A 288,358-nucleotide genomic window follows, 5' to 3' on the forward strand; every position below is an offset into this window, starting at 1 on the left:
GTTGTTATAAAGAATTCCCAGTATATTATCTGATGCGTATATTTTATAACTGTCTAGGCCTTACTTCACAAGTCAAAAGATGTTCCACATTGGGAAACCGTTAAGATTAGGTAAGCTAAAAACCACAGGAATTTGGTATAAAAAGGTCCGTTTAGAACTCAGTGCAGTACTTTGCTCTGTATAAGGGATAGTGACTATTTGCACTGCTGTGATTGCTTACTGAGCCATGACAAAAATAACATCAAGTTACAGTTAGGGGAATCTGAGGTGTTGTATACTTACTGATAAAAATCTTGATTTTATCAATCAGTAAAGCTTTTCAAAAATATTTAGAATAGGCTGGGTATGGTGGTACACTTGGGAATCTAATGTTGGAGGACCAAGAATTCCAGGATAGCCAAGCTACCTAGCAAGTCCCTACCTCAAAACACAATACACAGGAATAGTCTGAATCATCTAGATTCTAGAGATCAGGACAGGTTTTGTCAGCCTAAGAGAAAATAGCAAATTTAAACTTCTAGTACAATGCCTAGTTAGGGGAATAAAGTTTTAGGACAGAGATGGTTGGATATGGAAACACATACCTTTAATTTCAGGACTCCAGAGGCAAAGGCATGCAGATCACTGCGTTCCAGGCCAGCCATCACACAGTGAGATCCTGACTCAAAAAGAAGTTTTAAGGGCTGGGGAGTTGGCTTATTAGTTGAGAGCACCTCTGCTTTGACGCAGGACTTGGATTTGGTTCTCAGCACTCACATGGTGGCTCACAGCCATCTGTAACTCCAGTTCCAGGGGATCTGACATGGCTGACCTTGGGCACCAGGCATGCATGTGGTCCATATATATATATATATATAATATATATATATATATATATATAATATATATATATATATATATATACACATATACACACATGTAGGCAAAACACTTATAAAAATTTAAAAAAAGGAAAAAAGACTTGGCTGGCTGTGTCATTACTTACGGTCAGTGTAGTTGCTTATTGCGGACTTGTCGCCTGTAGGCTTAAATGTAATGAAAGTCTTTAAAGGTGTATCAAGTTGTTAATAGGAGAAGCAAGCTTGATTGGTTCTCATGTTTTATGGTGTCCATTACAAGACCTGTCTCCTGAGTACTGGGCAATAGCACATGTATGTCAATACAGTCTTCTGTTTAGCTTTGACAGTCAGGTCAAGAGTGGACAGGGAATTAAGTTTAGAGTCATGTCACCTTTCATGTAGTGTGACACTGACTAACTGCCCATGTTCACTGTGGTTAAGCAGTATTCTACAAGACCAAGAGTAACTAACTTCCTCTGAAAAGCCACTAACTCCTTGAACACTCCTTTCCCTCAGGACCCAAAAGTCTTGCCCCAATGGTTTATGTTAGCATCTTCCTAGTTTAGCATGGTTTTATTGATTAGTCCAGCTAATCCTTCAGATTGGAGAAGGTAGACAAGCACAGGTTGACAAGGCTCATCTTCCATTATTGGGCACTCAAGTAAGATGCTACTGTACCTCAGGTGTCATTGTTGGAGTTCTGGGAAGGCGAGGGAGGAACTTTTCTCCTGCCTGTGATGTAGGGTGCTGGCAGAAAGCAGTTCTTGAGTTGGAAGAGTCATCTGATTCAAATCTACTCTTGTCCCTTGTAACTTAAACTTTGACCCAGAAATACCTGGTCACTTCTTCCAACTCTTAAGTGCTTGAGCCAGCCATTCATATTCTGAGAGCTTTCAGTTACCTGGTGTTCTAACCTTGGTATGTAAGGGAGCTGGTTTTATTTATTTATTTAAAGATTTATTTATTATGTATACAGTGTTCTGTCAGCATGTATGCCTGTGCAGGCCAGAAGAGGGCACCAGATCTCATTACAGATGGTTGTGAGCCACCATGCGGTTGCTGGGAATTGAACTCAGGACCTCTGGAAGAGCAGTCAGTGCTCTCAACCTCTGAGCCATCTCTCCAGCCCAGGGAGCTGGTTTTAAACAAAATTCCCATCACAAGTTTTAAAGCCTTTGGTCAATTACAGTTGAATCCCAATAATTTTGTTTCCCAAAGAGTCGAGAGGAATTAGAGGGGTTCAGATTTCATGTGTTCTTTAAAGTACTCAAAAAGAGCATGAGTTACAATTTTTTTTGATATGTAACATCACTTAGGACATGTCTTAGAGGGTCATTTCAATGACATACATACTAAATGTTGGAGAGTATTAAAATAAGCCTTTGAACAACTGACTTTTTTTTTTTTCGAGACAGGGTTTCCCTGTAGTTTCTAGAGCCTGTCCTGGATCTAGCTCCAGGTTGGCCTCGAACTCAGAGATCCGCCTGCCTCTGCCTCCCGAGTGCTGGGATTAAAGGCGTGCGCCACCACCGCCCGGCAGAACAACTGACATTTTTAACCTAATTTCTTACAAATGAAAGCACTCTTGTTATTTCCTCACTAACACTAGTAGTACATGCTCTATACAAAACTAAGTGACCCTAGGAAATGTTTAAATGAGTAAAGGGAGAAAATGAAAAACTAACTCAATTGCTTAAAGTCATGTTTAGGACTGATCTACCCTGTTGGAGAACAGATGGAAGACTACTGTGAAATCGTTTTTTTTTTCTTTAGAAATAGCACTAACTAGGTGGTTCAGGAGGCAGAGTCAGGTGGGTCTCTGAGTTCAAGGTCAGCCAGGGCCACACAGAAACACTCAAACAATAAAAGAGTAGGCAACACTTAAATGGCACAGAATCTGTACATTAGTTTGTATTCTTTTTAAAGAAAGTATGTATGGATGTGATGCCTGCATGTCCATGGACGGCAGAAGAGGGCATTAGCTCTCCTGGGACTGTAGTTAGACACGGTTGAGCTGCTAGGTGAATGTTGGGAATCTAATTCCTGTCCTCTGCAAGAGCAGCCAGTGCTTTTAACCACTGAGCTCTTGTAAAGGCCTGCTAGAATTCCCATGTTCCCTCGTGTTCGAGCACCCCTCAGTGCACGAGGGAGTAATGGCATTTAGGACTTCATTCTTTATTTTGGAATTCAGTTGTTTTTGTTTTTTTTTTTTAAATTTAACTTTATGTGCTTTAGTTTGAAGGTGTCAAATCTCCTGAAAGTAGAGTTCCAGTTGTTAGTTGCCACGTGGGTACTGAGAATCGAACCTCTGGAAGAACAGCCAGAGTGCTCTTAACCGCTGAGCCATCTCTCCAGCTCCCAGAACTTCATTCTTTTTTGTTGTTGTTGTTGTTTTTTTTGTTTTGTTTTTTTGAGACAGGGTTTCTCTGCAGCTTTAGAGCCTGTCCTGGAACTAGCTCTTGTAGACCAGGCTGATCTCGAACTCACAGAGATCCGCCTGCCTCTGCCTCCCGAGTGCTGGGATTAGCCGGGCGGTGGTGGCGCACGCCAGAACTTCATTCTTAAAGCACCTGCTTTGTCAGTTGAGATGAAATGCTTGAGTAGCCTCTCCTCCATATCTGAGCTCCCCAAACTTAGAAGTTTTTACTAATTCTTAATGTTCAGAACAGCATGTGGAGTGCTGCCTGATGCAGAGATTTTTCAGTTTTCTGTGCTACACTGCTAAAGAAGCTTAGTCAGCTTCTGTAGCTTAAGATTTGATTTTCTAAAACATTCCACTTGTTAGCTATCATTTGGGTTAAACTGGAGTCCTTCAAGTTTGCCTCCATTTAAATATAAGCTCTGATTCATTTTGAGCCATTAAATTCAACTTAATATTAACATACACATATATGCCTATTTTGAGAAAAAAACATCAACAAAAACTCCCAGATGTATTAAGATTAAGCCAGCTAAATATATTTTAGTGGTATTAAGGGATAAAGGCTAGAGCGAAATTGGAGAAATGCATAAATTATACTGTTCTGTTGAGAATAAGAGTAATGTGTTAAAAAACTTCTTTGCTAGCAATGTTGTTCAGTGATAGAGTGCTTGCCTAGAAAGCTCTGGGTTCAATCCATGTTCTTCCCAAACAGAAAAACTGGTTATATATATACACACACAAGTACCATTTATAGTTGTGGCTTTGAGCACTTTCCTGGTTTGTTTATAGGAATGTATAAAGAAACTGGAGTTTTGGTTATATTTTTATATTTGTAAAGCCAAAGTTTGACTAAAATGGTCATTGTTCTTTTTTAAGTTCTTATTTCAATAAAGACATTTAAAACTGAACAACTAATTGTTTGGGATAGTCCTGTGTGGTGGGTTGTCTGTGGTCAGGTCCACTGGGTAAGGGACCAGCTTGGCACAGTGGCAAGGACGTGATGATCTGGGCTATGGATGCTCCTCCCCTTCCCATTCTTTTCCCCTTCCCATTCGTTTCCTTAGTAGATTCAGTTACCTGCAGTTGATGGAGTCACAGGATTCAGAGCCCAAAGCCTGGGATACTTAAAGTCACAACATAGTGTGTTGACTGCATATTGTTATATCATTAGCGACTGTTTCTTCAGTTATAGGATTATAAGTGTGAGCTACTATAATCTGGCTTTTGGTTAAGACTTTGGAGAGATGGCTCAGCAGTTTAAGAACACTGGCTCATCTTCCAGAAGACCCAGGTTTGAATCTCAGCACCCACATGGCAGCTCACAACTACCTGTCATTGCAGTTTCAGAGGATCTGAAACCTGGTGGACACCTGCATACACGTTAAACATAAATTCATGCAGGCACAGACACATGAATATGCATAATAAATAAGTCTTAAAGACTTTATAGGGTTTGTTCTTGAAAAACACAAAACCAATCATGAAACTGGTACTCTGGGGCATACCCTGCAGGTTGAGGCAGGCTGGTCACTTCAGCTCAGGAGTTCAAAACTATCCAGACCCTATTAAAAATAAACCTTCCAGTAATGCAGAGACAGGAGAGGGAGGAGGAGAAAGGGAGGCAGAGATGGAGATAGATGGGAGCTCATTGGGTGTGGTGGTTCATGCCTGTCATCCTCTACCATTTAGGAGGTTCAGGTAGAACTGCCTCAAGCTGGAGGCCAGACTGGGCTAGAGTGAGGACAAGTGTCTCAAAAGCTCCTTGAGGGAAGGATGAGGGGCAAAGTACTTTTTTTGAGGGGAAAAGAAATAGAACAATGACTCTTCTAGCTAAAACAAAAAACCCGCGCACACACACACACACACACAACGCAAAAAACATTTTAAAGTCTTTTGCAATCTTGTAAAATGCATCTGGGTTGGATTAACTTCACCTGTTACACATGTTGGACTTTCAGAAAGCCCAAGCTTCTGAGATTAAAAAAGGCAGCTCTGTTATCGGCAATATGAGAGGACAAGTTTGGGATCTAATATTACTTTTTTTGTGGCTTGGATCAGATGTGAATCACAAATGTGTATGGTTTAAAAATCACGGTGACTCAGATCTGACCTTGTTCTACTAAAGTAGAACACTTCCCTGGGAAATTACCATCCTCATTTCTTCAGAATAAAGCTGTCCATTATTTGGACAGCAGTGTTAGGGTTGTAGTTGTTTTTTGTTTTGTTTTGTTTTCCTCTTTGGGGGTCTGCTACCCAGCTCCCAAATAAATACATGGACACTTATTCTTGTTATGAGTGCCCAGTCTTAGCTTGACTTGTTTCTAGTCAGCTTTTCTAATTTAAATTATCCTGTTTCTCTTTAACTCCATTTTGCCTCTAGACTTTTTACCTTTCTTTATGCTATATATCTCTTGTCCCTTCTTACTCCGTGGATAGCTGTGTGGCTGGCCCCTGGCGCCCTCTCTTCCCTCTCTTCCCTAGTGCTCTCCTCCTCTTATTCTGTCTGCCCGACAGTCTTGCATGTTTCTCTCTCCTGCCTAGCTTGGCCATTCAGCTCTTTATTAGACCAATCCGGTGTTTTAGGCAGCAAAGTAACACAGCTTTACAGAGTTAAACAAATGCAACATAAAAGAATGCAATGCATCTTTGCATCATTAAACAAATATTCGACAGCATAAACTGAATGTAATACATCTTCAGCGAATATTCCACAACACTTGTTTTTTGCCTCAAAAAACAAAACAAAATCTATGGACTTTGGATATTTGGCATGAAAATGTTTTATTTTTACGTGAGAGTGCGTGTGTGCACACAACAGGGAAGTCAGAGGGTAACTCCTGGGAGTTACGGGAATCAAACCCAGGTCATTAGGGTTTGTAGCAAGTGCTTTATCTGCTGCTGAGCTATCTTGCAAATGACTGGGGAGAGAACCAAAGAGAACTTAAGCATATGAAGACCTTTAACAAGGTGTTTTTAAGAATTATTACAAAGTGGTGGTTAATTTTCAGATTAAAAAAGTCTATGGACTACTACTACTTCTATGAGTAGAAATAGATCCGGGCGGTGGCCACACCTTTAAACCCAGTACTTGGGAGACAATGGCAGGCGGATCTCGTAGGCCAGCCTGGTCTACAGAGTGAGTTTCAGGACAGTTAAGACTACAAAGAAAAACCTTGCCTCAAAAAACAAAACAAAATCTATGGACTTTGGATATTTGGCATGAAAAATACTTTAAAGGCAATTTAGCCCCTTTAGAAATTCTGGAAAACCCACCAGCTATTTACAGAGCATACATTCTGGGATAGGAACTATTACCTGGCTTGAGAATACGACTAAGAAGAGTATACCCCAGGTTATTTTATGTACTTCATATACAGAGACCTAACTTGCTGTTTCTAGTGAATAATTCAGTGTCTTTTAGTGTAACAGGCGTATAACAACAATTTTAGAACATCATCGCTTCAGGAAACTAGTACCCCAACCTTTCACCTCCAGTTCGCTCATGCTCCCCATGTTCCATGTAGTTGCCATATCGGTGGGATTTCATACTACTTATTTACTGTGTGTGGCTTGACTCGGCCATATCTCCCCGCTCTATTATATTGTAGCACGTATACATACTTCATTTTCAAACACGATATTCCATTGGAGTTCCCCCCCCCGACTTATTAGGAATAATGCTACTGTCAACCTCTGTGTCGTAGTTTTGTGTGGGTGTACGTTTTCATTTCGCTTAGATGTTTAAGCCAGGTAACTGCCAGGTCAAATGGCCACTCTTTGGTTAACTTTGAGGAACAGGCATTTTCCAAGAATCCCAGTACCATTTTACATTCTACTTGTAGCATAAGAGGGAGCATATTTTTATTTCCGGTTAAACTATCTCCGTTTTAAAAGTAGTCTACTGGCGGCTATTTGTAAACAGAGACTTAGGACCTGATTAAAGAGGTGGCAAAGGCTCCTATTATTTCCTAAGCATCATGTTCCCTCTTGAGGACACCATGGAAGCCCACAGGATAATGGGACGCGTTTACCTGCTTTGCCTGGGAGGAACAAGGGACAAGGGACCAGGGGCCTGGGTACCGCACCCTGCTGCCCGGCCACGCACACAGGCCTGCTGCCGTCATTGCCCACCGGCCGGGTTCACTCCAGAGTCCGGCTGGGGCGCGTCCGCGGCGTCAGTGGGCCCAGGGTCGCCAAGGATGCTGCAGGGCGCCGGGACGCGGGGCCCTAGGCCCGGTCCGGGGCCCGTGGGGCTGCGGCGCGCCCGCTGGGGGCGGGGGACGAAGGCCGCGCCCCCGCGCCCGTCCCGCCCGCGTCCCGCTAGGGGCGGCGGCCCGCCCCGAGTCCGCCGAGGCTCTTCCGCGCCGGCAGGGGCAGCAGCGGGAGCGGCGCGGGGCGGAGCGGCGCGAGCAGCCAGGAGCGACCCGGCCCGGCCCGGCGCGGCGGCGGCGGCAGCGACGCCAGAGCCCGTGGGCGCCGCCGTTCGCGAGGCCGCCGCAGGCGTCTGGCCGCAGCGCGGGGAGCCCCGGGCGCCGGAGCCCGCCGCCGCCGCCATGCCGCTGCTGTTCCTCGAGCGCTTCCCGTGGCCCAGCCTCCGCACCTACACGGGCCTCAGCGGCCTGGCCTTGCTCGGCACCATCGTCAGCGCCTACCGCGCCCTCAGCCAGCCGGAGGCCGGGTCCGGCGAGCCGGAGCCGCTAACGGCCCCGCTGCAGCCCGAGGCGCTCGTGCCGTCGCGTCTGGCCGCCGGCGGCCCCCGGGCCCGCGACGTGGCCCAGTACCTGCTGTCGGACAGCCTGTTCGTGTGGGTGAGCGAGCCTGCGGGCCGGGCGCGGGCGGACGAGCGAGCGGGGGCCGCCATGTCACCCTTTATCCGCGGGGGGCGTGGCCGGGCGCTGACCCGGGCTGAGGAGGCCGGGGGCGGGGGGGGGGTGGACACGAGCTGACCCCTCTCGCGTGGGGCTGGAGGCCGAGCGGCGCTCCGAGCATGGCGAGCCGCAGAGGGAAGAAGAGGCCGGGTCGCCCGGCTGAACGGCCGGCCCACGGAAGGGCGGTCGGGCCCGGCCCGCGGACTCCAGGGCAGCGGGGCAGGAGCCGGGGCAAGTGGCGTCCAGCTCGGCGGTGTTGTGGGCGGGTTCTCGAGGAAGAGAGGGCCGAGAGTTAGGGGCACATTTTAAGCGTTTGGACGGGTTGGGACAGCCATTTAACTCTAAAGAAGACAACTTTGAAAGGTTGCTATTTGGTAATGGATTACCCTCCGGCGGGCGCTGTGGAACGAAGCAAACAAACCAGCTGAGTCCTTTTTCTTTCACCTGGTGGTTGGTGACTGTTCCCTCTGGTGACGGAAGGCAGCAAAACATTCTCATATGTGCGGCAGCGTCTGCTTTGAACTCGATTTCTCCCTTAGCGGTCCATTTTCAAACAAGGTTTCTAGTTTGTTCTGTCCGGGCGAGATAAGCAACGCTCACATGGCACAAGTACTGTCTTCGTTTATTACATCATTTCAGGCTGGGCAGATGTGCGGAAATTTTGCTCTCACCTTGCACTTGAATGGCTCGTCTGTAAACCCTCGGAAATATGAAAAGTTGCTGTAGGATTTAAAATTTGTCACTTGGATTTACTGTGGCTTGTGGGATCTTCTCTCCTTGGAGTTCTCGCTTGGCGCCTAGAGCAAGCTGCGAATGACTGAGGGGTTGATATTCTAAGTTGGTGGAATTATCAGCAACTCATTTGTTATAATTACTCCCACTGTGCTTCATCAGGAGGCAGAGGGATTTGTGAACTCCGGGGGCTGTAGATTAAGCCGCCCGGTCCTTTGATAAATAGTTTAACAGGAGGCAGTGAAGGGTGAAGTTCCCATTTCCCTACTCCTGTGTAGAGATGAGCCGTTCTTTACCAAATGGAGGAGAGAAAGAATTCAGTTCACTTCTTGTTTAATTTCAGATCTCTGTGCATTTGTGTGACAGGGTAAACAACTTATAATTCCGTGGCGAGAGCTTTCGGCAGACGCGAAGACTGTAGGGCAGTCCTTGATGCTCTCTTTTCAGCCTGAGCTAGCAGGACGCTCAACAGGAACCACTATTGTAGCCATAGAACAGACAGTAGTATTTAATGATTTTTTTCTTAATCATAAATTTCTTCTTGCAGAACTCATGTTCAAATTCCAAGGTTAATACCGCTTCATAAAACATTACCCAAGGCCTTTTGGTTTTTCTGAGAATCGTTTTTAAGAAATTTTTTTTTCTTCCTACAGTCTTGCCGCATGCAAATTGGTCTCTCCCCCCCCCCCCCCCAGTCCTTATTATTTCTCAGTTGAACTTGGTGCAGTTTTTCTTCCACCTCTTCTCGAGTTTTGACGTGCTCGTTTTTGGCGTCCGGTGGCTGCCCCGACTTCTCTTGTGTGCCCAGAACTTTCTTTATCATCTAGTACCCACTTTGTGCTGGAGCAGCTTTGTTCCTGCACTCCCAGAACACTTCCCCCGGTGGCCTGACAGCTAGCGTCGCTGAGTGACTGTGTGGTGGGCCATTATGGATGCTTCTTGAGTCCCACTCACGGGCATTTATATAGTACTCCCCAATAAAAACAAAAATGAAACCCTGCCAAGGTCAAGCTAGATGGGCAAGAACCGGGCCTTTGTCAGCTGCAAATCTTATTAGTTACTGTGCTGTGCGTTAAGCTCCCCAGAACTCGTCTTTGTAGAACACAGTTCAGCCTTGCAGGAGGTTTTGTATTAGCACCCTCAGTTCAGAACCTTTCGGAGATGCTATTTTCAGCCCTCTGGAAGACACAGCTGTGAGGAGCACTTTCCTCTACCCTCACATGACTCATATGTAAATAAGGCGAAACCTGCGAGGCGATGGTTGATGCACACACAGCACCCGGTGGGGTTTGGAGGTGGGGAAGGACCGGAGCGGGTGCCAGGGACACTGAGCCGCGAGGTGCAAGGGTCCTAAGCTGTGAACTGGGGCGAACAGTACTGGGGAGGAGTTCTGCAGAGCGCTCCCTGACCTCGGCAGCTCTGCCGACTTGAAAGGGAGATTGAGAGGGTGAAAAGTAGTACCTGGGGTACCAGGAAGTAGCCCTGCTGTGAGAAAGGAGGTGAGAAACCTTTGAAGCTCTTGCTTAGCTCCAGGTGTGGAGCGTGCCCAGGCTCTTGTAGCTTGCGGCTGCGCTTTTGACGGCCTTCTTTGGGGTTTTCACTTTTCTGCCACATGCGGTGAGAAAAGTGGGTGGAATTTCAGAGCTGGCCAGGTCAGTTCTAAACTTAAGAATTTAAAGGACAGATTCTACCAGTTCATACTTCTTTTATTCTTGTTGAGACAGGATTTCTCTGTATAGCAGCCCTGCCTGTCCTGGAACTCACTCTGTAGACCAGGCTAGCCCCCAACTCATAGTGCTTTCTCTGCCTGCCTCTGCCTCCTGAGTGCTGGGTTTAAAAGCGTGTGCTACCACCGCTTGGCTACAAATTTCATAATTCAAAGGTCAGAGGAAACCAACGTGATAGACAGTGAAAGTAGGTCTCCGGCCACCTGTTTCCCGTTGCCAGGTTCTTGTCACTGGTGCTGGCCTGAAGTGGGAACCTACGAAACATCCAGGTTGTCTCAAGTAGTTTACACAGTTCACTTCTATGGATTACACATGTATACATGTGAAAACTCTTTCTGTTTCACACCTGTACCTGCCTCCCTTTGTGATCTGGATGTGCCTTTGAATTTTTATCTAAAGTTACCTTGACACACCAATTACGTATCCCTTCCTGGGCTGATATTAGTGCCTCATGTGGCTCTCCTGGATGAGGGTTTATTCAGTGAAGCCTTCAGTGATGGACTCGTGCTCCATTTTTCTGCTATGATACAGGCGAAGCCTTTTTAGCTTGTTTGGATTCTGCCTGTGAGAAAAAATTAGTAAGCTGTACAGAGCAGATAAAATATTAAAATAGCTGTTCTCTGTTGTCTGAGTGAAGTAAGCGGCTGCTCAGATCAGGCTTGCTGCAACTGAGCTTCGCGGGGGGGGGAGGTGTTTTTTATTTTTATTTATTTTATTTTATTTTTTGGAGACATGGTTTCTCTGTGTAACGAACCCTTCCTGTTCTGAAACTCACTCTGTACCAGACTGGCCTCTAACTCAGAGATCTGCCTGCCTCTTTCTCCCGAGTGCTAAGCTTTGATTTTTATGGTTCTTGGAGACTCAGTTTGTTCCATAGTTCTAGGGCTTGAAATCTGGGCTGGTGTCAGTTCTGCAAGAGTGTCAAAGGTATCTGATTTGGCATATACTAGAAAGAAAGAATGCTCCAGTTAGGACCCTTTGACTTCTTCAAGCGTGTTTTGTTTCTTTTTGTTTTCTGATTTTGGAGACCAAGTCTGGCTGCTCAGGACAGACTGTTCTGCCTGCTCTCAATGCCAGTGTTTGTGCCTCAGCCTCCAGTGACAGGACTGTAGGCCTGGGCCACCATGATTGTTGCCACAGTTATATTTGCAGCTGAGTTGGAGAAGTCACTGTGTTTGTTGGAAAGACACAATACTTGTGTAGTTAAAAGACTTTTTTCTTTAAAAATTGTAAGTCTTATTTTATGCGTGTGAACGTTTAGCCGGCTTGTATAAATGTGCACACATGCATGCCTAGTGCGTTTGGAGGGCAGGAGATGGCATTAGAGTCTCTGGAACAGGAGTTCCGGATGGCTGTGAACCATTATATGGGTGTAGGGAGCTAAGTAGGTCCTCTGCAAGAGCAACAAATGCTTTTAACCTCCAGCTGCAAGACTCCCACAACTGGAAACAGCGTTGCCCGTTGTCGTTGTCGTTGCAGTGCTGTAGCGGTGCACTGTTCAGAACCTCGAAACAGCGCGAATTCTTCCAAACCTTTGTTGGTTTCGTGTTTTTATGGATGTTATTTTTTTAAAATACATTTTCTTCCCAGTGGCTATATACTTTTTTCTACCCCTCCTTTTCTTCCCCCCCTTTTCCTCTGTTCTTTGAGGCAGGGTCTAGTTAAGTGGCCCTGAATTTGCAGCTCTCCTGTCTCAGCCTGTCATGTAGTTCGTACTGTAGGTCTGTCACCAGGAATGGCTCCATATGCTCTTTCAAGCCCTGTTTTACTTAGACATGCTAACTTTCAAATCTCTCATTTAGATTAAAATAGAAATGTTTATCTATGAGAGACTTGCTCTTGGAGGTGGGAGACAGTATAAATTGGAACTTTTCAAAAAAAACTGAAGAAAAATTGTGTGTGTGTGTGTGTGTGTGTGTGTGTGTGTGCAGTGTGAGTGCAGGTTCCAGTGGAGGCCAGAAGAAGGTGTTGGATGCCCTGAAGCTGAAGTCACAGTGCTTGTGAACCACCATGCGGTTGCTGGGTCTTGAAGAAGGGCTTGTGATAGAGCAGGAAGTGCTCTTAACTGCTGAGCCATCTTTCTACCCTCCAAAGAAACTTTTTATACATATTTTTTAAGTCAAAAACTTTAAAAGCTTAACTGAAAGTGATAAAATTTTGTTTTATGGCTGAGGTACAGTGGTACTGTTTGGGATAGAGAAGTAATGATAGACTCTAAGTCTGATTTTTGAGTTCAGGTTCAAGGTCTTCATTTTCTACCTTTCTCCTGTCCTTGAGCACTTACTGAACATGTTGCATTTGTGTTTGAACTCATGTGATGCCCTGTAAACCAGGAAGAGCCCTTTTTAAAAATAGCTTGCAGTTAAGCTGGGGGGTTTAGCTGATTTTTAAAAATACCCTGTTTGCCTGCTGAAGACAGATTTGGTATGAGGGTTGTGGTTTTGGTGACATTTCCTCTGCTTTATATGACTGAAATTCTCACTGACTGGCAAAATCCAAGGGAAGTGCTCCTCTTACAAGTCTACATTAGTGCCTTAAAAATGAGCATCGTCAGGTGTCAGTTTATTTATTTTTTTAAATAAATAAAGTTTATTTAAAATTTTATTTGAGATTTTATGTTTTATGTGTTTGGGTGTTTTACATGTGTGCATGGTATGTCTGTATACCATTTGTGTGTGTGCAATGGAAGGTGTTGGTTATAAGACTGGCAGTTGTAGGACACCACATGGATGCTGGCAATCAAACCCATGTCCTCTAGAAGAATAGTCAGTGCTCTTAACTGCTGGGCTGCCTCTAGCCCACTCCATTTTATAAAGATTTTATTTCGTATTAGGTATGTATGTGGTCTGTGCACCTACGCAGTGCCCACGGAGGCCAGGAATGGTAGACTTTTTTTAGACCTAAAGTTACAGGCAGTTGTGAGCTGCTCAACATGTGTGCTGGGACCAAACTGAAAGTTCCTTATTCTTCTGGGGTTTGTTTTGTTTGTGGCTGTCCTGGAACTCTGCACTCACAGATCTGCTGCCCGGCCTCCCGAGTGCTGGGAGTGAAGGTTCGCACTGCATTGTTCTGAGCTGGGTTCTCATATGAGGCTGTAGGATTTGGGTGAAATACTTTTCCCCACCTGATTAATCAAAGAATTTAAATACCAAATAGTTCTTCCCCAAGGTGGAACTATTTTTGTTTTAATTCTTTAAAAATATCTTCTTGGCCCCATTAGGCAACAGAATAGAACTAAACATGATTGAATCTTTTTGTACTGAGTTAGATCTGCCAGTGTGTGTTCTGCCACAGGAATATGTGCTGGGAGATACAGAGGCAGCCTGCTGGGATGCGAGGGGCTCGCTGTCTTACAGGGCCTTCATCATATTCCCTCTCCTCCCTCCCTCTCTCCCTCACTCGCCCATTATAGTATGCTTTTAAAAGTAGAGGGACAACCAGGTGGACGTGGTGGCACATGCCTGTCATCCTAGGGCTTAGGAACTGGAGCTAGAATAGGAAGTTAGTTCAAGGGCAACCTGGGGGGCATGAGAATCTATCTCCAAACAATGGCAGGAGCCAGAGTAAGGGAAAGATGACTTGCCCGTTTGCTGTTTAGGTCTGAAAATACCATTTTTAAATTATTTTCAAGAAGGAAGTTTTCTCAGCAAATGGAAGAATGCCTTGGTTGTGACACTGGTGTCACAGAGTATCCTTCCATTCTGTAGTCCCTCTCTATTACCTGACTTTCCCAGACCGTGCGTCTTCCTACCCTTCCCCGTTTGTCAGGGCAGCATTTTTGAGTTCTGGATTTTATTGATCATGATGACTTCTAGACCAGTTAGCCAATAGCTACTTTAATGTTCATGTAGGAACGAAGGCACATACTTCTGTGTGGTTATTATTTGTTTATTTACTGAGACGGTGTCTTTATTGGGCTTCCAGTCCTCTTGCCTCAGCTTTCCTAGTGTGTGGATTCCAGGTGTGTGCCATCATGCCAAGCTTGGTACATGCAGTTTTACAGAAACAGTGCAGAGTTTCTGTAGTGTCCTGTCAAGTCGGAAGGGAAGGGTGGCCTGCTGGAGGGTACGCACTGGGACAGGGCTCTGACTTTCCCCATGTCCCATCCCTGTTTAGCTTTGACAGCACTTAGTTTGTACTGGTAGAAAACCAGGAAGGCTCTGTTCTGGGAATGGCTGTCTAATTCCTCATAGGAAACATTACACTGTGTTTGTATTTCACCAGAACTAAACTTCCTTTCTTTCTTTGATATGTGTACAGGTTCTGGTGAACACTGCTTGCTGTGTTTTGATGTTGGTGGCTAAGCTTATCCAGTGTATTGTGTTTGGTCCTCTTCGAGTGAGTGAGAGACAGGTAAGCGATCAGATTCTTACGAAGAAAATTTAAAAGCACTATTAAATTTGGTGTAATTTCAAGTATATAGAAAAGTTCCATGAATACTACAAAGAACTCCCGGATGCGCTTTATCCAGTTTCACTTTTTAGTTTTATTCGTGTGTGTGTGTGTGTGTGTGTGTGTGTGTGTGTGTGTGTGTGTGTTGCTTATATGAATGTGCTCACCTATACTTGGCACATATGGAAGCTAGACAAGAATTTTAAGTTTCCTCCCCTATTTCTCCACTTTAATGTTTCAGCTGGGCGTTCTTACTGAACTGGGGACTTAGTAGTCATCTTTTAGTCCTCAGAGTCACTTCTTGCTTACATAGATTTTCTGATCCATTTGGAATTAAGTGCTGGACATCATACAGTTTTACCCCAGATACTGCAGAATATGTTCCAAGAGCAAGGATAACTTCCTGAGTATTCACAGCACAGTGATAAAAATTAGAAAAGTTAGCCTTGATAAAATACTTTAATTATACTCAGAATAGCCAGTCTATCCCATTGTAACTATTTCTCCACGATGTTTTGTTTTGTTGAAACAGGACCTTGCTATGTAGTTCTGCAGGCCTGGAACTTGCTTTGATGAGCAGGCTGCCCTTGAACTCACAGTCCTCATGGCTCAGCCACCCTTGCTGGGATTATTCTTACTTCTGGCTCAGAAGCTCCATTTGATACTTCGTTCTTAATTCTTTCTGAGCTAGAAATGGACCAGGCCTGTGGCACGCTGTCTGAGTGCAGCCGTGGGCCTTCAGTGTCTTCTCTTCTCTAATGTGTGTGGTATCAGGTCAAAATTTACAGGAAACGTTACCTTCAGGTATTTGAAACTCTTGTTATTCACCCAACTTAGCCTTTTCAGTATAGAACACATCTTTATGCTATTTTTTGCTAGCTTATTTTATTATTAATGCCACCCAGAAGCATTTATTAAGAACTGTTTTGAGAGCTAAGCAGTGATGACATACGCCTTTAAGTCCAGCACTTGGATCTCTGAGTTTGAGTCCAGCCTGGTCTACATAGTGAGTTCTAGGATAGCCAGAACTAGACAGAGAAACCCTTTCTCAAAAAACAAACTAACAACAAAAAAGAACTATTATGATTTAAGACTCGAAGAATTGACTTATACTTGCTCTGTGGGTGCTTAAAGTTTAAAAAAATAAGACTAACATTAGAGACAAAGACACTGACTACCTAAAATGGAATAAATACTAACAGTTAAGTAGAGCCTTAGAGCATGAGGGGGGTTTTAGTGCCCCCCCCATTAAATTATTTTACCCTACTTAAAAAATACTTATTTTTATTTTTATTTTGTGTGCATTGGTGTTTTGCCGTGGGTGTCAGACCTTCTGGAACTGAAATTACAGACAGTTGTAAGCTGTCATGTTGGTGCTAGGAATTGAACCCATCCTCTGGAAGAGCAATCAGTGCTCTTAACCACTGAGTCATCTCTCCAGCCCCTCTCTTTCTGTTTTTAAAAATTTATTTTTTTATACCAGTGTTTTACCTACATGTATGTAAGTGTACTATTTGTGTGTCTGGTGCCCATGGAGGCTAGAAGAAGGAATTGGATCCCCTAGAACTGGAGTTAGAAATTATAGAGGGTTGTCAGCTACCGTGAGGGTACTGGGAAGCATAAAGTTGTGTTGTATCCTTTATAAGAGCAGCAAATAAGCACTGAACATCGATCCACCCAGAGCATTTTTGATTTTAAATATATTTAAAGCATTTAATGTTTATTATGGCATTTTAAAAAGCTCTTTACAGGCTGTGTGGTGGTGGTACAGTCCTTTAATCCCAATGCTCAGAAGACAGAGGCAGGTGGATTTCTAAGTTCCAGGCTAGCCTGAGGTAGAGAACGAGTTCCAGAAGAGCCAGGGCTACACAGAGAAGCCCTGTCTCAAAGAAAGAAAGAAAAGAAAGCACTTTACATTTATTAAGTCACTTAATTCACCACCTATTCTGTGAAACCTAGGATGTTATACTAATACCTATTTTATAGCTTGGAAAACTAAAGCATGAAATGTCAGAGATCTCACACTGATACAGTGGCACAGTCAGGAATCACAGCCAGTGATATTTCAAGTTCTCCTACTTTCCCTGACTAGGGAACAGATGTTCACCTCGGATTCCAGGCTTACTGTGTTGGGGCATGGTGTTCAGAACCAGGGTCCACACTAGCTGTATTCACTGTGTAAGGGCAGCAGGAGCATTGCTGCTGGTGTCTGCCTTTGCAATGGCTAGAACTAGAGAATACTCTTTGTTTTCCCTAGTTAACTTTGTTCTCTGAACTCAAGGTATCTAATCAGAGTCACATTTAAACTCTCAAAGTAATTCTATTCTTTGTGTTGGGGTCCTGCTGATCTCAAACTCAAGATTTTCTTGCCTTTGCTTTCCAGTCCTGAGTGCTGGGATCACAGGTGCCACTCAACCGTATCCCCAGCTTTAACTTCAACTTGTAAATGTTTGTACTCCTTAGAAATCACGTATGAAAGTCTCATTAGAAGTCGTGTTTTCACTGAGCGGTGGCACAAGACTTTAATCCCAGCACTCGGGGCAGACACAGGCGGATCTCTGAGTTTGAGGGCAGCCTGGTCTACATAATAAGTTCCAGAACAGCCAGGGCTACATGAAGAGCCAGGACTCAAAATAAAGGGGAAAAAAAGTCATATTCGTTCATTCTTATCTTTACCTGTATTCTTACTCCTTCCATCAATAGCTGGGTAATCAGATATTTTAATATTAGTAAGAGCTAGAACTCATTTGCTGTCCTCTTGCCTTTTCCCCTGCCCCAAGAAAGTGACGATTTTTAAAACTGAAAGTTTAAAAAAGACGATAAGGACTGCAGCGATGATTCAGCACCTTATTGCTCTTGCAGAGGATCAGAGTTTGGTCCCCAGAACCCACATGGTGGCTCACCACCACCTGTAACTCCAGTGTTGGGTGTTCTAGCACTTCTGACCTCTGGGAGTACCAGGCATTCACGTGGTGCAGATATAGCATGCAGACAAAACATTTGTAAACATAAAACAATTAAAAAATAATATAGCAAAGAAATAACATAATGTACTGCTTATGGAACAACTTAACAGCTTGTTTAGAAAGTAGATGGCTTGTTCTTAAAAATAATAAGATCTGGGCTGGAGAGATGGCTCAGTGGTTAAGAGCACACACTGCCTGCTCTTCCAAAGGGTCTGAGTTCAATTCCCAGCAACCACATGGTGGTTCACAACCACCTGTAATGAGATCTGGTGCCCTCTTCTGGCCTTCAGACATGCATGCTGGCAGACCACTGTATACTTAAGAAATAAATAAATCTTAAAAAAATAATAAGTCCTTTGTATTCTTTTAAATAGTGTTGAATTAGGAACTCATTCAAATATATGTGATTTCTTAAAAGTATTTTTTGAATAAGGGAGAATTAAAAACAATTTGAGTCTCTCAGTTACTGTTAAGTCAGTATGCTGATATATCTAGAGAACATTTACCTATAGTAATAAATTTCTCACATTAATATGTGGGAAAAAACAGTGTCCAGAAATAAAATATTGCATATTGGACGAAGAAAAAAAATAAATATTAAGGGCATTATTTTATTTTTAATCTGCTTTTGGTTTGGTTTTAGGTGTTCTTTTCTTTTCTTTTTTTTCTTGTTAGCCCAGATTGGCTTCCCAAGTGCTGGGATTGCAGGCAGGCACAACTATACTTAGCTGTGTGGATAGACAAAGTTTTAAATTTTTTCTTGTTGTTTTTATATTTTTATATTTTATATACTAGCAAGTGGCCTTTTAATTTTTATTATTTTCTTGTGTGTAGTGTGTGTATGTTGTATACATTGTGGGTGTGTGCGCATGTATTTGCATGTATCTGGAGGCCAGAGGTTGACTTTAAGGGACTTTCTCAGTTGCTTTCCACCTTTTTTTCTCCTTAAGATTTAAAACATTGTGTTCTTTTTGTGCATATGCTTGCATCAGTTTATTGCACCATGTGCCTTGTGAGCTGCCTGATGTGGGTGCTGGGAATGGAGTCCAGTCAGATATTCTGCAAGAGCAGTAAAGGCTCTTAACCACAAATCTTCTCTCTAGCCCTTTCTGTCTTATTTTTCTGAGACAGGTTTTCCTGAACCTGGAGCTCATCAGTTTAGCTAGACTGGCCAATGAGCTGCAAGGATTGGCTGTCTCTGCCCCTCAGTACTAGGTTATAGACAAGTGTGCTTCTCCACTGGCTTTTACTTGGGTGCGAGGGTTCCAAACTCAGGTCTTCATGCTGCATGGCAAGTACTGCACCTACTGAGCTGTCTCCCCAGCTCTGCTTAATATTTTATTTAGAAAATCTAATATTTTGTATTGTTGATTAAGTCAGAGTGAAGAAATAATATAAATAAAAAAAATCAGTAAAAAATTATTGAAGTAATACTGATAACCCTTGCAGATATTTTCTACTGTACATGTAAACTTAAAATATTTTGCATGTAAGGACTAGACTGATATAACTACTTTTTATTGACTGAAACTCCTGGCTGTTCCAGATTACAAGTTTCAGTTCTGAGATCACTTTGTGGTTGTCCGGCTCTATTCTGTGAGGAATGTGCTTGCTTTTGTTACGTTAGCATCTCTTATGTAGACTTGGTATGATGGAGCTCACCTTTACCCACTTTTTTCTTTTTAGCATCTCAAAGACAAGTTTTGGAATTTTATTTTCTACAAGTTCATTTTCATTTTTGGTGTGCTGAATGTCCAGACTGTGGAGGAGGTGGTGATGTGGTGCCTCTGGTTTGCCGGACTTGTTTTTCTGCACTTGATGGTTCAGCTCTGCAAAGACCGATTTGAATATGTGAGTTTTTAGCCCACCTCTTTGATTGCTCAGTCACGTGTGTGTGCCAGGTCTGATGTAAGAAGTAAGAAAGGCACAGGCTGCATGCTTGGGATAACTCAGAGGGGACTTCTAGGTCATCGTCACAGCCTCTTTCTGGAGGAGCTTCTGCCACAGCTGTAGGCCACCCCGCCCCCACTCTCATCCCCCCCCAAGCTCTGTAGTCACCCCACCACCATTATCTTAGGTCAGGAGCTGTGATTGTATACAGCTTGAACTTTTCTGGATGTTTCCTGTTTTTTGTTTTGTTTCCTTCTCCTTTTGCCCTGATTGTGGCGCTTTGCTTTCTCACTGGTTTGTGCTGTTTTTCTTGGTGTCAAGACTGAATGAGCTGTTTCTACTTCCTGTTTGGGTGTAAGATCAGTCTGTGACTTGAGGTCAGACCTGCACAGCAAGCACCTGATACAGGCTGAGGCAAACAGGTTTGAAGTGCTGCTTCCCAGTTGAGCCCACTCTAGGACTCGTGTCCCTCTCTTTACTCAGTGTTCATGGAGATGGCATTGCACTCCTTCCAGAGTTAATATCACTCTTGAAGGGTTTCATTCTTGTTACAAATAGGAGTTTCCAGCCTTCCTTTCTGGGCTGGTTGTAGCCTACACTTAGTATAACAGGAATTACAACTCCAGGTCTCTTTTCCAGGCAGTCACTTGTCCTTGCCTAGTATTAACATGCCATTATGAGTGGTAATCCTGTAATTCCTCTCCATTGTTCTTTCCCTAATAGGCTAACAGGCTCCAGGTGACTTCTGAGGTGGAAGATTAGAGCAAGACAAACAGAAACAGCAGAACCAGAATACTGTTCTGAGTCCTATATGTTGATAGAGGAGATAATTGAACATCCTTCTAGAGATTGTAATCTCATGGTAGAAGGATACTGGAGAATCAAAGTATAGTGTCTGTTGTATCTGGTGATTTAGATGATAAAGTTTTAAAAATCTCAACTCATTGCATTTAGGTCATGGTTGAATTTGGGCTTTTCTATGTTAGTGTAGTGCCCCAAGCAAATATAGCAAGCTTGATCTTGAATTCTGGGCGGTTGCCGTGGTGGGGCAGTGAACTGTCTCTCTGCTTTGTTTTGCAGCTTTCCTTCTCTCCCACCACACCAATGAGCAGCCACGGGCGAGTCCTGTCTTTGTTGATTGCTATGCTGCTCTCCTGCTGTGGACTGGCAGTTGTCTGCTGTGTCACAGGCTACACCCATGGCATGCACACCTTGGCTTTCATGGCTGCAGAGGTAAGGTGCTGGGCACAGTCATTAGATCCTAAACATTTGCAAGGAGGCCAGACTATTTGAAAATGTATTTGGTCTTTGACTTTAGCTGGCATTCCCTCCCGCCTCCCCACAAGACAGGGTTACTCTATGTAGCCCTGGCTATCCTGGAACTCGTCTGCCTGCCTGTGCCTCCCGAGTGGAGAAATTAAAGGCATGCACCACTACCACCTGGCAGAAAAAGAAATTGATGGCATTTATTTATTTCATGTGTGTGTGCTACAGCACATGTCTAGAGGTGAGAGGACCACCCGTGAGAATTAGTTCTCTCCTTCCACCTTGTGAGTCCCGGGATTGAACTTAGAGTGTCAGGTGTAGGGACAGTGCCTTTACTTACTGAGCCATTTGTCAGCCTGATTTTTTTTTAAATATTTATTCATTATGTATACAATATTCTGTCTGTGTGTATGACTGCAGGCCAGAAGAGGGCACCAGACCCCATTACAGATGGTTGTGAGCCACCATGTGGTTGCTGGGAATTGAACTCAGGACCTTTGGAAGAGCACGCAATGCTCTTAACCTCTGAGCCATCTCTCCAGCCCCTCAGCCTGATTTTTTTATATAGAGAGTATTTATTTGCTCTTTGACAGTTTTATTCATGCAAACAATTTTTCATGATGGTGTTCATCCCGAATTTTCCCCTGGGCTCCCCTGGACCTCTGCAACATGCCACCTTTCCACCTTCATGTTCTCTTCCTTTTAATTTTACTGCCCTGTGACTGAGCACAGTTACACTTCTTGCATATTCATGGGTGCAGGCTATCCTCTCTGAATATTTAAAGATAAAAAAATTACTTTTTAAAATTTGCAGGAGATACCATTTTTTTCCTCTGTTTAGTAGAAACCCAATTAAAAAGTAAAGGTTTATTTATTATTATTTTATGTGTATGGGTGTTTTGTCTACATTTATGTATGTTTACCATGTATATACAGTGCCTGTAGAGGCTAGAAAAGGTTGTTGGACCCTCTGGAATTGGAGTTACAGACAGTTGGGAGCCACCATGTGTCTGTTCAGCTGGGAACTGAATGTTGGTTCTCTGGAAGAGTAGCCAGTGCTCTTAACCACTAAGTTATCTACAGCACCCAAAACCCAAAGTTTTTTTTAATGTCTTGATTTTTTTTAGTTTTATTTTATTTTAATGTGTCAAAGTGTTTTGCCTGCATGTATGTATATGCATTGTGTGTGTGCTTGGTGCCTTCAGAAGTCAGACGAAGGCATTAGACCCCCTTGAACCAGAGTTACAGAGGACTGTGAACCACCACCATGTGTGTTCTGGGAACTAAACCTGCATCCTTTGCAAGAGGAACAAGTTCTGTAAACTACTGAGCCATCTCTTTAGCCTGTTCATACTCTTTATAATCAATAACTAATATATTTGCCTTTTCCTCAGTCAAAGACAAACTTTATAATACTTTTACTTATAATTGCTAATTAGGAAAATGAAATATAGTAATTTCTTTCATTTGTGATTTTAGTCTCCATAGTTTAAGTTATCTTCAGTAAGCTGATAACCTGAAATTATTAAATGGAAAATTCTGGAAATAACAATTCATAAAGTTCATTTTGTTGTTGTTTTGTTTGGTGCTGGCTGTAAACTCAGTGCCATGTGTGCTCTGCTACTCAGCTCGCACACTTTAACCCCACAATGTAGAAGCTGTAAATTCTGCACCATTCTGAGGGCCACAGTGACACTGGGTGCTATCCTGGCTGAAACATGTCATTTATTCGTTTAGGGCATCCACAGTGTATATCCTACTCACCTGTGAATCATTTACTGGCCAATTCAGTCTCTGATCACCTATAGATGTTTCCTGGTGCTTTGTCTGAGTATCCTAGTTACTTCTCTGTTGCTATGGTTAAGTACTCAACAAAGGGAGAAAGGCTGAGTTTTGGTTTATAGCTCCTGAGGGATACAGTTCATATTAGCAGAGAAGATATGGTAGCAGGCAGAGATACATGGTGACAGGAACAGGAAGCTGATTATCACATTGCATCTGCACTGTAGAAGCAGAAAGCAACGAGTGCATGCTTGCTGCTAAGTTCTCCTTCTCTATCTGTAAATGAAGACTGCTCTTTTTTCCTGGCCACACAGACCCAAATAATCACACAGAAACTATGTTAATTATAACACTGCTTAGCCTATTAGCTCAGGATTCTTATTAACTAACTCTTACATCTTAAATTAGCCCATTTCTATTAATCTGTGTATCACCACGAGGCTCTGGCCTACCTGTAAGGTTCCGCGTGTCCTTCTCCTTTCGCAACTACATTGCATCTCACTGACTCTGCTGACTCCACCTACTCTCTCTCTATATCTTTTCCAGCCTGGCTCTATTCTCTGCTGCCATAGGGCAAAGCAGCTTTATTCATTAACCAATAAAAGCAACACTTATTCCGAAGGACATCCCACATCATCTGCTCTACAGTCCAGGGTTCCAGTCTGGGGGGTTTCAGAACGATCCCCATAGACGTGCTTAGAGGCCCATCTCCATCCAAGTGGTTCTAGAGTCTGTCAAACTGACAGCACTATCACATCAAATAACCTTTATCTGCTTAATAGTGACCAGAGTATACAAGAATAACAAGTCAGAGGAAGCACAGGTATAAACCAGAAAGGCAAGTTCCTTTAGTATTATATAGTAGTGCATTAGTGCATATAGGACAAAGCCATATATAGCACACCTTTAATCCCAGTGCTCAGGAGGCAGAGGCAGGCTGATCTTTGAGTTCAAGGCCAGCCTGGTGTATATAGCAAGTTCCTGGACACCCAGAGTTATATAGTGAGACCCAGTCTCAGATTTAAAAAAAAAGGAAGGAAGGAAACAACATACCTACTTTGGATAAGAGAGATCTATCTTAGTAGTAGCTATACTGAAGCTAGTTATTTATCTTTAGAATAAATTATGTGTAAATATTTAGGAATTTGTTAGAAACAAGGTTAAAGTTTACTTTTGCCCAGAAGTATTAATTTCAGAGCATAATGTAGTGTCAATAAAATTAGAAAAGGGGGCTGGGCTGGAGAGACAACTCAGCAGCTAAGAGAACTTACTGTTGTTGCAGTGAACCCGGGTTTCCTTCCCAGCAACCCGCATGGAAGCTTACAACTGTCCTTAACTCCACTTTCAGGGAATTCCACACCCTCTTTTGATGTCAGGGCACCAGGTGTTTACATGGTGTGCATAATGCACATAGGATATAAATTTTTTTAAAATTGGAAACCATTTAAGTATTTAGGGAAAATATTTGTAAACCCAGTTGAATATGTATCTGTAAAAGTATGTAATAGTGTTTCCTCTTAAAAAGACCTGTTTAAGGCCATACAGATATAATAGTTTGCTTTAGATATATTTTATTGCTAAATATTTGAATGGTATGCTTATTTGTTTATTTGTTTTGTTGCTTTTGCTGATATCTACTTCCAGTTTAATAATCTGCCAAACTAAGCAAAAGTTATACTTAAAAGTAAGCACATTTAAAGTAGGCTGAGTGGCTTGGTGAGGAGGTGCATACTTGATAGTCAAAGGGCCCAGGAGCACCTCTGAGCTCGAGGCCAGCTTAGTCTACAGCTAACTTTCCTAAAACTTGTGTAAAAAAAAAAACCAAAACAGCAAACAAACAGCCCCACCCCTTTTTGATTTTTCGAGACAGCGTTTCTCTGTGTAGTTGTCCTGGAACTAGCTCTGTAGCCCAGGCCGATGCTGAACTCACAGATATCTGGAGTGCTGGGATTAATGGTGTGTGCCTCCACCACCCAAACCCACTCTCCTTTTTTAGATGTGACTCAGTCAGTATACATGGGCCTTGAACTCCTGATCTTCCTGTGCTGGGGTTATTGGTATATGTGATCATGTGTGGCTAGAGGAAAAAAAATTAAGGTCAGTTTTTATTTTTTAAGAAATGTCATTAGAGTCTTTTTTTTTTTTTTTTTTTTTGGTTTTGTTTTTTCAAGACAGGGTTTCTCTGTAGCTTTGGAGCCTGTCCTAGAACTAGCTCTTGTAGACCAGGCTGGTCTCGAACTCACAGAGATCCGCCTGCCTCTGCCTCCTGAGTGCTGGGATTACAGGTGTGCACCACCACCACCACCTCCTGCTTTTGCCTCTTTCAGCAAGTCCTACTGGCCTGTGCCTGTTGGCAGAGGTTTCTGTCCCACCAGGTTCCGTAGCCATTTAGTCCCAAAGAAACACACAGAGGCTTATATTAATTATAAACTAGTTGGCCTAGTAGCCCAGGTTTTTCTTATTAACTCTTACATCTTAAATTAGCCCATAATTCTTGTCTGTGTTAGCCATGTGACTTGGTACCTTTGTCGGTGAGGCGTTCTCATTTTGCTTCCTCTGTGTCTGGGTGACAACTGCAGACTGACTTTATCTCTTCCCAGAATTCTCCTGTCCTTGCCACCCTGCCTATACTTCCTGCCTGGCTACTGGCCAATCAGTATGTTATTAAAACAATACAAGACCATTTGTCCCACAGCATGCGCCACCAGAAGCAGCACATTAGAGTCTTATTTCTGGTTTGATTCCTTCATTATCCTTTGTTCTGGTAAATGAAGGGTACAAAAGCCTCAGGATAGAGCTGCTACTCGTGTAGGGCAGTCGTGGTTGGCATTTCGGTGTTGCCCTAGTGGGATATGCTTTCAGGTAACCAATCATGGTGACTTGGTGTTGTGTCAATAGAAGAGATTGTTAGACAGTGAGGAGGACCTCTTATCATTGCCGAAGGTATTCTTGGGAGATGGGGAGGGGCAGCTGCTCATCATTCTCAGCTGGAAAAGGTTCAACAAAAGTACGGCTTTTGTGTTGTGAAGCTGTTCCCTGGCAGTGGCGCAGAGGAAGTAAAGGGCAATCGGTTTGGCCGATCTACTTTTCATCTTGTTTTAGTTTTGTTTTCTAGAAATCTGCTTTTAACTAAGACGGATTTCTCTTTTGCAGTCTCTTCTTGTGACAGTGAGGACAGCTCATGTGATTTTAAGGTGAGCAGAAAATTTGGATGATTGGCATTTATTTGTTCAGTTGATTTTGAGATTAATGGTTTAAAGTAGATGAAAATGTGACTAAGCTATAACATGTTTAAAGTACATTTTCTTGTAACCGTAAGTTACATTTTCTGTCTAAATTGTAGATATGTAATTCACCTCTGGGACCTCAACCATGAAGGGACTTGGGAAGGAAAGGGAACCTACGTGTATTACACCGATTTTGTCATGGAGCTCACTCTCTTGTCCTTGGACCTCATGCACCACATCCACATGCTGGTGAGTCCCCCAGGAAGAGGGCTGACAGAGGGCCGAGGGGGTCAAGACACGAACCCTGGTTTGTGCATAAAGAAACGAAATGCTCAGTAGATGGGGATGAGTCCCTTAAAAGACTCGAGTATCACTGGCAGCCGTCGTCTTTGGTGGCTGGGGGCAAAACAGTGCTCTGCACTGCTTTGGTTGGTGCCCAGCTCAGGAGGTGTTTGCTGTGCCAGGAGACTTGGTTAACTCTGCTGACAGTCAGGTGAGCTTTCTTTGAGCACGATAAAAGGGGTTTTTCCTTTAGTGTGTGTGGTTTTTCCTACTGAACAGTTTCTCTCTAGTGGTACTGGCCTTTACCTCCTTACCTTTGTAATGAAAAACATATGCTTGTACTTAATATCTACTGCTTTCAGTTGGTGTGTCAGAAATGTCAGTGTTGAAGCAGGGCCAGTCTTACCCATCTGTAATTGCAGCACTTGTGAGGCAAAGGCAGGAGAATCATCAGGTCAGGGACAGCCTTGGTACATACTGAGACGCTGTCTCAAACACCAAGGACTCTGTGGATGTAGCTGAGGTGGAACACTCGCCTAGCATATTCAGTGCCCTGGGTTAGTGGTTCCCAGCACCACAGAAGGGAAATATAAGCCTCCTTGACAGGTGAACATTTTTTTAAAAAATCTTACTAGTATGCTGGAGAGATGGCTCAGCAGTTAAGAGCACTGACTGTTCTTCCAGAGGACCCGGGTTCAATACCCAGCACTCACAACTGTCTGTAACTCCATTTCCATGGGGATCCAACACCTTCAGACAGACAAATGTGCACATACCCCCCCTCCCAAAAAAAATGATGGTGAGACCCAGTGTTGTCATGGGGACTTATTTATAAACTCGTCATGGTAACAGTCAAGTCACTGGCAGAGTGGGGAGTGCACATTTATAAGTTAAAGGGCTGGTGAAATGGGCTCAGAAGGTAAAGGTGGGTGCCTCATGACAAGCCTGACAACATGGAGCTTGATCCCTGGGACCCACATGGTGGAAGAAATGAACCAACTCTGCAAGCAGTCCTCTGACCTCCAGAAATGGTCACTTTCTGTTTTTTGTTTTTGTTTTGTTTTGTTTTGTTTTGTTTTAAGGGTCACGGTTTCTCTCTGTAGTCTTGGTGCCTGTCCTGAACAATAGCTCTCGTAGACTGGGCTGGCCTCTGTCTCCTGAGTGTGCCACCATGACCCCCTGGCCTAGGGTCACTTTCTGAAAATGAAGAAAACAACACTTTGTATTTTTTAATTTTATAAATTTTACTATAAAAAACTTGCAAATAAATAAGCATTATACATTAAGTTAAACATATCCAAAGTCTAGACAATGTAATGAAATTATATACATTTAGAATTGACATTTGAAGTAGAAGCTTCACATTTTGTTGTATTTCTCTGCTTTTGTTTAAAAAGAAAAGCTTTGTTACATTTAGAGTGTGTCTGTGTGTACATGCGCATGTGTGTGTGCATGTGTGTTCTAACCACAGTGTATGTGTGGAGGTCAGAGCACTGCTTGTGGAGTTGGTTCCTTTCTTCCACCATGTGGGTCCTGGAGATGAAGCTCATGGTGTCAGGCTTGTCAGGAGACACCCACCTTCACTTCTGAGCCCATTTCACTTGCCCTTTAACTGATTCTTACATATTTAAATACATAGCTTCATAAATTGAGTCCTTTTTGGACATAGTCTTTGCATGTGTTTGCTTATGCAATACTGGGTTTCAAACCCAGGGACTCCTGCATGTTAAATAAGCATCTACTTCTGAGCTACATTTCCAGCCAGTTTTTAAAGATTACTATGTTATAAACATTGCCTCTGCTAGCAGCAGGTCTTCCAAACAATCCAGATATCTTCAGGATAAAACACTTATCACATAGCTACACCATGATGTAATTATGTACACCCTGAAATGGGCTATTTAGATTATATTTGGTAGTTTGCTATTTCAAGATATTATATAATTAGAAAAAATCATGTTAGTATATTTAAGGTAGTGAAGCTATTACCTAGATGTGGAAATAACCAGGCTAGCTTAAAGATAGACAAATATATTTTATTTATTATAAGGGGAAAACTCACGCCACAGGCATGGAAGATACAGGCTCTGCTTGACCACGGGGGAAACTACACAGAGCACACCTGGGTGGTGCACAGGTTTTTTATCTCCTGGTCCCAGAAAGCCACACCTAAACTAGGTTCCACCTCTTAAAGATTATTGGTTAACAAGGCTTTCCCCATCAAGGTAGTTATATCCTGCCTTTTTACTCAAAAATGTTATTGGTAAATTAACACTGAAACCTACTTTGTATAAAATATGACATTAAAATATATTTATAAATTAGCCAGGCAATAGTGGTGCATGCCTTTAATCCCAGAACACGGGAGGCAGAGGCAGATGGATCTCTGTGAGTTCGAGGTTAGTGTGATCTACAGAGCTAGTTACAGGACAGGCTCCAAAGCGACAGAGAAACCCTGTCTCAAAAACAAACAAATATATATATATATATATATATATATATATATATATATATATGTATGTTCCAATAAATATAATCTATATTTTATATACATCTAGTCTAATGTAATTCAAATGAACTATTTTATATAAACTTACAATCTACTTGTTCTTCTTCTGTTGGGCATCTTATTGATGTACATATTTCTTTTATAATTGCATGAATGCTTGGGCTGGGGATATAGCTCAGCTGGTAGAGTGTTTAGCATGAATAAATCCTGGGTTTGATCCTGGCACTACATAAACTGGGGGTGGGGATACATGACTATAATCCCAGAATTCAAGAGGAAGAAGCAGGAAGGCTGGGAGTTCAAGGTCGTATTTGACTACATAATGAGTGTCAGGACAATCTGGGATACAGAAGATCCTACTCCGTCCTCCAGAAATGCGTGTATGTTTATGTACATATAAGTCTGTATGGCTGGACATCTTTTTGCATTAAGTGTTTAAATTTCTGGTTAATTACTCAGGAAAGGTTGCTGGCAGTGGGATCCCTTGGCTAATGAGCCAGTGTATTGTTTGGGGCAATCAAATAGATACATGCATTTACTCACTGAAAGAGTGTTCCGTTTCCCTTTCACCTTAAGTAGCTTCTGTTGTCCATGTACCTTCGCCACTCGCAAATCCACTTGCACGCGCATATATGTTTGTGTGTGTTGGAGAGTGTACGTGTAATTTATATACATGTTTGTGTATGTGTGCTCACCTCACAGAGATGTGAGTATGGAGACCGGATGCAGCATGTTTCCTCTATTGTTCTCCACCGTATGTTTTGAAATAGGTTTTCTTCACTGAGTCTGGAACTCATTTGTGAAGTAGTCTGCTCCGTGGGTTTCAGAGTCCTTCTGTCTGGGGTTGCAAATGTGCATGGCTGGGCCTGGCTTTTTACGTGGGTGCTGGAGATCCTAACTCAGCATTCTACCCACTGAGCTTTGTCTTTAGCCCCTCACTTTCATTTTTATTGCTTATTTTACTTTCCCCCATCTCTGTTTAGTTGTTTGGCAACATCTGGTTATCTATGGCTAGCCTGGTCATCTTTATGCAGCTTCGTTACCTGTTCCATGAGGTACAGCGGCGGATCCGTCGACACAAGAACTACTTGCGGGTGGTAGGGAACATGGAAGCCAGGTAAGACAGTCTGACTCATCCTCGGCCAGCTTTAAATTGGTAATCTGGCTGTCCGCCCCACTCCAGCTCTCCTCTGAGCTCATTTAGTAGCAGCACTGCCTCATTCCACCAGAACGTGCTTTTGTGTACTTGGAACTAGACAGAAGAGTGTGCAGGCTGTCATGTCAGACTGCTTAAGAGTGTGTCCCATGTAGTTGCAGGGTGGTTTGTACTCCAGTGACCTTACCTTCTTTCTGGAATGTGGGGAGGGTTCCAGGAGAAACAGCGTTCTTATTTTTTGTCACTGTCTGTTGTCACTACTGAGCGAAAGCTCCTGTGATCTTCCGCCATCTTTGTTTTGGGAAGGTGTGTCCTGATTGCACTTTGCACATGCATGTTTATGGGCATGGATCACTCTCTGGAGACACTCACTTGCTAGCCTGAAGCTAACACAAACCAGAAAGTACAGGAATAGTGGATACACTTTTTGTTTCTCAGGGACAGTTTGGATCTCTGGGGTCTGGTTCCTCTGATATGTCCATAACTGTTCTGAATGTGTAATGAACAGGTGGGACTGTTCAGCTCTTGTGCTGAAGTTTCTCACTTGGTTTTTTGAGGACCATGAAGAACAAAAAAACCTTGTTTAACTAATCAGTTTTGCTGTGTAATTGTGCTATTATAGTGGTCAGGTGTGTAATATGGCGTTCGATGGATGTGTGTGGAACTGCTGCGCTCCTGCTGAGCCTGTGATGTTTTACAGGTTTGCAGTCGCCACTCCAGAGGAGCTAGCTGTCAATAACGACGACTGTGCCATCTGCTGGGACTCTATGCAGGCTGCAAGGAAACTTCCCTGTGGACATCTCTTTCACAAGTAGGAGCTTTGTACAGGGTGCTTCTGTTCTTGGGCTCTGGGCACGTTTTCACACGGATCTGAACATAATCCCTGCAGAAGAGCAGGGATGTTGCCTCAGTTTGGCCTTGTTGCTGATGCTGCTTGGAGCCTGTGACTGGGTTTTTTTGTTTTTGTTTTTTTTAATTCCAAGCCTCCTCTTTTGCCCTCAGTCCATTCTTTACCCACAGTTGCCACCTTAATTTCTGTTTTTTAGCTTTCTTCATAATTTTTCAACATTTACATTCTAAAGTAATATATATGTCCATAATATTTTTTAAAGGGGTTTCATTTTCCAGGGAGAGAAAAATCTTACAGAGACCTGGGTTGAAATGGGACTAGACCAAGGATCCAAGTGATTCATTTGCAAGGATCACAGTCTTGGCCCTTCCATAAAACTCCAAGATATTTCAGAGATCTCATCACAGCTGTTTAAGCTAAATAATTACGTGCATGAATTTAGAGTTTTGTTATTGATGGATTTAGAGATGTCTTTTGGCCCCTTGACTATTGAAAAAAATTTTTTTTGTTCATTTGTTTTTCGAGACAAGGTTTTCTTTGTGTAGCTTTGGAGCCAGTCTTAGCACTCATTCTGTAGATCAGGCTGGTTTCAAACTCACAGTGACTCGCCTGCCTCTGCTGCCTCTGCCTTCTGAGGGCTAGGATTAAAGGCGTGTGCACCACCACCACCAGGTTTTAATGTGTGTTACCTTTCGTTTATGCTCTGAAACATTTGTTTAATGATTAAATAAAATTCAGTTGTGGTCTTGAGACTGAATCAGCAACTAGCTGACTGGAAGTAGTAGGGTTTATAAGGAGGGCTGAGAAAAAGCACCAGGGCTTCCAGGGAGACTCAGGAGGATCTAGGTGAGCTGCTTGCTATTCAGCCTCTCTGGGAAGCAGGATTCTACTTCAGCCTTTGAATCTTGAGTCCTTTAGCAGGACAAAGACTTAGAGAAATTAATAAATTCTCTTAGCTTTGAAAAAGTTGGTGCCTGAGGGAACAGCTTCCTCAGGCTGTGCCTCTTGTGGCTAAACTGGTAGAGCCGGAGTTGCAGCTGCTGACTAGGATAGCCATAGCTTAAGTCAACAACCATTAAAAAAGAGGACACCACTAACACATTTAGTCTTTTATTTTTAATATCAGAAAGGCTTTGGAGCTGGAGAAACCCACTCAAACGTCCTGACAGACTTTTTTTGTTTGTTTGTTTGTTTCTTGAGACAAGGTTTCTCTGTAGCTTTGAGCCTGTCCTGGAACTAGCTCTTGTAGACCAGGCTGGCCTCAAACTCACAGGGATCCATCCGCCTGCCTTTGCCTCCCAAGTGCTGGGATTAAAGGCGTGCGCCACCACTGCCCGGTCTGACAGACTGTTTTATGTTAGGACTAAGGGGACTGTGTTGGACTGTGGGGATAGAATGGAAGTAATGAATGAGGTCTTTGTGGAGCTTGCAATCTAATGTAAGAGCTGAACTTGAATGAACTGGCACATTGAGAATGTCAAGTTTAAACTGACCTGTGTGCTTTATAGAAAAAAAATAGAGTGTGAAGTGACGGCACACACGTTTAATCCAGTATTCAAGAGCAGACACAGGCAGGTTTCTGAAGAGTAATAAGAAAGTAATCCGATTCAGATTTGGAGGGGAGTGACTTTTGAGGACGAGCGGAAGTGAGATCTGCGAAGGAAGAGCAAGTTGGAGAGGATGTAGTAGCATTTAAGTTTTATTTTAATAAATAAAGACTGCCTGAAGATCTGAGAGTAAAACAGCCCCACTGGTCAGCCTTACAGACCAGGTTCTAGTAACACACACCTTTAATCCCAGCAGCCACACTAATTGCCATAGAAATCGGGTGGTACACGCCTTTAATCCCAGCCCTAGAGAGGAATATAAAATGAGGGGAGCCAGCTCTCAAACACAGAGATCCTGGGAGGCAGGATTGCCATTTCAGACTGAGGTCGAGGTAAGAGCCAGGGGCTGACTGCTCTAGCAGTGGGCAGTTGGTGTGTTGATAGACCTAGGAAGAAGGCAGTATGTGAACTCATGGAAAAGAGGAAGGAGTGTGTCTGCCCAGTTAGGAGTAGTAGGCAGGGTCCTGAGGGCCCCTGGATGGGTGGAATACCATGGAAGGGTTTTGCGTAAGGTTGGTAGGTAGAGAGGAGTGGATTGGTAGATCTCCAAAGTCACTTTTGAAAACAAGGCCATGGTTATTTATAGCCATATTGGTCAGTAGCTAAAGTAGTAAAAAGGAAAATCACTTGAGTAGAGGACTCAAGGATGGAAGAGGCTGAATGCTGGATGATTAAGTCCCGTGGGTTCTGAAGTAACTGGAGTTGGGGAGACAACGTGGTTGAGGAAGGACCATCACCAGGAGAGTGGTAGGTGTCTGTGTATTAGAGCTACAAAAGTCTAGCTACAAAAGTCTGCCAGCATTTAGATCTGGCTAGGGGGAAGTAGAAGTCAGTAATAGTAGGAAAACTAGTCATTCTGGTGAATTCTCACAAATATGTGAAAGAACAATTGAATATGTTCCTGTCCTTTCCTGTGGTCTTTTTGACAGCTCCTGCCTTCGTTCTTGGCTAGAACAAGACACGTCCTGTCCGACGTGCAGAATGTCTCTTAATATTGCGGATGGCAGTCGTGCCAGGGAAGACCATCAAGGAGAGAACTTGGATGAGAACTTGGTCCCTGTGGCAGCTGCAGAAGGCAGACCTCGCTTAAACCAGCACAATCACTTCTTCCACTTTGATGGTAAATTGTCTCCAACCTCCAGAGCTCTCTGTGAGATTTCTTTCCTAAAATGAAATTGTTAGTATTATAAAATGCCCTCTTTATTATTATATTATAAAAAACTTATTTACAAGCCAGGCGGTGATGGCGCACGCCTTTAATCCCAGCACTCGGGAGGCAGAGGCAGGCGGATCTCTGTGAGTTCGAGGCCAGCCTGGTCTACAAGAGCTAGTTCCAGGACAGGCTCTAGAAACTACAGGGAAACCCTGTCTCGAAAAACCAAAAAAAAACCCAAAAAACAAAAAAACTTATTTACAGTATTATAAACTGGCCTAATACTAGATGAATTTAGTATTACTTTTGAAACATCTTTTCATTACATTCATTTATTCTGTGTGCATGTTTGTGGTACATGTGTACATATACTCCATGACCTGTGGAGGTCAGGGAAGATAGTTAAAGTTGGTTCTATTCTTGTGTCATATGGATCCTGGGGAGTAAATTTGGTTTGTCAGACTTAGCAACAAGTGCTTTTACCTACAGGGCTATCTTGCCCCTTTAGTATTACATTTTAATTTCCTTTATTTGGTTTTTATTACTTTTTTTCCATGTATCCTAGACTGGCCTTGAATTTAGGATAGCTTTGCCTCAACCTCCTTAGAGTTAGGATTACAGGCTTGTATGAGCCTGCCTGGCTTATACTTCAATTAAAAGTGTTCAGGATAGAAAGAACTGAGGGGTTATTCTGTGCCATTAAGAAGTGGGCTGAGGTGATGTAGAGGTAGTGAAACTGGATTAAGTTTACCTTCAAGGAACCCACATAACCAGTTTAATAGTTAGCCTTTGCTAATAATTGTTTATTGTGTGGTGTATAAGCATGTGATGAAGGCCCCTTGAGTTGGTCCTCAGGGAGTGCCGTAGGTGGAGTAAGAGCTGGGGTCCCGTTTCTTTGTTCTTAAAGCATGACTGTTCTTCAGTATGCATTCTGAGGTCCTGGGCATTGTATGGGGGCGCTGATTATCTTTCCTGGATTCACACGCACCCAGTGGATAGTGAGCCCATCAGTTCCAGTGCCATCTGTTGTGGGAATTCCCATTCTGGAATTTTCTTAGGAGCGGTGCTGTTCAGATTCTGGCTTAAGTCTCTGAAATACAGTGAGAGTATTGGTGCCCCCTGAAAGGCCCACGGGGCGTGGAGGCAGTGTCGAAATGTGTTGGAGGAGGGGCCTCAAGAAGCTGGTTTGGTTCTGTTAAATGTGAAGGGGTAGTAGGCATAGACCTTTAATCCCAGCACTATGAGACAGAGGCAGGCAGATCTCTGTGAGCTGGAGGCCAGCCTGATCTACAGAGTGACTTCAGACCAGTCAGCACTACACACAGAAACCCTGTATCATAAAGAGAGCTGGACCAGGCACAAGTTTGTCCTCTTTCATGTTGGCTTGAGCCCAGGGCCTTACACATGCCATGCAAGTCCTCTATCACTGAGCTGTGTTCCCAGCTCTTTTTCTGCTGTTTCTGGCTCTCATTAAGTTTCCCAAGTCCGGCTAGTCACTTGTTAATTCTCCTGTCTTAGCCTGGCAAGTAGCTAGAATTATAAGCCTTCACCACCAGACTTGACTTACTAGTACAGCTTCTGAAATGTGTTAGCAGATCTTGGAGATAGAGCCTGGTTCTATAAGCTGTCATTTTATTAATTGCTATCACTACAAATGTAGTCAAACAGAGTCACTTTGTCCTTTGGGTGTTACTGAAATAAACAACCAATTTGCTGCTACTTGGTTGGGAAGGACTGAAGCAGCCCTATCATTTGAAACTTGATATTGAATCGTCTCGTAGCTCCCCTCTCCTAAAATGACAGAAACAGCACCATCATGATTGTGTTACCCCACAAATCTACTATTGTAGAATTTTTGAGTTTTTTGGTTTTTTTTGAGACAGGGTTTCTCTGTAGCTTTGGAGTCCGTCCTGGAACTCACTCTGTAGATCAGGCTGGCCTCGGACTTACAGAGATCTGCCTGTCTTTGCCTCTCAAGTGCTGGGATTAAAGGTGTGCACCACCACTGCTCGGCTATTTTTTTTAACTTTTAATCTGAAAACTAAGGTAACTCCTCTCTTACCCCCCAAGACATTGTCTCATTGTGTGGCTCTTGCTGACTTGGGATTCAGAATTCACAGAGGTCCCCTCTGTCTTCCGAGTGCTGGGATATAAGACGTGTACCAGGGACTGGAGAGTTGGCTGTCCAGAATGGTTAAGAGCGCTGGCTGTTTCTCCAGAGGACTGGGGTTGGTTCCTGGCCCCCATATGGTGGTTTAGCACTGTCTGTAGCTCCAGTTCCAGGGGATCACCCTCTTTTTGGCTCTGCAGGTATTGCATACCTGCATGGTACAGACATACAGGGAGGCGAAACACCCATATACCTAAAAAAAAAACATGCCCCACAGTGTTCAGACCAAGGTCAAATCTTTAAATCCTATTAAGCAGAAAATACTTCATGAAGTATTGTGAAAGCGATTCCCCCACGTTAGCAGTATTTTATGCTGGGTGGAAGAAGGGCATGAAACTCAGCTGTTGTAGCAGTTCCTGAGTCAGGGGAGCCTTTCTTAGATTCTGTGCTGAGAATGGATTAAGGTGGGATAGCTGCTTGGCTTCACATTTGCCATGTCATTAACCTGTGTGATCTTGGATGTGTTATATGATTGCTCAGTGCCTTGGACCAGAGACCAAGGTTGAGGCCTAGAGTCACATCTCTGAGAGGAATGGGAGGCCCGTGTAGGTTTTCATGAGGACAAGAAGTGAGTACAGCACTTGACAGAAAGGCCTGGTAGAAAGGAGCCTGCAGTGAGTGGCGACTGACTGTCAGTAGAGGGACTGAACACATGGACGACATGGGAGCAGGCACCAGGGCACTAATTGTTGTGCTGGATTCTGATTTGTTTTAGGGTCCCGGATTGCGAGCTGGCTCCCGAGTTTTTCAGTTGAAGTGATGCACACTACCAACATTCTTGGTATCACGCAGGCGAGCAACTCACAGCTGAATGCCATGGTAAGAGCTCCTGACTGCTGCTGAGAACTAGTGCGTGGTCTGGAGGGCCCGAGTGCTCTGGGACACATGGCTGTGCAGTGTGTGTGACCCTGAGAGTTTCTCTCTTGCCGAGGAGGACAGCAAAGATTTCAGCAGCCACCTCTTTCTTTCTGTTTCCTTCTCTCTCTTCTCTCCCTCTGTCTCTTCCCCATCCCTCCCTCTCTTTACAGGATGTTGAATCCAGGGCCTTGCATTTGCTTAGCAAACGTGCTACCACTGAGCTTTATACTTGGTGTCTTTCAAGAGTTGTGCTTTCTGGTGGGGGAGGCAGCCTATAGACACAATAAGCTTATATGTTGGTGGTGACTAATGAATGCTTAGGCAGCTGAAACTAGTCTGAAAATTTGCTGTCATTTTACTTCTGTGGCAGATAATCTACGCTTTAATGTGCACTACTAGATTGACTTAACTGTGACCTAAGCCTACTTTGAGACTACTTGATTTAAGCAAAAAATTCAGACAGAATAAGTCCTTAGAATTAGAAGGCATAAGTCCGTTAGTCTTCCTTTTCTTCTTCAGTGGTGTATCGGCTATACTGGGTCTGGGTTTTCCATATAACCTTTAGGATCACTTTGTCTTTCTATATAAAAAGCTTGCTGGGATTTTAACTGAGATTACATTAATTCTATAAGTCAAGTTGGGAGGAACTGACAGACATCCGCCTGCCTCTGCTGGGATTATAAATGTGGACCACCATGCCTGGCTACCTTATTTTTTGTCAAAGGAAGTTCTTTTTTATTCTTTTCTTTTCTCTCCCTCCCCTCCTCCCTTCCTCCGTTCTTCCTTCTTTCCTTTCTTTTGAGACAGTCTATTTAGTCATGGCTGTTCTAGAACTAGTAAAATAGGCTAGTTTTAAACTCATAGAGATCCTCCTTCCTCTGCTTTCTAGGTGCTGGAGTTAAAGGCATGTGCTACCATACCAGGCCAAAGGAAGTTATTCTCCTTTGTGTGTGTGTGTATGTGTGTGTGCGCGCGCGTGCGCGCGCGCGCGCAGGTGATCATGCTATTACTGTCTTCTTCCCCTGAAGCAGGGCCTCAGAACCTGGAGTTAGGCTCGCAACTACTGAGCACTAGTGAGCCTCTGTCTCTGCCCCCTTATAGTACTGGGATTACAGACATGTAATTGGCCATGCCTGTCTTTTTAAAAAATGTATTATTATTTCTTAACTGTTATTGATTCTTTTTGGAGTTCCCATTATATATACTGATCCCACTCATCTATCTCCCCATCCCCTCGCATCTGCCCTCTGCCCTTATAACCTCCCCCAAAAAACCAAGTGAAATTTAAAAGAAAAACCAAAAAAGCAAACCAAAAATAAAAAGAGAAAGAAAGAAAGGAAGGAAGGAAGAAAGAAAGAAAGAAAGAAAGAAAGAAAGAAAGAAAGAAGAAAGAGGAAGGAAGGAAGGGTGAGTGGTCAGTTGAATCTCACAGTCTGCCCTTCAGTCATCTTTACTTGCACGTGTTTACTGCCAGTCATTGGTCTGGCTTGATGCCTCTGGCTTCTGCTACCCCACTGGTAATGGGCTCTCACTGGGGCTCCTCTTGGCTATCATGTTGTTGTCCTGTGCCATGGAGATCCTGCTGTTTTGGATCCATAGGTTTGTCCCCTTCACATGTTCCAACAGTTAATAGATGAGGCGGATGTTGGGGTGGGCCAACCCACAGCCCTGGTTCTGGTCTTGGGTGGTGGTTGGGTTGGTCAACCTGCCAACTTTCTGTCATCATCACTCCCTGGGTGAGCTTTCCAGCCTCGGGCTAGCTCCTAATGTAGCCCATAGCAAAGAGCGGGGCCAGTTGTCCTGCTCGTAGGTCCCAGATCTGGGTCACCCACACACACTACCAGGGCAGCTCTACTGTTTTGCCCATGTGAGGTGCAGGGCTTTCTCTCCGGATTGATGTAGGGAGCATACGAGAGGGTGTGTGTGGGGTCAGCTCTGCTGCCCTCAGGCCCTCAGGGTCGGCTCACTTGAGTCCCTGACAGCAGGGTCAGTTCTGGTGTGCTGGGGTGAGTGGGGGCAGGCTAACTCTCCCATTTCTCTCACCCATGCCATGGGCTAGGTCAGCCCTCCTGCTTTCACACCCTCAGGGTCGGCTCACCTGTGTCCCTGACCATAGGGTCAGCTCTCGTGTGCTGCCTAGGTGAGGTGCATGTCTGGTAAGGGATGGGCCATCTTTCCTGAGTGTGTGCCGGTGGGGTGGGAGGGAAGCAGCGCTCCCCTGAGGGGTGGGGCCAGCTCTCCTGCTGCAGTATCCATTGAGGGGCAGACTGCTATCCCAGGGCCAGTGAAGGGCAGGGCTGGCTCAGCACAGCATGGTTCCAATGACCCCCTGTGCTAACATGGGCTTTGGGCATAAACCCCAGACTCCAGCTACAGTAGGACCACAGATACAGACATGGCCCTTGACAGCAGCTTGGGCCTGAATGACACCATGCCCCAGTGGCAGAATTGACCACCCAGAGCAGTATGGCCCTCAGACACCAACCTGGTGTTAGGTGGCTGACAGACCCTGGTCATCCACACAGTCCTTGATGGTGGCAGGGACCATGGACATCACCATTGGCTACTGCGGGACTGTGGACCCAGATGTGACCCTAGGCTCAGATGCCTCCGTGGCCCCAGGCAGAAGCACAGGCCAGACAGATCAAAATGGCCTCATATGCCTGCTTTTGATGTGGTTGTTAGGATCCGAATTCTGATCCCTATGCTTGTGCAGCCAGTGCTTTCACCCCAGCTCATCACCCAGTCCCCCCCCTCTTCAGTGTTGACGTATAATCTATCAGGGCGCACAGTTCGAGGTTGCTTTCGTTTGTTTCTTGGATTTTTGTTTTTGTTTGTTTGCTTTTGTTGTTGCCTTTCCTTCAGTTCTTTCACTTACTCTGGCGTGTTTAGTTTCTGAAGAGAAATCGGGCCTAGTGCTTATCTTTGCTTCTCTAGGGAAGCTGTGTTCCCTTTGGCTTCTTACATGGGTTTTGATTCAATTCCCTTTGATTTTCTGTAGCTTGAAAATGATTTGTCTGGATGGTTTTTATTTATTTTATTATTTCGCTTGTTTTTGGGCAAGTTTCCAGCTTAGTGTTCTGGGAGCTCCTGGACTGTGACTTGGTGCCTGACATTGATTGGGGATTCTGCTTCTTTGTCTGAGTATTTCTCTGTTCCTTGCTTTTTCCTCTTTGGGTGTTGACCCTGCATGTTTTCACCCTCTGCACTTGTCTTCAGATATTCTGCTGCTATTTCCGGTCTTGTTTCTCTGTCTTTGGGGTTCGACATCTTGCAGTACCCTCAAGCCCAGAGGTTCTTCCTGCAGTTGAGACAAGCCTGCATTTCTGCTTTAGTGGGCTTGCTTGCTAGCTTTGCCTTTGGCTCCTCTGCAGGGCTTCTGGGTGTTTTGCCCACCTTGTTCATTTGTATTTTCATGCTGTGTAGTTAGCATACACACTAAGGGCCCTAATGAGTAGTCAGTATAGTCTTTAATTTAATTCCCAGTCGGGGCATCCCTGTCATGTTCTTCAGATTGTGAAGTTGTTGAGTTTCTATTTTTCCCCATGATGCTCTGTGCTAATGTGAGAAGTTGAACTTCATGAAGTTGTCTAGGGATCAGGTCCTTAACTGGTGAGCCAGAGGCAGGATATGGATGTTCCAAATGCTTCTCAGCCTCTTGTCCACTTTTAGGAGAGAGAGAGTGACTAGGGAGGCCTGGAGTTAGAATTAGGAAAGTAGAGCCAGGAGGAGATGGGTATTTTTTGTCCCTAGGTCATCTGGACTCTGAGCAGCCTAGCCTAGCAGAGTGGGCTAAGAGTTCTCCTGAGAGCAGACCTTGTTAAGAAAAAAGTGCCCTGGTGAGTTTCTTCCTTCCTTCCTGGAAGCAGGAAGAGACGTTTCTCAGCTATTTCGTGTAGGACCCTGGCGAAGCTCCCAGGGGTTAATCCTGGATGTTACTGTGTGTGAGGACTCCTTCTTCCCTCCCCCATGCCTCTGCTTCCCCCTCTACTTTCTCCATCTCTCTGCATGCTGGAGGCTTTGTGCCTGCTGGGCAAGTGTTTTCCTTAAACACTGCACCCTTGGCCCTTGCTTACCTGCTTTATATTGTATGTAGTTATTGTACTTAGTGTATATTGTTTTTTATATTAGTAATAGCTTTCTTTTTATTTTAGACAAAAAGGGGAAATGTAGTGGCATTTCATTTGTATTTTAATAAATAAAACTTGCCTGAAGATAAGAAAAGTAAAACAGCCACACTGGCCAACCTTACAGAGCCAGTAGCAATGACAACACCTTTAATCCCAGTAGCCACACTAGCTTGCCATAGAAACCAGGTGATAGTGATGCACGCCCTTAATCCCAGAACTAGAGAGGATTATAAACCGGAGGAGACAGCTATCAGGCTCAGTCTCATTCTGAGGTTTCCTGGAGGAAGGATCACCATTTTTGCTTTGAGGTTGAAGTAAGAGTCAGTGAGTGGCTGCTTTGCTTTCCTGATCTTCAGGTTGAACCCCAATATCTGTCTTCAAGTTTGTTAATCGTGTTTCTGATCTCTAGTCTAGGTTGGCTTGAAGTCATGAACCTCCTGCTTCAGCCGTGGGCTATTTTTAGGAAGAATGACTGACTAGGAATGCTCTTTGGATAAGCAGAGGTTGAAGGCACAAAACCTCTAGAAACACTGACTGTAAGGGTAGCATCCTTCAGGTGGAGGGTGGGGTTGGCGTGGAGCAGGGGAGAGGGCCTCACTAAGAGAAAGGTGTGGATAGAGCTGCAGACAAGGTTCTGGGGTTTGGGTGAAAAGAAAAGGTTGATTGGGTCGAAGCAGTAGGAAGGTGGTAGAAGCAATATGAATGTACCACGATGTACAGGGAGAGGAAGTGTAGCGTGCCTGTGGTGGGGTAATGTTCTGTCTTAAAGTAGTGGTGATTCTGGCCCTTGCTACACTGTAGACAGACTTGAGGTCAGTGTGCCAGGGACAAACAGACAGGTTTGTAAGTGGTTTTTGGTCACAGCCAACATAGGAAATGGAGATGTGGCTCCTGCTGGCTCCTCTTGCTCCTGCTTTCTCTCTGAGATCACCACCATGATAGGTGTGGGTTCTCTGGAGTTGGATGGCCTTGGATGGCCACTGGGAGGCTCTTGGCAGGCTACAAGCCTAGGGTGTGAGCCTCCTGAGAGGGAGTGGCCTAAAAGCTAGGCAGGCCCTATCTGTTCTTTAGTTCTTTCAATGGTCTGAGTTAGTTAGCACAGCTAACTTACTGGAACCATGCATTTTTAATTAAAATCTAATATTTAACTAGATTTTTCTATTAGAAAGCTTTAGTCTAAAAAAATTAACCCAGCTTTGTTTTTCATATATATAAACATATCTATATGCGCAAACACACACACACATTTATTTAATTGGGGGTGGAGAGCCATGTGAGGAGAGAATAATTTAATCTGCTTGTAGAGACTCTTCCCACTTAGCTTTGGCTAGATGGGGTAACAGTGTTCTCTTTACAAACAGTAAAGGGTCTGCAATGATGTGGAGTCTTGGGACTCCAGCACTGAACATCTGGCCTTTGTCTACCCCCATGGCTCAGAAAAGCTCTGGACAGCTTGACCTGACCTTTCTTTCAAGCTGTAGTTCTTACTGCGGTTTGGCTCTGTTATACCCCAGTCGTTCCCCTTTCTGCCTGCTTCCCTTTTGCTTTCTCTCCCTTGTTTTCCTCTCTTACTCTGTAAATTATGGAGATTTTTCACAATCGAAACCTAGAACATAAATATTTCTAAATCATGTATGTGTAAAACACTCTGACACATACACACATTTTGGGGCACTTAGATTGAAGTATGGGCAGAGTTGGGCCTTTGTCTCCCCTTCCTACACACACATGCCTAAAACCCCAAGTGTTTTCTGAGATGAATCTAGAGTATAGTTTGAAAATTACAGTTCTAAGACAGTACTCGATAGTTTCATAATCCAAGTATGTAGCTGGGTATAAAAGAATTTATATTATTTAATTTTATTTTTCTAAGTTACAATATAATTTACATACAGCAAAAATGCACCAGGCTGTGGTAGCGCACACCTTTAATCCCAGAACTCGGGAGGCAGAGGCAGGCGGATCTCTGTGAGTCTGAGGCCATCCTGGTCTACAAGAGCTAGTTCCAGGACAGGCTCCAAAGCTTCATCTGGCTTTCAAGTCAGCTTCTTTCACATTGCATAATGGTCATGAATACTATAATGCTGGATCTGAATATTGAACTTTAAAATGATCCTTTCTATATACAGTACATGTAAGCAAATACTGGCACACATAAAATTAAAATCTTTTAAATGATTCCTTTTAAAACCAGAAGATTCTACTTGTGCCTGTCTTGGGATCTCACTAGATTCCTCGATGCTCTTGATTTTGGAATTGATGCTGCTCTAGTGCGCTAGTCCTGAAACAATGGGAAGACAGTGGTGTGCAGGGAACGTGCTGAGCCAAGTGAGCTTTACCTGTGCTTTCAAGATACATTGTCAACCTGTGTGTCCAGGGCCTGCCAGGCACACTGACTTCTGCCAAGAATGACCTCTGCTGTGGGATCTTTGTATTCTTCCAGGCACATCAGATTCAAGAGATGTTCCCCCAGGTCCCATACCACCTTGTGCTCCAGGACCTCCAGATGACACGCTCCGTGGAAATAACAACAGACAACATCTTAGAAGGACGTATTCAAGTACCTTTCCCCACACAGGTAGAACTGGGGTTTTATACATGATATGTATTTTGTTTTACAAAGATTTAATTCTAATACTTAGATATTACTTATGATTTGTGGAAGGATTTCTGTAAAGTTCATTTTGTAAACTTTGTTTTGTTTAAATGCTGCATGAGAACAGACCCACTAAAGATAAATACAGATATTGAGTAATTTTTGCACAGAAACATGCCCAGAGCAGCCTGGCAGCCTTGCTTCAGGTCTGTAAGGGAATGCCATTGGCTCCTGTCAAAGGCCGGCGTCTGTTTCTGTTAAGAGCAAAGAATGAATATTGAAGCTCAGCTTATTCCACAGTTTGTTGCAACTGAAGCAGCCACTGCAGTGAGAGTATGTTAAGCATACTCTCCAGCCGACCAGGAGACTAACTGTAGTGACTGCGGCATAGCGCCTTAGGAAGGTTAATGAGGAAACCAAAACCGTGCTGACTCTGTATGGTTGACGTTTGCCGTTGCTTTTGTTGTGCAACTGCTGCTCTTGAGCGGGGAGCTGAAGGTTTAACCACTCTCAAACCTGGATCTCAGATGTGGGCTTCTGAGGGCTTGGTCCCATCTTTCAAGCTGTGAGCTATGTTGAGAACTGTTGTGCCCTCTGTGTTCTGGGTTTTCCTGTGCCTGTTCCTTCATTCTGACTGACCACTGTGTTTGCTTTCAGAGGTCAGAGAGCCTGAGGCCTGCACTAAACAGCCCAGTGGAAAGGCCTAGCACTGATCAGGAGGACGGGGAAGCCTCTGTTCAGGTGAGGTCAGCTTACTATAGACTGTAGTGTGGCCCTGGGTGTTAGTGACCTTCACCTTGCTGTTTGCAGAACGGCTTAAGGGAGGAACTTTTTCTTTTGACTGACAGTTTGAGAAGGTTTCAGTCTGTTGTAGTGGAGAAGGTGGGGTGGAGTAGTTGAGTTCATGGTGACAGAATCTTGTGATAGAGGAAATTTATATCACCACAGGCTAAAAAGCAGGGAGCAGGCAGAAACAGACTGGGTATCATCTGCAAATTTCCCTGCTAGCCCCACTGTTAGAGTTAACACGTTCATATCTACATCTGGAGCAGGCCATGGTGGTGCATTCCTGTAATCTCAGTTCTCAGGACCCTGAGGCTGGAAGTAGCCTGTAGTGAGACCCTATCTCAGAAAACACTGGACTGTACGTCATTTGAAAACTGTTGCGTGACTTTTGAAAAGGGGTCAACTTCTGCATTTTTAGATTTTGGACAGTTAGCAGAACTGTGCACATGAGACTGACTGCCTTGGGGCCATGTGAGGGAGCAACATGCTTGATTTCTCTTCAGTTCCCCAACTGTTTTCAGAGTTAGCAGAAAGATTATATATATTAGTGTAATGAAAGCAAGGGATTTATAGGAACTTTGCCAAGCCCAGAAAATGCAAAGTCCTTGGCCAATAGTTCATTAAGATGTCAGCCTGATAAATGGCTATGGTCATACATAACTCGACCAGATCAGTTACACTTGCTTTATTACACATACCCTTTCGGCTTCTGCTTAAACCTAAGGCTTGGGGTCATTGCTGCAGAGGTGGACGTGGAGTCACTGGACCCTTAGTCATCTGTTCCTCTTCCCGGTGTAGCTGACTGAATCACTAGAGCAAAACCAAGAGCAAGAGGCCCATGTCCACCCGGGTTTCACAGTAGTAGTTATTTGCTCCGTAGGTGGTGGTGAGCCTGTCCTTGTGAGTCTGTCCACATGTCCCAGCCCTGAGTGAGACTTGGGGGATGTGGCAGGGCAGGGCTGAGGCAAACTCGGTGCGCTTTGCCTTACTTGCTTTTCCTTGTTCCCTGCTGGCCCCTGTGCTCTTGAGCTCCCTCAAAGTGTTAGTAATGAGGCCTTGTGTCTGTATTGATGTTACTTCTTATGCCCTGGATAGTACCAGAAACCTCATGCGTCCTTCATTTGCATTTGTGTTGGCTCTTTATGACGCCTCTGCCTCTGGAGAGAGGAGAGCACCTCTCCAGTGATCCCTTTGGGCAAGGTCTATGTCTGGCTTTAGGCTGGCTCCCTTCTGTGGAGCTGTCACCTGACCTGAGATGCGAGTTGCGTTCTGTTAGGCATCACACTTGCTCCCTTCACAACCCTGTCTGTTTTTTGGTGACTCCAGCCTGTTTCTTTTAGACTTTGTAGCTGTCAAGTTTCAGTGGGTATGAATGAGGCTGCCCTCAGCGCTCCTATCTTTCATGTTTTATTTCTTCTTACAGTTGAATATTGCCCCTTTCTCTTTTATCCATTAATGAGTATCGAGGTTCTCTTTGTCTCTGTCTCTCTGTATGTGTATTCCTGGTGATGAAACCCAAGGCCTCCCACATGTGACCTAAGTCCTCCCCTGACTTACACCCCCAGCTGTTTTTCCCTATGTGGAGTCAAAGTGTCACTAAGCAGCCCAGCTCGTCTCAGACTTACTATGTGGGCCAAGGTCCATATGGCCGTCTTCAAATCCACTTCTGGACTTGGCTGAAGGCAGAGCTGGGTGGTGAGCTGGCTCTGGCTCCTGTAACCCTGAGTCTGGGAGCAGGAGCAGTGTAGGTGGATTGTACCTGCTTAAGGATGTTTGGATATCTGGGTAGTGTATTGGCTTTTGGAGCTTCAGCCCAAACCAGGGAAATCCTGTTACTTTTTAATGTACAATCTGCTGTGTCTGTTTTCACAAAGGATCCTTTCTGGCTCTTTTCACCTTGAGGACATAAATTTCATGCAGCAGCTTCTTTTTTTTTAAGATTTTTTTAAAAAAATTTATTATACACACACCAGAAGAGGGAACCAGACCTCATTGCAGATGGTTGTGAGCCACCATGTGGATGCTGGGAATTGAACTCAGGACCTGGAAGAACAGCCGGTGCTCTTAACTTCTGAGCCATCTTTCCAGCCCCCTTGTTTAAATTCTTAAGCAGCTGGTAGAATTGAAAAGAAAGTTTTGGGAGTACTGACCAGCAGTTTACCTTGCACTGTTCAAGAGTGTAGGTTGGGAGTGCATATTATGATTCTCATACTGGTAGCCATCTACTGCCTCCACTACAGTGAGCGTCTTAGCATCATGTGAGCCGTGGCAGCTGGCATTCCTCCCCAGAGCCCAAATCTCCTGCTTCGGATCCCTGACTGGCAGAAGGCCCCTGTGGTCCAGCAGAGGCCTGTGCAGAGAAGACCTGGCAAGGGAGGAATCTGCCTGGAAGGGAAAGGCCTGTGCTAACAGCTGCCTCTCTGTCTAGACGGAGCGTGTACCGCTGGACCTCAATCCTCGCCTTGAAGAGGCCTTGGACTTCAGTGAGGTAGAAGTGGAGCCCAGTGAGGTGGACGACTTTGAGGCTCGGGGGAGCCGCTTCTCCAAGTCTGCTGACGAGAGACAGCGCATGTTAGTCCAGCGCAAGGATGACCTCCTGCAGCAAGCCCGGAAGTGAGTTGAGTCTTCAGTCCTAGTCAGCACGCATAGTGACAGGGAAGATGGTAGCTTGGTGCCAGCTGTTCTCGGCCCTCTACAGCAGTTATCTTTCTTCTCTCTAGTTCTCAGAAGGGGCACTGCTAATTTGTGTGACAGACATACAGATGAGAAATTGGTACCTAGGGTGATTAATCCTGCCAGAACCTGGGGTCTGCCTGTAAGACTCCTCCGTGACCACTCTGCCTGGGGCCAGCAATGTGAAGAAAGCACCGGGGTTCCACGAGTTCACTTACAGTTGTTGGCTTCTGGGGCACACAGTGTTCCTTTGGGTTGGTGGAATCTTATGTTCGCTTCTCGAGGTCTGGGCCAGTATTATTCATCCAGGTGGGTTTTGTGCCTTGCACAGACCTGTGGCTGTAAGACCCCAAGCTGCATCTGTGGGAAGGGACTGGGCAGAGAGAGAGCTGAATTGTTATGTGATAGTCCTCTTCCTGGGAAGTAGGCTCGTCCATTGAGTAGTCTGTGCTGTGTCCTCCCCTCCCCATTCTCCCTTTTCATCCTGCTTGGCCCTTCTTTCTTTCTCGCTTCCTCTCTTTTACAGTTTTGCGTTGAGCACAAGGCCTCACACATGCTGAGGAGCCGCACTGACCTTAGCCCACAGGGCAGGGTGCTTTTGTCATGGGATGGTCGTGAGTGACAGCTTTGGGAAGGGGAAACTGACGACAGCGGCATTCTACATCTTCACATCGCTCAGTGTTCTCTTGTGGCCCTCTCATTTCTTCCAGGCGGTTCTTGAACAAAAGTTCTGAAGACGATATGACCTCAGAGAGTCTCCCCTCCTCTGAAGGCACATCCTCTGACCCTGTGACCCTGCGCCGGAGGATGCTGGCGGCTGCTGCTGAGAGGAGACTTCAGAGGCAGCAGACAACCTAGGGCTTTCTCATCTTCCTCAGCCTCCTGCCCAGCCCTGCCGACCGGAAGAGGCCTGTCCCAGTTTTGCCTGCTGTGTGGAGACCTGCGACTGCGTTGCCGCTGCATAAAGCATGTGGTCTAATAGTGTGTGGACAGCTGACAAACTGAACCCTTTGTAATACTTTCTATGTGGCATCTCTCTTCCCCTTAGAAACATTGCACATTTTAACTCTAGGCATGACCTCTTCTGGTGTTGACTGGACAAGCAAAAGGAAGTGGGCACTTGGGCACTGACCTGCCTGCAGCAGGTAGTTTCAGTTTCTGCTTTGGTGTAAGCCATGGCTGATGTTAGTGTCTTTAGCACCACAGCTGGAAGGAAGCATGGGTCCTGGGAAGAGTACATCCCAGCAGCCAGGGGGTGCGCAGCAGGAGACTGACTACACCTGACAGGCCACCCTGTTGTCAGATGCTGTGCTTAGGGAGGCAGCATCCACAGTGTTCCAGAGGCCAGTCCCACAGGCTCCTGGACATAGACCAGCAGGGCATCATGTATAAAGAACCAATTTGGTATCTGGAGCAGAAAGAGAAAGCTCCAGGCTGCAGAATGAGGAGACCTTTTTCTGCCCTTAATATCCAGGACCGACCTGAGCCCCGATCCGCAGCTGGCGTCACTTCTCCCGTTCACTCTGGTGCTCCTGCATCACATAAGCTTGCCCCATGGCCGCCTCCTTTTTCTTCCCAGTCCCTGCTTACTCTAGGCATGGGAAGGGGTGGGCAGCAAGCTTTGGTCGTGGTTTTAATTCCTTGGTCAACCCCATTAGGCTGTGCTAAGCATACAGATTTGATCCTTGGATGGGTTGGGCCTGCAGGCATGGATGGTTTAGAGGACACTGCTGAAGAAAACCTGACGTGTCTTCCTCCCCTGGAGCCCTCCAGTTCCCTGCTTTTGTTCCTGTGGGTCTCACTAAACAAAGGGAAGATGTTGAATAATCCACATGCCTCAAGCGGACTTGGTCCTGGATTTTCTCAAATTCTCCACGTATTTAAGGATTTGAAACATGCAATCATAGGTTACATAGTTTTATGTCCCATTGAATTTTTTTTTAATGTTTCAAAACCTAGTTTTATGGTAGTCCTTTTGGGAAGAATCCAGTATTATCTAAAATTATTGGCAAAGTTGAATGTATTTTGCATACCAGAAAGTTTTTAGAATGTTGACAGGTAATTGAAGAAAGGGTCATAAGTGAATGGGCAAAGATAATTTATTTCAATAAATCTTCCAAAAGCCTTACCTTGAACTGCTGTTAGTTAAATTCCTGTTTTTTTTTAAATTTGTTTTGCTGAGAGCATAGTGATTTGTTTTTATTGTAAAGCAACAATAATAAAAAGCAACCTCTTGTAGTGTGTTGTGTGTAGTTGGAAGCTGAGGCAGCGCTCTTCCTAGGGGTGACTAGAATCCCATCTGCTTTTGTATCTACTGTTTGGGTCTGGGGTGTTTTATAACCCTTTTGAACTGGGAGGGCAGCACTGAGCTTTTCTATGCCTGGTGTTCATGTTCTCTTTCTTTGCTGTACATGGAAGTAAAGGTGAAGCAAATTCCACATACTACTTTCCAGATGTGCGAAAGCGGGAAGTAGCAAATTCCACATACTACTTTCCAGATGTGCGAAGGCGGGAAGTAGCAAATTCCACATACTACTTTCCAGATGTGCGAAGGCGGGAAGTACTTGCAGTCATTTCAGAGGATCACAAACACTGTAGAACATCGGACAGCGTCACATAGCTGAAGATGGTCCAGGGAGAGAAGCCCCAAGTTAATGCTTGATCTGCCCGCTCTGTAGACAACAGTGTGGGTCAAGGGTCAAAGGAAGGTGGTAGAGAAATATCTGGATAATCAAGGATTCTGGGCACCATAGAAGGTGTCCGCCTTTCGTCACTTCTTGGGGACACTGGACAGGTGCTAAGAAAAGGCACTGGTGTGAGACTGGAACTCATCCATTGCTTTCACTGTCCTGTCAGCCAGGTCATTGGCCTCCTGCTCCAAGGAGCTGGGGCATTTTGGGACTCTTTTGTAGTCCTCTGTTTTCCTGACTGGTTATATTTAATTTTTGTTGTCCTTAGTGTTTTTCCTTTAATATTTGAGGCTTTTATGTAGCAGAGAATGGTTATGCAGCTTCGTTTTACTGGTGTTAGTGCGACTCCTGAGTGCTCAGGTAACCTGAACCTGGGCTTCCTGAGCAGTGGAGAGAGTGCTCTTCAGTCCACACATAAGTGAGATGCTCCTTCAGGAGCTGTGTCTGTCCCGGAAGGCTCCCTGTCCTACCTGAAGTTCTGTCTCCCTCTGCTTTCCATTGGGTGTGAAGTGTTTCTGACCCTGGCTGTACGTGGAGTTTGTGCAGTGTTGGTTTGTTAAGGATGTATAGGTTCTGCTCCCATACTTCTTGTACTAAACCCTCTCCCTGTCCTTCCCAAAACCCGCCTCCTGACCTTTCTCCTAAGAAAGGAAGGCCGTGCTGAGGTGTAATCGTGGGTAGAGACTTGCCTAGCATGCACGGCCTCCTCCATTCCATGTCCAGCTAACGGGAAATAGAAAATAAAACGAAAGACTGGCTTTTACCTATCTGTAAAATCCGCCTGCAGGTTGGGAAGTTGGGAAAGAACCTGGTAGGATGTCATTCATTTGAGAGAAACTCAGACCTGTCAGGGACAGTCTTGTTCTTCAACCTTCCATTGGGAGCTTGGTTTGTCTTCTGATACAACAAAGTGTACACGGGGTGTAGGTTGTACAGTCCCTCTGTAGACAGCAGTCTGGGGTGTAGGTAATTGGTAGAGAAAGCACTAGAAAAGAGGTGTGGCGTGGCAGAAGGACTTTCGGGGGGTACCTGTATTTACCAGGTATTTATGAAAACAGGAGCCAGGACTGTTAGCCTTGGTCTGAAACAGTATTGTGCAACCCCCTCCCCCCCGCTTCCCACACACACCATGCTGGAGTCAGACAACCAAAGGCATGTACTATGTGTCGGGGAGAGGCCTTCCTGAGCTGAGAATTTCCATGTGGGGTGCCATTGAGAGAAGAGGTGACTAAACAAACCCCTGTGAGGTTCCCCCCACCGCATTATAGATACAGAGCCCACTTTTTAACGACTGCCCTAATGATTGGTCTGTCGTGTGAGGCATTTTGGTGGGCTCAGTTTCAACCCATTTGCTAGTAGGGCTTTGGCAGAGCCACAGTTAGGGGGTCTAGTGAGACCAGCAGCTGGGGAGCTCAGCCTTCAAGCCAGGCTGTGTGGTCTTGCTTCCCCTGTGTTCCACCTGCTGAGTACCCTGTGCCCAGCTGCAGGACGACAGCAGAGCAAGGAAACCTGAGGCTTTGGTGCAGAACGGGGAGGTGGTTTGACCCTCCTGGAGGGAACGCCCTGGGCACAGAAGACAGAAGAGTGTGGCTTTTCCCTCTGCTTTTCCTGCCCACCAGAAGCAAAACCAGCTCAACTGGAGGAGTTAACTGCCAGAAGGAAGCTGCCCCACTCCCTGCTCTCATTCCTCGGTGTGTGGGGCCAGGGTGGGCAGGAAAGACAGACACTGGGCAGCTTTCCCAGTTACTGGGCTCTGAACTGACTCCCCTGGGTGACCAAATGTTGAGGGGCCTGGAAGAGCATGCGGAAGGATTTCTCCCCACCACCCTCTCAGGGTGTGTGGCCAAGCGTCTCCTTGTCAGAGCGAGCTTGCCCTGGGAACCGTCGTCTGGAAGGCAGAAGGTGAGACACTCAGTACAGACAAACATTCTCTTTATTGAGCTACACATGAATTTCCATTAGAGAAGTAGGCTGGCAGTGTGTCAGGTGTCACAGAAACCCCACCGATTGGGAATAGAAAGGCTTACAAAGACCCGCGGGCTTTTGATTGATTTTTTTTTTAATGTTTTTTCCTTTTTTCAAGTTTTTTTCTGTATTTTTAATTTTTTTTGTGTGTTTTGTCTTTTTGCCTCCGTTTTTGAAATGGCTGTGACTGGTCTTCAGCAAATATTGTCTTAACAGTGAAACTGTGAAGAGGTCTGGGATTAGATACTGGTCAAGTAGAAATGACAGAGGACTGATCATGAAAACTGGCTTTAATGTAAACACTACATTCCATCTTTGAATTTTTTTGTTTTTCTTCCATCTTGTGGCATTTAAAAACTTTTATTTATTTTTTTGTTCTTTTTATCTGCAGCACAAACATCCCAACATGAGAGAGAGCGAACACAGGTCACTGGAACGGAGGAGAGTGGAGAGGGGACACACAGGAGGACGGGCTTCTGCCCAAGGCTGGAGGCTGTGGTGTTAAAGGGGAAAAAAAAAACCAAAAACCACACAACCCCATTCCCCAGATACCAGCAGAGCTGGTCAGTGTGGGATGGGAGTACTCATCAGGACGGAAGGAGAAACCAAAAAGAAACAGCACAAAGGGCGTCTGGGAAGGGGTGGGGCTCCTTGCCTGTCTAGGGCTGGATTTCTATAGATGGCGGGTGTTCTCTGTGGCAACCATACGCCAGAGCTGTGCTTTTTCTCTGTGAACTAGGAATGACTGTGTTTGCAGTTAGGTGGGTGGGCAGGGCAGAGCTGCCACTGCCTGGTGGCATATGAGGTGTCTAGCGATGGGAAGCCTTCTAGAAAGCCTGGCCTGGCTTATTCCCACCAGCCATGGGTGCACAGAAGCCCTGGGAGCACCAGGCCCAGCACTGCCGCTGTCTGCCGGCCCCACTCAGAGCTGGGATGGGCAGGATGTCGGTACTAATGTGTATGATTTTTTTTATTTCAAAATAAAAGGAAATATGAATGATGAGTTTTCCTTTTTTTTAAAGCTACAAAGCACATGAGAAATGTTCTTTTTTAAAAAATCCTTCCAAGTTCTAAATGTAGAGACGCAACTAAAACCGGATTCTACAGCATTCTACAGAAATACACAGCCGCCAGTCACTCTGGGGTCGTAGGTTAGACAGGGGCTTGGTACACAAAGGCTGTGTGTCTTACAAAGGCCAAAGGTCATGCTACCAGGAGATCAACATCAACAGCAAAGAGTCCATGAAGCAGTCTGTAGAGAGAGAGATAGGGCTGGTCTGACCATTTTCTTTGACTTTAAAAACCAACCAACCAACAAACCCTAGAACATTTTAACTACTGCAGGGGTAGGGCAAAGTGGGGTGCCCTTATTAGGGAAGCCCACCTCTGCCTTGTCCCCTGCTTCTGGCCCCGTCTGCCAGTCCAGCCCTCCCCACTCACGCTTGTCCGCGTGCCCTCTCTGAAGGGATCTGGCTTCAACCCTTTTAGGTGGGTCTGGGCAATGGCTCATATGGTTCCTCTCTTCAGCTATTTGAAAAAGCTGACCAGGTCACCCATCTCTCTAATTTTTCTCTGTTCCCATAAATAAAGAAAACTCAGGAGACAGTAAGATTGATCAGAGCAATGATTCTTCTAGATTCTTGAAATAAACAACCACCACCACCACCCAAAAGAGAAGGGTCCTCCGAGTTTCCTGTTGTGGCTGTGGGGGAGGGGGATGTTAGAGTGTTGGCCATTTCTTAAAGGGTTCTGGAATCTGGGCAGCGGCAGGGCAGAGCTGAGCAGCCAGCCTTGTGGTCAGATGTAGAGTAGGGAGTAGGGCAGGCTGGATGAGCAGAACCAGGTCCCCATCTGCCTGCCCTGCTCAAGGAGCGGGTCTCAGAAAGTAAAACTCTGGGGCTGTCCAGAGGACTCCCACCCCAGGCTCCCACCATGCCCTGTGTGAGTGTGTGCACGCACATGTGTGCATGCACATGCGTGCATGCTCATGTGCTATCCCGGGAAAACGGATGAGCTAGGGATGGTGGTCAGTTCTGTCCGTAGCTCTTTCCAGTATTAACTAAAAACAGTTTTCTAATATATACTTGTGTATAGATAAGGTTTTGTTATGCCTCTTTAAAGTTTATTTACCAACTTGTACTGGTTAGTGGTGTGTGTGTGTGTGTGTGTGGTATGTGTGTGTACACGCAAGCTGTTCTGTGAGTGCTGGAATCATTACCAATAGGTCGCTATACAGGACAAGAGGTCAGTACAAGCCGCAGCCCCGGAGGTTGTTGGCAATGATGATGTCGGTGACGGCGTCGAATACCACCTGGATATTATTCGTGTCTGTGGCACAAGTCATGTGACAATAGATTTCTTTGTTGGGTGAGCGGTTTTTGCTTTCAAACTGTGTTTGGATGTAGGCAGCTGCATCTTCATAGGTGTTGGAACCTGTAGGGAGACACAGAGGAATAGGCAGGAGGCCCTAGTGAGAGCTGGGGGCGACAGGGGAGTAGTTGGGGCGTAAATGGGGCGGTGAGAGAGGAAGGAAGAGCAGGGGTGCCACACCCTCCTTCTCCAGGGTAAGGCAGCACTGGAAGGTAAAAACATGAAACCTGGCGTTGCCTGGCTCTGCCTCCTCCGGCTTTTACTTACTGTGTTTAGAAGCGCGATAGCCCTGGGAGGAGCCAGCCACAGAAGACCTCATTTGTTCTATATTAGCAAATCTAGAGGACGTCTCTCTCCATGGCCTAAAGTTGAAAGCCAATCAACCCATGACTCTTTGGTTGTTGTTTTTTTTTTTTTAATATTTATTTATTATGTATACAATATTCTGTCTGCGTGTATGTCTGCAGGCCAGAAGAGGGCTCCAGACCTCATTACAGATGGTTGTGAGCCACCATGTGGTTGCCGGGAATTGAACTCAGGACCTTTGGAAGAGCAGGCAATGCTCTTAACCACTGAGTCATCTCTCCAGCCCCCCTTTTTTTCTTTAAATTTAGTTTTATGTGTATGGATATTCGCCTGCATGCATGTCTGGGTAGTACATGTGTGCTTACATCTGCAGTAGCCAGAAAAGGATGTTGGGGCTCCTGGAACTGGAGTTACAGACAGTTGTGAGCTGCCATGTGGATGCTGGAACCCAAACCCAGGTTCTCTGGAAGAGCAGCAGGTGCTCTGAACCATCTTTCCAGCCCACTGGAGACTTCTTAAGATGTATTTTTATTGATGTGTATGTATATGTGTCTGTGTGAGTATATGTACATGTGAATGCAGGTGCCCATGGAAGTCAGAAGAGGGCTTTTTTGGAGATGGAATTACATGTAGTTTTGAGCCACCTGGTGTGTGCGAGGAGCTGACCTTGGATCCTCTGACAGAGCAGGAAGCACTGTCAATCACTCAGCCCTCTCCGTCTCCAACCCCGCAGTTCTAACAAACCTGTAAATGAAGCCTAAGGAGGATGGCACCAAAGGGTCTTGTGGTACTTTAGGTGTGCTGGGCACCAACTAGCCTGGGCTCTATCTGCAGTAGTTCCCTCCATGGACTGGGCCATCACTAAACAGTCTTAGTCCTTGGGAGAGTGGCCAGGACACGGGGACAATGCGAGGCTTAAAGGATATCATGTGAGACATCCACGGGCTCCTACAATGCCCCTAACGATTCCTCGTGTGTTGCCTTTATTCTGGCAGGCTGGGTGGTGCTAACAGGGCACACCTGTGCGTGATACAAGGCGTTTTCCAGCCAGCTACACTCTAAGCGCTTGTAGATCTGCTCCGCAGGCGCCTTTTATTGAAAACCATATTAATACGGACTATGACAAAAGTATGGGAAAGCCCTGAACGAGGAAGACTCCCCATTTCCTTCAGTCTTTCAGGGGTGGCCCAGTACAGAAACAGCACAATGGTGTTCTGGGAGTGTGAGCACAGGCTGGCTGCCCGGGGTGTGCACCATTGGAGGCTCTGACTGGCAAGGACTTTCCTTCTGAAACAAAAGATAGTTCTAGGTCAGAGTTCCAGTCCAGTGGTGAGCCAGTGTGAAGGCTGAGGGGTGGAGCATCCCTCAGGTGGGGTTGGGGGAAGCCTCCTCCACCCACCATCACAGAGCTGTTGAGAGCAGAAGCCCATCTGGTGCCAAGCTACATCCAAGCCTTCAGAGGGCAGAGAGTGGCAGAGGCTGCCCTGTCGAAGAGCTTCCTGGCTGGAAAGCTCCAAGAAGAGCAGGTGGACTTCCAGACGGAGCGGCTGCCACACTGTGCCATGTCTGCTGAACCTGGGGTTTTACACAGTCCCACTGCCACCCTGAAATGCTGGCCTACCTAGTTTCTCAGACAACCACCTCCTAACCCTCTTCCTCTACTTGGTCTGCGTCCTCACCCCATGGTGGCATGACATTTGTAACTGCTTGTTCTCTTTCATGATGTTTGAATTCAAACTGTATCCTGTGTAGGCCCTGGAGAACTGGGGACATCCAGCAGCTACTCTCTGACGACTCAGGCATTATTCCTAAGGAGCCCTAAGACAACACCTGGGGCCGTTGGGCCTCCTTACATAGCCACAATTTTATAAAAAGCCTTGGGAGTTGGGAAGTTCTTGCTGAGGCTGAAGAAGGAAACAGTTGCTGCCAAAAGCAAGGTATGGCCTCCTGTGTTTGCTTTTGGGGGTGATTTTTTTTTTTTGCACTTGCTCTACCAACAGAGGGCACCTCCTCAGTTCCCTCAAGACCATGACAGCAGTGACCAGCAGTTGTGTAGACATGGCACTAAATACCAGTCTCTCTCACCATCCCTCTAGCCACCCCGAGGTGCCATCATGGTCTGCTATGGCACCCAGATGAACACGGGGTGCCACAGGTTAAATAACTGGCTCCCTCTGCCCCTTGCAATATGTTAAGTACCGCAGCGCATCTCGGTATCGGCTGTTGGGTCCTCTCCTCCACATGGCTAATCTTCAGTAGTGAAGAAGCTGGGTGAGACTGTCATCCACCTGTGCCACAGTTTAGGGCTCCTTTGGCTGGTTTTGGGAACCTGCGTGACCCTAGGACCTGAGTCCAGTACTACAGACCAACTTTGGGGCCATGTCAGTGAGTTTCATTCAGGTCCATGCAACATGTGCCCATATCTGGAGGCTGGGGTACATCCTCTGCCTTAGCAGGGTGTTGGTCTTATCCTCAATTCTGCCCCAAGGGAACCATAAAACTATCCAGTCTTTAGAGGGCTGGGCTTGGCTCTGGCTTCGAATCAACTCCCCCTTTAGCCTTTCCCTCCTGGATCTGTTTGGAGCGAGTTTTGTTGGCATGGGGTGGGGGGATGTACAGACATTCCTCTGAGAACCTAACTAAGTGGGGAAACAGGTTCAAAAAAAGCAGGAAAAAAAGCAGGCGGGTGGGGAGGAAGCTCCCTCTACATGGAGTGGTTTGACCTGGGTGAAGAAAGCGGTTTCGTGTAGTTGGGTGACGGCAGGGAGAGCTGGCATGATGGGGAAGGTGAGGCATGTCTGGAGCAAACTGGTGGAGAGCACAGGTCCCTGAGTCACCCTCCCACGCCACCAGCCTGCCTTTTTCTTCTACAAGGCGGTGGCTGTGCTGGGCCAAGGAGAGGAGAGGTACCTCATGAGAATTTGGAGGGCTCTCCTACTAAGTCCCGAGACATCAGGAATGACCAGGAAGAAAGCAAAGGAACACAAGTGTCCTGTTCTGCCTCGATCCCTAAAGCATTCATTAGGACACTTTGGAAAGGCCACCGCCTAGCCAGGGACATGTCCACAGCTGGCCATGTCTCCGTGCTTCTCCAATACGCTAACAGACTCCTGCACTGGCCCCTCGCTTTCCAGTTGCCCTGCCCAGCAGGCTGCTGCAGCCCACAGGTTGGGGGATTCCAGTTGGTGTCTTTTGTAGGGGATGTGGGTGGGGGGATCCCGGTCCACACCCAGGACTGGGGCTTGTGCTGGCCCAGGGCTGTAGCACCCACCTGGGTATTCAGGGAAGCAGATGGTCAGGGGCGACTTCTTAATCTTCTCGCCAAAGAGGTCTTTCTTGTTGAGGAAGAGAATGATGGAGGTATCGATGAAAAACTTGTTGTTACAGATGGAATCGAAGAGCATGAGAGACTCGTGCATGCGGTTCTGCAGCCCCGGTGGGGAGGGGAGAGAGCGAGACAGAGAGAGACACACAGAGACAGGGAAGAGAAGAAGAGAGTTAGGTGTGAAGAGAGACTGGGTCGTTCAGCACCCAGGAGGCCTGGGCTCCAGGCTCCTCCGTGAGGTCAATGGATAAAGCTGGTAGTTGAGAATGCATCAAGGTGCATCTGATGCTAGCACACCAAGCACCTACCATTCTGGGCCAGTGGGAGACTGGTCTGGGAGCCGGCTGTGGCTCCCTGGATGAGGCTGAGGTTATGAAACCCAGGATCAGAATGGCAGAGCCCCAAGCTATGTGATCGTCTCCCTAGAATGTGTGTGAGCACAGTGCAGGACTGGAGTCAGGGAGCTGAGCTTTCACTTTGTCTGGCCCCCCTTTGCTTCTGCCCAGTCAGGCCTCTCTCATGAGTTGGCAGGTGGGAGGGTACACGCCAGGAAGATGGGGTGACTGCTACTAGCATCCTTGAGGGTGGCCACTCAAGGAGTGTGTGAGGCCATTTTCAGGGACGGGGCAGACGTCTCCTCCTGCTGGGCTAAACCTGGCCTACAAGGCCTTAAGCATGGCAGATAGGAATTACTATCCTGTACACAGAAACTTAGAAGTGGCTGGATATGATGGACACCCAGAATAAAGCCTGACTTTCGGGAGAATGACCTTTCACCCCAGGTAAAGGCCAATCGTTTTACTTTAGAAGCCAAGCACATTCACCTGTTTCTCGCTATAGGGAGCCTGTTCTAGTTTTGGGAAGCTCGTCACCTGAGTATGAACTCAAGCTCTGAGCAATCTGCACTAGATCTCTGGCAAGTAAACAGAAGGGCAGAACGAGTGTGGATGTTGCTGGACATTGCTGAGGCTCGTGGACCTGGGGCAAACGAGCAGGAGCTGGGTTACCTGCAGGCCTCGTGGCCATTCTGCCTTCCCGTCTGAGCAGGAGCTAAGATGACAAAGTGACAACCGCCGGTCCTGAGCCCCACCTTGTGCAGGCACCATGCTCAGCGCTCTACCTGCCTAAGGTCCCTCAGCTCAACCTGTAGGGGGTGGGTAGCTGTGACCCTGAAGAGCAGAGAGCAGTGCTGGGAGATGTGGCTCAGTAGGTAAAGTGCTTGCCTAGCATGCTGGAGGTTCTGGGTTCCATCCCCTGCTCTGCAAGAAAGCTAATGTAAACCAGAGCAGACATGCACTGGGCCCTGAGCCCCACCCAGAGCTTCTTGGGTCGTTTTTCCAGTTAGTGTGGTAATCTGGGCCTTTCAAGAAGTCATCAGTGTCATGACTGGCTCCATGCCTTAGGGCCAGCCCTGACTTCCGTCATCTTTCTCAGCCTGTGAACTCTGTTCGTAGGGCCTACAGTAATATGCGGTTCACAGCCCGAGTTCTCAGCTGCTTCCCACATCCCCTGGACAACAGAAAAACACAGTGCCCCCTTGTATCTGCTGCGAATTACTGTCCTTTGATTCTGCTAAGCAAATCCAGTGACCTTCATTCTTATTCTCCCATAAAGCCTCCCTGTCCTCTGCACAGGACTCGTGTGCCATCTTGGTGGACTCTGCTCAGAGAGGTGTGCCATGCGGACCTGTGTTCAGGACCTAGCATCGTGACACTTGCAACCGGTACGACAGCAGGGAAGCTCTGAGACTCCAAGATTTCAACAGGAAAACATCCTACAGGGGCACCAAGGCCTACAGCTGCCAATGCAAAACCTCAACCATTGCACATTGTCCCAAAAGTTACTGGGTCTCCAGGTGGTGGTGGGCACAGCACAGATATTTGGGATGCTAAGGACCAGAGAGAAATCACAGCAGGGTCACCAGAGTTGTTCAAGCTAATGTTGGAGGACACTTGCTATGGACAGGGCTGAAAGACTCCTCAAGGGTTGATATGCCTAGGTTTGGAAGACTCAAGAACAATTCACCAAGGTTCCTGGATTCCCAGCTGCTGAGTCTCGGCTCACACAGGCCCCACCCCCACACTGCAGTCCACGTTTAGGTCAGTGGTACCTTGTGTAGGAACAAGGTCTGAGGTCCTGGGAGCAGCATGAATTAGCCGAGATTCAGACGTCAATGGACATGCACAGAACTGCTCTGAGGGATGGGACATGCAGTAGGGCTGGACAGAACTCCGGGAGGGCAGTGAGCAGGGAAGCTGCTGGGGGAGCGCCGGTACTGAGACCCTCTCCATGCTCAGCCTGACAGCCACCCCTCAGGAGCCCATGACCAACATGCCTGGAGTACAACAGCTTGTACTCACAGGAGGAAATAGACGCCAGGTACATTCAGAGCAGACATCGCCAAAATAGAGAAAAGAGAAGTCAGAGATCATGGATGGCCAACAGCCACCTGCCTGCCACTGCTTTCGCACGGAGCCACTGGAGCCTTCCTGAGGCTCAATTCCTCCCAGTCCTCTACCTGCCCCGGTAGTGGCAGAGCTGAGAACAGAAGGAAGCCATGTCACAATGACCAGCACCCAGCACCAGATCATGCGCCTTGGTCCTAGGTATCTTGAGACACCAGGTGCTAGGGTGCTAGGGCCCTGGGAAGCAGCTCAGCACAGGACGGACCCACCCCTGCCTCACAAGCAAGCCTGGAGTGAGCAGGGTGGCCAGTGGCCTGAATCCTGCTCCCAGCAGCGCTGTGCCTACTCTGCTAGACTGCCCGCAGCCCCGACACTGGGAAGAACAGAACCAGTTGCGTAGGTTTATCTGGCAGAAGCTCCTCGGCACTGACACAATACATCACACTTGTGCTAGAAAGAGCTGGCACTTTTTATTAATGGTGGGTGACTAATAAATACATTATGGCAGCCAATAAATTATTACAGTAACTAGGTATTTATTAAATCAGCAAGTCACTCTTCTTACAAAATGACAGTTAATGAGGGTAGGTGATGGCAATGGATCAGGAGGTGGGGGCCACTGCACCTAAGGCTCTGCTAAGGGGAAAAGAGGGTACCCGGCCTGTGGCCTGGGACTAGAAGGTGCGCATAGGCCACATGGGTCAAGTCAGGAGTCAGGAAGAAGACTGGGAAGTGGAGGGCTGCTGCCCACGCAGGGCAGGCAGCTGTGGCTGGTGCAAGAAGCTAAAGGGGAGTGGGGAGTGGGCTGAGAGCCGCTGGGAAGAGCAGTGTATCTGCTGGTGGCCTTTTGTGCCTGGGGAAGAGAAGAATGCTGCCCTTCATTGGGTAGCCTGCTCCTACTAGAGGGCTCAGGACTGGGGATAAAGGCCATTATTTCTGCTTTCCTTCCGCCCTCCTTGACATGGCCATTATCTGGCATGGTCTCTAAGGCCAACCCCACTCTCTAAGCAGGTGTGTATAAGGCTCTTCCTCCTGAGGGGTGGGGTGTGGGGGAGGCCTGCTTACACACTGGGTCCTGTTCTTTGGGATGCTGGGCCTTTCTTTCTCTAGCTTGTAGCCTGACGGGATCAACAGCCTGGAAGGCGCTTGCCTCCAGTAGTCCAGACAGGATCTCCACCGAGAGCTGTGGGGCTGCCCCTGAAGCTTACCAGGAGGCTCAGAGAGAAGCAGGGGCAGCTAGAAGATTCCCTGTACCCCAGAATCCTCAGAAGAAGGTGGCAGGCTATGACTGGGTGGGGGGGAGCGGAGATCTGGAGGCTTCATGAGTCTCTCCTGTGTGTGGTAGGTCTCCTCGTCAAGAGGCTGGGTCGGATGGAGAAGGGGAGGGGATCAGGAAGAGAGAAGCCTGCCCTCAGGGTACCGGCTGTAGCATGTAGTGTGGGGGAACCACGGGCACATGGGTTGCAGCAGTACTTTCTGCAGAAGGTAAGGGCTGGGGTGAAGTGTTGTCAGCCCTCTCTGCAGGACCTGTGGATAGCCAGGTTCTGGGGTTGAGGACTCTCAGTGATAATCAGTGCAGTCCACACAGGTCAGGTGCCTTCAGTTCCCAACAGCAGGTATAGGCCTGGGCTAGGAGGCCGAGATGACTGAGGTCTTTTGCCTGGTCCAAGAGGATCCAAAAGGATAGGGCACTAGGATCTAGGGACTCTACAGAAGGGAATCACAGGAGGCTGAAGGCCAGAGCTACTGGGGAGTGGCTTAGACTGGAAAGAGTCTATCTTCATCCCCAAATCAGAGTTCAATACAGCACCCTCCACAATTCAGACCAAAGACTTGGGGGGGGCCTCTACCCATGTTTAAAGGGAAGATTCTTGGAATGGTCAGGGATACAGGCACAGGACTGGCCCGCGGGCAAGAGGCATGGTTCCACGAATGTGGTGAAGGCACTCTTCCTGGGAACTGGCTCCTGGCCTGCTGAGTGAGAGCATTCAGAGACTGTAGGATAATCACTGGCATGACCACTACAGATAAGAGACACTGCCCTGGTCTGGCCACTTACAACGCTTCCCCCACACCCAGAGCCACGACGGAGCCACGCCTCATCTATTATCCACATTTCCTCCCCCCCCCCCCATGGTAGAACCGCTGGTGATAACACAGATGAGAGGGGGACACTTTCCCTGCAGACCGTGTTCTTGAAGGCCTACAGTAGACAGCCTAAGACCGCTCTCTCTGGGATGGCCAGAGTGGGGGGGGCCGAGAGCAGTGCAAGACACGAACAGGAGCCGGGGTCTAGGCTGGCCCTGGCCCCGTGAGGGCTCTGGCTACTGCCCTGCAATGATCTGAGGGGGTTGCTCGGGAAGTGGGAACGTTGTGGTCATAGGAATGGTGACTTCTATCTCCCCGGAAGTGGTCTTAAAAGATGGAGCTGGGCCAACATCCCTTGATTGCAGGTGTTTTTAAATTTGGGATTAGTCTGGGGACACAGGTGGCCACACACAGTGGGGCCAATGACTTAATCGGCCTTAGCCACCACATCAGGTCGCCGAGACTGTGGGCTCCAGAAGTCTATTCTCTGCTACCTCCCAGTTCCTGGCACAAGGTTCTCAAACGATGGTGGTGTAGACAATGTGGGTTGAGGGGGAGTGGCAAGGCAGTCAAACTGGGGTGAGCTTCCTAGAGGATCACCCCTGCAAGCATTTGGCTCTGGGGAAGGTTCCCGTGTCTCCTGGACCACCCAGAGATCTGTTCTTGTTGGAACCAACAAGCCCAGAGCGGTTGGCATGGCCAGGGGGACTGGGAAAGAGAGCCAGGGTCCTGCCTGGCCTGGGGCTGAGCACTGTTCAGAGTGGAGGTCAGAACATAGGGCTTGAGGAGGGCAGAGACCCTTCTAGGTTAGATCTCTCCCCACTGCTCTGTGGACACACTGGCATCCCTAGGTACAGCCAGTGCCAGGAGCACACTGTCTCAACCACCGGCCATCGGAGCAGCTGACTGTCCGAAGTCAGCCAAGGCTAGGGCTGCCAAAACCATTCCACCCCCTTTTCTTAGGAACTTCTGCAGTAAAGTCCCTCCCTGGGCTCCTAGGGCTCTTTCCCCCTAGGGGGCGGGTGTATGTCTGAGTTCATTTGTACTCCTCCTAAGCTCACACTCCAGGGTGCTGTTGGCTCATCGCTTGCTTTCTGCCCCGAGAGCAGGAATATACCAAGGGTTTCCTGCCTTCCTGACCAAGGTGGAGAAAAGCAGGACACTGGCTTCAGGGCTCAGTCTCCTGTGCTTGCCTGAAGAGCTTCCAGTCCCAAGCTTGCTTACTCTGGCTGAGACTTGAAGAAAAGGGCAGCTGAGCCTGTATGAGCAGAACCAGCAGATAGCTCTTTCAGGACTTAAATCAACCTGTGCAGGAAAGAGCTGCCTGCCCCCTCCATTCTCCTCCCCACCCTAACTTCTAGGGCACAGGTGTTGTTTCCCCACCAAGGCTCTTTTGTAACTGCCCAGTCTTAAGGAATAATCCCAGGTTCATGGGAGTCAGGGCTGAGTTTTCTGGGGATTCTAAGGGCAAGGCAGAGAAGGGCCAAGATCCAAGGTGAATGAGGAAAGCCCTCCCCAACGTCTGAGTCTTTGCACCCCAAAAGTGGCTTGATTATGTGTTGGTGTTTGGCGACAGAACTGCCCTCTACCAAACAGACCCTAAGGAAAGCTGAGAGATGGCATCTACTGTCCCCGTATCAGCCAGCACCTGTCACAGGGCCATCCTGCAAGCCACCCTATCACCTAGGTGAAAAAGAGACACAGGACTTTGAATAGGAGGCACAGATACAGGACAGGAAATGACCATTCTGAACCAGATGGCAGCGTTGCTCACTCAGGCTCAGAGTAAAACACCTAAAGAGACATGGTTGGCCGGCGAGCAACATCCAGGTGGTGGGAAGCATTTCCTGGCCTTGTGCGTGGTGCTCCACACCTCTGCCCAACCCTGTTCCCATGTGTCATGCAGCCAGAGTGGGGTAGGGTGGGGCTGCTCAAAGGATGCCGCCTCCTCCCCCAGGGACAGCCTCTGGGATTTTCTTCAGTGCACAGAGCATCCTAGTGGTGGCAGAGCTCTGGACCAGGGGAGAAGTGAGCAGCAGGCTGGGCAGGAGGCCAGGGCTCAGTAGAGTCCACAGCCCCGCAGATTTTTGGCGATGATGACGTCCGTCACAGCATCAAAGACAAACTGGATGTTGTTGGTGTCCGTGGCACAGGTGACATGGGTGTAGATTTCCTTGTGAGCTGATTTATTCTTACTCTCATACTGCCCCTGGATGTGAGCCACAGCTTCTGGGAAGGCACTGGGGCCTGCAAGATGAAACAGTCGGTGAGGGGAGTCAGCTGATGGAGGTACCCTGGAGTCGCTCAGCACGGAATCCCTGGGCTGGCCATCGAGTCATTTAGGCCAGTGGCTATGGAGCAGGTGCCAGAATCCTCCTCAGGACCACTAGAAGCAACAGGCCTATATATGGAGTGGGAAGCTTTAGAGCTCAACTCCAGCTGGGGGTTGGAACCTAGAGCAGCGATCTCCCTAGGAAGCCACAGACACCGCCATCTCAGTGACTGGCTAACTGAGGTGGGGGCTGCCTGTGAAGCTGCTGTTTTCTCCCCACAGGCCTACTATCTCCAGATGCAAATTCTGTCTTGCCACCAGCTGCAGGTGGGACAGAAAGCACTGCTTTTAAGCAGGTATTGCCTCTCTATGTGCCCATGAGTCTGCAGAGAGGGCCAGAACCCGCTTTAAACTGCAGGTAAGGTAGGAGGACCATGCATTCTGCCTGGCATCTGTGAGCCTCTGTGGGCTCCTCCCCTTCTCCTCGATGCTGCCCTCTGTTCCCTCATAGCACAGCTGAAAACTGACTTGCTCATAGTGATCTGGTTCCCTGGTAAGTTCAGGGAGAAAGCACTGGCTTGGAGAAGGATAGAAAGGCAGAACTCAAACTCTGCATGGAAACCCTCCATGTCCCCCCACCCCCACCCCATCTTCTAAGAACTCAAGGCGAGTCTAGACCAGACTGGGACCATTTGCTAAGGGAGGAACATGAAGAGAACTGGAACTGGAGCCACAGTGCAGAACTGGGGGTGGCACATCTGAAGGGAGAGGCCCAGCCACCTCAGGCATAAGTGCATAGACCACAGCCTGGCTACGAGCATCTACAGACCACAGCTGTTTGCTGAGCCAGGGCTGGAAGTAAGGCTAGTGTCCTCTCAGTTAGGGGCTCTTCCTGCTGATGTTGGTGACCAGCCCTCAGGGTGTATCAGAGGCCATCTTACAGCTGGAGAAGAGTCTGGCTGGATGGTGAGGGGCGAAGTCCGTTCTCCTCAGCTAAAAGCTCTTGGGGTTCTTGCCTACAGACCAGTCTGATTGTGAGAAACGAAGGGCGGGATGTAGAAAGCTATGCTGCTCGCCTGTGGGGCCATGGCCTGGAGCTCCCTAGGGTGGTTACTATTACACTGGAGACTGAGCTGAAACAAGCCAGGGCTCCAGGACCCAGCTGCCCAGGTCTTCTTATCACAGCTGGCTTAGTACAGTTCCTTGGGGTGGATTCTGCAGGCTGAGCTGGGTGCACTGAAGCACAGTAAAGGCCCAGACAGACCTGTCTCCTTGGCTGCCCACAGCTGCAAGGGGCTGTGTGGAATGCGAAGGGTTCTACCTGTGTATTCAGGAAAGCAGATGGTCAATGGGGACTTCGTGATCTTCTCCTCAAATATGTCCTTCTTGTTGAGAAACAGGATGATGGATGTGTCTGTGAACCACTTGTTGTTGCAAATGCTGTCAAAAAGCTTCAGGGATTCATGCATGCGGTTCTGCAACAGAGTGGAGAGGCAGGTGAGGGCTGGTGGTACCCAACACCCTGACCTACTGTGGCTATGACATAGCAAGACAAGCAGAGGGATGGGCCACCAATGCTCTTAATGCAATATTGGGGACAGAGGCAGAGGGCCCACGAGGACAAACAGGACATGTCCCTGCTTCATTCCACACACAGGCAGGTTTGGGTGGAGCTGGGGTGGATCAGGAGTGCTGTCCCTTCCAGAGAGAGCTGGCCTGGGCGGGGCACTGAGGTCACTGCAGAGGCTGCAGTCCCTGGAGAGGACATGCACCATGCACATAGAGGGCAGGAGTGCAACCACCATCCAATATGTCTACACGAAACTGGATCATGCAGACTTCTCTACCATGGTCTCATTCATTTTTGCCAGCGAGGTCAGGAGGGTGCACACATTCCGTCGGATAACATTAACCGAGGACTGAGGTCCTCGAATTAATCCAGAGTTGGAAGCAGATGCCAGGGGGACAGCGTCTCAGGGGTGATGTTGCTGTGGCCTTGGTTGTTTGGGTGACTTTGTTGGTTGATTGGGCTATGCCCGGGCTGAGGGAAGCTTTCTCTGGGAAAGCTGGGAGTTGGGGCTGGTTTCTCAGAAGAGGGGCCTGGAGAACCCCAAGAAGAAACTCAGCAAAACAGATTGAAACCGAGAGGAAGCTAAAAACCCAGTAGAGGAGGAAAAAGAAACCCTGAAAAATTGATCCAATCAGTCTCAGACCCAGGAAGTGCAGGGCAGCTATGCGAGGCACCTATACAGGCCTCAGCTGCCTTGTGACGGGCAGGCGCTGCAGCTGGGATGGATGGAAGGCTGTGTGGAGAGGATGGCCCCAGCTCCGAAGCCAGCATGGAGCATAGGCCTGGGGCTGGTATTCACAGCAAAGTCACCCAGCGGAGCCCTGAGAACCTGCTGCTTTCAACTCTTAGCTCATGTTTGATCAGAGGGAGGTGCTTCATACCTGCCGGGCTTGGAGGGTCTCTCAGAATCTGCCCATGGTTTTGGCCTTGCTTTGGTAAGAAAAGGCCTTGCAGGTGCTGGTGGCAGTAGTGGTGAAGTTGTGGCAGCCTGTGGCCCAGCTGAGTGGTGCTGAGAGCAGGTACGAGGACAAGATGAGCCCGTGGGGTCCCAGGGTGCAGCGGGCAGGGTGGCTGGTCCGGTGTTGGGCAGCCACTAGCTGCAGGGCCTTCCTGGCCTAGCTCCAGGAGCTGTCTCCAGACATCTTTGTCTCTGTAGCCCCAATTTTCCTCCCCAGGCCAGGGAGGGAAGTGCAGAGCTGGCTAGAGGGGAAGACTGAGGACCAAGGACTGGGTCATTGGTGCCTACATCTTGCCTCTCTAGGATAGAACATCCAAACTCTACCACCAGTCCTCTGGCTACAACATCTGGACAGAGGAGCAGAACGCTATTTCAGCTCTTAGCCCATCACCCCCCCGCCCCCCCGCCCATGCCTGAGCAAGGTGTGGCGATTACGCATGATCACGTAGGTGGCAGGAGTGATGCCAGGTCTTGGGCTGAATCCATCTGACTCCCAAGCTGTTCAGTTCACACACATGCCCCCCACACACCGACAACTGCTAGTATGGTTTGACTGTCACTATAGCTAGGAGCCACTGCTGTGGGCTGCTGGCAAGTTGGAAGGCAGCCCCTGTTCCCTAGAGGTTTGGTGCTTTCCTCTGGTTGTTGGGTGGCCAGGCCCGGGGAGGGAGAACTCTAGGAAGAGCTCATTTCTGACTTTGGCCCATTTGTTTATCCTTCCTCAGAGTTCTTGCCTCCAGCTTTTGTGGAGAAAAGCAAGGGAAATGGGGAATGAGCTGGAGGCAGGGGAAAGGCTAAGAGAGCAGTAAGGTTAGGAAGGACACTGGAGGGAAAGTGTCTAGGTGCATAGGAGCAAGGCTAGTGAGGAGTTAAGGGGAAGCAGGTAGGGAGCCACCCCCACTTGGAGACCTGAGGCCACAGGGCTTGGTACCCACTGGACATTCCCAGAGCTATGCTGTGCTCTGGAGATTACTGAGGGTCTGGCCCCACTGCTGATGGTCCTGGGCCTTTGCTCTGGCAGGGCAGGTTCAAAGGAGAGACCATGCTCTCACCATCCAGCCTCCACCTCCTTGATTCTTTTCCATGTGATGTAGCATCTACTTGCAGAACAGACAGGCCACAGGGAGTAGGCACAATGGCTCTCATAACACAGAGGCACCCATAGTGGGGAAGAGTGTACTGGGCCAGTCATTCTGATGGATGCACTAACAGGAGAATGTCCTGGGCTTCGGGTAGTCATAGAGTCTGGAGTTCAAGAGTGTTCTAGGCCATGTTTTCCCCACCCCGTACTGGGGCTTGGGACTAGACCACTGTCTGCCACAGTCACCGAGAGTGACAGCTCTGAACCCCAGCCATCACAAGAAGAGCCTGGACCACCCCTCCTACCAGCAGCTTGGCTTCCATCTGCCAAAAGTTTCATCATTCAGTGTGAACTACTCAGGACGACGGGTCCTCCACTACCAGCACTGTACCCTCTCTCAGCACACACCCCAAGAGCTCATCCACCCCCTCCATAGACAACAGTAATGACGGGACTGGGACTGGGAAACAAATTGGATTCCTAAGGTAGACAGGCCTTGTTCAAGGACAGCACAACCACAGGCCCCTCTTCTGACCCTTGGTGCTGATCCCAAAGGCTCAGGGTGAAGCACTCCTATTCCAGATAGGAAGGCAGATGCCAAAGTGTGAGTCCACAGCCATGAACCCCACTCTCAGAAGTGGGCTTGTCTCCCATGACCCAGTAGGATATCCTTGAGGCCTGGTCCCTTTCTAGGCTTTGTGGATAGGCCCACAGACTTGAGGGCTGAAACTCCAAATGGGAAAAGTTCAGTGGATGTACCTCGCTCAGGGCAATACTATACTGGCTGGCCAGGCACTGTTAAGCAAAAAACGCTTTCATGGCCTTAGACAAAGCAGGTGGTATTATTGTCCCCACTTTCCAGGCGACAGGAACCCAGCCAGAAAGGGTGCTGCCTGAATTGAGCTCATACCAATGAGCAGCAGAGACAGGATGAGGCCAAGGGGATGGCTGACAAGGACCCTCTCAAGCCAGGTGGCAGGTCTTAGAGGCTGAGAATGACATAGAGAACCCACGCTTGACACTCCCAGTATGCCTGTTTCTTGGTGCCCCTCTTGGCCAGGTAGCCCCACAGCTCTCCAGCAGGCCAGAATCCCAGGAAGGGCAGAAGAAGCTAAGGCTGCCTTTCCAGTTGCGCACACGCTCTTGCTTGGCTGCTGTCTGGCTTTGTAGGATTTGCTTAATTTTTTTCTGGTCTATTAGCCCTGTGTGACTCCACTGTTTACTAACAAGGTGCTTACTGGTCAGACCCTGCGTTGATAAGTTATCCGCAGCACATTTGAATACAAACTTCACTGGGAGCCCCCAGCTGCCTCTGTTGTACTGGCATGACGAGCATCTGCCTTGACAACACAGACCGTGTGAGGGTGCCTGCGAGAGGCCATCTGTGAGGTCCGAGAGCTCTGAATGTTGGCTGGCTCTGTGGCCAGCGTTCCCTTCAGGTCACTCACCGTGGTTTCGTCCTCGTGGAGCACCTGGTCATAGCCGCTGAGTGCGACACAGAAGATGATGGCCGTGACATCCTCGAAGCAGTGGATCCACTTCTTGCGTTCAGATCGCTGGCCCCCAACGTCAAACAGCCTGTAGAAAGTCAAGGAAAGCTATGAGGGCGGGGATACCTGTTATCTAGTCGGGAGAATGCTGAGCAGTGGGGATGCTGTATCTCATTCTGAGCACCAACAGACTGACAGACGAGCCACTGCTACCCCTGGGTCCTGAGGGCGGCTTTCATTACCCCTGAGACCTGTCCCAGGACTGAATTTGTGCAAATACAGTGACTCAAAGACCTGCCCCACCTTTGGCCTCTCTTCTAGATTCACCTGATATCAAGAAACCACACTTGGAAGACAGCCCAGGGGTCACTAGGCCTTAGGCCGTGTCTCTTGGGAGACAAAATCCTCCAGTAGGGCTCCAGGAACCTGGCAGGCCAGTTCAGGCTCCTGTTCTTTGGCACTCAGAGCCCCTGGATCCCACGTATGTTCTGCGTCTGGGAAAACCCCACTTCTGTAGGTTCTCCGTAATGCGAGAGGGGAGCTGCCCTCTCAGCCTCTCTGGCTTTGAGACTGTACTGATGCTTGGGTCTCCTCACCTGGTGCAGGCTTACCCACCCTGTCCCCTTCCAGGGGCTATGAAGTAAAGCACCTGCTGTTGTTAGCCCTTAACCTCAGCAGGAAACAAGTTCTCAGATGGGCTTCTTCTGATATCTACTTGTCTGATGAAATGAGGGTGATCCTCGAGGCAAGACACCACATGACTATCCAGATGAGGTGAATCAGGGCATGGACATTCCCCCATCTCTCTGCCGCATCACCAGGCCCAGCGCTAGGGCCTGTCAGCAGGTCCCATCTCCTTAGGCCTCACCTGAAGTGGAGGTTCTTGAATGTGAAGTGGGTTTCTACGATGCCGGTGGTTTTGACCCTGGTTCGGAGGATGTCCTGCTCAGTGGGCTGGTAGTCAGCGGCTCCAATCCGATCCAGGCTGTCCAGGTAGCTGGGGGTGACAACATACAAGAGTCCATGAACCTGGGCCCTGCTCACAATCTCTGGAATCCAGCATCCGCCATACCTTTTGCAAGGTTGACTGTGGAGCACTTAGTCAATGTGGGGACAATCAAAGGAACACTTGAGGGTCTTAGTCTCTACGGTCCTCAAATTCAGACTCAAAGCAGCAAGGCATGTAGACCCAGCTACCCTGGGCTGAGACTTGCTAATGAGACTGCCAGCATCACAGCACAATTCTGTTATATCTTCATTTGAAAATAATAATGGTCAACAGGTATGATCTATTCTCTTAAAAAATTATATATATTTTACTTTTATATTACATGTATGGGTGTTTTGTCTGAATGTATGTCTGTGTACCACAGGGGCCAGAAGAGCGTTTCAGAAGCCCTGGAACTGGAGTTACAGACAGCTGTGAGCTTCCATGCAAGTACTGGGAATTAAACCCATGTCTTCTGGATTCAGCTAGTGCTTTTAACTGCTGAGTCATCTCTCCAGTCCCCAGTTCCATTCTTTACATGTATTCATATTCCATCAATATAGGTAAGTCCCATGCTCCAGAATCTTCTTATTGCTCTATGGTGCTCTGAGTCTCTGTCTACCGTTCTATACATCCTCTTGTTTACCAAGGTCTCTGTGCCTCTTCCCATTTGATGTTCTTGTCAGCAGGGACCAAGGGGTCCATCTCGGCTGAGCAGTGGTAGGGGCTTCCTAGAACCCAGATCTTTGGAATTAGAGTTCCCCAAGTGCTCTCAATGGAAGGGAAGATGGGGAAGGTGCTGAGGGAGCAGAGTAGGTCAGTGGTGTTGGGTCCACCTGACAGGTTCCTTCTAGAACGACTGAGTGTATCTGGAAGGTTTTGCTTTCAGTCCTCTGTGCCTGACGTTCCTCCTCCACAACTACCAACGGCCTCTTCTTTCAGGCCAATATCCTTGATGGTGCTGTACACCAGGCCTGGGGAACCCTTTGTCTCGCTGTTCCTACCCCAGCTGGGCCATGTTCTCTGAACACACAAGCCGGGCCCTGGTCTCACTTTGTGCTTGCTGAGTCTCACCAAGGCATCCCTAACCATGTATGCTGGTTGGGATTTTTCACCTGGACACAAACCTAGACTTATCTGGGAAGAGGGAATCTTAGTTAAGAAAATGCCTTCATGAGACTGGCCTGTAGGCAAGTCTGTGTGGAATTTTCTTGATTGATGACTGATGTGGATGGCCTCACTAAGGTGAAGAAGTGTTGTAGCAGGCAAGCGAGCGAAGACCAGGGCAGAGGCACAGCAACTGATTGGTCGGTCCCTTTCCCTCTGGCTTGGGATCCACAGGGGCATGGTTGGAGCAGGGTAGGGGTGGGGTGGTATGGTAATCAATTGGGGTTTTAGGATGTTAATGGTTCTTTCCACAGGGGTACAATTTCACAGCCCTATCAGGACCAGTTTAACTCCTAAAAGAACATAACTCTAGACCAAAAATAGCACTTATGAAAGCAAGGTGTGGTGCATGTACCTGTAATCACAGTACTCAAAAGGGCAAGGCACAAGGATGGAGAGGTCTGAGGCCAGTCTTCTATAAAACAAGTTCCAGGAAGTTCCAGGTAAACGTGGATACACAGCGAGAGCCCATCTCAAGATGAGACAGGCAAAGTGACACTCATGGTTCTTCTGCCTGCACCTATTGGCTTTCTCTCAGAGAGGCAGTACAGGAGGCATGACTAGGAGAACACCATTCCACTGGGCAAAATTAGAAGGTGGCAAAGGGGAGCCAGAGAGTAAAATTCAAAAGGAGTGGAGGGACAGGTAATTGCAAATACTCAAATTCTAACAGTGAGCACAGGAAGAATGAAAACTGAGACCAACAGAAAACTGGGGGTGGCGGCAGAGTGTGGGAAGGAGGAAGGTGAGTTGAGCTGAACTCCATATTTCAAGGAAAGGGTCAGGAAATACTGAGCAGTATAGGACGAGTTAGTGGAAACAGCGGAAGAGAGCGGACAGGTGGTGAGGCGGGGGGTGTGGGGGGTGTGGCCGATGGTGGCCACTACACTGCTGTTCATTTGATATCCTGGTCCGCTGTTGAGATATCTTTGCAAGGGACTCATTGTAGTATTACTGAAATGGGGACAACTTGAGAGAAACATATGATGGACTTCCAGAAGACAGACTGGGGCCAGGAGGCCCTCTGGGGCCCAGCGGGGGAGGGGGGAGGAACAGTGAAGTGCTAGCTTCCCTGGCCACCCAGGAGGGAGCTGATTGGGAGGTGCTCCATCTGGTCTCCGGGCAGCCATTCTCAGGCCTGTGATCTGAGCGTGCACAGGGAGTTTGGATTTCTGCTCATCAAGGTGTCCCTGAGAGCTCATATAGATTGGTGGCCTGGGCGGCCACTACCTGTCTGTGGCCATGACTTACCTTAGGCATCTGCCTATGCACAACCCCACCCAGGTGTGAGAAACAGCAAGACTGAGAAGGTAAGTAAGAGGCCTTACTCTGGTCCCTAGTTTTGTTAGCTGCCCTCCTAGCCAATGAAAGCCCCACATGCCATTAGTGAGTGCTGGGTCCAGTTGGCTAGGCTAGTATAATGTAGACTGCAGTTTTTATCCCACTATAAATCCCAGGCTAGCCTCAAACTTGCCACTGCCTCCGTCTCCTGAGCACTAGGATTACAGGTGTCTATCATCTTGCCCAGAGACCGTGGTTTATTAATCTCAGCCCCACTGATGTTTTGGGCTACTGTTGTTGGTTCTGTGATTTGGGGGCTGACCTGTTCAGTGCAGGATATCTAGCATTTCCTTTGACCTCTACCCACTGGGTGACTGCAACACCACCCCCTACTGCAAACAATGACAAATGCCTCCAGAATCAGGTCCCAGCTGAGTCAGATGAGGCCAGCACACACACATCCTTAGACAGTGGGTAAAAGCCTGCAGCTCCCCCACTGCAGGCTCTTCTTGAAAGCCTGGGTACCAGATTACAAAAACTAAGGGCACTCTTCAGTGCCAAGATACACCCCAGGGCTGGAGAGATGGCTCAGAGGTTAAGAGCATTGCCTGCTCTTCCAAAGGTCCTGAGTTCAATTCCCAGCAACCACATGGTGGCTCACAACCATCTGTAATGAGATCTGGTGCCCTCTTCTGGCCTGCAGGAATGCACGCAGACAGAATATCGTATACATAATAAATAAATAAATAAATAAATAAATAATTTTTAAAAAAGATACACCCCAATGTTGCTATCCATTCCGGGACTCTAGAGCCACCCACCTGGGAGAAAGTGGCAAAGTTCAGCAGGTTTGTCACCTTAGTGTCCCAGGAAGGGCCCGAGACACTTCCTCAGCTGTGGCTCTTACCAATCTCATTTCTCTTCATCTTCTCTGCCCTACACTCCCTCGTTTCTTCCTCTTATCTAGTCACAGCACAACACTGAAGCTTGTACTTGCTTATTCTATTTCTTGACTGAGAACTACTTATTTCTTGTTTTTTTTTTAAACTTTAAAGCTGAAGAAAGCTGGGTGTTGGTGACATCAGCACTTGGGAGGTGGAGTCAGGATGAACTAAGATTCAAGGTCATCATCACCTACGTAGTGAGTTTGACTTAAATATGACCCTGCCTCACAAAATAAAACAAAGCAAAGAAAGTTCTTAAAAAACACAAAGTAATGGATTTCACTATGGGATTTTCACACATATTTAAGAAGTCTACTTTGGTGACACTAAATACTGTCCAGGGCCTAGTGTGTGCTAAGCAGGTACTCAAGCCAAACCTCAGCCCCAAGTCTATTGTTTTCTTAAAAATAGAATAATATGGCAGCATATGAGCTGTTTTATGCACACACACACACACACACACACACACACACACACACACACACATTGGTTTTTCGAGACAGGGTTTCCCTGTAGTTTCTAGAGCCTGTCCTGGAATTAGCTCTTGTAGACCAGGCTAGCCTCGAACCGCCTGCCTCTGCCTCCCGAGTGCTGGGATTAAAGGCATGTGCCACCACCGCCCAGCACGCATGTATATTTTTATGTATATTTTTGTTGTTGGTACTTGTCTTTATATTTTTGTGACTGTGTTTTGAGATAGGATTTGTCTATGTAGCCTTGGATGGCCTAGAATTTTCTCAGTAGAACAGATTGGCCTTTGATTCACAAGGATCCACTTGCTTCTGTTTCCTGAATGCTGGGATTAAAGGTGTGTTCCATAATGGTTCTTGATTCATACTTGTGTCCTGGAGCTTTCTAGAAGAAACAAATCCTACCTGCTAGCCTGGAACCTTTCTGGTGGGGACAGATGTGGTCCCAGAGAGGTGGACCAGGTTCCTGCTCTCCAGAAACTGCCTGTGTGATTGTCTATTTGCTTTCTTCCTTCCCTGGACTTTTCCTCATTCTGGGCACAAGATGTAAGGCCCTTCTTGTCCCCTCCTTGATGGCATTAACCTAGGTTTGTATCTTAGTCGGAATCCTCCCCATCCCACACGGCGCTCCAGCCCCCAGCCCGCCTGGGCACTTACTATTTGGCAGAATCGTTGAGCTGATACTCCCGAGATCGGTTGAAGCACTCCTGGATCCCTGAGTCACCCCAGAGTCGCATCATGGCAGAAAGCAGTTCTGCAGAGAAGGGTTCAGTGTCTTCCATACGGCTCACCACATCACACACCATCTTGGAGTCTGCCTGCAAGGACAGAGGGACACACTGCTCTGAGACCTTGGAGCTTCTGATGTAGTCTCTACCAGGACAGCAGGTCCATGCCAAGATTATACTCAGTCCCTGCCTGCTCCAGAGATGTGGGCTCCTGGGAGCCTACGGTGTTGGGCTTCATTTTCCTTTGAAGCTATTTGCCTCATGAAAGTTCTAGCACAACAAACCCCATGGTCACTCAGCTCTCTACCCCTCCCTTCCCCAGAGCTGCTCTCCTTCCAACTGTCTGAAAAATGGGGCTTTTGCACAGGAATTGTGTGTGTGTGTGTGTGTGTGTGTGTGTGTGTGTTATAGCCTGTGTTCTTCGGCTAGAGTTGTAATTTCCTATTTTCTTAACTGAGGGATGAGGGAGCAAGTCCCTGAACCAGTGTCTATCTGGGAGAGGGTTATGGTTCTTTGAGAATACTGGTTGGCCGAGGGACTAGACCTGGATGGAGTTATACTTTACAGGTCTGTGAAGTTAATACAGATGCTTAAAACTCATGTCAATACTGACTGAATCACAAGAACTCAGGCCCTTAAGTGTTTTATTTGGATCTTGCTGTGTAGCTCAAGTTGCCTTGATCTCATGATCTGCTTGTGTTTTTTTTTTTTATTGAGATCTACATTTTTCTCTGCTCTCCTGCCTCCCCCTCCCCCCTTCAATCCTCCTGCAAGGTCCCCATGCTCCCAATTTACTCAGGAGATCTTGTCTTTTTCTATTTCCCATGTAGATTAGATCCGTGTAAGTCTCTCTCAGAGTCCTCATTATTGTGTGTTTTTTTAAATTTCTTTTCTTTCCCTTTTTTTTTTTTTTTAAAGGAAATAAACAGAGAGGCATGGTGGAAGCATACTGGACCCACGATCTTCTTTGTTATACCGTAAATTAATCTGTAATCCTCACCTGCCCGAGGAGCAGGTAACTTCCTGGGATTCTTGGAATTCTAGTTATTGAAAAATAATAGCCAAGCCTCATGGGAAAGTATGGTAGCCTATGGGTTTTGTCTTTATAAACCCTGACAACATGTGCTTTGGGGCCACCTAGCTGAATGTTTCAGGGAATAGTCCTGACAAAGCTGAATGTTTCAAGGAATGATCCTGACCAAAGTCCATCTTGGTTAGTATTTAAACTTTAATAAAAACTGATCTTAAATTTGCCCCCATGGTGGAACTGTTTTTACTCCCTTGAATCTCAGGATTAACACCGCTCTCAGCTCAGTGCTGAGATTACATGAATAATCTCATGTAATCACGGCATTCCACCCCACCCAGCTTAAAGTTTAATTTTTTGCATTTGTACTTAATTGTCTGTGATCTGTGGCTGTCAGGCCTACTAAGCAATCCAGGAGAGGGAAAAGAGACACTGGTACTCAAGCTCTCTCCTTCCTTCTGCTCTCTGTCTGAGGGGCACAGCTGACTGTGCTTCCGGCACATGAAGAGAGACTGGGACTCTTGACAGCTACAGGCAAAGTACTGGGTAATTCACAGGTTCTTTGGTTCCACTCCTCATCCAGGAGGGCTCACTTGACTTCAGAGTTAAGAATGCAGAGCAAGGGCAGGAACACTGTGGTCTCAAAGGCTCTTGGGGAGTCACAGGGTTGCATGCACCATTGCCACCACCTTGCACATTCAAGCAGCTTACAGCTTATGCAGAACTGCTGTGCACACACACTGCCTGTGGAGACTTCACAACCACCCGTGAGGAAGCCGTGAGAACAGCACGGCTGCTGCTCAGCTTTCCCGGGCTCTATCTATTCCCTCTGCCCTCCCCTCCCCCACCCAGGGCAGAAGACACTTCCTGTCTCCCGAATCTGTGGCTACAGAGTTAGGAATTAGCAGGCTGGAAGGTCACTGGGTGCTTTCCTCACCAGGACCTGCACCTGGGGATCTTGAACATTGGCTAGGAGAATGGGACCTGAGCTGAGTCTCTGGCCCTAGGTGGAGGAGACTTGGCCTTCTCAAGTGTTAAGAGTCATTAATAGACACCTATCTGCTAGTTCAGCACTGTGAAGCAGGCAGGTGGGTCCAGGCCAGATGACCACACATCAAGACTCTGTCTGAGAGAGTGACAGATGTGGGACTGGGTAGAGGGGGATCTAACCTTGTAAGATTTAAAAGATTCCTATCCAGGAAGGCTTTCTGGTAAAGAACAAAGACCACTGTCTCCTCCCTTTGGAGTTACTCAAATGGGCCTGCTCATCATCTGGAAAGGCAGGACAGGACAACCCCCTTCTGGGGAGGCATCAGGAGTAGCATGAAGCCTGTGTAAAATGTGGGTTGCTACAACAGTCCCTATGGTCACTGCCTACTCACGCTAAGAGTGTTTCCCTTTATAATGAACCCTACCTGATTCCTTTCTAAAAGTTACTATTTTACGTGTAAAGGTATTTTGCCTGCATGTATATCTGCATCATGTGCATGCCTGGTGCCTGCGGAGGCCAGAAGACAGCATTAGATCCCCTGGAAGAACAACCAGTGCTCCTAACCCCTGAGCCACCTTTCCAGGTCCCCATCTGTCATGTATACTGCCTCATTTGAGTTCTCTCAACAAAGGGAAATTCAGATAACAGGAACTTCCTTTGGCTCACAGAATGACATGGGGGTGGCAGCGTGTGGATTCAGAGAGGCCTTGCCTGCTTTGGTTGTTTGCAGTGGGCCTCTGCCATCACCACGAATGTGCCTGGGCTCCCATTCGCTCCAGCAGAGAATTTGGGATACATGTTTAGAGCTGAGCCCAAAGAGGGTCCCTGAGCCAAGTAGCTGAGTTTAGGGGGAGGGTTATTCCATGTGTCATTGTGGCACTTGGCAACATAGAACTTATGGGTATTAGTCAGGGCTACAGAGGTTAAGGGACCCAGTGCCACCACTTCCCTTCTTCTTTCTCAAGGTTGTATTCTGAGAGGCTTCACATAGGCCAGGGGAGACAGGTCTAACAATACATGTCACTAGAGGGCCAATGGAAGGAGCAGTGCAGGGTCAGAATGGGAGCTAATAGGTTCAGCTAGGCTGTGTAGACTGTTCAGAACCTTGCCCTTATTTTAATCTGCACAGTTCTGCTTTGAGCCCTTTCAACAACAGCCTACCAAAGCCAGTGGAGAGACACTGTCTTGCTGGCTAGTTCAGAAATAAGTGGAAGGTGCTGTTGGCAGCAGGCATCCTCTGGTGTGGGGAGATGCAATAGGTCAACGCCTGGAGGGTTTGTGGCAAACAGAGGTTCTGCACGAAGGATAAGGAGGGTTTTGGCTGCCTGGAGACTTCTCCAGAGGCCTGCTGTCTGACTAGGTGGCTATACACTTGTTATAGCCTGTCCACTGCCAAAGGTTTATGGGAAAGTTGTCAGCTGGGCTCTCCCCACTGCCTACTCCAGGAAGGAAGTGACCCTGGCAAGAAGCTGGAAGGCCATGCCTACTATGCTAATCCAGATCCTGCTCTTTGAGAATAGTGTTCCAAACACCTGGGGCCCCTGGGTTCTAAGTAGCCTCACCTGACAGGGAGGGTTGCCCAATTAAGGCAGCCTGGTTTCCCAGGGTCTGGAAAAGTGGGTGAGTCTGGACTTTTGGTGCCCCAGGCAGCCAGAATGACTCAAGGAGGGGTAGGTGGAGAAGGGGGAAGGCAGCCTCCACCTGCAGCTAAAAACAGCTAGGGACCTGTGAGTCAGGGCCATGCTTCTGCTTGCTTCCTCTACCTGGCCTGGCTGCCCTTAGGGCATCTCGAGTTCTCTGGGTTTGTCTTCCCAGCTGTGGGAAGTAGCCAGCTGACCTAGCTAGAGTTTGCTGACTTTCTCAATTCCCATGCCCCTAGGATCAGGTCAGTTCTGGGCCATGACAGACCCAGAGCAGGGTGGGATTCAGGGTTCATGGTGCAGGACAGGCAAAGCTTTTGGGCCAGAATCCTGCTCCAATCTGAGTGTCCAAATGACACAGAGGATGTCAAGGGTGCACAGTGACTGTGTGGGGATAAACTGTGGGCCCCCATGAGACCACTTTGTCCCTAGATGTGAGACATGGAATTTTATGGTTTCTATCCTGAAAGGCTTGCTTAGACAGCTGTGCGGGATGTGGTCCTGGGGTTCTCGGTACACATCTTTCCATGAAAGCTCAGTGGGAGGAGCCCATGCTAGTCCCTGTTTGCCCCGTCCCTTAACCTCTTCCCTAGATGTGTGACATGACCACGCATGTTGCTCTCCTGGCAGAGAATCCAGACTGAGGTCACAGACAGCGGCTCCCATTCCTTCCCTGTGTCCTCAGTCTGGCTTCTTTGCAGTCTGTGTACCACAGTCGGAGATCCTTAATCTCCCAACACCAGGACTCCCTTCTTCTTTAGAAAAAAAAAAAAGCCAAAATTTTAGCTGGGCACAATAGCATACAACTAAAAAAGGCTACGCATCTTAATAATTTAAGTAGTTAGGGTGATCATTGACAAATCACACAACAGATGTAGGGTCAAGTGTGACAAGAAAATGTTTTAAAGAGAAGATCCAGGGCCGATGAGGTGGTTTAGTGGGTAAGGCTCAATCCTGACAATCTGAGTTTGACCTCTGGGACCCACACTGTGCAAGGGGGTTCCTACCCATTGTTTTCTGATCTCCACACACACGATTAAGCCCCCCTTCCCTGCACACAAAATAAATAAGTAAATAAACAAATAAATATTTTTTAATAAAATAAAAACAATATCCACGAGGATGAGGATATAGCTTAGCAGCAAAATGCTTGACTAGCTACCATGAGACCTGGAGTTCAATTCCTATCACTGCATATGAATGAATGAATGAATGAATGAATGAATGCTTGCATGAATAAAGGGATGCCTTGTTTCTCAACCTCCCTTCTCCTTCCTATTGCTCAGAACTTAGATATGGTTCCAGCTCCAGCAGCTGGATTGGTTCATCACTTAGGGATGGTGGAACAATGACCTGAAAACAGCTCAGGTCCTGGACAACTACATGCAAGTGTGCTATCCAGAGTTGTGCTAACATGATTTCAACTATTTATTTAACTATTGATTTTTTATTGTTTTTATCGAGCTATATATTTTTCTCTGCTTACTTCTTTATTTTAAAGCATAAGATTTCTATCATATTTAAAAAACTGTTTTCAGAACATTCATAGTCAAACCTAATGTGAATGGTTACAATAACCTCCCTGTTATGTTCTTTGACTACTTTCCCATTGTTCCTACGTTCAGGAATCATGACCATGTCCCACTAAGCCCAGCTACCTGTTTTCAGACTACTCTGATGGGGCCTGTCACACACAGTCCTTTCCTCCCATCAGGTGCTCCATTTGTGTAGGGTACTTTTGCTTTGGCCATGCCTACCTTGAATGTCCCTCAACCATCTTGTGTTGTGTCTGGTGCTAAATGTGCCTGTTTCTTGGGGCAGGGTGATCTCTTGACTTCTTCATGGTACCCTGGAGCTCACATAGTGCCCTGCATACAGCTGCTGCGCAATCAATCCTAAGTGAAGGCTCTTTTACATTTTAACATCAGACTTGGCCCTAGCATGTATTATGTTACAGCTGACAGCCCAGGACTCACATCTCAGACACAGTCAGGTCACCTGAGGCCATATATTAGTGCCTAGTCCACACCCCTAAGCACAGTCTTGGTGGGCAAGAGAAGCTTCATGAACATTACTGGAAGTCTGTGGAGGGCACCAAGCAATTATCAAGGAGAGTCCATCCTGTCCCTTTGCTAACTGTCTTCAAGCCTGGGGAATGGGGCTCACCCCGACCTTGACCTTTCTGTCTAGGCCTTCTCCCAAGCCAGAGGTGCAGCTCACATTCCAGCACCCACTTTTCCAATATGGCTCCACAGTAGTCTGCCCCCTGCTGTTCACAGGGTACAGTATGAGGTCTGGCAGAGCACGGGCCTGTCCTTGGGGTAGACTCCTGAGGTGCTCTAGTCCAAACATTTTTGTTCCCCTCAATTCCTATGTTGAAATCTCAACTACCAGAATGAAGGAGTCACCATGCAGATGACTAGGTTGTGAAGGCAAAATCATCATGAATGGGACTAGTGTTCTAAAAGACCCCTTCCACCACGTGGAAAAGGGATACAGCAAGAAGACAGGGTCTGTGAACTAGGGAGTGGTCTCAGAGGTTGAGAAACCTGTTGGTGGCTTGGCCTTGGCCTTCCCAGCGTCTGGAACTGTGAGAAAGACATTTCTGCTTCATAAGGTTACCCAGTCTGCAGTGAAGATACCCAGCTGCCCAACAAGACAAAGATACCAGACCTGACCTTTTGGAGGTTATGAGTCTGCCATGGGATCCTGCCTTAGCTGGGAGCCAGACCCACCTCCCTCTCCTCTGACCAGGCCTTTCCTGCTGGGTGCTGCTTTCTCCACTTCTAACACTTCCACTCCTGTCTGTTGGCAGCAGAGCCAGCACCCTTCCTTGAGCCAGTCTGAGTGTAGATGACACTATCTCCTGGTTTTGGGGGACACACATGCTCTATACAATTCTACTGGCCTGTGTAGAGTTTGGGGTGGACACAAAACCCATATTTGTCAAATTAAGCTTATAACCAACCATAGTGCCTCAACCAGCCCCCAGTTCATTTGTAGAAATTATCTGTAAAGAATCCCAAAGCCTGTAGTCATGTGGAATGACCACTGAAGAAACCAGAGCCAAGACATAAAAATCAATGTACAAACATAAACCTGACTCCATTGTATCTGCAACCACATGTACCACTGGGCTTCCTGAAGACTCATCTGATCTCCTCTTTTGTTGAATTTAACAGGATATGCTGCTTGGGTGGTCACTGTATGTTTGTACCTGTATCTCTGTAGTTTTGACTGTTCCACCTCCTAACCACCCAGACTCAAGTAAAGATCCTTTTCCAATGGCTGCAACCTACAGCACTCTTCTAGTATCCGAGTCCTCTCCATTCTTACTGAGGACGGTATCCTGGATTTGGTGCCTACATTCTGCAGAGTTTCGTGCATGAATGGCTTCTCCCTTTTCCAGAGGGCTGGCATGGCACTCCTGTGTCGTGGATACTGGTTATGTGCTGGACAGGAGAGAAAGTGCAGCAGCACTCGGTTGGTAGTCCAGGAAGGAGTCCGTGGACATTCATTCCTGCCTGGGGAAGAGAGCACGAGCCCCTTTCTGTTCTTACTATTCTGTGGCTGGCTGGAGAGCAGAAGCAGGAGAGAGAATATAGCCATCCTTGTTCCATGTACAAGCCTGGATGGGTGGGCCTCCCTTGGTCTCAACCTGGGCTCCCTGTGAGAGCAGAGGTCCAGTGTCCGTGCTATGAATGGGGGATGACAGTATCCCTGCTTCCTCCACAGGTTCATCACGTAGCACAACCGGTCACAGCCCTGGACTGCAGCTGTGCTAGTATCTACCCAGTGGAGGGCACGCTCTCTCCCACCTCTCTAGCTGCTGTGGCCACACAACAGTACAAAGGACAACTACAATGACAGCAGTGACAGGGGCTGAGCACAGCTGGGACTGCAGGTCTCAATGTCAACAGTCGAGCTCTGTTCTTACATATTCAGGATCACGAGGCTAGGAGAAGAGAAGTTGTGACTTCTAGATGTCAACCAGCAAGATACCTTTCCTTCCTTCCTTCCTTCCTTCCTTCCTAAATCACATCAATGACCAAGAAATGGCATGGGTATTCTTACTGTTTTAAAAGGCACAGCCTTTCTGGTTAAATGGATCTTAGTCCTAATGTAGACAGGTAATGGACAGATGCCACTCAAGGTGGATAAGAATCACTATGGAGAACCCCAGGGCTCTAGGAAACCCCTTGTGTGGACCCGTGCATGGCATCTAGGATGACAGGTGGTGGGCAGGAGGTGGAGGAGCAGCTTGGCCTAGCTCCCCAGAAGCAGGCTGCCTTAAGCCCTTACTGGGGAGCAGAGATGTCCAGGATGGTATTAGGGTAGTGATGTCTGGTGTGGGACAATTGTCTGTATTCTGTCAATTATGTTTTAAATAAATGCCGTTTGGCCAGTAGCCAGGCAGGAAGTATAGGTGGAACAACCAGACAGGAAGTAGGGGTGGGTCAAGGAGAACAGGAGAATTCTGGGAAGAGGATTCTGCTTTCTGCTGTCCTGTCCCAGCCACAAAAGAAGATGTGACTGCCCTACTGAATAAGGCAATAAGCCATGTGGCTAACACAGATAAGAATAATGGGCTAATATAAGAGTTAATAAGTAGCCTGAGCTAATGGGCCAATCAGTTTATAGTTAATGTAGACCTCTTTGTGATTTCTTTGGGACCTAATGACTGCAGGAACTGGGCAGGACAGAAAACTCAGTCAACAAAGTCCTTGAACCGGAGGCATACAATAGATCCCCTACTGTGAAGGATAGGCCCCCACACCATGTGCTGTAGGTAGGGCATATCCTGAGCAAGTGTAGCAAGTGTAGCTGGTGTCAGCTCAGCCAGTGGGACAGTTCATTGGTAGTTACCAGGGTGGCTGTTGTTCCATAACGTCTATAGAGCTAGGATGGAGCACTGTCAGCTCCCAGGGCCCAGTGAGGACCTTGCCATGGCTCACACATCTCCTACTTGCTGGGCCATAGGCAGCCCCTATGCCAGCTGACTCAGTGTCTCAGAGATGCAGCTGATGCCTGTCTGTGCTGTGCTATATCCCAGGTGAGTAGAGATCAGGTGCGACACTGGCCACATCTGTTCCACCCCAACACCTTATGCTCCAGGTGCTTGCAAGGCGCCATCGTTGGAAGGCAGCAGGGCAGAGTTGGTCTTCTAAATCCTTCCCTGTTCCTGAGTACAATACAGATTTTTCTAGAAGAATTGACAGCAACGACTCCTAGAGCCAGAGGATCACAAAAGACCCAGGTTTAGTTCTGGCTCTGTACCTGTCTGTCAGTGCCCTGGACAGACCGCTTACTCTCTCAGAGCCCCTGCTGTCCCTCTGGCATGGGGCGCACACGGCTATTTGTGTGGATGAGATGGGCTGAGGATGTGACACAGCCCTGCAGCATGAGAAAGCCCTGCAAATGCTAGTTATTATGAGCAAAGATGAAGTGCCTCAGACACAAACAGCAAGCTGACATAAATAAGCCTGCTTTGTACAAGACTTTCCAGGCAAGCATGATAATCTTGATAACAATAATCATAGTAATTATAATAATAACCCCTTCCGTCTGAGGAGCTGCTTTGGACCGCTCAGAGTTTTCCTCCATCTCTAATCTTTGAGGCCAAGTGAAATAAAAGTGTGAGTATGGGCGTGTATCCCTCCCTACCCCCTGGCTCTCCAGCTGCAGCGAAGGCCTTCATTGGCCCCACCTTGCCCCTGTGCTGCAGTTGTCTCCATCCCCACCAGAGGGCAGGAGAACACAGACCAACAAGAGGAATCAGGCGCCACAGACCAAGGGCCCAGTGTGCCAGAGCTCTCTGGGGCAAAGGCCAGAGACCCCAGCTGAGGCAGAGAGTGGTAGAGGCTGCAGTCTGAAAACTGGCTGAAGTCTGCACATGTAAGGAAGCAGTCATGTTTTCGTCACAGACAGAGCCTTCTGCTTTACACTGGGGCCTCAGAACTTCAAGGGGAATCAGTTGTCTTCACCCCCACAGCTCCCTCGGGGGCTGCTTTCCTGGTCCCTGCTCTAACTGTGACTCTGTAGAAGTGGTAGCCACCTACCACCCATTTTAGACATGGTGGCACATATTTGGCAGTAGCAGTAACTGGGGTACATCACACACTTGGTGACTAGGACCAGATGTGCTTGGGCTCTTCCCTCTGAGCTTAAGGCTGGACCTCTACCTGCAGCATGCCATCAGCTCCCAGGGACTCTGGACTGTGGGCCTTGTGTGTCCACCGTTTGCTTTGGGGGAGAGAACCTTTATGATTCCCTCCAAAGATCCTGCAGCCAAACTGAGGCTACGGCACAGTTTATCTGCCTTCTCTCCCAGTTAAGACCATGCCCCCGCCCTTTGAGCCTGCCCCTCTTTCATACACCTGCCCTTCACACAGCCCTGCACCTCTTCTACATCTCAGTGGGCCCGGGGAAAAGGGCAGCCTGCATTGAAGCAGCCTGTTGATGTTTCCCGGGCACACAGATGGGTGAGGACTCGCACAGGATGATGGTCTCTGTCATGAGGCAGTGCGGGTTCTGTGGTGGAATAGCGAACGGCAATGGGAAATGCTTCCTGCAGAGTCTCTCACAAAAGAATGCTGAACCCCACGGTATAGAACCTTAGGTTCTGGCCCCACCAGCGCCTGTGTGAAACAGGCATGAGGGACTTGGTGGAGGAATGGGAGGTGGGTAGGGGCAGGCTAGGGTCATTGGCTGCAGGATGAGGGCCCTGCTGGCTTTGTTCGGCACGTTACACTGTCCAACTTCCACGGGCAGTGGTATGTTTGTCGCCCAGGCTCTGCGGGTCCCAGGTATGGTGAATAATGGTATATACTCAAAGCTCCAACTGTCCTCCTTTTGGGACAGTCTCACCTGGCATGCCCTTCTCTCCTGGGTGGGGGCAGACCCGCTCCAAGCAACCGAGGCATTGAGCAGGCTACTTACACTCACAAATTAGCTTTGGTGAACGTGACAGAACTTTCCAAACTCATGCTGCCCTCCTCACCCTTTGCATTCTTTCTTCTGAGTTCAGAAAGGAGAAAAGAACTCAAATTGGATAGACTAAGAAACGAACAAGAACAGATTCAAATTATTCAGAGAGTTTGTTCAAAGGGAAAGCAAAGTGATAATGGCCAGCCTCAGATCTTCAGAATTCAGAGTAACAATGATGAATGGCTTAATTAGGGCTGCCTCGTCAGCAGATATTAGCAACCCAATTAGGGAGAGAAGGGATGGATGCTGGGGCTCCACACACACATTGGGACTGGCAGAGGCAGGATGTGAGGCTGACAGCTTGGCAGAGTGGTCCCTCTCTCCAGATCATTCTAGACTCAGCTCCCGCACCAATCATCAGACAGGAAGGAAGCTTCTATGTGGACCAGTGAGATGGCTCAGTGGGTGAAAGCTCTTGCTGCCAAGCCTGAGGTCTTGAGTTTGATTCCCAGGACCCACTTAGTATGTGGAGAAATCAACTACCAGCTGTCCTCTGACCTCTACATGTGACAAACACGCTTTCACTGTGCTTCAATAAATAAATAAATAATGAACGAATGAATAAACAAGTGTAAGAAGAGATGGGAAAAAGAGGGTGGAGGCTGAGGACCTAGGTTTCTGAGCCTGCCTCGGAAGGAAGGAAGGATAGGGAACGGATGCAGCTTAATGGGCGAGAACGTTCCCTAGCACATATGAGACCCAGGTTCATTCCCAAACAACAACATACACACAAGCTACTTCATATTTTGGGGAATTTTAAAGAATAATTTTCTGAAGATGATTAGTAAAATATTCCTTCCCTTTTGAACAAAGAATCTGTGTGAGGGGTGCAATTTTCTACAGCAAAACAACATGTCGCATGAGGTCAAGTCTGAAGCCACACAGAGGGAGCTCTCTTTTGTGAGGTAAGACTCTAATGACATTTGTAAAGACAATAAACTATGAAATTCTTCTTACTAAAATATTTTTGGAAAATTTTATAAAATGTTATTTATATCAGCATGTGATGAGTTTATCATATTTATTATTTTTTGGAGTTCTGGAGTAAAACCCAGGCCTGGCTCATACACTCTATCTCCGTACCTCACTAGCTGCCTAAGATGGTCATGACCCTGAGGCTCAAGTGAGCCTCTCACCTCCATCTCCTAAGCAAAGTAACACGATGTCCAGGGTGACTAATATTTAAATGAAGAAATATTTTTATGTGTATGGTATTGGTCTGGATGTTGTCTGTGCGCCCTGTGCGGCGCGGTGCCTGTGGGGACCAGAAGGGAGGTCGGGTCCCTAGAACTGCAGCTGTAGATGACTGTGGAGGCTGAGAACTGAACCAGGATCCCATGGAAGAACAGTCAGTGAGTTAACTGCGGAGCCTCCTCTCCAGCCCCCAGTTCTAACTTCTAATGAATTACATATGAAATGTAGCACACACAAGCACAAATTAAAAAGTTTGAAAACAGAGGAGACTATTCTTTTCCAGACATCATTCATTCCTCAGCACTCCTGCTCCAGGCCTGCGTCAGCGGATGACTAATAACTAGCTTTCTTATACACATCTTTGTACTTTATAAATGTCATATTCCTATGGAAAATGAAGAATCTGTATAAAGCAGCCTAAATAGAAGGTACCATAAAAATAACTACGGTGACAGCAGGGCACTATTTTTAATTCTAGCAGGACCCTATGGTCTGGTGCAGGCTCCAGCCTGAGGCCTTTCACTTCGTGGCAGGAACACAAGGTCTCAGGTGGTAAGGGTGTGCTAACCCTGCCTGAGACACAACCTGAGCGAGGCTGAAGGAGAGAGCTGCTGTGCCTCTGCTGTGCTTCTCTGCTGTGTCTCTGCCCCTCTGGCCCCATCCCATCCTACAGACTGGTGGCATGTGCCTCAAGGGGCCTGAGCAGGTCTTCCCGGACCTCCAGTCAGCAAGGGAGAGTACAGCTGCTGAGGTGTGTGGACAGTCTTCTGGGCTGAGAGGAGGGGCTTTAAGCTACAGGCAGCACTCAGCGAGTCTCAGGCAGGTCATGTGGATGCCAGATGTTTATACTACGTGTTTTCCTCAATGATTTCTACCTTATTTATTTTATTTTTTTTTTTTTGAGACAGGGTCTCTCACTAAACCGGAAGTTTACTGGTTGGCTAGGTTGGCTAACTAGTGAGTTCAAGGATCTGCCCTGCCTCTTGTCCCCCATCCCCACCCCAGTACCAGATCACAGATCCACCTCAGAGCCCGGCCTTTTATGTACCTGTTGGTGAGCTGATCTCAGGTTTCTACCTTGTGTAGCAAGCACATTATTGATGGAGTTAGCTCCCTAGCCCGTGGGTTCCACTTCTTTAAAAGGCATCAAATGTTGTCACTTCCTCTGCTTTATTATCAGAGAAACTGAAATACAGATGGTTCCAAGACTTGAAGTCACTTGGCCAGTGGGGTCAGAAGCCCAGCCCTTGGCTCCAGGCCTAACAGGAGTGTCCACAAACAGCACTACTTCCTCTATGGTCTGTCTTGTCTTCCCAGGCCTGGTGGGGGAGGTGGGGCCATGTCCCAGGGGAGAAGGCAGATGGGAGCCTGCCTACCTCAGTTCCCTCTGGATGGGTCTTTTGAAGGGAAAGCTGGCACCTGGGAGACTCCTGCTGCCACCACCTGCTCTCCCGGGCCCTACCTTAAGAGGTCAGAGCCCGGGTGGTACCTACCCTGGGGACCAGGGTTAGCATGTTGATACCAGCAGTGTTTACACGAGGCAGGCGGGCAGTGACAGGTGTAAGAAACAAGGATGACAAATAGTCCTACCAGCTAAAACACTGGTGTGGTAGAGACAGCTGCGGCTGAGTACCAGCTGCGCCGGGCAGAGGCCCCAGCCTGTTGCCCTGGGTGAGGAAGGAGGCAGAAGTCACAGGTGCTGAGGTTGGACGCCCACTCCCTAGGCTCTTGATGCCTGGCCTTTCCAGAAGAAAAAGCATGGGAAACTTGGGAGCTAAGAACACTTCTAATGGCCACAGTGGCAAGGAGGAGGGAGGGACAGAGTCTAGGCCAGCCAGGGGGCAGGTAGGGAGGACTGTTCCATCCTGGATGCCCCTGGCCTGACAACCTTCCATGGAGTCTGGCGTGAGGGTGCACTGCTTCCTCCCCACGTGGCTCTTCTCATTCTGATTCTCCCCGACATTGACACTGGATGAAGAAGGGCCTGGGTCTAGGCCTGGAGGAGAAGGATGATGGGCTCTCTGCTTCAAACAAACAGCTGGGTGCTGCAGGGGCACGAGTCTGTAGTGGTGCTCCCTTCCCACTTTGGGGAGATTGGTCTTGGCTCAAGCTGGCATTCATTCACTGTAGGGCCACTCGCCAGACCACCAGATGCCACCTGGCCTCAGGTTCCATTTTCCAAGGTATTCCCGTTACCTCTGCTCCTACTCCCCTTGTTTTCCCTGTCCCATCTCCTCTGTTCAGTAGGTTACAAGAACTGTTGTAACAAGTGTTGATGTCACTTGGCCAGTAGGTATCAGAAGTCCAGCCCCTGGCTCCAGATCCAACAGCACAGTTTCCCTCTATGGTCTGTCTTGTCTTCCCAGGCCTGGTGGGGGAGGTGGGGCCACGTCCCAGGGGAGAAGGCAGATGGGAGCCTGCCTACCCCAGTTTCCCTCTGGGCAGAACTCATTCACGTGGTTCAAATGCAAGAGAAACGCTTGTTGTATTAGCGGCTCCTTTACTTATACATCTGTCTACTGTGACTTTCTTTCCCTTGCTTCTGTTCTCCACATGGTATCCAGTTTCTGCTTGGATTATAGGTTACTGGGTACAACCCTTCTATTACTTTAAAGGCAATATACCATGTCAGCTGGTGAAGACAGAGGTAAGTTTTCTAGAGTCTCAAGTATTTGTTTCATGCCATGCATGTTCTCCATGCCCCAAAGGGAAAAAGTCATGTTCCACACAGAACACTACATGGCACACAGTGGGCATGCAATAATTAACTTGCATTTCTGCTGTGTTTTATATCACTCTAGCTGTAATTGGCTCACTGCCTGCAATGAAATGCTTTTCTACTTACAACAACAGGACACATAATACATCCTACAAATCAATCCGAGATCTTTTGGGGGTAGCGGTGTTAGAGATTCCACCTGGAACCTGGCAGCAATCTACTGTGGGTCTCCAGCTCCCACCCTACAAAGATGCTTGATACAGTAAAATGGATGAATAACTTGAAATAAAAACTGTAAGTAACCTCATGTTCATCCATCTTACTAAAAGCGCCTGCTTCCCTCATATTAGGGAGCACTGCCCCAGCACCCAGCATGGTCCAGGCACCAGGAATGTATCCTTGCCACTCAGGGTGTGTGCAAGAGCAATAAGTTGGGTGCCCACTGGGCTGCAATCCGAGAGATCTGAGAGAAGTTACTCTTTCTCCTGCCTGCACCGACTTCCTTGCCCAGTCTCACTTGCTGCTTCTCCATGCTGCTTTCTCTCCAGACCAAGTTAGGGTAAGAAGGTGACTGAAGGGACCCACGGGACAGATACCTCAGAGGTGGGTCAGGAGCCAGATGGGTGAGCAGGCTAGGTAGAAAGAAGTGGGGAGAGTATTTTCAAAAACTTGTGGAAAATGCTAGAATTTGACCTTGCAGTACCTGGGCAAGTCGCTGTGTGTGACGACATCCTTAGCTCTGAACTGTGGTGCTTCCTCAGGTTGTCTGTAGGAACCCAGGTCCTGGAAAGGTGCTCTCTGGAGTGTGTGTGTGTACACACACACACGTGCACGCCAGGGTTAGCAGTGTGAGAAGCAATAATGGTAATGGCAGAGCCTGCTGCACTGAGTGTCTCTGTGCAATACACTAAGGTGGACAAGAGAGGATGTACAGGAGCCCTGAGGGCAAATGGCTGCTCACATCCACATGCCCCCACCATATCTCTATATATACTCGGAAAGAAACCAGGTCATCTTTCTTAGAATTCTGGAAGGAGGGAGCAAGTCTTCTATACCTGGTAGGCCTTGGGGCCATCAGAAGGAAGTCCTTCAAGAGCAACACCCCATTCCCCCATACAAGAACCACGGGAGACTGGGACCAGCCTAGGTCACTCTGTCCAGTGGGTACCCTCAAAGTGGCTTTGGCAGAACAGATGCTTGTTGCTCTTAAGGATGAGGCTTGATTAGTTCTCCCAGTAGTAGGTCCAATGATTCCCAGCAGGCCCCAAGAAGGCTGCAGCCCCCTGCAGTCCCTAGCCTTTGCCCAGCCTGTAGGCCACATTGTGCCCAGAGGCCCCACGCTGCTCTTTTCACCCATTTTGCATGGTCAGTGGTAGGCAGTGTCTTTGAAGTCCTGTTTTCTGTTCCAGTTGGAAACTTTGCTCAGAACCAAAATTAGTGAGGCTGTACAATCAGTCTACAATTTAAAATGCCACCCAGGCCTCTTCTCCCCTCCCCCATTTAAAATGTCATCTTAATTAGATGGCACCTGGCTTCATGTTTTCTGAATTTCAAGGTAATTTCCTGAAGGTCTTTTCTTCCTAGTAGTTATTTTTACCCTCAGTGTATAGTGGCAGGAGTGACGGAAGCCTGTCTTGTGGCTCAGCCATAGGGGTGGGCTATCTACTAGCGCTAGAGGTTGCAGAAACCCAGCTAGAGGGGTTTCAAGGTCACTGTACGTAATTCAGCACACATTTGAGACATTTCTTGGACATAAGGCCATGTTGGGGCAGGAAGGGAAGAAGCTGGGGTAGCTAGGGTCAGCTGCCCGCCTCTCGCCTGCCCTTGCCTTACTCACTAGGACAGTCATTCACTCTCTTTGTTAATCCCTTCATTCAGCAAAGACGGAACAGGGAACAATGGGACTGATCTGCTATGCCCTCGTGAGGAACTGTGAACTCTTCTCTGCCTCGTCTTCCAGAGGCACATTAGGGGAGACCTGTTAGAACCTGAGTCAGCTTTTCCTAAAATCCACAGGCTGTGATGCCAACGTCCAGTCATGTACAATACAACTGTATTCTGGAGTACGATCTTTAAAGAGATGCTCAAGTTGAGATGAGATCATAAAGACCCTTGTCAGCACGAATGACATCTTGTAAGAGATTGAGATACAGATGCAAAGGGGAGGAAGGCCAACCGAAACTACAGGGACAAGATGACCATCTACAGCTTGTGGAGAAAGATCAGAGAAGAAATCAGCCCTGCCGCCACCTTGATGTTACTTCCAGCCTCTACAACTATAAGACAATAAATGTCTTCCATCCAAGTCCCTGTCTATGGGACTTTAGCCAACTTAAGACCAACATAGCTCCCAAGTCCCCTTCCTGGGCTGTGGCACACCATTTTTTTCACCATCCTGGCAGGCCAGGCAGGCTCTGGAGTCTCACCTCCTGAGTCTCACTCAGAGCTGGTTTTGCTCTCACCACCTAACTAGCCGCTCTTCTCCTGGCTCTTCACAGGTGCCTGGTGCCAGTTCCAGACTCTGCCCCAATGCAACTCCAAGCCTTGGCTCTTCCCAGGCCTCCAGGCTCTAAGATTCTTCTCCTCCTGCTGCTCTTTGTCTCAGTCTAAACATAACCTGCAAGAGAAGGGCCTCCTCTGTACCCACTCCCCAAACTATACAGCAGACATTTCTGCTCTTCTCTCTGCATGCTTTTCATTTCTTTAATTGAACCATCACAGCACGGAAGCAGACAGTTTTGTCTCCATGTTGACCTTTCTCTTTGCAGGGAGCTGGTGATCTCGGAGTGGGCAGGGCCCACTGTTTTTAGTTATGAGGTATTGCTTGTAGAATGGACGTACTCCAGACCATAAGCTGAGATGGGTGCCAAATCTAGCGCTTTGTCCTTAGAGGGCCAGGCAGTGACAGGGTGAACTTAAGGTAGGATTAAGGAGGTGGAGGAGGAATTGCCCAGAGTTCATTCTCAAGGTTGGTGCTCACCACAACAGGAAACCCAGAACAGCGGGTAAACCACGAGAGGAGCTGATGTCACAGGGAATCAGAACCAGGACTCAAGGACTTCTGGCTTCCCTGATGATGTGCTGGCTGTGTTCCAGCAGAAGTGGCAGTGTCTTCCCTTGGCATCTACCCGTGAGTGGCACAGGGGCACAACCACATGGGTGTAGTCTGAAGTGGGTGGTAAGTGACACTATAGAAGTGAGTCATATTTGCACAAGACAGTCGGAGGGGGTGCTAGGTATACTGTCTAAGTTCCAGACCCGTTAGCATTCTTCCTAAGTTATCCGGATTTGAATCTTATCGCAAATGAAAGCTGCGGAAGAAGAATGTGAACAGGGAGGTGTGAAATGTTTGCTTCTATCTGCCCTCCCCAGAGGAACTTCAGACGATTTTTGAGTCTAATTGTGTAATTAATCCTGAGGGGCTTCTTCTCCCCTCAGGAACTAATAATAGCTAGATACCTCAAAAGTTAAGACACGATGTCAAGTTCAATCATCTAAAATTTTGAACAAGGGGGTGGTTTTCACTGGTGACAGTGTCCTCCTGTGCTCAGAAACATCACAAGAACAGCGAGCCCTTCCTGGGATGGTCCCAGGTTTTCACCAGGCTTCGAGATAAGATGGATTCAGCAGAGATCTTGGGCCTCTAGAACTCTAGGCAAAGCCACTGAGAATCAAGGAAATTCCAGTCAGGGGCTCACAGATGTTGGGGTGAGGACCTGTTTCTCCTAGTTGAGGTAGCACCAAGTGTGGCCTTTACCTTCCATGGTTTGTATCTACAGTTTATCCTACTCCAGCAGAATGCCCATGCCAAGCACCCTCTTGTATTCAACAAGCTAGGCACATAGTAAATGATGAAAAAACATTGAAAATCTGGGTGGTGGTGACACGCATCTTTAATCCCAGCACTCAGAAGGCAGAGGCAGGCAGATTTCTGAGTTTGAGGCCAGCCTGATCTACAGAGCGAATTCCAGGACAAGCATGGTTAGACAGACAAACCCTGTCTCAAACAACAACAACAACAACAACAACAACAACGACAACAACAAAGACAAAGAAAAGAAAGATTGAAGAAACACTGAACCCAAGGATTAGGAGACTTGGGGCTCCTATCGCATGTCTCCCTCTTGTTCTGTGGAAGGAGAGAGTTGCACTAGACAGACAGAGGTGGTAGCTCCTTCAGCTGGAGGTCCAGTCCACTCAAGCAGAGAAGATGTAGAGGACAAGCCCAACACTACAGCTCATAAAGAGCAAGTCTCGGGGATGGAAGTTAATGTGGTCAGTGGGAGCACAGACTGACCACACCACGCCACTCTGAATTAGTCATGCTGGATCTTCCCTGAGGTTACTATCCATCGTCACTGTGCCATTGCAGCTGGAATGCAGGTGCTTTACATACTTGTGTGTCAGAGGAGCTCCCTGCTCCAGAGGATGAAACTCCTGCCCAAACCTCACCACCAAGATGCAGGTGCAAGCTCTGACCCTTTTTGGATGACACTTCTCAATCTTCTCCTCCTCAGGGCCTGTCACTCAGGAAATGACTGGAGAGGATTCCTTAGGTACCATGGCGACACTGCCAGGCTGCACACACTGGGGAGTCTGTTTCAGGAATGCCTCTCCTCTGCTTCAACACCTGGCTTTCCCGAGTGTCATATTGGGCCCTGGATGACACCAGTTGGTTAGGGGATGGGTTTCCGTCTATCAGCCTTGAAAAGACTGAGAAGGCAGGGTCTGTGTCTTGCTGATGTTTCCTACCCCAGCCATGGCTGGAGCTTGCACACCAAAAGCGTGGTGAAGTCACAGAAGTAGCATGGCAGGCTACCTGGGACTCCTGTAAGCCCTTCTCTACTGACTTCACCCTGACTGTCCTTGGGAGTCCCATTTCAGGCTAGAAAACTTCCTGAGAGAGCCCAGAGGTACCCAAGTCCACACAGAATAAATAGGTGGCATGTCTTGGGTACATTCTGGGTGCTGAGACAGCATTTGATCTTTGGAGAAAGTTTGGGTGGCATTACTTATAGGCAAGAAAAAAGTGTTTTCTTCCTATAATCATTCAATTAATTATAGAGCAGTTGTTTGTAATAATTTGGGGCATGTAAGAAGAAGGAAATGTCAGGGCAAGCCATAATTATAAAGCTTGGGACACTGGTCAAACGAGGAAACCAGTTATGTGGTGAAGAAATCAGCAGCACAGTCAGAAGTCCTATCAGCTGGCAGGTCAAGAACGAGCTGGAGTCAAAACGCCTTCAGAGATGCAGCAGGAACACAAGCCCATGCAGGGCACTGTCCACCACAGATAAGAACACTCAGGGCACTGTCCACCACAGAAAAGAACATGCAGGCAAAACACCCATAGACATCAAACAAAAAAAATTTTTTTTTTTTGTTTGTTTGTTTTTCGAGACAGGGTTTCTCTGCAGCTTTTTTTTAGAGCCTGTCCTGGAGCTAGCTCTTGTAGACCAGGCTGGTCTCGAACTCAGGGATCCACCTGCCTCTGCCTCCCGAGTGCTGGGATTAAAGGCGTGCGCCACCACTGCCCGGCAAAACAAAAAATTTTTAACAACATCCCCCCCCCCCCAAAAAAAAGAAAGAAAAAAAAAGGAAGAAAGGAAGAAAGAAAGATGCTGCCTGCAGTTCCTCATACAAGTTGGGAAGCTGAGTCAGCAAGGAGGTGGCCAGGTTGAGGTTCTGAGGTGCTGGTATCTGTCAGTGGAACTCAGCAGGAATGTAGGTGAGAACAAGCTCAGATCGGCCAGGGGCTGGAGAGAGGTGGGGATAGTAGCAGAGAGTCCTTGGAGAAAGTCAATGGCTTGAACCACCAAGTGGCCAGGGCACAGCGATCCTGGGCTGGTACAGAGTCCTTGAAGAACAAAACACTACATTGACCAGGAGAGTCCAGGAGCTAGAAGGAGGGATATGAGACACAGATGCCACTGGAAGGTTGGAAGATGCACTGGGAGGACCCAAGGATGGGGGCACTCAGGGTCTCATACCTCCATGTGAACCAACAACTCTGAGCAGGACCTGGGTTTGTAAACTAGGACTTTTAGCCTCTCTGAGTCTAAATCATCTCCACTGCAACTTCACAAGTAGGTGGGGGGACCAGCTCAACCTCTCGTCAGGGCTAGGAGTTCTCAATGAGTTAGTGCAGCCAGGGGCTCAACATGCAGAGCCCCTCTGTGGGAGACGTCACTACAGACCAACACACTGAGCTGCACAGAGATGGCACTGGATGGCTGTGACTCCCTGAGGAAAAGCAGCAAACATGGGCAAAGGCTATCCTAAGAGGCTGAGAGGCAAAATGTCATCACACAAATTCTTTGTGCAAACTTGCCAGGAGGAAGGCAGAAAAGTAGCACCACCGGATGCTCCAGTCAGCTTCTCAGAGCACTCAGGCAGATGACAAAGGGAAAGCTGAAGACATGGTAAAGACAGGTGATGTATGTTAGGAAAGAGAACGATAACCTAGGTCCTTCTCAAAGGAGAAATTAAAGGCTCAAGGTCCCAAAGTGCCAGAGAGGCCTTCTTTGGCCTCCCCGTTGAGCAGCACCGTCAGAACAAGGGAAGGCGTTGGCTCGCCACTGGTGATGAGAAGAAGCTGGGAGCTGTGGAACAACATGACGGCAGATGACAAGAAGCCGTAGGAAAGAAGCTTGCCAAGTGCCAGGAACAACTCCAAAAGGACACTGCTGCCTGCAGACACACGGGAGCCCGACACAGGGGAGGGAGGGAAAGAGGGGCATTGCCAAGTCTGAAGAGAGCAAGCAGAAGAAAGAGGATGAGGAAGATGGAGAGGATGATGATCAATAAGTTGGTTCTAGATCTTTCTTATCTATAAAACATTTAGTCTACCATGTACACACTCCTTTTAAAGAAAAAAATAAAATGGGTAAGTTTTTTTAAAGTGCAAAAGTGCACAGTTAACCCCCTAGCAAATGTGTCATTAGACCTGTCCTGGTGGCATTTTCAATAGCACTAGCCTTGCCTGGTACAGCTGGGTGCTGGGAACTGGCATGGGAACTTAACGCAGGCTCTTGTTGCCGTACATGACTGACTACCGGTTACTGTCCCCATGGGGACAGGAGTTCTTTCCTTTTTGGTTGTCTCTGATACAGCTCATTTGGAATAAATGCTTGTTAACGGAATATTACTCCATTGCAATAAAAAGTGCTGTTTTGTTGACATTCTGAAGATTTCTAAGGTAAACGCCATTTTTAAAATTAAAATAAGAATTGACTACAATGGCCACTGCCTTACAAATTGTAGACACCTACAGTCTCCTGCCAAATCTCTCAGCTAACACTGCAGCTTAGCTGTGTTCTACATGGAAGGAAAGGACAACAGAGCAAGTACTGCTGAGGTCTGGCTAAAAAGAACTCAAAACAACAAGAAAATCAACAACAAAAAAACTAAATATTCGTTTTCCTCCTCATAACACATAACAAGCAATTCTGTTTCTGAACTAAGTGCTTAGAGAGCACATAGAGAAAAGCCCTGTTTCTAGTTATCTTATTCCCAGGGCACTAAGACCAAGTGCAGGAGAAGAGCTATAAGCTAAAGAAAAGCTGTAAGTCAGAGTTAGGACTCGGACTAGTCTTCCAAAGCCTGTGCTTTGGCTCCAATACCCCCTCTGGATGAGGCTCAATCACAGAGATACGCTCACTGAGGTCCATTAATACTGGAGGCCGAGGGAATGGTGCACCAAGGGCAGGGCCAGCTCTGGGGTAGAGGTCAACACTCAGCCAAGCTCTGCTGTCTGGAGCTCTGTGCTGCTTGCTCTGTTCTCTACCTACCAGTGTCCGCTGTACTCATATGACTTGATCTAGCAGTAGAGTACTTGGGACCAGAGGGATTGTGCCCTTGCACTGGCTGGAGACAGGTGAGACTGTGGCTCCTTGGGAGAGGGCAGGCAAACACCAGCATGTCAGGGAACTGGAGCGGGCCCTGGCTTCTCCAACTAAAACTGTGGGATTACTTACTGCGATGTTGAAAATAGTAGGAGACAAGTCAAACTCATCTTGTAAAATAATAGCTAAGAAAAATTCCTCTAGTTGGTTCAGTTGACATCCCTGAAGGAGGCTACATAAAAGGCTGGTGGTCTCAATCTCCTGGTCTCGAGTAGTCCACCAACTTCAGTCCCTGTATATCCATGACTTCAGGCATACTGCCACCTACAAAGCTAAGCTGCAGGTATTTTCATTTGCTTCTCAGGGATAAGCTAAAGGCATAAACCCATTTTGCTGACAATTGTGCCTCCCAGATTGCACGGGCATGGCAGACAAGCTTCCCTAACCTTTTTTCTGTTCTGTCATCAGAATTTCTGTCTAATCCGTGGGATACCCCTGTCATGTTCCTAAAATGCCTCAATTATCAAACTCACCCAGTGAGGAAGCTGGAGGCAGGTAATCTTAGATTTTCATCCTGCCCCTGCCCCAGATTGTGTGACTCCCCAAAGCCAGCATTCCACTTGTTAAACTCTCACTTCTCAGGTGCCATAAAGGCTAAAGGAAGGAACAGAAGCCACTGAGGATGGGGGTCTGGAGTCCTGGGAGCAGTTAGTGGGTGTCATCTCCTGTATGCTGTACAGTTGTCTAAGGGTGTGCTGTAGCTAAGATCCAGGTGATGCTCGAGGGCAGCCACCACCTGGCCATGACCAGAGCTCCTGGACTCCAAAGCCAACAGCTTAGATGCCTGAGACACGCAAGTCTTTAACCTTTCTAGGATTACAGGAAGCTCCTAAGACTCATAAGAGAAAGTTCACAGTGCCCGTTTTCCCCCTATGCATACACGAAAGCACCACACAGGAATGTGCCCACTCACATGCTTTCATATCTGGGCTTGTAGCCTTAGGGCCCCAGGTTAGACCTGGAAAATGATAAAATATGGGTATCTAAAAGGCTTCTGGGTTTGGGCTAAGGCCTGCTCTCCTCTCCTCAGTAAACCTGTGCTATCTCTCTTAGCAGGGCCATAAACCGGCTGAGTTGCTTGTGCACCAGCTGGTCTCCATCCTGCTGAAGATGCCCTTTTGGTACCCGCTGCTCTGCGCAGACCAGCCTCTCTGCTAGAGCTCTACACACATTTAATAACGTGGCCAGTCTTAGGTCTGCATAAATTAGATGTCAGTGTAGCTTGAGATTTCAGTTTATAGAAAGAGGCTTTCAAAATCCCTGAGTTATTTGATATACCAAATCAACAGCTCATTATTAGAAGTAATTCAGAGACAAGAGAGAGATGGAGTAAGAGTTGTAGAGACTAATGCAGACAGAACAGGCCCCTTTGGGTTGGGTGACCCAGCAAGAACTTGACAATCACAGTTCTACCAGTCACTGCAGCATTACGCCAACCCTTTCTGAAAGGGGATTCTGTGCACTGGATCAGAGAAAGCACAGCTCAGACCCCAACTCCCAGAGCATGGTTTGTGTCACAGGCCAAAAAAAAAAAAAAAAAAAAAAAAGGCTCTGCAGCAGGAGGCTATGGAAGGGCTGATGTCAGGGCTGGAAATGGTACCTGGAGAGCAAAAGCAAAAGCAGAAAAACAAAACAAAACAAAACACATTTACTTGGGCTGTGGGCTCACATCTTGCCTGTAGAGTCAAGGACTGGCTCTGCCAACTCTCAGCTATGTAACATGGGGCTGTCATTCAATCTTTCTGAGCTTCAGTTTCCTTCTCTGGACCAGGTGTGGATACAGGGAGTTTCCTCAGCCTCCAAGTCCTTCCTGTCCCTATGTCAGGATATCTACTCAATCTGCAAGACACTTGCCCTCATGTTCTTAATATGTTCCAGTCATCTGTCACTCTTAAGAGAGCTAAAGCCTGTCCGCTGGCCTTCCTTTCAGGGCAGCACAAATATTACTTCTGGGATTCACATTAAGATAAGCATATCGCTCTTAGATGGAGCCTGTTGGCTGGGATAAAACCAGAAACAGGGTATCTGGCACACAGCCTGGCATATACATGCTCAGCATGTGGGCGCTGCTACTGCCTTTGTGGTCACCACTGCTACCCATGCCAGCGGGGGCGGGGGAGGAGTGGGAGTGGTGGTGGTGGTGGTGTTAGAGTTCTCTGCTGGTTACTCAGCCCTTCCTGACAAAAGGCCTGGCCTCCCCTCTTCCCTCCCCTCCCCTCCACACAGATAGAGAATGTGTCCTACACAACTGTCATTGTTGTTTTGGATTCTCTATGGCGCAGGAGCTCACCCTCCCTGGCCCTGCTCAGCTGCACACATCTTTCCTCCCTTCACAACTCCCTCTCCCGAGTGTGGCAAAACTGGAATTTTGAAGGAGGGGGAGAGCACTCCATCCAGCACTGCCTGGTTATTTTTCAATTCTGCCTTGCTGACTAACACAGCATTTCCTAATTACAACTCTGCTAGGAAGCTGTACAGTTTCATTAAAAAAAAAAAAAAAAGGAAAAACCCCCCACCCAAATTCAGGCCTCACAAAAATTCTCACCTTATAAAATCAAACACATACACAAACAAAGCCAATCCAATCAAGCAGGTGTGCTGTGCCCAAGAAAGACATCCATGCAGCTGGAGGCTGTGTGCCAGCAAAACAGGATAGGGTTTAGATTCTGGAATCCAAGGCCAAGTCTAGAATCTGTATGCACCAGCTGTGTGGTGCTGGCCAAGGAGGTTGCCACTCTGGGTCACGGCTTCTCTGAATATTTTGGCTCATGAGGTTGCCGTGTGGATGAGGGGATATGGATGGATGTCGGTGCTCTGTAAGGTGTGTAGCACTGCCAATGTCACCTGTGGGAGGAGGTCACACATCTGGGATATAATGGGGTTTGGAGGTAGGTAAGGTTTATCTGACCCACCTTGGGCTTTGTTCTTAGTGCCCATTAGCAGAGGGTTAATCTCTAGAAGCAGATGTTTCTTCCTCCAGGGGCACCAGGACTTCAGCCAGGGCTACAGACCCCTAAAAGCCTAGGAAATGGTAAGGGCTCTATCGCTATGTGGGCAATTCTAGGCATGGGGGGGGCAGTTTTGAGACTCTTAGATGATGCACACCTTTCAGGAAGAGGTCCAGAATGACAACAGATTCTGGGAAACCAGGGTCATCTCATTTTATGGCACCCCAGAGCCAACTCAGATGCTGTCTTGGAGTCCCGGTCTGCTCTGATCACAGTCCGGTTCTGTTTCCCAGAAGTGGTGAAATAGCTAGGTGACAAGGAAGCTCCCCAACTCCACCTATCCCAGCCCTTAGTGCTGGCACCTAGCAGCCGATCACTGGCTGAGGGCCAGCACTGCAGGTTCTTGGGCAAGGTAACCATCTGGTCATAGGCACTCTCAGAAGCCATGCTTTGTGGCCTCAGCATCTGACTGTCCTTTTGTGTAGGGTGGGAAGCAGCCAGAGTCCAGTCACACTGCTGTAGATACACAGAGGAGACCAGGGAGCAGGGAGCTGCTTTTGTACCTCTGTTCACGCAGGCAGGCGTCCTTGGATGCAACAAGGCTGCGGGCTGCTAGAGCTTGCCTCTGCATGGGAAATAAACACTGTTCCCTTCAAATCTGAAGGACTTTGTTTAGCTGAGCTCAATTCCGGAGACTGTCACCCTGGCAACGAGTCTTTGGGGGATTTACATCTCATGCATCACAACGGAGGAAGAGCCTTTCAGCAAGTAAGGAGGGCACAAAGACCATAACACAACCTTCCCCCATCCCGGGAACACTGCCACAAAACAAAATACCAGGATCAGGAACAAAAATCTCCCACAGCCCATTTGGCCTTGGCTGGCAATTAGCCAATAATGAATTTAAACTTAATCAAACTTTCATGTCTTCTTGTAAAGCTCAGGAAATCAGTAATTGGCTTTATAATTGAGTTTTTCTGATCACGTATCAAAGGACTGGGCCCTGCCAAGGCAAGGAATAGCCTGTCTTCAGTAAGGACAGCCAGAGGCCCAGTGGAGGCTCTAGGAGGCAGGGCAGCAGGAGCTACTGGTTGGCTAAGAATAGAGCCTGTTATTTATAACCAGGAGTGAGACCATTGATAGCCAAGCTTTGCCCTTGCAAAGTGGTCTTCTCCAAAACTCACCCAGAAGCCCAGGGTTCCCAGTGTAGAAAGGCAGTCTTTGGTAACTGTAGCAGTACACATTGGGTAGACAATGGGAAGAAGAGGCAGGGGGATATGCTGGTCACAGGAGTAGTTCCAGAGCATAGGGAGAAGAAAGACTACTGAAGGGGTAGAAGAGGCAGCCAAGGTTTCACTTACATAATGGAAGGGAGCTGGTGCTTCCTATATGTATACTGAGGGAGACAGAGGGAGCCCGGGATGTGCAGCCTGGGGCACTGACAGCCTTAAGCGAGAGTGTCAACAGCCCCGTCTCAGCTCTGATATAACCAGCTAGGTGCTGGGTCCTCACGAAAAGTGTCACCATCACCACCTCATTGCATCTTCACCACAGCCCAAAGAGGAGGGTGACTTACTATCTCCTTTCACACTTCATAATAATAAGGCTCCGAGGACAGATGGTGGAGTGTCCTGGGAGCTGGAGAGTTGGCTGTCCTATGCGTCTCCTTTACCTGCAGATATTCCCCCAGCACTCAGAAGCAGGGTGAGGGCTAGGCGGAGAGCTTGAGAGCTGACAATTCACCATTCGCCAATTAATGCAGACAAAACCATTTTCTTTCCTACAGGCAAGCTATGAGCTATACAGACTTGACAAAGAACTTGTGTGCAGGATATAAAAATCCCAATGGCAGGCAAGATCACTCAGCTGTAAGGTGCCCAGCACTAAGACTGACGACGTGAGTTTGATCCTAGAGATGGAAGGAGAGAATTGACTCCTGAGCTGTCCTCTACCTTCAGTCAGTGTGTGGCACTACTGCTCCAATAATTACTAAAAATTTAAAAATATCCCTTATAATTCATGAATAAAACTCTAATAAATGGTGAGAATAAGAGTTAAAACATCTTACGTAGAATGACCAAAAGGCATATTAAAAGTTGTCAAATTTCTTGAGTCATCAGGGAATAGAAAAAGATAAAAAAGAATAACAATTCAAAGTCAGTGAGAATGTCTCAGAATGGAGCCTCATACACTTCTGGTGGAGCCATTCTGGTGCTTTTAGAATTTTATACAATCGCCATACTCTGTCATATGACCTAGCAAGATTATCCCAGCAACATGGGAAGTGTGAGGCTTAGAGACAGACAAGGCACTCCAAGAGTGGCTTCCTAAGTTACTGCCAGAGCCAGAGCAGGCACTCCTGCAGTTAGAATGTGGCTCTGCCACTAGTCACTCAAGTAGCTTTGCTCATGGATAAACTGGTAGTAGTAACACCTATCGCAGGGCTGTCGGTACAATTCAATGATACAATATGGTTTTCCCTAACAACCTAAGTATCTAATGTGCATCAAACACATACTCTGTGCCAGGTTCTACTGTCAATCATTTGACATAACAACTGCCATGCTCGTGGCTTGTGTTGCGAGGACAAGCTACAGAGAAGGGAGCAGAGAGGTCATACAAGTAGCACACTGGAACCACACATCAAACAAGGTAGTCTTGCACTTGAGCCTTTTTATCCCGTACAATGTCCTCCAACTTGCCACTGAAGTGCCAATTTTCTTTACCCATATCTGTATAGCCTAGAAACTAGTCTTATATGAAGTATATATGAAATTATATATTTGATATGTTGGTGATTTATTTTCAGTAAACATTAAAATATATACAACTGAAAAGTTGAAGTAAAAGGCTGATCTACCACTGAAACTTGTACGTCACCAAAGTCTCTATGCCAGGCCAGGAGCTGCTAGCATCACCTGGGAGATGTCCCCAGACCTCTGCCTGGCACACAGAAGGAGGAAGGAAGTTCCAGAGCCACTCCACATGGCATATTCATCCCATGTCAGCATTTCTGGAGCCGGGACTACTCTGTCACAACAGTGGGAAGCTGTCTGAGTTAGCCAGGTCCAAGTACTAACTGGCCGCAGACAAAAGGGCCAAGAGACCAGGCCTCTAACTACACTGGTGGCAGTTTTTCCATGAATTGGCGGCAATCTGGTTAAAATACACACCAGAGGTATCTGGTGTGCTGATAAGAGCATGATGTCTTTTCTTCTTCAAGGAACAGTAGGCACTTCCCAGCCTCCTCTCAAAGTGTGACTATGAGACCGAGTTTTGACCAAAGGAATGAATGTATCCTGGCTCAGACATAAGCCTGTACCCTTCCCTGTCTGCTGGCCTATGGCAGGAGTCCAAGAGAAGACTGAGAGGAGCTGAACGGACAGCAGAGCCACTCTCCAGAGAGAAGCTGGCTACTGCAGGCATGGGGCAGTGTCCCCCACTATTACCCACACTTTCACACTGGACTGTCATGGTAGGAAGGGAGAGAATTTACATCTATGCCAAAACCAGAGCCTAGATCTAGGAAAAAAGGGATCTAGTCCTCAGAGGGCTTCCCATGGGGCTATGCTAACAAAGTAAAATCTTTTGTAATCCTGGCTTTCTACTCCATCTCCTCTCTGGCCCAAGTTTGGGAGGACTGGGGTTGAGAATACAAGCCTATAGGGAACTCAGTTCTCTGTGGTAGCTTTGGGAGGCTGGGGCACCTAGGCACAGCTAGACCTGCAGTTTGAGAGCACAGGGCAGCTCAGAGACTGCAGGAAGACAGTGTTTTCCTGGGCAGACTGGAACAAGAGCAGGAGAAGCCTTTCCGTTGTGGAGAATGGATTGGAGAGGTGCACACTGGAACTGGGAGACAGCTCGGCAATGGCTCTCAGAGCAGTAGCCTACTAATGCTAGTCAGCCTTAGGAACTTGTCTCTGTTCCCTACACCCAACCAAGGACACAGGTATGGGTCTTTCTCTAACACACATGCCTATGTACACATCATACAGACATAGACACAGACACACTAGACACAGACAGGCACACACCACTCAGGTACGGAAGGACAGACAGACAGACAGACAGACAGACAGACACACACACACACACACACACACACACACACACACACAGTGCTATAAGGCCATGAAGGAAATAGCTCACAGATGCCCGAGTGTCAGGGAGTCAGGAAAAGCTTCCAAAGGAGATGACTGCAGAGCCAGGATCTGAGACTGGAAGGTTAAGAGGAGACAGCTCAGACAAAAGCCCTAAGGCCAAGGGCTAGGTCCCAGAAGCGTCTGTGAGGGGCAGGATACTGGCTACATACAACTTGGGAGTTCATTTTGACTGTTGTATGGAATGGATTCCAGATTCTGAGCTGGGGCTGGTGAGGCTGTGGAAGTTGGAGAGTAGGGGCAGGGGTGCAGCTGCTGTCTGGGAGCCTGACTAGAGGAGAGATGTCTGATAGGACCCTCTCGTCTCCACTTGGTGAGCTTCATATGCCCGCATGGTGCCATGGAACACTTGTTCATGTGCTTGTCATTGGAGGTGTGGGCTAACCAATAAACTATGTGCAAACTGTTTGTGACAGTGCCCTCACCCACTTGCCCAAAGGCTCCTGGTCTTGTCACTCTCCGCCTTTTCCACATGCTCAGCCATCTCACTGACCAAGTAGAGTTCTTGAAAGCCACCTCCAGCTGTCAGTCACTCAGGCAGTTGTGTGGCTGATCAGACTGCAACTGACAGCTTGGATGGCCCTTCTTTTCTGCCTGTATCCCCAAGACATGGCTGCCCTTGACACAGACAGGAACTGCAGCACTCGACTTCAGTTGCTTGACTTAGTAGCTTGAACTTGTGTGTTGGTGGCTTATGTGTAGAAGGGTAGGAGACACATCCTGAGCATATTCTTTGGCATGCTCTAAGCAGGTATTGAGAGCCAACAGAGATTCTGGATGGCTCTGAAAGTTGGTCTTCTGTAAAAGAAATTTATGAACATTTACCTTCGTAAGCTACTGGCAAATGTGGACAGAGCTTCCTACCTGAGGAGCCAGCACCCGGACCAGACATGACCACAGGGCTGTTGTCTGTACCACAGTACAAGACAGTCTCATTCCCAACGCAAACCTTCCCCTCAGCCTCTCTCCTTAGAAGCCTCTTGTCCAACCAAGTTCTGTCCTCTTTGAGTCTCAGGATTCTACACTTTAGTACTTAGCAAGACGACTACATTCTTTTTATCTATTGTTCATTTATGACATGACATAAACTAAGTAAGTGGTCAAATCCTCAGAGGAAGAGCTGATTTTCAACTTCCTGACAGCATTCACAGAGTGCTCCCACTGGGCGTGGATGGCATCTCCTATTGGCCCTTTTCTGGTGCCACAGCGCCGCACACATAGGTGCTCAGAGGGGCTCCTTTCCTGGCTAGTCGCACTGTAGGGAAGACTGGCTCTTCTGCTGGGAGAACGTTGTCTTCAGTTTGCCATGTGCTCTGCATTTGGAGCTTGTGTTTTCTTTCCCCTTTGGACACAAAGGAAGGGCTATGTGCTTAGCTACCACCTAAACTTAGTTACTGAGTTCTTCTGGGAGAACTGACAGAGCTTTTCAGGATTTCTGTCACTGCTGTGGGGGTGGGCAACCTTAACTCTGGTTCTTGAGTTTTAACAGATGAAAAAAACCAAGAGGCTGCAGGGCAAGGGACATGTCTATAGTTGAGCAGGCAGTGGGGGCAGAGCTGGGCTCTGCTTTTCTGTGAAGGGTCAATGTTCTTCTTTTGTCCACTAATGTCCACTAAGTTCAAGGGTGGAGAACCTCGGGCCTGGATGGACTATACCAGTCCAAGAGCTCAGGGCTTTGTCTTCTGATTATTTTGGGGTCCTAGGCAACCTGTGCTCTTGATCCTCCTGACAAGACACCAGAAAGTCACACTGAGGCCTGCATGGTGTTGCACGCCAGTAACCTACAGAACTCAGGAGGCTGAGGCAGAAGCATTGTTAAATTTGAGGTCATCTGAGGGTACACTATGAAACTCTGTCTTTAAAAAGAAAGAAGAAAGAAATTGCATGAAGAGGATGCCACCTTCTATTCCGGTTGCTCTCAGGACCAGGGCTCGAGGTTTGAGAGATAAGGATGGTTTTCCAATTCCTTACCCACTCCCTAACACATACTTATCCTCAAGAAAGCAGGCACCAGAAGTTGGGATTGGTCCTCTTCCTCCAAGATTACTTGGAAGCTTCTGGATGTAAGGCCGTGGACCCAGGGCCAAGCTTCTTGGTCCTTGCATGGCCAAGATGGAGACACTTGGGCAATCTCCTAGGTATGGAGATGGGGTGGGGGAGCTGAGCTCTGTTGCTCTATAGTCACCTTGGCCTTATCTGTCAGTAGCTAGCTATGACCAGGGCACTGTCGACATTTGAGTTGCTATGGCACTGGCCTTTTCCTCATTTTTCAGTATTTAATGATTCTTGGATGTGAGGGGCACAGCCCAGACCTGGTCTAAGACTGCGGGTCTTTGGTGGGGTATGGATGACCTGGACTCACTTCCTCACTAATAGTGAGCACGGTGCCTGGGTTTGATCACTGACTATTAGAATGCCCTTTGATCAGCATTTCTGAACTACAGACTGTCATCTGTAAATGAGGATGCTAACAGAGCTGACATACCACTCATGGTCCCGTCAAGAAATGCAGTGCATCATGGGGGCAAAAGAGAGGGCATGACTGAATTACTATATGGCACATGACTGTCCAGGACTGCTCCTTTCTGCTATTCTTGGAGGCAAACTGAGTGCAAGGGGGGCCCCCGAGCCTTATGTAGCTACCAGCTACACTGAAGGATGGTAGGAGAGACTGTGGCTAAACCTGGGCTTCTTAACCACAGGCTGATCAGTCCCACTATGGTTTTATGCCATGGCATAAAGGAAACAGCAAGATAAGCAGTCGCCAAGGTCTTGGAAGGATGCTTGGATACCAAGGCCATGGAGCAGGTGGATGGTAGTGTGGGAGTGTGACTCTTGCTCCCCATTACAGTTGGGGAGAGGCTCACATGCAGGAAATCTCTGGGCCAGATCTAGGCACCTGGTTTTCATCCCAGCTTTGCTGTCAACTGACATTACTAATTTGAGTGAATCTCTTTATACTGTGCCTCCTGTGTTCCCTGGTATGAAAGGAGGGACCAGATTATGAGGGTTACTCAGAACACAAGAAAGTGTGTGGAACATGATGCAGTAAGTCAACAGCCTCCTTGCTATGGAATTCTGGGTGCTTTAACACGGGGAATGTATGCTGTAGTTCCCACAAACAGATGCAGTCTCTGTAGCAACTGGCTCCCTGAGAGGTGAGATGCACTCATGATGGAGAAAGCCTGACTCAGCAAAGGACCACAGACCCACAGCAACGTGTTATACTTGGGATTGCCACAGTTGGAGACGACCTATCAAGGGAAGAGTTATGTAGCTGCTGAACCTCCTCTGAGCAGGCGGGAGGAGTGCGGAGTCTCTGAGGTCGAGTGGCTAAGGACTAGCTCTCTTGTGAAGCCACTGAGGTACTAGCTAGCCCTGTGGCAAACTATGGACTCCCATGGTCATCTTCCTGCCTCTGTGGCTGCTGGTTAGTAGGAGGAGTTAGTGTGGCTTCAGATCACAATGAGGGTAGAAACCCTGTGTGTGACAGAGCAGCAAAAAGAAGGTTTCTCCCTGCAAATAAGAAAAAGGCTACTTTGCATATGTTGCTGTGATTTGGGCATCTTTGTTATGGCAGATGAGCTGATATCCTGCCTGAGAAACACTGATATTATTTACATCTTCCAGATGAAGAACCTGTCTGGGGTCGTGAGCCCCTTGCACCCTTGGTCCTGTCTGACTGCAAAGGTTGTGCCCTGTGGTTATCCACAAGAAGAAACGCTATCCTGTGACCTCAGACAGTCCGCAGTCTCGCTGCAGAGTAAAATGCGTGGACTTGGTTCCACAGGGAAGAGTCAAGGACATCATCATTTAGGTCAGTGGTGCTCAACCTTCCTAATGCTGTGACCCTTTAATGCAGTTCCTCATGTTATGGTGACCCCCTAACCACAAAATTATTTTCACTGATACTTCATAACTGTAATTTTGTTACTGTTATGAACTGTAATGTAAATATTTGTGCTTTCCGATGGTCTTAGGTGATCTCTGTGAAGTCATGAACCTGCGGGTCATGACCTACAGGTTGACAACCACTGACTTAGGTTCACAAGCACAGACTGAAAACAGGGACTGAGCCCCTAGTAAGAGCCTTGACCTGTAGGTCTACTGCTCCCTGACAGCCACCCTGCGCCAGGGGAAACATCTTTCTATTCTTTGGTCAGTTGTCAACAGGGGAACCAGCTGGTCTGGGCTCTGGGTAGCAAGTAGGGGCTATGATGGGAAGTACGGCAGGAAGGAAGGCAGAAGGCAGGAGAAACAACAGGGTCCCACAGAACTGAGCACTGAGCTATTTCAGGACTCTGCCCTGGGGACCTCAGGCCAGAGATCTTGGGGGAAGGGAGTTTGTCTGTGTAAAGGATCCTAGTCCTCGTGTCCTCAGGAAGCCGTGGCTGCTTCTAGGCTGCAGAAGAAAGGAGGAAGAAGAGGAGGTGGGATTGCTAGCACATGGGCCAGAAAGGGTCTGTGGGCACCAGTGGTGGAGTGTGTTACTGTAGCATTTCCTGGACAAGAACTGGCTTTGATTATTTATGACGGGTACATAATCTATCCCTGACTTACAGATGAGGGAACTGAGGCTAGGGGTGGGGCTGAGTCCAGCTGGCACTGAAGATAGGAGGTAGCGGCATTTTGGTTGCATAAACTGGCAGTGGTTTCTTCTGAGATGCAGGGAGGTCAAGCCTGGGCCAATAGGGTCTCCTGCTCCCTGACAGACATCTGCAGGCTACACCATGGGAAACCAGGAGGGGTACCATGTCAGGCAAGCTACAGGCAGACCCAGAACAAGGCCAATTCTCTGGCCTGACAGCACTCCTCTCCAGGATGTAGGGGTCTCATAGCCCTTTCCTGTTGTCACTGATCAGCTGCTCTGTGAACTTTTCCCCATCCGTGGTAATCCTCCTGAGCGAACCGAGGTTGCTTACAGCCTGCAGTGGCTGCGCCAGAACCAAAGCCACACGCCTGCATGCCTAGGAGCTTCTTCTTCCATAGCTGCCCCACCTCCTCCTGCCGCCTTACCCTCTGTTCTTGCCATTCTTGACTCTTGGGTGCCATGGACACTGGGCTTCTTTTAGACTCTCATACTGGGTCAGGATCCCCTGTTTTTATAGCCTTTGCACATGCTGTTCCACCTCCCCGACTCTTTCTTCCTCCCTCCTCTCCCCTCTCATGTCTTTTACTATAGCTTTACCTCCTTCTTTTTATCAGATAGCTTGTCCTCTTCAGAGATCAGGCAAGGCCCCATTCACCTCCCTAGAACTCTGGTGTGTTTGTGTGTGTGCGTGCGTGTGTGTGTGTGCATGTGTGTGTGTGCGTGCGTGCGTGCTTCTGCTTACCAGCTGAGTTGGGGGCCCAGAGGCCTGTTTGATCTTGGTTCACCACTGTGTCCAGTGCTTAAAATCCTGTTGTTGTATAGCAGGACATAGTAAATATGTCTCAAATTAATGAGTGAATGAATGGATTAATGAATGAGTTGATGCTGTCAGGTGAGAGGGAGATGTTTTCAGTTGGGGTGGGGTGGGGAATGGCATTCCTAGAAATAAAGCAGCTGCCATTTCAGGAGTGTTTGCTTTGGGCCAGGACCTTCCAGGCTGAGATACCTGACAGGGTGACTCTAACCCAGTGTTTTCCACATTGCAGTCATGCAGCCTTGTTTGCTGTTCTCCTCCTTTCTGAATCTTTCCTTCCCTTCTTGTGTCCATGTCTTTGGGCTTCTGTCCCAGGCCTCACTGAGGAAGAAGAAGGCCCCTACGCTCCTCCTTGTAAAGTGAAGAAAGGGGCAAGCGTTCGGGCTCCGCATTTTCTGGCTTCCCTGAAGAGATGGCATGATTATTTTCCCTGTGGTAGCTCAGCGGCCCTTGGATACTGTCTTTCTGTCTGGTTTTGAGCAACTATGACACTTGGGCTTTTGGACCTGGCTGGCCACTATACACGTGGCCTTTACAGAGCTCTTAGATTTCCGATTCACCTGGTGGTAATTCATGTTAGCTGGACAATCCCGTGAGTAGTTGCCATGATCAGTTCTGGTTTTCAATGAGAAGCCCAGCTAGCGGTGAGCCTGAAGTACAAAGGCAGCACGTGGCAGGGACAGAACTCCCAGCCAGTCTAGTTTGGGAGCCTGGCTCCAGCCTTGCTGGATGACTGCACCTCTCCCAGCAGAACCACAATGAAGCTCGCGTGGCAGTCCCTGCAGTCTCAGACAGGTTGGGAAGGATCCCAATCTCTTGCCAACTGCCTGTCTCCCCCTTTATCTCCAACCTTACCTTGCCCCTTCAACAGCCTGAGCGAGAAGGAAGGTGAGGCCGCAGAGTGGGAGGTGACCTGAGTGAGTATCCATGTTGTCTGTCACTTGGGCTCCTGGAGGGCCCTGGCTGTCCACTATGAGAACAGAAATACTGGCTCCAGGCCAGCTTGGTTATCATGTACATACTCGAAGGAGCCTGGCTGGCCTTCCATTACCACATGACCCCTCTCCAGGAGACACAGCTGTCAGGGCCCAAGTCAAGGAAAGACTCACTGTGGCTTAAGATGGCCTCCTCAGCATCCACTTCTCTTTTATTGTGACTTCCTGGTTTTCCTATGGAAAATCCACTCTTATCCTAGGAACCCTCAGCCAATCAGAGTCTTATCCCTTGGTCCTGGTAGTTGATTCAGTGCCAGGCCTCGGGACTAAATAGGCCGATAAGATGGCAGAGATCCCAGGTCTTGTGTAGTACTCAGGGGAGAGATGGCCCTTGTGCTCGGGCTTAGGACAGCTGCTGCAGCCAGTTTCCCTACTGGTGGGGAAGCCCTGCTGTGGAGTCAGGGACGCCAGGTGAAAGGAGCCTCACCTATAGTACTGCTGCGGGACTGCCTAACCATCAGCCAGCTGACTGCCATTCCTGTCTTCTATTTCTGGTTCTGAGGATCGAACCCAGGACTTTGTGACTATGAGGGAGAGCACTCTTCCAACGAGCTACGTTCCAGCTTTCCAGAGGGCGGCTTTTTGTTTAAATAAGCCAGTTTAATTGTGTCTTAATCACTCGCAACCAGAGCTTCCTAACTTACCACGAGAGGTTTCTGGGAGTCATGGCAGACCACTGCTGGCTCAGCTGATACAGAGGGGAGGTGCTAAGGAAGAAGGCATAGGTGAACACATAGTGGCTATGGGTGTTGAACGTGAGGTGGACACTGCTTCTAGCCTCCAGGAAGGTGTTGCCTAGGGTCCATGCTTTCCTGGATGGCACTCCTGAGAGGAGGTAAGGCCCTGTAGGGATCCTTAGGTCACTGGAGAGATGCCCTTGAATTGACCCTAGTTCCTTCTTTGTCTTCTTTTAAGAAGTTATTTATTTTATGTGTATGGCTTACCTGCATGTATGTTATTTATTTTATGTGTATGATTTACCTGCATGTATGTTATTTATTTTATGTGTATGATTTACCTGCATGTATGTTATTTATTTTATGTGTATGGGTTTTCACCTGCACATATGTTTGTATACTATGTTGCCTTGTGTCCGAAGAGGACAGAAGAAGGCATTGGCTCTCCTGGAACTGGAGTTACAGAAGGTGGTGAGTTTAGGAATGTGGACATTAGGAATTGAACCTGAGTCCTCTGAAAGAGTAGAAATTGCTCTTAACCCCTAAGCCATCTCTCCAGCCTCTGGCCCCCTTTTATGACAGGGCCTCATTATGTAGCTCTTGCTGTCCTGGAACTCGCAGAGATCCTCCCGCCTCTGCCTCCTGAGTGCTGAAGTTAAAGAGGTGTGCCACCACGCCCAGACCTTTTTGTTCCTCTTGTTCTCTGGTACACGATGCGAGTTTTCTTTACCACATATCACTCACCTTTAACATGGCACACCCATTAGCAGACCAAAGTCTACCTGATCTTGGCCTGGGTGCTCCAAATCTGTGAGCCAAAATCAACCTTTTTTCTTGAAAATGAATTTCATTGGGGACTTTATTAGAGTAACAGAAAACTGAGTACATAATTCTACCCCAGGTGAGACACTGCAAATCCCTTACATACACTTAGTGGGATCTCCACACTGGGTTAGGTGGGACAGATACTGCCTGTGCTATCTGTCTTTATGAACCTATGACTCATGTCTTCATTCACATAATTCAACAACACAAAATGCACTTTACTAGTTCAACAGGCTCCTCTATTTACAAAGGAGCATGGGCCAATACTGTGCAAGGATCAAATAAGGCATGAGATATAGCCCCAGAGAGACCTCTTGGGGTGAACTGTTACAGTGCTCACCACAAGCTCCAGCCTGTGTCCCATGATAGGACCATGTAGCCAACACTGCCCCTGTAAGTTAATAAGTTGGTAAATTCTATACTTATTTTGTAGGGAACATAACCCTATCCTATTACGTTTGTGGTAGATCTCAAGCATATGTACTTAAAATACATCAACATTCTGTGGCCTTGTTTTTGGTGTTCTCAATTTCTCAATATTCCAAAATCTGCCCTGGCTAGACAGGGCACACTGTCTTCTAAGACAGTGGGGCCTTTTGGAAGCTTATCAATTTAAAGCCCATTCTGAGCCCAAAGGAGGTACCCAGGATATTCCCTCTCCAAAGATGAGGTCCTCCTGTGGCAGTGATGGGACATGGGACCCCAAACACTCAAGGCAAGTGATGGGTAGGGATCGATCACCCGGCTGAGCAAACCTAGCATGCTGGAGAAGGGTGGGACAAGGCTACCACGGCTGTGCTGTGGACATCTGACCCTACTTGCTCATCTGGAGAAAAGTCTTGCCTGGACACTCCTGCCATCAGGCTTGTGCACCAAGATTCACCTGCCACCCAGCTGGTTTTTCACCTGTGATACCTCTTGGGACAATATTCTAGCTTCTGAGCTGATGTGGGAAAACAGAGGCAAGGAATGAAGAAATCTGGTCCCATCATCATGATGATGATCCATGATGATGATCCATCATCATTCCTGACCTTTGAATGAGGTCTCCTGCTGACTTAGCACATCTTTGTTGTTTTTATTTAATTCCTAACTTCAGGGTTACCTGCTGGCTCTATCTTCAAAACTTCTTTCCTCTAGTAGGTCCTGCTGGAGTGTCAATTGTGGAGTAAAGAGAAGCCCAACGTTGTCCCACTCCTTTCTGCCTCTAGACTCCTTGTAAGTGTGTGATATTCTCTTCCTTTGAACCAAGAGCACCCAGAGAAGAGCCCTGGGAGTGGTAACTCTTGGGACCCCTTTCCAGCAAACAGTGCCTATCCCCATGGCTTAGGCCACTGCACGTGTGGTTATGTTCGCTTGAAGCCAAATGCACCCCAACTTGCCTACTGAAATCTAGGAATGACTAACTCAGGAGAAGGGGCTGCCACTGCAGCTGAGGTCTCTTGCATCTCAGAACATGGACACCACAGTTATCAAGGGCAAGCACTCAAATGTGACTTCTTCAAATATGCAGGAGTCCTGCTCAGTTTGGACTCCTATAGAAATGTCCTTCATCTCTGAGCCTGGCCCACACCCTTTGTCCGTAAGCCACTGCCACGTGGTGCTTAGGTAGGCAGGGAAAGCTAGGCTGAATGCTGGAAGAAAGAAGGGCGGAGTCAGGGAGAAGTCATGGAGCCCCTCCCCCCCCAGACAGACGCTGGAAACTTTACCCAGCAAGCCAAAGCCATTTGGCGATACACAGATTAATAGAAATGGGTTAAATTAATATAAGTTAGCCAATAAGAAGCTAGAGCTAATGGGCCAATCAACAATTTAATTAATACAGTTTCTGTGTGATTATTTCTCATCTAAGCTAGCTGGCGGCTGGGAACCAACAAGCGACCCTCCTCCAACAGCAGAGGTGGCATCTGAATCCAACCTCCATCACTTTCTAGTGTCAGGCACATGTTAGATGTGTATTCTCTTCTCCAGCAGTTTATAATTAAGAGAATTCAGCATGTGCGTAAATATTTTTTTAAAAAAGAAGCTGATAGCAGGCTTACTAGCCAAGGCTCACAAGTTCAAGGCGTTCTTTGTTCTTGCACAGGCGAGAAAGGCTAAGCCGATGAGCAAGGAAACAGGAGAGATTTAATCACAGTTCTAGGTGACAGAGGAGTGTCAGAAGCACTCAGGGCTGAGAGGTGTGGGGAAAACATGTCTTTTCATATAGAGGCTCAATGAAGCCGATGGCTGTGTAGAAATGTGGTTGGACAGAGGCTGTGCCTTCTGCACTTGTGAATAAGAGGGGAACTCTGCAAGACCTGTTTGGGCTCTTTGGCCATTGAAATGAAGGTCCCAGGGCCACACACTATCAGACAAGGTAGTTCAGAGAATTTCTTTGTAAGGATCCTTCACACAGAAAGAGAAGTTTATGACAGGCCTGGGAAGCGGCTCTGGCTCTAGGACTGGTAGAGGGTAGGGCAGGGACAGGAGGCAGAGGGAGACCTAGCCTCTGAGTCTTCCGCACGGTCCTTCCTCAGCTTCTGCTGTCTACTGTTCCATTAGTTTATATTTTATATATGTAAATCATATATTTTATATCTGTTTACACACACGCATGCATGGGTGTGGTAAAACTTATTAACATGGATCATTCAAAGACTACTTCTCCACTGTCTTGTTAAGGAGTCTTCAAACTCGGCCACTGTCCTCTCGTCAGTCCTCTCTTTCACAGTGAGCACAGGCCAGCCCAGGGCTGAGGTTGGGGGAAGGGAGTTGGGGAATTTCAGCTGGAAAGGTGAAGGCAATTTGTTCCAGGGTAATGGGTGACGAAGGGGTGGGGGGAAAGGAAAGGAATGGAGGGGCGCAGAGAAAGAAAAGACATGGCGAGAGGGAGATGGCAGAGACGGAGTCCCTTACAGGTAGACAGCGAGGGTAGAGGCAGCAGAGGGAGGGAAGCCATGGGAAATACAGGAGGGACAGACAAAGGTAGCCTGTGGCTAGGGGTAGAGAAGATGGTCTCTGGAGCACCAGGCAAGAGTGCAGGGTGAACTCAGGGGTGTGGGGCTAAAGCAGACACCAGGAATACAGAGAAGGAAACCAGAGAACTGCAGCAGGTGCCGCTTCTTTGGTTCCCTTTTCAAATTCTTTTACTGATTAAGAAGATTGGACAGGATCTTGCTGTTGCCCTGGGAAGTCTCAGATAACTATGCACCTGCTTCGGCTTCCCCAGTGCTGGGATTACAGGTGGGTACCATTCCTAGTTTAGGAGTACTCTTGCCTGGTTGGCCCGAGCCTGTCTGTTTATATGAGCCTTTGCTGTGGACTGTAGTTTTCTTAGGCAAGTTTGTCTCCATGTCCCCGTACACACTTGGAGTGGAAGGACTGTGGGTGCATCACTCTGCGGCTGCTCTCCCCACTAACAAAACGACAGCAGTAGCAACCAATGCAAGGTGACTGTTAGGGTTAAACATCAAACAGTATTTCTTAACTAACAGGGCACATTACTTAACACAGATCCTAGAAGATAAGATGCAGAAGCCTCCACTCCTGCAGCTCCTATGCCTGACTCCCTCCATCTACCTGTTAAGGCTCTTAGTCCTAAAAGCAGACTACCAGACAGCCTTTTATTTCTCTGCCTCAGGCTGATCCGGCTCCAAGCTGGTCACACAAGCCTTCAGCTCTCAGTCCTTGTTTTTGCCCGATGTCAATGCATCACCAAAGCCATCCATTCTTCTTGTCACTATTCCTCCCCGTGCTCCTGCATTTCAGATTGCTCACCTGACCCCACATCTCTACTGTCACAGACTCCAGATCTGTTCCCCACTTTAGCCTCTCTTCGATGAGGCCATCCTAAGGCAGCCATCAGGAGTGTCTAAAATTTCACTTTACCCCATCCCTTTCTAACACATCTATCCACGGTTGCTTCCTGTCAGAACTCATTGGCTACCTTCCAGGCTTACCAAATCTGACTTACCTACACTGGTTGGCTGCTTCAGCCATGCCCCTCTGCCACAAATGGGGACCTTTCAAACTATACCTAGACATCAATCACTGTAGTCTTTCCTTCCCCTAAGGAGATTCCTTTGACTATCTCAAGAAAATGAGGTCACCTAGATAGATATAGGGGAAAAAGGCAAACTAGAAACTGAGGCAGCTGTACTATAACAGGATATCACATGACCACCCAAGACCACCGGGGATACTATGGCTGATCAAGAGGACCACTAAATGTTCTTTGCCTCATTAAGATGGCATCTCCATATCATTAACGTCATAAAATTGCCTATTCCTAATATGCAGGTGCCACCATGCCACATATGGAAAGCCCCAAATAAGGACATAACCAGGAGAAAACTGACTGGGAAATCCCACCCCATTCTCTGCCCATAACCCTGCCATTCATTTCAAGAACAATTCTTCCCTCCATTAAGATTCACCATAAGCAGAGCAATCCAAAACTCGACAGGACAGCATGACTTATTAAGAGGCCTGCATTCACACCCTGAGTCCTGCAATAACTGTTCTTCCAGTTGCTCTCTTTGTCCACCTATCTCTGAATTCTTTCTCTGACAGTGCTGGGAACCGGGGAACATCAAGTGACGTTCTCAATCTGGTCCCTCCATCTTTGAAACCTACCCAGCCTTGACCACAGGTAACAGAAGGGCCATGCTCAAGTCCCATCTTCCTAAGATGACCAGCTCCTCAACCTTCATCATCAAGCCACTGAACCTCTGCGGCACTTCACACGAGGACACACGGGTAGTGTACATCTGGCCATTGCATCACAAAATTCCAGGCACTGCCTTTTCCTTAGAATGGGGAAAGTCAGAATATAATTCTATTCAAGGGATGATTTTTGATGACCTACTATGTTCTGATAGAATAAACACAGGAGGGAGCAGGGGCTCAGCAGGCGACGACTCCTTCCACGCTGCCTTTGCTGTCCGTGAAGATGAGTGCAACACCGCATTCATCTCCTCGCTGTGCTCCAGTTCCCCGCGGCCCCAACAGTTCTTTCTGATCATCACTTTCTCTGAGCACTGTTCCTTGGCATGGAGAATGCTGTCTGGAACATGACTGAAAAACCAGAGGCACCCCTGTTCCCCTTCTGCTCTCCATGTGCCCGTGCTCTCCTGCTAGAGAAGAACATGCAATACCCTGTCAGCTTCCTGGCCTGCCTCTGGGGAGGGCAGACAGAGAAAGGGGGAGGTCTGTCGGGTCTCTGCTGCCCACCCTAGGCAGCCACCCTGTCAGCCACCCATTACTCTGGGTGGAAGTGTCAACGTTAGCTGAGGTGACTCTGCCCCATGAAATTAGGATTTGTGCATAACATACTAAATTTTACATGTAAAGTTATCTGTCAGAGATAATTTGTCAGACCCTGAGAAGGCTAGGACAGCTTTCATCTGTGAGGCAGGAAACGTGTATCAGACAGTGACGTCATCACAGACACTCAGAGGGTCCAATGTGGCCCCACTGTGCTGAGGTCTCTAGCTGCTCCCCTTGGTCTGTGGGTGGGGACCAAGTCTAGTTTTTGGGCAGAATTTTCAGGTTGTTTTCACACCTCCTTCCCTCCCTCCCTCCTTTCATTAAGCTTTTCCACAGCGGTTGTGGTTCAGCCGTGCAGTGGGTGCAAACATCTGCAAACAAGAGCCCTTCACACGCTTCTAAGGAAACAGTCCTCGAGTCAGAATGCCGACTCTGCAGGAAGGAGGGCCTCACAGCTCCCAGGAGAGGCAGAAGCACACCTCTGGTGTGAGGAATGAGGGGCAATCCAAATGGCTGCTTCCCTCCTACAAGGTAAGGACAGCTCTCCTCAGTAGGAAGATGGCACCTAGCGAAGGGGGCTTTGTTCAATAACTATTCTGCTATCAAGTTCATTGTTCAGGGCAGGTGTTGAATCAGGCTGTGCTGGTTCAACTGAAAACATTCTCTCCTCTTCGTCATCTACAGAACAGATCAGGGATTTTTTGAGGGGAGGGCACTTTTGTTTGTTGATGACTTTCTGGAGAGAAATGGAGAAGCCCCTGAATTTGCCAGGGATTGGGAAAATGGCTTAGGATGGTGACTACTGCCTACCTTCCCACCCCGCCCCCCGACCCACACACAGAGGACAAGCTCTCCCGGTCCCAGCTGGCACTGTCGGGAGGAGGGAGAACCACAAAGGCTTCTTCCCTGTGCCTATGGCTGCAGAGACTTGCTTACCTTTCTCTCCTTATCACCATACTCCACGCCCAAAGTATCCATGGCCCGGACAATGGCTGCCAGAGACTGGATGGTGTTGCTGTAGACAACAGGCTTGTACTGCTTTACGTCTTCTCCAGAGAAGCCATCTTCATGGATGATCCTGGAGGAAAACCACAAATCACACCTGGTGAACAGTGTCCTCAGTCACATGGACAACACAGGGCAAGCCCCGCTTCCCAGGGGAAAACTGGGAGAACCAAGTCCTGTGGGGATGCTGGAGTTGCCCTATCGGGGCTGTATAATTTAGAAATCAAAAAGAAGCAAAAACCCCACTTATTTGAGCTACTGGACAATAATAACCTGAGATATAAACCACTGAAAACATTATAGCCTTCAATTCAGTATCCAGGGAAAGGAACGGGGTGGGGGTGGGGGCTGAAGCCAGCTGAGAACACTGCAACGGGAGCAGTGAGCACAACCACTCAGCATGCGCTTGCTGCTGCTGCTGACTTATATGCACTCAGAGAGTACTACTCAAGATTCCTGCAAGAATTCAGCAAATAAAAGATACAATCTCAATCTGTCAGTCAAGCTCCACGCTCTCCATTGGTGGGGACCAACCCAGCTACAGTGTACTGCTAGGTGAGGACTGTCTTCCAAGAGGAGCTGGCAGCCATACCCACAGATCACTCACAGTTCTTTTAATGAAGGTAGGGTGATGTGGGATTCCCCTTAGTATGCTGTGAATATGTTTTCTTACCATTGGTTAATAAAGAAGCTACTTTGGCCTATGGCAGGAAAACTAAACTGAATGCAGGGAGAAAGAAGGTGGAGTCAGGGAGATGCCATGTAGCTGCCAAAGGAGAAGGATGCCAGACCCTTACTGGTAAGCCACAGCCTTGTGGTGATACACAGATTAGTGGGAATGGGTTAATTTAAGATATAAGAGCTTGCTAGGAATATGCCTGAGTCATCGGCCAAACAGTGCTGTAATTAATATAGTTTTTGTGTGATTATACGGGTCTGGGTGGCTGGGAAATTAAAATGCAGTCTCCATTTACAGTAAGGCGATGCCTTGCTGCGGGACAATGGTTTTACTCTGTAAAGATTTGTTTCTTGTACTTGTTTAATAAAATGCTGATTGGCCAGTAGCCAGGTGGAAAGTATAGGCAGGGCCACCAGGCAGGAAGTAGAGGTGGGGCCTTGAGAACAGGAGAATTCTGGGAAGAGGAAAGCTCACTCTGCAGTCATCATCCAGACACAGAGGAAGCAAGACATGTGGCTAACACAGACAAGAATTATGGGCTAATATAAGAGTTAATAAGAAGCCTGAGCTAATAGGCCAATCAGTTTATGATTAATGTGGACCTCTGTATGTCTTTGGGGCTGAAAGGCTGTAGGACCGGGTGGGACAGAAACCTTAGTCAAGAATGCCTGGCTTAAATGAACAATTACCCTAGTCCAGGCACATGTAAGATACCATCAGAAGAAACACCAGCAGAGGGCATGTCCCTACTCTTCCACAGCTGGTATTAGCCAGAGTCACCCTGTTCTGTTGACAGAGTCCACACAGGGGACAGATCAGAGGCCGTGTGACACCTTCTGGCAGTATATGACACAAGCTCATAGCTAGCAAGAATCCTGGAAAGAGGAAATCACATCCAAATGGCAAGAATAAGCATAAATAGAAGAAAAAGAAGACAAGTTTTAAGGACAACATTGGAGGATATTTGTGCTTTGATAGACGGTGTGAACCATTTTAAGGCCACATTTCCAGAATAGGAATTAATAACACACGTAACACACACAGGATTTAGCATGAGAGCTGAGCTTTCCTTCTACTTCACCAAGGCCCCTGTATGTGCCTTCATTACCTTCTTTCTGTCATGGAGAACACCACAGACAAATATCTTGAAAACAGCTTTATTGAGATTAATTTCATATACTACACAGTCTGCTTGCCTAAACCATGGAGCTCAATATTTATTTTAGCAAATTCACAAGACTGGACAACCATAACTACATTCTAACTGTAGAATGGTTATTTTTCCCTTCACAAAAGTAGCCCTGTACCCATTACCAATCACTTTGCATGCCCACTGCATTCCTAAACCATCACTAAACTATGCTGTTTCTATAAATTTGCCTAGTTTGGGTTGTCTATATAAATGAAATTATATGATACATTTGTGTGTTTGTGGCTGGTTCTTTCATTTAGCAAGTCTTTTCAAGGTATACCCATGTTATAGCGTGTTGTGGGCATACCCTGTTCCTTTAATAATATTCTTTTGCATGGGTGTACTACTATTTAGTATTCCAGTTACCAGTTGATAGTAACTCCTGAGGCAGAGTGAGAGTTAGTGCTGGCTATGGTCTCCATTCTGAGTTTCTCCAAGAAGCAGAGCAGAATGACTCTGTTGACATCTTGTGGGTTTGATTAGTGATAAGATTTTATAAATCTTCTTTTTATTTGAAGAGATTTATTTTATTTTATGAGTATTTGCCTGCAAGAGTGTAAGAGCACCACATGTATGTCTACTGCCCCCACAGGCCAGAAGACAGTGTCAGCTCCCTTGGAACCGGAGTGCCAGAAGAGAAACCATTCTTAGCTCCTGAGCCATCTTCGTACTCTTGCAAAGTCCTCTTGATGGAGAATATAGTAAAAAAACTACAGGTTTGTGACCCCAGGGAGTCCCACAGGGAAACACGAGCTCTCTGCACTAAGGCAGAGAAGTGAGGAGAACAAAGGAAAACAGTGTGCTCCACCAGTGGACAGCAGGCACCAGGCAGCACAGCACAGGCTGGGGGAGCCAGGCTGCCACAGGGGCTCATGGGTTGCAGAGATCAGGGTCACCCCTCCAAAGTCAAGGCAGCTGGAGCCGAGAGAAAACTGCAGAGAAAGAGCTCTTGGCATCTGTGTGGGGTTCCTGGGGGTCTCTGGCTGAACAGCTGAGACTCCATAACTCACAAAGAAGAGCATCAGAGAAGGAATGAGCTTCAGTGGCTCGGAGGTTGAACATTTGCCAGCACACCCTCAAACCAGGAGATTAACCTCCAAAATGCCAGAGTAGAGTTCCTGGGGATACTGGAGCTTTCAGCGGAGATGCTAGAGGCCACAGCAACTAGGTTAAGACAGCCTTATGGCTCCCCAGGCCCTCCCGACAGTGCTAGAAAGCAGGTCTGAGAAATGCAGCTGCCCACACTAACTTAGCTACTGCCAAAGAATAACAGAATAAAGGCACCAGTCTTTCAGAGAGGATGGCAAAATCTAGATGCTCAGCAGAGGAATGTGCATGGTGCTGCCTTCCAGTGGGAAAACCCTGGCTCTGCAGACAAGCAGGAAGGTGTGGCTCATGTGGCTCACAACCAAGAGAAGCATTAGCTAACTCAAGTAGATGCGGAAGTGATACGGATGTCAGAATTCACACATGGTATTGTAAAAACAGCCACTTTACATATTTTCAAGACATCAAAGGAAATTGTGAGTATAATTTAGAAAGAAATGAAGGTACAGAAAATGAACAATAGCTGAAATAAAAGTACTAGGTGAAATTAACGGCAGGCAGATCAGACATGCAGAAGATTGACAAACCTGAAGACGAAGCAACAAAGACTACTCAAATGGAGGCAAAAAGAGAAAAGGGCTGAAAACTCCTCATAACACACAAATACACACAAAACTTCTGGCAAAGCAAAGGATGGGGGCATGTAGAAAGGTGCTTGTGGAAAAGTGGCCCATGCTCAAACAAGCGTGTGATATACACATGGGCATTTCAGAGCAAACAAACATCTTGCAGTCTCATATACAGCCAAGATCTAATTCTTTATGAATAAACATAAATAAACATGTCTATATTATTAATATGCAAATTTGTTTTATTTAACAGATGGTCAAATTATATGATTTAACTTTAAACTTTTAAAATGACTTATTGGCATTAAGAGTTTCATTTGTCTACTTATTTTATATAACTACACACCTGGGATCACATCAAAATTTCTCTGACAAAGAGGTAGCATGGGGAAACATTGGGGAACACTTCTTTAAGACTTCCCTGCTGGCTAAGGGGTGTCTTTGCCAACAGGGTCTGAACTATCATTTGCCACATTAATCTTTACACTCATCACTGAGGCAGGAAGGCTAGGTTTTCATTATATCTGTCTGACAGGAGAAACTGAGGCTGAGAGAGAGTAAGTCACTAGCCTCGTCTCTCTCAACAAATCCATGACAGAACTAAGGCCAGAACCCAAGTCTCCAAGCTACCAGTCCTTCTGACCACATATGGTCCACTCCCAGAACATGTGAATTATTATATGCTATCAAGTATCAGCCTGTGTCTAGTGTGACCCAAAAGAAAAGTGGAGAAATGAAGCAATTAGGGGCAAATGTTCAAGTCATGACTATTATTCCTATAACTTGTCACACAGGCAAATATTAGCTTAAATTGGGCTTTCCGGGCTAAAGTTTCATCACATCCCCGACTAAACAGTCATGTGACCCGCTTAGACAATAATGCATTGTGGTCCACAATGGACAGCAGGGACAGCAGGGAAAGTGTCGCTCGTAATCCCGACTCCAGCACCAGGCTCTGGAGGGCAAAGCTTCTCCATGACATTTTCTCACGCAGCCTCTCTCTTCCACCACTTTCTGAGCTCAGGATGACATCTTTGATATCAAATAAAGCCCCTTATTTTCTATTTCCTTGTATCATTCCAGAGAGCAGAGCAGCCATGGCAGTAGCTCTGATGACAGCCAGGCCTGATCCAGCGCCACCTCTGCCGCTGACGACCTGTGTACAACCCAGGTAAATGACTTAACTGCCCAGTCTTGGTCTCCTCATTGGCAAGTTGTTCTGGGAAATCAGACAGGTACAGTAGAACAGGGCTGTAATGCCAATCCAACTGGAGGAAGCAGAAGGATCAGGAATTCAAGGTCAGCCTTGACTACCAGAAACCCTGTTTCAAAACACCAAACAAAACACCTAAGAGAAAGAGAGACTACAGTGAAGAGACTGGGAAAGGCAGCCAGTGGGAATAGCAGTCTTATTCTGAAGTCAACCTCCAAATACAGTTTCTTTGGTTTCTGGCACAGGGGCTGCCTGTGGTTCAGAGTTGGCCCCCAATATTAAGTGCTTTACCTGATGTATTCCTTCTAATCTTCGAAGAAGCTCCGGGCTTGATAAAAATCACCAGCTCCTCTTTACAGTTGGGGAGACAGGCCCAGTGAGATCAAGCCACTTCCCCAGGTCATATGGCTGGTGAGTAGCATCTAAGGTCTTGCTGGCGAAAGGCAGGGCAGCTTCCCTCACCTCCAGGTTCCAGAGGTCCCAGATTGTAAACACATGCACACATATACACATGAGGACTGCAGTACCTGTCTAATGTTCTGAGGGCCTGGAAATGAGGGGGGATCCTGAGAGTTCTCAGAGGTATACTCCCAGGGTAGTTTAGTCACATGGATGGCTCAGACCTGGGTCCTAGAGGTAGCAAGATTAGGGATGGGAAGGCAGAAGAAAGTCCATGTACTGCAGAAGCCTTAGACAGAACTGCCAAGACAATGTACAGAATTGACTCCAATGCTATCCCTACTGATAAGACTGACTCAAGCCACAATATTCTTTATTTTGTGCATAATCTAATGTGACTTGAACTTCTATCACTCATCCAAATCATGATTGAAATGTCTTATAACTTGATAACGATAATTTGAGATCACCTCTCAGCGTATTTGTTTGCTATCTTGCTTCAGCCATCTCTCCTCTCCCTTTCCACAGTTCCAGACACAGAGACAGCAAAGCGGAAATATCACTACATGAGCGGCGTGTACACAGACGCACACAACATATCCCACAAGGAGCTCACAGGTGAGTCTGCACGTGTGAAGACACACGTGTGTGCCTGTGTGCACTGGGATAGGGATCTACCAGATTTTTTTTATACCTGCAGAGCCAGGGCATCAAATTTAAGCCAAGTTATTTCTCACTGTGCACACCTAAAACCCAGGGACTCTGAGAGGATGTCCTGGGTCACCAAGCCAGAAGAACCAGACAAGGCTGACTATTCAACTATGGACAACACTGCTCAGTAGGTGATGGAGGGAGAGGGATGGTACAGGGTCGCTGACCACAGCAGGTGACCAATTTCTGGGAAGAGGCAGTCAGTAGTGGACCCTTGCCCTCCCCACACCAACTCTCTCTGCTACCTTAGGGATCCTGCAGGAGGCCCAGACCTGGCTCTCTCTGTTCTCAGCGATTCTCCCAGGGTGGGGCTGCTTTTAGCTGCAGGAAGACTGCTGGGCATAGAGGCCTTATATGGTCACAGAATCATAGGCTTGGGAGCAGGAAGGGACCTCACACAATCATCTGGGCAGGCAGCCTTTCTCTGAATTATGGGCCCCCTTGAGACTGTGACAAATGCACCAGCACAGGTTTTCCTTAATTTCTGGAGAGTTGTGAACACCTGTCATAAGCGTCAGGGACATAGCTCCATCACTAGACTGGACCCAGGGTTCCTTTACCCTGCCATGTCTCACCATTCTCTGCCACAACCCTTGAATGATTTAGACTGAAGGGTGGTGGTGCCAGGCATTAGCTGTGTTGGAACAATTTCCCGTAACTGCTGGCTGTCAACTTTTCTCGCTGAGCTGCAGTCAGGACTAAAAGAGCAGCTAGCTGCATGGAAGGAGAGCATCAGCTATTGTGATTGCTGGCACATCTGGCACACAGGGGCTGTCCTGGTGCTGTCCTCCAGAAGAATAAGGCATGTAGGTGGTTCTAAGAGGAGGGCACCAATGAGGCACACCTCTGAGTGTATCTGTGAGGGCATTTCCTGAAAGGTTAGCTGAGCAGAAGACACACCCTGAAGGTAAGTGGCAACATCCCGTGAGTTAGGGTCTTGGATGAATTAAAAAGGGAAAAAAAAAGATGAAAGTCAGCTGACCATTCCATTTCCCTTTCTCTGCTTCCTGGTTGGCCACCAAAGACCAAGGCACTTCCTCTGCCAGGCCTTCCTCACCATGATGAACTGCACTGCTGTCAACGAAGTAAAATAAGCCTTCTCCTTTAAAACTGCCTTGTCTGGTATTTGGTCAGTCATGAGAATTAACTCATAGAGGTGAGCCCTGGAGGACCTCCACCTGCCAGGAAGAAGAAAAGGAAGGGCTGAGGAACTCCAGTGGGCAAGGGAGATGGGCAGGCGTGGTGACTCTGCTTGTTCTGAATATCTTGGGAGAACTTAGGGTTGGTGACCCTGACTTCCCATTTTGGCCATCTTAATGACATTCAGGTGTCTGAACAGGGGTGGACTTCACAGGACACTTGTCTGGGACCTGTTTGTTTCGGTGATAACTGATAATTGTGTCCAGTCACAGTTGGCCTCACTGACCCAATGAGCAGTGGGAATGAGATTCTGGAGCCATGGACTTCCCTATTTGGTGAGAAACAATCGTGGCCTCATAGAACACATGTGTAATCAAACAGTCAACAGGAAGCCCTTGCATGTATGGGCTCCACAGAACTCATTAGAACACTGAAAATACCAGGCATGGTATGGTGGTGTCCTCTGCAGCACACGTATAAAACTGTAGGTGTATACTGAGGGAGCGGGCATGGAAGCTGCGGAGAGGCTGGAGCAGCCACCACTTCTGGTGGTAGCATTCACTGTTCTGTTACTGTCTTCTTTCTGTTTGCCTCATTCTTAAAATGTGCATTGGTATCTAAAGGAATGGATTGCTTTATTTTTTAAAGATTTATTATTCTTATGTTTGTGTGTATACGCGCGTACCACAGCGCACATGTGGAGCTCAGAGGACAACATAGAGGGGCAGTTTCTTCCTTCCACCTTATGTACATTCCAGGCATTAACTTAGCTCTCCAGGATTTTGGTGCCTTTACCCGCTGAGTCATCTTGCTGACCTGTAATAGATTACTTTTCAATGGGAACAGATATTTCACGTTTAACACGGTGACCATGCTGACAGGGACAGGCGCAGAAGGGTAAAGCGCTGTCAGCTGGGTCTCCTGATACCATTCACTGGGGTTTGGTTTGATGTGAGGTCCTACTGCATTGCCAGGCCCATGGGGCCAGTTCCCTGTCTTTTGGGGACTCAAACTAGATGTCAAAATAAGGATAATAATGAAAACATGTAGACAATAGTTAAAAACAAACTGGTGTCTTCCAGGGGCAGTGACAGGTATATGTATTAGCTATGTGGGCTGCCACACAGTAGCCATTGTCCTCACCCACAGAGATATTTTCTTGTCTCTCTTACAGCTAAGACTGGCCACATGACTAAAGGGGAATTTAGTCTTAGTCAAGCCACTAAGACTAACGGGGAATGTTTAGATATTGCTCTGACAAAGATGTTTTACTTCCTGGTCCCAAGATAAATGTCATTGTGATTACTTTTCTTATTGCCCATCTTCCTCTTTTCCACAGGGCTCGTCCCCTGCAGATATTCCCTGGCCTCCTGCCTTCATATTCAGTGCAAGGAGTCAATGAAGGAGCTGCAGCCATACCAAGGTCACGATGCTAAATGCCACCATTATGGGAGTGAAGATCAAAGAGGCACAGGAAGCCCATGATGACTGGTGAACTGACAATCAACCCTTGTAATGACAGAGTTCAAGTGTCAAGTGATGCCCTCTGCCTGAGCCACAGAAATGGTTCTACTCCAAGGCCACATGTGGGGAACTGTGACTTAGAGATAAGAGCCATGTCCATAGGGACACAGTTAGCTTGTGACAGCAGGGACAAAATCCCCAGAGGCCTTTCTATTGTGCTACAGGCCTCCGATGGCCCTGGAGCTGAGGATGATGGGAGATCCCGAGTGAGGAAAACATGAACTCATCTGCAAAACAAAGATTTTCTTGACTTGACAGTTCCAAGGTCGGTGTACTTACTTCCATGAATTTATTTCTTAGTTACTTTCATGGATTATCTGGGTCCCTACTATGTGCCAGACAAGATATCAACATTGGGGATTCAAGAGCAAGTCAACAAGCACAGTGTCTGCCTTCATGAAGCCTGCTTCTAGTAGGAGCTCTGTAGAAGCTCAACAGGAATCTCAAACCATAGAGATAAGAAGGAATGACAACCAGAAGGCTCATACTCTGTGCAGGGCCAGCCTACCTGGAGCAGTGCTGACAGAGGAGTGGCAGCTGGCTGGGCTGAGAGTAGTTTTCACAAATGCCAGGTCTCTGGGTGTTGGAGGGATCAATGCTGAATGGATAAGAGCAGTACATATGCTCCAGGTGGGATGGATTCATCAAGAATTCTTTCCTGAGTCTAGCTCAAACCTTCTCTACTATAGAAGGACTCTGCCGACTCTTAGGAAGAATGTGTATGAGAGCAAACTGACCCAGTGTGGGGAACATCACAAACTGCACCCAAATTTAGAGGTGCTGGTAGGAACCAGCAGAACAACTCGGAGCTAGGTACCACAGAAAGAAATTGTTCCATCTAAGACCCCTCTCTGTCTTGTCTCTGCTGGGTGTCCCTACTATAATTGTCTTCTGGTGTGTATACATACATGTATATACTCTTATGTGCATGTGGAGGCCAGAGGCCTCATGGATGTTTTCCTCTATCATTCTTCATCTTATGTTTTTGAGACCGAGTCTCTTACTGAGCCTGGAGCTTATCAATTAATTTACTTGGCTGGCTAGCTCTAAGGCCAGCTAGCTCTAAGGCTCTCTGGGTTTCCCTCTCCCCAGCACTGGGATCAGACATGCACCACTGCACCTGGCCCTTTACAGGTACTTGGGATCTGAACGCGGATCTTCATGCTTGTGTGGCAAGCGCTCTACTGGATGAACCATTTCTCCAGCCATCAACTGTCAGTGCCACTGCATTTGCTTTCCCTCGAGGACAGTGGAGTTGACCTGGCTGCCCAATTCAGGGACTGTTAAGAGTAAGGACTAAGATATCCCCATCAGACCCCAGGGTACAACATACAAGACTGGAGGGAAGGATGAGGGCTAAGAGCTTCTGGGAACCACCGAATTTCAAATCCTCTGGACTACAGCATGCACTCACTCCATAAACACATACTGAGTCCTGGTAAGATGTGCAGACACCAGCAGTGTGGATACAGGCAAGCTACCAACTTTCCTGGGGCGAGGTCTCTCTTCTATAAAATGGGGACATGGATGACAGAGTAGTAAATAATGTGTGGAGAGGGGCTGACATAGCAAGCAGTAGCTAAGATTAGCTAAAAGCTGCAGACAAACCAGTACCAATGCAAGGCTAGACCTCTAGTCCTGTCTCAGTAGCCATGAGACCCTTCCCATGCAAATGTCCTGGGGGTACCCTGTACTCTGGGGCAATGGGGAGAATCCAGAGTGACTGGAGCAGAGTGACTGGCAAAGAGCAGAGGGACAGGTCCGAAATGACAGCTGGTGACCAATCACCAATGGCTAACATGCTAGGTATATTTTGGATTTTAACTGCATGTTAAAACATGTTCACCTACTAAAATAAATGTTCATCTGAGCACTTCCCCAACCATCTCAACTCCCACCTGTGGAAGTGCTCCAATTCTAGAGCACTTTTAAATGGCAAGTCCCCTCCCCTCTTCGTTCCCTGACTTCCACAGCCCTGACTGAAGGTCTGTTCTTGGAACACTTATGGATTCCAACCCACACAGCTGAGCAAAAGAGAAGGAAGAGAGCGGCTACCAACCATCCTGCCACAGGGAGGAGCTATACCACAGGCTGGCACGTGTCCACATGCATAGCTGCTCCAAAACCAGCACTGCACTGTGGCTTCGTTTCACCATGAATACCGTGTTCACTTAAAAAAAAAAATCCTTTCTTTGAGACAGGGTCTGACTGTACAGCCTGGGCTGACCTCAAATCTGCAATTGTGCCACAGCCTCCGGAGTGCTGACATTTCAGGCATATGCTACCATGCCTGGCTGACAAGGATTTCTAGCACAGTCAGGTGCTAGGTAGAGAATATAGAAGGTAGAGCTGAGACTATATGGCTGAGCCTGACTTCAGGGCTACTGTTGAGTATTGATGTGTATGTGTGGGAAGGGGCTTACAGAGCATGGATAACAAACTCAATTCATCCTGGCCAGGCTTCCTCATGTAGTTTTGTGATACCCTGGAATCATCACTAGCTGTATGGAGTCCATCATCTGAATGGACCATGAATTATCATCCAACTCCACTAGAGTCCACTGAAGTTTGTTCTGGGATGTGACCCCTTGCTACTTTCAGATTTAGTTGCCAGGGGGAATGATTGCCATGCTTCTCCTAGGGAAGCAAAAGCAATAGAGCTTGTGTGCCGTTGACCTTTGGCCTCCCAACCTGGACTGTATGAAGTCTGAGTACAAATGGGACCCTTGGCAATTTTAAGAGATCAACGATCTAATTAAAACTTTACTGGCTAAATAGTAAATATGTATGGGATAAAAAATATTTAAAAACTAAAAAAGTCCCTTAGTAATTAGTACTATATAGAGAGCTTGACATGCTAATAGTAAAAAAAATATAGAATGAAGTTCTAGAATAAAAGCAATAGGCAAATCAATGCCCCAGAGGAGTGACTGGCACAAACAAGGGACATGTCCTGATGACAATGACTTGCAGAAATCTATTATAAAGATGCCATTTCTAATAAGATGCAACTCTAGCCAGAAGCAAAGATGTCAGCTGCCAGTTGTCACCAGACAGAGCCAGGGACAAGACTGGGACTTGCTGTGACTTCAGGGCAGAACCTTTGCTGCCCTGAAGTATAGGGAAACAACACAGATCTGTCCTTCCCCTGCGCTCCAGGTGGGATAGGGATGGGGTAAGGGGCAGCCCCTTTCATTCTTCTAGTGCAGCTGCAGGTCTGCACCTGGGGCCTCGGCCTTGCTGTAGAGATTGCAGACCTTGGACCTGAAGGCAGAAGCCACTGGGGTTCTGCACAACAGTCACTGACCAATTCACCATCAACCCCACGGGAAACAGAAGAACCCTTCAAAGGCCAGTGTCTTTAGCTTGGGCCTGAAGCTCCAAAGTCAAAGCTTTCTGGAACTCTGTGACACCTCTGGCCTCCTCACAATCCTCCACTTCCAGTCACAAGCAACAAACATTACATTGACGGCAGTAGCTCATACTCCAACCCAGAAGATCCAAGATCTAGTCTCGGCTCTGCCATGGAGCAGCTAACAAAGTTAGACAATTTACTGGAGCTCTGGGCTCATTTCCTGTGCACTGCCATTCCCTCAAGTCAGGGGTTGTCTTTGAAGCTTGTTGCGATAACTTCTTGGAGGTGCCCTGTGTCTCAGACTGATCCCATTCTATGGTTATGCCTGTGTCTATGTCTTTGCACATGCTGCCTTTGAGGAAGTAGTAGCTCTGGAAATGTGGAGATGCATGCAAGGCAAGCCTTGAAGGGGGATCTTGTGGACCAGAGTCTCTCTGCAACAGAGATGTGTCCACAGCTCTGCTCTAAAGGTCACATCCTCAGGCCCCACTCTTTCCCCCATGTCTCCCCTCCACAACACAAGTCCTCATCTGTATACCTAGTACTGCATATCTTTTGCTGCTTGGCATGCCAATATGAGCTCTATGAGGGTGGAGACACCCTCATTCCTGCTCACTGAGCACAGTTGCTGACTGAATACTGAATTTAATGGGCATGGGTCTCTAAAGTCTAAGGTGGCAATGCCGCACCCATCTGACTCCTCTCGGAAGTCAGCCCTTAAGTATGGAGCCAGGAAGGATGAAGCCCTCTCCTAGCTGCCCTCCACTGTGCATCCCTGTTCATCAGTCTCACCTCAGTGCTGAGTGGCTGTCCCCATCAAGACCCAAACTTTGCTGTCCTATTCTTGGTGCTGTTGCCTAGTTTCACTCTGCTCCCAGCTCCTGACACCTGGGTCCTTGTAGGGTATTTTAGGGTCAAGACAGAAGGACAGTGTTGCTATATTTTCTATGCTTGCTTCTGAAAATACCCAGAACTCTTTGAAACCTGACTGTAATTTTACTGGTCCTGTAGCAAGGAGATGACTGGAAGCTTTATAGATCTGAGCCCTTTCTAGTGTTTCATATAAATACAGAAATATTTTGGGAGGGGGTTCTTTTTTATTTTTTACTCATTTTGCATACCAACCACACAGTTCCCTCCCCTCTCTCCCTCACCCATTCACTCCCCAGAAAGGGTAAGGGTAAGGCCTCCCATGGGGAGTCAATGAAGCCTGGCACATCAAGTCCCACTGCATCAAGGCTGAGCAAGGCATCCCACTATAGGAAATGGGCTCTAAAAAGCCACCTCATGCACCAGGAATAGATCCTGGTCCATGGTCAGAGACCCCACAGACAGATCAAGCCACACAACAAGAGAGAAACTTCTTAAAGACAGAGCAGAGCTTAAGAGTGAGGCTAATTCTTTCCATATTGGTTTCATTGCCTATACCTAGGTAACATTCTTGGCTTCCCATTTGCCCCTGGGTAAGGAGCATCCCCTGGGTGGTTGTCAACGGCTGACATAGTGTAGTGCTTGGGCTGTGGCCTTTACTGAGTGTAATGTGCAACACTGGGGGCTGCACAGCCATTTCAGCCCATTTCATGGAAAATGCACAAGAGAGGCTGAGGCTTTGCTCCTCTGGCCCTCCTTTCCTGTCTAGATGTGCTTGAAAAGTCTGTTCCTGAATGAATTCTGCGTCACAGACAAGAGGTAAGAGATGGCGATAGCTCACTGTCCTCACTGACAAGGTTTTAATAAACTCACACTACCAAATACCTTCTTTTCAGACAAATGAGAAAGGTTGAGTCAGAACAGGTAGGTCTGGGGAGGGTTCCTGGGGGGCTGCTCTGACTCCTGTGCTCCTAACTAACTGTAGAGTGTGCTGTAGGTTACTCGCCACAGAAGATACCCACCAGCAAGCTTGAGCTTTGTGAATGACGAGCAAGGGCTGCAGCAGGCACCTATTGCTTTTTCTTGCTCAGCTTATTTTCCTCTTGGAAACAGAATTTCAACAGGAAAATAACTTTCATCCCTCACGCTTTATGGTCTCACCCACCCCTAGCAGAAGTGCCAAGGGTGAGTCCCTCGTTCTCTGTGGCTCAGCTTGTCAGCGCATACTTGGATCTAGACAAGCCTGAGGCTAGTAGGCTTAAGCCACTCCCTTATGTGTAAGCCACCACGCTTTAGACAAGTGGGGGTGGGTTTCAGTTATTAAATCAGGATTCTTTTGCCATTTTCTTGTGTGTACAGGTGTGGTATGCATGTGTACACATACATGTTTTGCTTGTGTGAGTAGTGTACACATGGAGGCCCAAGGTTGACACTGGTAATCATCCTTGATAACCCTTTCATGTTATTAACTGAGGCAGGGTCAGATCCAGAGCTCATCCATGCAGCTAGTCTCCTTAGCTACCTTGTTCTGGAAATCCCCTCGCTGGGCCTTCCCAGGTCTCATACCCACCTGGCATTTATGTGGGTTTTGGGGGTCCAAACTCTGGTCCTCACACTGCCATGGTTATATCTTAGTGAGGGTTCCTACTGCTGTGAAGGGAAACCATGATCACAGCAACTCTTATAAAGGAAAACACTTAATTGGAGCTGGCTTACAGTTCAGAGATTTAGTCCATTAGTGTCCTGGCAAGGAGCATGGCGGCATGTAGGCAGACACAGTGCTGGAGGGGAGCTGAGAGCGCCACATCCAGAGTGGCAGGCAGCAGGAAGGGAGACGCACTGTGCCTGGTTTGTGCTTCTGAAACCTCCAAGTCCATCCCCAGCGACACACTTCCTCTAACAAGGCTACACCTACTCCAGCAAGGACACACCTCCTAATAGTGCCACTCCCTGGTGACCAGGCATTCAAACCCATGAACCTCTGGGGCCATTCCTATTCAAACCACCACACAGCAAGTACTTCAACAATCAAGCCATCTCTCTGATTAGCAGTCAGAACTCTTGCTGGCAGTGAAGCTGCACATCCTTGGAAGTTTCCTTGAAACCTAGACTAGCCAAACAGATTCGCTAATCTGAAAGGTGGCGCCTGGTGACAGCATGCTTCTGAGGACTGTGACCCTGGAAGAAGGCATAACCTCCATCCCTACCTTACTACAGTGGCCTATGAGCAAGCTGCAGGAGACTTCCTCTTATAGGTGTTCAGGCACTAGCTGCTCCCAGACATTGTCCCTTTCCCCCACGACGCCGATCTCTAAAGACCTCAGCAATGTCCCTCTCCTTTCCCCTCCTATAAGGTAGATGGAGGCTTGTGGCCCTTTCCCTTCTAATGAGGACTTGCTTTTCCTCTGCTTACCATGTGGCTGGACAGGGACAGACACCAAGAACACCACACAGGCCTCCAGAGAGAGTGGGGAGGGAAAGTGTCCCTGGTCTTGGTCAGGGAACAGTTTGTAGATCTGCCACCAGGTCTAAGCATTGCCCTGGAAGGAAGTACACTTAAGTGTGCTGCCTTCAACCAAAGGGGTAAATGAAAAGAGCCTTTCTCAGCTCATGACCAGTACAGAACATGGCCAACAATACCAGTTACCCTGAACAGGAGCTCCTGGGAGAAGAAAAAATATCTTGTTTTCCCAATACCCTTGGGGGAAGTGTTTAACAAGTTCACTAAGAAGAAGTCTGATTGCTTATTTATTTCTGCAGTAATTAATCTTCCCCCAAATGCAAGGGCAATGGTCAGTTTCCATGCCAACTTTTGGAGGACAGAGGGCATGGCTATGCCCTACCCTACCTCTCAGAGGGCATAGTGTGAGCCACATTCTTCTGCTTGCTACACTGTTTGTTAGGCCTTTGAAAGAGAATAAGGAAGAGGCCCAGGTAAAGCTTTGTCTTGTTAGATAAACCAAAAGCAACACAGTCACAGATGGAGCAAAGCCCAGTCCCCACCCAGCCTTCCTTCACTTGCTGGTAGATGCCACTCTGGGCAGTGTGTTTAGTCACAGCCTCCTGGGTTTCCTACTCTGGCCTTTCTCAAGCAGAAGCTCCACATTAATAACCATTATGGTGTGGTCACGCCTAAAACAGAGAGTCCATAAAAATCACTTTGTGGGTTCCCACACTGATCTCCCTCTTGAGAGATATTCAAGGGGGGTGTATTCTGGCCCTCAAGGCAAAGCATGCCTTCCAGCTGCAGGGGTCACCCTACACAAGACCTTTTCAGACTGGTGTAGGAATTGGGGTTCAGTGGGTGTCCCCACTGTCAGCTGTGGGGACAACAGAAGGGTAGGTGGGCTTGGGCCCCCTCTCAGAGGCAGTTTACTTCTGGCCAGCTGCTGACATATGGTAGCACTGGGACTTTGATGACTACAGAGCCTACTGTCACATGGAAGACACATGTCACATGGAAGTCTGAGGAGGGCTGAGCTTCCATCCTGAGGCCTGTTCACTGTCAAACTCTACTGTGTGTTTCAGGGAGAGGTAAAAGGAAAAGATGCCACGTGCCCATTGTCCAGGTTCTCTCTTCTACCTGTTCAGTGGCCTGTTACCAAATTCCGGGACCCAGATCATGGACCACTTGAACCCAGGAGTAGCTGATGGCACTTCACACAAAGACCAAAGGGTTGTGTATAGGAGTGGCCTTGACTGTGAAATCCATTACAGTCAAGGAGAAGCACCAGCAGAGTTCTTGAGGCCAGACTGGGCAGTTTCTCTACCCAACTTCACAGTGAAACTTCTCTCCACCTGATCCCTCCACCCCCAAGTCTAGGGAGCTCCGACCCACCCCTGTGCTACGTCTCTTCCCAAGGGCTGTCCAGAGTGCTTTCCTGGACAAAGGGAGGATAACAGCTGGGTCTGCACCCCACGCAGCTCACAGTGCAATTTGGAGACCTCACCACTAAGTCTTACTTAAGGGCAAGGCCTAGAACTTCAGGAATATTACCACGAACCTCACAGAATGAGGCCATGCAGGCAGGGGTCAGCTCTGCTGTCTCTCGTGATGATGGAAACATGGTAAAAGGCCCGGCCGATGCAGCTGAGATAGCACATATGTCCTCTCACTGGAGAGAGAAATATGTCCCCTCACTGGAGGACATTATATGGCCTGAGAAGACATGTGAACAGTTAGAAGGCTCTGCACAGCTGGGTGTCCAGCCACTGTCCACCTTTGTACTTAAGTGATGCTTGTTCAGTCATAACAATTGCATGGTCTCAACTGTTGAGAAGTAGCCCAGAGATGATGGGTAGCAAAGAATCAGGGATTTGTAGACCATGGTACCCAGGAAGAAGACATCATTACTTATGCTCTAACTGCAGAAGTCTTTGGGGGAGATGAGTATATAAGCAAGAAACAAGGCAGGGGGACTGCTATGCTAGACTCTCTTTTAATTAGAGGCCAGTTTGGAAAGTTTTAGGACAAGAGTAAAAAGTCACAGACAGGGTAGACTCTACCTAGAGTTATCCAGGGCAAAGGCACTTGGCCAGGAATTGGGACAGGTGCCTGCTGCATTGGTCAGCACCCAAGAAGGAGCCTGGTCTCCAAACACAGGGTTCGGAGCCCTGTGGCCCCAACATCTCCACTAGTGTGCACCCAAAGCAGTATGTGGAGGCTCCTGCTGGACTCCTCTCCCTCCCAACTTACTCTTAGCAGCTCCACCACTACAGCTTATCAAACACTGGAGCATGAAACACGCTCTATTTTTTGTTTGTTTGTTTTATGGACTTTAAAAAATGTTAGAAGACGTATAGCTCAAGTTTTCTTACCTGCCATAACCAGAACTGAAAAAGAAAGAAACAACTTTCCCGTCACGGGATTCAATGTGTCCTGCACTATGAGAAAACAATCACAGTAGAGCATGTGATTCTGGAATGCAGTTCAGTGCCTAACCTGATTCAAGGGGCTAGGGGAGGCCTTAGAAGTTAAGAGGAAGATGAAGGGAGGAGAGGAAGACAATGGAGAAAAGGAGGTGGGAAGGGGAAGAGAGAGGAGGGTGGCAGAGGGGAGGGGGGAAAAAGAAGAGAAAGGAGAGGGAGATCCAAGAAAAAGAAAAAGGGGGAGTGGGAGTGTGCTGACTGGTTTTGTGTCAACTTGACACAGCTAGAGTCACCAGAGAGGAAGGAGCCTCAGCTGAGGAAATGCCTCCACGAGATCCAGCTGTAAGGTATTTTCTCAATTAGTGACCAATGGGGGAGGGTCCAGCTCATCGTGGGTGGTGCCATCCCTGGGCTGCTGGTACTGGGCTCCATAAGAAAGGAGGCTGAGAAAGTCATGAGGCGCAAGCTAATAAGTAGCACCCTTCCAAAGTCTCTGCATCAATTCCTGCCTTCAGCTTCCTGCCCTGTGTGAGTTCCTGTCCTGACTTCTTTGATGATAAGCAGCTGTAGGAAAGAGTAAGTCAAATAAACCCTTTCTACCCCAACTTGATTTTTGGTCATGGTGTTTTGTTGCAGCAATAAAAACCCTAACTAAGACAGGGAGACAAGGAGGGGCAGGGAAGAAAAAGAGAGAGAGAGGTTCAGGAATGAGGGAGATAGAGAAGAGGAAGGAGGGAGACTGACAGGGAAGGGAAAGGAAGAGAGGAGAAAGGGAGTTGAGAGGGAGAAAGCACTTCAGTCACAGCTGGTCCATAAGCATCTGTGAAAAGTCAGGGATTCTTAGAACATGATACCCAGAAAGACATCATCACCTATACTCCCCTTTGTTGTAGGGTGAGCTGGGAGTACGCGAGGTACAAACTGGTTCTGACCCATAGGCTCACATCTCCATTTCCTTGCAACTTAGGCGGCCTAGCAATATCAAATCCGTGAGCTGCAAACCCTAGCCCTAGGGTTGAAGGAGAACCGGGTGTGAGGGGGAAAGGAATGATCCAGCTGTCCTAAAGCCCCAGCAGAAGATCAGTCAGAAATGGCGCACATGCTCAGTGCAGTCCAGCTGCTTTAGGAGACAAATAACAACATAACCAGAATATGCCAGTATCTGAAGAGCAATTCGGGACATATGCTGAAGATTTTCTATACATTAAACTGCTTTCCCAACTGAAGTAGAAGGGTCCCTGCTGAATTGTGAATGTGAGACCTGCAAGAACAAATGGGAATGTGACTTCCAAGTCCACGAGAGAATACAAAGGAGTATGTACACAGGAAAAGAAAAGATCTGGAGGATAGACCCAAAAAGATCAAAGTGGGCATGTCAGAGTTCTAGGAGAACAAGAAGAAAGGGATGGAGGATAGCCAGTGATCCAATAATGAGAAGACAATTCCTGACTGAAAAGACATTTGTGCAAACTGAAAAGACATACAGAATTCCTCAACTTGAGGATGAACAAACAGCATTGTAAGACTCCAGGCTAGGTAGGCAAAATAGTGAATGCAATCTCAGATCCTATGCCAAACAGGGTTGCATAGCAAGTCCCATCAAAAAATAAAAGCAAAATAAAGAAACACCATGCCTAAACCACAAGCAACAAGAAACAAATCTGGAGAGAGAGAGAGAGAGAGAGAGAGAGAGAGAGAGAGAGAGAGAGAGAGAGAGAGAGAGAGAGAGAGAGAGAGAGAGAAAATGAACATATTACCTACATAAAAAAAAATCAGGCTGTATTGGAATTCTCTTCTGAAACATGACCAGCCAGAAAAATAGAAAGTCATGTGGGCTACTAGGAACCAAAGCTCCCCATAGAGTTTGGCTAGCATTTTCAGGGCAAATATCTTAGTCAATAATCAAGTATTCTTAGGTATTACAGTTATGAGCCCTCCTTATTCCTGGCCTAATTTATGTGGCAGTCTGAATAGGAATGGCCCTATACGCTCATATATTTGAATGCCTGGTAATTAGGAAGTGGTGTTATTTGACAGGGATTAGGAGTTGTGGCCTTGTTGGAGGAAGTGTGTCACTGGGGGTGGGTGGTGAGGTTTTAAATGCTCAAGCCATGCCCAATGTCTGTCTCTTTCTGCTGCCTGCCGATCTAGATGTAGAGCTCTCAGCTACTGCTCCAACATTATGTCTGCCTGCATACTGCCTACTTCCTGCCATGATGATAATGGACTAAACCTCTGGAACTGTAAGCCAGACCCAATTAAATGTGGTCTTTTCACAGCAACAGAACACCGACTAAGACAATTTAATAATGTAGGAACAAGCTTCTGCCAAGGCTCACATTAATTGTTCCAAACATGGGGTCTCTTAGAGTCCTAGACTTCCCATTTAGGAAAACTTTTTAAATGTAAACAACAAATTGTCCAGAAAAGAAACCTTATCATGGGAGAAATGAACAGGTCAGGAAAGCAGATGAGAACGGATGTCTGCTCACCACCCCTCCTTCTTCCTTCCCCTTTCCTAAGTCTACATGGGCACTGACTCAACTCTGAGAGGAGTACCTACAAACCAAGACTTTATAAAGAAAGGCCATAGATTGTGCAGGCTCCAGTGACATCCCTAAGCCCTAAGCAAACTGAAGAGGAAAGAAGAGAAAGTGTCATAAGGGCCCCTCAAGTTGGAGACAGGGTCCTTCCTCTAGATGCTTTCTTATAGAAGCAGGGAAATGCAGGAAGACATGGAGCCACTCAGACGGACAGTTAGTACTGCATTAGACGAGCCTGCCCAAACTTTACAAAAGAAAGCCCCTGCAGCACATAAGCTCTCTGATCACAGTCAACACATCTGGAAAATTTAAAATATAGGAAAGTGCTGGGGCTACAGATCAGGAATAGGACATTGGCTTATTTTGCTTTGAACTTTGGTTAGATCTCCAACATCATGGAAAAAATTAGAAGAAAAATATTTAGTTCAAAATTAAGAAACACTCTGGACAAACCTAGAATTAAAAAGAAAACCATTAAAATGGAAAGGAACTGAAAACTGTAGAAAGCAGTTAAGGTCATCATTGAAAATCGCTTCCCAAGGTGGAGAGTGAAGTCTTGTTCAGAGGCAATCCACAGGAAGCAAGCAGAAGAACACAGGATAACGGATGAATGTAGTCAGACGCAAAGCAAGATTTAAAACAACAAAGGAGCAGAGAGCTTTCACAACCCAAAAGCACTTACAGTAAGTAAAACAATGTTTATTATGGGTGGTTAAGAGAAAAACAGCAAATATAAGCTCAGGAACAAAAACAGAAACTCACCCACAGCTGCAGAAGCGCTGTGGAAATCAATTCAGAACACTGCATCCCAACCTCGCCGTGGCCTCAGACTTGAGAGCTGATGATCCCATTGCCAAACGTGTCTGAATGGACACGTCACCAAGAAAGAACTGCTAAGTTTGCCAGAGATGCACAGTGCAAGAGGCATTAGGATCCAAGAGATTGGGTGAATTCTGCCTAGTTGCAGCATGATCTCGGAGACTCTACATCACACAGAAGGACGGAGAGTCTCATACCTAATGGTTTGAAAGCACCACACTTGAATTGCTACACCCCAAGGAAGACAGTATATGAAAAAAACTGCAATTCTTATTGATGAGATCATTATTTTATTCAACAATAATTATCATCCCATACGTTGGTTTCTCTTCATAAAAGATAATTATCATTCCATTCAGAAAATAAAATATAATTCATTTAATAAAAATTATTGGATAAGTCATTGTTTTATTTAATAATGTATTATATATTCTACAGAATGCTATAGAATATATATGTATATATGTGTGTGTGTGTGTGTGTGTGTGTGTGTGTGTGTATAATACAGAAGAGATAAAATCATGTCAGGACACTGCATCCAACCTTTTGTGGTTGCAGACCTGAGAATTTGATGATTCCATTGCCAAACATAATATCAAAAATGACTCAGCAAGAGAAATTTTTGAATGGACATGTCATCAAGAAAGAATTGCCAAGGTAAACAGAATACATACACAAATACAATAATATTATTGCAAAATTTAGGTTTTTTTTTCAAAATTATCAAATTAAGCTTGGCAGAGCAGCTCATGTCTGTGATTTTAGCACTTGGGAAGTTGAGACAGGAGAACTGCTGTGAGTTCAGGCTAGCATAATAAAACTAAGATACTTAATATCATTTTGAGAATTTTCTTGTAAATGATTTACTGATGAGTAGTTAGCTCCAGCCCCTTGTAAATTCTCATTTTCTCAAAAAGTCACGACTTTTTCTTTAAACAACAGTGTCTTAGGTTTTCTGAACTGCCAACATTATGCAGGTCGTTTTATTTCTCACTTGCACATGAGGATAAGATAGAAACATACCTTGTCTCAAAAATCAAAAAGTAAAAAAATAAATAAGATGTAGGGTGGGGAAAGTTGGGTCAGTGGCTAATGGCATTTGTTGCTCTTGCAGAGGATTTGGGTTTGATTCCTGGCACCCACATGGTGGCTCACAATTGCTTATAACTCCAGTCCCAGGTGATCAAATGCCCTCTTCTGGCCCTTGCAAGCCCTGAACATATACAATAAATATACATGCATGCAGAAAAAAAACCACACACTCATACACATAAAATAATAAATCTAAAATAAAATAATCAAATTGAATCTAGATAAGAATCTAAGGAAAAAAATCATGTCACAATCTGTCCGTCTGGGATAGTGGACTGTTCATCAGCATCATCTGTGACAACTACCACGGGGTCCAGGATGTAGGGTCACAATGGAAGCTAAATGACACTTCTTGGGAGTGCTATGTGAGGTGGATAAAGAAGGGCTGGATTTAATACTAGTGCGACATGAATGAATAAACATATCCCATTGAACCCCAATAATATGTGCAGTTAATAATACATGATAAACAAAAGTTTAAAAAGAAAAATTCAGATCATTTCTAATTAAAACCAGCCATGGCAGCTAACTACTTACACAGAATAAGAAGTAGCAACACCTAACAATAAATACATTGGAGACAGTGACAGTCCCCACTGTTGCTATTTATCATGATTTGTTAAAACTAACAGGAAAAGCCAGAAAACGGCACCAATGCTGCAAAAACAGGAAATAATCTTGATGATGTTGGATATTTGGAAAAGTTAAGATACTACTGTTTAAAACACTCTACTATAATTAATAAGAATGTCGATATGGGGCTGGGTCTAATATAAACACTAAAAACTGAACAGCTTTCTCAACCTGTAAAAATCTTAAATTATGTTGTCTTAATTTAGCCATCCCACAATGTAGACATATTTTAAAATAACTTGTATGCAATAAATATTATACAAATTTCTTAGTTAAAATTAACTTAGCGCTATGGCAATGAGAAGATTAAAAAAATTTGAAGGCACAGTGGAGTGTGGTGGCATATGCCTTTAATCCTAGCCCTTGAGAGGCAAAAGATGGCAAAACTTCTCTGCTTTAGCGGCCAGTCTGGTCTACATAGTGAGTTCCAGGCTAGTTAGGGCTATATAATGAGACTTGTTAGAAAAAAAAAAGACATATTCTTGAATGGGAACACTGCCCATTATAAAGTTTACCTACAAGGTGTAAATTTGATATAGGTTTAATTGGATTTAAACAAGCCGTGCTGAGGCTTGATTTAGATTTCAAATGAGAAGCTCAAGCACAGAGTTGGCATCTCCTTCCACCCCAATGTGGGGAAGAGAGACGTTCAGGCTTGGCTCCTCTCACACCGCCACCCATATCCTTAGCTCTGCTTCCACAGGACATCAGATGGGAGTCTGATGAACCATGCTTATACACCTTCCTATGGGAATAAACCCGAGAACAGCCAGCATGACAGCATGGCTTAGAGTTGGCATGTGGGGGTTGGGCAGAGCTGTGAGCATGCCTGTTTTTATTCACCAACAAAGAATGAGAAGAGCGGCCAATGTCTGCCCTATTGGGCTATGAGAATATTTTCATTTCTCAAATTCACTTCTGGTTTGTTTTAAATGATTCCCAGGCAACTAAGTCTTACATTACAGTCCTGCTATGTAGCCTGCTATGTACCCCCAGGCAATAAATCAGAAGTTTGGGAAGATGTCATTTGTTCATGGTTACCAGTTAGCAGGCAACCCTCCCAACCCAGCCTTCTGACTCCACGTCCCAGCTTCCTTCCTACTAATCTTTGTGATAAGACAACGGTGCAGGATGAGTCCATGCTGGGGGTGAGATTCACAAATGATGGGGTGATAGGTGCTGGCACTACACCCAGGGTCCTCTCGAGTCCTCTGGGAGAGCTGGCTGGGACCTGTGATGGGCAAGAGGGGGTTGGGGCTGTTCTCTGCTCAAATCCTTAACTCTGGAGATGCCTGTTGCTGCTGCTGCTGCTGCAATTGCTATCTTGTGGAACACTTTGAGGTCAAGTGAAAGCAACTCCGTAGTGGAACTGCTGGCAGGCCGCAAGCATCAGCCCTAAGTATCCCTGTAGCCTCGGGATGGCTCCAGCACAATGCCTCCTTCAGGATGACTTGGAGTCCACGTGTAAGGAAGACCCCAGTGAGGAGTGGAAAAGCAGGCCAGTGCATGGGAAAGCAGCAGGGTGTCTCTCCCCTCAGACCTCCCAGGCAGGAGGAAGGATGTGCAAGGCATCTGTGTATCTACTTGGGTCTTCTGAGAGGGACTGTGGGTGGTCAGCCCCATATCTGACAACCTGGTAAGGTTCATGAAGGGCTGGCACCCACAGCAACATTCCCAGGACGCCATGGGATAGAGGAGGTGTACAATCTGTGACCAATGAGGAATGATGGGACAGTCTGGCTCCATCGCTCACTTGAAGTACAATTCCCTCCAGTCCCCTCTGAGTAGCTCAGCTATGAGGACAGGAAGATGTTTTCTTAGACTTTGTATCATTTTCCCCATTGCTCCTTTTCCTGAAAGGACCAAACCTGTTGTTTACACAAGTCTTCTGGGGGTTGGAGACAATAGCTGGAAGGCCCCAGAAAAGGTTCTTAAAAATAAACCTGGAAGTCTAGCGGGGATGATCTGGAGCCACTTGCTTTTCCAAGACAATGGCAGCCTGGTTGATCAGCTGGAGGTAGAGCTTGGGAAGCCCAGCGCACAGGAGCATAGGCTGATGGGAATGTGGGTGGAGGGGCTGCATCAGCACTGGGATGACTCTTCTAGGGATAGGCTAAATACTTGGTTCTTCAGAGCAGACTGATTCCTACCACCTGGCAGCCAAGACTACTAGCCAACAATAGTCTGAGTGCTGGCAGAGGAGCAGACTTGGGCGGGACAAGGAGCAGATCATTTTTCTTGAGGCAGGCTGAGGGGGAATCCTGCCTGCGCATTACCACCTGGGGCTCTGTATTACAAACCTTCTTAGAACCAACCCATCTTAGAGAAAGGGAAAATATTTGCTGTCTTGTAAAAGTTAATTAACTATTATTAAAACATGCCCTTGAGCATAATGAATCTTTTTATTTTACCGTTTACATATCACAAGGCTTCTAGTGGCGGCATTTCCCAGTTGACTCCAACTGGACTTCATTTGTGCTATTTAGGAACTTCCATCAAATATGCATGTGGTCTCACAGTTAGCCATGGATGCACTGGGCAGGAACTCTAGACCTGGGGACGGGGGGGGGGGGTCGTAAGACAGACTTGCCAAGTTCTATCTAGATGACCCTCAGTTTCTTCATCTTACGGAGATGATTCCCACCCTTCCCTTCCCAGCAATACTACGAGGATTAGTGAGATGTAGCCCATTGTAGTCTGTACTGCATGTTAAAGGGACAGTGGAACAAGTTCTTGGATATTCCTTAGACTTTGGGGTGGTATCCTGGTCTGAATATGTGGAGCTTGCATTACTTAGGATCTATTCTTTCACCATTTGTCAGCACCGGGAATTTGGAGACCACTCTTCCCCAACTCTTGGGAATGCTGCTGAGGCGATACCTAGGTCCCCAGAGCCACAGCTTGGGGGTGGACAGCAAGTAACCCTGAAAAGCAGATGCCCTCCTGCACACCTGGGAATTTGAGGCTGAGGCTGTCATCCTGCGGTCCTGTGGACTGAGCCCTCTGAGTGTGAGGTTAACCTAGAGGAAGGCGGGGCAGAAGGAGGAAGACAGCAGATTCTGATGATACCTTAGGAGCCCTTGGGACCAGACTGTTCATGCCTGTGCTAAACCAGTGAGGGCAGGGTTTCTGCCATTTGCAGCTGAAAGACTGGAATATGGGATCTGAAGAAAGACAAGCGTGACCAGCAATCGGTCTCAGTTTCTGGTTAGGTTTTCCAAAGGAGAACTCTGCCCTACACTGCTTTTTGCCCAGTCAGCACACTAAACCGGGCATTGGACACATGGAGCTAAACTGAGGACATGCCATTTCCCAAGTGGTACTTCTATTCTAACCTGCCAGGACCCCGAGTCCTTGACAAATTCCTTCCCAGAGATGGATTGACCAAGAAGGATGATCTGAATACCTCCAGTCATCCAAGGTCACCAGCAAGGTATGAGGCGATGGTTCCATCTTAAGGCTTTCATTTCCCGCCACAGTGTTGGCAGCTCATCAGCCTCCACCTTCTCTTGCCTTCCAGGCTTCTGTGTGCTAGCTCAAGCCATCCATCCCACCCATATATCATGTCCTACTTCTTAGTGGCAGTTCTGTGTGACTGCTCAAGAAGGGGGCAAATACTGTTGGTGGCCCAGTCATCCACCATGTTTCTCTTTGCTGATGAAGTCCCACCTGTGATCTGGTACCTACAACACCTAACTGGGCTGAATTCATCATGCACCCCTAACCAGTGATGGCTTAGGAAGAGCTATGGGTCCCAAGTGTGTACAATGAGATGCAAAAGCAACTATATCTGTGGAGTGTCAGAAACAAGAGAGGCTAGATTCTCACACGGACTGACTTGATGATTGGAGCTGTCAAAGTGAGGAGTTGACTTTGACGGTGGCACATGGAAGATACAGGCCCCTGACAAGCTTCATTGGGCAGTCATAGGAATGCTGAATTTTCATATTTCTTGATATGGGAGTTGTAATTACATGCATAGTTTACCTGAGTTATTTGGATTTTCTACTATCTGTAGCCAGGAGCTCCCTAACACCAAAGCTTAGTTCTGGTTTGTTCCCCCAGCGGTGCTGGCCCAGGGGCTAGTGTCTTCCCCCAGCCCCCTCTAACCTACAATCAGTACACGCTCTACCAATGACAGCATAGCTCCTGCCACTCTAAAAGTGGATTTCTGAAGCTCAGTCTTGACGTGCTGAGGCCACCTTTGGACTCCCAGGCAAAGAGCCCTGTGGCAGTTTATCTACTATGAACTTGAGGAGCACTCAGCTTCCAGAGCCCTAACAAGCTCTGGCCTTTGCTTAGTTCCCACCTTCTTCCACATCTTAGTGAGTACCATCTCCATTTTATCAGCTACATAACCCCAGACCTCCCATTCACCCTTGACTTCTCTCACCCACATTCAACATAAAAGCAAGTCCTGTCTGCTTTTCCTCAGAACACAAGCAGAGCCTGCCTGCTGTCCCACTTCCCCAATCCTTCTCCGTTCTGGGCTCCCGTGGCCGCTCCTGAGATGGCTTCAGCAGTCCTGCAATGATCTCTCTGCTTCCATTGTCATCTCTGGGTCTGCTGGAGATCAATATTCCCAAAGGCTTTCACCACACTCAAAAGCTCAGATCTTTACCACTGCCTCCAATATGGCCCAACCCCAGCCTCCTGCTCCCCACTTGACTGTGTATCTCCCAGTCTTACCCCTACTGTACTCTAGGCACAAAGACCTCCTTCCTTCCTCCCCTCCTCCCTTCTCCGGTGTCCTTCTATCCCTTCTTTCCCCTCCTCTATTCTGTTTTGAAATTTTTAGATGGCAGTATGGCTGTCTTCCTCGGGCTGGCCTGAAACAGGTGATCCTCCTGCCTCAGTCTTCCAAGTAGCTGAGATTATAGGCACTGTGCCAGCAAACCCAACTTGTCAGGTTATCTTATTATTTTGGGGTAGGGTTTCCCTATGTAGTCCTGTCTGGCCTGGAAATCACAGAGATCTGCCTGTCCCTCCATGTACCACCTTGCTGGTTTAGGCTCCTTTTGTAAACACATCCAAACCACTCCCATCTCAGAGTCTTTGCTTGGAGAACTTCCTTCATCTCTCTGCTCACCCTGGAGAGGCTTTGTCACTTCGGAGATGGCATCTCTGGTCCTTCTCAGCAAATCACAGTTCCATCTTCCTTCTTGACTCCACCGAAACTTCCCCCCAGTCCACCTCCCTATAACCTATTAGTTTTCTGGGTGTTTACTGCTTGCTTCCCTACTACAATGGCAAAGCTCTACCGGTGTCATCTTCAGGAAAGCCAACCTCTGGGCTGCAGCAGGCATATGGCAAACACCAGCTCTCCTCCTATGTGCTGCTGCTCTCGGCACAGTCCTTCGCACAGAGCTGCTCCCAGGCATGACATCAGCACCTTACTTTATTTCTGGCAGAAGTGAAAGTTCTTTTGACACATATTGACAAGGCACACAGGAAATGAGAACGACAGCTATGAGTAGAGGGGGTTTCTGCATATTAATTACCCTAAATATACTTTGTACTTATCATGGGGAAGGGACATAAATATGCTTTACTGCTAAAAACTGTTTCCGAGAGCCAGGTGGTATGGTGCACGCCTTTAATCTCAGCACTTGGGAGGCAGGGACAGGTGGATCTCTGTGAGGCCAGCCTGGTTAACAAGAGCTAGTTCCAAGACAGCTAGGGCTGTTACACAGAGAGAAACCGTCTTGAAAACAAAACAAACAAACAAACAAAAAACAGAACAAAAAAATTGTTTCAGAGTTGTGCACATTTTGTTGGTGTTGTCTAAAGCAAAGTGGGTTGTGTTTAAGAAAGGTACTGTCATCTAAGGACCAGGCAGATAAAATTCTCCCTCCGAGCCCTACAACCTGAAAGACCATGGGATATTTTATGCCTTTATATAAATGACTTTGTGAGGGCTTTTACCCTTAATATACCTGTATAAATATGTACATTCAATATCATGATTACTTTGCCTTAATATATCTAGTCTAGAATTTTAATGTTATGTAGGGAGTACGTTTTAAAGAACTGATCTACATTATCAGCCTCTGTCTTAGAAAGAACTAATCCATCTTGGGCAGACTGCTTACAGATGTTTATAATTTGGCCAGTATTTGTCAAGTATCAATTACATTCCTGCCAAGAAGCTGCTAGCTTGCTGGGGAGATGGACAGATGCCCATCTTTGAAGGATTTCAGGGAAGATGTGAGTTGGGCTTTTAGAGGTCCAACCCATCCTAATCTTATACTTTATTGAACAATGTGTACAACTGTAGAGCTCACTAAGCTGTACAATTAAAAGGTTGTGCAGAAGGTAATGATCAAGTATGGGAAAGACAATGTGGAAAAAAATTCATCCTAACAAAAGGTAGCAGAATGTCAGCTTTGCCACAAGAGAAAAGAAAAACCGTCCTTGTTTTAAATGAGCCTAGGAGAGGAGGAAGCAAAAAGACTGGGGAAAAGTCAAGTGCGGCTCCAGGAAGGCCATGACACTTGCGGCCCAGCAGGGAAGGTGGGCGTGACAGCTAGAGATGGGGGGGGGGCCGTGGGCGGGGTTATTCTAGGTGAAAGAAACCATGTGCCCCAAGGCAGGGAGACAGCGGTTACAGGGCACTTTCCTTGATGGTCACTCCCACCTGTGGACTCAGCTCTCTGGCCATGCTGAGGTGACGTGGAAATGACAAGCAAGGGGAGTTAAGCTCGTCAAAAACTGTTTCAGCAGAACAGAGGGTGAAACTGAGCAGAGAGGAGAGGAGAAGACATGGCCAACCAGAGACTGTTACTCATCAGGGAAGGCTATGGGGGGGGCTTGACTTGGTAAAGGGGGCACCCGATTCTTTAGTTCATATGCTGATATAGTCTTTCACATGTGTAAAATGTTACATAATGAAAAGTCCTACTTGATTAACTCACGGAGTGATCAACAGACAAAACTTTTACTCTTTGAAAAATCTTTTGAAGGAGAACGAAAGGAGGGGCTGCAGTAGGGAAAGGGTGGTGGGGCATGAAGGACAGAGGACAACAGCAGATCTGTGCGACAGATTCCAGGGGCAGGGGCACAGAGAACAGGAGGAGTGCAGGAGCTCAGGGAATCCAAAGGGTAGAGCTTTGGTTCACCAACATGCTCCTGAACCTTCCTCGTTCCCAGCTGGGGGAGTCTAGCCTGGAGACCCTGAACCTGATCACCCAGCATCTCAGCAGCCCCTGCACAGCAGCGACAGCAGGGACAGGGATCTGTAACAGGATCCTTGTGCTGGTGCAGAGCTGTGACATTGCAGATTGTGATCTGCATGTCACTATGAACATAGGCATGTTTGAGAAGAGGTTTTTCCCTGTTGATACCTCCATGATTAGAGCTGGCAGACAGAAGCATGGGCTGCCTGTAACATGACCTTTGGAGGAAGTTTACCAGCTGCTTCTGGGGGCCGAGTCTTGCAAGCTCTGAGCAGTTGGATGGAAGGGAGGGTGTGGGTGTTAGCGCATCTCTGACATCATGTCAAAGAGGGCACTGCAGTCAGCCATGTTTTCCCACTCAGGATGCAGACAGGTGTGGGCCCTGCAGCAGTGACAGCAGCGGATCGGATGTGAAGAAAGGAAGCTGACCCAGGGATCTGGGAGCCCTGATTTCCTCCCTCGTCCACCCACAGGCGCTGCGGAGGCCTCAGCATGGAGGAATCAGGGCAGTCGTTGTGGGCATGGATCATAAGATAGTATCTGAGTTGAATCCTGGACCGCCTTAGTCACCATGTCAACCTAAGGCGCCCTCAGCCTTCCTTACAACAGCTGCGCCTCCTTTCCCGGAGCTGCCCACAGTTACAGGGGTTCAGTGTAAGCCTGACTGAAGACTCAGAATGGGGGTGTCTCAGTCTGTTTTCTGTTCTCAGTGGGCCCTGTTCTGACACAAAAAGACAGTTCCCAAATCTTACTGACACCTCTGAGGCCAGTACAAGTGCCACTTGTTCACAGAATTTTCCTTGGGTCTCTTTCTAGACAGTGCCCTGCCTCTCTCTGGCCCGAGCATTTCTTGCATTTGCATGTCCCTCATGTTGCTGCTGCTGTACAAAGCCTCCACCTTCTAGGTACAGCTGTCTCTTCCTCAGGGGCAGAACCACACCTGCATTATTTTCCTTCATAGTCTCAACATACGCAGGGCCAGCCCTGCTGTTTGTGAGCCAGTAGATGACTCGGTGATCAAGATTTCCTGAACGCCTGAGGCTGCACCAGCTCTAACTGGTCAGGGCCATCAAGTCTGCTAAACAAGAACTGAGCATTGCCTCACTGGATTGAGACAAAGGGACATAAATGAGCCAAACAAATCCATACATTTAGTAGGTGCACAGAATCAAGGCAGCACTCACTTGAGGGTTCTCAATGGACGGCTCTGTCCAGACCGAGTCAAAGGCCACACCTCCCTGTGTCTACAGTGGTAGGAGAGGCATCTTTTAGACAAATCAAAGTTTCCATAAAGAAATGAATGGGCTTTTTCTTTGATCAGTTGCCCTGACACTTCTGTGTAGACCCATCTGAAAGGCATTACTGCACTAAACTGAAACCACATTAGAAATACATGTATGCGTCACTGCTGGAGAAAACCAGCAGTGGGGGAGACCCAGGCAGGTGAAAGATGGTGGTGCAGCTTCCCCTCATTATTCCCAAATAGGCTTGCTTCACTGTTCTCCACCATGAATGAAGCTGGAGTTAATAACGGGGCCCAGGCACAGTCATAGAAAAAGAACCGGGAGTGGCACTGAATATTGTGGCTCCACATGTCATCCACCTCTTTCTGCCTACATGGCTGTGGCATGCAACAGCAAACTCTGATGTGGGAGTCCCCTCTGTGTACTGTGATTAACATTAATGGCTAAAAATTAATGGTCTGTTTATAGGGCACAATTTAGGTAGGCCGGGAGGACTGGACTGAATGCTGGGAGAAAGAAGGGTAGAGTCGGAGAGACACCTTGGATCCACCGCCAGAGATAAATGTGCTAAAACTTGCTGGTAGACCACGACCTCATGGTGATATACAGATTACTAGAAATGGGTTAAACTAAGATATAAGAGTTAGCCAATAAGAAGTTAGAGCTAATGGGCAAAACAGTGATTTAATTAGTACAGTTTCTGTGTGATTATTTTGAGTCTAAACTAGCCAGGCGGCCAGGACAAACAAGTGGGCCCTCCTCCAACAAAACTCCTATGTGCTGGTGAATGACATACTTACCTAGGACATGAATGAGCCTAGGAAGCCAGAGTCCTGGGAAGGGTCAGTCCCATGGGGGGTCATATGATCTTGGAAAATATGCCAAAAGGGTGTGGAAGCCCCCAGATCTGAAAGTGGCCTTCTCTGCCCATTGATCCCAGTAAACAGGGAATCAGAGACTGTTCTACCACAGTATTCTTCAAACAACATGGGATCTGATTTCTAACTCTGGTTAAGCAAAACCAGAGCACAACTGCTAATCAGGGCTTCTCATCAGCTTGAGGTAACCACGGTTTGTGCTCTGGATGGATGTAATTCCAGCCAGCAGCAAAGATGTTCCACAGTTTTGTTAGGCAGTGGGGCCTGAGCGAGGATCCATCATAGGTCTCTCTCTCTCTCTCCTTCCTTCCCTCCTCCTCCTCCCCCCCCTCTTCTTCTTAAAGCTGCCTACAGTCTTACTACTTCAAGGCCTACAGGATGCATGTCTAGCCTAGCCTGAGATATAGTTCAAAACAAGAAGGCATGGAGGCCCAGGAATGCGAGCCTGATTTAGAGTGAATTAGACAGTCACCTAAATGATGTTCCACCAGTTTCTTTCCCCAGGAGTAGGGACCCCGTCTTTACTTGTAGCACAGCACACTAGGTGGCTCAGAGTAAAGCCTGGACACAGACTGCCATCCTGCCTGTGAGGCAGAGTTGCATCTCTGCAGTCAGAGCTCCAGTTCTGTGCCTCAGGAGCACAGTGGGAATGCTCACAATTTAGGGCCTATTGCAGTGGGTGATTTGTGACAACAAAGTGGGTTAATAATAATAAAATGGTTGAAACTGTGCTTGGTACTCTGCTTTTTTATGACTTTAAATATAACTCACATATCATACAATTCGCCTCTTTAATGTTGCGGAATAATATTTTTGTACACTGCAAAGATGTGTCTCTGCAAAGGCACGTTCTGATTTGTTTACTAAAGAGCTGAATAGCCAGTAGCTAGGCAGGAGAGGATAGCTGGGACTTCCGGGCAAAAATAGTAACTCTGGGAAAAAGAGGGGTAGGATTCACCAGTGAGACACAAAGCAAGTTGGATATACAGTATGGAGAGCTAACAACCACATGGCAAAATGTAGATTAATATAAATGGACTAATTTAAGTTATTTAATTTAATTTAAGAGATAGTTAGGAACAAGCCTAAGCTAAGGCCAAGCTTTCATAATTAATAGAAGTTTCTGTGTCATTATTTGGGAGCTGGGGTTCAAAGAAAGACCCACTACAATTTAAAGTACATAATGAGTTAGTTTTTGGCATTCAGTTATTGCAATCACTATTATAGTCAATTCTGGAATATTCAGCTTTTTAAAAAGAAACCCTGCAGTCTTCATCTTTTGCTCCCCTGCCCCATGTTCCCTCCTATCTCTAGTATTAGTATCTGTTGTCTGTTTTTGTGGATTTCCCTGTTTTCATGTAAGCAAATTAGTATACCATGGTCTTTTGTTTTTTTTTTTTTAAATATTTACTTATTCTGTATACAATATTCTGTCTGTGTGTCTGCCTGCAGGCCAGAAGAGGGCACCAGACCTCATTACAGATGGTTGTGAACCACCGTATGGTTGCCGGGAATTGAACTCAGGACCTTTGGAAGAGCAGGCAATGCTCTTAAACCACTGAGCCATCTCTCCAGCCCCCTACCATAGTCTTTTGTGACCATGTTCTTACATGATGTTTTCTAGGCTCATTACGATGCAGAATGTGTCAGTTCATTTTAGATGACTGGATACTCCTACAGTGATACACTATCTGCATCTTTTTCTGTTTTGGTACACTTGGATTGTTTCTACCCTTTGGCTATTACAAATGGAGCTTCCATTAATATTTTTGTACAAGACTGTGTGGACTTATCCTTTTCTTTTTCTTGGGTGTATACTAGTAATGGAATTTCTGGATTAGGCTGTAACTGCATGGCTATCTGAAGAGCTGCTGCACTTCACCATTTTATGTCCCTCTAGTGATGGAGGTTCTAGTTTCTCCACATATTCACCTACCAGTCAGCTCACTTTTGTTAGCATCTATATAAGTGTCACATGGTGTCTGGGGTTTTGATTTTCATTTCCCTGCTGGCTAATGATGTTCTTTCTGTCTTTCATTGAGCATACTGGCTGTATGTTCTTTGGAGAAGTGATTATCAGATCCTGTGTTTATTTTTAATTGGTTTATCTGTCTTTTTAAATCAGGTTTAAGAGTTCTCATATATTCATGTATTCTATAGCCAAACTGCAGAACAGATAACTGGATTCTAAATATTTCCTCCCATTTCTTGGTTGTCTTTGTATTCTTCCCAGCACAAACATTTTAAATTTTGATGAAGTCGGATTTATGTGGTTTTCTCTGTTTTCCTTTAGATTCCTTAGCCATACTTCATGAAGATTTACTCTGTGTTTTGTAGCTTTGTCCTTCCATTTAGGTCTTTTGAGGTGGTCTTTGTACACAATGTGAGATTCCCAACTGTATTCACACATCTCTGGTTATCCAGTTGCTCCGGGTCCATTTATGGAAAAGATGGCATTTCCTTCAACTCCACTGCTCCGTACACCATCATCTCAGTGCCACACAGTCTTGATTTCTGCTGCTTTGTAGTGAGCTTTCAACTGTCCAGTTTGAGTCTTACTTTATTTTATTTTTTCTAGTGCAGCATTGGCTATTCTGAGTCCATTGAAACTACAAATGAATTTCAGAATCAACTTGTTAAATTCTACCTACAAAGGCATCAGGGATTCTGACATAGGTTTATGACAAAGTTTTAGACCATTTGTATGTGTGTGTGTGTGTGTGTGTGTGTGTGTGTGTGTGTGTGTAGGGGGTAGTTCTTTAACTTGTTGATTCTCTCTTTTTTTTCAGACAGGGTCTCAGACTGGCTTGGAACTCATTCTTTATCCCAGAATGGACTTGAACATGTAGCAATCCTGCCTCAGCCTTCTGAATGATGGAATTACAGGCATGAGCTACTATGGCTTCTTCCTCTTGTCTTCTTACTACCACAGTTACTATCACTTCTGAAGAGTACAGGAAGGGAAGAAGGTGATTCAGTTAAGTACCAGTGTGTCCTAAAGGAAGTGCTTTTTATTAGTGCTTTTGTTACCATTGCTGTGCTGTGGCATACTGGGAAGGGAAAGGGCTGAGGGGCTAGCATTGTATCCCCTTAACCCTCTCAGAGGTCAGGTAGGAACATAGTCTGCTTCTTGTTCATGCTAAAGGGAGCCCCCCCACCATGTCCACAGCATTTCCCTTCTCTAATCATGAACTCCCATTGAGGCTCCTGCCAGGTTCTCTGCCAGCAGACAGTGTCTGTCTCTGCTTGTGTTCAGCTCCCACTGGCCGGGACCTGGGAGCTCCATATGAGTATATATAAACTCTCTCTCTCTCTCTCTCTCTCTCTCTCTCTCTCTCTCTCTCTCAGCACCTTCTCTGCAGCCTTGGCAAGAAGGACAGAAGACTGCAGGGTAAGAAACAGAACAGCATAGTTCAGCAGCTTCTAAAATCTAGCTCTCACAACCTTGCTTAGTAGTACTTTGATTTCGTTTTACATACTGGAAACAAAAATATCTCCTTATTTTAAGAGGAATATATATATATATATATAAAAATATATATATAAATATATATAATATATATATATATAAAATGTACATATGTTAATTGGAAAATCAGTACTCCATATTTAACTAGAAGTGAATGACAAAAGCAAACACAATGGGAACAAAAGCCACAGACAGGAGGCTTTATTATAAAGACTAGCAAGCTTTACAGATGCACCCACAGGCTAGTACTAGATGAGGACACTCTCCTCAACCTGCTCAGGACTGGCAAAGTGTACCCAAGGCCGGGAAAAGCCTTCAGAAGTAAGGCTGAACCTGGCACAATGGTACAGGTCTGAAATCCCAATCTTAGGAGCCTGAAGAGGGAGAACCTCAAGTCTGTGGCCAGCCTGGGCTATCTCCAAGCTCCTGCTCAAAGAAAAATAAACGCACATGACTGCAAGAGAGAGGTGGAGGAAAGAGAGAGATCCAAAGAGGGAGGAGGAGGAAGAGAAGAAAAAGGGGAGGAAGGTGATCCTCATCCTTTTGCCCTGGGGTCCTGCCTCGGACAGGTTCTCAGCACTGTCCCCCCACCCCAAGTGGCTGCTTGTAGGAGCAGAGCAGCCTATAGTCTGTAGAAAAGCCTAGCACAACAATCTTGGGCCTTATCAGCAGGACTTCTTGGTTCTCACACTCTGTCCCCACTCCACAAAGCAGTGAGCAAAGCCTGGGCTACCAAGAACACAGAGGTCCTCACTACAGACTGTGGAGTCCTAAAGGCACCCATCAGTGATACTGTCGCCCCCTAGAAGAGACACTCTTCTGTAGACACCTGCCATTCCCTGGCTTCCACCCGCTTTTCCTTTCTGTTCCACACAGGGGTAGTCTTCCTAAGCTGAGGTGAGCTGAGCCACGGTCCTGCTGCAGTTTCTGATCATCCTCCATATAACTACGCAGAGGGATGACCCTGGCCAGAATACCCTGGCCTGCTCCACAGCTCACAGCACTCTTACAGCTGCCCATGAATTCCCCTGAACCAGGAGAGCACCCCACTAAACCAAGACTGAGGCACAGCATGTAGAGTTTTCTGTAGGATTCCATGAAACTGGCAAAGTGAACATCAAATGGAAGATTCAAAAAATTCATGACAATGTAAGAAATACCACCCAAATGACCTACCTACTTTAGATGCACAATACTGTAGGGCACACCACCAAAATGAGGCAATCAAATAGGGCTACGATGGGCTAATGGGACAAAATTCAAGTCGTTTTAGGGAAGTGGCTGAAAATCAATACCCCATTCCTTAGTATGAAGCATTGCCAGTGTGCCTGCCTGGCTGCTAAATTGACTTAGATACCCAGAGGCAGCAGAGCACCTCCACATGCAAATACTGCCAGCCAAGGGAGTGGAGTCCACTCTAGCCTGCCTCTTAGAGACTTGGAGCCTTGCATCCCCTGACCTGACAATGCTGAGAGGCCACTTCCCTGGGGGCTACTTAGGGAGATTTTCCATGTACTTGATAAAGTGTTCTTATAACCTATGGAAAGTTACATCAGGGTAGGCTAGGTACCGTCCTGGGAGCAGGGTATGTGTATGAGGCCTCCTGCCTTCACTGACCAGACCTCTCACAGCTGCAGGGCAAGTGCAAGGGGGTCTTATGACTCAAGCTTCACCTATAAGCATCCTTTGGACCTAAGATTCCATTTTGCATGGTTCAAGGACAGCTGATGAGATCCAACACCATTCCCTCCTCTGCCACGGGGCATCACCAGAGCCACTGCCCAATTCCTTACGATATGCTGTGCATGACCTCACTTTGTTGACTGTTTATTTGCTTTCTTGAGACAGGACCTTGCTAAGTATAGGCCATGCTGGTCTCAAATCCAAGATCTGCTAGGATTACCACCCATAGGGCTTTCAGAATGTAAACAAGCTTCTGAAGGGCATCAGAAGGTGTTGGGGTGCTGCTTCCTTATGACATTGTTTTCTTTATGAGTAAACATCCAATACGTCCCTTGACCTGGGACACATGTACTCCTAAACTTCATGAGGGCGCTCAGGTCTAAGAATCACCAGAGCTTCTTACAGCACTTATCATCTAAGGAATAAATGTCAAGCATATCAAGGGTTAGGAACGAGACCCTGGCTGAAGCCTCCAGCAGTAATTAACAGCGACATTTGTAATGTTTTGGCATCTGGGCGGCTACCACATCTGCCAATCTACTTGAGACAGAGAATAATAAACATCCAGCCATTATCTCTAGAACTTATCTCTGGAACACTTTTCCTTAAACTCTGAAGAATGTGACACTGTAGCTCCTCTAGGGGATGGATCCTGAAAGGGACCAAACACTTCCATCTGCCAGTGCCCAGACAGTGCCAAGTCCAACAGTTGGGACAAAGCCTGTCCCATGCATCCCTCAGAGCATCTCCTTCCTTGCAGGGTTTTTAGCCATTGCCAGAATCCAACAGTGGCAAGAGAAACACTGACTTGGATTGGATGCTTCTTTTCTGTTTCTCTTTTTTTTTGTTTTGAGACAGGGCCTTGTTCTGTAGCGGAGGCTAGCCTTACACCAACTATCCTCTTGCCTCGGCCTTCTTGAGTGCTAGATTACAGGAATATGCCATCACACCCAGCCATGGCTGCACTTTTATTAAAATGTCTAATCATCAAAAAAAGTTCTATTAAAACATGATCCACTTTCTCTTCTACTGAGACTGCCTGCTCAGTGTTTGAGTGCCATCAGGGCAATTCCCCATGGTTTCCATGGGGTCAGTGTGCATTTTACAGAGCTGGCATCTACTTTGGCAATATCTGGGTTGATGGACTTAAATCCCAACCAGAGCTCAAAGTAGGAAGGGTCTGGAGCTGACTACCTGGAACTGTCTGGCTCGAAACTTTGCAGTGTCTAAAGGTGAACCTGAGATGCAATGTTCGTGTGTATTTTCTGCTGTCTCTGTCTCTCCAAAATACCTACATACATGTTCAATGGGCCTACAAAGTAACACACAATTATATGTGTTGGTGTGGGGAGATATCCAGAGCATATACTGATTATAAAAACAGGAAACACAATTATGTATTTTGTATGATGTTCTGTTTTGTTTAAAAACATGAACGTATACAATTAAGGGGGGGGTCTGGAAATGTATATTCTACAGGCTAGTATGACTTCTTTTGAGTACTAGAGGCCAAGTTGTTGGAATATCTCTGAAAAGCCCAAGTGTTATGCTCAGTGCACAGCTTGTGGCACTACTGGGAGGTGACCTAATCTTTGAAAGGGAATCTGTGTGAGAGGACTTGTCACTGGAGCATGTCCCAAAAGGGACAATGGGATCCCAGCCCCCTTCCTTTTCCTCTCTTTTGTTCCTGGCCATGAAGTAAGCTGGCTTCTTCTACTCTGTGCTCCAGCCATGATGTGCCACCTCAGTACAGGTCCCAAAGCCTGGGTGCTGGCTGAAGACACAGTATCCAAAACCTAAATAAATCTTTCCTTTTCCTGGTTATCTTAGGCATGTCGCAATAACAGTGAGTTATATTTAAACACAGGTTATATTTATTCCTTTTCATTGTAAGGTTTGTGTATCTGTTATCCATACTAAATAAATATTAATTGTATAACAGAAACGATGTAAGAAGGCCCTGTTACACTGTCTTCTGCTGTCTGTCATCTTGTGTCCTTCAGAAGCAGATCAAGTAGAAATTTGACTTTCCTCGAGCCTGTCTTTCAAAAGAAGCCTTTTGACCATTTTTTCAATAGCCATGCTGGTGTGACTAACGAGAAAGAAGAGGACTCATAGGGTGGGAAAGTAAGCTCTAAGACTGTAGCACTTGCCCCGCTGCCTTCCATGCCTCAATCTGGTCCTAGTGTGAAGAGCCAGTGGTCATCTGGGCCTCTGTGGGTATGCAGACTATGTGGCCTTTTTCTGGAACAAGAGGAAAGAAACAAGCTCCCAATCCGTACTCAGTCAGCCTTGCTTACCCCTGAGCCCTGATGGAGCTGCACAGGCTGTCAAGGCTGAGGAGTGACTCCCTGATTCTCATCTTTTGAAAATGTCATTTTGCCTCCTGCTATCAGGAGACCACACCAGTCTGCTGAAAAGGCAGGCTTACCAAAGAGTGTGACAGGATCTATGACAGACCTCATGTCTGTCACATGTACCTCATTCTATGTGCCTCCTTTTGTTATTGCTTCCATTAAAGGTAGGAACACGTAAAATAATGTCTCTGGCCCAAAGCTCTGAGAGAAGTGGGAGGGAAGGCTGTACTGTGGTCAGTCACAAAGTCCACTATACAACTGGTGCCCCCAGTACCAACATACTAACTTGGTCTTTTTTTTCCACTGCCAGAAAGACTGACAATGTGCAGCTTCTCAATAAATAAAAAAGGACGCATGTTTTAATTTAGATGACTTTGTGCTTCACAAAGCCCCCCCACTCCTGAGCCACAGTGTCATTTCTTTGCAATTTCAGAAGTTATGAAATGATTCATGGTTTTTGCTGGAGCTGAAGTCAACCAAGACCATTCATAATTGTGAACAATCTCTTGTTATTGTTACAGGGAGAACGCCAAGGCATCTGTGCTTCCCAAAACACATGGGGGAGAATTCCAGTTTGGAAATGGAACGGCTGTGCTTCTCCCCCTCGAGTTAAATTTAAGCAGACTGATTTCCAGGGAGATGGCTGTGCTTTGGTTGGAGCAGCAGGGTGGCCCCTGGAATGCACGGCTCCTCCTCTGGGGTGGGGCATCCTTGTGTAACATTCTACACTGGTTACCATACACGAAGGGCTGTTTGTCCTGCGAGAGGGAAGAGCTCATTGAGGTACATGTCTCGTTCACCCCAGTGTGCAGCTCTTTGTTAAGTACTAAGTACTTAACAAACATTTTCTGAATGTCTGTGTGAGCCAACTCATGCCATCATTCTTCAGTTCTTTGATTTGTATTCTTTATATTACATTAATTTGTACTGGTGAGTAATATCTATGATAATGACTGACCTTAAAATAAAATAATGATGACAGCAAATGGTTTTGAGTACATATTACATAATAAACACTTTGCATACAGCTATTCATTTATTTCTGAGAAGAATTTTATTAATTAGGTCCTATTATTCTTCCCTTATTATAGAGGAGGTACTAAGGTATCAGTAAATTAAAATTCCAGATGTCAGCAATAAGTAGTGGTATTAGATGCAGCTGTCCAAATGCACAACCCTACATGTTCAACAGTGCCACTGTGTAGAGAATTTCTGACTGCAGAGGAGATGTATTCAGGATCTGAAGACATTTAATGGTGGTTACATTTCATTCTCTATTGGTGAGTCTGACTTCCTGATACTATCAAAAGTCATTCAAAGCCCCAAGGTATTTGATGACTACAATAGACCACAGAATTTGGAAACAAAGTTGCTGGTGCCACTATAAAGTCATGAGATCAGTTTTCTCTATTAGGGCACGGGTGAACTTAGAAAGGTCACCACAGGAGGGAAGAAGAATTGGAGAGAGAAATAGTGCCAGACTGGAGTAAGCAGGCTTCTGCACGGTGACCAGAGAATGCATTTCTCCTCTCTAAGTCTGGCCCATATGATATGGCCATTCAGATCTATCAAGAAGTCACACTGGAAAATGTCTAAAGTGTTAAGAAGGGCATCTCTACCTTCTCTTCCACCAATACATTGGTGGTTAATTATAGACTTGATGTAAATATTTCCGTGTCCACGAGTGTGTTGTATGCAAAGAGATTAAAGAATTACATTCTACTTTGAAAACCCTACTCTGAAAATTACTTCTGAGGCTCAATTTGCAATTTACACTATAGCCAGAATCATATCACTCATAATTTCTCCCCAAAGTATTACCAAAGTGGATTTCCAGCAAAGACCAACCATTTTTACCTGCTTTTTTTTTTTTTTTTTTTTTTTTTTTTTTTTTTTTTTTTTTTTTTTTTTTTTTTTTTTTTTTTTTTTTTGGTTTTTCGAGACAGGGTTTCTCTGCAGCTTTAGAGCCTGTCCTGGAGCTAGCTCTTGTAGACCAGGCTGGTCTCGAACTCACAGAGATCCACCTGCCTCTGCCTCCCGAGTGCTGGGATTAAAGGCGTGCGCCACCACCGCCCGGCTCCATTTTACCTGCTTTAAGGAAAGATCTTGGAAGCAGTAACAGGAGAATGCCGGTTCTAATTTAGTGAGAACTGAAACCTGGGGTGATTGTCAGAGAGGCCTGGACTGACAGGGACTTTGCTCAGGACTGATATCAAAATAGGCTGTCTTGTGTAAATCAGCCTATGAGAACGAAAAAGCACTGATTTCCCCAGCATGATTTCAAACAATAAAAACTCCAGTTGTGTCTGTATATGTTCTTTCCCCTGCACCCAGATATAGTCTCTCACTATGTAGTCTTGGCTGGCCTTGAATTCCCTGTGTAGACCAGAGTGGCCTCCAACTCATGGAGATCCACCTGCCTCTGCCTCCCAAGTGCTGGGATTAAAGGCGTGTGCCACCATGGCCTGTTAAGTACTCATATTTTACCAACTTCCTCCAGAGCCATAAAGTCAAATGAATAAAGAAATTCTCTGCTACACCTAGTGCACAATCATTTTAACTCAGCAGGCTAAGAGCTACAAGACTGGGTGACTCTCCTGGCCTCAGGCTGGAGCTAGGTGATTCTGGTAGTGAGAGGAGAGAGAGGCTGCATCCTGAACAGCAGGACAGATGGTTGAGGAAGGGCTGAGGACTGCAGAACAAACTCTACACTTACATCAGAGCCCATGGCAGACAGAAGGTTTTCACTGGGGAATCAGCGTGTGCTCTAGAAGGGGGGCAAGTGCATCACCAGTTTCCAGGGACCCAGGAGAAATGGCAGGTGATGTAAGTGGTCCATTCATCTGGTCTACCCCATGTCTAGTTGGCTATCATCATCCCTACAGCCCTACCTATTTCCTGCTGTCTTGTGTTATCAGCTTTCTTGCCTGTAAACGACTGGATTATATAATTTGTCAGCCACTATCTTGTCTAAGAGTCTAAATCTCTGTCAAGTTGCTCAGCAGTTTGGGTGAACTGAGCCACCTGCAATAATAGAGAGGTCCTGGATTTTCCTAAGGGAGACAAATACTAAAATAATAACTGTTGGTCACCAGCTCTCAAGGGAAGACATTGCCTCTACATGTCTTCCTCCCTCCCACCTGTGTCCTGTTCTAATCAAGAGTGGGAGACTTCTGTAGAAGTCACATGCCCAGAACATATTTACATACTGAGGGAGGTATAGGGTAAGAGACAGACATAAATGACACCTTCACAGGACGCTGGTGGCTGAGCATTAAGTGGTATGGGATAGTGCTACTGCAGATAGCCATACTGTTCACTGCTCCCCCACACCCCCATGAGATGGGCTCTCTCCAGAGAGAGAGACGAACTGGAGAAGTGTGTTCCTGGAACAGGAAGTCTGAGGAAGGGAAGACTGGCCAGATTCTGAACAACTCCCTCAAGAATTCTGATGCCCAGAAGAAGTCATCTAGAAAGAGAAGCAAACTATTCAGTGTATGGGCAAACAAATGCTCCAGAACAAAGAAGCCAGATCAGCTCCACGGGAGTTCTCAGGCTGATACAGGCCTTCACCAGGCAATCTTTATCCTGCCTACTAGACTCTTAAAGCAGAGCCCAGTGAAGGTAGGCCCGGTCCAGCCACAACAAACTTGCAGTTGCATTTCTCTCCAGAGATCGGTGCTGATCTGGCTCTCCCCTCAGCTATGAATGTTCCCAGTCTCTTGACACTCTGGGCTGGAGGGTCCAAGCAATACTTCTGCCTGGAAGCTCAGACCTTTGTCTCTCATCTCCCTAGACTGCTTGTTACTGTATTTTCACTAGAGGCACTGAGAGAGTACGATTCTAATCAGAGTAGAGTGCCACCTCCTGTCTCCATCCAGACCAGAAGCCCGGCTACTAGGACCACTCACCAATGTTGGCTCTTTCTGGAGCATAAACAACAAAGTGTGTGGATTAACATGCCTCCATGGAATGGAGGAGAGCTTAGGTTTCTGAGGGAGAGTGAGGGCCTGGGGTAGATCAACACCACACTTCCCAGCAGACATGGTCAGCTCAGTGTTTGGCCTGCTTACTTAGGTCCAGTGTTTTGGTTATGTTTCCTCAAGAGAGGATAAAATCAACATCAGAATGACCAAAAGTTTGCATGCTGTTCCACAGTACCAACCCACAGAAAGGGGAATGTGGGGCCCTTAGGGGTCAATTACGTCATGGTGGCTGAGGAGCTCTAGTCTCCCTTTGGGAGCTATGGGTACTTCTCTCTTCAAAGCAGCCCCACAGACAGCACCTTTCCTGTGATATCCCTTAAGCTGGCAACTCTGTGGCTGTGGCAGACCCAGTACTGTATGTAGTAGCCAGGAATAGAAGTCTACACGGCTTGGAACCTCAAGGTCCAAAGCATTCAGACAACACTGTCACCTTCCAGGAAATCATCGCAAGCTCTGTACCTGAGTTCCACATGGTGATATACAGCAGCTAGGTGCTGGCTTCTCATTAACACACACAGAGGGAAGGGGAGGGGGAGGGAGCTTGAAGCTTGCGCTGTAGAGAGCAGTTCCCTCGGTGCTGGCTCTGCTGAAACCTGACTCAGACAAGCACCTTGCTCTCCAGCTAGAGAAGACTCCCCCATTTTCCTCACCCATCATTGTCAGTCTTTATTAAGCATCTATTACTCTATGTCAGGAAATGCTGGGGCATAAAAACGATTATCAAGATGCTGTTGGACATGTTTGTTCATGGCTGCAATCCCACTACTTGGGAGACAGATCAAGAGTTCAAGACCACCCTCAGCTACCTAACAAGTTTGAGGGTTAGGCTGACACCATATCTCAAAGAAACAAATCAAGGTGCTGTTCACATATTGAGTGAGAGCAGCATACCAACCCTTCCAGACAAGTGTTCATGGTTCTAAGTGCTAAGTGGACCTGGCAGTCCTCAAACCCTAGAGAGCCAGGTTGACCCTATGTATACTTGTGAATATACATATTACAGACAGGAAAACAGGCCTGGCCAGATTAAACCATGTTCTTTGATGATATAGGAGGCAAATCTACTTAATGCTATGACACAGTTTCTCCAGCCACAAGGGCATCACCGAAGCCATTTCCTAATGGCACGTGAAAGCTATTTGTGTAGAGGCTATGCTCTGTGTACTCACAGAATGGAAAGAGCCCGTAGGCTTCCCGTGAACAACGGAAATAACCAGAGACTATAAAGAAGGGGCTGTCTTCACAGAGCTGCTTTCCTTTGTCCTTTCAGTACAAGAAGCAAACTCTGTTTGGAGGGCATGTGACCGTCATCACTTTTGGGGGGGAGGCTGGATATCAGCTTTTCCACCAGTGTAGTTTGCTGTTGCAATAAAGAAACAGTGGGCTCGTATACACTAAAAGGTAAACATCAGGACATCCTGTGTACACAGTCCAGCTTGCCTGTGGGTAGAGATAGACCATTGGCCATTAGCATCTCATGCAAAAAGAGAGCCGAGAACAAGCCAGTGAAGCAAACCGTAATTAGAAAAAAAGCTACAGGGACTTTTTTGCCTGCAGACTTTCTCAGAGCCTTTAACACGCTTAAGTACACGATGTCTCATACATGTAATAACATTTTCTACCAGGCTTTACAATTCTTTGAGAGAGGCGTGTTACACATGTCCAGAGAATCAGAATTCAAAGGACTATAAACCTGGGAAGTTCCTGACTCACCAGAGCCATTGTTTCTAGTCAGAAACACCATTCTGTCGCCCTGGGAACTGGGGACGACGCATAAGGGCTTCAGATGCTACTGCACAGCCACAGGCTTTACACAGTCAACTGTTCTAGTACAAACATTAGGAGGCCCTTACCAAGCCCTGGGAAGATCAACCGATTCCCCTACTTTTCACCCTCCCCTGATCCTCTCTCTTCTCCCTGGTAGGGGAGGTGATCAGAGTGAGAAAATAATAATAATAATAATAATAATAATAATAAGTTAGCAAAAAATAAAGAAAAAATAAAAATAAAATAAAAAATAAAGCTACTTGCTGTTGTTAAGTCCTTGGCTAGGGTCTTACCCTCTGTGAGCATTGGTTCCTACGCACTGAATAGACAAGAATGAACCAAATGGTTGTGTGTGTGGGGGGGTGGTTCTTCAGTCTCCACATTTTCCTGGCAATGATCTACCAACCAGTTAAGAGAAGGCCTAGTAGGTAGTTACACTGTAACTAAGAGACACCTTCCCTTGGCCTTGCCGCAAAGGATAGGGAAGGCAAGAGCCTAAAAGGAGCACAAGTACCCTTGATTTGAGGAGTCAGTTTGGTGACTTTTGAAAGACTCAAAGATGAGCCCTGAAACTGTTGAGCCCTGTTCAAATGTCTTTACATGGCTCAGAGAAGTACCCACTCTTCCCGACCTCATCCCCAATGCTCCCATGCTCCAACTCCCTCCTAGCTACTCTCAGATGTCCCAAGTACCCAATCCACACGTAGAGGGCATGACAGGTACTCTCCTAGGTATAGAGACACAGCAGGGAACAAAACGGAACTCAGCCCGGAACCTGGGCATTTATTCAAGAGAGAGACTCCAGAAAAGGCATAAATGAATGTATGAGAGGTGGGGGTACCTGGAGAAGAAGCCAGCAAAGCAAATATGGGAACAATAGCTATAAGCTGATGTTTTAGACAAGATATCACATAGCAGCATTTGGGTAAGAAAGTCTGAAGCCCACTCTCCATCTTAGATTTCAGAGGACTCGGTGCTATGCTGCCAGCAACAGGCCCTGCCTGGCTGCACAGGCAGTCAGGCTAGATCTACACCTGGAATATAGGAAACACTTTCATGAAAGCAATCCAACTGCCCAGCTAACAGTGTATTCTATTTTTGAATTGAGCATCTTCAGTCTCCTCGCTTTTCCTTTGTCTCTGAACTCCACCTTCATGATACAGTCACGGGGTAAGGATTAAGGGAAGTTAATAAAAGCCTTAGTTGTTGACAGTTTGTTACATTATGGTCAGGTTATGGCGCAGTGGGGGCTTCCCTATCTGTCTCTGGGCCTGTTTTCCACTTGGGGAACATTAGGGCAGGCTGCTCTGAAGAACACCACTGCAATGACTCTAGAATAGGTTCCCAGAAGCGGGAAAACACAAACTGTCAGTCAAAGTCTTGGAATCTTACTCTCATGTTAGAGGGGATGCTTGGAAACCCAGCACTGAAGCATAAACCTAGATCCCTTGGCTCTCTGAACCATGGTCTTGAGGACTGAGTCTCAGTGGTCCATTTTGTTTACCACACCAGAACTCTGGTGACAGGAAACAGACCATAAGGGTTATTTCAACAGTATCAAATATCCTTTCCTATTCTCAAACTGAGGATAAAGGTCTGAACTATAAAACCTGCTTGAGAGGTAACCCCTTATCACCAGGTCAGGCCAGGTACTGTTTGCCAAAGGCTCCATTCATCCAGGTGCTGCCATCATCAGGTCTGAAATAACAGATGGCCAGGCTCAAAAGTGAGTGTCCTGCTTCCTCCAGACAAGCTGTGTTTGTACAAGGGACAAACGGCATGAGATTTTACTGTGGGCAATGGAAGAAATCAAGTCTCCCACCAGCCTGTAGTGGCCTTTGCAGAGCTCACAGCAGGAGAAAGCTTCCCAAGAGGCAAACAGAAGACAACAGATCTTAACGAAGTTTTCTGTTTTCTTTGGTTGTTGTTTGTGTTTAAAGTTATTTATGCCAAGTTGCTAAGCAATCAAATGCATCACTTTTATGATAAAATAGGAGGATTTGTTTTACAATATAGGGAAAATGCATGAGGTAACATGAAGTTTTAAAACAACTAAAAAAGGGCAAATAGATGCCCAAGAAACACAAGCTCATGTGACCACTCCCGGTGACAAGTTTCAGTGGCCCTGACCACCTTCCCCTTGCACGAGGGCTCATTGGAGGGAAGTAGAACAGCTCTAGGAGGGCAAAGAAGCTGACTTTCTCCAACTCCATAGGCATTCATCAGAACTTGCTGTCTGTCAGCAATGGTTTCAGGCACTCCGGAGTTAGATAAAGTTTGCGTTTTGGGGCCATACAAGTTTTTTTGTTTTGTTTTGTTTTGAGTCTGTAAAATGCAAATAACAGAATTGATTTCGTTTTGTTATTCTGAAAGTTCCACTGTCCATCTACCCTAGAATAGCACCCACTAGTCAGCAGATAGCTGATAACTGTATCTGCCTGCCCCCAACCACAGGTAAAGGTAACAGCAGTATCTTCCAACAAAGCAGATGTCCTCCAAGGATCTTCCTCCACTTTCTGAATCTTCTCTTATACAAGTTTACTAAGCAGTACTAGCAATGGGAAGGTTAATTCAATCAGCAAATACTTCCTAAGCTCCCACTGTGTGCCAGGGATCATGTATACTTACAAAGTATACATGGGGTAAGAGAGCTTAGAGTAGTGTGTGTGCGTGCACACACGTGGATGCCTGGCAGGGATACTGCCGCAGCAAGCTGTAAACTAGCTAGCAGAGCTGGGACTCAGACTTCAATTTTTTGGCCATGCTGTGCTTTGCTCTCCCGGCTGCATGGGTGCTCAGGTTCAGCAGAGTGGGGACAGTGCAGGACAAAAAACCACGTCAGCCTCAGAGCCAGGGAAAACATCACATTTCCAATTATAGGAATTGTTGGTTACCTTCTCTACTTTCTATTTGTCTTATGCATTTTAATGTGCATAACATTTTATGTGCATAACCTAAAGACAGACAGGCAGAGGTTCAGATATCTTTCATTAGAGAGGCCCCTAGGGGGTGATGCCTGGCAAGGTCTGCTGCTCTCTAGGTTGATCTCTGCCTATCCTACCTTATTCTACCTGGGGACACCTTCCTCTATGGCTTCACCTGGAACCCATGAACTGTTTAGAAGAAGCAAGCTGGCCTTTCTCCCTGCCTCTGAAGAGTGCCTCTAGCCTCAGTCATTTATAGGTGTCGTGCCACTTACAGGGAGAGACCTACCTGTCAGTCCTACTTTGCCATTGAGGTAGGGGAGCTGGACACTGCCCCAGTGGAGAATATAGACTTCTGGTGCACAGAGAGCCAGTACGTGGGCTGTGGGCTCCTTCCGACTACTAGACAGCAGCATCCGGTCAGCACCAGCCATGCCTGGTGATGCTGAAGTGGACCATTAAAGTCACTACTTTTACCAGAAAGAAGGTAAAAAAGCTGCCAACCACGCCCTCAGGCCTCACTTGTAATCAAAGATAAAAAGGATTCAGCCAGGGAAAGAACTGAGATGGTCTCGGCATTACCGAGTCAGTTGTTACCGCTGAAGCTGGGGTGCCTTTAGTAGCTGGCATTGATCAGGAGGGCAGCTGAGCGTGGTAACCAACAACAACACACACCACGGCGCAATGATAGGCTCAGGCCAGAGGTGGGTGAAGACGGGTGCTCATGCCCTCAGGTACTGCAGGGAACAAGCCAAGAGGTGGCCCTCAGAGGCCACTAGACCTTGGCTCCTTCTAGAGCAAGGGATTCTGTGATGCCTCCTGGGCCAAGAAAAAAAAAATGATTCCAGTGGGCAGTGGTGAATCGAGGAGCTGGTTTAAGTGGGACACATATCTGAGGAAGTTACATCGACTTTTTCTTCATTTGCATTTTTCATCATCTTTTTTAAACTGCCAAACAGGCCAATGAAACAAATGAAAAAGGTCTTTACTCCCATTTCTCTCTCTTGTACAACCCCTCCCCGCCATGCATCCAAGAATGGGATTCAGCATTAGGACCCCTTCTTCACTCTGCTCTAGTCTCAAGGTGGTCTCTAAACTTCCCAAAGACTCAGTTTCCCCCTAGAGCTCCTATGAGACACAGAGCTGAAGAGATGTTAAGGACAGTCAAGCCCAAGTTCAACTCTGTCATTTGTGGTTGTACAAACCTGGTTAAATTTCTTAATCCTTTCTCCCTCAGCTTATCATTATAGCAGAAGAAACCACCAAGCTCTCACATACAAAAGAAAATACCATTTATGACACAGCATATGTAGGGGCCCAGAACGAACTAAGTATATACTTAGGTATCAGAAGATGCACGTGGCCACAGAGAATCATTTCCCTAATACTTCCCCTTCATCCTCACCACATCTAACTATCTGCACCTCAACAGATGGCTCACCATCCATCCCAGTGCTGAGGCCAAAGACCTGGTACTTTTCTTCAGTCTTTGCTTCCTCATTCTTCACAGCCTGATCCACTGCTATGCTGGGCTGGCTCCATCAAGCTTCAACTGACTCATAATGCATGCTGTTCTTTGTCCCATAGGAGCTTAAACAGGGCCTTGGTGGGAATACAGGGCACTCTACAAACAAGGGCTTCTCTGCCAACCCTTGATTTCTCAGCAAATGACGATCCTATTGGAAAGAGGTCCTATAGACTCTGACTACACTGCCCGACTCTATGAACTTCTCATCATCTAGTGCCACAACGGCTCTCCAAGTTACCACCATATCTTTCGTGCCCAGTGACTTCCTCCTTAGTCTTCCACTTGCCACTTAGTCTTAGTGCCCATGATGGCTTCCTCCTTAGTCTTCCACTTGCCACTGCCCCTACACAGCCTCTCTTTAATTCAGCTTCCTAGGGCAGCTGTACAGCCAGTGTTCAGGATAGTACACACAGCAAATACTGAGTACTGTGAGGACTGTTCACACAGCAAACATTAAGTACTCTCTCTCCTGCTCACGGAGTGAACTCTGTTATCCTAGTGTTTCCTGCAGTCCCCCTCCTACATTGGCCTCCACCAACCTCTCATTAGGGCAGAGGGAATGGATTGAGCTCTATCAACTCCCAACTGGGTGCATACCCATGGATATTGACCTGAGACTAATCCAGCTCACACCGTAAGAGTCCAGGTAATTACTGCTAGCATCTCTGAGCAATAAGAGTCACCACTTCCCAGTCTGTGCTTCCTCATCTGCAAAACTAGTGAATCCTAAGCGCCTCAAAAATCAAAGCAGGCAGCGACCAACAATGCCACCAGAGGGCCGTGTGTGACAGGCGCACACATCAGTTCCCTTTCTAGTTCCTATTCATATGGTTCAGATTTGATCAATCCTCACCAACAGATACAATCCGAGTGCTATAGCCTAAATGCCACAGCCTGTTCTACTGTAACAGCACAGTTTCCCTCAGGACTCATGTCAGGGGTGGCCTGGCACCACGCCAGAGTCCAGAGATGTTGGGCATCAGTTGGTCCCACCTTAGCTGGATCCCATGGGAAGGCACTACCAGATGTCCAGAAAGATCTCACAGGCTGTAAGGCTCTTTGGCCTCAGTAAAGCCAAGAAACCCTTGGTATAACAAGGACAGCTCTGTCTTCGGGGCAGAACTGAATACCTTCCTATTATTCCTCTCAGAGGAACTCAAATTCAGGGTCATCATCTGTGATGTTGACTTACATATGGGGAAACCGAGAGCCGAGGCACAAAAATGGATCTTAAGTATAAATACATATAAACAAGCTAAACTCCAAGTCTCCTGACCACTGCGTGGTCAGCTTCTGTCAGAGCAGAGAGAGGTTAATGCAGGCATGAGTAGGCAACAGGCATCTGGCTGATGTCCTGTTGGGAAGCTGCCTTGAAAGCCTAAGGAAGCCTGAGGAAAAGGCAGTCAGAGAAGCAGCCTTTAGAAAGGAAGAGAGGGATTGGACCCCCTCCCGCACCCTCCTCCCTTCATTCTTTTCCACTTCATGTTAGTTCCTCTTTCTTCTGTACCTATAACCAGAGCTCTGTTCCCCAGGAGCCCTGGCTTGGCTTATGGCACAGGGTATAGAGACCTCTACGAAGTGGTTAGCATGGTGCAGAAGAAGATGTACAGGCCAGCAAGATACAGGTGACATGTTGGCACTCTGCCATTACCTGTCACGTGGGCAGTCCTCCCCCCTCGCTATGCCTCAGGTTCCCAGGGGATAAAATGAAATGCTGGGGGACTCAGAGCCCCTCCTCCAGTTCTCTGTACTCTGTGGCACTTACACAAGACACTTACTTATTTGAATTCCTGGTCATTCGTTCAACATACAGTCCCCGAGCCTCATGTCTGGACCAGTACCCGGCAGATGGCACAGAGAGAGGGTTACACAGGGTTACAGAGACGAATATAATGCAGTCTTTTCTCCCCAAGATCTTGCTTCTTAGGCAGTTCATTAACATCTCGAACTATGTTTCCTCAACAGTAAAACAGGTTTTCCTAGAGAATAATTCCCACAAGTTACCAATGTGCCACAAGTCACACACATGTGAGGATCATAGTCTCGCTTAACAAAACCAAAGAGTCAAGCAAATGCCTCCAGGTCACCGAGATGAGCAGACTAATGGCCTCCCAGCAGTGTCTGCACTATGTCCTCAAGCCTCATCTGTAACAGGGATTTTGCTATCATTAAGGCTATAGATGTGGGGATTATTCAGCATCATCCGCGTCAGTCCATCTAATCACATGAGTCCCTAAAAGCAGGGAACTTTTCTGTTGGGCAGGAAGAGAAGGATGTGACCTGAGACTAGGAATGAAACAGCTGCCTCTAGATGTGGGGAACAGCTCAGAAAGGGGGAGTCTGAACTCAGAGGCAAAAGACTGAATTCTGCCAACAATCTCAGCAGTAAAAGCGATCTCCCTCTACAGGCCCCAGAAGGGAACTGTCAGTAGGCACCTTGATTCTAGCCCCAAAGCAGACTCTGAGAATTGTGAGAAAAACACACATTGTGTTGTCTTAAGTCACACGGTCCATGGTAACTTGGAATAACTGTACACCCAAAAGGTGTTGGAGCTGGAGGATGCGAGCCTTACTATACGCAGGACCTTTACGCATAGATGAAAATTCTCAGCCCTGCTGTGGCGCTCAGCTTAGAGAATGCACAAAATGACACCGAATCACCCTGCTTAGTATAGGCAGCACTCAAAACCAGCTGCCCTCATCACCAGCTCTTATCATCCAGCAGCAAAGAGGTGTCACCTGGTCCCCCCATGCCAGGCAATGGAGATGGACTGTGTTTTCTGAAGCGTCTCTCTCCTGGGCTCTCTTTGGTCTGTTCCATTTATGCATGTTTTCTGTCACATACATGTAAGATGGAAATTCATGCCACAAAGCAAATCTCCAACCTTTGATGAGGCTGTTGGGGTTCCCTGTATTTGATCAGCACATAGAGGGGGGAAGATCTCATGGTGGAATTGTGGTAGAATGTATATTCTTGGTTGAGCAGGCTACCAGCTTGGGGAGGGCATGGGATTTAGGGATCGGGAAGAGGGGAGTATTCTAGATTGTGGTATTACCTTGGCTGCAGAGGGACATACTCCAGGCCCATAGAGTATTTATGTTGAGGATACTTTTGACAGTGGCCCAGTACCCTTGGTTCTGACCTTAGAATACCACAATTAGAACAGGGAAGTTTTCCACCGATGTCCTGGGTCCTTGCAGAAATGAAAGAAAGGGCCTGCAAAGCGCTCTGCAAGCTGAGGAGCTGCCTCACTTGCCCTCTAGAGCTGCGAGCATGCTGCTGCTCTCTCCCTCCCTCCCACTGACATACTCTGTGCTTAATAAGGCTCCCATAAAGATCTTTCCTTCGAGATAATCATAGACTCTCAGGGGCATGCCACTCTTAGCTGTCAGCATCATTTTGAAAGACCTTATAAAGGCTTTCTGAACCTTCCGTTCATCTCAAGTTGAGCTCTCTTAAGCACTCCATTAACCCCTCCCCCATGCCAAACCTCTGTGCTAGACTCTCACTTCTTTTCCTAAGTTTCTTTCTCCAGTACCCCAGCTGTCCGCCCGCTGTCCCCCACAGAAACAGAGGCCTGGGGTCCAATGAGCACATCCTACCAAGCTCTATGGTTCTAGTCAGTCCTTCTGCCTCAGTTCCCCCTCCACCACAACCTGTGCATATCTGTCTGCTCCAGTGATGACAACCATCTCGAGATCCACACCTGTGCTCCCTGTGCTCTCCTCCTCTGCGACGACAGGCTGCCATGGAGAATTTACAAGTTACTCTTTTCCAAGAAGACTAGAAACGGATCTGTAGCAGATCAATTCTAGGTGTGGGTTATGGCAGGCCTCTCTCTGCGTAGTGGCACCGGCCGTCATGTCAGCCTCTGCAGGTCCTTTTATTAAAGCTTTAATCCATTTGGGGAAGATAGAGTCTTTAGGACTTAGTCATTTCCTAAAAACCACAGCTCATAATACTGCTACATCGGGGATTAAGTTTCGGCCTGAATTTTAGAGGGGTCACCACATCAAAACATAGCAGACCCCATATGCTAACAATTTTAAAATAAAAAAGAGTTTCTTCTCCACAGTTCTTGCCATCTTTTTTTTTTTTTTTTTTGGTTTTTCAAGACAGGTTTTCTCTGTAGCTTTGGAGCCTGTCCTGGAACTAGCTCTTGTAGACCAGGCTAGCCTCAAACTCACAGAGATTTTCCTGCCTCTACCTCTGGAGTGCTGGGATTAAAGGCATGCGCCACCACGGCCCGACCCTGCCATTTTCTTGAAGGAGTCTGTGATCCCATATCAGTAAGAACCAACATTCTAGCCCTGAAGTTCTCCAGGAGGTTGTTTACCAAGACGTCATTCTGCCTGAGAAGCCTGGAGCCTGGCTAGAGGAGGCTCTCAGTAAACTGTTTCTTTAAGAAAGGTTCCAGAAGCATCTTCCAAGATGGTTTTTGTGTTTCCTCCCACGGTGTGGGGTTTGGGAGGAGAAGAATGTTTAGAGGAAACGGGGACTATTTTCTCTGTTTTTACAGGCGCATGCAGTCCCCTCCACCCCAGGCGGGGACCTGGAGGCTCGGGTCCCTGTCCTAGATCTGTTTTCAATCCGCTCCTTTGCCTAGAAAGAGAGGGCTGGCTGTCAGAAGAGCCAGGGAAGCCGCACAAACATAACAGGTGCAGAACACCTTTGTCCCGGCCTGCACCTCTTTTCCGTCACCCTGCTCTGCTCACTCCTTCTGCACTTCAACCCAACCAGGCTGACACGAAGTTTCTAGGGCCTTACTGATTGGACTTTGGGGCAGACAAGGGCTTTCTCTAGCTCCAGGCAACCAAGCTCTCTGTCCCTGCAGAATTCCAGGCTGGACTTTATCCTTCCAATGAAACACAGGACAAGAGGCATGGGTGGTAGTGATGGATCCCCACTCCCCAGAGCTTCACACACACCTCCAGAGGCTTCTCTTTTAGGAATGTTCTGTGGGCAGAGATTTCAGAGGTCAGAACCTTGAAAAGCCAAATACGGCAACTGTGCGATGGGAAAGGGCCTATACCAGGGCAGAGATGGGCTTGAGTCTTCACCTCCAGCTTGATGTGGAAGGACCTTCCTCTTTGTTTATTAGTGTTTTTATCTGGGATTGGGCATATGATAGAAAAGTTGATCTTCTAATATTTGATTTCATTTTTAAGTCTCTAAGCCTGGCTTTATGTAATCATAATCAACAAACTGAGGGTCCTGTACAAAACCCTGAACAATCCCTGGAGGATTCCAACCATTTAGAGATTTTCTTTTCTTCTGAGAGAGGCTTGCCAGAGAGGACAGAGGGCTGAGTATTCTCTGTCAAAGGGTCTCTGTAACACCAGGAAGGCAAGGGAATAGGAAGGAGTATGATAGAAGGTTAAAATTCCATGTGGTGGTTTCAAGCCAAGGTTCAACGCAACACAGAAGAAAGAACAATGGCCTAGGGGCACCGTGCACATCCACTCTCCAATGACACAAACATCTCTACCAGCAAACAAGTCCTTGACACAAGGTAGACACACACGTATGGCATTCCCAGGGCACAGCAGGTTTGTGTAGAGGCATGGCATGAGTACACAAACAGCTGATCACACTTTCTCAGTATCGTCTTTCATGTTTTAAATACTGGGTGGGCACATATGCACAGATGAAAAGACAATGGGAGAAGTGTAAAGCCAAGGCTCATCTGTCTCACCTGCACCTAGAATGTCAGTGTCCCTCGCTATGGTGACATCTATGAAGCAGTATGGACAGTGGGGATCTGGGCAAAGAGAACGCACAAGGTCCCATGAACAGGGCACAAAATGAACAAAAGCGTGGAGACAACGGGAGTCTGCCATAAACACTGAAGGGAGTCCAACAGGTTCAAGTACAGAAGGGGGCCTAGCGGCTGGCAAGGGATGAGGTTAGACAAGGCAGCCAGAACACACAGGCCTGATCAGGCAGTAGGGCGATAAGCTGCTGCTGAAATTTAGTGGAGATGAGACCCCAAAGTAGAATAGTAGTGTTTTTCCAGAGTAGACTTATCAAGAGAGAGTTCCAGTAAGTTCCATAATGAGACTTGACGAGAGCCAGGGCCCCATCACATCATCTACCATGACATCTGTCTGTGGACCAGAGCTTCAGAAGGGCGTTTTCTCTGCTTCTACATTCTTGCCGTAACTAACACATGGGTGCAGATCCATCTCCATCTACCAGGAAAGGTCAGTCCACCCGTTCTGGAAGGTGTGAGCCAGATGGACATCAAGCTTAGGGAGCAAAGCAGTGCCCCAAGCCTCATACAAAGGCATATTTTCATCTCCAGGAAAGAGCAGAGAGGAAAGTGAAGGGAACACTATGGTGGGACATTTGAGAGGATTTCATGGTCCAGATGGAACTAAACATAGGTTCAAAATTATTTTTGGCAGTTCCTAGAATATCAGAAATATGTGCAAAGTAGATCATAACATAAAGTCAAACAGAACCAGTCTTGTGTTCAGATGACTCAGAGAAGCAGGTGAGGAATCAACATTCCATTTGAAGGCAGGGTCTCTCATGCCATTAGCACTGAGGCCGCCCCGGCCGTGTGTGGCTTCTCATTCTCTTCTGGAATCCAGACCCCACCATCACAACCAGCATTTTCAGTTTAACATGTGCACTACCTCACTGCAAGTGTTCAGCGAAATATGTGTCCGTTAAAAACGGCTATGCAGGGGGCTGGAGAGATGGCTCAGAGGTTAAAAGCACTAACTGCTCTTCCAGAGGTCCTGAGTTCAATTTCCAGCAACCACATGGTGGCTCACAACCATCTATAATGAGATCTGGTGCCTCTTCTGGTGTATATATGTTAACAGAACTTTGTATGCATAATAAATAAATAAATCTTTTTAAAAAAAGGCTATGTAGCAATCACTATGAATTGAATGAGAATACCCAATCTGTCACTTTTTTTTTTCTGAATTGTCAATCAGAGAGCTCACAATCGATGCAGCAGCAAAACTCTGAAGGCAAGGACATGTCACAGGGGCTTCTCTTTTTATTAGGTAAACTCAGAAGACTAAAGATTTGGCATAGGAGCCCGCAATATGGCTCAGTGGGAAAGGGGCTTGCTGCCAAGCCTGACGACCAGAGTTCTAGCCTCTTAGATTTACACGGTAGAAGGAGAGAGGACTCCCACTGGCTGTCTTCTACGCATGTGCGCTGCGCACGCACACTATGTTCCACTACTTAACAAATGCAACAAATTTTCGTTAAAAATATTTTGGCATGGGAAAACTTATTAATTCCCAGTCCTAAGTCATAGCAAATAGAGCCAACACATGAAACGGTTCTGTTCAAACAAGACCTGCTCTGTTTTCCTCTGCTTCTGTCTGGCAAAGATGCCCTTTCCAGGCCCAGGAGGGAGCCTTTCCTATGATGACATTAACTGCATGACTGAACCCTGAACCAAATGTTTCACCTGGATGAATTTGTTTCTCCCTGAGTACAATTCCGTGGGGCAGGCACTGTCATCATTCCCACCTTATGTTTGGGAAATGGAGGCAAGGGAATAAATAGCTGACCAAGGTTACCAGCAAGTAACTACCAGAGCCAGAACCAATGCCAGACTACCCTCCAGAACCTGTGCACAGAACCACTAGGCGCCAAAGCCCTCTCTGCCTTAGTGCGCTCACAAATCGGTAACTGAGCAGACCTGGAAGTGCATATAGTTTGACAGCTTATGTTCGAAGCGTTTGGAAAATGGGTACATCACTGGGTATTCTCAGCAACCATGAAAGGCAGGGGTCAAAAGGAAGCAGAATTAGAATTTAAACCTCAGACTTGCAATAGCAGAAAAGCGTGTGCTGGGGAACAGGATGTGCATGAACACCAGTGCTGGGCAGTTCCGGGGGACTCTTCTCAGGGGAACCCGTGAAGGCTGAAGAAGTTCGTTGGTGGCCACTGCCAAGCAGTTGAGTAGGGAAAACTAGGACAGCTGCTCTGTCTTTCCGAGGGCATAGAAACTCTCCCCAGTGCTACCCCTTTAAGTCCTGAAGAACTGGACTCGAATGAGATTGGTGGGCTCAGGGAGGCATTACTTAATTTTCTAGGCTTTTCTTTGTTGAACAATAACAAAGGTATTATTATTAACTTTTTATAATTTGATTAATTACATATAATTTATACCCACGCCTTACATGCACAGTTCAAAAGGTCTGACAGATGCCTAGCCTGTGTCTTCACTGCCTCACTCAAGATGGCATTTCTTACAGACTTTATGCCCTGAGGAAGACCAGAACCTGGCTTGCAGGCCCACACAGACTCCTCTGATTACTCAGAGCTGCTCTAGCACCTGCGGAAAGGTCTGAACGGTCTAGGATCTGCAGAGAAAAGGAATGTGGCAGTTTTACACAGCGGAGAAAAGAGGGTGCAGTCAACAATGGAAGCACCCTCAAAGGAAGAGGGAGGATGCCCTTCCCTCTCCTGCATATAGTAAAAACTCAATAAAGACTGGGCTCAGATGGGCTCACTTGTTCTTAATCCTCTAAGGCTCAAATGCACAAATTATATGTCATGTAAACAAGTTGAAATTTCACACCAGCTTACATTTTAACAACTAATACAAGATAAAACCCATTGCACTGTGAACAAGGACTATAATATATATATATATATATATATATATACTATGTATATAAATCACCACAAATAATCACTGTATGCCACAGACCCATTTAGTAAAGGAGCTGAGGAATATGAATTGGGATTTTCACCACAGAAGATATCCTGTCTACATAAGGAAGCTAGTTCTGCACATACCAAATGTTTGCCAATTAGTTAGCAACAACAGCCACAATTATTCATTCTTATGTTCCTAGTACTGGGTTACACAAGTGCTTTATTGAGACAGGGTCTTACACTGTTGTCCATGCTATCCTGGAATCAGACTCCTCAACTGTGGGAGTATAAGCCTTTTTTTTTTTTTTTTTTTTTTTTGCTTCTTTCCCCATTATTTCACATCATTTTCAAATTTACTTGCTCAAGGTCACAATGTCAGAAAGTAGCACAGACAGGATCAACCCAAGCAGGGCTGACATTGGAGCTGGCATTTCCCCATGTGCTGAAACTGCTTCTCTGTAAATAGCTTCTATGCAGAACTTGCTGCTGGGTTCCTAGTGAGCAGGACCATTTGGTACTGTTCACTTATGCATGTTATATATGTATACAACACCGGCTTAGATGAAGGAATCATCTCCTTGGAATAGTGACAGTATGTAAAAACCTTCTAATCATGTGGTACAAATAGCAGATATTAAACCACTTCAAGAATGGCAGTACCAGCGTGGGTTAGTGTGCAGAGGGTTGCCCGTGGAGCAGAGGAGACTTGAGCTGGTCTTTGCAGGCAAGATCTGCAGAAGAGGAGACAGGAAGCATGCCTCAGCATTGGCAGCTGCTGAGGCAGGAGTGTGGGCAAATGCCTGGGGAAAGGCATCCTGCAGAGAAGACAGCTTGGGATCAGTGTGGTGGGCTAGACTGTGGTGCATCTTCACAACCAAGGGAGCTCCAAATCTGAGTCAATTTAGGAGTGCGGAAAGGAAAGCATCTGATGTGGCTAAGCAGGGCAGCAAGAGGCAGAAAGAGCCTTGCGGGAAGACAGCTAAGGAGACGGGGCAAGAGATGCAGTGAGGAGATGGGGTCCAGAACACGTAATGGGACAGATAAATGGAGTGGCACGTGCTAGGAAGATGGAATGACAAATGTAGGGCAGCTCACGGTCCTGGGGATAGGAATAAGAGCACCCATGTAGGACGGCAGAGGATTACAAACCACTCTCTCCTCTCCAACAGAGTAGGAACTCCTTTAAGAGCAGGCTTGAGGTTAGCGCCACTCAAATACCATTTTTATCTTTTTACCAATAACTTTAACTTCTCCTAAGCATGACTTACCTATAAAGCCATGATTTTGTTGTGTGAGGAACACAGTAACATGTGTTTACTCACATACTACTCGACCACCAGGCTGCACTAGGGAGTTTTGTCCTGTGGTTCTAGCTTACTAGGATCCACAACTAGGTTATGAGCTTGCTTGCTAAGTATGCCCAAGGTCAAGCCCACACCTGTGTCAGCATCCTGAATGAGGTCTGGGGGCTAGTCTACTTATCCTTGTGTTAGTCTCAGCATTCATGGTCTGGTGATGATAATATGGAAAGTAAGGGCAAAGCTGGGGGCAGGGAATGCCACTGATGGGAACCTCCTCTACTAGGAGATGAGCTGGACCAGGCAGCCTACCCACTTTAGAACTTACTTCTTACAGACCACCCAGAAAAGCCTAGCCCCGCCTAGATTATGTTGATTCAGCCCAGTACATTTATAGAAAGAATTCCTCCTTCAGTGTTCCTCCTGGGTCAGGACTCCCCATCCCCACCCCCTCTCTCAGCAGACCTTGCAAGGGAATAACAGTCTGAATGTCCCAAAGACAAAAGTCTGTGATGAAGTTTCCTTTCCAACCCCTCTCTAGGTGAGACACAACACAGATAACCATAACCGGAGGGTTTTGTTTTTTTGTTTGTTTGTTTTGTGTGTGTTGTTTTGTAGTTCATTTGTAACGCTAGCCATGCAAACTTCTTTGTGTTTTGTTTTGTTTATCACATATAAAGCCTACCTCTGACTCAGAGTCCATTCCTGCTGGGAGAATACCATCCCCCATATGTTCTGGATGATCCCTTCTCTCCACCAAGTCTGTGCTCCAATCTCATCTCGGTGCTGACTTCCTTGGCTGCTGTTAAACACTAAAAACACCTCTCCACTTACTTTCCCCCTTCTCTGTTTCATACTTCATCACAGTATCTATTACCAACTACTGCCCCATGTATTTTGCTTATGTTTTGCTTGTCTCCTCTCATTAAAATGTAAGACATTCCATAAAGGCAGAGATTTATGTCCTTGTTCAGTTCCAATACCTAAGACTGTGTCTGGTACAAAGTCAGGGCTCAGAATAAATCTACAGAATGGATGAGATGAATTAACAGTAACATAGGTGTAAAGTGTTTTTCCAGCCAGTTTCATGAGATATATCATGAGATATATAACAGTTGGAAACAGCCAAATTCTTATGCTTTCTTCCCTAGAAGGACTAATATGAGTCTGGACCCAGAAGTGGCTGTTGGGTCTTGTTCAGCTTGAAGCTTTTGCAGGTGGGTGAATGCCATGGTGCCAAAGATAGGTAGGGTCTTGGAAATACCTCTGCCTGTCAGGCAGCTCAGCCAAGATGTACTCAGGTGTGCCCACACTGTGATTTTACAGAAAGCACCAACACAGCACCTGTGCTTGAGGGTCTTCATGCTTACCTTCTTGTTGGTAAGGCCTGCATCTTCTGCAACAAAAAACTGACAGTACATCTCTTTCTGAAGCTATTCGTCCAGCAGTTCCTGTGAAATCAAGCTCTGCTGGGAGCGAGGAGCGACATGGTAACGCTGGACAGTTGGAGAACACGGTGCAGCACCTACCACTTAGCAGCTCACCGTTGCCGTTTCACAAACAGGCGGAAGTGGAGGGGAAGTCCATGCACTGCAGCATGAGCACCCACCTTCAACTGTGTTCACAGGTTCATAACAGGGTTTTTGTCCTATACTCTAGTGTGAAAAGCCTGGCTGTTTAGTTTTCTGGGCCATTATAGGTTCAGAGTAGAACAGAGAACAGGGAGAACGGTGGGGTTGGAGGAACACTGGAAGCAGCCAGATATGACAGATGCCAGCAGGTGAAGACACAGGGAAATTATACAACGCATATCAAGGAGGAGTTAACTGCACTCCAGGACCATTTAGGGGTAAAAAAAGGACAAACAGTTGCATATCAATTGTCCTTGGGGACTCTGGTTTTTAGTGCAAGGCAATAATAAAAAATGATGACTTAAGGCCATTAGAGCAAAGGTTAAATACTGCTACTGTATTCAGCATTCAAGTTACTTTCCAGACACCACAGGACTAATTTCTTCTGTAAATGTCCCTCCTAGTTTCTAAAACTCTCTTGGAATTGATAAACACAGTAAAAAGAACATTTACATTCTTTAAACAGTCAGGCCTACTCTTCCAAGCAGCACTGTGGGACTTCCGGCTGTTCTCAGTTGTTAAAGACCTTCCTCTGCCAAGTAGCTGAGGTCTGCACGCTCACACTGCAGATCCAGGCTGACACCCAGTTTGTCCCTTCCTTTCCTCCACTGTTTAATTCTGCAGTTGCATAATTTATTGTCACCCTGCGAAGGGCCATGCGTTGCAGAGGAGGAAGCTGTCACACTGAAAAGAGCACCCCTAGGCCGTGTTCACAAACAGAACACCCCAGTATCCTTCAGCAACCCCTGTCCCTGTGTACAGGCAGCTCAAGTATCCACCAGATGGGAGGAAGGAGCTGGGAACGACACACCCATAAACTCTCTAGAGTTCTCTGTATAACAAAACAGGGCAGTAAACCCCAGTCGTTATTCTGGAATCAATACTGAAATCGCATACCCAAGGTAACTCCTAATTTGGCTCCTAGAATCTAACAAGTTGGGAATTGACTTCCTCTGTGAGGAGAGAATACCGCAGAGAGGGCAGGAACTCAGGGCAGGAACTCAACCAAGAGCTGACAATAACCAGGCTGCAAGAGCCTGGAGCTGCAGATACAGTTTTTCAAGAGGCCAAGCAAGGCCTTGGGAGACACAAGGAGAAAACTGGAGGCCCAGGGGTTTCAACAAGAGTCTGGATTTTAATATAGGTGACATGTAGTCTGACACCCAAGTGGCAGGGCAGCAGGTCTCTAGCCCTAGTTCTCCAATCAGGAACCAAGGTGCTAGCGATCCTGAATAAGGTTTCGGGTAGCTTCTCTGAGTCGCACTTTGTCTGTACATGGCGTGGGGATAGCAAGGCCTTTCTCTAGTGAGAGTCAGACTGGCCATTTCTGTCATGCATTTCAAGCAACAGGGGTCAAACTGTGATTTTCTCTCCTAAGCCGGCCGTCCCCAGTCCCTCCTTAGTATTATTTCTTTGGAAATCAGGAGAAATAAGACTAGATTCATTATTGGTTTGCTTACAGTCACAGGAATTAACCACTAGAATTTATACAAACATTAAGGTTGATGAATGCGAAAGCAATCTACAAAGCAAGTTCTACTTCTACATACCAGGAACAGCAAAAGGAAATTTTCTATAAAGCAATATCAAAAGAATGATGACAAGGCACAGGTTAAGAGAGAACACTTACAAAAACATTCCTGACAAAGGACTATCAGTCAAATTATATTAATTATTTGTTTGTTTGTTTTTCGAGACAGGGTTTCTCTGTGGCTTTGGATCCTGTCCTGGAGCTAGCTCTTGTAGACCAGGCTGGCCTCGAAATCACAGAAATCCACCTGCCTCTGCCTCCGAAATGCTGGGATTAAAGGCGTGCACCACCACTGCCCAGCTTTATTCTAAACTGTGTGAATTTATGTTTGTGCCTATAGTGTAGAAGTGTGTGCATGTGCGCTGCAGGTGTCAGAATTCCCAGGACTGGAGTTACAGAGAGGCAGTGCTGGAACCCAAGCTGTGCTCTTCTTCATGTGCTCTAAGTGCCAACCCTTCTATCCATCACCAAATGATACTAATCCTGAAGATTCAACAGTAAGAACAATAACAACTTTCTTTAAAAAAATGAGCAAAAGACCACAATAGACACCTTGCTGAAGGAGACACAGAGGTGGCAAATGAGCCAATGAAAAGGTGTCCGACATCACATGCCATTAAGATGTTAATATTAATGAGAAACTACTACACATGTGTCTGAAAATACACCACACCGACAACACCACATGCTGGGAAGAGCGTGGAGCAACAGGAACTCTTGTTCATTATTGGTGGGGACATAGCACGTATACTCAGTCACTCTGGACAATTTAGTGCTGTTTTGTTCGTCTTTTCAAAACTTCATATTCTTTTATGAAATCCAGCAACTGTGTTCTTTGGTATTTCAAAAAGAAAAAAGGGGGGGGGGGGAACTCAGATCATGTCTCCCATAAAACCTGCATATAGACTTGTATATAGTAGCTAATAACTGCTCTATAAAAATAATCACCAAAATTTGGAAGCAATGAAGACTTTCAATCAAGTACATACACTGTTTTATAAGACAAAGAAAACAGAAGTCTATGGTAATTCAGATAATGAAACCTTACTCAACACTAAAAGTAAAGAGACTTTTAAAGCCATAAAAACAAAAGAAGAGGGGCTGGAGAGATGGCTCAGAGGTTAAGAGCACTGACTGCTCTTCCAGAGGTCCTGAGTTCAATTCCCAGCAACCACATGGTGGCTCACAACCATCTGTAATGAGATCTGGTGCCCTCTTCTGGCCTGCAAGTATACATGCAAGCAAAATACTGTATATGTAATAAATAAATCTTAAAAAAAATGAAGAAAATGTGAAAGAAATCAGTCTAAAAAGGCCACAATCCCATGTGTTCACAACTCTGTGACATTTAGGAGAGCAAGCTATGAACACAGTGACAAGATCAGCGGTTGCCAGGGCTCAGAGGATGAAGGATTAGTAATAGAGGGAGCACAGGAAGATTCAGGACGGTGAAAATTCTATTTGTGCTATTACAATGAGGGAGACATGCCATTACATTGTCTAAACCCAAGAATACACGCCAAGTGCATGGACTATGACTCTGCTGATGTTCATCACTCTAAGAGACTCGCCTCTGGGGAGGGAATGTAGATAATGGTGGGGTGGTCAGCAATTCCAATGCTAATCCTGAAAGGAGCAGTTAATAGACCAAGATAGGAACTGAGACTCTACATGAATTAACAAAAAGTAATCAAGACAGCTACGGGAAAAATTACAATGTCTCTTAATAGAAAGTATGACAACCTGAGCAAACACAACATGCTCCTGGATTAGAAAGACTCTAGAAATCTAGAGACATCAATTCTAATTAATCAGATTAGATAATTCAAAGAATCAAAATCACAAGGAGTGTGTATGCAAATGCATGTGTGTGTATATATATATTTGTAGCATTTGTACTCAAAGGGCCAAAAGCTTGGGCATGCAAAAAGGCAAAGGCAAAGGAGAGTTTCTAAATGATGACACTTTATGAAGATATAGTAATTAAGACAGTGTGATCATGGATTAAGAATAAAATCAGGCAAAAAATTCCCTGTGTATATAAACATATCACTTAAGACACAGAGAACCTCACAAAATAGGGACATAAAGAATGACTTTTTCATAAGCCATGCTGGAATAAGTGAGCATCCATTTAGGGGGAAAACAAAAGTGGATCCCTATCACACAGCACATACAAGAATTAATTACAGGTAAATTAAACACCTACACAGGAAGGGGAAAAAGCCTCAAGATAGTGACAAAAAAGAGGGCAGTTTTTGCACCTTGAAAGAAAAGCTTCTTAATTAGGACACAAAAAACATTAGTTATAAGAGAAAGAAAATATGACTGTATTAAAAATAAGGCCATCTCTTTATCACAGACACACCACCAAGAAGGTGAGAAGACAAGGTAGCAAACAGCATTTGCAAACTGAAACAGAAGAGGCCCAGTAGGCAGAACCAAGAGCAGCTCCTACAAACTAACGAGAAAATCAGAACTCAACCGAAGACAGCACAAAACAAGGTGTTCAACAACTGTTTAATAAATACACGAGACACTGTTCTGCTCCAGGACTCATCTAGAAGACAGGAGGCAAATGTACAGGGAAAACCCATTACCCCATAAGCTGCAGAACAGAAAAGATCTGACAACAGGGATCTCCTCCACGAGTGAGAGAAAGTGTGACTACCACAGTGTGTGGAAAGACCTGCAGTTAATATCCCTACTATTTCCACTTCAGAACCCTTTACAAATGCACGTGCCTCAGAACACACACACGCACACATGTACACACACACATACACAAGCACACACACACTCGCATATATGAATATATTCAAGGCAGCATTCTAACATTCCTTGAAATTGGCCCAAACTTAAAATGGAATAGTCATGTCTGGTGTATAACAGTAAGTACTACACAACAAAGAAATACATAATATATAATATACTTTCATAAATATTCAAATATTTCTGGATGCTCCATAAAAACATTAAAAATTCATAATAATAAATGATATCGAGTTATATAATATTATATACCAATGAAAATGAACAAATTCCAGCTATATATATCGGTCTGGATAAATATTATAAACATAACATTGAAAGATCACAAGACTTGATATCTAGTGGTAGAGTTCCAATTATGTTAAACTCAGGCAAATACTAGACAGTGCAAGAAAGGGCTTCATACACTGGTGGTAAACTCTATAGAAAGAATGGAAACGGCCGTCAGAAAAGCCAAGGTCACAGAGAGTGAGAAAGGAGCTATGACTAAAAGGAACATTTAGAGACATTACTGGGCACTAGCAACATCCTGCCTTTTCGTCTACTGATAATTATTTAAGCATTGCCTTTAAAAAAACTTCAAAAGAGATGTAAAATGCATTTTGTGCATATTTTGTTCTATAACAAGTGCTCTTAATTACTGAACTCTCCAGGCCCTTAATACACTTTGTTTTTTTAAATTAATTAGTTAATTTTTATTTTACATGTATGGGTGTTTTGTCTGCATGTATATGGCTAGATCCCTGGAACTGGAGTCACAGACAGTTGTGAGCTGCCAGGTGGGTCGTCTAGAAGAACCAGAGCTCTTAACTACCAAGCCGTCTCTCCAGTTCTAAAGATAGCTTCACTGTTACTCTTCGGGGAGTCTTCCCAGACCTGCACAGTGGTGGGAGCTCCCAGAGCAGTTCCTACCTGGTGTGGCTGCAGAGTGCACCGACGCCAGAGACAGCTCTGCACTAGGGGCAGAGGAGGAAATCCTCTGACTCACTATTAAAACCTTACCTCAGTGTCCTGCCAAGCTGAGGGCACCATAAATAATCAATACTATGTTGCAAACACCTGAGTTGGCAAAAAGTAGTTAGCTCTGAACTAAGCAACTGGTAACAAGAACACACTGACCTGAGTTAGCTCTGCCATGGCAGAAAACACCCCCAGGAACCAAAATACTGTGCGGCACTGGCCATGCTGACTTGAATAAACAATTTGATACAAAAATACCAATAGCTACCATTTGAGGAATTTGAGATGTGTGCTAACTGCTCTCAGCTGTGCCACCTCATTTAATCCTCACAGTGTATTTGCAATGTGTTAATTTTTTTGTCTCTCGTCAATGATTAAGCTGAGATTCGGAGAAACTGAGTAATTTCCCACACACCACGCTGACGGCTCAGCAAAGGGCAAACCCCACATCTCCACAGCTCAGGCTTCTGGATGCTGCCGTATGCATTCTTTTTTGGCCTTGGTTTCTTCATCTATAAACTGGGGGCACAGTGACATCTGTGCAGGCAGATTAGACATGGCTCAAAGGGATGAGGAACTTGAAAGAATCACTTGGATGTTAAAGAAATAATATAACAAGTATGTCCTGTGGGCCTGCACCATGAAGCAGATGGCTTCCATCCACTCCAGCTTATAAACCAGTTGTAAAGGAAAGCTGTGTAAACAGGAAAACTAGGAACACACATCAATAAACCGATGCGAGGAAGTCCCCAGGAACAGCATGCGATGCAGTCTAACCTGTAAGGATGGCATGGACGAAGGAACTGCCCGCCTGTGTGGTGGCCTCTCCCTCAGGCTTCCCTACCACCGTCCTCCATACAACAGACATGACAGCTTTGCCAAGGCTTACTGTGATTCCTTTTCAATTTTAGTTAAAAATTATCCTTGACAGTTTCATAAATGTACATAATACATCCTAGTCATATTTACCCTCAACTCTCTCTTACCCCATCCCTCTGCCCTCTCCTGAGACAGTCTCTCTCTATAGCCCAGGCAGGCCGTGAACTGGTCATCTTCCTGCCTTAGCTTCCTGAGTGCAGTGATAACAGGCGTGTCTTATCACACATGGCACCCTGCATATTTTATTAGACAAGTTTATGAACTATAGTTTACCCAGAGTAAATTCACCCTTTTGAAAAACTACATAATTGTGTAACCACGAGCATCATTAAGTCATGGAATAGTTTCATCTCCCACAAAAGCTCCCCTATGTGCCTTCACAGTCCATGTGCCTTCACAGTCCATCCCTCCCCTCAGCCTGCACCCTAAACACCACTGATACAATTTCCGTCTTTCGGTTTTGTCTTTCCCTGAACATGGAGGAATCTTTTAGATTTTTAACTTTAATTCTTACATTATACCCCCTTTCTGTGTGTGTGCATGCATGTGCACTGTGTGCATGCATAAGTGTGTGTGTATCTGTAGTACCAGTGTGATCAAATCTCTCCTTCCACCATGTGGGCTGTCAGGCTTGGCTGCAGGCACTTTTAGCCACTGAGCTACCTACCTTACCAGCCCTACAGGGATCTTGTAAATACAGTCACATCTCTCACCGCATCCACTGTGAAACCCAAGTGCTACGGCACAGCCACCAGACCCACACGCTGCCCCATCTGCCTCTTCAGTTCTACTGGGCCTCACTTTTCCATCCCTGTGGTCCAGTCTCATTAGTTTGCCTCTGCTGATTTCTGCCTCAGGCCTTTCTAACATGGCCTGTTTTCTTATCCCTTCTCTCCCTAACTATCCTCCATTATTTAACCCCAACTTCCTCCATGGGGACACACATCACTCTACGAAATAGCCTCATTTTCCTTACTTCTTTATTATCTTTCTTTCCTAACACTGTCATGTCCTAAGGACAGATGTTTGCCTATCCTATTGAGTTCTATTCTTGGAAGAGTATAAAGTGCCAAAAAGCAGCTGGTTCTTCATTGGTATTTGTAAAATAAACACACACGTGCCAACATTAGAGAGTAGTAAGGCCCTTCATGGTTACAAGTCTAAGGAAGCAGCCAAAGAAGAAATAGCATATAACCACATATGGGGATTCAGTAGAACAAGAGGGTGCTCAAAACTAGGGTCTCCCCTCTGTTACTCTACCACCTCTCCTCAGTGCCCTCCACTGATAGGGCTGTAGAAGGATGAGGAGATACAGCAGGAGTCCCCAGGGTAGGATAGTCTCTCTTCTAAGACATGGGTTCCTGCCCTGGCTGGAGTTCCCCACAAGCCTTCCTTCTATCCATGAAAATTCATCCAGACTCCCCACTGGTTGTCTGCCTTTGTTTTCTAGTCATCATCACCACGCCTCCTGCGGACAGCAGCACCTGCTCCTTCCTGCAACCCCGACAGTATGAAACACATCTCGACCTGGTGGGCTCCACAGCCTCAGGGGACACAGAACAAGGACCAACAGGCATGAGTGTCCACAACTCCCTGAGGCTCCAGTTTCTTTCTTACTTTCAACCACTAAAGTCTTGAAAGGTTAATTTTGTTCTATTTATTATAGCAGCTAGGAATGGCCATGGGGGAAGGACGGATTCCTTGCCGGAAGAGCACCTATTTTGCTGAATAGCAGGATTTAAATTATGAGCTCAAGACTGAACCAGAAACTTAAGAGACCAGTCCAGGTTCCAAATGTTATATGTAGCATGCAGAGCCCTTAAGAGTTAGGGAACTTGCCAAGACCACATGGACTTGCATTTCTTGACTCCGAGCAGATTTCTTTCTATTGCTGAGTTTTTTTGAGTTTGGTTCCTGTCCTTTTTCTCCATTGAAATTTCTCTTTCAAAGGTCAGTTGTTTGAACCACACAATACTAGAACTTTGACTCAATCCTTGCTATCTCTCTTACACTCACTTCCCCCTGGCACCCTCAGCTTCCTCAAGCTCTTCTGTCCTCTTTTCCTTTTGCTAGGTGGAGCTTCCCACAGAGACCCATGCAGGTAGGTGCCCTGGCTCACTTCTATCATGTGGGTTCCTCCTGTCCTTCTGTATATTCACCTCAGAGAATGACACCCTATTCCCAAGATCCTACCAAGAAGGAAACTGAGTCCAGTTCTCATAGATTAGACCCCTCCTCTAAGCTCAAGAAGTTCTTCCCAAACAAACTGCTCAACATTTCCAGAGAGTGACTCTGGGAAACCTAAACTTCCTGCTCATGGTTTGACCTGGTTTCTCCTTAGCCATGACTTTTCCTGCTACTCTGATTTCCAGCCTGCTGGCTTGGATTCCAGGGGAACCCACACAGATTCAAACTGGAAGGATGCTCTCATCCCTATGTTCAATCAGATACCAGGTCTCATCTGGTCTGCCTCCAAGATTTTCTTCCTCCCACCTCTTCACCTAAATGATCAGGAAAACCTACAACACCAATCTTACTCCTTTTCCAGTCACTTCTCATATCCCCAAAGCCCCCACTCTTCAGATACAGAACAGCCACTCCCTACAAGGGACCACATTCAACTCTGACTCTGTGCTTCACCTAGCACTCTTAGGGCTCCCTGAAAGCTCCCCCCTTCTTCAGGGTGATTACGGCTGTAAGAGACAGAAACCCCACTCAAAGAAGTTTCGATAGGGCTGGGAGTACAGCTCAGTGGTAGACGGACTTGCACAGTAGCACGTGCAAGGACCACAACGAAAACATTGTCAGGCAAGTTATTGGAAGGGCAGAATCTGCTTTGTTCTTTCAGCTTCAGAAACTGCAGTAACACCATCACTTCCTCTCTCTTCTCTCCATTCTTTTCCTTCAAGTCTCTCACAAGCTCAACTAAGTCACTGTCAGCAAGTTTCTCTCTGCAGGAGACATGGAGGTGTGAAAGCCTGGCCTCAGAGAGCTCCAGGTCTGCACCCTCTTAGCTTCCCACTGGGAATTAACTGCTTCTTTTTCATAAAATTCCCAGACAAAGGCCTGTCTTAAGTCACATGTCCACCCCCTGGGAGGAGGGGGTCAATCATCTTGGAACGGCCTGAATCATGAGCCCACTTCTATATTTGAGCAGCAGTGACAGGCTGTCCCACTATTAGGTTGCAGCCAGTAAATAGGAATCTACAGAACTTTCATTTCTCCAGCCAGTCTCATCCCAATTCAACCCAGGCTTCTGCCATTGCTGCCTGCTGATGAGCAGGCATCACCCTCATGCGTCTGACTGTCCTCTCTGATGGATCCAGCTGTCTGAGAACAAGGATTAGAACCCCCTGTGACCAGCCTAAGGTCTGTCTGACCCAAAGGTGTTACAAAAAAAAAATCAGTCTGTTATTACTATGACCAGTTATTTACTTATGAGGAGTCTGCCTGATCTCGTGGAGACTTGCCTGTGCACCACTGAGTATCTTGGCACAAAAAGCTGGACCAGCACATACCAGGAAGTGGGTAAATACTGGATATGTGATTGGGTGAGTGGTTCGAATAGAACCAATGTGGCAAGCCCTTGGAACTTCAGTAAATGAGCAAGCTTTCCTTCACTTCACTTCAGAGAGAAGAAATGTGACAGCAGAAGCCTCCCTCCCCCAAACTCCTCCACAAACTCTCATTCTTCTGGGCCCATCAGAACCAGGGAAGGTGATGCATGGCCATGTCCAGTTCAAGCATCCTGTCCTCGGGAACTTGGAAGGGGGACTCTGCTGTTGCCTTCATTTCTTCTTTCTTGTGCCTTCAATTTCTGCTTCCATTGAGCCCCTGCACCCACAGATTTCCATGTTAGCCAAGAGAGCAATAACAGAGCCCTCCTCAGTCCCCACACCTCCCTTGCCACTCCTTACCTTAGTCTCCTTCCTTCTAAGGCTGGCGTGTGGGACACGGAGGCCTCCATCCATAACCTTATCAAGTCTCAAACCCACATACTTAACTCCTACTATAGCTGGGCTTTTCTCCCATCACTCCATTGAAACTGTTCTTGCTCAAATCACCAACTTGCCAGACTCAATGGACACTTGCCAGTCTTTACCTTCTCTGACAATGACAATATCTTACTCAACTACAGTCACTACTTCACCTTCAGTGTCCCCTGCCTTTATTTTCATGATGTTGCTCTTCCTTTGTGTCCCTTTTCCTTTCCATCTCTCAGGTCTTTCTTTGGAAATTATTTTTCCAGAGTTCTCTGTGAGTATGTATGCATGCTTTCTGGCCCATCTCACTTGGCCTGCTGAGTGGCCGACTGCCATACCACTTACTGCCCATATGGACATAATTTTTCTCCCTATATCTTCTCTTTTTCTTCTTCTTATCTAAAGGAATGAACAACCATTTCACCAGAGGCCCCAACTTGGAATCCTGAACACGTTATCATCATTACTCTCAAAAACTGTGCTCCTCCTCAATCAATCTTTCAACCAATCTTTAGGCAAGTTCAGTCACCTCACTGCCCAAATATGCCTTCTTCCTGCCTTCCCTCCACCCCTGCCCACCTACTCCTACTGCTTTAACTTAGTTCTTGACAATTCCCACCCGGATTGCACAAGTACCTTTCCATCTGCCCTCCCAGCCTCTCATCTTGCCACCTATTTCCTTTTGACGGCAATTTATCTTCAGAATAAAATCCGGTCATTAGCACAGTACATTGGACCTTCCATGACCCGGTGTCTGTCTCACCTCTCTCCCTCATTTTGTAACATTCTCTTCACACACTGCCTGAGTCAGACCCAATGACCTCACATTGCTAGGATCTTCTGTGTGGTGACATCAGGCTTTGGACATTCTGGTCCTCTACTGGCTTTACTTTTCTACATGGCTAACTACCATTTATGGTTTCATCCTACACGCTCTTTTCCTCTCAGCTGACTCCTTGAACTTTCTGCCTGAGAAGGCACCTTCTGCCTTCACATAGATACTGCACACACAGACATCACAGACTTCCTGACCTCAAGTACTAGAGCCTCTTACAAGGAAGCTCTGGGGTCCTCAAGGACAGGGAGTAAGTAAGACCTTCCTCTCTACCTCCCTGATACCCAGTCCTCACTCTTGTGGAGGAGTGTGTGGGTAGATCTCCTTCTTGTCTTCCCAGTCTTCTCTAAGGCACCTTCATGGGCCAAACCCGCTACTTTCAGAAGCAGTTTCTCTCTGCTGCCACAGGAACATGGCTTATACTTCAAAAACGGTGATGGAAAACGATTTCAGGAACTCTCTGGGTGGTTGCTAGGGAACACCATTACTGTGTCCAAATCAATGCGATACATGAGGACCACCAGCACTACTACATTCAGAGAATATCAGCACCACTGGGCCTGTGCTAGCCTCTCAGTCACCAACCTCAGCCCAAACAGATGCCATCCCACTTACAGATGGGTTTCAGACCCCAGATTCCAGTGTCCATTGCCCATACCATCTATTAAGAACTACTGTGGAGTTACAATGGAAAAGAGTGGTTTGGAATCAGACAAATCATTGTCTGAATGAATCCTGTCACTAACTTACTAACTTGTAAGACATTGAGCAAGCCATTTAATCATTTCTGACCCCTGCCTCTCATCTGTAAGACAGAAATGTTATTTCCTCATGGGTTGATAAGAAACTACAAATGAAAATAACAGATTGAAAACCTATAGCATAAAAGCTTTCAATATTATTCTGACTTATGCAGAACAACAAGGTATGTGCATGTTTCTTTTAGCTCTTCTCCTCAGTCAGTATTCAGTGAGTATTCTTTGCACCAGGTGCTAGGCTCAGAGTTACAGTACATGTGCAAACAAGTCATCATCTTTACTTTTGGGAGTCTTGGTGGGGAAGGGACACCCAGACTACTAAGGAATAAGCACATTAACATCTAATTCACTTACAATTTGTGATATGCATGGGGTACGGGGGGGGGTGTTGAAGATGACCCTGGGTAACTTCTAAAGCACAGGGAAGGTATTCTTATCTGATCTACTTTCCCTCCTTTTCCTCTCCTTTTGAGACAGAGTCTTACTATATACACCTCAAAGTCCCTGTGGAAACCAGGCTGAACCCCAGAAGTGACCCTGGTGTTTCTGTTGAGCTTACAAGTGCATGCAATCTCTCCTGGTTTACAGGTAACAAGCTTCTAAATAACCTATTTTGATTTAAGACATACCTCGGATTCAGGGTAAACCTTTGGCTATGGAGTCTTGTATGTTACCCTCCATTCTCCATTTCACTTGCTTCTCAGACAGTTGACAAATCAAAGGGCAAATTCTATTAGTCTTACAGGATTCTATGAAAAGCACAATATTTTTCCTCTTCTCTGTGAAGAGTATTAGAACTAAAGACAGCTCAGCAGATAAGCTGTGGGTGGTAAATACTCCCACTATCCCCCACTGCATTTCAGGCTTCCAGGTTTCTCTTTGCTTTTACTGTTATCTTAGAACTCAAAAAGACACTAGAGAAATTTCACAGTGAAAGACAGTACACCAGTTAAGAGATAAACTAGCTGGGCCCAGAAGGGCTAAATGATCTGCCTAGAGTCAACAGAGAATCAGTGAAAATAACAACACACTTCTCTACCCCTGGCACCTGACCCCAGACGTGTTCCTCCACATACAGCCCTCCACGGTGAAAGGCAGGGCTGCTTCCACCTTTGAGCATCCTTCTCTCTGGTTCTGTCTTCTCCCAGTGACGTCCTGTTCCATTCTAGCAGGACTCTTTTGAATTGATCTCTTTGGTCTGGGAAACATAACTGCATGAAAAGTTTGATTAGCCATGGCTTTGTCAAAAACGCTTCTCTAAACTATGCCTTTGCAGGCCGGCAAAGCTTTGTGGCCTAGGTTCTATTGTACAGTTAAAAGAGCTTTCATAGGTATCCCATACCCTTTCAGGGTAGAATCATAATTGGTGCTCTTATGTGTAGTGTTGCAAGATGCTGGAGAGGGGAGGGGAGGGCAGGAGGAAGGAAAGGAGAGGCAGAGGCAGAGAGAGAGAGAGAGAGAGAGAGAGAGAGAGAGAGAGAGAGAGAGAGAGAGAGAGAGAGAGAGAGAGATCATGCTACACTCTCAATTTCATAGATCATTAAGGAAACTGGGTACACTTGGCCCAACTCTTCCAGGAAGCTGCTCTCAGGAGAGCAGAGGTGGAGCTGCTGGACTGGACTCCCGGTTTAGTGCTCTCTGCAGCATTACACCAGTCTCTTGGGCTGAAGCAGCTGCGCCATCAAAAATGTCACATCAGTTATGACAACATGATTTGTTATATAAGTGGTGCTGCAGAGTAGGCAAGGGGAAGAGGCCAGGAGCAGAGTGTGAACCACAGTGCCCCTCTTCTATGGCTCAGAAGTCAGCTATGTCCTATACTTATAAGAGAACTGCATAGGGGAAGGAAACACCCACTAATCAATCAAAGGAATGAAAATTGAACTAACCTTTGTACAATGATTTTTATGTGCCTGGCACTGTTATAAGTCTATTTCCTATGTTAAGTGATTTCATTCTTACACTAACTTTAAATAGTTGTTTTTATTACCAACCCCATTTCATCCAAGAAAGTTAAGATGCCAAGAGGTAAATAGCTAAATTCACACATCTGATGGGTAGTAAAGTCAAGATTTTGGAGCCAGCAGCCTGCCTGCAGAATGTTCTCAAGCCTCTCCATTCTAGAGATGCATGCCAACTGGCTTCTCTAAGCAAGAGGCTCTCTATTCCCCTGGACCGGTCAGGTTACCATTCTTTCCTCTCTTGCTCCATCTAATAATTGTTGATTGTTGAGCAATGTCCTTTCTTCCAGGACCAGGAGGCAGAATACTGAGGTAAGATAGAAATGGGATATAAGTTTAAGTGAATTCCTGGAACGGAGTTCATCGGAGCACCTTTAGGCCTTTAGGTAGTCAGCAGATGTGAACTGATCCCCTTACCACACCTAATTTCAAATGCACATGGAGTTATGTGCATGCACACACATACATCTATACTCTCCCCCCCCCTTTTTTTTCAGAATTAAAAGCTGTTCTTTGCTAGTGTCAATTCTGAGAGTAACCCTTCTAATTTCTTTTTTTTTTTTCATCCTGGAATCATCCCTATCATTTACTTTCCAGTTGCCTTTTAACAGTCTCCTGCAATAACAGTCTGACGCAGTGGTCAACAACCTGTGAGTCATGAACCCTTTGGCAAATACCTACCTCCAAAAATATTTACATTACGATTCAAGACAGGAGCAAATTACAGTTATGAAGTAGCAATGAAAATAATTTTATGCATGGCTGGGGGTCACTGCAACATGAGGTACTGTATTAAAGGATCGCAGTATTAGGAAGGTTAGGGACGACTGCTCTAATGGAACCGATTCTGGCATACAGGGAATCAAGTCCATGCATTCATGTGACTACAGGTCAGAAAAGTAGGGCCTGTTGTGCTCAAATCCCCAGTTAATTCACAGTATACCACAAGCAGCTCAAAACGACGAATGATGTTGCTGTAACTGTAACAGATGTGGCCTCCTAAGATGCATGAAAGAATCCAAGAGTTTCAGGTTTAAAGGAACCAAGCCAGCACCTGAGCACTCATCCAGCTCCCATACACAGAGAAGAAGTTCTGGATTCCTCTTTAGCCATGCCAGTCTGCATGAAGCTTCACCTACTTAATCTAACGACGACAGCTCTTTCCACAGTCACAGGGGCTCCATCTCGGAATCCACTGAGGTTCCAACTCTTGATGAGATCAGGTGAATTGCTGACTGATCTGGCAAGAAGTCTGCTGGGATTTACAGCTCAGCAAACAGGAAGAGGGGAGAGAGCACCAGCACCGTCCACCAGCAAAGGACTCATCTCATGCTACCTGGCCTGATAATTCTGTTCACACTCCTGCTGTCTCCAGAGAGCAAGGTGCATCTATTTGATAAACATGGAGACACAAGTGGGAGGGATGCAAAAACAGCCAATGGAGGGACTGCAGAAACAATGAGCCAATGGTATAGAAGAGCAGCTCCCAGTGGACCGCTACCTCCACGAGAGGCCTTTGGGCAAGGCTAGGAAAGGCCCTTTCAGATGTCGGTACTTTCACAAAGTAATGACTGCAAGTTGCCACCTCCCTCTGTTAATGCCTGCCACTTACTAGATGCTGACAGTACACAGGCTTGAATCTGCCAACCAATGGTCTGGATACCCAGTTGTAAAGTCAAGATCAGCTGGCAGGAGGAAATCACCATCTTCTGGGCACCAGATGACCTTTCAAAACCACCACCTTCCCTGACAGAGTAGTATCCTAAACCCTCACTTGTAAGGGTTAGGATATGTGTATGAGTAGTGATATCTTCAATAGGCAAATCCTTAAACTTGTTTAAAAATTCCCCGGCACAGGTACTCCAGAAATGAATGTATATCTGAAATGTTCCATTTTACTCTGTCTATACAGGTGATGTCTTCTAGCTAGCAAGTCAGGTCTTTCTGCAAACTTCAAACTCTATTACTAAAACACAAAACAAAAATCTGATGGTCCAGAGCATATGAACTAAGCATCCTAGTAAGCTCAGCGCTTTGAATCAAAGCAAAGTATAATGTTCAGAACAGCTCCAGGGGTCATTTTATATCACCAGGTCCAAGCACTTGTCACTTAATGTTGGAACTGGGAAGTCAGTTAAAATGATATTCTATTGATTCTATGCTTCATAAACTATAATTCTAAGATAGTTTATATAAGGGTTCGAAAATCCAGTAAAATTTATACTCTATTTAAAATTTTTATTAGTCTGTGTAAAAGCATCACTGCTTATCAGAAAAATGTTAAGGTTCTATCACAGGTAAGCTCACCCCTAAAACAAACAAAGTTATTTAAAATGTCATGTAGCAAAAAGGAGGCACTGGTTGTGCACAGGCCATGTGAAACTGTATTTGCACTATCTCAATCACTGTTGACTTTTCAGAACTGAAACGCTTTGTAGTGCATGACAGAGATCTTCCAAACATTAATTCACAAGCACGCACAATAAAGAGAAAAAACGGAGGTGAGGGAAGTGCTGGCAAAATAATTTAGTGGATAAAGGCATTTGTCATGCAGGCACCTTGAGTTTGATCTCTGGACCCATGTAAAGGTAGAAGGAAAGCGTGGTCTCTACAAAGTTGCCTTCTACACATGCACACACACACATATACACAATAAGACTACAAAAGATTTTAAAGACTTGAGAATCAGGCTTCTGAAAATGACGTAAGTTTTCCCCTTATGACTTGTATTGAGCAGAAAAATTCCAAAGGTTAGTCTTTGTAATGTTCCTAGGCTGATGAGGGCAGTAACACTTTGTTCTAAGCTGCATCTGCTGCCAGTCCTTAATGGCTGCATCTCAGCTACTACAGGCACATACTCCTATTCCTCCTCCCAATCAGCACACCACAACCTGGATGAGAACACAAGCTGAGGGAAGTGGCTCCCATCTCTTCTGAAAATGCTGATGACAAAGGATCTGAAACATCTGAATATCAATATTCCTCCTCCCAAGCCAAGGAACTGTGCTTCCAGGCCCCACCCCTACTAGAAGTCACTGGCTTCCCACAGGGTGTCACCTATAGAGGACTCTGTAACCATCCAATCTCATCTGCCTAGGTGGACTAACTTACACATATGGCCTGACAGGCTTGTCACCAATCACACTGCACAGGGAAACAGGAAATTGCTTTCTGCAAATGCTACCAAGGCTTTCTGGCCTGGCCCCACCCAGAGAGGACAATCCTCCTGGCTACAAACGATCACTCAAGTGGTGATCTCAAAACCCATCTCTGGAAGTGAGGACTCCAAAGAATCTGTCACTGGGATACAGTGACACCACTCTCACATTTTGTGGTTAATAAAACAAGTCCTGCATCCAGTTTGGCACGAGGCCCTGATCTGACTTATTTTAAGCCAAGCTCATAGGAAAAACTACCATTCATGAATGTTTCAGGAGGACAGTTCAGTCGGGTCTTTTGTGCAAAACTGGCATGGACTTTCTGAGCAAACTTAGCGTATTTCCTAAAGATATTTGGTGCATTTTGCTCTTAAAAGGAACAAAAGTCAATCACAAAAATCTGTTTCGATACGCAGTTTTCACAGAAAAGGTGCTCGTGGAGGTGAGGAAAGGGAGAAATGCAGGAAATGAGAAAAATGATCTGATTTCTGATTTAACTCAATCAAACATCAGACACTCCACACCCCCACACCCTCAAGTGCAACCCAGTATAGGACATGCAGGACTTTCCTCAGAAAGTCTACAGTCTCCCTTTAAGATTTCGTGCCGGAGGATTTAATCAGGAATTTCCATTCTAAAGTGGCACACAGATCTCCTCAGAGAGCTCAGCTTTCTTTGAATAAAAAAGGCAAGTTACCCTTTAGGGGACTCAGCACATATTTTTAAACTTCTTATTAAATCAACCTAATTTTATGGGGCATGTTCAAGAAAAGCAGGTAGCAAGCTGCTTAGGTGGATGCAAAGTTACTTTGCCATCCTTCCCACCTCCCCACCACCACCTCGTTTGCCCTCCCCTCTCTGAGGGTTTCCGAATGTCTTCGGGGCCCCTCCGAAGCCGAAGCCACTCGGCCCTCTCCGTCTGGACCCCGACTGGGTTCCGAACAGTGTCGAGATCCTCCGAGCCCCGCGCCCAGACCAGGCCGAGCGGAGCCGAGCGCCGCCGAGCTCAACCCCATCGACATTTCCAGCTTCGGCTGGGCGCTGTCCACCACTTGCAACGCCTGAAACCTCACCCCAGCTCTGGAGGCCGAGGCTTCTACCAGATTCTCAGTCTGCCACAGCGGATTACAGACTTGTGAAGTTTTGAGACCTGCCCCTAAGCAGAAAGAGGTGGCGCGGTTTGCCATTTCCCGACCCGCGTGTGCTCCAGGCAGATGCAACATGCACCTTGTTGCAAAAAGCAATTCCCCAGGCCCCGCCTCCCCATCCATTTGGACTGCACAAGCCCCAGAGAAACCCCAGGCCAAATTACTGGTGGCTCAGAAGGGTGAGGCTAGCCGAAGGGGCCTGTGAGAAGAAAGCCCCTGGGAGCTCTCAAACGCAAATAAGAACATGCTAAGCAGACAGGGAAAACTGTCTCCTAGTCGCTACTCCCTACCATCATGGCGCCGCCTGGAACTCGCTTGTCATGCCTGTTACACATGCAAGAATTTTTGCTTCTTGGTTTTGAAACCGCAAGCACAATTTGTCTCCCACCCACCTTCCCTCAAAAGGGGTTTTTATTTTCCATTGTTTTCCTACGGGATGCAATTACTTCGACTATTCTGTCAAGTTGAAAAAATAATCATTTTTGTTTACTGCACAGCAACCTCTAATTAGGAGCTGTGTGTGCACGAAGGTGTCACAGCAAAGCGACATGGAATCCTCGCTAAACGGTCCTAACGAACTCCTCCGTCCTGAACTGACAGGCCAACGGAAGCAGGGCCAGGAGGTCCGGAAGGCATGCACCCGTTCCCTGCCGGCCACCCCTCCCCAGGCAAAGCTGCGTGTAGGCTTACTAGGAGCTGTGAAGCGGATGGGGCAAGAAGCAAGCCAGTGAGAGGGAAGGAGGGTGAGGCTCCTTACTGGGGAAATGTGGAAAGGAAGGAATATCCCATTTTGTTTTAATTTTCAACCATCACTCAAATCCACCTCCAGTCAATTAGGAGGGGAAACCGATATCTGAGGCAGAAGGGGGCGTTGGCAAGTGGGGCCTGAAATCCGCATTGGAGGTAGACTACTGGGAGCCCGGCCTAAGCAGAGTAAATAAATATAACGACAAAGGCTACACAGTGACAGGAAACCTGCTGGTGTCAGGAGAGCGAGGGCTGGAGGGCCAGGGCGCAGAGGGGCTGGAGGGCAGGTGAGGCTTGCTTTCATTCAGCCCCACAGACAGCGCCCCCCATCCACCTCTGCCTTGGATAAAGCTGTGTCTGTCACATCCGCTTGGAAACCCACCCTTTCCCCCTAGTGCACGCCCCCTCCCCTAATCCTGGCTCTCGTTTGGGGGGAGGGGGCCGAAGTCACAGCCTCCAGGAATTCAGCACCAAACTCATGAACAGCAAACACTTGCTCTACCACCCCAATCTGCTAGGGCTGGGTCCCCTCCATGTTTTAGTCAAGTTCAAAATCACTGCCCCAAGAGAAGTGGGATTTGAGGGCTTGGGTGGAGGGAGGAGTAATGGAAGGAGGCCGAGACAGAAATGGAGGCAGCGAAACACACGAAATACTCCACGAGCAAGAGTTATGATCATAATCACGCCAATAGTGTGATGTTCTGATCAATATGGCGGACACTGTCATTCATACAACTACAGGCGCTCCCTTTCCCTCCCCCAAAACACCCACTCCAGGAGTTGGGGTGGGGGACCCAGAATCAACGTAGGAAGTGGGGGAGGGGAGGCAAAACCAGGTCTCTGAGTGCACGAATTAAAAACCAGGCCTGGAGAGCAATGTGGGTGAGCAAGACAATAAAAAAAAAACGGTATAAAAATTATTCTTAATAAAAGTACAAATCCCAATGCCAGAGGGACTTACTTCATTTGCTTCACAATGGTGCTTTTTCCTGATTCTCCAGCCCCTGTTGGGACACAGAGAGGGGGGGAAAACTGGTGAGTGTCAGCTCAGAGGAATGGGAAGGGGCTTCAAAAGCATGCGAGGGGTGGGCGCTCCTGGGCACACAGTGGTGCCAACTCCGGGACCAGGTCTCCCGTGGCGCAAGTCGGGTGGGGAAAAAGCGGCCGGGGTCGAGGAGCGGGGGTGGCTACCGAGATCCTTACCCAGCAGGAGTAATTTCACGTCTTTGGCGGCGCTGATGCCATCTTCTTTGAGGTTTTTCTCAATCGCCTTGCTCCGCTCGAGGGCGGCTCTCTCCTCTGCGCTCAGAGTACATCCCATGGTGGCCCCTTCCCTGCCACAGCCCGCACGACTCGGCTGGCACGACTCCCCGGGTCGGCGCGCCCCCCACCCCCCCAAAGAGCAGAGCCTAGGCTCAAAGGGGAGAAAATCACGATATCCTCTCTTTGGCTGGGAACAAAATTGTCGAAAGACCAGAACCCCCCAAAAAAGACAGCCTCTATCAAGATTCCAGCGGAGAAGACAAGCGGCAGCTGGTCGGGGTCTGGGGGTGTCGAGGTGAGGGTGGCCGGGGTCTGGGGCTCCGGAGCCGAGGGAGGAGGTGCCCGCGGGCCCGGGAGGCGCGGGCTGCAGGCACTGAGACTAGTGCACGACCCAAAATAAATAAAATAGGAGTCGAGGCTGGATCCGCAGCCGGAGCCGGCGGAGGGTGGGGTGGGGGGCAGGGTGGGTCCTTCTGCCGAGGCTGCCGGAGGCGGAGGAGGAGGAGGCGGAGGCGGAGAAGGTGGAGGCGGCGGCGGCGCGGGGTGTGGAGGGAGTGAGTTAGGGGGTGCCGCTAGTGCATGTGCACCGCCGCTCCTCGGCCGTCGGTGCGTCCGCTGCGCCTTCTCCGACCCCCGCGCGCGGGGCAAGGCTGGGAAGAGGGTCGGGCCGGGGTGGGGGCAGATCTCTAGCGGGAGGCGGCGTCGCCGGGGCCCAGAGCTTGCATCGCTTGGCGGAGAGCGGCCAGGAGACGGGGAGAGCGCGAGGAAGCCGCTGCCAGCAGGGAGCGCGAGAAGAGGCGGGCAGGGAGGGCAGGGCACGCGCGCGCGCGCCGGGGCGGGCGGGCGGGGAGGGGGCGAGGCGAGCGCCGCGCGCGAGTGCGCCAGGTCCTGCGCAGCGCTCAGCCAGCCGCCCGCTGACGTCAGCAGAGCCGCGCGCCGGTCCCGGGGGGTGGGGGGGTGGACGGCGGGGGCGGGGCGCATGCCCGCGGGCCGCGTCACCTAGCGGGCGCGCGCGCGAGGCGCGGCCGGCTCTCGGGTCCCCTCCCCCCCGCGCCTCGGGGTGCGTGCGGGGCTGGGGAGGGCGGGGCCTGGGGCCGGGCGCGCGCCTGCGCCCCACCCGGCTCCACCCCGGCGGGTCTCGCGCGCCGCCGGGCCCGCCTTCTGTCAAGCGGAGCGCGGCGGTCAGGTGGCCCCCAGCCCGCAACCCAGCCCGCCACCCGTGCCTCCTGCTTCCCCGTCTCCCGGGCTCTGGCTTGGTGTCTCCGGCAGCTCGCCTTTCCGATTATTCTCCTACGACCGGAGACGTAGCCCCTAGCCGAGCTCTAGTACCTCAGCAGACGTGAGGAGGTAGCGGGTCAGAAAAAACCTGCGCACGCCAGAATACAAGGCTGGGCGCCAGGGACAGACTCGGGTCCCTGGCTTCCCGGGCCCGCGTTTATTGAGCATCTAGTGTATAGAGGCGGGGCTCGTGGAGAGGAACGCAGCAGGCTGAGAAGAGGCACGGCCTGCTCCGCAGGAGTTTTTGCCTTCCTGGGCCAACGTGAGCCTTACTGTGAGATTCCCACCCTCGCTGTGGATGCTAGGAGATAGTTACCATCCTAGGATGGCTTGATGCCAAAGGCTCAGGGACAGTCGTTCATGAAAGCGTCTAGCAAATGTTTGTTTCCTTAAATTTTTCCCTCTAGCATGGCCGGTCTTGCTTGGTTCTTGTATTCTTGTATTCCCAGAAAGAACATAAACTGATAAACTGAATTCTTCATAGATTTTTGAGGAGAAGAGAGGAGAGGTGTCTTCCTCTTTTGTCTTAAAGTAACAAACTACAAGAAGAAATATACCCATGGCCATGTCGTCTCAAAGACTCAAAAAGCAGGATCAGTTACTGAGTACAGAGCTAACCCAACACTGGGGAAACCAGTAGACAGTTGCCAAAGATTGGTCATGTTCTGGGTGGTCTTGGAGAGTCTGAAGACATCCATTCTTACTGCACGAGATTGTTTCACAATCAGTTCCACCAGGCAGCCCCAGGGGCCTTCCTAGAGAGAGGAGCCAACAGGCAAGGCTGCCCAAGGAAAAGACAGGCAAGTGGCCAGTGGAAAACATGCCCCCCACCCCCCCTCCCGTCCCCCATGCTGGGCATTTCTCAGACTCTGAAAGTAAACTTGTTTGCTTCATTTCAACAATGGGGAAAAAAACTCCTGTTTTGAAAATGTCACCCAGAATAAAAATACATTTGCAATGGGGGAAGAAAAGGCAATTAAGGCCCACCCGGAAAAAATATTTTTCTACTGCATTTTTTTTAAGTGTGGTGTCTCCCACTGTGGGTTTGCCTCATTCTACAAATGGCTGTCAAAAGTTATACTCAATACAACTGGAATATTTAAATTTGAGTCATATCCTATCTATCCGAGGAATCTGACAAAATATTCTATAGAGAGTTGTTTTATACAGCAAATAAGTAATCCCCCATCTCCTTGCCTGTTTATGCTGGGTGGGGTTAGAATTAAAGGATGAATCTGATTTGACTTAAAATCAAGTCTCACTAAAATCGTCTTTGCAGATCCCAAACAGAGTGCCCATATGCTACAGACCTTGCTTCCTCAGAGGTTGCTGGAGTAGTTGTGAAGATCTACCATGAACCAGATGCAGGGCAAGTTTCAGTCTTTCTAAGGTTCTGCCATTTCTACAAGACTGCATTTGAAGGAGGGAAGGTAAAAACATAACTGTGTCATTGTGTGCTTGGGGTGGGATGGGATGGGGGCTGGAGCATAGCTTTGCTCTATTAAATGGTTTTAGTGTTCCCTGACTCTAGGTGTTTGTCTCTCTACTTGCTTTCGGTCCTTATGTGGCAGAGGCACGAGCCTGTGCTTGGAGTTTTTCTTCATTTCCTCAGTACTTATTAAGAACCCACTGACTGTGTATGAAGGCTATGTTCCAACACTGTAGATGTGTTTCAGATTGGCCTACCCTGTTTTCTTTTTTTCTGGGTCACTTTGCGTCTTCATGGCTGAGTTTCATAAAAGACTAATAATAATCCACTTCATCTGTATAGTGCTTTAGAGCTTACGGAGCACTTTCACGAAAATGATCCCATGTGATCCTCCCACATAACCCTCAGTTAGGACTAGTGTGGGAAGCGTCATGGATGAGCGGCAAGAGCCTAGGCCAGGAAGACAGATTGATAAGAGAAACATTCCGAGATGTCCTACATTTAATTACAAAGGGCCACGGGATGAAAGAGAAGAGAGATGGTAGGGGAGATTAACTGATAGCAAGCGATGGGCCCCAGAGCACAAAAGACTGTTTTTATGTTCTTGAATGTACTTTAAAAGCTTCATGGAAGCCTGCCCTGACTGCCTAGGTGCCAATGTATCCTTCTTGCAGCCCCAGCCAATCAAGAGGCCCTGGCTTCTTCCTTAGTTGTTCTCCCATCGCGAAACCTTTGCTGCTTCCGGTAATCCCACCCTTGTTATCAGTACCCAATGTAGACTCAATGTAAATAATATGTATGTAGCAATGTTTGCATTTTAAGGTACTCTGAGCTGGAGAAGTAACCATCTAGCCCGGATCGTGGTGGTTGTAGAATCTGTCCCAGCACCTAGTCATTTATTTTTCTGCTAGCATCAGTAATGGCTCAATAAGCCCTTTTATTTCAGAGAGTTCTTACAAGGTCTTGGGCGTTTTGGTTTAATAAGATACAACCTGGTACCCTTTTACAGATGAACAAGCTGAGCCCCCACTCGGTGGCTTGAGTAAATTGTTCATGGTCAGCAAACTCATTAACAAGTCCAAGAATCTTTGCAGTTTTCTGAACTGTTGAAAGCAGCATGTTGTATCCACATGTAAATCATGCTCAGATCAGGAAGCCGAAATCAAACCCAGGCATATGTTGATTCCCCCAAAGGAAGAAAGGATGAGAATATCTCAGTTTTCTGTGAAGTATAAGTAATAAAACTTCCAACTATATTAAATTGGTCCACAATTAATTCCTGTGGGAATGAGGAAATTATAGTTCTAATATTAAAAGCTAGCATTCCTAGACCACAGACAGAATCTCTTTGGTTTTATTTCATATGATTCTCAGAATTGTATTTTTCTGATGATTTTTTTTAATCAGAAAAGAGTTAAGTCTCACCCCTTAGTCAAATGTTTATCATACTACACTACACAGACATTATACGTCATATTTTTAACTTTAAAGGTACTTTGAATATCTTGCATACTCCATGGAAGAAATATCTGCAAAGTCTTCTACTTCTAGAGAATAGGGATTCATGACGTGAAGAAGATCCCAGCTCTCATCCAGCATGGGCTTTAGGTAGGTGATCTCAATTTTTCTTTCTTTTTCTATGTCTCTAAAAGATAATCCCTCAACTGATTTTTTTCTGATATATTTTGTGAATGTCTCTCAGATCACCAGTGCTGTGGTTCTCAAGCATTATCATCTATAGAACTACCTGAGATGCTTTATATTTATATTTAAAATATAGATCCTGGAGCTCCATTTCTGAAATCCCTATCTCAGTAAGTCTGAGGTGGTGCCTAGGGATCATTTTTAGAATGATTTTTTAGAATGATTTAGATTTCTTCATCAAGTGATTCCTAATATTCTTTGGAATGTAAACTCCTTGAAGAAAAGGGTTTCCTTCATATCCCTAAAGGTCAAGAATGGCCCTTGTCCTCTGGTTGTCATTGTATTTGTTAACTGAGGTCACCTATGGAGGAGCAAGAGCTTAATTAAGTAATGTATATAAAACCTCTTCCTATCTCTGCCATTTGGGCTTTTTTCCTAAGACAAATTTTCCACTTGATTATTCTAGAAAATATTTAAGATTCAGTGAGTTCAAGAAGATAATGTCATCAAGTAAAGTTCTATGACAAAATGATACTGGTTTTGAACCAACAAATGGGAGATTTATTGGCCAACAGGCATTTATGAGAAGAGAATATACCCAATGTTTTTGGCATCCCAACCAGAAAAAAGTACTTGGCTAACTTTTGTGTCTCACTTTGTTATTTTGGAGGGCTCATGAAAAATTGATTTTCCTATGTAAAATTGTTAAGTGCAAGAGATGAGATGGAAAAAAGAGATGAGATGACTCAGGAAGAAATAAGATTTTTGTATACTTTTAAGAGAAAGGACTTGCCTGAAGAAGAATATAAATGTTTGCATGTCACTGAATTGAACTCTTAAGTTATAAAAATCCATTATATGGTCACAGTTGTTAACATTATTTGTTGAATAGAATTTGATGGCTCAGGTACTGTAGGCCCATATTTCTATATGGTGTGGCAGCCAGGCTCTGAAGCCATAGGCTCCACCTGAGGTGGTCAAGTAGCCCTGCAGACAGGCTGTCACTGCCCTAACAAAGGGTCAGGATGTTGTTGCTCCTTTCTTTGTAATTTAGAGAATGCCTTATAGAGATGCTGATTCAAGCCTACGTGACAGCAGACAGGTAGGTGCGGACGTGGCCAAACGCCATTCAGCTGGTTACCTAGGAGACAGAATGCTGGTGTATTTCCCACTCAGTTTATGTTTTGGTATAAAAGCTGTTTGGAGAATAAATGAGAGGAATTCCTCAGGATGTGAACTCAAGACTTCATAAGGGATCACTGAGAATCTCCTTCCCCATAAAGCCATGTGGGTTGTGGCTTTATTCCTGTGCCTCCATGCTGGTCCAGAGTTTATGTTGGGGTCTGGTCGAGAGAAATAATTGAGGGTCCGGGCTAGCACTGGACTCTGACAAGGTACCTCCAAAGAGAATGTGCTTTGGGATTTTAAATTTTTAATTATTTGTCAATTAGGAGAGCAAAGGAACCCCACAGGCATGCCTTTGGAGTATTGGAAGGGGCAAGGACTAGAGCTGGCAAGATTGACCAAGAGCTGAACTTGACACTGAAGTTTGTCCTAATATGAGGGCATTACCTAATAGTCATGGTTTTGTGTTGGAAGTTTCTTGGGAAATCTTTTGTCAGAAGCTTAGATTTTTATTTGTTATGATGGAAATAACAACAAACATTCTTCAACCTATCTTGGCTGGGTTGACAGAATGAATTTTCACATACACATTTGCAAGTAGTTTACGTAAAACTTACTCTGTTCTTCAGAAGACAGGGGATCTCTAAACACAGAGGTTTCTTGCATCCTCATATCTCCTGTCTCCATAGAGCCTTTTGCGCACACACAACTCAAACACATTTTACACATTAGCTCATTAGTCTTTTGTAACTTTCAAAGATCAAAGCCTTATTCATCACCACAGTGTTATTTTCAAACAGAATTCTTTTTTAACTAATGTTTTCTTATTTTTCTAATTTTTAAAGTTATTTTATGTGTTTAAGTGTTTTGCCTGTATGTATATATAGGGACCATGTATGTTCCTGCTGCCCACCAAAGTCAAAAGAGTTGCATCAGATTCCCCTGGAACTAGAGTTGCAGATGGTTGTGAGCCACCATGTGGGTCCTGGGAGGTGACCCAAGGTCCTCTGCAAGAGCAGTAAGTGCTTGTAACCACTGAGCCAGCTCTCCAGCCCAAGTAGAACTGTTTTTGTTTGTTCCTCCAAAAAGGTGGATTTTTTTAATCAGACCAGTGTGCCTGATCTGTACAGATGGGAACTGGAGGGGGTAGAGGCTGCCAATTAGCTCAGACTTACTAAGTGAATTGAAGGTGATTGTTTAGACTAAGCATTTTGAATTTTGTTTGGGTGCTCCAAAGCATGTGTGCTCTGGGGTGTTCCATAGGTCTGCCAGGTACTAAGGACATGCGTTCCATTGAGGCAGTGTGGCTTCTTAGTTTATATGTAGGCATGTATCTCTTGTTCCAAAGGCCTACAAAATCCTGGTCTGTATGACAGAGAAGAACATTTTTATGAAATTCCTGTGTGTATGATGAAAAACAGATATAAGACTGGCAGAGGACAATTCACATCAACACAATTGTAAACAGATCCCCTATCCTCAAGGTGTTTGGCTGTTATAATTTAGAACTTGAAATAGAAGGAATTTTCACTGACCTTCTTCTTAAGCTGTCATTTAGTCTGCCAACTTTCTCCCTGGTTACTCTAGATTCTGGAGAGGGATAAGAGCAGAAACAACTCTGGTCTAGTCACATATAATATAAATGAAAGACAGTGCAGGTTTTTAATGACCAAAGAGAAGACATATATAAATCTTTTTTGTTTTTAATGTTTTTGTTGTTGTTTTCATTTGTTTATTTTTGGAGACAGGGTTTCTCTGTGTATCCCTGGCTGTCCCAGAACTTGCTCTGTAGACCAGGCTGGCCTCAAATTCAGAGATCCATCTGCCTCTGCCTCCCAAGTGCTGGTATTAAAGTCATGTTCCACCACCACCCAGCTATTTATACAAGTCTTAATCAAAGCATGCGATATGATGACTTAATGATGATTCTAAAATTAATGAGGTCAATGTGCAATGGCATGCTTTTAAAAATCCAGTAGTAGGAGAGATGGGAATGATTGGATTAAAGCTAAAAGGGACTGGTCAATGACCGTTCTTTCTTTGCTTATATTATCTGTCTCTTTTTGAGAATGGAGAGGCGTCAATCACTTTTAGTCAGAAGTGGAGACGTTTGTGCCTGCATCTGCTCTACTTATATACTTGACTTTATCCTTTCATAAATATTTCCCTTATAATCATCTTCGTTTTTTAAATACAAGAATTCATTTAATGTTTATGGGTTGCTTACCATATGTCAGGCAATGTTAGATGCTAGAGATACAACACATATAGTTCTCTGCCATCCTGGTACATATAGTCTCTGACTTTTGAACTGAAACAATCTTTCATGCATTAATTGATTTGATCCTCATAACTGCTTTTCAGAATTTACATTTTATGCACAATGAAGTTAAGACCAGAGAAGTTCAAGTGGTTTAGCACAGATCAGCCAGCTTATCCTTTACATGGTTGGGCTATATACCTTTTTTGTCTGTACTCCAGGGCAGTAGAATTTCTGTAGCATTTGCTACTGATTTAGATCTAATTTTGAAATATTTTTTAGGCAATGTTTTGCTCTCTCACTCAGGCTGCCCTTGAACTACCTATCCTTCTGTCTCTACCTCTCGAGCACTGAGATTACTGGCAAGTGACACCATGCCCAGGTTCTAATTTAGTTTTCTGAATAGAACTAAGGCCGATGATTTTTGTGAGTTCTTATTCAGCTGTCTTCTCCCCACTTTGTCAGATGTTATTGAGCATCATAAATGAACAAACATCTTTTGTTGTTTAGTTTATGAGACAGGCTGACCTCATATTCCAGACAGTCCTCCTGCATCCACCTGTCTATCTGAGATTTTAGGCTGGAGCCACCATGCCCTGCCGTAAATAATTTTAATCCAAGAAATTAATGATCCTATGGTATTTATTATGCCAAATCATTTATAGGTCTTAAAAAGATTAGATTATCTCTGTGATGTGTATTTATTAGAATATTATACATACTTGGTGGCACCCTCCCCATAAAAGTGCCAACCTGAAATCAGGAGTCCAGAAATCGGGAAAACAGATGGAGATCGGGAGTGCAGAGACTGGGAGTCCGTGCTGTTTAACTAAGGGAAGATGTTGATAGATGTCATTCCCAATAAGTCTGAATAAATAAATGAATGCTATTTTTAAAGCAAAGGGCACAGAATGAAGAGGCAGGACTAGCAGTCTTTATTCAGCTAACACGGAGAGATTTAATTCACACCCCAGGCTTCAGTTTCCTCAGCTGAAGTGGATTTTAGATACTTCCCATTTTCTACACCTGTAGTTCTAAATCTTGAGTTGAGCAGACGGAGAAACAGTAGAGAACCAAAGAGGAGGCCACAGCAGGCAGCGCTACAGCGAGAAGGGCCTCACAGGGCAAAGCCAGAGTGTCATAAATCTGCTGCTCAGCCCCTGACCAGGGTAATCTCTCCTGCTGTCAAACTTTTACTTTCTTCTTCTCTTTAAATCAAGTCTGATTTTGCTTTAGAAATGTAACACCTTGGTGAGCACGACAGGCCAATATTGTGAAAAGGCTATGGTTTGACTTTGATTCCAACTTGGAAGTGGTGCTACTTCTAAAAATGCCGAGGGGTTTTGTTTGTTTGTTTCTTACCATGAAAGTTTTCCTCCAGATTGCAGTTATAACCCTTTCAGTGCAGTAGGCAGATAACAGTCAGCAATTACCACCCCCTTGATTCTGAAGAATTTCCTTATGGGTGAATGAGTGGGTACCCTCCTCGGGAGTGAAAGGAGGGCTGAAGGAGTCACAGGTCCTTCACAGATCCAGGAGTGTACATATGCAGGTAACTAAGGGGCACCCACGCTTTAACGAAGGGTTTGCCGCCATTCAGGAGCCTCAGAGTCTCCTTGGCACTGGCCATCACTGTTCCCATTATTTCTTGTTCCTTCCCTGCTTGCTGAAAGGGATGGAAGGATTCAGCATAATGCTTCCACATTAGAGACACCAGTGCTTTGAGCATGAAGGAGCAAAAATGTAAGGGTGTAACTAAGGGTGCCCAGAAATCTAGGTTTTCAGGCATCCTGTAATGCATGTTATAGGTATCATGTAATTTATGTTAGAACGCTGGAACTCCAATCAGAGAACTTAACATGAACAATGTAATTAGCTTGGCACCAGCACACGTCCCTGTAATCCCAGCACTTGGAAGGCTGAGAACAGAAGGGTCCTGAGTTTGCGGTCAGCCTGGACGACATAGAGAGTCCTGTCTCAAAAAAAACAAAAAAAAAACAAAAAAAACAAAAAAACAAAACAAAACAAAACAAAAACCAAAAAGCAAACAAGCAAGCAAACAATGACAGCAATAACAACTTGCTTCATATCAAAAAGAAAATACATCTACATGTTTAAGTTGTAATCAGTGTTTACTGTACACACGAAAATGTTATTATTTCACTACGAAAGTAATCTGCTACTATAAAGAAACGCAGAACCACACAGAAAACGTGTGTTCTCTACTCTGTGGTGACTAAGCAGTGACATTTCGGAATTCCTTAGGGGCAAAGACAATTTGCTGTTGAATCTGGAGCCAGCTGCACTCTCCCCTCCTCAGATAGCTATTTAGGAATCAGCTTTTCACGGCTAGCTGGCATCATTTGTAACCACTGAGATAAACCAGCATCATGAGAGCACACATGAAACAGAACTCAGGTAGCTGGTGGTAAGTTAGTCACATAGAGCACTTCTTGTCTTTACAACTGGGCTGGTTAGCTCTGTGTAATCCTTGTCACAGACTCTGGATTAACGCAGGTCATGAACGCTGAAAATCCAAGCGTTTTCTTGGTTTCTGGGGATCAAATCAATCTGGGCTGGTCCTTTAGTATCAACTTATTTCAGGTTCTCTGTATCTGCCTTTGACCCTGCTTTGGGATTATAGATCTTCCTTGATCTCTTCAACTCTGTGGAAATGAGAGACCCTGTTAGCCAGTCTGTGTGACTGGACATCTCTTCTTTACAAGTTGCGTCTCTGATGTCCATCATCTGTTTATCTGGTCCTTTGCCCACAATGTATTTTGAAGCTAATTAGTCCTCTCCTTCCCAACTTCATGTTCTCTTTAAAAAAATATTTCTTTTTATATTCCGTTGAATTCAAATTTTGTTGCTCATATAAGCATAGTATGGGATCACCCTCTGGAGCATGGTTGATACACCAGGGACCAACCATACCCCTAAAGAAAAGTGACCCTTCCTCCCCTTGTAGCCATCGATTGCCAATAGCTCCTCAGCCGGGGTGGAGGCTGGATGTTGATCTCTTGGTCTTGGCACTAGAAAAAAAATATTTCAACACAAAAACTGTTATTAGAGACAAGGAGGATCATTTTATAACATCATAAGAAAGATATAAATATATATATATAACATTTAAGTATATAACAATTAATAACATACATGAACCTAACAACTGAGTCTCAAAACACATGAATTAAAAACTAGCAAAACAGACAGTTCAATAGCAGCAGGCCTCAATGTCCTATCCTCAGCGATGGATAAAGTAACCGGGTGGAAGATCAACAAGGAGACATCAGACATGAACAGCATCTTAATCATACAGGCCTACTGATGCCTATAGAACACTCCACTCCAGCAGTGGGACCACATTTTCTTGAGCACACAAGCAATATCCTCTGGATTAGATCAATGGTAGATCACAAAATGAGCCTCACTAAACTGAAAGGGCTTCACATCAACAAAGTACTCCTGTAGCCACAACGTACTTATATTAAACATCAAGGGCTGGTGGTCTAGCTTAGTGGTATGAGGCATGGCAAACAAACACAGCTATCCAATGAGCTAGTAGAGTTTGTCCAGTGTGCATGAAATCCTGGGTTCAATCCCCAGTATCATATTAACCAAGTGTGGGGGAACACACCCATGATCCTTGTAAGTTAGACCCTGGAGGATCAGCAGTTCAAGGCCATCCTTGGTACAGGGCAAGCTTAAGGCCAGTTCAGGATATACGAGACTATGTTTTAATAAAACAGAACAAAACAAAAATTACAAGGAAATGTGAGCATTGCACAAATATGTGAAAAATAAATGCTATGCTTCTGTTTTTTATGGCTTTCAGAAGAGAGCGATGTAGGGCGAGCGTTAAGAGAAGGACACAGAGAGAATGAGAGAGCACTAGAAAGCTTTAGGCCTGGGAACCTTTCAGAGATTTGTGCTAGGAACTGGGTGAGGCGTGAGGAGGGGCCTGGGCCTGTCAGTTCAGGTGTCCCACCTGGGGTCCAGATGCCTCCCCTCAGTTTCAGTCACTGACTCACGTCCAGCCTTTCGGCAAAGGTGTGCATGTAGGAGATGAGGAAACAGAGTTCTCCTCTAGCATTCCTGCTAGACTTCTTGAAACTGCGTCTCTGGGGCCCAGCCCTACCTGGCTAATTACTATTGCTTGTTTACATTGTTCCATCTGCAAATAAGTAACCCTAAAGTTATCTAGGATCAGAGTCCCCAATAACAAGCTACTAAATAAGCAATGGGCTAAGATAGACGTGGTGGCATATACCTATTATCCTAGCAGTCTGTGACTGACACAGGATGATGGCCATAAATTATAGGTCAGCCTAGGCTCCATGACGAGAGCCCACTTAAAGAAACAAATGAACAAAACAATTTAAGAATGCTCCAGTGAAGAAATGACAAAGAAAACCAGAAAATACTTTGAAATAAATGGCAATGAAATCGCAGGATGCTAGAGTCTGTGACATCCAGCTAATACGCTGCATTGCGGGAAAGAGAGCTTTATAAATTCCAGCACTTAGAAAAGAAGGAAAAAATTCTGAAGTTATTATCTGAGTTTTCTACTATAAGATGATTAAGGAGAAGCGTGAAGTAAACACAAGGCAAGAAGATGAGGAAAATAAGATTGAAGAATGAACTAGTAGCGGAAAACTGGGGCTGGAGAGATGGCCCAGTGATTAAGAGCATCCACATGGCAACTCACATCTGTAACTCCAGGGGACTTGATACCCTCTTCTGGTCTCCTCATGCACCCACATACACATGCACATAAATAAGAATAAATTTAAAAAAAGCCAGGCAGGCAGATCTCTGTGAGTTGAGGCCAGCTAATTCCAGGACAGCCAAGGCTATACAGAGAAACCCTGTCTCAAAAAATAAAAACAAAAACAAGCAAACAAAAAAGTGGAAAACTGGCTGAAAGAAATTAATAAAAGATTGCATTTTTTGAAAAGGTCAACTAAATTGATAAACATCTAGTTATACTGGCCTAGGATGAATAATCAAATTACTAAAATCAGAAATTAAAGAAAGAATAATAGGGAAATAAAAGATATTATAAATGAATACAATGGATAATTATATGTCAACAAATTATATGATTTGTTATAAAACTAGACAGTGGAGCTGGATAACTAGTTAAATTTATAAACTAATTTGCTAAAAAAATTTCAAAAGTTCTGACTCAATTTGTAACAAAGAGATAGATTTAGAAATGTAAAATTATCCAGCTAACAGTCTAAACAGCTTCATTAAAACATTCTACCAAGGAGACACTTACAGAAAACCACAGCCAATAAAAATGCAGCAAACAAGAGACTGTGGTATCCAGTTCCAGCTTACAGATCTACAATGCAATCCCTGCACCCAAGCCTCAGGGATCATTGCAGAAGAGCTGGAAAGATTGTAAGAGCCGGGGAAACAGGAAGTTTGCTGTGAAATTTTGTTTCTAGAAATGACAGAGAGGCTATACCCATAAAGTCTCATCAACATGCCTGCCTAAAGGAGATCTGACCATCCAAGACACCAATGGACATGCTAACAAGGAAGGGGAAAAGCTCTCTGGTTTTCAACTGTAGACAAAGAACTATGAGCAACTGGGGAATGCTGAGAGTGAGAGAAATGGTCTTCCCAGAGAAGAGCTTCCCCAACTGGTATCCAACACCAAGTGATCAACCCTGAGATTATGTACATACAGATAGCATTATATGGGCTGAGCAGGTTATATTTATGTATTTAGGAATTCACACACACACGTGCACATGCATACACACACACACACACACACACACACACACACACTATAACAACTAAAGAAAAAGACACCAAGAATTTGAGAGAGAGCAAGGCAGGCTGCATGTCACAGGGAGAAAAGGGAAGAGGGGATGATGTAATTGTGATTTCAAAAAAATAAAAAAAATAAAATGAATTCTACTGAGTAGATAATAATCATTTCTAGGATAAATATTGTTAAGAAATTAAAATCACCCTCAAGAACCTGCAGATTTAATACTATCTCTGTCCAAATCTTAATGGGAACTTTTGCAGAAACAGAAAATCTCTTCAGAAAATTCTTGTGGGATTTCAAGAGCCTCTAACTATTCCACATGATTTTGGACAATAGCAAAGCTGATGTTAACATTTCTGATTTCAAAACTTGCTATATAACTCTGCAGCAGTCAAAGCGATGCAATACAAACGCATAGACCAATGGATCCGAATAGAGAGTCTTGTGAACTCTTACACTCTGATGCTAAGATAACTAAGGGAGGAAGGGCAGTCTTCAACAAATGGGACTGGAAAGTGATATTTGCATGTGGAAGAATGAACTTTGAACCTTACATAAAGGCCTAAACATAAGATTTGGAACTATACAATTCTTAACCAGAAGCAGGAACATTCTTCATGATATTGAGTTCAGTAATAACTTGTTGGGGCAGCTGGAAATGTTACCCTGGGTATTCTACCATCATTTGCTTTCACATAAACCCCTGGAAAAAAGTCGCCCCTATGTCAGCTGGAAGCAATCTTGGATGACGACGCCCCCCCCCCCAATAAAGTTTACCCTCAGATTTAGGGACACTAATTGGTGGCTGGTATAGGGTGGTCGGGTTGTGAAAGGCTTTATATGGACTCAGGGGTATAATTTATGTGTATATCTATATGCATTAAAAAAAAAAGGGGGTGGGGAGGGAGGGATTAACTGGTGATCTGAAGGAATAATTGATTTTTGTGAGTTATTGTTTTTCTTTTTTTTAAAAAAAAAACTATATGAGTGTTGATTCTTGTATATTGATATATTAAACATTATATGAGAGTATGATACCACCTCTGTTTGAAACAATTGTTATATTGACATTGTTTACTATATTGCAATGTACATCTCTACCTCTGATATTATTTATGTAATGACATTGTTTACCATATTGCACTGTACATTTCTACCTCAGATATTATTTATGTAAGGACCCTGTTTACATTTGGAAATCATTGTCTTCATTTTTTGCACAGTCGTCTATTCTATTAGTCATACAGTTACATAAGTGTTGAGAATTATATGTTGGTCATATTTATATTTAGGACAATCAGGTTTTTTAGACACATAGAGGTTGTATTTAGTATAGATAACATAATCTTCAACCTCTTTGAAGAACTGTAGAACATGGCCTTTAATCTAACCTACAGTTTTGTATTTTTGAGACACAATCACTCCTGGCAACAATGCTCTACTCCCGAGAGAACGTTGAGCACCAAAGACACTCCACTGGGAGTTTGTCTTCTACTTGGCAAAACTGGCCTTGGGGCAAAGAAAAGCCCATACCTCCATTACTGACTAAAGTACAAAATATCCATAAGTGGATAAAACAAAATTGTCTTATCTTGCCAAGACAGGATAGGATAGTTCTACTAAAGGTTCCTTGCCACTGTATAATGGTATGTCAGGTTTTTTCAGGCCTCAGCCAAAGTTGGTTGCCTCAACATTGCTATCAAGACTTCGTGTGGTTGCCCAGGTAGTCAATTGTCTCTGTCTTCTGTTGCACATTTTGGAAGTTTCTCGTTTGTGCTTCCTGGTTGCTTTGGTAATTTTACTCTCCTTCTCAGATCTTTGATGGGGTTGAAGATTAGATAATGGTAGCTACCTTCTAGATTATTTAGACTTCTCAAAGTAGAGTGATTAGAAAAATTCTTCGTTATATACTTCTCGCCTGATATTGTTTACTTTTTGTAATTTTATATGATCAGTTCCCATTGTATATAGTTATATTTGGTTTCTGAATCTGTCTTATTTAGACAAAAAAGGGGAGATGTTGGGGCAGCTGGCCCAATCCCTGCGTTCAGGGGCGTGGCTGCTCCAGCGGGGTAGCCATGCCCCTTAAATAGGATTGGGGAGCCGGAAGGCCCCCCGTTCGTTTGCCCCGCGCTCACTCCGCTGGACCCTTGGTTCTGTAAGTTCCCTTATCTCCCTTTGTATTAAACTTAAATAATTATAAAAGGACTATTTTTGGTTATTTCCAATCTTCGCCGCATCAATAACTTCCTGGTTTTAACTCCAAAGTCACAGGCAACAACAACAAAAAGACAAATTTAACTTTGTGAAAAATTTAGAATATTGAGCATCAAAGGGCACTAGCAAGAGTAACATAATCCACAGAACGAAGAAAATATTTGACAACCTGACAAGATTAATATCAAGCTTATCTAGAGGACTCATAAAGGGCAACAACAAATGAAAAACACTTAGATTTTTAATACTGGCAAAAGAGAAATAACTTGCTCTGAAGAATCTAAGTAGAGCATGGATTAGCAGTTAGTCTAAGAGAGAGATGGAGGATAAAACAGTCACTGTTGTGCAGAACAGTGGTCCCACATATGTCTGCCGCTAAGCCTTAGATTCTGTGACTATGTTAACTTATGTATAACTTATACAGAAGAGATTCTGTAGAGCCATTGAGATAGAAGGAGTTTGTACTTTAGTATCTCATCACATGAATCCTTAAAAATAGACAACCTCTCTCATGATTAAGCCAGACACTCCAAATAAAATGCAGAGATTATTAGATTATATTAAAATTTGGCCAAACTATATGCTCATTACAAGAAACAATTGAAATATAAGTAAAAATATGGGCTTAAGCAAAATAAAAATGGGAAAAGAAAAAAATCTATACAAACACTACTCAGAAGGAAGTTGGAGTGACTCCTATAAAAGTCGACTTCAGAGAAGAGAATAGCATCAGGAATAACGAGTGTAATTTCATGAAGATAAATGGATTAATAAAAAATAACAGTTCAGCCATGTATGCATCTCAAAATATGAGTTCAAGATACATGAAACTAAACTGACAGAAATTATAGCTCTCAGCATTCCTTTCTCAGTGACTCATGACTGTAAAAAGAAAATCAATAAACACATATATGGGACTGGGGAGACAGCTCAGTGGGTAATACCGTTACTTCCAAGCAGGGGGACCAGAGACTTGGATCCCTCTGCATGTATAGCAGGATACATCTGAATCCCCGTTTAGAAGCCAGGGTAGAGGGGAGTAGGGTGGGAGTAGAGACCCTGTCTCAAAATATAAGATAGAGAACAATACAGGAAGACACTTGACATTGGCTTCTGGCCTCCACATTCACACACACACATTCTTCTCACACATAGACACACTCACACACAGACACACTCACACATACACACACTTAGACATATACACACTCACACATACACACACTCACACATACACACACATATACACACACTCAAACATACACACACACTCAAACATACACACACAAATAAATAAATGTCTTAAAGACTGCTATTAATAGATTTTCTTAAATGACACAGGACCATTTGCCCAGCAAGTATATACATTTTTAAAGTATATTTTGTGGATCTTAAGACATTTTTATACACTAAAAAAATCCACAGCATTCAAAATATATTCTTTAACCACAATAGCTAATTAGAAATAAATAACAGAAAGATTTCTGGAAAATCTACTAATATTTGGAAATTAAATAACATATTTTAAATTACCATGAGACAAAGAAGAAGCCAAAATAAAATTTACGAAATATTTTGGCTTTAATAAAAGTAGAAATATAACATACCAAAACTTGTGGAATACTAATAATAGCATCACTTAGATGGAAATGAGAGCATTGTATACCCAGTTATAGAGAAACAGCCCCAAATCAAGAGATGCTTTTTACCTGAAGGAACTAGAAAGTAAACTAAGCCCAACATATGTAGAAGAAAGGAAATCATAGCATCAGACCAGATATCAATAAGCTGTAAAAGAATAGGAAAAAATTGATGACACTTGTTCTTCAATAACAGAAAGTTTGTTCAATAAGAAGGTAAATAAAATGAACAAACCTTTATCAAAACTGATAAAAAGTGATGTAGAACACAAATTGCCATTTAAATGGAAACACATCATTACAGGATATGTGGTTATTAAAGACAGTGTGGGGATAGTATGAAGATCTCCATGACAATAAATTTAGCACTCAAATGAAATGGGACAGATTGATTTTAAAAGACACAAAACACAAGAGCTTACTCAAGAAGAAATAGATAATCTGAGTAATCCTATATCTGCTTTAAAAACTGAATTTTTAATTTAAAATCTTCCATTGACAATAATAGAAGGCACAAATGGCTTCATTGGGAATTCTGCTTTTTTTTAAAAAAATAAATACAATTATTTATCAGAAATTCTTTCAAAAACTGAAGAGAGAAGAACAGTTCACAGCTCATTCCATGAAGCCAGTGTTAGCTTTATACCAGAATCAGATGAAGTTGTCCCAACAGAAGAAAGTGGCAGGCCAGTATCCTTCATGAACATAGTAAATTCAAGCATCCTAAGGAAAAATTCACTTTAATAAAAATGAAAGCTCAAATGCTTTTTGGGGGTGACTTTTTAAAAGCCACATGCATTTACATTGCTATTAAAGTAAATACAGTATTTATTTATCTACTAAAGTGTTCCACTTTCTTCTTTAGGAACTAATAAAGTACAAGGAAACTTAGAGCCTAAAACAGCTACGAACAGAAGTGGCTTTGCCCTGAGAGTTTTACAGCTGTTTCCACTGTGTGAATATAGGAGAGGGGCCACCTCTGTTTATATATCACTTAATTTTATGGACTGGATAGGATTTAATTTTAGGATAAACTCCATTTTGTGTTTCCTTTGGCAAACAGTTTGAAATTTTCTAAAATCCCAAGTTACCACTATAGTTAGTCTCAGGCTTTTAAAATTCCTTCTATTACTTAATCTGCATTATTTTATTTATGGTATTTCGATAATAGTTTGCCTATCCCTGTCTTATTTCTCTTGAACATTGTTGATATTTGCATTAATAAAGACTAAATGAACATACTGTAGCTATATTTCAAAAAACTTGATTTGACTTATTTTTGTATTTTGTTGACAAAGAAGCTTAATGCTTTAATTTGCTATGTGTATTTTTTATGGTAATCCTAATAGATGATAATCTTTGCCTACAGAACAATGAACCACATGTATAATTTGGATAGCTTTTTAAATTTATGCTTGTTTATGTCATAATTATTCAACTGTATAGTTTTAAGGATTCTTTTCTAATTTTATTTATTTTTATTTTATGAACACTAGTGTTTTGCCTGCATGTATGTCTCTGTGAGGGTGTCTGCTCCCCTGGAACTGGAGTTACAGTTGTGAGCTGCCATGTGGGTGCTGGGAATTGAACCCGGGTCCTTCGGAAGAACAGTTGGTGCTCTTAATCTTGGAGCCCTCTCTCCAGCCCCTAGTTTCAAGGATTCTTATTGACTGGGAGTGGTGGTGAATGCCTATAATCCCAGTATTCAAGATGCAGAGGCAGGAGAATAACTGCAAGTTCGAGGCCAGCCTGATTTACACAGAGAGCTCCTGGCCAGCTGGGACCACACAGTGAGACCCTGTCTCAAAACTGAACCAACAAGAAGAAAAAGGTTACAGTGGTGCTGTGCTTGACCCTCAGAGTGACAGCAGCTTTACCTTATATTTTAGTCTTTATTTGCTTTCACTCTTCCCCCTGACTGCATGGCATGTGTTTAAAAGGGAAAAGATTCTGCAGCATCTCTAGGTTCTTGATATTACTGCCACTTTATTTTTGTTGGCACTTTTAACTTTGCAACTCATATAAATTGTTACATTAAGCTACCAAATTGTTTATTGCCCTGAAAATAACCTCATAATTTATTTTTAATATAACATTCTTAACATTATTGGTTTCAGTAATCATTTAGATATGACAAAATCATGCTAAACATTTAAGACTGAAGCAAAATGCTCCTTGGTGAGATACTGAACGTTTCACTGTGGTAATTCAGAGTACCTCGATTATCATGGGGATGATAAACAAATTAGAGACATAATTGCAGGAAGAAACAGCTTTCCTTAATGGCCCTGCAAAGGTTACATTCAAATAATTATCCTTCATTTGTAGGTTGATAAAAGAATGAAGATAACAAATGTGACCCTAATACTGTTTTTAGAAAGCCACTCCTCTCATAAAAAAATCATTATTAGTAGTAGCAAAAATAAAAACCATACTTGCCACTAGTTTATCTATTCATTGGATCCATCAGACAATAAACATTCTTTATTTCATTTAATCCTCGTGACAATATTGTATGAGTTTCTATCCTCATTATGCAAACTAGAGACAGTTCCTCAGCTTTCTTGTCCCAAACGGTGTCACCTCTTGAGCCTATATTTATGTTTATTTATGTTTCAGTCAGTGCTGCCCTCAGCCCCAGTTTCTAGATGTAGCAGCCAAACGTAAAATTTGCCAATTCAGGTTTTCATCCTAGGGGCTGTGGAGATGGCTCAACGGTTAAGGCTATTGGGGCTCTTTCTTCAAGGTACAATTCCCAACACCCAGAGTCAGGCAGTACCCAACTGCCTCTAAGTTCAGTCCCCGGAGATCCAATCCTCTCCTCTGTTCTCAATGAGCTCCTGTATACATGTGGTATACATCTGTGACAGGCACTCACACAGACACAGACATGTACACATAAATAAAAACACAAAATATTTTTAAAGAAATCTGATTCCAGAGAGCACAGGACTTGCTTTAATAGTTCAAATGACCCACACTGAGCCAGTCAGTCTTTTCTAGAGCTACTCTGCTGCTATTTCCAGGGACAGTATGGCCTGTCTCAAGCAAGATCACAACAGGACACACAGGAATTCCGGATCTGAGATTATATGACTGGAATCCTTGTCTGGTCAGTGTTCAGGCTTCCCACGTCTCTAAAACTATAGTGGAGACTTGAGAACATTGTGGGCACACCTAAGCCCTACTTGTGTGAGTCGCATGGGCCACACAGCATAGGCAGTGGCTTCTACTGTGCCTCATCCAGTGGCAAGTATCAGTGATGTATCAAAGACTTTGACGTGTTGGACATATTTCCTGACACTTTAAAATAAGCAGAACCATTAAGAAAAATTTACCTAGTTACTATCCACAAGAATTGCATGTTTTTCTGTGGCCTGCATGCAATCTTTTGAGAAACTTTGCAGTGCAGAAGACACCACATCATCCCATCTTGTTCAGATGCTGCTCTTTTTTGTCTGTGCATTTGTGTTTAAATCCTGTCTTTTTTTGTGTAACCTTTACCCCCCCCCCCAAAAAAAAAACTAGAAAAGAAGCCAGTGATGCAAAGCTGTATCTCAGCACAAGGGAAGCTGAGGTGAGAACACAAAGTCGAGGCCAGCATGGGCTATACAATGAGACCCTGTTTCAAAATGTAAAAAATGAGAGGGCAGTTAGTTTGTCTTAATGTGAAGAACTACTAAGCAGGAATGAGTGGAGGTAAAGAGAAGATGGAGTGGACAGATTAAGAGTGAAATCTCTTAAATATCTTAGAGTTATCACATATGTCCCTACAATGAACACAAACTAGGATCTGAAAATCTCAGAACCAAATACCCTGGCAATTAAGAGCAACTTGGTGGCAGAGTCTCAGTGACTTAAACTAGCCATAAACTAGCTCACAAACCAGTTTTTGTTTTTAAGCATAAAATGGGATTAATAAACAATTCATTTCATGATGTAAAATATTTATTGCGAGATCTATATTTTGGTACAAAATGCATCAAAGCATTTGTTTCTATTTACCTTGAGAAAAAAAAAATCCTTTTCCGAGAAAGCTTGCAGAGAGCAACTGTGTATTCCTCATTGTAGCTCTGAGCTGCTCTTCCACAGAGCTCGCCCTTCTCTGTGTACATTAATTAAATAAGAACTGCTTTCCCTCTTTATCAAGTCCTCTTATTAATCCAATCACAAGGATGTATTTATATTCTAGTATGCCTTAGTAACATCGGTGACAACTAAGCAACAAAACAGGGATCCAGAATTCTCTGAATTCAGTTGCTGTTTTGTGGCTGCTCTCAGACTTTGGGACAAATATTTAAGCATGTTTTACCTTTTCCTTTTTAAAAGAAAGATTTGTTGTTATTATTTTTAATTATGCATATGTGTCTGTGTTATGGGTGTGTGCATGTGACTGCAGGTGCAGAGGCCCGGGATGCCAGATCGCACTGGAGCTGGAGGCAGAGATGGTTGTGAGCTGCCCAGTGCAGGTGCTGGGAACCAAACTCAGGTCCTCTGCAAGAGAAGCATGTGCTCTTAGACCATCTCTCCAGCCCCATGCCTTACCTTTTTCTGAAGTAGCTTTGAAACTCAGATGTTTCAGATGCTGGTGAGCTGGGTAAGATCCTGGCAGTGCTGGGCTATGTACAGTAGAAGGCAAAAGAGAAGTATGAATGGCTGGCACCTTAGCTTCTACACCCCCTACTCCAGTCTGTCTCTTAAGGCATTGATACCATGTGTGCCAAGGCAAACTTCAGTAACATTCTGGGTAAGTGTCTCTTCTTGACAAAAGTGTGTTGTTTTACCAACTGATGCAATGCTTAAAAAGCCTGTATTCATGTGCAGAATCTCCCCTAGACCTCGTTTCACTCCTAAAGAGTGGTCACATTTTATCGCCCTGTTTTTCCTGGTGACAAAATTGAAGTGAAGTGATTTGATCATGATGATGAAGTGATTTGATCATGATGATGAAGCTACTGGGTGGTAGAGTTGGGATGTGAGCTCCTATGTTCCCATCACTCTATTATGTGGATTGTTTGCTTTATCTGGGAAAAAGACTCCATGAGGGGTTAAAGCAGTGGTTCTCAACCTTCCTAGTTCTATGACCCTTTAATATCCTTCTTCATGTTGTGGTGGCCTCCAGCCATAAAATTATTTTAGTTGCTACTTCTTCGTTATAATATAATTTTGCTATTGTTATGGATTGTAATGTAAATATCTGATATGTGACCCCAAAGGGGTTTTGACCCATAGGTTGAGAATCACTGGGTTAAAGGAAGCTAAACATTTTCATTTGTAGTTGGTGGGGTGTTAACTTCTTGGATGCACCTGCAGGATTTTGTCTTATGAAAGTAATATCCTTTTACCTCAGCAGAACCAAATCAAATGCATAAATCCTTAATCTATACCATATGTGTGAGGAACCAATCTCCATTTGAAGACAGTCTTTTATAGTCACACAGAATAATTTAATAGAGCAAACAAATGCTTATGAATTGACTATGAAGATTTTCCTTTTGCCTAATTTAATGACTTTTTTGTGGAAATTTCAAGGTCACCCACTGGTGGTTTGAATAGGAATGACCTCCATAGACTCATGTGTGTGAGTGTTTGGCCCAAAGGAGATGGCATTTTTAGGAGGTGTGGCCTTGTTGGAGTAGGTGTGGTCTTGTTGGAGGAAGTGTGTCACTGTGGGGGTGGACTTTGACATCTCATATGCTCAAGCTATACCCAGTATGGCACACAGTCTCCTGCTGCCTGTGGATCAAGATGTAGAACTCTTAGCTCGTTTTCCAACACCACGTCTGTCCGCATGCTACTATGTTTCCCACCATGATGATAATGAACTAAACCCCTGAAATTGTAAGTCAGCCCAATTAAATGTTTTCCTTTATAAAAGTTGTCATGCTCATGGTGTCTCTCCACAGTAAAACACACTCATATCGAAGAGGTAGGGTAACATCTGTATTTCAAAGAAAATCAATCAGTTCTTAAAGCTGTATACTTAGACGTTTTGAAGATATTATTATTTTAAAAAAGTTTTAACTCATCTGCAACATGTTTTGTTTTGGGTTCAGAAATGTTAGGGCTTTTGTTTTGTTTTGCTTTTCAAGACAGGGTTTCTCTGTAGCTTCGGAGCCTGTCCTGGAACTCACTCTGTAGACTAGGCTGGCCTTGAACCCACAGAGATCCACCTGTCTCCCTCTCATGTGCTGGGATTAAAGGTGTGCACCACCACTGCCTGGCAATGTTGGGGATTTTGTAGTAAGATAGATTGAAATGCTATTTCTAAAGATGACTAGGTACTAATAAAACACTTATTATATAATTTTCATTAGATTTTTATGAAGGCTAGTTGCTCAATGGTTAGCCACTGTAGATTAATCACTGTAATGAGCCTATGGTGAGTATTTGACTCATAGGAACTACAAGAAGACAGATATTGGCCTTAATGTATGAGAGAGCACTGTTATGATGGGAAGGTATGCTTGATGGTGGCTCTCAGTTTTTTAAACTGGAGGTATAAAGTTAATAAATGGTAGCTCATCAATGATAACATCTCTGTGATGATGGTGTATCCCTTTCCCCATGATTCTATAATAATTATTAATCAATATTAGAGAATACTTCTTATCTTTACCTATTCTCTCTATATGCACTTTTGTGATATTAACTCTTTAAACTATTTATACTCCTAAAGAATCTTTTTTATTTTTAACAGATAACAGAAGACCCACAAATCAGGCCATGAGAACCATGGTCTAAAGGATATGTATAAATACTGAATAGCAAGCAGGAAATTTGTCTTGAACTCTGCAGAAAGATGAAATGATTTTAGAGTTGAGATGGGAAGAACCAGAAGACAGTGGTTGGCAAGGAGGTCTAAACATTTGCCAACAGATTGAACAGAGTAGGATTTAATTGAGCACCATATTGGACTACTGCCTTCCCTTTAGCTTTAGACCTCAGAGTAGTAATAGTTGGTGCTGTGATTTTGCTATTTTCCTTCAAAGAAATTAGGGTGATACAATTACAGAAATGACTTTCAGAAGTGCAAACATGTACACGGTCAAGTGTGTACCTGAATATATACATACACATTTATGTTATGTAACATGTTCATGATTTGATACCCCAGGAGATATGGTTGGAACACCTACACAAATGAATGAATTCACATATTTATCATTTGTAAGGAGGATTCAATATTATGCTTAATAGAAAATCTTCACTTGCAGAGAAAGTGTCTGAAGGTGGTTACATATCCTGTACCATCTAATAGCCGAAAAGATTATTTTAGGTGCTACAATGACACTTCTTTTGGGGATAATGTCACAAAGCTCCACAAGATAATATAGGAAACCAAGTGAAAGTTAAACCCAAGCTGACAGCATAATACTAAGAGGATCTACCAGAAGATTCTCATTGTTGTCTAAAGAAAATTAGCCACATTATAGGTCTGCTTGTTAAAATATCATAACCCACAGTTCATGTGCTGTGTCATGCCTGGGGCCTTTTAATTAAATGTTTCCTCAGAACATTTTCTGGTCTCTTCAGAGCGGCTGTTTTATTTACTCTTCAGCATTCTGCAAAGTCTCACTTAGCATCCTTTATAGTATGCATTTTTGATGAGGATGGTGTTGCTATTTTTACATGGGCTTTGTGAATTCCTTTGAGGAATTCAGGGGTCCATGGAGAGGAAATGGTGGTTAGCTGCTTGTATAGAATCTACCCATTTCCTCATCTCACAGAGCCCGTGTAGAGCTGTACCTATAAACGCAGATTTGCCAAATGTTTTTGCTCTGAAGGGACATCACCTATTTTTAGCAACAAAGAAGTGTTAGGAAGGGGAGGGAGGCATATCTCAGAGGGACAGATCTGAAATGAAGCCCAGAATGCTGAGAAGAGGGGAGAGAAAGCAAAAGGGTGTTTGTGAAGGATGTTCAGGAGAGTGCAGATCTGAATTTTATACTGCAGGGATGTCTCTTAAAAAGTCTGCTAATAGAGAATTTAGGAAATGTTATTAAAGAAATCTTTACGACAACTGAATAAAGGAAATCAAGGCAGGGCAAGATGAACTGGTTTGATTAGTTCTAGAGTCTGTATTTTCAAAAGTCTAAGATTCAGATGAATTGGCAATGCATTAAAGAGTCAACTCTGTACAGGCTTGTGCAGGAAGCGTTTGGAGGTGGGGTGGGAGAATGGCATATTCAAAATACAAGGTGAGGCACATGTTGTCTAAAATACAACAAAGCTGAATTGGATGTTTTCTATTATCCTATTTAAAGTTTAAAATAACCATTTGAAAGTAAAAAATTATTCCCCATTTTTTATAGATTAACAACCAAAGTGAGGGGGGGGGCAGGGAGAAGGGGTCTTTCTCTTACCCTCTGCTCTCTTCCCCTCTCCCTCCCCTCTTTTCTCCTATCTTCTCCCTTCCCCTTCTCTCTCTTTTACTCTCCTCCCCTCTCCTCTTCTCTTCCCAATTTCACATCCTTCTTTCTTTTCTTTCTTTCAAGGTTGGGCTGAAGAATTAATAGAACACATTGCCTTCCTTCCAAGGTTTCACATTTTTGAAAGCCAGCAGAATTTCAGCTTCCTAACAAGTGCTATGGTAGAAACATGAGCCCAGGGACCTGGGAGCTCAGAGCGAGAAGCATTTGGTGCTGCTTGATGCTATCACAGAAGGCTTCTGGGAAGAGGTTCTTTTTCTTTTCCTTTTGTTGGAAATACTTTTTTCTCACATAATATATTCTGATAATGATTTCTACTCCCTCTACTCCCCCTGGATCCTTCCTATATCACATACCATATGTATTCATCTCTTTTCTGTCTGTCCTTAGGAAACAAACAGGCTTCTAAGGGATAATAAAAGTAAGATAAGATAAAACAAAATAGCAGAAAGCAAAAATTAATACACTGAGATAGGACAAAACAAACAAACATAAAAAGAGCTTGAGAAGGCACCCTCCCCCAAAAAACACCAAACCCAAAAAGCAAAAAAAAAAAAAAAAAAAAAAAAAAAATGCAGCAATCCACTCATTTGCATTCTCAGGAATCCCATAAAACAACTAAACTGGAAGCTGTAATATATATGCAAGCAAAGGAGTTGTAAAGTAAAAAGGGAAAAATAAAAATTAAAATTAAAAATAAAATTAAATTAAGAAAAGGAAAAGCCCTGACATGACGTTATGAGACAAAAAGCATCCAGAGATGCCATTCATTTTCTGTTGGCTGTCTACCTCTATACATGCAGCCTACCCTTCAGAGTTTCCCCAGTGAGATTCTCTTGGAGAAAACAAGGTTTTCATTTGCAGGTGTTCATCACTTGGAGACAGCTTCTGGGTTAGGGATGGGGACTTGTGTCCACTTCTGTCAGCTCTAGGACCCCATCTAGTGCAGCCCCGAGCAGCCTCTGTACATGCTTCATATGTGCATCGATCATGGTGATTTAGAGGGCCTTGTTTTCTTGGTGTCTTCATCCTTCCTTGGCTTATACTCTTTCTGCTCCCTCTTCAGGGGCTCTCCTGGTCCTGAGAGAAATGATTTGATAGAGACGTCCCATTTAGGTTGAGTATTCCAAAGTTTCTTACTCTCCAATTAATGTATGGCTGTAGATCTCTGTATTTGTTACATCTCTGTTGATGACTGAATAAGGCACCGATCTATCAACTGGTTTGTGGCTGGGTTGGTGTTTATATTTGTCCTTTGGTAGTGTGCAGACTATCTTTCTGTACTGAAGATGCTAGCATGTAGGGATGAAGGCTCTATGGAGGCACCAGCGTCTCCATGTTCAATGAATTTTATAGATGTTGTCTTCAGCAATGGAGTCTTGCTGTTGGTTTGTGAAGAGCAACCTATAGCCTTGGCAGCAACCTGGGTTGTTTAGTGGTTCCCATAAGACCTTTTTGGCCAACAACTCAATTATTTGTAACCTAATCCCAGTATTGGAACCTTAATTTGGTGATGAGAGATATCCATTTGGGGCTCTGTCTCTCCCATGATTTCATTTTGATGACCTTAATATGTATATATATATATATATATATATATATATATATATATATATATATGTGTGTGTGTGTGTGTGTGTGTGTGTGTGTGTATATATGGAAGTTTCTGCTGTATTAAGTTTCTACACCACCCCTCAAATGGCCCTTAATTTTATCTTTCTCCAATATTCCTTCCCTTATCTCCCTCCTTCCCCCTTCCCACTTGATCCTCTTGTTCCTGTCCTTCCATCCATAACTATTTTATGACCCTTTTCTAGGGTGATCTATCTGCCATGCTCCCTCCCACCCAGTTCCTTACATTATACATAACATCTGTGGTTGCATGGCTTTTAGCCTGGAAAGAGGTCATTTTTCAGTTCAACCTTAGAAGATATGAAGGCATCCACCTGGTGGGTAGGATCAGGCAACAACTACAGTGTAGCTGGTACAGCTGACTGTCTACCCAGTAGCCACTAAGTTCCCTCTTCCTGGACAAGATTTTGCTCAGTTACCTGTTCTACTTATCTAAGGGAGAGTACCCCTTTCCCTAACTACAAAAGCCTTAAGGATAGGTTTGGTAGGCTTATTAATTTTGTTTGATTAGCCTAGGAGTAGAATATGTAATAGTTTGAATCAAGGAGATATAAGAGAAAGTCTGAAATGGCTTCTAAGAAGTACTTCTCGTCCTTAAAAGGAAACACTGGAAGAGGTAGCTCCCCTTTCTTCTTTTTTCCTCTGAGTATTGGTGTGCTTAGAAAGGATACTTATTAGAACTACCACAGGCACCCTTCAACAAAGAAGGGAGACAGCCTAAGGGCACATCAAAATTTCCAAGGAGGGCAAAGCAAAGAAATAAAAAGACCATGAATCTTTGTTGAATGTTGAGTTGCAACATAGCCTGGTCTGTCTTTCAAATTGTTGTTCTGTGATGTTCTAATTGTCATTGTTGTACCAGACAGCATGAGCTGGAGTCTTCTACAATGGCATATTCACTGATAACAGAGCATGTGCAGAAGCACAGTGCCCAGAAAGGGCACAGAGCACTCAGAAATGGCCAGTCATCCACTGAGACCGAGGTGTGGGGCACTGTGGAGTGGAGTGTCAGGTGATGGCTAGCGATAAAGTGAAGCAGGCAGAGCTCAGAGCACAGGGACTTTACTCGTTAGGACCAGACAGTTGGACTCACTCTCTAAGCTACGAAGAGTCACTAGGAGGGAAAAAAGCCTATTTATTTTTTCACATGTATATGTGGAATGGGTGTGCATGTGTTGGTATGTGTGTGGGCGCATGAATGTGTGTAGGTGGGCATGCACATGGCATGTTGAAGCCAAAAGTTGATGTCAAATGTGTTCCTTGATCTCTCTACCTTATGTTTTGTAGTAGAGTCTCTCACTTGATTGCAGACATCCCTGATTCAGATTGTCTAGGCAGTCAGCTTGCCCTGATTCTACCTCCTACACTGAGATTAGTTTCCATGCCTGCTTGACTTTTACATGGGTACTGGGGATCTGAACTCTAGTCCTCATGCTTGTGCAGCGAGTGGTTTGACCTGTTGTTCCATATCCCCAGCTTCACTGAAGCATTAAGTCCATCAATATTACAACATACAGATTGGTCTCTCTTTCCACTATGATTCCACTGTATCTTGGAAAGACGGCGATTAACGTCAGATGTTCAGAGAGGAACGGACAATTAAAGAGACAGACTGTAAATGCTATGGAATGTCATGAAATAAGAGTGTTTTAGGGAACTGCTGGATTTCAAAGTTTAGACTAGATTTGAGATGAACACTGAAAAACTTGAAAAACCTGGAGAACAGAGTGGAATGCAAAACACACAAAAGAATTAAAAGCTGGGTTGAGATGGATGGTTTTTATTGTGGGAATGGATGTACCTAGAATGTTTACTTGAAACCAGAATGGTTGAGAAGAGAAATTAAAGTTTATTCTAGTCTTGTTACTTAGCAGTTGTGGAATGTTGCGTTTTCTATTCAGTTTAACTGTAATTACAAACACACTTCATTACTGTCACCAAATGATATCATGCATCCCTGATGTTATATGATGGGAAAGTTACTTTCACTTTGGGACATTTCCCCCTCAAACCCATAGTCACTATCTAACCATGGTAGTAGTAAATCAGACAAACACCAGTGGAGGAACATTGTATAACAATATTTGATCAAATTCCTCAAAAATTAAAGGCCATTAAAAATAAGAAGACTGAGAAACTGTTATAGGCTAATAGAGACTACAGAGACTTGACAACCACATGTAGACCACAAGACTAGCATCCGGGAGAGAAAGAAAAAGGAGTCGTTGATGGAAATACTGATGAGGTATGAGGGGAATGTTGTGTTCAGCTAGTAGTATTGTACTGACTTGGTTTTGAAAAACTAAACACAGGAATGTAAGATAATAAGAACAGGGAGTCTCTGTGGAAGGAATGTTAATGTTTTTGCAGCTTTTCCATGCATCTGGAAAAGGTTCACAGTAAAATCTTCATTTACAAGCCACACACACTTTCCTGAGTTGTTACGAGGCTTGACTGGGGGGCTTATATAAAGCCACTAGTGCATGGTTGTATTAATTGCTTTGCTGTTGATAAAACACCATGACCAAGACAACTTTTAGAAGAGTTTATTTGGGTCCGTTGTTGCAGGAAGTAGGGCCCATGATGGTGGAGGGAAGGCATGATGGCAGGGGCAGGAAGCTGAGATCTCACATAATGAACTGCAGCCACAAAACAGGGAGAGCAAACTGGAAGCAGGGTGAGGCCCTAAGCTCTCCAAGCCTGCTCCCAATGGATGCTTCCTCCAGTAAGAACAGAGCTTTGAAGCTATACACAGTGCCACTAAATGAGGACAAGTGTTCTGATACTCTAGATGATGGTTTACATCTCATCCAACCACCACGATTGCAAATGTTAGTTTCCTTTACCCTTTCTCTGTCAACCAGTGAGTCTTCATATTAAGGGTTCAAAACAATCACTTGGACTTTTCTTTCTTTTTCTTTTATTGTCACAAATGCAAAGAAATCCTAGGGGTCTTGCCCCAGAGGTTCTGACTTAACATGTCTGGAATAGAGTCCAGAAGAGTGTATCCATCTTAGAGGAGCCGTCCATGGTCCAGCTCTAGGAACCGCTGTCATAGATGTCTGGGAGTGAGTTGTATGTATGGGAAAGATAAAGGGAGTTACAATGCCTGCCCTACTTATTGCACACAGGCTGGAGAGACAGAAATGTCGAAGCAAGCACTATGCGAGCTGTAAGTTGCAATTTAAGTCATTATAGATTAATTTGGAATGAAAGAGAGGTCTGATTAGGTAGCCATTCAATGTTGACAGTGGTGAGGTTAAAACTAACTTATCTGTTTCAACCATCTAAAAATATTCAGCTGTTTTTCCTACTGAAGCACTCAGATGACCCATTAGACAAAGGCATAGTTCAACCCCCCTCAAGTACAGATGAGCCAACTAAAGCCCAGAAAAGAGATGTGTCTGGTTCAAGGTCACAGAGCTAGTAATTGAATGAGGTTAGAACCTGCTTGTGCAAGCATCAGCCTAAGTGTGCTTTCTGCTTCCACATGGTCACTGCTGGCTGCATTCAGAATCACAGATGTCTCCTATGTGTTCAGGACAAAGAGAAGGGACATCTGACTTATTGAGGGGATGCTGGTATTTGTTGACCCATGTCCTGCTGGAAGATTTTCTCTTGGCTTACTGTGTCATACAATAACACAACTTTGACTACCATAAAAAGAGATTCTCTGAACAAGAAAATGGCTGTCTGTGGACAGACTTCAATCGTGCTTGGTTTTCACATCCTCAGCCATGTCAACATTGTGCCATCCACTTGAAAAAGCTCACAATGCCTTCAAAATGCTGATTGTCACATCAGGCACAGCCCCTGTCATGGCTCAGCTTAACTGTGCCTCTGTAAAATATAATGCTTGTAACTATGCTCTTTCAAGTTTATGTGTCACCCAAGGCTACTTCTGGGAATAACAGAGATCCAGTTGTATTACTGTGTACTTATTCTATTGATCTGACTTTGTATGAATTGAACTGGATTTAAATTAAGGAAGACTTGAACTAGGAGTGTAGTTCCATGGTGAAATACTTGCCTAAAATGTATGAGGCTCTGGGTTCAATATCTAACTGTGAAAACAATTAGGGCAACCTTAAAGGCAAGGTTCCAATAGCAGTGGAGCAGACACTGCCTGTTACCCACATGCTCTTACTCATCTCCCATCTCATAAGATATAATCCATGTTTTGGTCAATAAGACACTCATAATAATTTGGTGGGTGCAGGAAAAACATTGACTTTTTCAATGGCAAGAGCCTTTGTAGTCATATTGAGAATCAAAATTATGTCTTTAAAGAAATCAGAGATGCCTTGCATAGCCCCTTCCTGACCCCACCCTCTGTGGGAATACATCAGAGAAATGGGCAGTATAACACTGCAGGGTAGAAATGTAGGGACCTGGAACCTTGATGATCCCTTCTAGAAACTGAACTGTCCTCAAACTGCGCATTGCCAGAGAAGTTCTTCATGGCATTGGCTGGCTGTGGGGTAGGCCTGCTGTTATTTACAGTTGAATACATCCTTAATTGTTCACTTAGATCCATCTTCTTCTCCACATTTTCCCAATATAGTCATATCCCATATATTCTTTTTGACTAAAGCGGTGTCCAAAGGAAGCATTGCAACCACTCTGATGGAAGAGATGGGACGATTTCAGCCCGAGTCTCAAGCATACTTCTTACATGGTGTTGGTTCTCGAAGTGTGGCCTCCAGACCATCAGCATCAAACTGCAGACTCCCAGACCCTACTTCAGACCTACTGCATCAGAAATTCTGGTGGGTGGAGTGGTGGCATGTGTAATCATTTCTGAGATGACAGAAAATCAAAATCAAGGAATACAAGGAGTAAGATGAAAACGGGAAGTTAAGGTCAACTGTGCATTTTGATGGGTGATTCCTGCTTCCTCTCTTACCAATTTCCCTTTGTTGGGAAGCTACAGGAGAAAGCATTCTGCCAGAGACGCTCCATGAACAAATAGGTGGCATAGGATCCAGAAGCAGAAGAGATGAGTAGGGAATCTCTAGGGTTGTGTTGAAGGAAGACCCCAGATTACAGATGTACATTAGGTCTGGGTGTAGAGAGAAATTGGTCCAGACTGGGAGGGACAGGTTCCATCATACAAAAAGTTCCACTGGGTTGTTATTAAAGGGTAGGGTCTGAACACTGAGACAATGTAACAACTGTAAACGTGGCAAAATCTTAGGAGGAAAAGTTATTAACTCAAAAACAAAACAAAACATACAACATACTTGCCCCCAAAGGGAGAAGTAGCTATAGTCAACTCATTAGTGTGTTATTTATATGCCTAGATAATGTAATCTCTAAATATTACATAATTTAACAAGAAGGTCCTGTGAGAGTGCTCTGTGGGTACAGGCACTGTCATTCAGGCCTCCCAACCTGAATGATCTGAGTATGAGTCCTAGAGCTTCCGCTTGCACCTGGCCTCACCTAATGTTTCCCTTTTGCTATAGGCGCTTACATTTGCTTCCCACCTCATTTGGAAGAAAATCAAGGACATGAAATTTTTACATAATCAGAACCATCAGGCTATGTCAATGCCAGTGCCCTCTGTTAACATAACAGTAATATATTCAGGACTGAAAAACAACTGCTTATGTACATACTGTAAGCTTGTGACAGTCTCATCTTTCCTTGGAGTTTAGGAAAACTAGGTGTGTGCCAAATTTCCAATACCGTGTGTTGCTGTGGAACAATCTTTGTACAATCTCTGCTCTCATTGTTGATAAACTGCTTGGCCGATGGCTAGGCAAGATTTTCAGGGCAGAAAGTATGCTGGAGAGAAGGAGGGTAGAGTCAGGGAGCTTCCAGAAGACACAGAGGGAGGAAGACATATTGGAGGATAGGTAACGCCACGAGCCACACGATAGCACACAGATGAATAGAAATGGGTTAATTTAAATATAAGAGTTAGTTAGTAATAAGCCTGAGCTATTGACCGATTTATAATTAAGTCTCCATATCTGTTATTTGGGAACTGGTGGGCAGTAAAGTCCGCACACAGTGTGTGTGGACCGAGCATGGAAGTAGGACCATGAGTTTGGGCAAGCCTGGGCTACCTGGTAAGATCCTGTTACAAAAACTAAAACAAACATATGCATTGTGAACTTTCCTTGTTTCTTTCTCAAAGCCGTGGCACTGTTGGAAGTTTACACTCTGATTTTTGATGCATCAAGCGATCAGTGACACAGATCATTATTTTTATTTATTTTATTCTTTTTGAGACAGGGTTTCTCAGTGTAGCTATCCTCGCTGTCCTGGAACACGCTTTGTAGACCAGACTGGCCTCAAACACACAGAGATCCACCTGTCTCTGCCTCCTAAGTACTAGGTGCCAGTACTGCCCAACTGACACAGATTTTTGAATGTATGTATCTTACAGCTCTTGTTATTCAAAAGCTACCCTTCTTGGTTGATGTGTGTTAGGGATCAAACCAGGGCTTTAGGCACACTGGATGAGCAGTGCACCTGCTAAGCTCCATCTCAATCCTGCAGTGTAGAAATGACTTCAGCACTGAATAGCTGTTGGTTTATTTCAGTGCAGACGACTGAAGCTAGGACCCTGCACATGCCAGGCGAGCGCTCTTCTGTGGAGCTGCATTCACACTCAGCATGGTGCTTTCCTTTGGCGAGCTCTTGGGTGTTTTCCTCCTCGTGTTTGGAGACATTCCCTTTCTTCTTCATTTTTTCGACTTTTCCCTTAGATTCCTGTTTCAACCTACTCTGAGCTCTTCTCTGATATCTCTCAGCATTTTTTCTTATAATTTATCTGAGTTCTTAATATTTTAGCAGGTCATGCCTTTCTTTAAAATGTTAAATATTTCAAGAGGTAGCTAGATGCTAACACTGCATAAATTTTGATACATGAAATTTGTGAAAATGCCTACATGGGTGGTACATTTTCTTATTACCTTTTCGAAATTCTGTTTGTAAGCTTAAGTAAAGAAAATCCTAGAGACAGATATAATTCTTGTAAGTAGTTACTTCCTACTTGCTTCTTGTCACTGGAGTATTTATTAATTAACAGTTATGGGTTCCTCTTGAGTACTAAATGCTGGCTCAATCTGAAATGGAAAAGCAAAAACTATCTCATGATTCCCCCAGCATCAGGAGGATGGATGGAAAAAATTGTATATATAGGGTGTAAGGAGATGGCTCAGTAGGTAAAGTGCTGGCTGCACAGGCTTGAGGCCCAGAGTTCAAAGCTCCAGAATCGACATAAAGCCAGATATGGTAGCAAATTTGTGACGTCAGTACTTGTAGGAGAGATGGGAGGGGGAGAATCACCCTATGGACCAGCTAAGCTGGTGAACACAAAAGAGACCCCGTCTCAAACAAGATGGGAGGCAAGGACTGACACCAGAGGCTGTCCTCTGATTGCCACCAGTGTACCACAGCACAGCCCTGGCTGCCCCTCCCATATCACACCACACATATGAGTGGATATATTAGACTTGTTTGATATTCTTCCCCCGAAGTGCTCCTAAGTTATTCCACCAGTGCTGCAGATGGGTAGCAATGGGAGGCCTCTGTTTTATGTGTCCATAGGTTCACCCAGGAAAATGAAACATTTGAAGACGGACACACACTTGAAAACTGGAGCATACAAAGAGTTTAAAAACAGTAATTTGTTTTGCAAGAAAGATTTTCCCAGACCCCTCCTTATGGACTGTTAGATCTAATATAACAAGGGAGACAAAGCCAGTGCTACTACATACATGTTACATGCATACCACATTCCTGTAATTTTTGTTTGGGATTGTTACATGGACTCTTTTAAATTTGTTTGTTTGTTTTCGTTGTTTGTGAGACTGACCCTCTCCATATAGACCAAGCTTGGCTTGAATTCACAGAGATCCACTTGCCTCTGTCTCCCAAGGATTGGAATCAAGGCATTTGCCATCGTGCACAGTTTGGAATTAAGTTGATAACTACCTGAAACCCTGATCAGCTGAATATGAACTGCAAACGTGTCCTCACTAGAGTGCTTTGTCTCAGTATTTCAAGTTAATTATGGTCTGAGTCTTTAGAAATGCACTGGAAGGGCGATAAACCTTTTTTTGTCCACTAAATCTACCAAGTGAAAAGGAATTTTCAAACAATGTATTTTAAATATGAATAACTATAAAAATGGTTAATTGTGAAAAATGTGAGAATTTATATGTAAAGGTAAAATTTAAATATGAAGAGAAGTACCCCAATATAACAAAAATCTATGAATTTATTCAGAAACTCAATGGGTATTAAAATACTGTCATATTTGCCCTTTGAAATGCCAAAGGACACCCCAGTTGTTCTCTTCCTTTCTTCTAGACGTGAGCAAGCTCCTGAAATGTGTGTGTGTGTGATTATGTAGACGGTTTGGAGAAATGTTCTGGTTTTGCTTGAAAGAGAATGAGCGTTCTCCAATTGTCAGCTGCAGCGTTCTGTATAACTGTTGTCACTGCAGCAAGTCAGTTGTGTTATTACATCATTTATAGCCTCGCCTATTTTCGGTCTTTTCATCTGCCCATTGTGGGGAATAATGTTAGGAACCTTTCCATGGCTGTGTCCCTTTCACTCCCCTATTAAGATTTTGTTTTCCTTACGTTGCTAGTTTTAGGTAAGTTCAGAATTATCATGTCTCACAATGAAGTACTATTTATTTATTTATTTATTTTAAGATGGGGTCTCACTATGGCTGGCCCAGAATTCACTGTACAGACGATGCAGGATTCACATCAGTCCCCCGCCTCACCCTTCTGAGTGCTGCTATCACACTTGATTTAAATTACTCTTTTTAAAGCACTTTTTTTTTATTATTTTATGTGTATGGTGTTTTGCTTGCATGTATGCCTGTGCACCATGTGAGTACCTTCTGACTTTGGAGGTCAGAAAGAGGTGTCAGATCCTCTGAAATGGGAGTTTACAGAAGGTTACAAACTGCCACATGGGTGCTGGGAATTGAATCTGGGTCCTCTGCAAGAGTAGCAGTTGCTCTTAACCACTGAGTTATCTCTTCAGCTCCATGAATTACTCTTTTGCCATTATATACTCCTAGGGACACTGTTTTTATCTTTAATATTTTGCTTGATAGTAATGTGAGCTTCCTTTTGCTAGATTTTATCACACACACACACACACACACACACACATATATGTCACATATGTTTCTTAACAATCCCCCCTTTCTGATTTTTTTTTGACACAGGATGTTTCTATGTAGTCTCAACTGGCATCAGATAGATGCGAGATCCTCCTGTCTCAGCCTTCTTAGCAATAAGATTACATGTATGAACCACCACATGCAGAGCCCCAAGGTTTATTCTCAAACTTTCTGTCATTAAATCGTCATGGAGTTAGAGACAGCTCAATGTCTAGAACACTTGTCTAGCATGCGCAAGGTCCTAGGTTCAACCTCTAGCACTCAAAACTAGCAACTCTAATTTGTGAATCAGCATATAGGTAGCTGGATTTCATTTTGAGGTCCAATCCAAGTCTCTCACATATTCAATACTGAAGTATTTCCTTCTTTTCAGATCTACAAAATGAGGCTGTATTATTGGCTCATTTTTTATTAGTTTTTCACCTCTTCATTGTCTCTTGCATTCTATTCTTTTGTCTGGGTTACATCTCTAGGTATTTCTTTTTTATTAATTATGAAAGCTCGGCCTATACCTTAGGCTTGTATCCTAGATATGTATTTCAGTTGGAGATTTGGATGGCTTGCTGTCTTACAGAAGAATTTTCACAGTCCAGTCATGTAACAGCCACGGCGCTGCTTTGCCAAGTGGGTTTTCTTAGTTGATAGTAGTAGCTGCTATAGTCTGAGCAGCCTGCTCAGGCTGGGCTTGCTGTGAGATTCTCAGTCCCATCTGCTCTCCTCTTTCTACCTGTGTGGGTGATGGTGGCCTAGCTCTCTACCTTTAATATGTGTTTCTAGGTTTGATAATACTCTCTCACGTAGTCTTGTTGCCTGGGAAATTCTCACTTTCTTTTAAGCTTAGCTATGTGTTAGAATACCGTGTCTGCAGAATTGGAATCATAAACATCTTTTATAAACACACTTATGTTTATTAATAGCAGGATTTCTAGTTGTATATTACCCTTGGAAACACTTAAGAAATCCAAAGACTGGATGCTCTTTTGCAACTGTATTTTCTCTGTTTTGCAAGTGAAACACCTTTTGAGTATATATTGATTCACTTTTGCTCATGGCCATTAATTTTCCTCTTTTCCCTCATCTTTTCCCATACTGATTTCCTGTCTCGTATTTAGTACTTTTCATCTTCTCCCTGTAGCCAGTGATAGCATGAACATAGAATTTAATGCCTAAAGATCATTCTTTCTGAAGCAACTGTGTTCTAACAGTACTTCAGGAAATGCAATTTCCTGTTAATGACATTAAAGAAGTTCATATAAAATATGTTCTGATGCACCATTAGTCAGTTTTCTGTCACTTATCACAAATACTGGAGAAAAGTAACTTGTAGAGAGGCTTATTTTGACTCACAGTTTTGGAAGTTTCAGCCCTTGTCCATGGGGGCCTATGGGGAGGCCATACATCATTGCAAGAGCATAACAGAACAAAATCAGTAAACTCATAGTTTGGGAGCAAGGAGAATGTGAGGGTCTTGGCCCTCAGTTCCCTTTAAGGGCACACACACACACACACACACACACACACACACACACACACAATTATCACAGAATACCTTAAATACCATATGCCCTGGCATCACAATATTATGGAAGTTATGCTTTTATATATAGAAGAGTATCTAGTCCAAGCTCTCATCACAGCATTGATTTGAAGCCCATTTCAAAGTGTCAAGCAATGGAAGCTGTAATCCAGTGTATAAAAGGCAAGGCAAACTCACACGAGCCCTGTCATATTTGTGCATCCAAGTCTAATGGGAAATTAGGCAGCTCCAGCTGCACACTATCGTCCCCAGGAGTTCATCAAATGAAAGGATGAAGATGTTTAAAGGAAAACTGTCAGACTCAGGCCAGAAGATGTTCCCAGTTGAATAAATGTCTAATTCAACTACCAGTTCTTAGAAATTAAGAATCCCATTGAAAATTCAAGCTCCAACCAGAAGTTACATCTGGACTCAATATCTCCTGCTAATCAAGGTGTGGTGCAGCCAAAGGAATAGACCTGGCGCTAGCTAAATTATCAGCAAACTCTCCTTTTCCCTTTGCAGTGGCATGGTGATGTGGGATTCCCCTCTTATGCTGTGAATATTTTTATTACCATTGGTTAGTAAAGAAGCTGCTTTGGCCTATGGCAGGGCAGAATATAGCTAGGAGGTAAAAAATAAGCAGAATGCAGGGAGAAAGAAGGCGGAGTCCAGCAGATGCCAGAATCCTACCAGTAAGCCACAGCCTCATGATGATACACAGATTAATAAAAATGGATTAATTTAAGATATAAGAGCTAGCTAGGAATATGGTTGAGCCGTTGGCTAAACAGTGTTGTAATTAATATAGTTTCTGTGTGATTATTAGGGTCTGGGTGGCTGGGAAACGAAAGTGCAGTCTCTGTTTACAACGTGGCACTTAAAATCTAACTTCTTTATGCCGTTCCTTCTTTGAGTTGATAGGAATAAGAAATCTATCTGGTTTGGTCTGTAAAATTCTATTTAGAGAATTGGATAAGTGTCTCAGTAAAGTTAACAGAGGACAAACAGACAGGTTTCTTAGCATCACATGACATAGATTGCTCATAGCTCAGAGTTCCTTACCTTGACAAATAAGAGCGGTAGAACAGACTAGGGAGAAATACTGTATGTATTGTCTTCCAATACATACAGTAGTACTAATGGCGATAGAGGCAGGAGTTAATATTAATAAATAGGTAGAATAGAAATTCACATCATCACATTTGTCTATTGAAGCAATGTATGTGTGTATAACAATGGTTTGGTCTCAATCTCTAGAGCAAAATGCTGCCAGCTGTTCACTGTGTATCTTTTCAGAAGTTTGTAAGCCATATATAAGCACATTCAAGGTTATCTTGAATGTTTTGGATAAAGAGATCATACAACTTGTACCAAGAATATCTTTCATATCAGGTCACCTGGAACTTTCATCGTTCTTTTCAAATGATTGACAGAATATTTCCAGAAGCATCTTAATATATTCAACTGGTTTCCTATGGATGGACATTTTAGTTGTTTACAACTTTTAATATTTTATCTTTTATAAAGCCTCATATAAAAAGAATACCCTTCTTAGAGAATTTTATATAAACATGAGCCATATAAGAATAAATTCATAATAGAATTTTGACTTTAAATTTAAACATATTAAAAATTGATGGATATTTCTGCATTTCTAATAATGACAAATTCCTCAGAGTAGAATTTCTTAGTCAAGGGGGTTATATATTTCATCTTACATGAATGACATCCAATTTATACTCCTGGAAATAGGGCTGTCTAGATAATTGGAAAATGCTTCCCCCAACATACCTCAAATATTTAAAAAAAATATACAGTAAGTGTTTTATATGTAAAGTTAAATTGATGAAAAATAAGGCAGTTTTCCAGGATCAAAACAGAGAAGTAGCTGCAAACCAAAAGGAGAAACAGACATTGAGCTCACAGGTCCCAGTGGGGGCATTTGTGGTTGTATGTAGTCAAGATTTGAGTGTTTAATAGGCATATGAAGATATGGTCTTGGGCTCTGCAAGGTTAACACTAGACGCAAGACTTTTTCATGAAACAGGAACTTTCAAGTATAACGTCTGCCACAAAGAGATGAGTTAGAAAAAAATAAAGCGAACGATCGAGACAATAAGCTTTGACCTCAACATTAGGTGTGGAAAATATCTCCTGAGAACTCATGGCCTCAAGTCTGCCTTAAAGTGGGCCAGGAGTTCTAATAGAAACTATGTTGAGATAGCTGGGTACTCAACTTTCTAAAGAGTCATATCTGCGATGTAGGCTACAGATTACCATGAATATAAGATTTGATTGGATGTAAATTCAAAATCCAAAATAGCATTATGAAGGAAGACATGGATTCAGAAGAACCAAAAGAAATACCCAAGGTACAGCACGAAGCCACAAGGTTGGGAAGTATGGGTGACATGCGTATTGTGGGCACAGTCAGGACAGACATGCCTTGTCCCTGCCTTGTAGACAGAGAAAGGGCAATTGGAAGATATGGGAAATATCTGATGGGATGGTTGGTAAGGTTTTTCACAATGAAGATGGGAATCTTTAGGTTCAGAATTATTGCATTTTAGCATACATGACATGTTAATAAAATAGAGCTATTTTTCTCAAAACAAAACAAAAAAATTAGCAAGAAGAGTGGTATTCTCCATCAGTGAAAGTCTCTCTAATGCCTGACTTAATAGGATACAGCTGGATTTCCATATCTGTTTCCTGTTTTCAATCACGTGCCATGCAGGTTCTGGAAAAAGTAACTTACAAGAGAATGAGAAGGAACATCATGTATTGCTGTAAACACAGTTTGACCTTGTGGAATTCCTGAAAGATTTCCCAATTTCCTCAAGGATTCTCAGAACACGCTTGAGAACTGCTGTGCATAGCGTGTAGGCTTCCTCTTATGAGCCATAGTTAGTAATCTGGGTGTTACAAGCAAATGCTGTATGCCCACACTCCCGCCATTCACACTCCGTGTATACTCTGTGTGAATCATGATTCCCCAGGGAATAAGAGTACCATGAAATACTCGAATTTCAAACAAGGTGAAAATATTAATTTTATCTCTCTTAGGACTCATAGAGTACCTCAGGGTCCTACAATGTCAGCTCCTGGTACATTTGATAACATGTGCCCAAGTCTTGAGTCATATCATATATTTTTGGCTAATAGGAGCGTAGGTCAACTATGTTGCTGTAACATGGTTGAAAGATTCATATCAAAGATTAATGCAGTTCTCTCACACATAATTTGCAAAACTGACCCCAGAGTGGGAGACAAAAATCATCTACCAGGACGCCAATGCATCAACCTTTAATTTTTGGTTTGCATTTGGTTCACATGCCCCTCAGAAGTGTGAGGAAACTGGTGGAACACTGACTCTAGAGAGCAACAGGGTATTTTCAGTTGTCTAGGGAAAGTGTCATCTACACAGCCTGAGTAAAGTTAAATTTTCTTTAACTAATCCACATCTGTTTTCCATTTTTGCTGTTATGTCATTAGAGAGATGGCCCCCATATGAATCTGCTAAGGGATTGATTTTTGTGCTCTCTTGATCTCATCCACATTGGAGAAATATGACCCATATGTTTTTCCTATCTTATCTCATTATATAAAATCTAATGCAAGACATTATTTTAGCTATGCCAAGAAGAATTGTAATAACCCATTAGATATCAGACATTGCAATTTCTATGAAATAAGAGCCTTCTCTTGGGTTCTGTTCCTTCTTTTGGCTTGTCTTGTCCAACTGCAAAGTGATAGCTTTTGTTTTAGCTTATGACATTTTATTTTACTGTACTTAAAAATGAATGAACAAATGAAAACATACCTATTAGAGTAAATGTTAGCAACTGAACTCATTTATACCTGCTGGGAGAGGGAAAATAAGTTGTCATATCAACCACTCCATGTAATGGACTTCACAGTGTGTGTGTGTGTATGTGTGTGTGTGTGTGTGTGTGTGTGTGTGTGTGTGTGTGTGTGTGTGTATGTGTGTGTGTGTGTGTGTGTGCTTTTATTTGGTTTGGCCTTTTTTGAGGGGGGTGTAGTTTATTTTGTTTTCTTGGTTTTGTTGCTGTATTGGAGTTTTGCTTTTTTTGAGAAAGAACTTAAAGTTGGGGGTGTTGGGAAGGAGAGAAGATCTGGAAGGACTTGGGGGAGGGGAAGAATATGATCAAATATATTTAAATTTAAAAATAGTTTTAAATTATATATATGTGTGTATGATTAAATTCTCTTAAGTAGTTATATGAAGCTGTAGGCTAATTCCAGTCCCTTTCTGCTGAAATATAAACAGTAGACTATTAACTGGTCAATAGTTAACATGGGACACCCTGTGACACACAAAATATCATTATAAAGAGGAGATGAGATCAAAGAATGACTTGTTCTAGGAGAATTTCATCGTTATACAGATGTGCTGTGGACTGCCTCAATGCAAGGCATTTTGCTAGGCTCTGGGTTACAGGGCAAAATCAGAATTTATATACTCATAGCCCAGTGGAGAAAAACCTAGAACAAAAGAATCACTGCAGTGTGATAAATTCTATGCATAAAGAATATCTATGGCACTGGGGGTTGGTAAATTGTGCACATGGAATTAGAAAGGTTTTACTTTCTTCCTTTTTTTCTTTCTTCTTCTTTCTCTTCCTCCTCTTCTTTCTTCTCTTTTTGAAGCAGGGCCTCACTATGCAACTCTAGTTGGCATGAAACTTACTATGTAGACCACACTGGCCTCAAACCCAGTTTCTCCTGCCTCTGCCTCTCTAATGCTGAAACTAAAGGTGTATACCATCATGCCTGTCAGAGAGCTTCTCCTCAGAGTTGGTCCTGAGTATGACGGAGTCTTCTAGTCAGGTGAGAAGGATACGAATACTTGGGGGAAGAAGCAGCTGCAGCTTGGTGAGTTTGGAGTGAAAGACAAAGACAGAAAGCAGCTGAAAGTGGCCTTGGAGGGTGTGCAGAGAGCAGTTTGACAGCTTGTGGCCCAATTTAAGAAACTTAACTTTAACATGAGCACCTCTGATTTTTGCAAAGGGTTCTCAAGGGTCTCTCAGGGTGTTGGTTAGGTGTGGGCAGGGTCCTGTTTTACTCCATCTTTAGTGAGATTATTCAGCTTCTCTGTGCATATGTGAAGTTGGACATTAGTGCAAGATTTTATTACTCTCAGTACTTGTCTACTGAGCACACATTAGTGTTGGCCTGACACACTCACTCCATGGCCTGCACAAAGCTAACCTAGAGCTGTAAGAAGATTGGAAGCCTAGACAGCTGGTAGGTAGCAAATAGAAAAGCAACATCAATGATAGTGTCACTGTGATCTGTTCAACACAGCCTAGACAGCAGAGTGGGTGAGCCAGAGATGAATGTGTAAAGCCAGTACTACTCGAGGAGCATCGACTGTGGAAATGATGATGGCATTATGCTTAGGCAACTCTCGGGCTTCTAGTCTGGATGGATGCATTGACCACAAGGACTCTAGGGGGAACAGTAGGGCCATGAGGAAGAACTCCTGGGCCAGGGAATATGAGCAAGGGAGAACAGCAAAGAATGTTATCTAAGGTAACAATATGAAACAGACCGTAGTGTATAGTAATTCAGGGAGGCCTGCTATTACACATTGACATGTCTTCACTTCATTTGGCAAATTTAATTGATAGGATCAGTTTTAGAGGAAGCCAGATTGCAGTGGGCTGAGGAGTGAGTTCGTAGCAAGGAAATGGGGATGATGAGAATAGACATTGCTTCTAGAAGGATGGCTATGAAGGCAGGAGGGAGCGAATGGTTGCTGGAGAGAATGCTTGAGTGGGAGGCATGGGTCTATCATATATGCAAGAGAGGAATCCAGAAGGACCGAAAACTGGAGACAACAGTGTGGGGTGTGTGTGTGTGTGTGTGTGTGTGTGTATTTGCTTGCATGTAATTACTAAAGGAGACCCCTGGAGAGGTGCAAGGAACTAGTTTTGAGCACAGATCTTCACTGAGAAACCTGAAATATTTGACGACTTAGTAGGAATGTACTTAGCATTCAGTTGTACGTACAGAATAGTCACGCATTTGGGGTGTTTTGGAGGAAAATTTTCATGAGTTTTGAAAATTAATTTCAGTTTTCTTCAGACACTTAAAGGATTGGTAGTGTTAAGGAGTTGTGGAACAAAATGCACATTTTTGTCACCATTACAATTCTCTCTAAGTCATTTGAGTTTTGGAATATCAGGGCTGCTTTAGTTTGAATCTCATTGATACTTGAATAACCTGCTATAAAGAGCAGTGCTTAGAATATGCACACATTTTCACCCCCGGAAATGCCATAAGAAACCTTGCCCTTTGCATCCTTCTATACTTTTACTCTTGTTGGCATCTAAGTTTTCCATGAAGGTCAAAGTTCCCAAAAGTCTCTCATGGATATAGAAATAGCGTTCATAGTGATTTTGGTGACTCATATCCAGTTTTTAGATAAAATATTATCTTCAATTTCACAACTGGATATAGTTAGAGATGCTAGGGACCCTTAAGGTAAACCAGATATGTAGTCACCTTGAGGGGGTTGACTTTAAAACAGGGGATGACATCATGTTGTCTAAATAGTTGCTGCTGATCCTCTGCTTTACCAACATCAAGGATATGTAATAATCCATTAGCTCTTCCTTATGCTGTTGTCTGTTATCGTTTTGCCTCTAGAGCTGGTGGCAAGGCAAAGGAATGAGAAGCCATTCTGAAGGGGTGTTAAAGATGTAAATTTCTTTCTTACACTTGCAGTAATTGCCAGTGATGGTGGGAGAAGCATATTAAATACCACAACATGTCAGCTTCTTACTTCAGAAGGCTGAGCAACAAGCATCCATGGGTGGTTTACAGGGGACTGAAATACCTATTTAGCAACTAAGAGATAGTGACCTAATACAGTGCAATGTTCCTGACAGTTGGGCCTGTCAGTATGAATGACCCTTGAGGGTGTATTCACGTGGCTTCTAACCACAGTATTTATTAATGGTGATGAGAGTTGATCTGAGACTTCTAGATATGGACAAATTTTGTTTTGACATTGATCTAAGGCCACGGGCACAAATCTCTGGCTTTTCTCATCTTACCACCTTAATTGACTAAGGAACTATGTTTCTGGTCTGTTCAGTGTCTCAACTGTACCTTGTAGGAACTCCCTGACATGTGGTATTACTGTTTCCCGTCTGTACTCACTGATTATATGGGCCAATAGTTTTATTGTCATCTCCAGCTCTCTTGTTTCCTATCCTGGTCTCTGTGTTGACCCATAATATAGAAATGCCTTTTTTTTTCCTTGATAGTGCCAAAATGCTAGAGTGTCAAAAAAAGAAGCTGACAGGAGTATGCTGTGTACTGTGAGAGGAACTAATCAGAGCATCTTTTTAATTGCTATAGTAATGGTGTAGATGTGCAAAAATGCTCAGGCTAAATTTGCATGGCTAATTAATTAAGTAAAACTTACAATTGACAAACATAATTAGCACATTCAAAATTGCAACCACATCCTGGTCCTCATCAGTTGGAGCCAAGAAAGAATGGAAAGTGCTCTAAACTCCTTGCTTTCTACTCTCGGTCGCTTTGTTGCCAAGTCTCATTTTTAGGCTTGCTATACCTGGAACATAGCTAACTGCAAAACCTTCCCAAGGATCATATATTTTTTAAAAGAGAATTCTTATGAATCTTAGCATATTTGTCCAATCCTTTAGCAGCTGATTTTTTTCCACTGCTGGTTTTTTCCTCACTGAATAAAAACTGCAAACAGGAGAAAGATCTCTTATCACTTTTCAATCATTCATCCACATTGCTGAAACCAGATAGATTGGTTTTTATGGCAGGTTAATATTTTGTATGTGAAAGTGGTTTGGCATGAACAGCTATAGAATAGCAGCACTAATGACTGTGCACCGCTCAGTCAGTAGCACTGCATACTCATGGCTGTCTGTGGCCACTCCTTGAGATAACAAAGTAATTCAGCGTCCACAAGACGCTTTACTGAGTCAGAGCATGCTGGGACTGAGAAAACTGGGAAATGTCTCCCTCCCATCTTTCCCTGTTCATTTAGCTTGTGTCTTACTTTACTGCAAATAGAAGATCCCTGTTTGGAGTGTCATGGGGGAAAAGCCGCTTACTCTGTAGCCCAGATATCTTTTCTCTTCCCAGAATGCAAAGACCTCAGGGGGACCAACACCCAGTTTCCGGGTCAGGTACCATATTGTGTTTACCAAAGACCAGTTTTATCCCATGTGTAGGTGTGTACACACAGTCTACCATGCATAGAATTTCATTTCTCCTGTTTTTTTTTTTTTTTCACTGCAACAGAGACACAAACTGGGATACTTTGGTTGAGGTACCAGCAGGCTCAGGGGCTACACAATCATTGATTTCAATGTTCAGGGATAGTTTTCTCAATTGTTAATGTCTCAGAGGTAGAATTAATGGACTAGATATTAGTCACATTTTTTTTGATATTGTTCTCAAAATAGCAAGGTGTCCCTACCTGCAATGTATGAAACTTCCATATCCTAGCCAATGTCTGGCCTTCTCAGGTTTCCTAATCAACCTGCTGAGTTATCACAATTGGTTTGCTTTCCCATGCGTGCCTGCTGAACACCTGGACTATAGTTGGTTTGAGTACAAGGCACCAGGAAGAAGCTGTGAGAATGAGCTACAGACAGGCCAAAGCTGCATCCCTGCCTCTAGTACCCTGGTTCCCACCTCCATACCACCCTGTGCCTAATAGAAAGGCTGAAGGGGATGCAAGGAGGTAAACCTATAAGAAAGGCTGAAGGGGATGCAAGGAGGCAAACCTATAAGAAAGGCTGAAGGGGATGCAAGGAGGTAAACCTATAAGAAAGGCTGAAGGGGATGCAAGGAGGTAAACCTATAAGAAAGGCTGAAGGGGATGCAAGGAGTTAAACCTATAAGAAAGGCTGAAGGGGATGCTGATTGGGATGAAAGGAGGCAACACCAAGGTGAGGGATGATGAGCCATGGGAACCTACAGCCTCCTCTGCTAAACTTGTTCCTCCAAGGTCAGAACCCAAGTCTAAGAGAGAAGGTACCCTAGGGGAAAAGGGGAAAGCTGATACCGGAAGGATGCAAATGATCCTGTAGAAAATGAAGACACCAAAACAGACCAGGCACAGAAAATCTGAGGGTGCTGGAGATACCACATGAATGTGTATATTTCTGATAACTGTGGATGTCTAGTGAATGCGTAGCTCGAAACTATCTTTCATTAGGCTTTATACAAAAGAATTTTATTTTACTTTTTTTTAAATCTGTTTTTAGCACACAGAATGCTTCATTGTTTCGGGGAACAGAACATGTATCACTAACAAAATGTCTCCCGAGCTTGAGAGGGGAAGACACTTTCCCCTGCTAAGTTTGAAAGGCAACCCTTGACTTGCAGGAGGGACTTCCTGAGGTTGATGACACACCTGGTTATTATGGCACAAAATGCCCTGCGGTGTGGGAAAACTCTAAATTCACTTTCATATCCTCCTCTTCCTTTACCATCAATATAGACTGAATTCCCCTGAGCCAGAGACATGACCCCCTAAAACTGGGCTTTCCAGTGACATCATTGAGTTTTCTCTAAAAGAGCAGCGGTTCCTTTTCTAAAAGATCATGGATCGTCAGACTGATAATTCTGCCATTTTCATTTCATTTCCTAAAAGTCAGGCTGACTTGTGGAAAGATGTTAAACAGCACAAACTGTGTGAAATGCCAGCATCCACTCTGAGCTACTTTCCCCCTTTTCAAAGCTCCTGATGAAGACCTCATTGGGTTTACAGTGGCTTTCTGATTGCTTTCTTCTAGAGTCTACAAGAAGGGAGTTTGAAACTTCTTGTTCGCTGTTAAGAGTTGCTTACCCATTCCTGTCTCAAATACCGTGATTGTTTACAAAAAGTATTTTTAATAAAGCTGGATACAGTTGAATTGAGAAAAATACATACAAGATTCTGAAGATTTGATATAAAAAATAGTATTAGATATCTCATTAATAGCAGTTTTTATTGATTATGTTCTGGTAATAACTTGAACCTACTATGTTAGTAAAAATTAACTTATGGTTTTTACTTTAAAACTTTGTCCCTACAAGAAAATATTTTAAATGAAGATATGGGTCCCAGTACATTCCTGTGGGCTAATACTGAGATAAAAGTGCATCCCATTGTTGAGTAATAGTAAAAGTAGACTGTACCAGGCTTTTTCTTTTAGGCCACCAGCCAGCTCACAAATCATGACACAGAGACTTATTATTAATTTTGAATGCTCAACCTAGCTTAGGCTTGTTTCTGCTGGTTCTTTTAATTTAAATTAACCTGTTTTTCTTTTTCTACCTTTTGCCTTGGGCCTTTTTACTTTTCTTTCCTTCTGTGCACCTTACTTTCACAACTCCTTGTGTCTGTCTGTTTGACATCTGCCTGGCTTCTGACCCCAGGCATCTCCCTCATTCTCTCCTCTCTTTCTTCTCCCGTTCTTTCTCCTGAGCCTAGATTGTCCCTCCAATTTATCCTTTCTGCCTGTCACCCCCACCTATCCTTTCTCTGCCTCACTATTAACCATTTAGCTCTTTATTAAACCAATCAGATGCCTTATGTAGGCAAGGTGCAACAAATACAATACATCTTTACATAATTAAACAAATGCAGCACAAACAAAAGTAACACACCTTCTCCAAAGCTACAGAGAAACCTTGTCTCAAAAAAACAAACAAATAACATACCTTTACACAGTTAAAGTAATATTCTGCAGCATAAGCAAATAGAACATATCTTTGCCTAGTTAAATTAATATTCCACAACATTTCCCCCTTTTATATAAATAAAAAGAAAGCTTTAACTTTAACATAGTAAGACCATATACAATTAGAGAAATTATCAAGTAAGGATTATATTTACAATATCCAGCCCATTTGTATTTGGCAAGTTCGGAGAAAATATTCCACTATTTATCCTTTCTTGGTGAGTCCAAAGTTTTGTACCTAATTTCTCTTCTATCACAACTAAGGAAAACTGTAATTATAATTATATAGTCTTAAACTTCAAAGACTCCAGAAGGATATAATATTACAGGAAGTGTAGTGATTGCCACTTCCAAATCTATAGAAATAACAAACATCTGGCTACTTGGACAGTCATTTAAGGTTCCTCTGCAATGTTGGGGCATTCAATCTTTGGCCCACAGGCCTAGAATATCTGGCAGACTTTTCTATGAAGCAGGAATTTTGAAGGACTGTCCCACCTTATCTTGTCAAAGTTCAACGGTCTTTTTCTTTGTATCCTGCTTGTCCAGTTTGTATAGCATACTATCAGCAGTTAAGGCAAGAACAGTTTTCTTGCCCAGAGGCTAAATTCACTTCAATGAAAACAGACTCCGTGTGAAGTTTTTTTTTCTTTTTTTTTTATGCCCATCATCCTTTTATAAAGATTGGTACTGTCAGGAGCAAATGTGTCTCACTGTCATGAAAAGCCTCAGGTTATTAAACATCTTACATGTCATATTCTGCAGGTCTTTGAAGTGTTTGAATATCACCTATCTAAAATATATGATTAACCTTGAAAATATACCTAACATGACTATAAGTTTGATTATATAAATAACTAACTACTAATCTACATTTCTTAACTATATGTTACATTTTTTAATGAGATATATTAGCACAATACACCAACCAAGAGTAGAAGTATACATGTATTATAACAAAAATAACTGAACATCTATCAATATACCAAACTCCATACTAGTGTAAACTATTTGAGGTTAATTTTTGTCTTTTTATCTTATATTCCTGTATTCCCACTAAATAATGACAAAGATCCATAACCCACCAAATGACCAAGAAACATCCACTCACCTCTTGGGAGTGTGGGTGTTGTGTTCTCTAGACTGCTTCCTCTTGTCTGGGGATGAAGGTATCTTTTTAGGGAACCTGAAAAAAATTGAGATAATGAACAAGTCCTGGGAAAACTAGTTATAGCATCTTTAATAAACCTGGATACAGTTTGAGTTGGGAAAATAAACATCAAATTCTGAATATTTGATGTGGAAAATAATATTAGATATTTCATTAAATGACAATTTTTATTGATTATATTCTGGTAGTAACTTGTATCTACTATGTTAGTAAAATTATCTTGGCTATCCAGTCTCTGTGCAATGGGAAAATGGAGGGCTTATCTGTAGTCCTGGCTAGAATAGTCTATGGGGCTGGATCATCTCAGCCAGCAGCCTTGAAGCTGTTCTGGGTGCAGAACTCTGAGGAAACTGCAGTAGAGGTATCTGAGAGATTGGATTGCATGGGCTACATGTCTTCATTGGTGTCTGTTTCTCTTGCTCCGAAAACACACAAACTTTCAAAGGTAACATAGGTATCTGCATTAACACAAGTGTGGACTGTGTTTTGTACACAAGCCAGCCAAAGATGACTTTTTGTTCTGTTTGAGCAGGGAAATATACGCCACCTGTCTTGTAGCTTTTCTAGGTTTATTTCTTTATATCTGCACCTAGGAATTTCAGGGGGCCTCCCCCAATCAATCCCAATCCCTATCAAACTTGAATGAATCCAAAACCTTTCATTTCCTGTGGAAACAAAAGCATAACCTCTTCCCCAAAGTAACACATTTTTGAGTTCCATTTTAAAGTTAAGGCATTTCTAGAGTGTCCAGGTTGGGTTGTTCCAGCAGTCCCTTTCACAATCCCTGCCGCCTAGCAACCATTATTTGCATATCAGCAAGCAAAAAATTCAAAAAGAACACAATACCAATATAGGATCCAGGATCCCTGTGTATTTCCCATCTCTCTGTAGCTTTTTTTAATTATTTATAAACTATTTACTTTTTTATATGACTGTCTATACCTATTTTTTTTATTAACCCTATACACGTTTTTAAACACACTGTAATGAATTTAGAGTTTTTTTTTTTAATCTGAACTTGTTTTATTTCATATCTCTTGCCTTTTCTTTCTGCATGAGCAAAATCTTTGACTGCTGAGCTGCCACTGGGTCCTCTGCATCGGCTTTGGTGGCTGGCTCCCTTCTCTCCTTGGGTCTGTGAGAGCCCACCCTTAAAAGAGCCTTAAGTTCACCCCAGCCTGGAGGTGTGCTTGACCTGGAACTGCATTCCACAGCTCTAGGAAGTCGGTTTTTACTTAGCCTTTTGTTTCTACTTAACATGTCTGTTGTTTAAGTCCTCTCCTCTATGACAGAGCTTCTTAAAAGAGAGAGAAAGAGAGAGAGAGAGAGAGCAAGAGAGAGTGCATGTGAGCTAAATCTATGTTGGGATCTGGAATGAACCTACCAGGCCATTTTGCATTCTTTTATACCATCCTGAATTTTATTTACCTGACTTTTCTTTTACTTAGGAATTTCTCTCATTTTAATAGCAGAGATTGTTCTATAGTATTGATTTTTGTCTCTCTTTACTGGCATCCAGTTAGTACAACAGTATTTGCTTCTAATAACATGAACTACCAAGTGCTTCCAAATACCAGGGGCTTAGCATGCAGTCCCCTCATTGATTCCCTACAGTAGATTTGTAAGTAAATTCTATGCTCATCTTCCTTACCTGTGTAGAGAAGGAAATCTTCTTAGGGAACTTGCCTAATGGCAGCACTTTAATTTGACAAAATAGTAGACTGGATTTGTCCCAAATCCTCCTAATACAAAACACCAAAGCATCGAAGAAAGCATTGAAAGAGTTAAATGAATGGTGAACCTGGGAAAGCAGTAGAGGCAGGCCCTAGTGTCAGCTGTCACCTTTATCCTTTAAGCCTCAGTTTTAATATTTCCTAATTGGGTGCAGGTGACAAAGCTAAGGTCCCAAGCCAGGTGGGCCATGGACCTAGAGCCCTCCGGGTTAAATTGAGACCTGCAAAGTGAGTCAACAGAGAAAAAAAAGTGCTTACTTTCCCACACTCTTAAGGTAGGCAGAGAGGAGAGTTCCTTCAGCCTTAGCTTCAAGTGACTGCGTTGGGGTAGGCAGGCTCCAGGGTTCCTACTGCTGTGTCCTATGTTTTAAAAGAGCATTTTCAGAAATAAGTGCTTACAGTGTTATTCACTTTAAAATATTCACAGTCCCCATTGTAATGTCCTCTTTAACCTTTGTTTGTATAGAAATAGCAATTTAATCTCCAAACATAAGAGAATTTTTATTTTTCTATTTGTCCTTGTTTTAGTTTAATTACACAATGTTAAGAATGAGCAATTTTTTAAAACTTTGTTTAGATTTCCTTTGTAACTTTATTTTTTGTAAATTTCACATAAAATGTAAATGTCACATAAAATATGTCCTCTATTTGGTGGTGAGTGTTGTGTTCTCTTAATATATGTGTTCAATAGATACTATTTGCTCATTATATTTTCTGATTATTTGATTTATATGTTAGTGCCTGAGATAGCTGGATTAAAATCTTCCACTATGAATATACATTTATTCGGGTTTTGTTGTCATTCTGGCTTTTACTATGTATACCTACAGTGTATCAGTAGATACATATAGATTAATGACAATTTTATTTTCTTGTAGACTTAAATTCACGTTAGAGCTGGGCTTGGTGGAGCCCGTCTGTTAGAGCTACCCTTGGTGGAGCACACCTGTAGTCCCAGCACTTGAGAGGCAGAAGCAGGTGAATCTTTGTGAATTCGAGACCATCCTAGTCGACACAGCAAGCTCTAGGCCAGCCAAGGCTGCATGGTTCACCCTCTTAAAAAAATCACTTTAAAGAAAACTGTTTATCTCTGTTAATTTTAGTCTTAAATGACTTCTTAATTTTTTTTTTTTGGTTGCTATTTGCTTTAGGCATGTCTCTTAAAGTGGCCCACTGCTGACATTTGCTACTCTACTGACAGTTACAGTAACTTCTTTGATTAACTGAGTTTAATCTGTTTCAGATATTATAATTAAATTTATGGCTGGGTTTATTTCTATTATATGATTTTTCTATTTACTAAGCTCTATATGTTAGATTCATACATTTTTATTATTCTTTTTTCTCACTTCCACACTGGTTATTTAAAAATTTGAGATTCTGTTTTTGTTTGTTTGTTTCATAAGTTCCTCACATTTTTACTTAGTTTTCTAGTTTCCCTGGTCTCCAAACACAGCAAAACATTTCTTGGTCTTTTCTCACAGAACACCTGCCCCCACCTGCCATTTCACTGTTACATGGAATTTTAGTTTGAGGTGTTTGGAAAGTCACAGGTCAGGTATGGTTAGCAAGCTGTGCTTCACAGTCTCCCTGAAGACTGTGCTCCTCATCTCTCCCTGCTTCCTCCAGGCGTCCCTTTTCTCCAGCTGAAATGCACCCCTTCATGATCTACTGTAGTGGGAAAGACAGTGGCTTTACTCAACCTCCAATTTCCTGCTGATCTGAACTTACACCATGGCATTCTTAGATGTGGATTTAGCTTTGGTTTTATCTCTGGGCAATTGACACAGACATTTGATCTGGGAGCTTGTTTCTTTCGTCACTCCTCAGCCTGGAAAATTCTTAGCAGTCCTTACCCATTACTTCTCATACTGGTGTCTTCCCAGCCTGGCCTTTCTTTTCTGCTCATTGAATTATGTGAGACACACATTGGGGTTTTTCCCATACTTTCAATTTCCAGCCTTTTCTGTAATTATTACATTTGTTATTTATTATAAATAAGAATAATAGTTATTGCTTTTTAATTTTGAGTGATCTTGAATTTGTGGTTAATTAAGTGCAAATAACAATGCTCCCCAAATAATTTGTATGTGTGTATATTAATGTGTGCAGGTACACATGCATATATGTGCACACAGATGCAGAGGCCAGAGATTTATACTGGTGTCTTCCTTAGTAGCTCTCTACTTTAGTCTTTGAGACAAGGTCTCTCCTTGGACCTAGCACACACCAGTTTCACTAGACTGGCTTGGCCAGTGAATTCCAAGGATCCTCTTCTCTGTGTCCCCCATTAGTGCTGAAGTTATAAACACCCTGCTTTTATATGAACACTGGGAATCTGAACTCAGGTCCTTACTGCTTGTTGTTATAGCAGTAGAGCCATTGACCCAGCCCCTTCCCAGATGGTTTGAAACTGAGCTGATGTTCTGTGAGAGTACATTTGTGTGTATTTCCTATACATAAGGACTTTCTCTGCAATTGTTAAGTAACCACCAGAATCAGGAAATTAATACCGATCTCTTGTTATAATCTAATGATCATACTTCCTTGCAGTTTTATGATTGTCCCATTGATATCACTTATAGAAAGTTGATTCCATTCAGAACATTGTTGTGTTTATTTGTCAAGACTCCCTAAACCTCCTTTGGAATGGGACATTCATTTTTCCAGTCTTTGCTTTAGTTGAATATCTCGATGTCTTTAAAGAGTTATAGACCAGTTATTTGGTAGACTGTTCCTCTATCAGGTTTGTCTGGTGTTTCCTCATGATTGGTTTTAAGTAATGCACCTTAGCAAGCAGATCAAAGAATTGATGCTGAATCCCTCATTTCAAAGTGTCTTACCTAAGGCAGCATTTGCTTGGATAACGTGGCTAAGATGGTATCTGCCAATTCTCTCCTTTTAAAAGCTATCTTTTTTCCTTTGTAATTTTTGTTCTGTTTTTTGACACAGGGGTTCTCTGTAGCTTTGGGGCCTGTCCTCGAACTAACTTGAGTAGACCAGGGTGGCCTCAAACTCTCAGAAATCTGCCTGCCTTTGCCTCCCAAGTGCTGGAATTAAAGATGTGCACCACCACCACCTGTCTCCTTTGTAATTTTCAAGTACCTTTTCAGGAGCTATTTGAGAACATGCAAGCATCCTCTCAGGGCCAAGGGTTAGCTCAACTTTTAGAGTGCTTGTAGCATGCATAAAATCCCAGGTTCAACCCCAAGCACCACATAAACTGTGCAGAAATTACAGACATGCACCACCATGCCCCACTATTTATATCTTTTTTGAATACATATAGTACTTTGTCTTCAGAGTGGCTTTTAGACTCACCATTTTGAGACACAGCTGACTCCCAATTATAAAACTAAAACAATGATCAGCATCTTTATTATGCATGTAAGATTCTAGTTTTGTGTTTAGCAAAAACAAAAGAAACCAGGCAAGGCACTTACTTAGCATGCGGCCGGTGATCTAGCTAATATAGAGCTGCGGCAATAGTCACATCCCTTGAAGCTCTATAGACTCGTCGCTTTTCAACCACATGCTCAGCTTTGATCCTCATGTCTTTTTTGGTAAAGAGAAAATGAACTAAGAAATCTAAGATATGAATTTTAAAATTAAAGTTTAAAAGTTGATTTTGCAAGAGGGTGGCATGTTTGCGGAGACCACAAAATCAAAATCTCAACTTCTCTAAAATAATTTCCATATCTATTCGTGAGGCATAGGATGTTTGGTAAGAATGAGAAAAAGAGAGACAGACACAGAGTGAGACAGACAGACAGACACACACACACACACACACACACAAGACAGACACACACACACACAGACAGAGACAAAGAGAAGAATTTAGAGAATCCATATCCTTAAAATAAAAGAAATCATATAAAGTAAGATTTAAACAAAATAGGGATTCCTTAATTTAATTGCAGTTTTATTTAGAAATAGTCAGTTTGAGAGTCTGGATGGAGAGAATAGTTTCTACAATATTGAAAAGTATCACGGAGGGGCTGGCCATAGCTCATCAGATAAGAGAACTTGCTGCTCTTGCAAAGGATCTTCTTCTGGTGGTTCACAATTGCCTGTAACTCCAGCTCTAGGGGATTTAACACCCTCTTTTAACCTCCAAGGGTGTGCAATTTCACATGTACATACACACATATTTTTTAAAGTCATGCAAAATTTGAATAAAACATCAAATTACTTTTTTGATATTAAAAATGCCAAAAATAAAACAATAATGCCAAAGTAAGACAATAACTTGAAATTCTTGCCAGTAAGTGCCATCAATATTAAGCAAATTCACAGAGAGTCTTGATGACAGGTAGAGAGCCTGGTTGGTGATCTATCAACATGCCCAAAGCCTTTTGAAATAAAGTCCAACATTAACATCATTATTTCTCATCCCTTAAACTTTTTGTGTGCTAGCCTCTTGGTATTGTTTTAATAGTTAATTTGTATATGTATATTTTAAACCTTAGCTTCCCAAGTAGATTATAAACTTGAAAGTAAGTCTTACGGCTGGAGAGATGGCTCAGCGGTTACCTACTCTTCCAAAGGTCACGAGTTCAATTCCCAGCAACCACATGGTGGCTCACAACCATCTGTAATGAGGTCTGGTCTGCAGGCATACACGCAGACAGAATATTGTATACATAATAAATAAATCTTTAAAAAAGTAAGGCTTATATCTCCAATGTTATTCTTCTCTTACACAGTGTATTAACACATCTTGGTGCGTGAGCAACCTTGCATGATGATGATGATAATGATGATGATGATGAGTTTTGTTTTTTTGAGACAGGGTTTCTCTGTGTAGCTTTGGAGCCTGTCCAGGAACCTGCTCTGTAGACCAGATTGGTCTCGAATCCACATAGATCTGCCTGTCTCTGCCTCCCAAGTGCTGGGATTAAAGGCGTGTGCCACCACTACCTCCAGGCCTCATATTATTTTTCAATGATTTAATTTTAAATATTTTACTAATGTCATAGACTTGAATATATTTTCTTAGATCATGAAATCTTAAGAAATTTGCTCCATTCTTAGATGTGATTTCCCATCACATCTAAGAATTCAATTCCAAGGCAGGGGAAATGAGTAAAGATTTTTTTTTTCACAAGGATCTGAGTTTCAACCCCCAGCATCCATGTGAAAGTCCAGGCATGACTGCATGTGCCTGTAGTCCAGAACTGAGGAGCAGAGACTTGGAGATCTGGAGAGTTCATCGGGCAGCCAGTCTAGCTAAAACGCCAAGCTTTTGGTTCAGTGAGAGACCCTTTTCAAGGTACTAAGGCAAAGAGCACCCAACATCCTTCTCTGGCTTCCACATATGCATGCACAGGAACACAGACTTGCACATTCATATGCGTGTAACACACACACACACACACACACACACACACACACAAAGTAAACATGTTGGTGAAAGTGATGGAGAACAAGATAAAGCCATCTCTCATTTCCATCAGCTGAAGAGGCTTCATGAAAAGGTAGACATGATACCTGCAAAGGAACCCACAACATGAACTTGGTTCCCATGTCAGAGCTACAGAGGGGGGACTAACAGGGCTTTGTCATTTGAAGTATCAAAATCTAAACTTCCCTTCCTACACCCTTAGACTATCTTAGTTAGTGGGTATGGAAATTCCTCACTCCCGAAGGCATTTATCGCTCATGCCCTTCCACAGCTGGACTGGCTTTCCCCTTCAACGCTGGATGTGAGTGTGGGAAGTGCTGGCAGTTCTGCAAGAACAGCTAATCTCTTAAACCTAACGAGTGCCTTTTGGAGTAGAGGAGAAGAGAGGAAGGCAGTGCTGTCCTAAGCTTCCCTTTGCTGGCACAGTGCCTGACAGGATGCCAGCTATATGAGAACGAGCATGACTTTTCTTACTTCTAATTTGAATTCCTTTATTTAGGAGCATTTTGGGGCATGCCTCTTGTTCTCTGCAGCAGTGGCAGAACACAACAAGTGTCTCCTGGACAAAGACCACAGGCGTGCTACTCCAGCCCTTCCTCCTGCCTTTCTCCACAAAGGAAAAGCTAAGATATCTTCACACCCACTAAGAGAGCTGCACTGGAGTTCAGCGCCATTCAGAAATGCCTGGTCTTTCTATTGCCACCACTACCTGCTAATCAATATGAGCTGCTGGATCTGAGTTTTAATTGAATTGTCAATTAGTAAAATCACATTGCTCCCTGTTAATCCATAAAATGAATGAGGTTAATAAAATAGATTTTATTAATCTACAACTTACTGACATACCAGTGTCCCTTAAATATGTATATGATAATTTTTTAACACTTCATCTGACTCTCTGTGGTGCTTTTGAGTACTTTGTGCCCCATGTTACAGATGAAGTCTGTGGCCTGCTACATCTAGTAGGTAGTGAATCTTCTGAGGTCAGTGTATGTGTCTCCCATATTGTTCCCAGTTATTAGAATGGTGCCTTGCAATAAACATTCAAAAATAAATACATTAACATTATTGTTGATGGGGATGGAGAGATGGTTCAACCATTAAACGTACATTCTGCTTTTGCAGAGGACTGGTGTCAGTTCCCATCAATTGTGTTGGGCAGCTCACAACTATTTGTGATGCCAGCTCCAGGGGATTAGATGTTCCTGGCCTTTTCAGGCACCTGCATGCATATGCACATACTCACATATTGGCATACATGCATGCACATCATTAAATATAATCTTTTAAATGTCATTGACATGTAAATCATGTAAACGTGCTTGCAAAATGGTGAGTCTTCAGACAGATATGTGAAATGGGTGATGTGTGGATGCCAGCTGGTTCTTCTCTCTACGTCCTTTGGTGTGAACACTTGGCAGTTCTGCAGTGACGGTGCTCCTTTGTGGCTGAGAGGCTGAAGTGTGCATGCTTGCTTCCTCTCTTGTTTTTAGTGTTCTTCAACACGAGGTGCTAACTCTTCTGGCTTCAGTAGCCCAGCAGTGCCTACACTACAGTTCCAGGTCCCATTTTGGGTTCCATTTCTCTTCCTAACACATAGCATATCTGTCATTTTCCTGCCTACTGCCATTATGAATGGTTCATGTTATCTTGGCATTGAGTTACCCAGAAGCCTTTAGTGTTATCTGTATTAACATGCATCCATTATTTTCCTCGGGCCATCTCTTCACTTCAATGTTTATCATCCAAGAAATCTTCATTTGTTTTACTAAAATTCCCTTTGGAGGTATGGCCTGAAGGGAAGAAAGGTGTGTATCTTGCATCCAGATTACATGAAGCTTTGTTTCTGTGGTTTATGCTTGTCTTCTTCTGCTAGATAAAAAAGAGATATGTGTCCTAAAAACAAAATCCAGCCAGATCAGGGCTAATTGATTGGGGTTTTCTGTAATCTAATAGAATATGTTTAATGACTCAAGAGAGGCCGACCGTATATTACAGTTCATGACTCCTGAGAAGACATACTATGTTAATTTTTAAGCTGGGGCTCTTAAACTGAGTTATATTTTTTGGGTAATGCCTTCCCTGAATGAACCACTGTTATTTGAGCTCCAGCATCACAAACCTACCATAGGAAGAGAAACTCTGTATGTGAGTTATCAAATTCCACCAGGATTTTCTCCACTGCAGAGGAGACTGTCTGGTGGATGGACAGTCCTAATGCTTTAGGGTAAAATAAATATTTTTATATGTCCACATATACTCCTCAGCTACTAATAAACGTGGGTAGTGAGCATCAAGGATTATGTTTACAATACTTCAATGTTCCGCATTCATCCAGGAGAAACTTTAACCCCCTTCACAAAGCATACAGAGGCACCCCTCTGGTGCCTGGCTCTGCACCTACCTCTTTTCACAGTCTCTTCCCATTCTCCTTTCCAACTAAAGTGGATTACCTTCAGGACACCAAATGTCCCCAGCAGCCTACTCACTCCTAGGCTTTCTGCCTGGACTTTTACCTGTTTCTCCTACAGCTATTTCACTGTCAGTAGTGATGGATGCTGAATGCATGGATTCTCTCCCTGAATTTTTTTTTTTTTTTTTTTTTTTTTTTTTTTTTTTTGGTTTTTCGAGACAGGGTTTCCCTGTAGTTTCTAGAGCCTGTCCTGGAACTAGCTCTTGTAGACCAGGCTGGCCTCGAACTCACAGAGATCCGCCTGCCTCTGCCTCCCGAGTGCTGGGATTAAAGGCGTGCGCCACCACCGCCCGGCTTCTCTCCCTGAATCTTACAGCAAGCCAGAAGTACTATGATTATTCCCATTTCATAGATGAGAAAACAAAGCCTGGCAAACTAAGAACTCTGAACAGTCCCACACAGCTATTAAATGGAGGCATAAAGTGGAAGCTGAGTGATCTCACCCTAGAGCTCAGTCTAGGTTGTCCCTCCCGCACCCTAGACGGTGAACTAAACCTGGCAAATGTCTGTGGTCATTTAGTTACCACTCCCTCCAGGAAAAGCTCTCCTGCAAGGCCTCATGCTCTTCTTGAATTTATTCATTCTGTACTGTCTGTTTACCCACTCACAGCGCTCATCACCTATCCCCGCCACCAGAGATTTGTTTTCTTGTCTGTGTTCCCAACCAGCCTTGGAGACCCCAGGGCAGATCCTGGACGCCCTTCTTGCTCCATCCCCAGCTGTTGCTAAGAAGCCTGGAATTCACCAGGAGCCCAGCGCCTTAAGAAGTGTAGACTTCACTCCTCGCTTCCTTTGGATCCCATGCCACTCGAAACCCTGTGCAAGTCTGACTGAGTTCAGATTCAAGGAAGAATTGGTGACTTCTCCTTTTGGGGGGATCTAGAATTACGTGAGCAAACCGAGGCTTTCTTGTGGCTAGTAGAGTCTGGTCATGTGGATCAAGACTCTTGCTCAATTAAGCTTTTCTCACTCCAGCTAACCCCATCCCCCCCATCAAATTGTCTGTGGTAGAAAACAAAAAGCAGGAAGTGGCTGGTCAGTTTACAGAAAATTCACAGGGAGACCTTCCTTGACTTGTTCACTAACAATCACATAGTACTGAGGGTGGAAGAGACATTGGTTCAGCTAACCCCTTTTCACTGAGAGAGAAAACTGAAGCGGGGGGGGGGAGGGGGGCATACTCATCTACAATGATTGGTCTAGGCAAAGCTTTGATCTATATTTTTATTTAAATAGCAAATTAATTGAATACATTTTAAACATTTCAAAACATTTTTAAAATAACATACTTGTTTTTGAGAATTGCACTTTGATCATATTCATACCTTCTCCTCCAGCTCCTTCCAGATCCACCAACCCCATCTCTCTTCACACCCAGTGGCCTGGCTGGAAATAGTCTGTCACCTCATAGCAGAAGTTTCGAGCACAGTTGATTAGGTGAGAGAGAACATGAAGAGTATCTTTTTCTTTTAATTTTTTTTTCATACAACGAATTCCCTTTGTTAGCTAACACCGCACTGTGATCATTTTATTTCACCCACTCTCGTGGCCTAATCACCTCTTAGACTCCACCTTTGGGTCTATATTGTATTGAGGACCAAGCTTTCAGCATGAACTTCTGGAAGCTACCTTCCAGCCAGAGACGGAAGCTTTGGGACGGTAGTTTTATTTTCATGTGGAGGTCTCATAACCCCATGGTATGCTGTTTAAAGCACATCTTTCTCTCTCTCTCCTTTGTGTAGCAAAGACACGTCTTACTTTTCAAAAACTCAACCTATTATCAAACTCGTGGAAAAGTACTAAAGAACAACTCCTATGTGAGTCTAACTCACCCTGTAATATTCACATACCCGCTCTGAGTATTTTGGGTGGGTTTTGGTGTCCATCAGTACATCCTTCTCTTTAAAAGAAAGTGACATTGACTCTCGTTAGCTGTTTGTGCCTTCTGAACTGCAATGTGTGCACGCGGAGACAACTGTATTCTTGCTCGCTCTTCTGGGCAACCTTGGATGCATAGCTGGGTAGACTGGCTGGCACTAGGCTGTCTGGTTGTGCCCCAGCCCACTGTTCTAAACCCTTGACATAGCTCATTAACAGCAGGTTTTAAACATTTAAGTCACATTACCAACATTACCTGACAAAACTCTCTTTTCCCAATGTTGACATTGCCTAAAAATCTGGTGAAATTATTTATCCAGAAACATTTTTTTTCATTATAATTCTATCATGCAGTAATAACAAGCATTTGGGAGACCCAAATTTTTTCTTAATACTGGATCAGACTGTTACTCTCATTTGAAAGACAAATTGTAATTGCATAGTTTAATTACAACAGTAATGGGGCTTTCTTTAATATTTCTCATGGCATTGTAATGTCTTGGTTTAGCAGACTTTTGAGGGAACTGAAGACTGAACCCAGGGCTTCATGCAACTAAGCACACACTCTTACCACTTAGCTACATTCCCTAACCAGGCCCAATAGATTTTTAATGACATCCAATATCCCAAGAAAGCTTTCCTTATTTCTGATCTCTATCCAAAGATACAATTCATCTAATTCTTCAGAGTAGTGACTCAAGTTACCTGAGGCCAGGTTAATTTTGTCCCTGCTGTCTAGAATAGCCCCATTCAGCCAGCAACATGTCAATCTATTTAATTAATATGTACTGGGTCTTCTTCAAGGCCACGCAGGGCCCAATTATGAGTTCTAGCTAATTTTACCCTTTTCTTCTTTGTACCGCGTCCTGCTTCCCCTCAGCTCCTCCTTAGCCTTGTGTTCTTCTAACAAAAGTTCAATCGGAGACTAGCACTGGCTGATAAATTAAACAGGACAGCAAAGAGAAGCTGGGGGTGGGAGGCTCAAAGGTGCCTTTTCCCTTCAGCAGGAAGGCAGGAGAGTGTGGCTCCTGCTTTGGGCTTAGAGAAGCGTACACAGTGAATATATATAGTTTATTCCATTTGTTCTGACTGAAACACCATTTTTCACTGTATGAGAAACCATATCTAAGTGGGGTCACCACAGAGAGCACACATTTCCCAGTAAAGAGAAGTGTTATCATCTTATTGATGCCAGCAAAGCCTGTTAGGGACTATTAATTTTATTGTTCATTTAGGCATGCATGGTTGCCACAGCAACAACATTAGTTCCTTCAAGTCCTTTGTGCAGTGAGCATCTGTTGGGAACCCGGTGAAGGTGTTTGTGTTTCTCTCTTTTCTGTCACAGACTGGACCCCTTTCTTGCTCTCCTTATGAGCTACATATTTATCAAGAGTATCCCCCAAGAAATCACTTCTGGGATCAGGTAAAGAAAAAATCTACAGGAAAATGAAGGCTTTTCTTTCCTGTGTGCTACTGCAGAAGAATGGATGGTTTGGGAGTTAGAGGATAATTAAAAATCTTGGGTCAGCTGAAATGTGAATAACTCCTTGGCAAAGTTCACAGCCAATCTTTTATGCATGCTAGCCAGGACACTGAGTGTCTTGATTAAAGCCAAAATTGTAAATTCTAACTCAAATTCCCAGTGGCATGCAGTAATAGGGTGTCATTTCTTGCCAGCAATTTTATATTCCAAGATCATCTTAAGAACAATATAGATTTAAGAAAATATGGCTCTTAAAGGGATTCATTCTTTTGTGTTTATCCCAACACTCAGCCAGGGACTGATAAAGATTAGATGCTTTTGAAGGCCTTGGTTGTTATGGATAGACAGCCGTCTTTCAGGGTATTATTCAATGTGAGTTTACATCTTCATATATATCCTAAATTCATTCCTTATGCAGTTGAACAACAGGAGAATTTACAGAGAGATTCCATACTAGCCAGGGGAAAACTGTGGGGCTGGGGCAGGATGCTTTTTAAAAGGTAATTATATATTTATATATCTTTTTATTTTTGGTTTTTAAAGACAGGGTCTATTTGTTTATCCCTGACTGTCCTGGAACTCACTCTGTTAGACCAGGCTGGCCTTGAGCCCAGAGAGATCCCTGCCTCTCCTTCCCAAGTGCTGGAATTAAAGGCATACATTACTACCACTTGGGTCATGTATTTATTTTTTAATTTTATATGTGTGTGTTTCTGTGTGTGTGTGTGCTTGCACAGGTAGATGTTAGAGGATAGCTTGAGGGAGTGAGTTCTCTCCTTCCACCATGTGGACCTCAGGAATGGGACTCAGGTGGTCAGGCTCAGAGGCAGGTGCATTTCCCCCTCCCCTTCTAGCCAGCCCCAGGCTGTCTTTTACATTGGTTGAGAGGAGATGTTGTAAACCTTTGAGAATCCTTAGCTGAAACTTAGCATGTAAATGTTAGGGCACCTGAATGAGTGAGTTTATCAAAACATCATCCAGTTTCCTCCTCCTTCTGTCATTGCTCTAATCAGGCTGATCAAGAATAGAGTTTTGTATTCATTTTTGTAAAGAACTTACTCATTCCTCTTCAAAATTCTTCCCTAATGATGCCTATTGTTCAATCATAAGGAATACTTAACAGCAAAATCTTTTACTTGGAGTAAATTATCTTTGAGAAAGACTCAACTTGGATTCTCTGTTGATCACGAAATTGACATTTCTCCCCTCCTCAGTTTTAGGGAAGATACTTCTATGCTGAATTCCATCCCTAAACAGGAAAGCTGTGCCTAAGACAGTCCAGTTTCCACAGGACAGTGAATTTGGCACTTTGGCAAGCCTTTGTGTGGATTCCCGGGCCTATTTCTCTGGGGTTTCCCAGTGCACTGTGGTCTCTTTTTACTTAAATTCCTGCATTTATCAGCATAGATCCCTTTCTTTTTATTTATCTAGGATCATAAGATTATAGCACTTTTGAGTTAGAAAACACAGTCTCCTCTTTCGGTTCTGTCCTCAGAACTTGGCAACATTTGACTATGTTTTCATACCATCTACCTTTAAAAGTTTGTTTACCTGGATGTTTAACAGCTTGACACAAAAGAAGAGTTTTGTTAAATCCAAATTGTTTTACTAATGTGGTTTTAGTGAAAACAGTTTTAATAAAAGTAAGGTATTTTATTTGTTTGGTTGGTTGTTTTTTTCCCAGCTCTGATTTAAATTCATAGACTGACCCTGGGCAGATCTAAATTTTGCTCATTCTCAGTCTTCATCTGTACAATGAGAGTAGAATTTCTTGTGGCATTCCCTGAGATGGTGTGTAGGATGTGGGAGGTGCTGTATGTATATGTGAGGTAGTGGATGTTCTCCATGCCTGCCTGCTTTTGGAGTCTACATCAGCCTGGTAGTTTTCATGTAAATTTCCCTGGACTAAACAGTTTCACTACTAGAAACATATGGTGCAGAAATATCCATATATATCATACATTAACACATGTTAACTGACACTGTTGTTAAAAAACTGGAAACAATATTAATTTTTTATTAGTAGGAAGAAAGATAAATATCAATGTAGTGGGATACACTGCTATTGATGCATTCTGCAATTGCATAGAAATAGCTTCAAGACTGAGGGTGTGTGAAAAAAATCATTTCATCAAATAGTAGACAGTGTATGAACCCACTTATGCTGAATAAAACCATATAAGAATTCAATGAGCTGTACCTGGGCATGGGAACACATTGTATATAACTTGGCAATGTCCCATGTCCTGGAGCTTTTTCTTCTTACTGTACTGTGCAGTACAAAGATGAGAGATTATGAAATGAGTCTTGAGGTTGCGAGTGTTGCTTCAGTAGAAGAATGTGTGTTTAGTTTATGCAAATCCCTGGGTTCAATTCCCCAGGAACCCTCTACCACGTTCAAAAAAATGTTTTAGGATCACAATGCTCAGCTTCAAATCCTGATATGACACTTCCCATTGCATGTTTATGGACAAAGGACACCTGCTTTGTGCTTCGTTTTCCACCTTAAAAGAGACTGAAAAACTTTTACCTAAGGTTAATCATTTTAAATTCATAAAAAATTTCTAAATTCTAGAGTGTGTTTTAACTCTGAATCCCAGGACAGCATCAGATGCTCTTAAGAAAATAGAATATATGACAGTTTAGTTGTTTCATGGACTTTAATCTTATTTCCTGTCTCAACTGAAACTCCCTGGCTAGGGGCTTGATGACAGTTTCTCTGTCAGCTACAGTAGCCACCAAAGTGTTAGGTTCCCAGCAGATCCTAAAGACATCTGTTTTAGAGGAATAATACCTTTGCTTTTCTCCTTCTTTCTCTTTTTTTAATATAGTCTGGGTATGTCACCCAGGCTGGTCTTAGACTCACAATTCTCCTGCCTCAGTCTCCTGAGTGTTAAGATAGCAGGTATGTGCCATCACTTCTGGCAGAATTCTTGTTTAACAACAGCAAATCAAATATTTCTATTAATTACATTAATTAACATAATGATAAATGACTTGCTAAGCCAACCGTTATTGAGTGTCTATTACAGACCAAACAATGGCTGTGACTCAGTGAAGGCTTACGTGAGTATCTCATTGGACTGAGTCCCCTCTGCCTCTCAGTTTCAGCTGGTACAGTTCTGTACTTGGCTTTGGATGGACTTGATGTCACTTGGTAACCCTGCTTTGAAGAACAGGTGAAAACTGTGAGAAGAAGTCAGCAGGGACCAGAGAAGCCGATGGAGCGTGATGTGCTCCAGGTGACGCCAAGGCCACAGGCAGACCTTGAACATCTTGTTCCCTGATGGAGAGAGCTTGGATCACAGCTCTAGTTACCAGCAAGCCCGAAGCTTATATAGCAGGCCCGGGGCTCAGAATCCTATCTCACTGCCACACAGTCCGAGTTGGAAGCTAACAACTGGGAACTTTGGCAAAGTACCTTCTTTTTCTGATTCAGTCTCATCATCTATTAAATGGAATACTATAATCTTGTTTTGTTGATAAAAAGACTTACTGTATGCAGCCTGTAATTAATACACCTAAACATCCTCAAATGGTGGTTATTATTATTTTAAAGTTAATCATCTCAAATTGTAGATAATGTCTGTCTGTTTTTCTCTCTGTTTCTCTGTCTCTGTCTGTCTGTCTGTCTGTCTGTCTCTCTCTCTCTCTCTCTCTCTCTCTCTCTCTCTCTCTCACACACACACACACACACACTCATTTTGAGACAGGATCTCATTGTGCTGCTTGGAATCTACCTTATAGATCAAGCTGGCCTTAAAGTCACAAAGATTACCTGCCTCTTCCTCCTGAGTGCTACGATTAAGGGGTTGAACCACCACCCAGCCAATAATACATTATATTCTTGAAAATTGCTGAGTAGATTTTAAGTGTTTTTTGCCACAAAGAATTAAAAGTATGTGGTACATATATCTATTGACTTGATTTTGCCAACCTATGATGTGTGTTTCAAAACGGCAATATTGTGCATGGTTAATATATACGTACATATACATAACTTTTGTCAATTTGAAAATATCTTATCAAGAAATGAAGCAGTTGGATTTACAGTATGGGCAATGAAACCAAATAAATGTGGAAATGAGATGAAAGTGGATTTTGGGAGGAGGTAAATGAAGAGAATCTAGGCAAAGAGAAAGTACAATTGACACAGGCCAAAGACTCCAAGAACCCTGCGATTTTAGAATCAGAATTCACTAATTCTTCCCATCAGCCACTTACTCTGTATACATTTACTGACTACAGACTCTGAGCCTGCAGGTCTTCTAGTTGCTGGGTCTGTCCTGTGACCATGACATTCCATCTCATGTCAGCGTTGAGTTTTCATGGCAAAAGCTGTGCTATTGGGTTCACTCCTGTGACCCTGAGGGACCCCTGCGTCACTGGACAGAGTGTTGGCCCTAGCCTTGGCTTTTCCTATTTCTAGAGAAATGCATCCATTTGCAGGAGCAGCCAGCCTCATCTACTCTTGGGCTGTGGGAAATGTGACGTGACTTTGAAAGCATCTGCAGCTAACTCTACACAATGCAAACGGTGCTACAATTTAATAAAGCTTATCTGCTTCCACTGGAAGCAGGAGGGGCCGGCTGCGAGCCCCAAAGAACACATTGTGGTAAACTCAACCTGGGATGGGAAGCACAGGGAGAAACATCCACCATCCTGGTATGTGAGCACCAAGAGTGGTACTAGAATCCGGCAGAATTTAGGGAACAACCTACAGTCCATGGGGACAGAACAAGTGTAAGAAGGTCTCCTATCCACACACCAGGAGGGCCAGTCTTCTCATGCAGGGCTCAGTCCTCAGCCAGCTTGCTCAGCTCACTACTTCCTGAACTTAGTTATCTGTGCTCTCACCAGGAAAGAGGCAAACCTACCCTCCAGGGAGGTCAGGATTGCAACGCTTTGCCTCATGCAAACCGGCCCTGGGGAAGGAGCCTTCAGCCTCCTTGCTGTGCTGAGGATTGAGGTGCCCTCAAGGCTTGACAGCCAGTCAGTTCTAAGCCAGACTCCTGGGGCAGAAGTACCACTGTTTGCCTGACTTCATTTTCAATTTCAGCAGCACATCCACTGTTGCTTTTTTTTTTTTTTTAACATGGATTTAATCCCCACGGATAATGAATGTATTTGGTGGACCCAGTGAGCAAAATGCGTGATTCAAGGCCTTCTGGTCCTTGACTGACTCACCGAGATCAGTTCCCTCTCTGCAGACCAGGAAGCAGGGTTCTGGGAAGCCAGATGATGAGTTTGTGTCTAGTAGCCAGTGGTTCAAAGCATTGAACTAGACTCCAAGTTAACAGTCTGTGTCCACCGTCCTTGCCACCATGCCAACACATTTTCATGACAGTAAGAGAATCTGCCCCAAATCTCTTGGAATAGAGATCCTGTGATAAGCATGATAAGGCAGTACATAGATCGCATTTGCACCTCTGGAAGAATATTTCCAGTTTGCAGATACCTGCTCCCCTTATTTTGTTCAATATCTCTTCACAGCTGTGAATCAAGTTGTGTTCAAGTGAATAGGCCTGTGTGTGTGCCTAGAGGTGATGTCAGCGTGGCTCCCCAAGGACTTAGAGGATAACTCCTCTTGGGTTTTATTTGGTGATAAAAATAAGCTGTGGTGGTTTTGGCTTTCCCTGTTTTACAATCCGGGGGAACGAGCCAGGACGCCACTTTCTCCCGCTTTTCTATGTGGTCATTATCCATATTCCATTCAGACCACACGAAAGACCACTGGTTCTCAAATGCTCCCCCAGGGACTCTTCATGCGGTCATCTGAGGGGAGGGGAATGGAGAGGTGTGCAGGCAAGCGACACTGGCCAGAGGAGTTCTTCTGAAAGCTTGCACACTTCCGATGTGAACTCAGCACTGGAAGACTGCCATATTTTCTATTTTAAGGTTTCAGTGCCCCTTATGTCACCAAGCAACTCCTTATGCTACTGCGTAGTGTGGCATGCACAGATGAAGATAATGCGTTCTGGAATTGGAATGTCTGACTTCAAACCCTGGCTCTGAAGATGCTAACTGTCTGGTTATGGGTAAATGACTAAATCTTCTGTTTGCTTACTCTCTATAAAATGTGAATTTTATCCAGTTTACACGAGAACTAACTACACACAATCTAGAGCCTAACTAGAGACAGGACTCGTCATTCAGTAGTCACTTATTGAATGCTGCCTGGTGCTGTTGATATATCCTGGTCATGGAGACATTAACTTGATGGGGCAGGAGACACAGCGTCGGTTCCGGAGTCTCACATGGCTGCAGACTTGGAGCAGCCACTTGATCCAAAATCATAGACCACAAGACACAGAAGCAAGCATCTGATCCAACACCCTCATTCTGCAAATGAAATTAGGGTCTGAGTACAGAAGAGCCTCCTCTAAAGTCCCCGGGGCAGAGTGTCTAGCCAGGATGGGCCAACAGCATTCTCTTGACTTCTAGCCCAGAGCTTCCCATCATTACTTTGGAGACGAAAACCCTTGCCAAGAATTCTTAGCTTTGCTGAAGACTTGAAGACTCCGAGACCAAGAAGAGAAGAGTTCGCTAACATACTCCCTTAGGATTGTGGTCATGAAGAAGCAGCAACCAGTAGACTCCAGTATTCACAGATGGTAGAAGTATCACAAGTGTAATGGTACATTTAAAATGCTAGCCATAGTGGGCTGGAGGACAACACTGTGGTACAGCATGTGTTTTGCATGCACGAGGCTTTGGAATCTATCCTCAGCACTAAAAAAAAGAAAAAAAGCAAAGAAGAAAGAATAAAATGCTTTCTGTAAGTCACCCATCAGTGGACATCCTAACAGGAAAAGCTGGGCAGGTTCTTCAAGTCTGGCAATACATTACTTTGTTCTTTCTTTTCTTATCTCCTGCAAGGGAATTTAGAATGATGCTAGCTCCACATAGGCTGTAGTTTCTCTCTCTCTCTCTCCCTCCCTCCCTCCCTCCCTCCCTCCCTCCCTCCCTCCCTCCCTCCCTCCCTCCCTCTCTCCCTCTCTCCCTCCCTCCCCCTCTCTCCCTCCCTCTCTCCCTCTCCTTCTCTCTCTCCCCCTCTCTCCCTCTCCCTCTCTCTCTCCCTCCCTCTCTCCCTCTCTCTCTCTCTCTCTCTCTCTCTCTCTCTCTCTCTCTCTCTCTCTCTCTCTCTCTCTCTCTCTCTCCTACTCCCCAGTTCCTCTTAGATACCCTTAGCCATGTTTCCCTTCCAACTTGATGTCTTCTTCACAAAGCACTGAGCCCAGTCGGACAGTGTTCTCTGTGCTTGAGTCTGTAGAATGTCTAACCTGAGCATGTTCAGCCCTCCAGGGACCACATTCTGATGGAAACTGACTCTCCCTGCTCCAGTAGTCTATAACTGCTAAAGCTCCTTAGCTAGGGGTGAGGCTTCATGTGCCCCTTCTACGTCTATGCTGGAATGCTGAGCGACTCAATCGTGTGCAGGCTATCATAGCTGCTTTGAACTCATGAGTGCAATGCCTCTGTTGTGTCCTAAGACACTGTTTGGCAGCATTCCATGCCAAACTCTGGTCCTCTGAACCATTCTTTCCTCTCTTCTGCAACGTTCTCTGAGGTCTGTGAGGAAGGGATGTGATCTAGATATCCCATTTAAGACCGAGTTCTCCACAGTTGATGAGTAACTGAAGCAGTTACTCATCAACTGCTTCCTGGGTCCTCATTTACTCAGTCCACCCAGCCAGCAAACGGAAGTCTCCTGGTTTGATTTCCTGCATTTTAGGAGAGAACCTAGTTGTGTTATTTTGTTGAAACAAAAAAATCCTGTAGCCCTCTTGTGGGGGCCCTAGGCCTATTAAATTCTTAACTAAAAAAGTGGTCAGAGTACCACAGAGTTCTGTTTACCAGACAAACTCTGTTTTTTTTTTTCCTAAGATTAAATTCTCCACCACAAATGTTAGCCCCAAATTTGGGGGAAAAATGAGAAGAATGCAAGGATTAATCCTTGAGGGCCTTTCTGCCCCCATTTCTGTTTGCTTTTAAATTTTTGTATTTAGAGAATAATAGGTGAGTCCTTGCGTGGCTAATTAAAACACTTACAAATTGGAATTTTCAGGCAAGCAATTAAAGCAAGGGACTTAATGTGCAGTGTTTACTTTCTGGCTCCCAGATTGTGAGTTCAGGTTCTCTTCAAATTGCTCTTTTCTGTTTTTTGTTTCTTTCCTGCTCCCACCACAGAGATTGAGGGCAGCCTGCATTTACAATCGAATCTTCTGAAAGAAACAGGAGGTGTGGGGGAGCTAGAGTGGTTTTAGTAAATGATGCACTTTGATGCCTGCAACTTGAAATCCGTATTTGGGAGGCCCAGTGGATCTAAGTCGTATTCAGAACTGATATTTAAGCCTCAAAGCTGGGGCCGTTTGCAGAGAAAAATGTCTTTTGAGTATCCTCTCACACCTCAGCCCTCTGCCTTACAATAAAATGTTCTCTTTCTTTTAGGTGAAGCTTGAATGGTGAATATGCCACACGAATGTGGTGCGTCCACTCTTCTTTTGGCTGCTATCCACAAATTTATTTATAGCTGTTCATCTTGGCTTGAGGCTTTGGGCATTTCATTTATTATGGGCAGGGAAAGGCAGGAGAAAGTCTCCAGGAACACACTGTGTTCTGTACATCCACGGACGTACCCATAAGATCTGTGTTAAGGGTACTGAAAATCTGAAGTCTGTGGGTCTCATCATCTGTGGACCTCAGTCACAGTTTCAGGAGCTGGGGCAACAAGAAATATTATTATTTGGAAATTTAATAAATATCAAAATCCAAGAATAGTTTTTTTCAAGAGTCACTTTTCTGCTAAAATCCCTTTTACTTCCCCTTTGGAGTCCTTAGGTCATAGAGGGTTAACATCAAACCATGTCTGAGTTTGATGTTAACCCTCTATGTTAACATGTTAATAACCCTCATGTCGCTTCTGCTAGAGCATCGCATTTGTGATGTCATGGTGATTGCCGGGGAGGTAATTATCACGGCGTGGGAGATGTGTGAATTCAGGTATGGAGAAGCTCAGCCTTGAGAGATAAGTCTTTGAGAAAAAGACAAATCCCCTTTCATTTCAACTTCCTCAGTAACAAAAGGGTGAAGTAGGAAAGGACATAAATATGAAAACTGAAAAATTAGCTTTTGAACACAATGCTTTTTATGCTTTGCACGACATATTGGAAAGTCTTTCATTTGTTTGCTTTTTAAAATTACATTTTGGTCACATATCTTGTAGGGATGTTAAAAATAAATTCTATGTTCTTCCTTGAAAGAAACAAAACAGGGCTGATAGCAGAGTACCACGGTATATTACATCCAAAGGCAATATTATACGAAGCCCAAGGACATCAGGGAAATCTTTCGAGTGCTGCTTTAGGAAGCTCAAGGTGATATGTTTTTGCCCAGTTCTGGGGGGGGGTGGGGGTGGGGAGAGGCTTGTGCAATCTGCAAAACACTATAAAAATAAGATACAGCTAAGCAAACAGTGCAGCCGGCCTGACTCGCTGCTGGCATTTGACAAGCTCCGGGAAACGAGACTGCAGAACTCCACAGGGCATTTTCTCCCCTTCATGTTAGTGAACACTGTACATTTATTTCCTGGGAGGTAGGGGTGGTAGGGGTGAGGACTTCAGTGCTGCTGAGCAAGTGCTTTAAGGAAATGATCCCAAATCCCCTGCCTCTGGCTTGGAATAATCAATGTCATTACTGCCTGTTTTGGAGCTTTGTCTTTTCTTGGAAAGGACCCAGGGCTGGCAGACAGAAGCAGTCAGTGTGGTGACTGGTGACAGAGGGACTCTGTGGAACAAACAGGCTGAGCGCCCTTGAGCCCTGGATTCCACATGAGAGACCTGGGTTCAAGTCACAGCTTTGCCATTGTGGATTCTCTTTAACCTTCAGCAAAGCTCTTAACTGCTATGCTTTATCATGTTATTAATGGAGTGAGACCGCTATACAGCAAATGAGCACATAAAGAAGAAAAAGTCTGAATTATGTATACTAGGCAGGCTACAGATACAAGAGGTTCCATGGTAGCAGAATGATGTTTAGTTTTTCTTTGCTTTTTTCCTTCTTGTTTCATGGTACCCCTTGTGGATATTCTGAGTACAAGAGGCACCTTCTTCGGGAAGACCTGATACTGGCAACTAGCTCACCGTGGAAAGGAATGGAATGTTCCTAGGGAATGCTCAGATTCTGCAAAGTCAAGTGTAAATTTCATCAGCCTGGGGCTTGGGGTCTTTCCTAATCGTTCTTCGGCTAAGCATTCAGTTCTCACTCCATCACTGTTGCCTTCTTCAAGCCTGACTGTTTTATGTTCTTCTGGCATTCCTTGTGGCTGTTTGTTCTCGTTCTTTTCTTACCCAACCAATTCCCTCTATTCCTTGCATCAGCTAACTGTAGTGATACGTCCCTGTGAACAGCAGCAGTTAATGGTGTCACAAATGCAATATGCCGGTTGAACACTGCACACAAACGCTGCCAGAGAAGGAAGACAGGATTTTAAAGACAGCCAAGTCGTATGTTCTGCTGAGGGGCTATCTGTATGGAAGAGGCAAGCGCCTTTCCCCAGTTATAAACAACAAACAAGCAGTGGGGGAGGGCAGGCGTGGCTCCGTATGCATTGATACAACTAGATTTTGCTATCTATTCTTGCCCTGTGTTTTCTGGAAGCTGTAAGAATCTTGTGGATTTAGTCTCTGATATATTGGTAGATAGTTCACATAAAGCACAGCTACTTTAAATCAGCGAGAGATTGCAATAGTCGCTCTGAGAATAATTACTCTTTACCTGTCCTTCCTTTGTTACTAGGGGGTCTTTAACAACAGAGAAATACATCCTCTGTTGATCTCTGATTTCTCACATAACTGTAAACAGTGAAAAAACATGAATGCCTTTTCTTTTTTCAAAGTCCTTGGTAGCTATCTCGGATTCTTAGGTGAAGGGAATGCTAAGGGGTAAACCGGTGAATCCTTCTTAGACTGAGACAGGATTTTGGGTGAGGACTGTAGGATAGGGGCTTGTATTCTTACCTATTTCTAGAGCCTCAGAACACTGGGACTTTGTCATAAATCAGAAAAATAGGTCTGGACCTTGTTCAAAGGCAAGGTTGCTGTCTGTGTGCTGAGTACATGGGGTGGGGGGAAGCCGTATGTCTCTGACTCAAGTGTTGCAGAGTCATCCGTGGGGAAGACAGTGGCTATAATGGCTCTAAGAAGCATTAGTAGAGCAAGAGCAGGTCCAGAGAGAGTTGTGAGGTCACTATGAGGCCTCAGACATCTGCTCTTCCTTTCAGAGGCAGGCACAGATGGAATGGTTGGAGAGATAGAGAGGCGGCTTCAACTGTGGAGTAATCTTGCTCATGTGTCTGCTGAGATCCATGTGCAGCTGCTGAATGCATGCCTCCATCTTGGACCAATCCCTCAACCTGGAAGCCTTGAAGGCTTTCTACACCCATCCTGTCCCAAACTGATACCAGGACCTTTGCATGTAAATCTGACTATCTAATGATGTTTGATCCTTCCGGATGGTAGAGCCTATCCATCTGGCTTAGTAAACTCAAACTTGGTAAATTAATTTTCTTGGCTCACTCTCTATTCCCAGTTCTCCTGTCAAATTTACATCTGCACCTCTTTCTTGGAATGGATGCAGTCCCCTCCCCAGTGTACCTCTGTATCCTCCCCTGGCCTTTTAGGCTAAAAAAGACCTTCTTCTTACAGCAGCTGGAACGATCATTTCAAAATGTAATTGTAGCATACACTCCCGTGGCCAGTTCCACCAAACCTCTTACTGCTTCCTGTTTCTCTTAGGATCAAAACCTAAGTTCTTGACACAGATTCTACAACCTCTCAAGGTCTGGACCCTTGTAACTTCCCCAGCTCCCTGGAGGATTGGCTTCCCCCACCCAGCACCACTCTCAAGTCTTGAGTGGCTCCTACTTACTCTCAAGCCCAGGCCAGGCAACTGCCTCAGCTTGGAGTGTTCCTTTGTGGCTGCCACCTCTCCCTCCAGTCATCTTTGCCTAATTTATCAGTTCTAAATTTTCAGATTATTAGCTCAAATATTGCTTCTCTTCTCATTGACAGATTGTTTCAGCCTTCTGCTTTGTACATGTGTCAAAGTACATTTCCTGATCGAATACCATGGCTTATATAAACACATCATACATTTATTTTGTGTCTATCTGATGGATGACCTTTCCTGAAAGATTATAAGCTCCGGGGTGCTGGCTGAGCTTGCCCCCCAATACATTTCCATGGCCATCTCAGTGCCTGATACATTATAGGCTAAGTTCAAACTACATTGAATGAATAGATGCAGGAAGGTTGTTCTGGAACACAAAGCCACACCCTGTGATGCTGCAGGGTAGGCAACTTGGGAGGAAGAAACCAGAGGTGAGGTTGGGTATAAGCTTGCAACTGAGTTAGCACCTTCTAGGGACAAGAGAACGGTGTAGCCTGTAAGGACCAGGGCTGGGCCATCCAAGAGCTGGGTTCCTGAGCAATAGCTCTGAGAAGGGTATGTTGAGGTGTGGAGGGAAGAGAATCTTGGGAGCTGGGGGACATGTGGCAGTGGCTTCTGATGAACACAACCTGGACTGGCAATCCAAGTGAGAAGTGGGGAGAGGTAGGATGCATGCGTTTAGTATTTTTCCAATTTCACTTTCCTCCTTAAGAAAAGGCACGAATTTATCAATGGACATTGTAAGATTTTTCAGTCTGCCTGACCCAAACAATGAGCATGGGGAAGAGTATGAGTTGGGAGTGAACACTGTGTTACAACCATGAATCTGTGTGTTTTGTTTGCTTTTTTTCCCCCTGGGAATATGTAGCTAGTGGAAGTTTGGAGCTGCTACAAAGGAGCACAAAGCGGGTGACTTATGGACAGCAGAAATGCATTTCTCACAGTTTTAGAGTCTGGCTAAACAGAGATTGCAGAGCCAACATGAATGGGTTCTGGCGAAGCCTCTGTTGTGTTGAGACAGTGGAATCATTGTATCCTTGTGTAGCAGAAAGCACAGGCTAGCTCTCGGACCTCTTACTAAAATATTAAGTTCACCCATGAGACTCTACTCGTGTGACCCAATTGCCTCCTAAAGGCCCTGCCTCCAAATCACACTGAACACAGATTTCAGCAGGTCATGCTAAGGCCTGCTGTCTTGAGCAGAGAGATGGTGGGTTGTTATGTGAGAGGGCATAGAACCCAGGGCACTTCTTTTGGGCTGGACATTTCTTCTCTCTATTAACTGGCCTGATCTGAATGATGTCTTAACAGAGATGTCTTGGGTGTTCTATAATAAAGAGGGCCCGGAGAGGGGGATAGTGTGGAGGGCAAATGTGGAATGACTAACAAAGATAATTGTCTCTCTTGAGCTTAGGGTCACATCCTATTTTGCCATTCTTTGGTTCTTACAGTTACCACTCACAAAGATAACTCTAGGGTGAATAAATGGTGGGATGTATACAGTATATAACTGGAGGCTGCTAAACTTTAGCCTTTTGCAGTTTTTCCAAAATTGATGTAACATCTTTTTCTAGAATGTCACTGGTATAATACCACTGTGTTAGAGTTTATGGCTAATGCATCTTATGTCATTTGACATTTGGAGACTACAAGTAGGCATGCTATATTTGGCTGAGCAAATCGTGTGTTGCCCAATTCTTGCCAGTATTGTTCACATAGGCATGGAGTTCCCTGGAGTCGTGCAAGTTGGCAGCCCAGCCCTTAAAGTGTGCAAGACAAGAACACACCTCATTTTGCTGTCTTATAATGGTGAAATGCCTTGTTCAGTATCATGTAACTAGTACGTGCTGGCATTGCATCTGGGGGCCCAGCTTCTGAATCCAAATCCCGTTTTAATTTTGCTGTAGCCCTGGCTGTTCAGTGATTGAATAAATAAGTGATCAGGGTTGAGGCAAAGCTTCCATTTAGGCTCTAAATGGCACACATGGCAGTGATTTATTCTGAAGTCCCTGAGTCCCATCAGCAGAAATCAGCTGCCCGAATCTCTAGTTCATCTGCCTGCCAGGGTGAGCCCCAGATGACGTGGCCTTGGATGTTTTTCTTCTACTTCCTAAGTCCCTTGCCTCTTCCAGATCATGCCTCTCCTGACTGTCCCATTCTATTAGGTCTTTTCTTTCAGCCACTACTAGCTCATCATATGCTATAAGGTGTTCATTAATAAACTATAATGCAATTTATAAGAATAAAAGGTATCATATTATTATATAATATGCGCTATAAATAATGAAAGATAAAATAAATCAACCAATAGCTCAAGTGGAATTTGTGGCTGGGTTGGTAAACTGTGAACCTGGGGATTCTTCATGGGGAACCAGAAAGAGTCTTAAGAATTACAGAGTACATAGAGGGGGTAGTAGGCCCTGAGAGTTAGTGGAATTGCTAGGCGCTAGAGCCTATGATTTTTCTACGATAATATGCTTTCACTAGCTACTTTTAAGTTTGGGTCTCCCCTAACAGCCCTTTTCACTTCAACAGTCCTCCATTTAGACCACATATGTCCTGTTATTGTTGGGAGGGAAGGAGAGCAGTGGTAAAGGGCAGAGGGGTTGTTTAGCAGTGTCCTGAACCCCGATGTGATCCTGGGTCACTGCTTTTAAATGCCATTATGAAATGCAGTCTGCACAGAGCTCAGGGCCTCTTCCCATCAGACTAATGCACCTGGGGTGGAGGGCGGGGCAGTGGCTGGCTGCCTGGCAATCTCTCAGAGCCCAGGAAAGGGATTATGCTAGATCAGTGGACCTCATCGCCATAATAAAATGGAAGTGATGCTTAGCAACTCATCAAGACTCCCCATTTAGGCGATTACCCAGTTTTCAATCCCATTTCTAGAGAAAAGAGGATTGCCGGACACTTCCTCCACCCCCATTGTCACCCTACCCAGGCAAAGCTATGTTTGCTGGTGGCTTCATGAGGTGCACATTGGAGGTAAGCTCACAGCAGGCTGGGAGCTTTGCCCTCTTTGTCTTCAAGGGCGGGCTGGCAGGCCACAGCAGGATAGCCATCCCCTCAGAGGTTAGAGTAGAGGAGAAACAGCCCAGCGGGAGCCTGGAAGAGCTGGCTGACGTCACTGATTTCCTGCAGGAGACGCTGGTGGCTGGCTGGAGCCCATGTCACTCTTCTTTCTCTCCTCTGAGTCCTCTCAGGTGTTACTAAAATAAGCCCTGCAACCCTTGGAGCTGTGCTGAGCTAAAGCCAGCCTCTTAGCCTCATCTTCAGGGAACCCACCTATAGATCAGCCTCCCCTAATTGGAACAAGACAGGAGATGCCCCTGAGCAGGAGGGTTTCACAGCCACACTTCCTGTGCAGACTAGCCTTTGGGGGGTCTGTCTCAGAGACCTCTGATGCTCATTTAGTCCAGATTTCTAATTAGCCTGGTAAGCTGTTTTCTGACACTCTAACAGGCTGGCAAAAGTAAAAAGGCAAGGGGTAAGTGCTAGAAGAGACAGTGACATTCCCAGGACAAGTGTGAATGTGACCCTACTCACAGGAAGACTTTGGATGGTTCCTGAGACCTCTTTTAGTGCTGTCTGTATTCAAGGGCATGTGTGTCTTTAGCAGTGACAACCAGGGCCAGAGAGGAGCAGAGGTGATCTTAGTGGCTCTCTTTCACAACTAGTCCCACTGGATCCCCTTAGCAGGGAGCCACCTTCTGTTGGAGGAAGGCCATGAGTCTGAGTGTTTAGGAGCACTCGCTCGCCTTTGGTGGAGTCCTCTGAAGTTCCTATCTGCTTTTGACCGACCCTCCTTTGTTATTTGCCATCAAGTATGAATTCTCATGGATGTTTTTAGGAAGAGTTTTGTAAAGTATAAAGATGTAATAGGTAGACAGGTTCCAGTTCAGATCCTGGCTGCCCGTTAAGCTGGTTGTAGGATTCTAGTATGGTCATTGAGCCTCAGTTTCCTCACTTGCCCATTGATGCTGGAGGATATATATATATAATGTTCCTTTCCAGCTATAATCTTCCTTGCTTGCCTACCTGTTCTAGGGGTGAATTTCTTTCCAGGTGGACTCACCATTATACCCAGTAAAATATGTATTTCAGATCAACTGTGGATACTTATTAAGTACAATTATGCTTCAAATATTTCATAAGGTTTTCTTACATTAAAAAAAAAACAAAGCGCCGGGCAGTGGTGGCGCATGCCTTTAATCCCAGCACTCGGGAGGCAGAGGCAGGCGGATCTCTGAGTTCGAGGCCAGCCTGGTCTACAAGAGCTAGTTCCAGGACAGGCTCTAGAAACTACAGGGAAACCCTGTCTCGAAAAACCAAAAAAAAAAAAAAAAAAAAAAACAAAGCAAAAGCATTGATTATCTGGAGTTGGGATTTAACTGAATATCATATGCATTAAATAAACTTTTTATTAAGACAAGGTTTCTCTGGGTAGCCTCTGCTGCCCTGAAACTAGCTCTGTAGATCAGGCTGGCCTTGAACTCATGGAGAGCAACCTGACTCTGCCTCCTGACTTCTGGGATTAAAGGCATGTGATACTACCACCCATAAAATTAACTTTTAATTAATTCTTAGGTTCATTGTAAACTTATGGAAAAGCATGAAGGTGATATGAAGAGTTACCATACCTCCACACCCTGTTTTCCCTATTACTACTTTACATTTGCCACTATTAATGAATTGATATTCCACCGTTGGTTAGATTTCTATATTTTCCCCCAATATTACTTTCTGTTATGGATGGCAGTCAGGACCCCATATTATTACAATTGTCTTATCTAAGGAGACCTGGTCTTGTAGGCTCAAAGGAAGGAGACTCCTCAGACAGTGGTTTCAGAAAATTCTGATGTGCCTTAGCTGTTAGTTACCTATGCTGTTCCTGTCCCAGGTGATGCTCTCATCACCTCTAATTCTCTCAACAAACTGCAGGATAGACATTGTTGCTGTATCACAAGTGAGGAAAACACGGTGTGGGATACCTAAGAAATTTGCCCAAGTTTCATTGCATCGTGTTTGGTTCTAGGGTTGTGGATGTCAGAGCCTATGCTCTCTATGAGTAGGTAATGAAGCCCTCTTGTAGATTAGAAAGTTCTGCAATAGATGGGAACAATTACAGAGATCCACAGCAAGATGTTATGCAGAGACAGAGAGACCTTGGGACACACAGCTAGCTCTAAATGAGATGTCCCCACCGAAAACCTGCCCTCAGAGCTTAGGGAACCCTGCAGAAGAGGGACAGAAGGAGTTTGGTAGGCAGAGGGGACTGAATAACCAAGAGAACAAGGCCCTCTGTAACAACTGAGCAAAGCTCATGAACTCACAGACACTGAAGCAGCCTACACACGTCTGCACCAGATCCTCTGCATATAATACTATAGTTTTCAGTTTGGTACTTTTATAGAACTTCTGAAGTGTAGATGAGTGGGTCTCTGATTCTTGTGTTTTCTCTTGGAGCTCTTTTATTTTTCTGTTGGCTTGTCTTGTCCAACTTTGGTATGGTGGTGTTTGTTTTATCTCATATTTTATTTTGTTATTAAAAAGAAAATTGTCATTTTTAAATTTTGAACACCTTTAAAAAAGAGAAAAGAAAGAACTTTCTACAATAGAGAAGTTTCCCTATAGGCTTATGCTCATCAGAATGGATTTTGGACCCATGCTTCTCTTTGCGTCCCCACCTCAATCACTACAACAGAACCCTTTAAGTCCATGTCATACACCTTCAGGAGACTTTTTGGATCCCGAGCCTCAGAATCCCAGCCCTCAGGTCAGGTCACCCTCATTTGTCATTGCCTCATGAACGATTCACAAACACACCCCTTTCAGGCTTACATATACTTTCTTCTAAGATCCTATCCCTTTTTTTCCTTTTCTGCATCAGACTCCATATATATTAACCACACCAGTCTTTTGCATGGCCATTTACAGACTGTGGACATTTCTACATCAGGATGCTGACTTTCTCCTTGGAAAACAGAAGTCTTCTTTCTGTGCTTCAGAGTTCCCCTTACCTTTAAGTTCCTGCTGGAGTTCCACACAGAACTTCACTGACTTGTTACCCACTTCCCTCTCCTTAGATCTGCATACAGTTATATAAGACATAACTTCAGGCTTCTGTGAAACCACAAGGTGTTCCTTGTACTTCTAATTTAGTTTTTCCTATCTGGACTGCAATCTCCTAAGGGTCAAAAGTTATTTAGTAGAAAATTAATTATAAATTACATACAATTGAATGCACCTGGTTTAAGTGCTGTTTGATGAGTTTTGACAAATGGAGAAGTGTTGGTATTAGATCTTAAGAGTTTGATAGAATTCTATGGTAAATCCCTCTGGTCCTGAGCTATCCTTTGTGGGGAAACTTGATTATAGCTTTGAGCTCATCAATAGTAATGGGCTTGCTTAAGTCACTTAGGCATTCTCTCTTTTGTTTTGGTAGATCACCAAAACAAAATTTATACACTTAAAATTTATTCACTTCTTTTTGGTTTTTCAGCTTTTTGGAGTGTAAGTTTTTGAAGTATTTTCCAACAGTTCTCTGGATTTTAGTATAATCCATTGTTACGATTCCCCTTTCATCTATAATTTTGTTAATTTGTAGTTTTCTGGCTCTTTGTTTTTGTCAGTTCAACATTAATTTTTTAAAAGGACTAACACTTTGATTTTATGTGCTGTTCTTTCTTCCCCATTCTTTAGTATTTCTTGTCATCTACCTGTTTGGAATTGACTTCTTGTTTTTCTAGAGTCTTGAGGTGCATTATTAGGTTGTTTATTGATATCATTCTAAGTTTTTTAATATGAGAGTTTATAGCTGCAAATTCCTTCTTAGGACTGCCTTGGCTATGTCTCAGAGGGTTGGTAGGCTGCATTATCATTTGTATGACTCCAGGAATTTCCTTTCTGGTTTCTTCAATAATCCACAATGTTCATAGTGTCTGTAGTTTTTCTTGCTGCTGGTTTATTTTATTCTACTCTTATCTATAGGATACAAGAAACTGTCTCTTTTTTTAATTTATTAAAGCTTCACTTGTGGCAGATGATGTGATGAGTTTTGGAGAGGTCTCAGTTGCTGCTGATAAGAGTATTCTTTATTTGTTGGGCAGAATATTAGTATAGCTCTGTTAACTCCATTCATTCACAGTGTGTTCTATCTCTGAAGTTTCTGTACTTTGTTTTAATGTGGAAGACCTATCTAAATGTGGGATTGAGGTATAGAAATCTCCATGTTATGGTTTTCATTTGAATTTCTTTGATAATTAAAAAATATTTTATACCCTTGATAAGATATCCATTATTGACCATTCACAAATTTTCTTTTTTGAAGTATATACTCAAATATTTACCTATTTGTAGTTATTGATGATTTGCTTGGAAATTTTTCAGTTATGAGTTTATATTTTTTGAGTAAGTCTTGCTAGACATACATATTATATTTTCTCCAAGATTATCTTTTTACTATCTTAATTATGTCTGCGAAAATGATGGATTTTAAATTTTGATGTAATTCAATTTATTGATTGTAGTCATTTAAAAATGGTTAACATGTTTTGACCCTGTGAATTTTTTATTTGCTCCAATGTTGTGCATGTTTTCTTAAGATTTTTCTCTAGAGTTTAAATTTTGCTTTGGCTGTCCATCCAGCACATGGCCTACCTTGTTGAATGTTTCATGTGCACTTGAAAAGAATGTGTATTTTGTACCCTGTGAATGAATGCCACTTAGGTCAGGTTGGTTGACAGTGATGTTCAAAACATCTATATTTTCATTGATTTTTCTGTCTACTTGTCTTCTGAATTATTGAGAAGACTGTTGAAAACTCCAATTTTAATTTAAACTTATTGGTTTATTCTCTCATTCTTGTCAGCTTTTGTTTCATGTGTTTTGAAACTTTGTTATTAGGTGAATGCTCATTTAGTCTTGTTACACCTCCTGCCTTGTTAAGCCAGTCTTTTAAAATGTAATTTCTGTTTTTTTTAAAAAAATTTTGAAATCTTTTTTTTTTGTTTTTATTGAGCTATACATTTTTCTCTGCTTTCCTCCCTCCCTCCCTCCCTCCTATCTCTCCTTCTACTCTCCCCATGACCCTTACTCTCCCAATTTAATCAGGAGATCTTGTCTTTTTCTCCTTCCTTATGTCAATCCATGTATATTTCTCTTAGGTTCTAGGTTCTTGTCTAGGTTCTCTGGGGTTGTGGTCTGTAGGCTGATTTTTTCCTTTTTTTATGTCTAAAAGCCACTTATGAGTGAGTGAGTAAATATTATATTTGTCTTTCTGGGTCTGGGTTACCTCACTCAATATGATTTTTTTCTTGATCCATCCATTTTGCCTGCAAATTGTAAGATGTCATTATATTTTTACCACTGTGTAGTACTCCATTGTGTAAATGTACCACATTTTCTTTATCCATTCTTCAGTTGAGGGGTATCTAGGTTGTTTCCAGGTTCTGGCTATTATAAATAATGCTGCTATGAACATAGTTGATCACATGTCCTGTGGTATATACCTAAAAGTGATATTGCTGGCTCTTGAGGTAGATTGTTTCCTAATTTTCTGAGAAATCACCATACCGATTTTCAAAGTGACTGTACCAGCTTGCATGCCCACCAGCAATGGAGAAGTGTTCCTCTTACCCCACATCCTTTCCAGCATAAGCTGTCATCAGTGTTTTTGATCTCGGCCATTCTGACAGGTATAAGATGGAATCTCAGAGTTGTTTTGGTTTGCATTTCTCTGATGTCTAAGGATGTTGATCATTTCCTTAAGTGTCTTTCAGCCCTTTGAGATTTGTCTGTTGAGAGTTCTCTGTTTAAGTGTACTCCATTTTCTATTGGATTATTGTTCTTTTGATATCAAGTTTCTTAAATTCTTTGTATATTTTGGAGATCAGTCCTCTGATGTGGAGTTGGTGAAGTTCTTTTCCCATTCTGTAGGCTGCTCTTTTGTCTTGTTGACCGTGGCCTTTTGCTTTACAGAAGCTTCTCAGTTTCATCAGGTCCCACTTACTAATTGTTGCTCTCAGTGTCTATGCTACTGGGGTTATATTTAGGAAGTGGTCTTCTATGCCAATGCATTCAAGTGTACTTTCTACTTTTTCTTCTATGAGGTTCAGTGTGATTGCTTTTATGCTGAGGTCTTTGATCCATTTGGACTTGAGTTTTGTGCTTGGCAATAGATGTGAATCTATTTTCATTATTCTACATGTTGATATCTAGTTATGCCAGCACCATTTGTTGAATATGTTTTGTTTTTTCATTTCATATTTTTAGCTTCTTTGTCAAAAATCAAGTGTTTATAGGTGTGTAGATAGATATCCAGGTCTTCGATATAATTCCACTGGTCCTCCTGTCTCTTTTTATGCCAATACCAGACTGTTTTAGTTACTGTAGCTCTATAGTAGAATTTGAAGTCATGGATGTAATTCTTCCAGAAGTTCTTTTATTGTACAAGAATGTTTTGGCTGTCTTGGGTTTTTTTCTTGTCCATATGAAGTTGAGTATTGTTCTTTCAAAGTCTTTGAAGACTTTTGCTGGAATTCTGATGGGAATTGCATTGAATTTGTAGATTGGTTAAGTCAGTTTCTTATGGCAACATTATGTCTTTTTATTCTCACAATCCCCTCTTCACCGTGTGATGCGAATACAGCTTCTCTAGCCTCAGGGTTTGCACAGTGCACCATTCTCTCATGATGTAATCTTTAAGCTATTGATGATTTAATGTATAAGGTGGATTCTTTCAAGTGTACAGAAGGTTTTATTGTCCAGTCTGACATCTGCTTTATATTTTCTTTGTTTTTTCACTTGTATGTAATGTAGTTATTTTGAAATTATTTGTCATCTTGATAGTTGTCTTATTTCAGGATTGTGTTCCTCATTCCTGAACATTATTTTCACTGTCTGTTGAAACTTTATTGACAGCGTTTTCTTTCAGGGTTAAACAATGTCACTCCATTGTTGTTTCACTTATTCTTTAGGGGTTCATCTTCTCCTTCGGCTGCAGATTTGAAATTTTCCTTTATGATTAATTTCTGGTAGCTCATTTATTCCATGTGCTGATGTTCTGTTGTGTGTTGATGATATACCATGTATTGATGCTATGCTGTATGTTGATGCTATGTTGTGTGTTGATGTTATTCTGTGTGTTGACATGGTTGTCTTTATATTTAGCCTCCTTAATGTTGACTTAAGTGATGTTGTGGGTTATTCACCAAAGACGACTTCTAGGACATGGGTTTAAGCCACTAGAAAGTCTTTATTAGCCAGCCAGCGATTACACTGGCTGTTCGGGATTCCCATGTAGTCCTGAACCTTTCTCAGGTGAGCTTTTAAGCACAAAAACCATGTTCTGAGTTGACACACTTCAGTTAATAAGCACAACCAGCCAGAAGTGGGAAACAGAAGTCAAAAAGCAAGGTTAGTACATTTAGAGACTTTCCCAGAACTATGGACTTTGATGGATTAAGTCTTTAAGGCTTTGTTTTAGTTTTGGCAGGTGTTGCTGTCTGCATGCTGAGTTTTACAGCTTGAATGACACTTCCGTAATGGAGTCAGTTGTGCTAAAGTCTCAAGGCCTAGTAAGTTTGAGGTCCTGTTACACTAGGATTTGTGAATATGTACCTACATATATAGATATGTAAAATTTTCAACCATTATTTTTTCAAAAATGTACCTTCTTCCCTATCTCCTTCTAAGACTCCAATTTCATGATAGATTGTTTAATGTTCTTTGAGTTCATTTGGTGCTCCTCTTTGAACAGCTTGCATTTTCCTCTGTATGCCACACTGACATTTTTATGTCTTTATCAATTTTTTTCTTGTGCAGTATCCAATATATTAACCCCCTATAGTTAATTTTAAACTACAGCTGTGTTTTGAGCTCTAGACATTTTTTTGACTTTTAAGAAATAGTTTCCATTTATCTTCTTATTTGGTTTATGTTATCCTTTATCTCTTTGGAAAGAGTTTAAATGTTTTTAATTCACTGTCTGTTAATTATAACTTCTCTGTCATTTCCAGTCTGCTTCCAAGCACTAAATTTTTTTTTGCCCGATGTAGTTTGAATTATTCCCATTCTTTCTATATCTAATAGCTATTTTTTAAATTGAATGTAAAGCCTTGTTAAATTTTTGATTGTATTTGCTGTCTTTCTTCAGAGTGTTAGTTTTGTTCTAGAAGACAGTTAATTTGTTAAAATTAACCAACCCTCAACACTTTTAAGGCTTGAGTTTCTTAGGGTCTTTGTGATGATTCATTTGTGAACACAATTTTGCATGTGCCTGTGAGGGCATTTCCAGAGATGATTATATCATGAGTACTCTGAGGTAATGACTGGACTGGACTACTTCCTTGATATATTCATACTATGCCGGTCACTAGGGGAGGGGTGTTCTCTCTCTCTCTCTCTCTTTTTTGAGAAGGGTTGTATTTCCTCTGTCTCACTCTCCTTCCTGTGAATAACAGCCTCTGCAACATGGCCCTGTGCCAGTATTATTTATGTTTTAATAAATAAAGCTTGCCTGAAGATCAGAGGCAAAGCAGCTCCACTAGTCATCCATACAGGCTAGGGAGTTGTGGCACACACCTATAATTCCAGGGAGACAGAGGCAGATGGATCTCTATGAGTTCAAGGCTACCCTGGGTTACCCAAGATCGATCCAGAAACAGATCCAGGTGGTGGTGGCTCACACCTTTAATCCCAGTGTTTGGGAGTCACACACTTTTAATCCCAACACTAGGGAGATGGAGACAGGAGCAATATTGCTGGGCCTAGAGAGGAATATAAAGGGGAAGACACAGGAACTCACTGGAGTGTGGAGTCTGAGGATTCATGGAGACAGGATCTTGCCCTTTTGATCTGAAGATTTGGTAGAGGTGAAAGGTCCCTTTAGTGGTTGGCTGCTTTGCTTTTCTGATCTCTGGGGAACACTACTATCTGTCTCTGGGTTTTTATTATTCATGCTACAGCTAAGCAACCATGCACTGAAACCTCTGAAATGGTGAACCAAAATTAATCTTTCTTCCTTGTAGATTCCTTATGCCAGGTATTCTGCCAGAGATTTGAGAAAGGAAAGAAATAGCATTTCAGTGAATTCCATGGCCATTTAGCGAGTTCTCTCCCTCCTTGCTGGTTACAACATGAATGTGTCCCATGCACATGTAGGTTCTATTAGTTCTTCAGATCACAGGCCTCTGGCAGATGTTCTTGGGTAGTTGCTGTCTAGGCAGTACTGTGGAATCATGGTGTACAAATATAAAAAGATACAGGGTCACCCAGTGAAGTCAGCAGGTGCTCTTTCTCCTTGAAGCTCTTTATTTGGCATTTTTGTCCCTCGAATTCCAGCCGCCTTGCTCTTCTTTAACTCTGACCCACATTTCATCATCACACGAAGCACCCATCCTCTACTTGCATGTCAGTTCCTATTGGGGTCTAGTACAAGATTCTAAGTAGAAACTCAGGGACTCATTTCAGTCATTTTCTAGTATGTGAGAACAACTATTCCATAAAATTCCACAGTATTGTATACAACTTTTGGTGGCAAGGGTAGCAGACTCCCTTAGTTCCATCATAGCCAGAGCCTGTTTCTGGAATCACTTTTAAAACAAATTTTAATAGCTGTCACAGAGTCAACAAGTGCGGGCCACAAAGCAAGATAGAGAATTCCCAAGAGTCTGCTCACCTGTGATGTTATAAATCTTCTAGGATAAACTATGATAGTGGGGCAATTTTCTAAAGGAAAAACGTCCAACAGAAGATGGGCCCATCATTTGGGAGGAGACTGTCACAGCTGTAAAATTTTGAGAAATTATTGCTTCTTTTCTCTGTGAGGTCCAAGGCATCTATGGCCTTGGACCAAGTCAGTGTGTAGTGAACATTGTAACAGACTCACATAAGGTGAAATTAGTGACGAATCCAGTCATGTTCGTATGACTGTCAGTCCTTAGGAGTGAGTGGTGACTGAGTGAGATCCAAGTTTACTCCATTTTCAGACCACAAGTGACTCAGCATCTTAAGGGAAAGGTTTGCCAAAGGAGATTCATAGAGTTCCTAAGTCAATAGCCTACTGGGAGCAAGAAAACTGGAACTAAAAAGAGATAAGGGCAGAAAAAAGAGGCTGGTGACTGACGTACCCAGAAATCTTCAGAGATGAAAAGTCAAAGAAATAGGCTGGGCGGACAGTGCCATCATGATGCCTCTATGTACAGGAAAATGACGACAATCACTTAGATTTACAGTGCTTGGGAGATGGGGAGAAAGAGAGAATCCATTCATCTGTTAAATACTTTCTGTGCCTGTAGTTACTGGGCACTGACATGGGCAATTTCCAGTGTTCTCGGCGAAAGAATGTTGACACACATGTATTTCCCTATAATTAGGGAGGGACCCAATGTCACA

General features: G+C 44.9%; 2 protein-coding genes across 4 annotated transcripts; one reads left to right on the forward strand and one right to left on the reverse strand.

Annotated features, from left to right (window-relative positions):
- The first annotated feature begins 7,798 nt into the window (after nucleotides 1-7,798).
- Amfr (autocrine motility factor receptor) lies at nucleotides 7,799-49,119 on the forward strand. Its single transcript, XM_038312677.2, has 14 exons — nucleotides 7,799-8,069; nucleotides 14,849-14,941; nucleotides 19,633-19,797; nucleotides 20,917-21,069; nucleotides 26,038-26,078; nucleotides 26,228-26,360; nucleotides 29,886-30,019; nucleotides 30,759-30,869; nucleotides 33,445-33,635; nucleotides 36,554-36,657; nucleotides 43,270-43,404; nucleotides 44,080-44,163; nucleotides 46,637-46,821; nucleotides 47,592-49,119. Exons 1-14 carry the CDS (start codon nucleotides 7,815-7,817, stop codon nucleotides 47,737-47,739), a joined length of 1,932 nt encoding a protein of 643 aa, XP_038168605.1. The 5' UTR covers nucleotides 7,799-7,814; the 3' UTR covers nucleotides 47,740-49,119.
- A 3,367-nt stretch (nucleotides 49,120-52,486) lies between these two features.
- On the reverse strand, nucleotides 52,487-200,096 carry Gnao1 (G protein subunit alpha o1). 3 transcript variants are annotated; one of them, XM_038313242.1, is made up of 9 exons: nucleotides 199,935-200,096; nucleotides 199,693-199,735; nucleotides 118,638-118,779; nucleotides 74,909-75,069; nucleotides 70,270-70,398; nucleotides 69,360-69,489; nucleotides 57,484-57,637; nucleotides 53,755-53,969; nucleotides 52,487-52,788 (listed from the first exon to the last, which is right to left on the reverse strand). In XM_038313242.1, exons 1-8 carry the CDS (start codon nucleotides 200,050-200,052, stop codon nucleotides 53,782-53,784), a joined length of 1,065 nt encoding a protein of 354 aa, XP_038169170.1. In that variant the 5' UTR covers nucleotides 200,053-200,096; the 3' UTR covers nucleotides 52,487-52,788; nucleotides 53,755-53,781. The 3 variants fall into 3 exon arrangements, with proteins under 3 accessions (XP_038169170.1, XP_038169169.1, XP_038169168.1); XM_038313241.1 differs by lacking the exon at nucleotides 52,487-52,788 and having other exon boundaries at nucleotides 53,471-53,969; XM_038313240.2 differs by lacking the exons at nucleotides 52,487-52,788; nucleotides 53,755-53,969; nucleotides 57,484-57,637 and adding exons at nucleotides 63,152-64,277; nucleotides 65,624-65,777.
- Nucleotides 200,097-288,358: the final 88,262 nt, after the last annotated feature.

Source organism: Arvicola amphibius, chromosome 15 (assembly GCF_903992535.2).
Source record: "Arvicola amphibius chromosome 15, mArvAmp1.2, whole genome shotgun sequence".
Taxonomy (NCBI): Eukaryota; Metazoa; Chordata; class Mammalia; order Rodentia; family Cricetidae; genus Arvicola; species Arvicola amphibius.

Coding starts and splice junctions, on each gene's coding strand:
- Amfr (XM_038312677.2), top strand. CDS start 7,815: ATGCCGCTGCTGTTCCTCGAGCGCTTCCCGTGGCCCAGCCTCCGCACC. Junction 14,942..19,632: donor TTCGAGTGAGTGAGAGACAG/GTAAGCGATCAG, acceptor TTTTCTTTTTAG/CATCTCAAAGACAAGTTTTG. Junction 26,361..29,885: donor TGCACCACATCCACATGCTG/GTGAGTCCCCCA, acceptor ATCTCTGTTTAG/TTGTTTGGCAACATCTGGTT.
- Gnao1 (XM_038313242.1), bottom strand. CDS start 200,052: ATGGGATGTACTCTGAGCGCAGAGGAGAGAGCCGCCCTCGAGCGGAGC. Junction 118,780..199,692: donor ACCATTGTGAAGCAAATGAA/GTAAGTCCCTCT, acceptor GTTTTCCTCCAG/GATCATCCATGAAGATGGCT. Junction 70,399..74,908: donor CTCAACGATTCTGCCAAATA/GTAAGTGCCCAG, acceptor TGTCACCCCCAG/CTACCTGGACAGCCTGGATC.